The sequence below is a fragment of the Vigna unguiculata genome, chromosome 5 (genome assembly GCF_004118075.2).
Source record: "Vigna unguiculata cultivar IT97K-499-35 chromosome 5, ASM411807v1, whole genome shotgun sequence".
Classification (NCBI taxonomy): Eukaryota; Viridiplantae; Streptophyta; class Magnoliopsida; order Fabales; family Fabaceae; genus Vigna; species Vigna unguiculata.
In genome coordinates, this window is record NC_040283.1 from 40979733 (window position 1) to 41268090 (window position 288358).

At 30.2% G+C, this 288358-nt stretch overlaps 31 protein-coding genes and 5 non-coding genes across 51 annotated transcripts; 15 read left to right on the forward strand and 21 right to left on the reverse strand.

Annotated features, from left to right (window-relative positions):
* The first annotated feature begins 13747 nt into the window (after nt 1-13747).
* On the forward strand, nt 13748-18149 carry LOC114183710 (pentatricopeptide repeat-containing protein At4g02750-like). Of its 2 annotated transcripts, XM_028070826.1 has the most exons (3): nt 13748-15662; nt 16883-17685; nt 18069-18149. In XM_028070826.1, the coding sequence occupies exons 1-3, from the start codon at nt 14160-14162 to the stop codon at nt 18070-18072; spliced, it is 2310 nt and encodes a 769-aa protein (XP_027926627.1). In that variant the 5' UTR covers nt 13748-14159; the 3' UTR covers nt 18073-18149. The 2 variants fall into 2 exon arrangements, with proteins under 2 accessions (XP_027926627.1, XP_027926626.1); XM_028070825.1 differs by lacking the exon at nt 18069-18149 and having other exon boundaries at nt 16883-17784.
* A 4296-nt stretch (nt 18150-22445) lies between these two features.
* LOC114184959 (protein STRUBBELIG-RECEPTOR FAMILY 3-like) lies at nt 22446-31713 on the forward strand. 3 transcript variants are annotated; one of them, XM_028072385.1, is made up of 17 exons: nt 22446-22817; nt 22928-23118; nt 23452-23581; nt 23669-23740; nt 23956-24021; nt 24100-24171; nt 24271-24342; nt 24454-24525; nt 24612-24677; nt 27928-27993; nt 28438-28838; nt 28958-29373; nt 29712-29983; nt 30294-30432; nt 30783-30919; nt 31004-31160; nt 31262-31713. In XM_028072385.1, exons 2-17 carry the CDS (start codon nt 22959-22961, stop codon nt 31346-31348), a joined length of 2385 nt encoding a protein of 794 aa, XP_027928186.1. In that variant the 5' UTR covers nt 22446-22817; nt 22928-22958; the 3' UTR covers nt 31349-31713. The 3 variants fall into 3 exon arrangements, with proteins under 3 accessions (XP_027928186.1, XP_027928187.1, XP_027928188.1); XM_028072386.1 differs by having other exon boundaries at nt 22953-23118; XM_028072387.1 differs by having other exon boundaries at nt 22447-22817; nt 28961-29373.
* A 688-nt stretch (nt 31714-32401) lies between these two features.
* Nucleotides 32402-38034, forward strand: LOC114186050 (secretory carrier-associated membrane protein 1-like). The gene is made up of 13 exons (XM_028074050.1): nt 32402-32747; nt 34359-34424; nt 34515-34607; nt 34708-34770; nt 34864-34897; nt 34979-35101; nt 35596-35658; nt 35745-35838; nt 36504-36549; nt 36640-36707; nt 37397-37445; nt 37556-37621; nt 37706-38034. The coding sequence occupies exons 1-13, from the start codon at nt 32694-32696 to the stop codon at nt 37790-37792; spliced, it is 906 nt and encodes a 301-aa protein (XP_027929851.1). The 5' UTR covers nt 32402-32693; the 3' UTR covers nt 37793-38034.
* A 2245-nt stretch (nt 38035-40279) lies between these two features.
* TRNAR-CCU lies at nt 40280-40352 on the reverse strand. Its single transcript has one exon. It is a non-coding gene; the product is annotated as a tRNA-Arg (tRNA).
* A 3381-nt stretch (nt 40353-43733) lies between these two features.
* On the reverse strand, nt 43734-45104 carry LOC114183377 (40S ribosomal protein S28-like). Its single transcript, XM_028070386.1, has 2 exons — nt 44949-45104; nt 43734-44208 (listed from the first exon to the last, which is right to left on the reverse strand). The coding sequence occupies exon 2, from the start codon at nt 44205-44207 to the stop codon at nt 44010-44012; it is 198 nt and encodes a 65-aa protein (XP_027926187.1). The 5' UTR covers nt 44208; nt 44949-45104; the 3' UTR covers nt 43734-44009.
* Nucleotides 45105-55264: 10160 nt separating this feature from the next.
* On the forward strand, nt 55265-57532 carry LOC114183156 (40S ribosomal protein S5). Of its 2 annotated transcripts, none has more exons than XM_028070070.1 (5): nt 55265-55413; nt 55528-55619; nt 55738-56009; nt 56947-57150; nt 57261-57532. In XM_028070070.1, exons 2-5 carry the CDS (start codon nt 55530-55532, stop codon nt 57313-57315), a joined length of 621 nt encoding a protein of 206 aa, XP_027925871.1. In that variant the 5' UTR covers nt 55265-55413; nt 55528-55529; the 3' UTR covers nt 57316-57532. The 2 variants fall into 2 exon arrangements, with proteins under 2 accessions (XP_027925871.1, XP_027925872.1); XM_028070071.1 differs by having other exon boundaries at nt 55311-55437.
* Nucleotides 56229-56310, forward strand: LOC114186376. The gene has a single exon (XR_003605036.1). It is a non-coding gene; the product is annotated as a small nucleolar RNA Z102/R77 (small nucleolar RNA).
* Nucleotides 57533-63454: 5922 nt separating the features above from the next.
* On the forward strand, nt 63455-63805 carry LOC114186026. Its single transcript, XM_028074019.1, has one exon. The coding sequence runs from the start codon at nt 63547-63549 to the stop codon at nt 63754-63756; it is 210 nt and encodes a 69-aa protein (XP_027929820.1). The 5' UTR covers nt 63455-63546; the 3' UTR covers nt 63757-63805.
* A 9226-nt stretch (nt 63806-73031) lies between these two features.
* Nucleotides 73032-75358, reverse strand: LOC114184858 (formimidoyltransferase-cyclodeaminase). The gene is made up of 2 exons (XM_028072208.1): nt 74441-75358; nt 73032-73783 (listed from the first exon to the last, which is right to left on the reverse strand). The coding sequence occupies exons 1-2, from the start codon at nt 74820-74822 to the stop codon at nt 73269-73271; spliced, it is 897 nt and encodes a 298-aa protein (XP_027928009.1). The 5' UTR covers nt 74823-75358; the 3' UTR covers nt 73032-73268.
* Nucleotides 75359-76110: 752 nt separating this feature from the next.
* LOC114184857 (QWRF motif-containing protein 3-like) lies at nt 76111-79275 on the reverse strand. Its single transcript, XM_028072207.1, has 6 exons — nt 78021-79275; nt 77658-77777; nt 77448-77564; nt 77263-77352; nt 77066-77176; nt 76111-76307 (listed from the first exon to the last, which is right to left on the reverse strand). The coding sequence occupies exons 1-6, from the start codon at nt 79044-79046 to the stop codon at nt 76212-76214; spliced, it is 1560 nt and encodes a 519-aa protein (XP_027928008.1). The 5' UTR covers nt 79047-79275; the 3' UTR covers nt 76111-76211.
* A 1009-nt stretch (nt 79276-80284) lies between these two features.
* LOC114184856 (probable galacturonosyltransferase 10) lies at nt 80285-83836 on the reverse strand. The gene is made up of 2 exons (XM_028072204.1): nt 83380-83836; nt 80285-82243 (listed from the first exon to the last, which is right to left on the reverse strand). Exons 1-2 carry the CDS (start codon nt 83527-83529, stop codon nt 80792-80794), a joined length of 1602 nt encoding a protein of 533 aa, XP_027928005.1. The 5' UTR covers nt 83530-83836; the 3' UTR covers nt 80285-80791.
* A 4100-nt stretch (nt 83837-87936) lies between these two features.
* On the reverse strand, nt 87937-88029 carry LOC114186369. The gene has a single exon (XR_003605029.1). It is a non-coding gene; the product is annotated as a small nucleolar RNA Z223 (small nucleolar RNA).
* Nucleotides 88030-88097: 68 nt separating this feature from the next.
* On the reverse strand, nt 88098-88183 carry LOC114186382. The gene has a single exon (XR_003605042.1). It is a non-coding gene; the product is annotated as a small nucleolar RNA U36a (small nucleolar RNA).
* A 252-nt stretch (nt 88184-88435) lies between these two features.
* On the reverse strand, nt 88436-88571 carry LOC114186385. The gene has a single exon (XR_003605044.1). It is a non-coding gene; the product is annotated as a small nucleolar RNA snoR134 (small nucleolar RNA).
* An 8054-nt stretch (nt 88572-96625) lies between these two features.
* LOC114183768 (pentatricopeptide repeat-containing protein At1g11900) lies at nt 96626-99261 on the reverse strand. Its single transcript, XM_028070896.1, has 2 exons — nt 99119-99261; nt 96626-97967 (listed from the first exon to the last, which is right to left on the reverse strand). The coding sequence occupies exons 1-2, from the start codon at nt 99256-99258 to the stop codon at nt 97001-97003; spliced, it is 1107 nt and encodes a 368-aa protein (XP_027926697.1). The 5' UTR covers nt 99259-99261; the 3' UTR covers nt 96626-97000.
* Nucleotides 99262-100095: 834 nt separating this feature from the next.
* Nucleotides 100096-111779, forward strand: LOC114184894 (vacuolar sorting protein 18). 3 transcript variants are annotated; one of them, XM_028072282.1, is made up of 25 exons: nt 100136-100224; nt 100699-100796; nt 101400-101562; nt 101898-102110; nt 102225-102364; nt 102514-102609; nt 103035-103102; nt 103274-103375; nt 103574-103718; nt 103822-103965; nt 104053-104172; nt 104275-104331; nt 104773-104832; nt 105182-105289; nt 106032-106174; nt 107405-107483; nt 107627-107689; nt 107852-107982; nt 108155-108260; nt 108743-108931; nt 109620-109847; nt 110093-110248; nt 110355-110516; nt 110990-111109; nt 111300-111779. In XM_028072282.1, the coding sequence occupies exons 3-25, from the start codon at nt 101400-101402 to the stop codon at nt 111483-111485; spliced, it is 2979 nt and encodes a 992-aa protein (XP_027928083.1). In that variant the 5' UTR covers nt 100136-100224; nt 100699-100796; the 3' UTR covers nt 111486-111779. The 3 variants fall into 3 exon arrangements, with proteins under 3 accessions (XP_027928082.1, XP_027928083.1, XP_027928084.1); XM_028072283.1 differs by lacking the exon at nt 100699-100796 and adding an exon at nt 100362-100428 and having other exon boundaries at nt 100144-100224; XM_028072281.1 differs by lacking the exon at nt 100699-100796 and having other exon boundaries at nt 100096-100224.
* Nucleotides 111780-112435: 656 nt separating this feature from the next.
* On the reverse strand, nt 112436-113075 carry LOC114184895. The gene has a single exon (XM_028072284.1). The coding sequence runs from the start codon at nt 112984-112986 to the stop codon at nt 112705-112707; it is 282 nt and encodes a 93-aa protein (XP_027928085.1). The 5' UTR covers nt 112987-113075; the 3' UTR covers nt 112436-112704.
* Nucleotides 113076-116130: 3055 nt separating this feature from the next.
* Nucleotides 116131-120528, reverse strand: LOC114183136 (vesicle-associated protein 4-2-like). Of its 3 annotated transcripts, none has more exons than XM_028070038.1 (8): nt 120238-120528; nt 119679-119993; nt 119083-119153; nt 118639-118720; nt 118429-118547; nt 117121-117198; nt 116886-117005; nt 116131-116442 (listed from the first exon to the last, which is right to left on the reverse strand). In XM_028070038.1, exons 2-8 carry the CDS (start codon nt 119947-119949, stop codon nt 116380-116382), a joined length of 804 nt encoding a protein of 267 aa, XP_027925839.1. In that variant the 5' UTR covers nt 119950-119993; nt 120238-120528; the 3' UTR covers nt 116131-116379. The 3 variants fall into 3 exon arrangements, with proteins under 3 accessions (XP_027925839.1, XP_027925840.1, XP_027925838.1); XM_028070039.1 differs by having other exon boundaries at nt 120287-120476; XM_028070037.1 differs by having other exon boundaries at nt 120221-120476.
* A 2374-nt stretch (nt 120529-122902) lies between these two features.
* On the reverse strand, nt 122903-123519 carry LOC114183909. Its single transcript, XM_028071088.1, has one exon. It carries the CDS (start codon nt 123338-123340, stop codon nt 123077-123079), a length of 264 nt encoding a protein of 87 aa, XP_027926889.1. The 5' UTR covers nt 123341-123519; the 3' UTR covers nt 122903-123076.
* An 827-nt stretch (nt 123520-124346) lies between these two features.
* On the reverse strand, nt 124347-124937 carry LOC114185754. Its single transcript, XM_028073655.1, has one exon. It carries the CDS (start codon nt 124820-124822, stop codon nt 124556-124558), a length of 267 nt encoding a protein of 88 aa, XP_027929456.1. The 5' UTR covers nt 124823-124937; the 3' UTR covers nt 124347-124555.
* Nucleotides 124938-128459: 3522 nt separating this feature from the next.
* LOC114183479 lies at nt 128460-129371 on the reverse strand. Its single transcript, XM_028070508.1, has one exon. The coding sequence runs from the start codon at nt 129219-129221 to the stop codon at nt 128949-128951; it is 273 nt and encodes a 90-aa protein (XP_027926309.1). The 5' UTR covers nt 129222-129371; the 3' UTR covers nt 128460-128948.
* A 1731-nt stretch (nt 129372-131102) lies between these two features.
* Nucleotides 131103-131969, reverse strand: LOC114183569. The gene has a single exon (XM_028070638.1). The coding sequence runs from the start codon at nt 131706-131708 to the stop codon at nt 131436-131438; it is 273 nt and encodes a 90-aa protein (XP_027926439.1). The 5' UTR covers nt 131709-131969; the 3' UTR covers nt 131103-131435.
* Nucleotides 131970-133548: 1579 nt separating this feature from the next.
* LOC114185844 lies at nt 133549-134235 on the reverse strand. Its single transcript, XM_028073780.1, has one exon. The coding sequence runs from the start codon at nt 133962-133964 to the stop codon at nt 133686-133688; it is 279 nt and encodes a 92-aa protein (XP_027929581.1). The 5' UTR covers nt 133965-134235; the 3' UTR covers nt 133549-133685.
* A 12309-nt stretch (nt 134236-146544) lies between these two features.
* LOC114183792 (protein THYLAKOID FORMATION1, chloroplastic-like) lies at nt 146545-149001 on the forward strand. Its single transcript, XM_028070932.1, has 5 exons — nt 146545-146881; nt 147034-147301; nt 147446-147662; nt 148140-148255; nt 148501-149001. Exons 1-5 carry the CDS (start codon nt 146680-146682, stop codon nt 148589-148591), a joined length of 894 nt encoding a protein of 297 aa, XP_027926733.1. The 5' UTR covers nt 146545-146679; the 3' UTR covers nt 148592-149001.
* A 941-nt stretch (nt 149002-149942) lies between these two features.
* LOC114184965 (diacylglycerol kinase 5-like) lies at nt 149943-157976 on the reverse strand. Its single transcript, XM_028072403.1, has 12 exons — nt 157524-157976; nt 157315-157437; nt 157011-157139; nt 156635-156720; nt 155876-155999; nt 153414-153462; nt 152471-152553; nt 152199-152266; nt 151367-151441; nt 150924-151011; nt 150626-150742; nt 149943-150503 (listed from the first exon to the last, which is right to left on the reverse strand). Exons 1-12 carry the CDS (start codon nt 157728-157730, stop codon nt 150183-150185), a joined length of 1470 nt encoding a protein of 489 aa, XP_027928204.1. The 5' UTR covers nt 157731-157976; the 3' UTR covers nt 149943-150182.
* A 6026-nt stretch (nt 157977-164002) lies between these two features.
* Nucleotides 164003-165768, reverse strand: LOC114185861 (coumaroyl-CoA:anthocyanidin 3-O-glucoside-6''-O-coumaroyltransferase 1-like). Of its 2 annotated transcripts, XM_028073802.1 has the most exons (2): nt 164322-165768; nt 164003-164082 (listed from the first exon to the last, which is right to left on the reverse strand). In XM_028073802.1, exons 1-2 carry the CDS (start codon nt 165657-165659, stop codon nt 164062-164064), a joined length of 1359 nt encoding a protein of 452 aa, XP_027929603.1. In that variant the 5' UTR covers nt 165660-165768; the 3' UTR covers nt 164003-164061. The 2 variants fall into 2 exon arrangements, with proteins under 2 accessions (XP_027929603.1, XP_027929602.1); XM_028073801.1 differs by lacking the exon at nt 164003-164082 and having other exon boundaries at nt 164089-165768.
* Nucleotides 165769-175687: 9919 nt separating this feature from the next.
* On the forward strand, nt 175688-177076 carry LOC114184722 (coumaroyl-CoA:anthocyanidin 3-O-glucoside-6''-O-coumaroyltransferase 1-like). The gene has a single exon (XM_028072032.1). It carries the CDS (start codon nt 175688-175690, stop codon nt 177074-177076), a length of 1389 nt encoding a protein of 462 aa, XP_027927833.1.
* A 5587-nt stretch (nt 177077-182663) lies between these two features.
* LOC114184191 (coumaroyl-CoA:anthocyanidin 3-O-glucoside-6''-O-coumaroyltransferase 1-like) lies at nt 182664-184387 on the forward strand. The gene has a single exon (XM_028071464.1). The coding sequence runs from the start codon at nt 182692-182694 to the stop codon at nt 184075-184077; it is 1386 nt and encodes a 461-aa protein (XP_027927265.1). The 5' UTR covers nt 182664-182691; the 3' UTR covers nt 184078-184387.
* Nucleotides 184388-187315: 2928 nt separating this feature from the next.
* LOC114183848 (coumaroyl-CoA:anthocyanidin 3-O-glucoside-6''-O-coumaroyltransferase 1-like) lies at nt 187316-188950 on the forward strand. Its single transcript, XM_028071003.1, has one exon. The coding sequence runs from the start codon at nt 187413-187415 to the stop codon at nt 188808-188810; it is 1398 nt and encodes a 465-aa protein (XP_027926804.1). The 5' UTR covers nt 187316-187412; the 3' UTR covers nt 188811-188950.
* Nucleotides 188951-193275: 4325 nt separating this feature from the next.
* LOC114184723 (coumaroyl-CoA:anthocyanidin 3-O-glucoside-6''-O-coumaroyltransferase 1-like) lies at nt 193276-208769 on the forward strand. The gene is made up of 2 exons (XM_028072033.1): nt 193276-193552; nt 207859-208769. Exons 1-2 carry the CDS (start codon nt 193276-193278, stop codon nt 208629-208631), a joined length of 1050 nt encoding a protein of 349 aa, XP_027927834.1. The 3' UTR covers nt 208632-208769.
* An 8051-nt stretch (nt 208770-216820) lies between these two features.
* On the forward strand, nt 216821-218346 carry LOC114183975 (coumaroyl-CoA:anthocyanidin 3-O-glucoside-6''-O-coumaroyltransferase 1-like). Its single transcript, XM_028071194.1, has one exon. It carries the CDS (start codon nt 216864-216866, stop codon nt 218286-218288), a length of 1425 nt encoding a protein of 474 aa, XP_027926995.1. The 5' UTR covers nt 216821-216863; the 3' UTR covers nt 218289-218346.
* A 6619-nt stretch (nt 218347-224965) lies between these two features.
* On the reverse strand, nt 224966-226495 carry LOC114185857 (coumaroyl-CoA:anthocyanidin 3-O-glucoside-6''-O-coumaroyltransferase 1-like). Its single transcript, XM_028073798.1, has one exon. It carries the CDS (start codon nt 226456-226458, stop codon nt 225064-225066), a length of 1395 nt encoding a protein of 464 aa, XP_027929599.1. The 5' UTR covers nt 226459-226495; the 3' UTR covers nt 224966-225063.
* Nucleotides 226496-243967: 17472 nt separating this feature from the next.
* Nucleotides 243968-245415, forward strand: LOC114185944 (transcription factor MYB41-like). The gene is made up of 3 exons (XM_028073919.1): nt 243968-244257; nt 244357-244486; nt 244585-245415. The coding sequence occupies exons 1-3, from the start codon at nt 244125-244127 to the stop codon at nt 245285-245287; spliced, it is 966 nt and encodes a 321-aa protein (XP_027929720.1). The 5' UTR covers nt 243968-244124; the 3' UTR covers nt 245288-245415.
* A 14068-nt stretch (nt 245416-259483) lies between these two features.
* LOC114185183 (uncharacterized GPI-anchored protein At4g28100-like) lies at nt 259484-261137 on the forward strand. The gene is made up of 2 exons (XM_028072758.1): nt 259484-260184; nt 260638-261137. Exons 1-2 carry the CDS (start codon nt 259576-259578, stop codon nt 260935-260937), a joined length of 909 nt encoding a protein of 302 aa, XP_027928559.1. The 5' UTR covers nt 259484-259575; the 3' UTR covers nt 260938-261137.
* Nucleotides 261138-261239: 102 nt separating this feature from the next.
* LOC114185181 (equilibrative nucleotide transporter 3-like) lies at nt 261240-264404 on the reverse strand. 7 transcript variants are annotated; one of them, XM_028072751.1, is made up of 10 exons: nt 264090-264404; nt 263459-263505; nt 263260-263364; nt 263015-263170; nt 262787-262930; nt 262596-262701; nt 262309-262481; nt 262046-262206; nt 261661-261919; nt 261240-261580 (listed from the first exon to the last, which is right to left on the reverse strand). In XM_028072751.1, the coding sequence occupies exons 2-10, from the start codon at nt 263498-263500 to the stop codon at nt 261473-261475; spliced, it is 1254 nt and encodes a 417-aa protein (XP_027928552.1). In that variant the 5' UTR covers nt 263501-263505; nt 264090-264404; the 3' UTR covers nt 261240-261472. The 7 variants fall into 7 exon arrangements, with proteins under 7 accessions (XP_027928552.1, XP_027928551.1, XP_027928555.1 ...); XM_028072750.1 differs by having other exon boundaries at nt 263459-263510; XM_028072754.1 differs by having other exon boundaries at nt 263344-263364; nt 264090-264403.
* A 1554-nt stretch (nt 264405-265958) lies between these two features.
* On the reverse strand, nt 265959-268844 carry LOC114183273 (cytochrome b6-f complex iron-sulfur subunit, chloroplastic). The gene is made up of 5 exons (XM_028070227.1): nt 268626-268844; nt 268293-268534; nt 267116-267233; nt 266786-266968; nt 265959-266209 (listed from the first exon to the last, which is right to left on the reverse strand). Exons 1-5 carry the CDS (start codon nt 268662-268664, stop codon nt 266108-266110), a joined length of 684 nt encoding a protein of 227 aa, XP_027926028.1. The 5' UTR covers nt 268665-268844; the 3' UTR covers nt 265959-266107.
* Between the last annotated feature and the right edge of the window lie 19514 nt (nt 268845-288358).

A 288358-nucleotide genomic window follows, 5' to 3' on the forward strand; every position in this document is an offset into this window, starting at 1 on the left:
CTTTCATATGTACTTGTTGCATGAACAGAAGATGAACCTGCTTAGTGAGAGTTATTCGGGATATTGTTGGTGGATCTTCTGAAGATTAACTCATGGATAATTTCTATTAATATCTTTAGGAGATATTAAAAATATAGATAAATCTTCTATTTTGATGTAAGACTCTTAATATTATACAAATATATATTTTTGTAATATTTCATGAACAATTACAGAGATGTAAACCATATATATGAATATGATGTTATGTTATTATTAATGTTCTCTCAAGAATAATCTTATAAAAAAAATTAATTCCATATCTTTTTATCAGATAATAATTATTTAGTATAATAGTCGGGGTGTCACATTTAGTGGTATCAGAGCAGTTCCTTCCGTCAAGACCTTGGGTATGGTGTCTTCCATGTTTGTAGTCTCTACTAGTAAGTAGAGGTGTAAGTTGTTTGTTCTTACATTTTTCTTGTAAAGGAGAAATGCAAGATAAGTAGACTAATAAAAGTAAGTAATAACAACAATTAATACTTGTAGTAAGGATAAGTTTTAACAATAGTTAAAAAAAATCTAAAGAAAACTAAGGAAATTGTTCATTCTTTCAGGAAAAGATGGATAACGGACCAAACATTACCAATGAGTTGTTGGAAAGAATGACAATTGTCCTGGAAAATATGAGCCAAAAACAAAATGTTGAACCCATGGAAAATCAAGGATTAGAAACCATTCGCAGGAATAATCCACAAAAATTTAAAGGGGGATTTAATCCTGAAGGTGCTCAGTCATGGATAGCAGAAATTGAGAAAATTTTCATCGCAATGACGTGTGCAGATGCAAATAGAGTCACATTTGCTACATTTATGCTCATTGAAGAAGCTGAAAACTGGTGGAGATTTACAAAACAACAATTGGAGGATGAAGGGAGACAAATTACTTGGGAATCCTTCAAACAAAAGTTTCTGGAAAAATATTTTCCAGAGGATCTTCGGAGGAGGAAAGAAGTTGAATTCCTTAATCTTCGTCAAGGAATCATGTTTGTAGGAGAATATGCAGCAAAGTTTGACAAGTTGTCAAAGTTTTGTCCTTACTTTCATGATAGAGTTGATGAACGTTCTCGTTGTTCCAAGTTTGAAAGTGGACTGAGACCTGATATTAAACAAGCAGTTGGTTATTTAGAGATTTCTTCCTTTCCCACTCTTGTAAACCGTTGTAGGATTTATGAGGATGATACTAAGGCAAGACAAACTCAATGGAGGCAAGGAGGGCCTTTGAGGCACAAAAGAAATGATTTTAATAATAAGAAACCCTACCAACGTCCATCTCATACTTCGTGGAATTCTTCAGGACAAAGACATTCCTCTGCTGCCAATAATTCAGGCATAACCAACCTCATCAAATGTTTCCACTGTGGAGGACCTCATCTGTCAAGAAATTGCACCACAAGGACTATAACTTGCTTCAATTGTGGGAAGTTGGGTCATTACCGTAATGAATGCAAAGAGTTAATTAAGGAGCAAGGAAGTGGGGGAAGCAACAACAAAGGAAATAATCAACTTGGAAGACCAAAGACAACCGGGAGAGTCTTCACGATGAATGCTACTGAAGTTGTTCAATCTGAAGATCTAATCCAAGGTAAATGCATCATAAATGGTCACCTCGTTAATGTACTATATGATTCAGGTGCTACTCATTCTTTCATATCACATGAATGTGTCAAACATTTAAAGTTACCTGTCTCTTTATTACCATATGATTTAACTGTGTCTACTCCTACCAATGTTTCAGTCATGACTTCACTTGCATGTACAAATTGCAATATTTCTATAGGGAATAGAAAATTTTCTATAAATCTTATATGTCTACCCTTGTCTCATTTGGATATTGTTCTTGGAATGGACTGGTTATCTTCCAACCATGTTCTCCTAAACTGTCACGATAAGACTTTAATTTTTGAATCACACATAGGTGAAGTTTTTGACTCAAAAGAATTAAAAGAGAGTATTACCAACCACAATGAAATCCCAAAAGGATCTCAAGTATACATGATCTTAACTTCTTTAAAAGTCAAGGAAATTCCAGACATTATTAAGTTTCATGTTGTTTGTGAGTATCTTGATGTTTTCCCTAAGGATGTTCCTGGGTTACCTCCACAAAGAGAAATAGAATTCACTATAGACTTGGTACCAGGATCAAGACCTGTGTCTATAACCCCTTATAGGATGTCACCTCTAGAGTTAGCAGAGTTGAAAAAACAAATAGAAGAATTGTTGGATAAACAATTCATCAGACCTAGTGTTTCTCCCTGGGGTGCGCCAGTATTGTTAGTTAAGAAAAAGGATGGCACTAGGAGGTTGTGTGTGGATTATCGTCAGCTTAACAAAATCACCATTAAGAACAAATACCCTCTACCAAGGATTGATGATTTGATGGATCAGTTGAGAAGTGCTGTGGTATATTCCAAAATTGACTTAAAATCTGGTTATCATCAGATTCGAGTCAAGGCGGAAGATATTCAAAAGACAGCTTTTAGGACAAGATACGGTCATTATGAGTACTTGGTAATGCCTTTTGGTGTGACCAATGCTCCTGCCATTTTTATGGATTATATGAACCGTATTTTTCATGAATTTTTGGATAAATTTTTGGTTGTTTTCATTGACGACATTTTAATTTATTCCAAAAATCATGAAGAACATGAGAGGCATTTGAGGATTGTGTTACAAATTCTGAGAGATAGACAATTGTATGGAAAATGGTCAAAGTGTGAATTCTGGTTGAAAGAAGTTCAATTTTTGGGACATGTGATATCACAAAATGGCATTGCAATTGACCCCTCAAAGGTTCAAGCGGTATTGCTTTGGGAACAACCAAAGAATATAACAGAAATACGTAGTTTCTTAGGATTGGCAGGCTACTATAGAAAATTCATTGAAGGATTTTCTAAATTAGCATTGCCTTTGACTAAGTTAACACGTAAGGGACAACCTTTCGAATGGAATGAAGCATGTGATTTTAGTTTTCAAGAGTTGAAGAAAAAATTAACATCTGCATTTGTTTTAATCCTTCCTGACCCTACAAAAAATTTTGAGGTATATTGTGATGCATGCGGACAAGGATTAGGATGTGTGTTGATGCAAGAAAGAAAAGTTGCAGCGTATGCTTCACGACAACTCAAGCAACATGAGCTTAATTATCCTACACATGATTTGGAATTAGCTGCAACGGTGTTTGCATTGAAAATATGGAGACATTACTTGTATGGAGCAAGGTTTGAAGTTTTTAGTGACCATAAAAGTTTGAAGTACCTTTTTGATCAGAAAGAACTAAACATGAAACAACGTAGATGGATGAAATTTCTTAAAGATTACGACTTTGAGTTGCAATATTTCCCTGGGAAAGCAAATGTTGTTGTAGATGCTTTGAGTCGAAAGTCTATACATGCATCTATGATGATGGTGAAGGAATTGGATCTGATAGAATCATTCAGAGACTTGAACTTAGCTGTAAAGCTTAGACCCAATAGCATATGCTTAGGAATGTTAAAAATATCAAGTGAATTCTTAGAAGAAATAAAGAGAGCTCAAGAAAGAGATCAATTATTGCAAGAAAAGTTGATAGCAAAAGTTGAAGGAAAAGAATCTGAATTCCACAAGGATTCAAATGGAATCATCAAGTTTAGAGATAGAATTTGCATACCTGCAAACGAGGAGTTGAGAAAGTTGATAATGGAGGAAGCTCATAAGAGTAGCTTAAGTATTCATCCGGGTGCTACAAAGATGTATCAAGACTTGAAGAAAATGTTTTGGTGGTCTGGGATGAAGAAAGCAGTGGTGGAGTTCGTCGCACGTTGTCTAGTGTGTTAGAAAACAAAAGTTGAACATAGAAAGCCTTATGGGAAACTACAATCCTTAGATGTCCCAGAATGGAAATGGGAAAGCATATCCATGGATTTTGTGACAGGTTTACCAAAGACTGTGTCTGGTCATGATGCAATTTGGGTCATTGTGGATAGGTTAACAAAATCTGTTCACTTTCTACCTATTAATATTATATTTTCTTTAGAAAAGTTAACTCATTTGTACATAAAAGAAATTATCAAGCTACATGGAGTACCTTCTAGTATAATTTCTGATAAAGACCCTCGTTTCACATCTAGATTTTGGGATAGCTTACAAAAAGCCTTGGGAACAAAAGTTAGGCTTAGTTCAGCTTATCACCCTCAAACTGATGGACAACCAGAAAGGACTATCCAATCTTTAGAAGACTTGTTGAGAGCCTGTGTTTTAGAACAAACTGAAAGTTGGGAGAAATTTCTACCACTTATAGAGTTCACTTATAACAACAGTTTCCACTCAAGCATAGGAATGGCCCCATATGAGGCTTTATATGGGAGAAGATGTAGAATCCCGTTGTGTTGGTATGAGAATGGAAATTCCTTAGTTTTGGGTCCAGAGGTAATTCAACAAGTAACTGAGAAGATTAAAATGATCAGGGAAAAGATGAAAACTTCTCAAGATAGGCAGAAAAGTTACTATGACAAACGAAGAAAACCCCTTGAGTTTGAAGAAGGAGATCATGTTTTCTTGAAAGTTACACCTGTAACTGGGGTTGGTAGAGCTCTCAAATCTAGAAAACTTACACCCAAATTCATAGGTCCTTATCAAATTCTTAAAAGAATTGGTTCTGTCGCATACCAAATTGATTTACCTCCAAATCTTTCAAAACTTCACAATGTTTTTCATGTGTCTCAACTTCGTAAATATATTCATGACCCTTTTCATGTGATAAAACCTGATGTAGTACAAATACGAGAAAACCTTACTTATGATGTGCTTCCTGTAAGGATTAGAGATCGAAGGATTAAACAACTTCGGGGAAAGGACATACCTTTGGTAAAGGTATTGTGGAGTCAACAAGATGAAGGTGATGCAACTTGGGAATTAGAAAGTAATATGAGAGAGATGTATCCCCATCTTTTTGCAACCACGTGAATTTCGGGGACGAAATTCCTAAAAGGAGGGGAGAAATGTAACATTCCTTTTTTTTTAATAAACTGTATTATTTATTTTAAATAAAGCAATTAGAAAATCTTATATTTTTACTAATGTTTCATATTTTATCTAAATGTAGTTTAAACATTAAAAATATATTTTATCATGATGTAGTTTTTACTTATTGAAAATATAAAAAAAAAACAACAAAACTAATAATATATACATATATATATATATATATATATAAATACTAGGTAAAAATATTTAATTAAATAGTTGTGTGTAAAAATATATATATATATATATATATATATATATATATATATATATATATATATATGAATTTTCTAAAAGAGATAAAAATATATATAAAAAAAAAGTAAAAGGAGAAGAAGGGATAAAAAGATAAGAAGAAAAGAAGAAAAGATAAGAAAAAAAAAACAAAGGATAAGATGAAGAGATAAACGTTATCTCTTCATTAATGTTAGTAATGATGTGTATAGCACATGCTTAGCTTAGGTTATGTATATATATACATATGGAATAATGAAGGTTACTGGAGAAGTGAGAAAAAGTGAGAAAGAAAGAAAGGAGAGAGAAAGAGAAAGAAAGAAAGAAGAGAGAGAAAGAGAAAGAAGAGAGGGAAAGAGAAAATAGAGAAAAAAAAAGTTTAGAGCAAAGATTCAAAGAGATCCTAGTCTTCTTCAAATATTATTAATGTGCTCTTCAATCAATAAGGTAAGGGGGTGAGGTTAAGCTTTTATATATTAATTTTGATAAGCTCATGGGTTTTATATTAATCTTTTATTTATTTTGACTCATATATTATTCTATTTACTTTCATTTAACTTATTTTCATTTGTTATCCACTTATATTTATTTTATTTCATCTCCAATTATGCACTGATCCTGTTTATTTATTTATTTTATTTAATCTCTAAATATGTATTGATCCTGTTTATTTATTTTATTTAATCTTTAGTTACGCACTGATCCTATTTATTTATTTATTTTATTTTATTTATCTCTAGTTACGCACTGATCCTATTTATTTATTTTATTTTATTTATCTCCAGTTACGCATTGATCCTATTTATTTATTTATTTTATTTATCTCCAGTTACGCACTGGTCCTATTTATTTATTTGATTTGATTTATCTCCAGTTACGCACTGGTCCTATTTATTCATTTTATTTTATTTATCTCCAGTTACGCATTGGTCCTATTTATTTATTTTATTTTATTTACCTCCAGTTATGCACTAGTCCTATTTATTTATTTTATTTTATTTATCTCCAATTACACACTGATCCTATTTATTTATTTTATTTTATTTATCTCCAGTCACGCACTGATCCTGTTTATTTATTTTATTTTATCTCCAATTATGCACTGGTCCCATTTATTTATTTCAATTAATATATCTTCAGTTACGCACTGGTCCCGTTTAATTTATATTTTTGTTATTTTATTTATTTATAATGTTATAATCCTTATCTAATTATTTATTTAAAGTTCTTGCTTTGATTCTTATTTTATCATTATTCTATGATAAAAAAAAATGTGAAGTGAAAGTAAATATTATTTTATTCAGTGAGCTTGAATATAAGAAAATTACATGTACATTTTATTTTATGTTCTTTGTGTATAGTTTATACAATGACATGATTTGATAGTCATCACATTTTATGACCTTTGAAAATATTCAAGAGTATGTCAGTTGAGTGAGAGTTAAGTTAGTTTCAATAAGTTGAGATTAAACCAGTGTCAAAGTGTTTGTATTTGGGAAGTCACAGTTTGGTACACTACGGGATGAAAGGCAGAGACCATGGTGGGGTCTAAGGAAGTTTTACCAAGTAGGTGAATATCTGGATAGTTCAGAATAGCGCACTGGACTAGGATATTCATAGGCCAAACTTGGGACTATCCGATACCTGCTCGGCATCGCCAAGGTTAGGTAGTGAGTATATATCACTTTTGTGAGCCAATGAATAGCTAATATTCTCGAGAAAGAAATAATTATGATTGTACCAATATTTTATGAGAAATACTCAACTACCTAATCACTTCCCAAAGTAACTTTTGATGTTCATATTGGATCATCGGAAGTGGAATATGGATCCATATGTCTGGTAAAACAAGATCAAGTTTTGTGGTTGTAGGTCCAAATCTAGGCCCCCGGCGTCTGTATTGTTTGTTGAGTTTATTAGGATTGATATTTAAGGCTTATAAAGACCTCACTCCTTTCATATTTTTCTTTCATATGTACCTGTTGCATGAACAGAAGATGAACCTGCTTAGTGAGAGTTATTCGGGATATTGTTGGTGGATCTTCTGAAGATTAACTCATGGATAATTTCTATTAATATCTTTAGGAGATATTAAAAATATAGATAAATCTTCTATTTTGATGTAAGACTCTTAATATTATACAAATATATATTTTTGTAATATTTCATGAACAATTACAGAGATGTAAACCATATATATGAATATGATGTTATGTTATTATTAATGTTCTCTCAAGGATAATCTTATAAAAAAAATTAATTCCATATCTTTTTATCAGATAATAATTATTTAGTATAATAGTCGGGGTGTCACAGTGTGTACCTTGATACAAGAGATGTCTAGATAAAGGAAGGTATCTTGAACTCTAATAATCGTTCACACTCACATAGAGCTGAATGATTTATGTGGTGAGAGTGGCATGAGGTCCTAATCTTGGAATATATTGGGCTTAAGACATTAGAGGATTAACTTTGTGTGTGGTTGGGTGATAACCCCTTGCGTCTAGACTCTGCAGAGTTTAGAAACCAGCATAGGTGCATACTTTCTTTAAAATTTTATATCAAGAGTATAATCTAGATAATTGAGTCAAAGGACACTGCATTTGTTTGCTATCACATGAATTGGGTGCTTATTGCTTTGTATATTTATAACCTGATTTAACATTTACTTGCTTAATAACATGTTGAAAATTATTTTTACTCTAGCTTACCCTTTCTCTTTGTGTTTGTTCTCTTTTTTGGTTTTTCCTTTTGTGATGATAACCAAATACAAATGTGAATACTCTTGTGGTCGTGATGTTGGCAGGAAGGTTGCGGTGTAGTTAGGCTTCCTGGATACTTTATCGCTCATTGTTGAGCATTTTTTCTTGTGTACTATTATTTTGTAGTTTCTTGCTCTATTAGCAAATTTCCAGTTTAATCTAATATTTGTTTAGATTATATTCATTGCATTGTGTTGTGTTTTCAGGTTTCCATTCCAATATAGTTTGGGACAATTGAAAAAGGTTAATTCTAAATATATTTTATGTCGATGCTCTAGTTTGTACTATAATCATATGGTGTTCTATTTATTAGAATTATTCTACTAAATTGGGACGTTACACTAACTATTTTTTTTATTAAAATTAATTATTTTTCAAGAATTTTCTTATAATGATAATTATTTAAAAAATATATATATAATTCAATTTTAGTACAAATTTAATATACGTGTTATATTTTCTTCTCTTTGGTCTTACTAAATTTGTATATATACACTTTTATTCATATGAAGGCTACAAAACTTACAATCACATTGATTGTTCAAGTGTTTTCTTTCTGTTAAAATCATGAAGCAAAACATAAGATTTCATGGAATCAAGCTGATGATTACGATTTCAGAAAATACAAAACTATTTTAAAAAAAAAATAAAAGTTAATTTAGGGTAAATGCAAAACTTAGATTAATCCTTACAACTTACAATAATATTAATTGTTCAAGTAGTCTAGTCTTTGTTAAAACACACAATCACCTCGTTACCTCATTAGTAAATGTGAGAATTTTAACTCAATAAAAAAATCAAAAAGTTTCTCCTAAATATAATAAGATCTTTTAAGGTGCATGGGGTGCAATTAGTTTGAAACAAGAAAATCAAACTCTAATCCATATACACTTATAAATACGAAATAATTAATAAAATCTCATATTATTCGTCATTATATATATATATATAATAGTTTTACTTGAGATAATTATGATTTTAATAATAATAAACAATTCATTCTATAACAATGTTAATTAGTATGTAACAAATTCTTAAAATTTATAAGTTTGTATGGTCAAATATGTAAGTTTTAAAGTATTGGATGTACTTTAAGAAAATATTTTATCACGTACAATATTAAACGATAAATCAACAAAATAAAAAATAAAAAAATATTACATGAAAAACATACACAAGTTACATTAAAGTTTTAGACAGAATATGAAAAACAAGAAAAGACTTAAGAGTGTGTTTGGATAGAGTATTTTAATGAAGTAATTTATTTTGTTGAAGAATTTAGATTTCTTTGTAATGAAATGCTTTGTTTGGATACAAAAATTAAAAAGCATTTCAAATGCAAGCATTGTTTTGAGGAATTTCAATAAACTAAATTAGTATAAATTCAAATACCCTCAAAATAGGTGGAATTTGAAATTCTTCTCACTCAACCTCACATTCTAGACTCTTTGGTAGGCTCGATGACACAAACGGGACCGACAATTCAGACGGGTCCAACGACCCAAATGGGCTCGACGACCTAGATGGGTCCAACGACTCGAATGGGCTCGACGATCCAGACGGGTCCGAAAACCCAGACGGGCCCAACGACCTGAATGGGCTCGATGATCCAGACGGGTTCGTCTATCGACCCGAACTGGCCCGACGACTCAGACGGGGCAGACTATCCGGACAAGACCAATGATCTGACGGGTTCGATAATCTAGACGGGTCCGATGACCTGGACAGGCCCGACAACCCGGACGGGCTCGACAACCTGGACGGGTCCGACGACCTGAACGGGCCCGACAACCCGAACGAACCCTTCCAAACCGTCAAGCCCGATGATCCAAACGGGCCCGACAACCCGGACGGACCCTTCCAAACTGTCAAGCCCGATGATCCAGGCGGGCCTGACGACATGGATGGTTTCGACGACTCAGACGGGCCCGACGACTCGGACATGTCAAACTATCCGGACGAGCCTAATGACCCAAACGGGTCCAACAGTTTGGAAGGCCCGTCCGAGTCGTTGGACCCGTCCAAGTCGTCGGCCCTTCTAGGTCGTCGGGCCCGTCCGGGTCGTCGGGCCCTTCTTGATCGTCGGGTTTCCAAATTTATCATGAACTCAAAACATAATTAAGCCTAAAATAAATATTGTTAAAATTAAATTTTATCTCACAATAAATTCAATTTTTTTTTCCAAACAAGAAATTGAGATGTAAGGTATTTTAATTTCCTTATCCAAACAAATTATTTAAAAAATGAATGGAATTTAATTGCAAGCAATTCAAATGCAAAGCATTTCAATTTCTAAGCATTGTTAAAATGCTTCATCCAAACACAAGGTAAAGAAGACCAACACAAGTTCTACTAGACTACTTAAATCTAAAGAAAAGTTGTATGCATGATACATACTTAAAATACATTTGAAATTGGTAAACTACACCTTCTAACACTCATGACACATAAAATCACTTAATCTAAAAAAACATAGATTCACTCTCAAAATATTATTCCAACACATACACATCTAACTATTTGTGCAAAAGTAGCTGGAGAGATAACATTGTCATTTAATATGTAGGTTGAGTATAGGGATGGCAACGGGTCGGGTCAGACACGGATAGTATGATATCCGTACCCGACCCGCTAAAAAAAAAATTCACCCGTTACCCGTCCATTTACCCGTCGGGTATTCGTTTAAAAAATACTCGCAGATATTTTTAAAACCCGCGGGTACCCGTGGATACTCGATACCCGCAAATATTTAAAAAAATATGTATTTTATAAATTTTTTAATATCAAATTATAAAAATAAAATATAAATTAAATTAAATTATAATTATAATTAAATTTGACATAATAAAATATATTGTTACTTCTAATTTTAATTAAATTTAACTTAATAAAATATAAATTAAATTTTAATTTTTTTGCGGGTAACGGGTACTCGCGGGTACGGATAGTATGATACCTGTACCCGACCTGTTTATAAACGGGTATTAAAATACCCGATACCCGCGGGTAGTAACTATCCATCGCGGATTTTATCCGCGGATATCCGCGGACACAGGTATTTTTGTCATCCCTAGTTGAGTCTATTACCGAGAGTTATCAATGTAAAAGTTGTTCTAAAAAGGATTTTAACACAAATACATTAAAAAAAAGTAAGTTACAAGTCATTTTGAAAAATTGACAAAAAAAATACATAGGTAGAAATTCTAATAGTAAAATTCACATAAAATAATAGTTTAATTAACAAATTTATGAAAATTGAATGATAGAATATACCATCAAATATTATATATATATATATATATATATATATATATTAAAAATGGTCCATTTATTATATTTATAAGTATAATTTAACTGGAAAAAGGTCTTATACAAATTTTTGTTTAAATTATTTGATACTTTATATTTATCACTCTATCAAAGGCTACATACAATGTTTAGGATGTAATTCTTTTTACTTGATAACACAATAGTTTAAACACCCTAATTTTGATTGTGACTTAATCTATTTTAGTCTTTTAGTCTTAATAATTATTTTATTGAGAATTAAACTTATAATCTAACTCTGGCGGTGAAACACATTATTAGATATCAAGGTAATACAATAAAATCTCACAACTAAAATTAAAAGAAAAATAAACCAACAAAAAATAAAATAAATACACATTCCAATAGATATATGAAATAAATTCAAAATTAATATATGACTTATGTACATTTGTAAACATACTTTCTTTAGAAAATTGTATCAAATTTTGATTTATTTTTTGTCTTTAATAATAAAAATATTTGATCTACAAAGTCTATAATAAGAAAAAGGTTAATTCCATAGGTTTATATTTTTGTAGAAAAATTTCAAGTATGTCTCATTCTTTTTTGTTTCAATTAGGTCCCTAATTTAGAATATTTGTTGCAATTAAGTCTTATTTGTCAGTAGTACACTCACATAGTTAACTATTCATGTGTCATCACGTGATTTTTTTTAATTTTTTATAATTTAAAAAATAATAAAAATTGTCACGTTTTAAGGTGACGTTGTGTAACGTGACAAAGACAATGTGATATGGTAGTGGCAATGCCACGTGTTACTATTGAATATGAAAATTCTCAATGTGGTTCTTGTATTTGTTATTTTGTTTCAATTTGGTCCCAATTTTTTTTCAACTAAATTAATTTTTTCCTTATACCAAATTTATTTTTTATATAAATTTCACGGTGGTATTTTTACTATAATTGATATTTTTAACAAAATTAAGTTTATTTAAATGTATATTTTATATTGAACTTTATTTAAATTTTGTTTTAAATATTTATATAACTATAATTTATAGATAAATGTTAAAGTTTCTTTAAAATATCAACTTTATAAATTCAAATATAAAATTTTAAAATAAATATATTTATTTAAAATTTTACAATTCAATTTATAAAGTTCTTATTTTTAAACCAATTCTAACATTTGTCTATAAATTATTGATATATAAATATTTGAAACAATATTTAAATAAAATTCAATGTAAAATAAAAGTGTAATCTTGTTAAAAATATCATCATGACATTTATATAAATGTTAAATTTTGTCTCAATTTGAATAGGGATGAGATTGCTTCTGTTTAAAACAAAAATTGAGATCAAATTAAGATAAAATAACAAATACAGGGATTTAATTGAGAATCTTCAGATTCAACAATGATACGTGTCACTGCTAATGCCACATCGGGTGACACAACATTAGTTTGACACGTTGTATTTTTTTTTCAAAAATTATAAAAATAAAATATAAATAAAATAAAAAAATTACGTGCTGACATGTGACACATAATTAATACTGTTAATGTACTACTAACAAAAATGATCTAATTATAGCAATTTTTTTATACTGTTAATGTACTACTAATAAAAATGACCTAATTATAATAATTTTTTTTAAATAAAAACTTAATTGAGAAAAAAATTAATGGGACTTATACTTGAATTTCTTTACGAAAATGAAGATCAATTGAATGGTTTAACCTACTATGAATGAATGTTAGAGCTCGACAATTTTGTAGAACTATTGTTATCATATTCTAATCGATTTGGACCTTTTGTTCTTAATAAAAATAAAATTTCAGCCATCAATTTAACGATGTATTATTTGAGTTACAACACCCATTTTTTAGACCACTTCAAGAATCATAGTTTTTTGGATTCCACTATTATTATTGGTCGTTAGATTTGCTTTTCATAATTCATTATTTTAGCATAAACAATTAAATATTTAAATCACACTATTTAAGTTTCATTAATTTTTTTTTTATATTACTACAATCTATATTTACATATTATCTTCATAAATATTAATGATGATAACAATTACCTATAATAATAGAAATAAATTATTTATTTAAATATAAAAATAATTATATATTATTTCTCTTAAAATAACTTAAAAACGGAAAAACTAAAAAAAAAAAAAAACGACTCGTGATACTAGTTCTTTAGAAAATTGTATCAAATTTTGAATTTTTTTTTGTCTTTAATAATACAAATATTTGATCTACAAGGTCTGTAATAAGAAAAATGATAATTAATGGTAGTATATTTTTTTAATCAATTATATTTAAAATATTTTTGGATAAATTGTCTTGTTAAATTAGGTAGAACTTGTCCCTAATCCCTTTTAAGAATGAAATACCATGACATTAATGTTAATCCCTACTGCTCGTGAACTTCAAAAAGTTTATTGTTTTAGCTCCTTAATTTCGTTCTGGATGTGAGTGACGTATAGTTAGAACAGGCTTTGGATTATCGTGTTTTAAAGTCTTGGAATATACATTGAAAATTCCAATTCTGAAGAGTTGACACTAAGAGACATGAACGCAAAGTGTTCATAGAATTTATACGTTCTGGCATATCTCATTATTCCCTGGCACGATTTTTTTTTTCTATATAATTAGAAAGTGCATTATCAAGTAGGAACTGCTCTTCAACCTTTAGCAAAAGATGGGGAATGTAAGTTTTTTAAGATGAGAATGAGATTTGAACTTTCTTGATGGTTGAAAAAGTTGATGCATGGTGAAGAAGACAGTGCGCGTGGAAGCACAATAACTGGAGTGGGTAGTTAGTATTATGGTAGCTGATGAAGAGTTTCAATACAATGCACACCAACTATGCCTATGGTATGAGGCACTCACGTTATCTTTCTACGAATTGTTTTAGGAGTAAAAGACGAAGCAGAAGCAGCAAGTCTTCATCCATCACCACCAACTCCGTCAAAGTCAAAGACCCGGACATTCTCACATGGAACAAGGTCATTTCTTCCCACATGCGCAATGGTCGCTGCGACTCTGCTCTCCGAGTCTTCAACTCCATGCCTCGACGCAGTTCTGTCTCCTACAATGCCATGATATCCGGGTACTTGAGGAACGCAAAGTTCTCCCTCGCGAGGGACCTGTTTGATAAAATGCCTGAGAGGGACTTGGTTTCCTGGAATGTTATGCTCACTGGATATGTCAGGAATCGCAGGCTCGGAGAAGCCCATAGGTTGTTTGACCTTATGCCTGAAAAGGATGTTTGTTCCTGGAATGCCATGTTGTCTGGGTATGCCCAGAATGGGTTTGTTGATGAGGCAAGGGAGATTTTTAGTAGGATGCCTCATAGGAATTCCATCTCCTGGAATGGGCTGCTTGCGGCTTATGTTCAAAACGGGAGACTTGAGGAGGCGCGACAATTGTTTGAGTCACAATCGGACTGGGAATTGATTTCTTGGAATTGTTTGATGGGTGGGTATGTGAAGAGAAACATGTTGGGTGATGCTAGGCTGATTTTTGACCAAATGCCTATTAGGGATGCCATCTCCTGGAACACTATGATTTCTGGTTATGCCCAGGTTGGAGATTTGTCTCAGGCTAAGAGGTTGTTCCATGAATCTCCGGTCCGGGACGTGTTCACGTGGACGGCAATGGTTTCTGGATATGTGCAGAATGGAATGGTGGGCGAAGCAAGAAAATATTTTGATGAGATGCCTGTAAAAAATGAAATTTCATACAATGCAATGCTTGCGGGATATGTGCAAGACAAGAAAATGGACATTGCGAGGGAGTTGTTTGAGGCAATGCCTTGTCGGAATATAAGTTCATGGAATACCATGATTACTGGGTATTGTCACAATGGTGGTATAACTCAAGCTAGAAAATTGTTTGACGTGATGCCTCAGCGTGATTGTGTATCTTGGGCTGCTATCATTGCTGGCTATGCTCAGAATGAACATTTTGAGGAGGCTCTTAACATGTTTGTGGAGATGAAACGAGATGGGGAAAATTCCAATAGGTCTACCTTTAGTTGTGCTTTGAGCACATGTGCTGATATTGCTGCCTTGGAGTTAGGGAAACAAGTTCATGGGCAGGTGGTGAAGGCAGGATTTGAGACTGGGTGTTTTGTGGGAAATGCGCTTCTTGGGATGTATTTTAAATGTGGCAGCACAGATGAAGCGAATAATGTGTTTGAAGGAATAGAGGAGAAAGATGTCGTCTCTTGGAACACAATGATAGCTGGTTATGCTAGGCATGGATTTGGTGGACAGGCTTTAATTTTATTCGAATCAATGAAGAAAGCAGGTGTTAAACCTGATGAGATTACAATGGTATGCATTCTATACATTTCATAAGCATTTAGATTTTTCATTTACAGCTTGTTGTTTGCATCAGTTTTTACCGATTTATCTAGTTGGGTGGAAATTTAAATGGTACCATCAGTACTTCATATTTTATCTAGTTTGGTTTCTAGGAGGTATAAGCTTGGAAAGGTTTAGGCTGGAATTAGATTAGGCATTGGGAAGACTTCGATTCCCTTGAATTCCCCGTGACCTTTCGTTCTTCTATTTGCTTGTACTAAGTATCTCTCATACTCTAGAACCTGCTATCTCTCTCGATAGGGAATTAATCCTTGTTAATAATACTGTAATACATCATCATTTTCTTCATCTATTACCTACCACACTTTAATTATGTTGTTACTTTGTCATTTGTTCATGAAGAAATTGACACTGCTGTAGGATATGGTGTTAAGAATGTTCTTGACTAGTTGACCTTATTAATTGGAATAGTTTATTGTCAAAGATAACTTTTTTATAAAGTTTTGTTGTTTTTTGCCCCCGCTACACTTCTAGCATTGTGCTGGAAAAGTTTAATTTCTTTAGTTATGAGTGATGCATGGCGTTGTGTACTTCTAAATTTGTTGCAAGAGAAGTGTTTCGTCGAGTACACAAAATATTACCAAAAAAAAAAATAATAATTACAGACAAAAGTGGAGGAAGAGAAAGAGAGTGTATACTGTGGTCTTTCTTAGCTTTCACCTCCATCAGTTGGCTTAGTCTACAACTTTTTGCCTCACCCCTTGTTTCTCTGACTTTGTCTTTCTTTTGTCACCATCATCATAACTTGGATAAGCAAATCCTATAAGAAATGCTACTAGAGCATTTGCGTACAATGTCAATAGCCTTAGTTTTATCTAGCTTGAGTTAATGAACCTCTTAGCTTTATTTATCTCATAAGATGTAAGATAGGTTTCCCTGCACTAATAAAAGGTTCCCTTAGTTTTCCTCCTTTGTGTGGTATCTTCATTTTTGCTGTAATCTCCTTCTTTTAGTAAAGTTTTTTTTTTTTTTTTCTGTAAATACAATTCAACTAATACTTGTTCAAGTATTTTCCTTTTAGCCATGTAAATTTTAATCAATTACTGAAAAGTTAACTAAAAAGGAGTTACTTACTCTTGTTTGTCTCTACAAATCAGTAGTGTCATGCCTTCGCTAACCCTTTTCTATGTTTTGACTTTCTGTTTATTCTTCTTCTAATTATGTTTCAGGTGGGTGTTTTATCTGCATGTAGTCATTCTGGCTTGATAGACAGGGGAACTGAATACTTCTATTCAATGAATAGGGATTACAATGTAACACCAAGTTCAAAACATTATACTTGTATGATTGATCTTCTTGGAAGAGCTGGCCGCCTGGAAGAAGCAGAGAACTTAATGAGAAAGATGCCATTTGAGCCTGGTGCTGCATCATGGGGAGCTCTATTAGGTGCAAGTCGGATTCATGGTAATACTGAACTGGGTGAGAAGGCTGCTGAGATGGTTTTTAAGATGGAACCTCACAACTCAGGGATGTATGTCCTTCTTTCAAATCTATATGCGGCTTCTGGTAGGTGGGTTGATGTTGGCAAGATGAGATCAAGAATGAAGAAAGTTGGTGTGCAGAAGGTAACTGGATATAGTTGGGTTGAGGTACAAAACAAGATTCACACGTTCGCAGTTGGGGATTGTTTCCACCCAGAAAAGGATAGAATATATGCCTTCTTAGAGGAGCTAGATTTGAAAATGAGACGGGACGGGTATGTTTCTTCAACAAAATTAGTTTTGCATGATGTGGAAGAGGAAGAAAAGGAACACATGCTCAAGTATCACAGTGAGAAATTGGCTGTAGCATTTGGAATTCTGACTATTCCTTCTGGCAGACCTATACGAGTCATGAAAAACTTGCGTGTTTGTCAAGACTGTCACAATGCCATCAAACACATATCCAAGATTGTTGGAAGATTGATTATCCTAAGGGATTCTAATCGGTTTCACCACTTCAATGAAGGTGTTTGTTCCTGTGGGGATTATTGGTAAGAATGGACGGATATGGTGAAAATTAACTTAAAGAATAGTAGTACTCTTTCTTTGGACGTATTTAATATCAATAAAAACAAAATTGTTTATATCAATATTAATGTTATATTGTTTTAAAAAAATAATAATAACATTGCATATTCTATTAGAATTAGAGTCCGATAAGAATTATTCTACAAAAGTTATTGTATTTAAACTAAGCTCTTATTCATTATCTAGATTTAGGCTGCTTCATATATGCAATTATACATGTTCAGAGCTTGTTTGTACTTTCTCAATGAATTACATTAAGCAAATATATTTCTGGAGATATACCGAAGTCTGATACACTGTTTAATTCTGTGAGGTTATAAGCATGTTGTGGTTGAACCAATTGTAGGTAGTGCTGGTGATGTATTGGAAGATGATCCAGTGGGAAGGTTGAAGGTTTTTGTATATGAAATTCCAAGTATAATAAGAAGTTTCTCTTATCTAACCCTCTCCGAATGCTTAATCTTCTTTATATTTCTTGCTCAATTCTCCCAAAGTGTTCGGTAAATGAGATACCTTTTCTATATTTGTTATGTTTTGTACATTTTATTATTTTCATAGATAATTTATTTTGTTCACATTCTATTGGGCATGCACGCATTCCAAATAACACGATCTCATTTATAATCTTTGCACGAGGCTCCCTTCCGATAAATAGTTCTTCAGGGTTCTTCCCCTGTGACTCCATTAGTGGATACCTTTTGATAAATATTTAGTCATAATGTTGAGCTACACTACACGCCTTTTTAAAGGATTATTTTTCTCCCTTTACACTAATGTGGAAAATTTATTTTCAACTTTGTTGTTGTCACTAATGGATATGGATGACCATCATTCTGGAATGCTATCAGAATGTCCTCTTTTCGTATATTTCTTTGCAATCGGACAAACAACTATGTTGGAAAGTTGAAACATTTACACTTGGTTGCACCCATGTCAACAACGACTGTCGTGGGTTAAAAAAAAAACTTTGCATAGTTAGAAATACCACAACGCATGATTGTTGTTGCAATTATCCTTATTATTTCAAAATACTTACCCACGTACCTGACCCTGATGCTACTAATGGGATATGTCATATGAGTATGAGTTTCTGCAAGTATTAATTAGTAGTAAAAACGAAAAGATCATGTAACACTGGGATTGTATTATATGCACATTGATATTGATATTTGAAATGTGTGAAATTTTGTTTCATTTCCTTTTGTATAGACAGAGATTAATAAGAATTTGACACAATCTTAACTAAAATATTAATATGATTTCAAAACAATTAACATTACAATAAAAAAACATACAAAATCATAATTTTAAAACGGTAATATATTTCTAAAACATATAATCACCTCAAAATATTAATATATTATAATATTATTATCATAAAAATAAGCATAATAATTTATTCAAAAAATATTAAAATATAAAATCTAATTAAAATTTTATAAGACAGTTATAATATAACTATCCTCTTTGAATACTTTAAAAATAACATTCGAAACTTTTTAATCAAAATTTTAATTATTTTCTAAAATAGCAAAAAAGAAAATATGAATTTTTTAAATTTTATCAAAAGTATTTAATATTATATATCACTAATTGAAATATATTACTAATAAAATTATTATAATAATAATATATAAAATAAATTACAAAAATATTTTATAAATACCACAATAAATATAACTTAGTTACTTTTTTTAAATTAATAAACTGAATTATAAAAAACATATTTGTGCGAATGCACGAGTCTTGTAAAGTTAATGTTTGCATTGATAATATATTTATTTACATGTGAATACAGGAACTTTTAGATTGAGATTATATTTCAAGATATGTTTCTCATTTATTTATATGTATATATTTTTATTTAAAATATTTTAAGTTTAATTTTATTTTTTTAATAGAATTATATTTTACAGTATGTTTGTCTTTTACATGTATTTTTATTTGTAAATTTAAAATCAATTTAATGTTTGTATCTACTTTGAAAAGAATCTTATTAAACAATATTATTAATAAAAATTATAAATATATTTCATTTTAATATAATATATAATTTAAAAGTTTAATTATAAATTTTAATTATAACCATCACTAATTAATTATTATTACTAGTTTTAATATAATCAATATTAAAATAATATTTTTTTTTTATTTTAAATAAATTATATATTTAAATATAGTAATAATTATATTAATTTTCTTTATATAAATTGAAAAAAACACTCACAAATGCATACACATTAAATAATGATTATTTTTAACATCATCTTTGCGTATTGTATTTGTTTGATAAAAAATTACATTATCTAACTACATTTTACATTAAACTAATCCGATCATACATATTTTATTTTTTATTTTAATATAATATATATTTAATAAAATTAATCTTAAATTTTAATTATATAACAATATTACTTTAATATAAATTCCTAATCAATTATTCCGTCAATTTTATAATTTAAAATAAACAAATTCATTTCAATTATTATTTTATAATCTTATAATTATTATTTATTATTTTTATAATCTATCACTATTAGCCATAATATTCATATTTTTAACTATACTTAATATTAAAATAATATTATTTATTTTAATTAATTTATTATTGAAATATACTGATAATTAATTATTTAATTTCCTTTATATTATTTAAATATTGTATTTATATTTATATATAATTATAATACTTAAATATGTAAACAAATTATTTTTTAAAATATACCAATAATTAATTATGTTGCATTACTGACAAGAAGCTTATCATAATCACTGAATCAACACGTGAAGAGCATATAAAACTGGCGGCTCTGACATAGATAATTCTTTTCGAAATACTTCGCGCGTATGTCACATTTTTTAATGTATTATTCTTTAACACTTACTATACATATACTACTATGAGTCTAACTAATTTTTAAAGGCAAAATCCCTAAATAGAAAATTGTGATCTATATATAAAATCTCAACTCTCACAAAAAATTTACTTATTTAATAAAATAGAAAAAATTATTATTATTATTATTATTATTATTTTACATATAAAAGTATTAAAATATTTTGAAAGGGATAACATTATATTTTACTTAAATTTCATTCACAAATCTTTCTATTGTTATATTGAATGTAAATGATTATATATTATATTAATTAGAAATAAGATAATTTATTTACGATAATTTCGTCTTAAAATACAATTTTATAAGTTTAAATTAAGTTTAAATTTATTTTTAAAGATAATATTAGAATTATTAAAATTTAATATGTAAATTATATATATATATAAATAAAATAATACCAATTGTATTTAATAAATAAATTATTATTATTTAAAAATGAGCTGATTAAAAAAGCCTCATTTTGCTTATTTAAACGTAAACTAAAGTGGTGAAATAAGAAATAATTGAATTCAATTTATATGAAATTTTGGGTTTCTTTGGAGTGATATATTAGGCAACCTCATTTAGATTAACAAGGTAAATTATTATATTTTTTATGAGAAGATTAACATTGTGTTTGTTTGATGTTGAGTGGTAAAGTGAAGATGGATTAAGTAATATTTTATGTATTTGTTTGGCAAGTTTTAAGAGGAAAGTAGTGCGATGATTAGCAGAATATAGTAGGATTAAAATCCCGTCTAATAGGTAGTGATTTGAGTGGATTTACTTAGTTAATGTCAATTTTACCTTCTTTATTTTTTCACGTACATGTTGGTAAGGTAGCATGATATGTAATGGAAGATCTGTGGGGGCTTGTATGTGAGAGATCTTATCCCCATTATAATGGAACAGATATGTGGAGGCTTAGTTGGGAGAGATCCAATCTCCATGTCATAGAAGGGATATGGGTTAAAAAAAAATTCTTTGATAATTTTTTGTTTCAACTTTAGTGGTTAAAAAAATTATAAAAATAGATTTACTCGTACAAATATCAATTTATACTACTTATTAAATGAAGAAAAAAATGATAACTCACTTATACTTCTATTAAAACATATTTTTTAATCTATCACATAAATCAAATCTTTCAAAAATTACTTCTAAATTTACTTACAATCATTTTTAAATTTCTAAAAAAAAAACAATACATAATTTTTTTTTAAATTCACTAAAGTCCATCCACTAACTCTATCCCGTATACTTTCTCTCAAATAAACACACCCTAAGTTCTACTAATAACAATAATACCGAAAATAATTGTGTAAGCTCAATATTACCAATAGTATTCGGAAAAAAAAATTAAGAAACTTGGTGCAGTGGGCCAAATACATCAAACTCACGCGGAGTCATGGCACGTGATTGCACTCTCCATCACCTTGAAACGTTAAGCAGCCCCACATCATAAAATAGAAAAGTAATTAATGTTAATTAAGAATTATTAACTAAGAAACATCTAATATATTTTATTTAATTAAAGTGAATATTATAATTTATTTTTCAACTTAATGGCAAGTATTTTTGTCACATCCAATTTTCTTCTCACTAAACAGCACAAACACAATGGATGTAGTATTTATTGAACTTATGCTATTTGACAAATAATTGACTTGTTGTAACAAGGGGACAAGACAAGGCACAACTACACATAATAGGCACTCCATTATTAAACATCAAACATGGGCAGCATGTCGTGGTAGAGTAACCCTACGCGTTCACAGGGAGCGTGGCAAGGTAATCTCACCATTCAGATAATAAGACACTCCTCGAACAGCACAAGCACACTCACTCTCACTCATTCCACTCCTCTATAGTTTCTAGAGAGAGAATTGATTGTTTGTTTTTCAGAATAGAATTTCCCTCAGAGCAGCTTTTCCTCTTGTTTCCAGCTTTTTCAAAAGATTGGATTTTGCCACAATTTTTCAATCACTTTCATTATAATTTGTATACATTGATTATTATTATATTCTATCTGCCAAAAGCTTTTGAGCTTACGTTCACCACTCAAACTACTAAATAAGCTCTGAATCTTAGCTCTTAAGTTTATTTACAGACTCTACAAAACTAAACTACTTCATTGCAGCTGTTGGTTTATGGTTCTGATCTCCAGATTTTCAGCATTACCTCCCACCCTTGTTCAGTAGTTTCTCTCTTAAGTAAGTTCATTTTGCTTCTCAGATTAATCCCTGGTGTTCATGTTTTACAGTACTCTACTCAACTTTAACTTTCTATTATATTTTATGATTTAAATGACGGCTTGTTTTAGATTTTTTGGGGGATTGAATTTCCAGAAGAGAATGGTAAGACGATTGCTTTCAAGGATTGATCTTGGAAGAACGGGTGAGGAGAGATCTGGCTCACAGTACAAGAGAGTGAAGATCCATGGCGAAGTTCTTTTGGGATTTCTGTTCATCTGCATAGTCCAGTTTTCACATGCAGATACTGATCCCTCTGATGGTAAAGATTCTATCTTCTTTTTGTCGTCACCTATTTCCCTCTCTAGAGTCTCTAGAGTCATGCTTTGGGTTGATAATTATCCTTCTCTGCCTCTTTTGTTATGTGTTATGCTCGAGGTTTCTCATTTAAATCAAAATTATATTACCTTAAGATTGTGGTTCTTGCTCGTGACTAATTTTGGAAGTATCCTGCCTTTAGCTGGGCCAATGTGCAATGGGTACTGAATATGTGGCATTGGAATTGTGATGTTTTGTTCTGTTACTCTTTAACACATTATTTCTTGATTGTTTATTTCATCGTTCTAAGAGTGTTAAAGTTTTGTAATTGGAGCAGTTGCAGCAATAAATAACTTATATACTGCATTGGGCAACCCTGTTCTTCCCGGGTGGGTTCCTAGTGGAGGTGATCCGTGCGGACAAGGGTGGCAAGGTGTTCGATGTAATGGCTCAGTAATTCAAGAAATGTATGTAACCACTTTCTCTTGCTTCTATTTCACATCGATTGAAATGCACAGAATATATAACCAGGTTCTCTTTGTCATTCATGACAGAACTCTGAATGGTGCAAACTTGGGAGGAGAACTGGGTGACAGCTTAGGAAGTTTTGTTTCTATCAGAGCAATGTAAATACCTCTCTCTCTCTGCTCCACTCTTGGTAGTTTGCTTTTCATCCATCTTTCTAGGTGTCCTCAGGCATGTGCATGGCATGAACAAGTCCATTTGTTAATATATGTCTGCATCTGTAGTGCATTTCCTCGGTTCATGAATTTCAGTGGTCGTTCTTCCTCACTGTTTCTCTTGCATTACCTTTACCGATTCTTTCATGTTTCTGGGGCAGAGTTCTAAACAACAATCACATTGGGGGAAGTATTCCATCCAGTTTGCCAGTCACTTTGCAACACTTGTATGTGGTAACAAACTTTGTGATACTATTTCTTCCAACACATTGTGCAAAATAAATTGATGGTTTGTATTTTTTCAGCTTTCTTTCAGATAACCAGTTCATCGGAAGTATTCCAGCCTCTTTATCCTCGTTGGCTGGATTGACTGACATGTGAGTTTATTGCATTTTCTGTCTCTTTATCAAATGCTATTAGTAGTTGTTAACTGTTTGGCAAATTTGTCTAAATGATATTAAATTATCCCCTTTCAGGTCTCTTAACGACAATCTTTTAACAGGAGAAATACCAGATGCATTTCAGTCTCTTACTCAATTGATCAATCTGTAGGGACTTATTGAATTATTCTTCAACTACGCACATATAAATTTGAATGGAGATCATTTTAGCTTCATTAAATATAAAACTTATTTGGTGAACCATAAACTGTTGTGCAGAGATTTGTCTAATAATAATTTGAGTGGGGAATTGCCTCCATCTATGGAGAATTTGTCAGCTCTGACCAGCGTGTGAGTATTTTGCCTTAATAAAGATTACTTTTTTAACGTATTTCTCTGTTCTCTGTCAATCAACCTAACTTTCTCTTCATTTGCAGACATTTACAGAACAATAACATCTCTGGTACCCTGGATGTTTTACAAGACCTTCCGCTGCGAGATTTGTACTTCTCTTAACACGTTTCTTATAAAATTTGCATATATTAGTTTGGTCAAAATAAAAATCAGTTCCTGCAGTTTCATGCCATAAGATTTTGATCCCTGAGAAACCAGTGCTTTAATAATGGGAAAGTTTAAATATAATTTTTCACAAAATAGGGACAATACCTTAATAAGTAAAAATTACAATGATTAAAATCTAAGTAAATGAAAGCTATTGGACAAATACCTTATTGTTTAATGGCAAGAACCAAAATCCAAATTAAATAAATGATAGAAACCAATATTCAGAAAAAAATAATTATGGGAACTGAAAATACGACTTGAGACTGAGACTTTAAAATATATGAGTAGTGGACAACAGTACCACTCTCCTCCTCTTCTATTTATAATGAAGCAAGTACATATGAAAAGACTACTCTAAGATACTAGGCATGATTACATGCAACAGTAGATACGGCAGTAGGTAGTTTCCCACACTCAACACCCTACACATAGGGTTAATGATACAATAGGTAATAATTCTAACACTCCCCCTCAAGCTGGAGCATACAAATTGTATGAACCAAGCTTGGAACAAATGAACTCAATCCGAGGTCCCCTTAATGACTTGGTCAACACATCTGCAAGTTGGTCATTTGACCCAACGAACTCAGTACAAATTTCCTTGGTCATCAATTTTTCTCGAACAAAGTGGCAGTCAATTTCTATGTGTTTAGTTCTCTCATGAAACACTGGATTTGATGCAATGTGGATAGCAGCCTAGTTGTCACAGTACATCTTCATGGTCTGAATTTCACAGAAGTTAAGCTCTCGAAGAAATTGCTTTACCCATATGAGTTCACACGTGAGAGACGTCATTGCCCGATATTCAGCTTCAGCGGTGGATCGAGCCACTACATTTTGCTTCTTACTTTTCCAAGAGATAACATTTCCTCCAAGGAGGACACAATATCCCGTAGTAGAGCGTCTGTCAATAGGAGAGCCTGCCCAATCAGCATCACAGTACCCAGAGATTTGAACATTTCCTTTATCTTCATATAGCAAACCTTGTCCTGGAGCCTTCTTGAGGTACCTTAAAATACGGATGATGGCATTCCAATGTCCAAGACATGGAGTCTGCATAAACTGGCTAACAATTCCAACTGCGAAAGATAGATCAGGCCTCGTAATAGTGAGATAAATTAATTTTCCAACGAGCCTCCTATATCTCTCTGGATCGGAGAATAATTCGCCTTCTTCTGTTGTTAACTTCTGATTTGGGTCCATAGGACTCTCTACTGGTCTGCAGTCAATCATACCTGTTTCTTGTAATATATCAAGAGCATATTTCCTTTGAGATATTACAACTCCATCTTTTGACTGAGCTACTTCAATGCCCAAGAAGTATTTGAGGCTTCCGAGATCCTTGGTTTGAAAATGTTTACACAAGTGCTCCTTCAGTTGAGATATTCCAGTAGTATCATTTCCTGTAATAACAATATCATCAACATATACTATTAGGTAGACACATTTCCCAGGAGAGGTATGTTTGTAAAAGACTGAGTGATCTGCCTCATTGCGTCTTAACCCAAATTTCTGAACAATGGAGCTGAATTTTCCAAACCAAGCTCGTGGTGATTGTTTGAGGCCATATAAAGATCGATGCAATTTGCATACCATACCAGACTCCCCCTGAGCAACAAACCCAAGAGGTTGCTCCATGTAAACTTCCTCCTCAAGATCACCATGAAGGAAGGCATTTTTGATATCCAACTGATGAAGCGGCCAGTGACGAATTGCTGCCATTGCAAAGAAGAGGTGAATAGTAGTCATCTTGGCCACAGGAGAGAAGGTGTCACAATAGTCAAGGCCATAAACCTGAGTGTACCCTTTTGCAACCAATCGGGCTTTGAGTCGATCAACCTGACCATCGGGGCCAACTTTAATTGCATACACCCAGCGACAACCAACAGCCTTCTTACCCGAAGGGAGGGGCACGAGCTCCCAAGTATGATTGCTTTCAAGAGCCTACATCTTTGCAATCATGGCTTGTCGCCATCCAGGATGATCAAGTGCTTCATTCACATTTTTGGGAATAACAACAGAAGACACTGAGGATAAAAGTGAACAATAGGAAGGTGATAATCGGTGATAGCTAAGAAAATTATAAATGGGATGTGGATTTCGAGAGGAACGAGTACCTTTTCTGAGAGCAATGGGCCAACCTGAATCACCTTCACCAGGAGTCGTGGGATCAAGAGACGAGGGAGAAGAATCTGAAGTAGGGGATTCATCACCATGTTCTGGAACAACTGGACTATTCGTCGGCGTCCTGTGTTGGAGAGAATCAATAGGTGGAGATGATGGCTCAGGAGGACTTTGGTCGAGACTTGGAGGGACATGGACATTGGAAATATTGTACTCAACCACGGGAATAGGAAGGACCTGCTGTATGACATGGACATCTTGAACAGATGGAGAGAAGTAAGGGGTCTGTTCAAAAAAAGTAACATTGGCAGACATGTAATATTTCTTGGTTTCAGGAGAGTAACATCGATACCCTTTTTGAAGTCGTGAATAGCCCAAGAAAACACATTTGAGAGAGCGAGCAGAAAGCTTGTCTAACCCGGGAGACATGTCATGAACAAAACATACACAACCAAAAACTCTAGGAGAAGTGTGAAAGAGAGGATTGTCTGGAAACAGAATGGAGAAAGGGACCTTATGATTGAGAGAGGAAGATGGCATCCGATTAATAAGAAAACCTGCAGTTAAGATGGCATCTCCCTAGTGATGGACAGGAACGTTGGCACTAAGCAAAAGGGTACGAGCAGTTTCAACTAAGTGTCTATTTTTTCTTTCTGATGATAATTATGGGAACTGATGATACCAACTTGAGACTGAGACTTTAAAATATATGAGTAGTGGACAACAGTACCACTCTCCTCCTCTTCTATTTATAATGAAGCAAGTACATATGAAAGGACTACTCTAAGATACTAGGCATGATTACGTGCAACAGTAGATACGGCAGTAGGTAGTTTCCCACACTCAACACCCTACACATAGGGTTAATGATACAATATGTAATAATTCTAACAATACTTTTAGTGACAGTGTAGTAATTAATATTCTTTTACCAACTAATTTAAAGAACTGTTGTTGATGCAGTTTGTAGAAATTTTGGACCATTTGAATTTGTGTAGAATCTTTAACTTTTTAATCACATTTATTCTCTTTTAAATTTGTACCTACTCTTCTCTATTTGAACAGGAATGTTGAGAACAACCAGTTTGTTGGACCAATACCCCCGAAGCTGTTAAGCATACCTAACTTCAGGTGAAAACTTTAAAGTATTGTTTCTCTATGCTCAATTAAGATGATTCCTGTGTTAGAAAATGTGAAGATGGACACGGACTTGTGTGAATTGTAGTTCATTTTCATGAAAATATTTGTGGTCATGTTAACTACCGAGACGTGCAGTGTTGTAAGTATTCAGAAAAACAAACAATTGGGTGTGACGTTGCCTCCTCTTATACAGTCTGACAATTGAAACTACACATAATTTAATACAAAGAGAAAGTCTCAAGTCTAGGTTTTGAGAAATACAACTTCAAATGTGCAATTGTGGGTGTGTTTACAACAAAAGTATTAATCAAAGGTTCCTTCACTCTCTTTCCTTTACTGATTTCTGTCACATCAGTAATTTGAGTGAGTGTCGAAAAAGTATTATACATGTGTAATTTTGGTTCTTCAATAACTGATGATGATTTTGTTATCCAGAAATGATGGAAACCCGTTTAATCTTAATGTCAATGCTACTATATCCCCGGCACGTCAACCTCATTCTCCAGTGCCAGTATCGCCACCAGGAACTGTGGTTTCTGGGACTCCATCATCTGGACGTTTACCTACCAAACCTACTGATGGACCAACTGCAGCAAAGGAATCAAATTCTGTGAAATCGAAAAAGAACACCAAGAGGGTGGTTTGGATATCTATTTCTAGTATATTGATGTTTGTTATTGTAGTACTGGGACTTCTTCTCTTTGTTCCAAGATGTAGTAGAAGAGAACAGGTTAACAAAAGTTCCAAGCAACATCAAGTTGGCAAATATGGAGGTGAAAGACAGAATCCTAGAGAATATGAGGAATTTGTCCAACCACCTAGTCAAACTGAGAAAGGCAAATAAATATAACTTTTGGTCTCTCTAATTTTGTTTCTGATATTTAATTTTTTGTTGTGAGGGTTTCACTAATATAACCGTTGCACTTTCTAATGATCTTTTATTTATTTAAATTAGCAGTACCAAAGGGTGCTGTTGTGAGGCCGAAAGGGGATCATCAAGAGGAGGCAAGGACAGTGAGGGCAATTCCAAAGCTACAAGGCGAGCAAGAGAAGAATGAACAAAGAATGGGAACAATCCCAAAGCTGCTAGATCATGAGATAGATATGAGTTCGTTAGATGTATATTCCATGCCTTCACCAGCACCTCCTCCACCTCCACCACTCACTACTGAGAGTGCGATTGTTGAACCAACCTCATTCCACAAAGGGGCTAACTTCAATCCTCCCAAAAAAAGTCCAGTTCCTCCCACTTTTGCTAAAACTTTCACCATTGCATCCCTACAACAATATACAAATAGCTTTTCTCAAGACAATCTTATAGGTTTAGGAATGCTGGGGACTGTGTATAAGGCAGAACTTCCTGATGGAAAGGTATGATTTTTGCGTCTTGATTGCATTGATGTTTATGGAATGTACTGATGAAAAGTCGTTGACACTGGCTTTTTGTGTGTTTTCCCTGTCTTCTTCATGTTTATTGTTGTGGCTTATGATTTATCTTCCTAAACTTTAATCACCATAAGATAGCTACTATTGCCGTATCTGGATAGGTGATATCTGTTTTAGCGCATGTTTGAGTACTGTTATGTTTGAATGCATCTTGATTCAAGTTTCCCCATTTGTGTTTCCTTTGCCCGAACACTTCTAAATTGAATATGTATGGTGATTGGTACTCAAATTTTGACACTCACTCTCATTATATGAATTGCTAGATACTTGCTGTGAAGAAACTAGACAAGAGAGTTTCTAATGACCAAACAGATGATGAGTTTCTTGATTTGATAAACAACATTGACAGAATCCGGCATGCAAATATTGTTGAGCTTATTGGATACTGTACCGAGCATGGTCAAAGGCTTCTTATTTATGAGTACTGTAGTAATGGTTCGCTGCAGGATGCACTCCATTCCGATGATGAATTCAAAACAAGACTGTCATGGAATGCTCGTATCCGGATAGCACTTGGTGCAGCTAGAGCCTTAGAGTATGTCAATTAATAATCAAGTTTAGACATCAGGGAAAGATATTTGCCCCTAGCTGTCAATTTTCTGTAAATAGTCACTTGAATGTTTCCGTTTCTATATCTAATTCTCTTACCTGGATTGTCAAGTATTTCTCAGTGGGTTAATTAATTTAATGCTGGAGTTTCTTACTAGAAACTTGGGTTCTGTTCAATACATGGTAGAACTTTTTGAGGTTTAAGTTGCTAAAACATTATAGTACATGTCCATTGACGATAATGTGTCTTGATGTGCTACTTCTGAATCTAACACTGTAATGTTGTCCTCGACAAGGTACTTGCATGAGCAGTGTCAGCCACCTGTGGTACACAGAAATTTCAAGTCTGCTAACATTCTCCTTGATGATGATGTTTCTGTTCGTCTATCTGATTGTGGTTTGGCTCCATTAATAACTAAAGGTTTTGTAAGTCAGGTAAGAAATTATTGCACAATGTAAAACTTATGGCTCTGCATTATTATAGGAACTGGTAAACATATGCCTCTGCATTATTGTAATTTCATGCTACGTTTAAGGTCCCTCCCCTCCATAATTACGAGGCAATAACTGAATTTGAATTATTAGCATAGGCATATGAATATTGATAACTTACGGCCAAAAAGATTGAGTTATTTTTACTCAAAAAGAAAACTTCAAGGGAAACATGTAAAGTTGTATTTGCCTGTTTCCTGTGGAGTATCATTCAAGTGCATTATGTCAATGGTTCTTAGCATTGCGCAAAAAACATTGTAATTTGCATTATATAACATTCCAAGCATTTTCAGCTCTCAGGACAACTTCTAGCAGCTTATGGCTATGGAGCTCCAGAGTTTGAGTCAGGAATTTACACATACCAGAGTGATGTTTACAGCTTTGGAGTGGTTATGTTAGAACTTTTGACAGGCCGTCAGTCCTACGACAAGTGAGAGCCAATAACTGAAGTACTTATGCTTCTATTATTCATCTATTTATGAGTTACTTCATCTTCTCTGAAAATATTGGACAGAACACGAGCTCGAGGGGAGCAGTTTCTGGTGAGGTGGGCTATTCCACAACTGCATGACATTGATGCATTATCAAAGATGGTTGATCCTTCTCTGAAAGGAGATTATCCTGCGAAATCATTGTCAAATTTTGCAGACATTATTTCTAGATGTGTTCAGGTAAGCTTCTTTTTCTCTGAACTTAAAAGTGTCGCTTAGCTTATTATGAATCTTTTCGTCATGGAATTGGATTCTTGGCCTTATATGTGTATGTTATGCAGTCGGAGCCAGAATTTAGGCCAGCAATGTCAGAAGTTGTCTTGTACTTGATAAATATGATCAGGAAGGAATCTCAGCAAAGTGAATAAATAATTATGGAAAATTGTAGTGATATTTGAAGATGATTACATCTACAAAGAATTTCATGCATGATTGCATGTCACCAGAGAGGGTCTTCCTCCATATTCAAGCTGCTAACCCTTCCAATATTCACATTGCAAGGAAGTTTTGTCCAAGAGAATTGTAGACATTTCATGTCACTCCTCCACTGATCTTGTGTAGCTCACAATTTATTATTATTATTATTATTATTTAATGGTTCACTGAACATACTATGTTGGAGGTCCCTAGAAATTAAATTAATCTCATTTTTTTATGATAGCTTCCATATTGTTGATATAGAATATTATTCATTGTACACATTCAAACTTTGCAATATTATATGTTGTCCCTATTCGTCGATTAATAGGATAAAGTAATACTTACATTAATTCACCAAATCATAAAAATAAGTACATTGTAGGAACTAACCTATTATGTTTTCTTGAATTCATATTATTATAGTTGTAAACACCTATAATTTTCATCAATGTCTAATTACTATATGTCAATAATAATTACAAAACCTTTAACTTTCTGTCCTTAAAACTAAAAACTCTTTATTTTAATTTCTATAAATATTATTCTAATCTTTTTATATCATTATATATATAATTTAAAAAAATAGCCTTTATTATTTAAGTTTAGAGGGATTAAATGAAATTTAAAATGATATATATATATATATATATATATATATATATATATAAAAGAAATAAAAAAGATAATTTAAAAAAAATATTGTAGAACTAATATTTTGGACTGGAGTATTTAATTTATTTTATTTATAGATTGTAGAACTAAAATTGAAGGTATTTTAATTTTAATTTTAATGAATGTTTTTTATCTGTGTAATAATTATCTTTCATCACAAGAACTAATACCTTGTAAAAGAATAACATCTTATTTCAAAGGCGGCTCCAAAAATATTAATCACATTGATATGGTTAAAATCAAACAACAAAGGGGCAAAAAAGGAAAACAAAAATCGCATGAAGGGACGCAATAGCAAGACAAAAAGGATGCATGAATATTTTGCCCCCTCCATCGGTGATTTTTTGTATCACATTATTGTGTTGGTAACGCGCCCACTAGTTTCTCTCCGTCCCTCTTCACTTTTCTTTCGACTTTGGCGTCAACGAACAAACAACATCGCGAAGCAAAGAAAAACCGTTCATTTCTATTCCCTTGGCTACCAACAAATATCTTAATTCCCTCATTTTTCGACGTTATTCTCATTTTTCTTCTCACTGAATCTCTTATCCATTTTCTTCTACCTTTTCTCTCTTCAATTTTATTATATCTCTCTCTCTGTCTAGATATCCGTGTTTTGTCATGAGTAACTACGATACCAATCCCTTCGCCGAAGATGAGGTTAATCCTTTCTCCGTAAGTTTCTTCCCTAACTATTCTCTTTTTGTCCGTTCCTCTCTCATTCAATTTATTAATTGACATAAATTGACTTGCTGTTACATTTTCTCCGATTACGTACTGCATGCTTCTCCCTAACAATAGGACTTTCAATTATCTGATTCATGTTATGGTGTCATTGCTAAATTGAATGGCATTCATAATGTAGCTATACGGAATGATATTTGATGCGATTGTTCAAACATTTTTCAATGTTAATGTGGACTCTGTTCGTGTAGCGATCAAATCTTAGAATGGAAACTTGAAAACAAAACGTTTCTCACGAATGACGCCACATGTAATAATTCTGTGGCACATTCATTCTCTGTCTCTACCGAGCAGGTTTTAGATTGTGGATGTATGTGATGCCATGGCAACCTCTCCGTTGCGGTGGCCGCCACATTCGCGCCATTTTCTAATTGCCAACCTAACATTGATGTTCGATTAATTTTAGTTCTCCGTGTAATTAGTTATTTTTTAAAGTAACATATATATTTGTGGAAAAAATTATCAATTGCTACAATCATAAATGTAAAATATTCTTAATATATATATATATATATATATATATATATATATATATATATATATATAAAGTTAAGTATTGAATTTAGTTTATACGTATGGTTTCTTAAACACATTTAATAGAATATTATTTAAACTGAACTCGATAGGCGAATATTATTTTGAAAGACAATAAAAAAGATACACATAAAAGATAGAGAAAATATCTTTTATATTTTAAAAATTATTTTCATTTTTGGTAAAATAAAAAAATTTCCAATCTGTTTGGAAAGAATTTATGAATATGCTGGAAGCTTTGGAAATCCAAGGTTTTAATAAAGTTTTAAAAGAATGTTACTGGAATTTGAGAAAAAGTAATGGCTTTTGAATTATTTCCGTATTGCTTTGTTATGTTATTGTCATTGATATTCAGAAAAGAAAACTAAAGAAAATGAAATCCTGAATTGACATTAACACATATGCCAATATATTGACATATTCATAAAGTGTGTAAAGCTATTCTTTATACTCTCTTTATGAATACTCTCTCTTTTCGTATTTACGGAAAAGAAAATGTTGTAACTTTTTTTTTTATGAAATTCTTTGTTTTCAATGTTTGCATTAGTTGATTTTTTTCTTAAATTCATTAATTTTCACGATTTTACTAAAAGAGATTTATAAATGTCTGAACAAAATAATATAAAGTTTCTCTGTCTTAACTTAATGGGAAAATATGAATATTTTACATTAAAGTTTCACTCAACAATTTCAATTTTAAATTTGACGAAGGTCTTTTTTCATCATGCAAAAAATATATAGCAATGATAACAATAGAAGATTAGCAATACAAAATTTTAACTAATTTATTGTTTTATTAAAGGTGTGAATTAGTTGAAAGCTTTTTATAAATAATAACAGATAGGATATTAATCATAGTACGGGTTAATTAAGAAATACATAATGATAAAAACAAGTATAAATAAACTAATCATAATTACGATACTCGAGATATGATAAGTTAATTTTATATATTCTAATAATAATTTTACCATCTAAAAATTTCTGCACCTCCAATAATGTTATTAGGACGGACCTGCTAATAGAAAAGCATCAGGGCAATCAAATATTGGTGGTGGTTTATTCTTTAATACCGTAAGTTCTTCCTTCCATGTTATTACTACCATTATATTAACTTATAATCAAATCATGACCTTTGTTATATATTTTTTTAAAAAAAATCAGAATTCAAGAAGTGCATCTACAAAGCTTTCACCCCTGTCTCCTGAGCCTTATGATCGTTCAGCAACTGTTGACATTCCTCTCGATTCCTCAGAGGTATACACCATATTTTGAAAATGTTGAAAGAAATGTAAAAACTGTGCTATATCAATGTTGCTAACAAAATTTTTAATTGTGTAAATTTTTATCTTATAAGGAGCTCAAAGCTAAGGAGAAGGAACTCCAAGCCAGAGAGGCTGAGTTGAAAAGAAGGGAACAGGTGATATATCAGTGACTTACGCAATGAGTTAACTTGGCTACTTACAAGATGTTGAGTTAGTTGATTAACTCGTGATCTTATGATGTTTTGTAGGAGCTAAAACGAAAGGAAGATGCTATAGCACGAGGTATTTTGAGTTCATTTATATATTCCAGAACCCAACAGAAGTTAGGTGGCTTACACTTTGATTTTTTTTTTTTTTTTGCAGCTGGAATAGTTATAGAGGAGAATAATTGGCCGCCTATTTTCCCCGTCATTCATCACGACATTGCAAAAGAAATACCAATACATCTTCAATCAATCCAGTATGTTGCATTTACAACATGGTTGGGTATGTTGAAGTCTATACTACTTTTTTGTTGAAGGTTATGTTTTAGTCATAGCTTCTTGTTTCCTGATAATTAGTTAACACAATCTGAATTTCAAAGTCATATAATGGTTTCGAATGTATACTCTTTCTAAATTTCAAAGTCATCTAATTAGAATCAGGGCCCATTGGAGACAAAATCTGAATTAAATAACTATTTAATTATTTTAAAGACAATCTTTATAAATAGATTGAAATTATGTAAAGTTTATTTATATCTTTAATTGTATGGAGTAATTGGTGAACATTTAGTCTATACACATATATAGGCCTTCTCACGTACGAAAATGTGAAAATCAAATTCATGACAAGCCATGGTTTTGAAATAATCACTATAAAATTCCACGCGTAGTCTATTAGCTCTGAAATATAACCTCCCTGTTTATGCAGAAGTTTCTGGTATAACATCCTTCAATCAACACATATACCTTTATTTTGAACTTTTTAACTATCTGCAGGTTTGATTGTATGTCTTCTATGGAATATTGTAGCAGTTACTGTAGCTTGGATCAAAGGAGAAGGTTTGTTTTGCAGCTAGATATTGGACCATTAAACATAGTAGGAAATAATGTTGTTTACACGAACTTCGTCTTGTCTTGACTTGTAGGTGTTTCACTCTGGTTTCTAGCTATCATATACTTTATTTCCGGTGTGCCAGCATCGTATGTTATGTGGTATCGACCTCTTTATCGTGCTACAAGGTAGTTTTCTATTTTCAATTCTTCTAGCATTGCATGGTGTTCAAGATGAATTTAGCCTTTTCCTAAACTAAAAAAAGAATTTTTAATGTGGTTCAAATGAGCTTTATTGCCATTGTGAAGCATCAGACTTTTTCTGTAGCAGCAGCATATACATACATTTGGGGAATTTATGGGCAGACTGTAAATCCAATAAATCACAACTCTGTCATTGTGAAACTAATATGCTTGGGCATGCAAAGTTTACATTATGAAAATGAATACCTTAATCCATTAGCATTGGAGGAACTCAACGAAGGAGATTTAGAATTGCTGTTGATGGGTTTCAAAATTTGGGATTATGGTTCATAAATTTGTTTAATGTGTGAAATAGAGCACGTTAAAGTGAAAGCTAAAATAAAATAATACTTATTATCATTAATACATTATTATTATAATAATAATATGTATCATCACTGTAAAAATAATAGTATTTTTACTATGCAAATAAATAAAAATGTATTTATAGTATATAAAGTATAGAACTAAAAATACTGAATCTTCCTAGTATGTATATCACAGCCATTTAGTATAAGAAGTTCATGACTCTTTGTTTGTCCCCTCTCTCATTATTAACACTAAAAATTAGAATGTTGTGTTTAATAATTTTGGGCCATCTTCTGTTTCAGGACGGACAGTGCTTTAAAGTTTAGCTGGTTTTTCTTGACTTATTCGGTAAGATTTTACATAATTCCTCCTTGTTCTCATTCTGTTGCTCTGGTTTCTTGAAGTGTTCTTATCAATTTTCCCATTCCTTCTAAACAGGTGCATGTTCTCTTTTGCGTTTTTGCTGCAATTGCTCCTCCAATTATCTTCAAAGGGAAATCTCTCACGTCAGTTCCTTTCTTAAACTACATTCTTTTAATTTAGGACACATTCTTTTAATCTAGGACAAGGGTATTTGACTCAATAAATTTTTTACTCCCATTTAATATTATCCATCATTATTTAAAGAATATTTTTATTAAAGGTTATAAAAGAATGGTGAGAGTGTCAAATGGATGTAACAATTTTGGTATTAAAGTACCATTTTCTTTTAAATTTATTTATTTTTTGTTAATAACATTTTATCCTTATAAAGATTATTAAAGGGTAACGAGAGACAATGTTAAGTTGATGTAAAAAAAACTCTTGCGTGAAAGTACTATTTTCCTTTATTTTAATCTGCTACCGTTCTTCTTTAATCTTTCTCTTGCTAAAGTTGATATGTTAGAGGTTAGGAGAACATTAATAGGTTGCTCCCGTTATAACACAAATAACCTTGTCTTTACCCCTGCCTATCCGATTTATCATCAAGCTAATTGATTTGTCCCTAAACTATTATATGGAGGGGACAGTTGTCTCCTGCACTTGACTTGATTATGTGATCATATTTTTCTTTAACATCTTGTTGAGTTTGATTGAAAGCATATTTAAGATACCACCTTTATCAGTTATGTTATTGCTATATACTCCTTTTGCATCACGGTTGCATTTTTACTTGAATTAACGGTTGTGTTATATGATGTTATGTTGTGGCCAGAGGTATTCTACCTGCATTTGAGGTAATGAGCGAGAATACGGTGCTTGGGGTATGTACCAACTGTGTTATTACTTTTTTGCTTACATTCTATTATTCATTAACAAGGGAGGGGCAATTTATATTCCATGATTAAATGACGCTAAAAGTGCTCAATTACAGATATTTTACTTCATTGGGTTTGGATTTTTCGCCGTTGAATCACTGCTGAGCATTTGGGTTATTCAGGTTTTCGTAATCCTAGCTTTACTTTGTTGCATTCTCATGACTTTCTGCTTTCGTTATTTTTATATTTAATTTATATCTTTGCAGCAAGTATACATGTACTTCAGGGGCAGTGGCAAGGCTGCAGAAATGAGGCGAGAGGCTGCAAAAGGGGCCATGAGAGCAGCTCTATGACAAAGCGATGAAATGTGGAAAATTGCACTTGGAAAGGTCTATCTTAGCGATGGACATCCAAAATATTGATTTGGTGCTTCCCGTTTCTTGTACTTTTCGAGGCTTATGTAATAGTAGGAATGCTTACTCTGCAGATTCTGGCCTAGGAACTCAGTCAAATTAGATGGTTAACACAAACTCTACTTGTGCATACATAAGGCTACATTATTTGAGATTTGAGATAAGCCATTCATGTGTGTATGCCATGTTTCGTAGAATTTTATTTTATATTAACAAACATAGTTTTATGAAAAAAAAAATATATATGTTTCTCGTAAAACAGTAACGTTTATGATTATGCTTATTTTAGAAACTTGAGGTTTATTCACGGATGTGAATTATGAAATTCGTGATGCTGTAAAGCATTTATTGCACTACGATACACAATAAACCAAAAGTTCGTGGTTTGAAAGATAACAAAATATTTTCTAACACAAATTAGTATGGTGGCTGATTGTGTCGGTAAGTGGTATCCATGCAACAGTTAATGGATTTTTTTGTCGTCTGAAATTTTCGTTAGCCATTGCTTAAAAATTCAGACTTAATTTTATTCCGACTACGACATAATGGTAACTTGTTTAGAATAGATTAGTTTTATTTGTTTCTTAACGATAGCTGAAAGCTTGTATTCGAGCATAGTATTCAGGTCAAAGATGATTATTGCAATAGAGAGTTGAAAAATACTTTTCATAAAGATTATTATATGTAAATTACATAGATGATTGTACCATTAACAATAATAATTAAATTTTATGGTTGTTGAACTCATAAGCTTAGAGATTCAAGTGTAATGAGTTAAATTATGATTTAATCAACGATTAAATTATATTATTTTAATTTTTAATACAATATTTATAATTTCATAATATTAAATGGTATAATTTATTATATGTATTATGTCATGCGATACATTCCCTCCTCCACCACTCTTTTTATTCTCTCTAATTTGTTTTCTCTTTTCTTTTTAGTTTTCTTCCTTCATTTTATTCTTTTATAATATAATGACATCTTGAGGAGTTAAAAATCAATTAATCAATCACATTTTTATTAGAGTGTGTTTTTATTTATTCTATAAATTTTTTTCTTCCCTTATTTTTCTAATAAGATTTTGTTATTAATATTGATAGTGTCAGCTGAGAAAAGTGATTCTTTCAACTTATTTTTTCATATATTAGAATTTTGTCATATTTGAATAATTTGATCTAGGTCTCTAGATTTTGGAATAATTAATTACTCAATGAAATAAATATTTAAGATAAAAGGAAATTATTTATATTTTTTATAGAACCAGATGACTTATAGGTGAATGTGACTTGGTCACTAGATTTTTTTATACAGGTTGTTGAATTTGTCTGATAAATTATTGTTTAACATGTTTTGAATTAGATATTTTTATTGACATGTTGATCTGATGATTAAATCATGCATGTGAATTATAGAATTTTCATGAATTGAGTTTTGAATATGATATAGATAAGTAGAATAAATTTTTATATATTTCCTTATGATAATTTATGAAATTGAAATGACCTTAAATATGTATATTTTGAATTAAGGATCATGATTGATTTGAAATTAGTAAAGAAGGATGTTTAAGTAAATCATTGTTCAGAATAATCATTTGAATCGTGTAGAAATTGTATTATTAAAATATTTTTGGAATTGTTCTTGAAATCTTGATTGATTTTGTTGTTGAGTTAATTTTTTCGATATTTTTGTTGAAGTCAAAATATAATGGAGATTGAAACCTTATTCTCTGTTCTATTTTGGCTCAAATAAAAGATTTTTCACTCAAGCCAAAATAGAGTTGAAAATAACCTTGTTTTTAGTCTTATATTCATTCAATGGGAGAATTTTTCACTCAATACAACTAAACCAAAATTTTGTCCATTTTTCCCTTAAGCTAAAAAAGTCTTCCAGAATAAATATTGATGGTTTTTATCTTACCAGATCAAACAATTCAACAAAAGACCATTTTCAATTTCGTGACAAAATTTAGGAACTAAAACGTTAACTCAACAATATTTATTCTTTATGAAATTGAGTCAATTATGTAAACCAGTTCAATATTTAATGTTTGGTCTAGTAAGTGAGTATAATCCTTCTAATAAAATAGATACACATATATTCACTCTTTCATTGCTTTTAATTTGGAATGGTTTTATTTATTTTTACATGTTTGAAGGATAAATATATAAAAAATAATAATAATATCTCCTCTACCCTTAAAATGGCTCTCTACTTTATTAAACTCCATTCAATTATCCCATACCTTCTTAAGGTTTACTACAACTATTTAATAACTTTTCATAATAAAAAATATGGTAAAAGTTACATTATTTAGTAACCCTAAAATAGTAAATAATATTTAGTTAAACAAACCTTCGTTTGTTTTAAAATCTTTATCTCTAAAGTTTTCTTTTGTTTTCATAAAAAAATTGAAACACACGCGCCAGGTAGGGGTCGAACCTACGACTTTCTGCTTAGGAAACAGACGCTCTATCCACTGAGCTACAGGCGCTTTTGATTCCTACAATACACCTGTAATTTTATGAATACTATACTTGTAGCTGTGTTTGGAACATAATGTTTACACTCGTTTTCATCTCAATTTACTCTTGCTTTTTTACCTTTCCTGTACTTCTAAATTCTTAAAGTCACACTTGTGATAAAAATGGGTTTAATTTAGTTCATTAAATTATGTGAAATAGTTATTGATAATACATGGATTAGACATTCATTATGTGTGCGAAACTTTAATGTAAACTAATAGATCAATTGGAATTAAAGACAATAGATTAATAAAATTACTAATTAATAAATACTAAAATTAAATTGAAATTTTATTATTAAGTTATCCCAACATAGTTTTAAACCTTTCAACAAAAAAGAAATCTCATTCCTAACTACCAAACTATCAATGTATAAATTCTTAAACTTCCTTAACTCTTTTGTAAAAAACTTAATTAAGTGTAGTAATAAGCTATTCTTAAAGTTTACTAATCAATACTGTGTTTTAGGAATTAAATTAATAAGATTAATATTTAATATAAATATATTTAACTATGTATGATGCATTAGTTATATTATTATTACTAGTATGAACATAATTTGTGGAAGGTTGAGTACTATAATATTTATCATCAATACAGAGTGCTTATTTGATCTCTTGCAAAAACAAAAATTGAGGGTACTTAAGTAGAATTGTCATTACTGTTTATGATAATTTTTTTTTACAATATTAACAATTATTTTTATTGTTATTAATATTTTAAATTACAATAATCACTTCTGAAGTTTCATAATATTGTACAAACATTTCCTAATTTTTTGTCATTTAAAGTTCAACAGTGTAATATTTTTTCAAACAATAAAAAATTAGTATAATATAAGTGACACTAAAATATTCTTTTAACAAGTAAAGTAGGTAAACGTGGAGATAGAAAATACAGAAAATATTTACATAATTCACCAAATCTCGGGCATGGTTAATATAATTTGCTAAATTTAATTCTAATAATGAAAATTTTAAATTGTGATCTAACTCTAAATTTATAACAATATATAAAGAGGATTTCCTCTTTTATGTTCATATTTCATAATGTCAATTCTATCATTTACAATATAATTATATATTAAATTTTTTAAAATTAACGGGTATTTTTACCTATTTTCTATAAAACTATTTATTTTTTTCTTTTTTGTATTCATCAACAATTAATTTCTTTATTCATTTCACTTTATTTCTAATTTTTAATAAATATAAATTTATTTTATATATTAACTTAATAACATTACATTATTATCACCTGCTAACGTACTATCATTCATTCATATATAACAAAATGCGTATACACAGACATGATATACTAGTTAATATAAAAGAAACGTCATAAGATGAATAACACGTTCATCACACTTATATCTAAAACATTAATTTAGTGTCGTGTTTAAGCATTTCATGCTAAAATATAATTAATTTGATCTTATTTTATTACATTGATTAACAACACGTACTTCTTTTTTCTGAGGTTTTCTTTTCTTTTTTTTTTTTTTCATTTTGCCCTTATTCAAATGCATTGTTACCTCCATCTCTCCATCCTCCCACATCACTACTAACCCCATCACCATCAACTTTAATATTGTCCAACCTCCACTAAGAGTGACAAAAAATAAGTTGGATTCCATCGACCAACTAGTCAACCTATTCAAAATAAAATGGACTGGGTTGAAAATTTTAACATGTTAGTCTATATTAGTCCACTTCATTTGACAAAATACAATTTGATGTGTCAAAATACAAATTAATCCAATCCCACTCGTTGAGCTTTTTTTAAATTAAAAATTAAAATAAAAATAATTTAAAAGATTTTTTTTATATTATATTTTTAAAAGTATAAATATATAATAATATTATAATTTAAAGGATTAAATTTTTTTTTTAGTCCCTTAATTTTTAGCCAAAATAGAAATTAATCCCTCTTCTTCGAAACTTTAGACCAATTTAGTTCCTCATCTTTAAAAACTCGGTAATTTAGTCTTTTTAACAAGATTTTAATAAGTTTATTTGACGTTTTATACACGTTTCTCAGCCAACATTGAACAACTCAAATACTAGCATGAGATGCGTTTGAAACGTCAAATAAATTTAAAAAAAAAATTGGTTAAAAAGACTAAATACACACATTTTGAAAGTTGAGGAACTAGATTAGTCAAAAGCTTCGAAAAAAAATTATTTTCAATTATTACTGAAAAGTTAAGGAACAAAAAACATATTTAACCCTAATTTAAATTATTAACCCTTGCAAATTAAATTCCAATCATCAGTTATGATATAATAATTTAATATGTAAATATAATAATGATTTCAATATCTAATTAAAAACATAAATTAATTAATTAAAAATTTAAAAAATATTTCTTATAATTAATATAATTTTAATATTCATTTATATAATTAAATATATTTTTAATATCCATTCCCGCCCCCTAACACTCCCAGAAAATGAAATTCCAAATGTCAAAATCACAATGTTATATGCAAGTATGCAAGATTTAACAAATGTACGTAGAGCCTACTTCGATTCCACCACTTAGCACACCATACCAAACCTTGCAAGCACAATTAAATCGTTTAGAGTAAAAACGTCAATAATTTCATCTTTGTTTTTGCGCCCTATTATTTTCTCTTACTGGATATTGTAAAACATAATTGATTATTAAGGTGAAACCATTCAAGTTAAATTTAAAGTAAAAGATCCTAATGTTCACACCATTATCAAGTTTTTTAATTAGCTTAACCATTTTGGTCTGCGTACCACCATGGTGGCGGTGGCAGGCATTCTAGTTGGTATTCTCAAAGGACTTCAAGGAGCGAGCGAGAACGTAGAAGACACCAAAATCGAATGAAGGAGAAGACGGACGGATTCAACCCACTTTAAATAATTTTAAGTAAAATAGAAACTATATTGAAGATAAAAAACTAAAATAATCACATTGAATTATCTTTCGAATGTGGAAACTAAAATTTTCGTTTACTCGCACCAAATTAGTTTTATGCTCCTTTTTTATCAAAATGTCGTTAACATTATCATATATCTCAAGGGATCCAGTGCATTGCATGAGAAAGAAAATGGGAACCAAATGGATGACAATTAAAAAGATGTAAAATATATTTAAATATTTTCAATTGACATTTTTTGTTCGTTATCTAGAGGACATTGATTTCCACATTTTAAAGGGAAATTTACAAAAAAGTTGAGCTTTGGTCTTCTAGCTATCAAATGTTTTACGCTAAGTTACACGTTACAATGAAAGAATATCGACACAGGCTTCACAATCACACCAATCCAACCCAAATCCAATGAGAGAAAACTGAGCTGAAAGCATTTTTAAACAGAGGTTGAACGAAAAACAGAACATCCATTAATACCACTAAAGTAAAACAAAAAGTATACTGCATTCACAATTATATCAAAGCATCACCAACCACATCTCAACACGTAAAAAAGCTTCATTAATCTAAAACTCATCCACAAGCACAGTACCAGAACATTAAACAAACATTATAAGCGCACAATTTATGTCCAGATGATTAACACTCGACTACCACTAATTACCACAAAAAACAAACATAAATGTTCAGTTTAAGTCCTGAGGCAAACCATTGGGAGCTCCTCTAGCGCAACCTTCTTGCTTCTCTTTCGGACTCAAGTAGGGTGAGAATGTCTCCTTCTCTCACAGGTCCTTTCACATTCCTCATGATGTGCCTGTTTTGATCATCCAAAAACTTCACTCTAACCTGAGTCACCTGACCTCTAGACCCTGTACGGCCCATAACTTTAACAACAAGAGCGTGCTTCACCTGAGATTCCATCCTGTTCAAACACAAACAACATTTATAATGTTGAACAAAGTACAGATTGCGTACAATGTTGCTAATCATTCCATCTGTACAGAAAAGTGTGGAACAACACAGCAGCCACAGAGATAGAGTTCTAAAATTTCAGATCTTCAAATACAAAACTAAATTCAATTTATCCAAAAGTTTGAGTAACAAGAAACAGATAAATGAGTAACTAAAAGCCATTTAGACTGAAATGAAAAGCATCCCCAAGGTTACAATTGAAAACAAATTGACATCAACAACACCAGCCCATTCCAACAACTTTTAAAGATTCAACAGATGCTTCAGGAATCGGAATTACAAATGTTTCTACAAACACTTTTAGGGGCAGAGTATAATCAGAAAAATGAAATAAGTTTCTAGATGGTAAAAAATCTCATGTATCTTGTCTCTGCTACCAGATTTTTTTAAGTTTTGCACCGGTAAAAACTAGAAGTTTACTTATTTATTTTTTCTTTTCATAAGAAAAGAAAATTATCCTAACATAATTCAGAAGCCAAGAACAAATCCCAAATACAATTTAAAAAGTGTCTCCTTTGACAAAAATATGAGCAGAGAAAGACGTTCTTCTCTATCATAAAGTGGTTCGCAGAATACTGCAAGAAAAATCGGAATTTCAAAAACAGAGAATAACAAATATAAGGAGAAACTAACACGTAGCCTAAAAGACTGACAAGATTGAAGAAAATATTGAAACGGCGGTGAGCGTACCGGAAATTGGTAGTAGGAAAGAGAGGCAAGAGTGGCGGCGGCTTTCTCTTCTATGATTCTATCTGTGGCAGAGGACAATCGCAACTCAAAACCCTAGTTTATAAAGCTCTTTACAGCTTTTAAATTTTCTTTTCAATAGCAACGCTGTGTGACATAAGCCCGTGTTAAAAGTTGAAGATTTCAACCTCTTATGGCCCGTTTTCTTTTTGTTGATACGTTTTTAAAAAATAATATAATTAAAAATATTAATTTTTTATATAACATTTTTTAAATTATAAATATATAAATGTTGTTGTAATTTAAATCATTAACACTTAAATATTCAGTCTCAATTATTATTTATAATTAATTAATTTAATATGTAAATATAATAATTATTCTAATTTATTTAATTAAAAATATTAACTAATCAATTAAAAGTTAAAAAAATATTTCATTTGATTAAACATACTTTTAATACTAATTTATATGTATATAAGTAAATTTAAAAAAAATTAAAAAAATAAAAAAAAACAAACTCACAAACCAAACCGACTCATCCCGTTAGTTCATCCTGTACAAGACAGGTCATGATTATTGGTCTGTTTCTGTTTGATGGACCAGTTCGGCTCGGCCCACTTTTGATGGATTACAAACAGATCGAGCCAAAACAGGTTGGTTGACCCATTTTGCCACCCCTAATGTGACACTCCTTTTAACTGTTTTCTTTGATTAAGATTTAGGATAATATAAAAAAATTCATAATTTCTAACAAATTTAAATACCTTAGATTTCAATTAATTTTTTATGTTTTAAGAGATTTAAATATATTAAATTTCATTAATAGAAAGAAAAATGCATCTCACATTAGTTTAAAAATAGTATTTCTTATAATAAAAAAATATTTATTTATTGTAATAGAGAGTTGATGATGAACACACCTCAGCCAACGCATCAGCAAAAGGTAGAGACATCTTTAGTCAACATGTTATAACAAACGGTTGTGACATCATCGACCATCCACATAAGTAATTTAACCATAAACTTGTAATTAAGTAATAAAGGCTAAGAGATGATTAATCAAGATACAAAATCCTAAAACGACATAAACATATGGATCTTAGGCCCAACAAAGACAATACCCATTAAGTGTACTATAAATAGTTAATGTTCACGAGGTATGTCAATGGATTCATTTATCCCATTCAGAACAAGTTATTGATTTGAATGTCAAGTAATCTTTGTAGACTCCCCACCAAGGACATCCAAGTCACACTAGAAGAAGACGTATTAGCATAAAAATGTAGAGGACATAGAGTGAGAAGGCACACGCGTGATTGTGGGTACATCTTTATCTAGTAAGAACACACACAAAACACACATACACACATTTAAGACTTTTAATACACCTTATAATTAAGTAGACACTTGTGTTTGAACTATATTTCATTAGTTTATCAAGAAAAATATGTATTCCTTGGTGATTCTTTGCATAACTATTCAAACATTAGATACTTTGTAGTAAAAAATATGATGAGAACACAAACACGTAAATTCCTGAAGCATGTTGAAATACTTTCCTTAAGGATTTATCCGTAGTGTATGCGCAAATCCCCCAAGGTACAACAAGAACATCTTGGATATATTTCGAAAATAACAGAAACTAGCAAGATAAACTCTTTTAAAGAGTATAAATAACCCAAGATAATAGAAAAAATATATAAAAGAAGAAAAGAACAAAGAAACCAAGAGAGAATGGGATATGAGTTGAATTGCGTCTCTATTGGAGAGCACCATACCACCTTTTTATAGGTGTGAACGAGGGATGGTGATAGGTTAAAATCCCATGGCTCATGATGAATATCTTGTAACAACTCAACAACAATCATATTATTGTAAATACCAAATCGAAATTGCTCTAGCTATAATGGCCAAATTGCAACTGCATATTTTGCAAAAAAAAAAACAGATTTTACAACATATACTTATCATATAAAAAATATATTTTTAAATTTAATTCAATCTTGTAAACTAGTTTAGGAATGTGAACTTTGCACTCACTTATATGTGTATGTATATTACATTTCAGTTATATATTTAGATAATGTGGAATTTTCAACACCATATGAAAAACCTTAAGAGTGTGTTTGGATAGAGTATTTTAATGAAGTAATTCATTTTGTTGAAGAATTTAGATTTCTTTGTAATGAAATGCTTTGTTTGGATACAGAAATTAAAAAGCATTTCAAATGCAAGCATTGTTTTGAGGAATTTCAATAAACTAAATTAATATAAATTCAAATACCCTCAAAATAGGTGGAATTTGAAATTCTTCTCACTCAACCTCACATTTTAGACTCTTTGGTAGGCTCGATGACACAAACGGGACCGACAATTCAGACGGGTCCAACGACCCAAATGGGCTCGACGACCCAGATGGGTCCAACGACTCAAATGGGCTCGACGATCCAGACGGGTCCGAAAACCCAGACGGGCCCAACGACCTGAATGGGCTCGATGATCCAGACGGGTTCGTCTATCGACCCGAACTGGCCCAACGACTCAGACGGGGCAGACTATCCGGACAAGACCAATGATCTGACGGGTTCGACAATCTAGACGGGTCCGATGACCTGGACAGGCCCGACAACCCGAACGGGCTCGACAACCTAAACGGGCCCGACAACCCGAATGGACCCTTCCAAACCGTCAAGCCCGATGATCCAAACGGGCCCGACAACCCGGACGGACCCTTCCAAACTGTCAAGCCCGATGATCCAGGCGGGCCTGACGACATGGATGGTTCCGACGACTCAGACGGGCCCGACGACTCGGACATGTCAAACTATCCGGACGAGCCTAATGACCCAAACGGGTCCGACAGTTTGGAAGGCCCGTCCGAGTCGTTGGACCCGTCCAGGTCGTCGGCCCTTCTAGGTCGTCGGGCCCGTCCGGGTCGTCGGGCCCTTCTTGATCGTCGGGTTTCCAAATTTATCATGAACTCAAAACATAATTAAGCCTAAAATAAATATTGTTAAAATTAAATTTTATCTCACAATAAATTCAATTTTTTTTTCCAAACAAGAAATTGAGATGTAAGGTATTTTAATTTCCTTATCCAAACAAATTATTTAAAAAATGAATGGAATTTAATTACAAGCAATTCAAATGCAAAGCATTTCAATTTCTAAGTATTGTTAAAATGCTTCATCCAAACACAAGGTAAAGGTTCATGCAAAAGACATCAAGCATAGTGAATTAATAAAGATTGTTGTAGGACATTAATGCTCAAAGACTCTTCAATATATCAAATCATCATCAACAAAAAAAAAATAAAATAGGTCTTCTTTTCGACATGGCATTAGAGTGTGCATTTTCATTCATGCAATGGTGATTTACATGCAAATCAAGTTTTCCATAAAAATAACAAATAAGGATCCTTGCCTTAGACCACACAAGACAATGATACTATGACTCTCATTTTTTGACTCTCATTCTTTATTCTCTAACATGACTTAGTGTGGATCATTAATTGATGTACCACTATCTTTCTCTCTGAAAAAATCAATGACTCACATTATATTAGGAAGTAAAGAACGGAGTAAAAAATTGAAGTCAAAGTATAATTTTCGACCAACAAATAATGATTTGAAGTAAAATGGATAGATTTGCATATCTCAAACTCCCACGTGATTAAACTCATTATTTTGCAAGTAACTCATATTCGAAATAACTTTAAAAAAATTGATTTACTCAATTGCAAGTATTTTCAATGTTCATTTTCATGGCTATTCATCTTCCTTTTCTATAGTATTGCGTGTGTGGTGAATAATATCGTGTGCAATAATGGACTTGTATTTTACAAGTTTTGATGAAATAAATCTCCTTTGAAAGATTCAATAATATTATTTAAATATGATCTAAGTCAGAAAATTATAATTGTTTTATTACTTTTTTTTCATATTATATTGCATGAATAGTTATAAGATCATTAACATATTTGACAATATGTCTTGCTTAATGATTAAAGTAGTTGATGTTGATAAGAATGTTGGGATTAAACTTAGCTAATCTTCTTCTACTGTATGCAATGTTATGTACTGGCTTATAATATATGATGATTATTTTAGTATATTAAAATGAAAGATGTAAGCATGTTGTTAAAGTAAAACATATACATATTAATATGATCCAATAAAAAATAAATATAACTCAAAATTGATGCTGATGTTGACACTGTAATAGCTAAAATAATAAATTTTATAAGGTACAACTATAACGTTAATACTAATAATAATAACAATGGATTATAATAAATAATATAAATATTAATAATGTCATATTAAAATGTATATTTTTCGCAAATATGTATGATATTAATAATTTCTGATTGATGTATTAAATGATAACTGGTAATTCAACCATTAATATTAAATGGTGAATCAAATTTTATCAAATAATATATTTTATAAATTAATATGCCATATATTAGAAATATAATTAATGTTTGGCTTTTAAAAATTGTAATTAAATTTAATTAGTTAAATAGAATTAATCATACAATTTAATTTGTATAACGACTAACATAACTGATAACATTAATAATAATAATAATAATATATTTAATATTAATTAATTACTAAAAAATCTTCAGTAAATATAAATATAAACTTATAAATACAAAATTTTAATTCAATCAAAATGTCATCTTTGAAATAATCTTTGATTGCTGATATACATATACATAATACATTGTAAATAATATATATTAGATAATATACATATTCTATTGTTTGGGTAAATATGTATAATTTCCGTAAATATCTATAATATATATATATACAGAGAGAGATTAAAATTAAAAAAGTCAATAAAAAGTAATTAGTCTGTATTACTATCAATAACAATAAATTTATATACATAATATATATTAATATATATTGTATAATATCTTATACATAATATGTATATACATAATATATATATATATATATATATATATATATATATATATAAAATATTGTTTGTGTGAACATATAATGGATAGAATGTTCCTAATTGATCTCAAACTAAAAGTAACAACAAAATATTTCTAAGATAATAATATTTTAACTCACTTATTTTACACATTTTTAATTCACCACTTCAATTACCATTAGATAATTATATCACATCACTAAAAAGAATCAAAATAGATGATTGAAATAATGGGTTAAAAGTATATCAAAAAAGGTGGATTAAAATATCATTATTCATATTTCTAAGCATAACACATTTTGAATCAAATAACAAAATACATGTTGTAAGTACACATATCGATATAAATTGTTCTTATATTTACCTTGTATTTGGATGAAGATTTCAACAATTCCAAAAAATCGAAATACTTAGTAATTGAATTACTTATGATTAAATTTTCTTCATTTCTTAAATAATTAGTTTGGATAAATTAATTGAAATATTTTAAATTTCAATTTTCATGTTTGTATAAAGCAAATTAATTTATGACTAGGATAAAATGTTCATAATTGATCTCAAACTGAAAGTAACAACAAAATATTTATAGGATAATGATATTTTAACTCACTTTTTTTGACACATTTTTAACCCACCACTTCAATCACCATTAGATACACACATCACATCACTAAACAGAATCAAAATAGATGATCAAATGATGATTGAAGTAATGAGTTAAAAGTGGGACAAAAAAAGTGAATTAAATAATTTGTTTGATCATAACTAGGATAAAATGTTCATAATTGATCTCAAACTTAAATAATTTGTTTGATCATGACTAGTACAAAATGTTCATAATTGATCTCAAACCGAAAGTAACAACAAAATATTTATAGGATAATGATACTTTAACTCACTTTTTTGACACATTTTTAACCCAACACTTCAATCACCATTAGATACTCACATCACATCACTAAAAAGAATCAAAATAGATAATCTAATGATGATTGAAGTAATGGATTAAAAGTGAGTCAAAAAAGGTGAATTAAAATATCATTATTCATATTTTTAAGCATAACACATTTTGAATCAAATAACAAAATACATGTTGTAAGTACACATATCAATATAAATTGTTCTTATATTGACCTTGTGTTTGGATGAAGATTTCAACAATTCCAAAAAATTGAAATACTTAGTAATTGAATTACTTATAATTAAATTTTCTTCATTTCTTAAATAATTAGTTTGGATAAAGTAATTGAAATATTTTAAATTTCAATTTTCATGTTTGTACAAAGCAAATTAATTTATATTTTACAATGAACTCAACTTTACCTTTTAGTATAAATTAACTTAACTTGACCTTCAATTCGATACGACACATCTTGACTTTTGGTTCAAGGTGAGTTTCAACTCGACTCAACCTTTGGTCCGAGCCGAAGGCCGACCCTGTTCGACCTGCGGCTCGAACTGATCCAGTTCGAGTTTCGACCTAGGGTGGTATGACTGGACGTTCGGCTTGACCCAATCTTTTGGTTCTATAAACCTTTTTTGTCCAAATCAATGAGTCATTCCGCTACTTGGAGAATTTCAATTTCCTTATTTTTTGAGTGAACTTCAAATTCACTATTTTAGTTATTTGAAATACCTTTTTAAAATTCTTCAATTTCATTTCCTTTTAATTCCTCTATCTAAACATATTATTTAACTTCATGACCTTCCTAAAATAGCTATGAACCGAAATCACTCACTTCTCAATCTTAATAAACTTTCTCAATACTTTCTTTATAATATCTTGCTTTAGGGCGTTCAAAGTCCTTGTATCTTCTCCTGTAAAAAAATGTGAGAGCAACATCATAAGTAAATTCAACACTTTAAAAATGATCTTCATCATCATTTAACTAATTTAAGAACTTTGTGAGTAATTCCGGTACAAAATGAGGAAAATTTGGAAAACATATAAAGTGGTATTGGTTACGAAGAAAAATTTATAAACAGGCAAATTATTTATATTATCTCTACAATGTCATCACAATTGGTATGCTTCATTTTGCAATCATCATCCATCTCATATGCAACATCCTATGAAATTAAAACAAATGCAGTTAAGTATTAAAAATTTAGAACAATTGTATTTGCAAATAAATAATTACAAAGCATCACCAAGGTCTTCAGAGCAAATCTTTAAACTTTTGCACCATGTTTTCATTTAAACATTTTTTTTAACTCAAAATGATTCTTCAAATCTATAGGTAGCATTATGCTTGCACTCAACTTTGAACAACAAAGTCTTATCCATGAGTTGGTCAAACTCCTTTGGAGGATTGACATGATTTGTATTATTTTAGAATTTGAAATATAAATGAAGGATAGAAGTGTAAAAAATTCACCACATGATGTACCTTATCATTAGCTTAAAAAACCTCTAACACATGATTTATTGACTATTGTATAGACATTTCTATCAAATAACACAAAAATCGTTAAATTTGTTTCATCAGTGACACTAACATTGATTTGTAAGTAATAAAATAAAGATGTGAGAAAAAATGGGAATGAAATTACGTATGGCAATTCAGGGCGGGCTAGCCCGCACAAAAAAACATGGGGCGGGCTGGGATGTTGAACTCGCTGGCCCGTAATGGCGAGGCGGGGCGAGCTGACCTGCTTACAAATTATATGTTCTCATTTATTTTAGTTCTCACATCATTCATCACATTGTTTCTTTAAGTTCCTTTTATTTATTTATTTATTTTAGGTTTAATTAATCGTAAGGTACCCAGTTTGGTACTAGAGTGTCAAATTGGTACCCGCTTTTAAAAAAGTGTCAATTGCATCCCAACTTTTGAAAATTGCTTCAATTAGGTCCCTTTCAGACAGAGTTGACTAACGCCGTTAGTCAACGTGCCATGTGTCAATCTGTGGTTTTTTTGATTTTTTTTTAATTTTTTTTAAATTTTAAAAAAATAAAATAAAAATGCCACGTGTCAAGTCCTTGTGTGTGACACGTGGCATTGTCAGTGCCACGTGGCATTGTAATGCCACGTGTCAGTGTCACTATTAGATGTCATTGTGTTGATTTCGATTTGGTCCCCACATATGTCAGTATCACTATTAGTACCTAAGTATGTGTATCTGATTCAATTTTGTCCCAATTTTTTTTTTTAATAATTAAAATATTTTTGTAATCCATTTTTTATAAGATTAAAAATAATTAAGTATAAATATTTTTACAAAATTAAGTACTAATATTTATAATGTTTCTCTCAATTTCAGACCAAATTTATTATTTGTATGAATGTTATGCTATTTATAAGTACTAAAATGACTTTTACCACTAAATTTTAATATAAATATCAAATACTTAATTTTTTTTAAACTTTTATACTTAATTACTTTTAATTTTATTAAAAAATATTTTAATTATTAAAAATTATTAGGTCAAAATTGAATCAAATACACATAAGTAGGTACTAAATTGAAACGAAAAAACATAAATGGGGACTAAATCGAAATCATCACAATGGCATCTGATAGTGACACTGACACGTGGCATTACAATGCCACGTGTCACACACATGGACTTGACACGTGACATTTTTAATTGTTTTTAAAAAAATTTTTAAAAAAATTAAAAAATTAAAAAAAATTAATTTTTTTTTAAAAAATCAAAAAAACCACAGATTGACACGTGGCACGTTGACTAACGGCGTTAGTCAACTCTGTCTGAAAGGGACCTAATTGAAGCAATTTTCAAAAGTTGGGATGCAATTGACACTTTTTTAAAAGCGGGTACCAATTTGACACTCTAGTACCAAACTGGGTACCTTACGATTAATTAAACCTTTATTTTATTATTATTATTATTATTATGTTTATGTATAATCATTGTATATAAGATAATGATTTTAGTTATTGAATATGAAATATCTTTTTATTCATTTTTAGGTACATGTCTTGTAAGATGACATGTTGCTATTGTACTCTAGTTATAATCTTCATTATTATTTTTCTTGTCTTTGATTAGGTAAATTAATTGGAATTATTTTGATAGAAAATGAATATAAATTATTATGAAAAAAAAATTTGCTTAACAAAAAAAATAAAATTTACTAATCACAAACGCGGGCCAGCCAACGGGTCCGCGATGCGGGTGGGGCAAAAAAGTGAACCCAATATTAAATTGTGGGACGGGCCAACCCGAATCGCACTTTACGAACCAAAACACAGGACAAGTCAAAATGAGTCGAGCTGTCCCGCTTTGCCTTCCCTAAATAAAATGAAATTAACATGGAGTTAAAAGCGTGAAGACAAGGTAAACCATATAAAAAGAAATCCACCAAATCATTTGGACACTTCTCAACAAAATAAATTTTTAAGTATATTCTTTTCTAATATTATAGTAGAGAATAGATAAAGATGTCCGATGCCTAAAAATGAATTTTTTGAACACTACTTGTCAACAGAAAAACATTGACAACAAAATAAATTTTCAAGTATTTTATTGTTATAATACATAATAAATAGAGTAACACAAGCACGTCTAGACATATTTTGAATATTTAAAAAATATTTAAATTTAAAATAATTATAGATATAAATAAATAATTATTTTTTATTGAAATTAAAAAGTTATAAGTAATATTTGTAAATAGTATTACGATTAATTAAAAATTTGAAAAATAGTAACTAAAATAATAATAAAAATAAATAATTATTTCATAAATATTTTAAATTGTTAATAATGTGCACTATTTTTTAAATATTTAAATTTTAAAATAATAATTAAAAGTGAAAAATTAGAAAAATTAAAGGTATATATAATTTTAGATATATAATTATAGATATAGCTATAAATAAAGTGATTTTTACCTATTGAAATAAAAAATATTATAAGTAATATTTGTAATTAGTATTACAAGTAATTATTTAAATTTGAAAAAAAAACTTACTAAAGAGTAATTTTTTATAAATATTTTAAATTATTAATAAATTTTTATAAATATTTTAAATTATTATATAATTATTTGAATTAAAAAAAATAGTAAAAAATTGAATTGAAATATATTTCTTATTATGAATAATTATTTAAATTTAAAAAATAATATTTGAAAGAGTAAAATTGAAAAAAGAAATACACTAAAATGTATATCTTCTCTACATAATAAATAATAAATTTATAATATAACAAATATAAGTTTACTATATTTAAATTTAAATATGTAACATTTTTATTGTTAATATATATATTTATAAAAATAAACAAAAAATAGGTTGACATTTTAGCAGTTGGCATATAAATGCGCCTTTTGAGTTGTGCTAATAGGTATAATTTTTATTTACAAATTATATATGAATATTAATGTTAATATATACTTATGAAAAGATAAAAAACAAATAGGTTGAAATTTTAGCGGGTGGGCATATAAATGCCAAGCAAGTAGGGTTTTGAGTTGTGTTTCTGAGCAGCGGCTACCCTAACTTTCTCTTCTTCAATTCGATAACTCTCTCAATCGATTAGGTTTTCAACTCTCCGCTTCTCTTTGTATTTTCTTCTCTCTTGTGCTGTTCTGTTCCTCTTTTTCCTTTTTCTTTTCTTGCTATCTCTAATTCTAACGTTCTATCATTTATGTAGCCATGGCCGAAATCCACGAACCTGGTGTTGTCGCAGATCCCACCCAGATCGATGTCAAGCTTTTCAACCGCTGGAGCTTCGATGATGTTCAGGTACCATTTTCACTAAATATCTATTCTCTGTTTAGGGTTGGGTACTTGTTAATTATATTGTGTTTTAAAAGATCGTATTTTGGGGTTGTGAATGAAATTTTTGTTTTGGTTATTTTAGGTTAATGACATTTCTCTGGCCGATTACATCGGAGTGGTGGCATCCAAGCATGCCACCTATGTTCCTCACACTGCCGGTAGGTACTCTGTGAAGCGGTTCAGGAAGGCCCAGTGCCCCATTGTTGAGAGGCTCACCAACTCTCTCATGATGCACGGCAGAAACAATGGCAAGAAACTTATGGCTGTTCGGATCATCAAACATGCTATGGAAATTATTCATTTGTTGACTGACCTGAACCCCATTCAGGTTATTGTTGATGCTGTCATCAACAGGTATTGTTTTTGTATTCATCCATGGTTGTAGTTGTGGATTAGGATGGCTATTCCTTTTTATTGATTTTAGATTGATATAGATGAAATTTAAGTAGCTATATTGATAAAGAAAATTTTTGTCCTCATATTTGTATTTGTGTTCTTTCGTTTTATGGATTTGAATATTGATTTATTAGAGTATATATGGGAAGGTACTTTTTCTCTCGAACGTAATCTGGAGGATGGAATGATGATGATTGATTTCCCTATTGGTTTGATTGCCTGAATGATGGCATTTTGTATTAGCTCTATCTGACCATTCTCCATGTTTTATGCATATTCGTCTATATTTGGTCATTTTTAATAAGACTTTGTTGATCGAATACCATTGCTTTCTGGAATGAAATTCCTCCACGGAGGATCAGATCGTATCAGTTGGTGAATGCCACGATGATTGTTTATTTCTTAGTTGTTTCGATAGCTTGTATGAGGACACTTTTGCATTAGCTCTATCAAATAATTCTTGGTAATTACTTCAAATAGAATTATTGGTTGTTTTGTTCATGTGATCATTACCATGCTGTTTGCAAAAAATGGTTAATTACATGTGTGTGCATTGGGTAGTTGTATTTGCTTGATTATGTCGTATTGGATTATGGTTGCTCAAGCTATTATCATGTAGACAAAGATGTATGGATAAGAAATTTTATGTTTCTTGAACAATTTGTTTATTGTGGACATAATGCACAAAGTTGTATTGTGGATACTGTTTCTGGACAGTAAACTGTTAGCCTCAAATGAACTTATATATGTGAATGTGTGTATGTTACCATAGAGCTATGGAGACTTCATTGCAATATGTAATTCTTGATGTGCATTGTCTTGAATCCAATATAAATTAACTTTAAAATACTGAATAATATATCTGATTTTCTTTTATTGTGTTTAATTTATCTAGTGGTCCCCGTGAAGATGCAACAAGAATTGGTTCTGCTGGAGTTGTAAGGAGGCAGGCTGTGGATATCTCACCCCTTCGCCGAGTTAATCAGGCTATCTATCTTTTAACAACTGGTGCACGTGAAGCTGCATTCAGAAATATCAAAACTATTGCCGAATGCTTGGCTGATGAACTTATTAATGCAGCCAAAGGGTCATCCAACAGGTAATACTTCTCAAATTCCATTGTGGAGTATGGTTGTTTCTATCTTCTCCGTGCCAATTATTCTTTTTCTATTTTTCTTTCGTTTAACTGAATTTAATATTCCTTTTCAGTTATGCTATCAAGAAAAAAGATGAAATTGAGAGAGTTGCCAAGGCCAATCGTTGACCAGCTTGTGGAAACAATATTTGCAGATTTTTGTTTTGGTTTATGTTCTTCATTTAATATATGTGGATCTTTTGCTTGCATTAGTTACTTTTTACCCTTTTTTGACTGCCGGCGTAGCAAGTTATGAAAGATTTTGTTGCTGTTACTAGAGTTTGTGTTCTAAGATCGTGAGTTTTAATATTAGTCTGTTTCATAAATTATACTATGATAATTTCCATGGTTGTTTTCAAATTTTAATGTTTTTTGTTTTCGCGATAATAGTATGTAAATCATTGGCAGAAAGTAAAAAAATTAAATGTCCCCTCGGCGATAATTACCCAGAAACCCAAGTTGACACAGTAATATGGGACTTTAATTTCAAATTTTTGTGATTAATTATTAGAAGAAACTCTAATTGAATTTTATTTGTTATAATTTTGTATTTGGAGTTAATTATGATAATTCTACATGTTTTTTATTCTGTTTGTAATTTTTTCTAATTAAATAATTAAGATTGAATATAATTATATTGTCTTTTTCTAAAATATGATGTAGATTAACCTTTATCATGCATAATTGAGAAGAATCCAGTAATTTTGTGTCATGTTACAAACATCACTATCAATTAATGAATTAGAAAGATGTGTTTGAAAATTCTACCTTCAATCGTTTAACGTATTTCAATTCGGAAAGAGGTTTTGGTTATCATAGTTTTGGACAACAAAATTATTTTTTAATATGTGTAATGTTTTAGGAAATCTATTTAATTTATCTTGATCCCAGAACGAATTTAAGAGGTCTAAAGCTCTAAGTTCTGCCTTACCACAAATCTTATTATTTTACTATTTTGTGAATAATGATATTTTAATTCATTTTTTTATTTACTTTTAACCCAACATTTTAATTTGTTTTAGATTATCATATCACACTTTTAAATAAAAATCAAAATAAACAATTGAAGAGTGCAATATTTTTACGCAAATATTTTCCAAGACTATGATATACAATAATATTTAAATACAATAAAGAAAATTGAAAATATATGAATACATATTTATTAAGTTTCTCACCAAAACATCTCAGTGAACAAGTGAAAAAATAACTTTTCTAAATTATAATAAAAAATAAAAATACAGCATTACTCTAATTAAGACATTTAAAATGACAATAAATTGAATATTTTAATAAAAATAATTCATTACTATTCGAATAAAAAAAATAAGAGTCATAAACCAGAAAACAAATAAAAAAAGTGAATAATGTAATACAAAGTTAACACTATTTTAAGCTAGAAAAATGCAGGGGTTTTAGTCTTGGGTGTGCTTCACTTTCTCCTCTGTTTTCTCTGTCTTTTGCCATGTTCATTTTTTACTCTCATCAGCACTAGTTGAATATAGAGGTGTTAAAATGGGTTAATCCGGTCATTTTGACCTGACCCGTTTTTAACCCATTATAAACAGGTTGGACTGGACTGGATTGGCCTGTAAATGAAAAATGAGTTCGTTTATTCAACCCAGTCCGCAGGTTGACGGGCTGGCGAGTTTTAACTTCTTTTTTTCTTTAAATGAAAGGTCCAAAAATCTTTGTCTTATTTTTTATCAAATCATTTTTTTCATCAATTATTTGTGTTAATAATGTTGATTTTAATTAATGTAATGACAAAATCTGAGATAGTAATAAAGATAGACCTACATGCTTTTACATATGTAAATGGTTTATCGCAAAAAAAAAAAATTGAAAATAATTCTACCCAATATTTAGTGTAGGAAAAATATTACAATCATTTAATAAATATGTAAAACTTAAGAAGATCCATACTTGCAAAAACAAAAAACAAAACAAAACAAAACTTTTGTTATGATTGTTGGTTAGTATAGATAAAATACTAAAAAACTTATATTTGAACTGAATGTTGTAGTTGTGTACATATAACTCCAACTGAAACGTGTTTCTAAATTTAATTGGCGTAAATGAATATCTATAACATTTTTTGCACTTTAGCAGAGGGTGTTCTTTCTTAATTTGACCCACATGTTGCATGTGCACTTTTTTTTTTAACTTAGAAGGTTTGCGGGTTGGCCCGTCAAGTTGACGGACTAGACAGGTCGGGTTGACGGGTTCTGTTTTCTAACATAACTCACTTTTTTTTGACGGACCAACGAGCCAGCCCGTCGGACTTGAACTATTTTGTTGTTGCATGATGAGACGTGGCATTTAGGATTGATGTAAAATCTAAGTATCATTGTTTATATTTAAATTATAAAAACATTAATCTCAACACAATTAACTTCGTATAAAATGATATTAATAGTTTCACTCGTATTATATTCAAATCTTTGTTTTTTATATGATTATATTAGTATCACAATCATTTGCTCATTGCACTTTAATCGTTTTTAATATTGAATTATTTTAAACATCCAAACACATTCTTTAAATAGTACAATAAGGTTCAAAACTTTTTTTATATATATACACATAAAAATTCAAGTGATACAAAAAATCCATTGATTAATTACTACTGAATTTAATTAATAAAAATCGAAATTAGAACACAGCATTCAAAATTAAGATATATTATTAGTAAAAGCTGATATTAGAATACTACATTTGAAATTAGAATATATTAATAAAGGGACATATTAAGAATTAATTAAAATTTTACATTAAATTTTATTACTACTCGTATATCATTTTATTGTACTGTATTATGATGAACTGAAAATTCAATCTCATCATCTATAATGAGATTAGAGGATGGTACAACTGAATTACCAAATTACCCTTCATTATTTAATTTTTGTTACATGTGATTTAGCGGTTAAAATCAATACACGTGATAGTTTTAGTTCACTTTCTTAATTCTATGATAACGGTAATAATAATTTGTTATGATTATAATAAAAAATTATTACTTCTAAAATTACTATTAAAAAGAAAGAATTTTTTTTCATGTAAATTAATTATTTTCCATCTTATATATTAAATTTATTTTTATATAAATATATTGTATTATTCATTTTTTATAAATATTTTTTTATTTTTGATAATTCAATAAAATTTATAAAATAATTTTAAATTATTTATATATAATTTTATATTATCTATAACAATAGGGACATTTTGATAATCTAACTTTTTTTATTATTCTTTTTAATATATCACATCAGTCAATTCAATCATAAACTTTCACAGACTTTACTCTCTAACCCATTTTAAAATCACCTTTGAATCACTTAAAAGAAACAACACCAACTTCATCCTCTAATCCTTTTGATCTCTTCCTCTCTCTCTCTCAAAATAAGACAGCCTAAGGGTCTGTTCGTATCACACAATTTGCAGGCGCGAATGGATTTTATACGAAGATTTGTGGGATTCGTCTTTGTTCGTTTTGAAGGATTTAAAATGAAATGGAAATATGTATTGTGGAACGATCATCTCTCCTGAAAGAGAAGATTTGGAGGATGGTGGTTCAAATTTAATTTTTACATATAATAATAATTATTATATATTAAATAAATAATAATATATGAATAATTATATTATTTAAATAATAATATATAATAATTATATTATTTAATTAATAATAATAATAATAAATAATAATAATAAATAAATATAATAGTATATTAATTTTATCTATCATATCAATTTATTTATTTTTAATTTTTTATAAATTTCACTCTCAAATCCATTTTCCTTACCTCCAAATCTATTAAAAGAAACAACTAAAATTAATCCATTCAAATCCACACAAATTCACTCATATTCATTCACTCACTCTCTCTCAAATTCATTATTTCAAGTGAACACACTCTAAATGTTCATTTGTAAGGGGATGTAGCTCAATGCGAGAGGTACAGGGTTCGATCCCCTGCATCTCCATATTTTTTATTTCTTTCATTTTCGTTTTTGTATTATATGATATAAGTAGATCAAGTGAAGAAAAAGTTTGCAACGTATGACAGACTTAACACCATTAAATGGGAACTTAACCTAAACTAGCTTTTATTTCACAGTGGTTAATTATGAGGTCATAATTTTCCAAAAGTGCAAAGTATTGTAGATTTATCGCGAAAACAAACTGAATCTTATACAAAGTACGAGTTTCTCTTTTGTAAAATGTAAAGTTGAATAGAAACTACTGTATAACAGCCTAATTCATAGAAAAAGTTGACAGAAAATTTACAGAGATATGAAGAGAAAGGAGATAATAATCTGTAGATTCATTTCCACCTAATTTGACTGATGTTGTTTAAAGTGTGTGACTACTGAAACATACAACACGATTCTTTACAAATCGACCACGAGGAGCATCCCTTTCTTTGCTGGCACTTACAAATCGACCACCATTGACAGGTTCACAAGAGACACCATTAATCCTTTTTTACTGACCCTACATTTCTGCATCAAATTTTGTGGACCAACAAACATTATAAATAAAACTGTAGAAAACTCATCCTACAAGCTCTGTTTTCAAATAAATACTCTGAATAACCATCATACTTTCCATGACAGTTGTGTTTTTTCAGGAAAACCAGAACTAATAAATATGATGTTCTTTTTTCTTTTTGTTTTGGAGTGAGACAAGGACTATAGGACTGTGAAAAAAATTGTTTACGATGGAAACAAGTAAATTTAAACATAGGTTAGATTGAATAAATAAAATCGGGTAAAATTAATATACGGTGGATTTGGATAATAGGTTGAAATTTTAAATATTTGACTCAACTTAAATTTATATTTTAATTATTATAAAATTTTAAATATACTTTTAATATGATATTATTTTGTTAAAATTTTATAATACTTGTTATTCACACACAACTTATTAAAATGCCAACTTTAGAAAAGTAAAGTCAAAACTTAATACGAAAGGAAGTGTATCATAAATGAATAATAATATTTTAATCAATTTTTTTTACTCATCTTTAATTCACTTTTCATCATCCTTAAATCATTTATTTGATATTTTTTAGTAATATAATATAATAATTTGAAAATGATTAAGATAATGAAATAAATTAAATAAAAAAATAAATTAAAATATCGTTCTCCATAAGAATTAAAAATGAACTTCTTTGTACCATTAATGGGTCATGACCCACAAACCTTTTAATACTAATTACACGTATACCTGTAATGGTTTCTAAAAGAATGTTTTATAACTTCATATTTTTATACAATTATTTTTAAAAGAAATTTGTTTTCAAGATCTACCATTATCAGATTCCAGCTGGTCCTGAAAATTTATTCCTGTTACCATGGTTGCTACTTCTGCACGTACAGTGATACAGTGAGACTTCCAAGTTTTCCACTTTTTACGGCAATTTGGCCTCTGCAGAATTCTAGGCCGTTGAATAAGCTTCAAATATTGTTTTCAGTTAAATATATTTTTGGTATTTTAGTGAATTTTAAAAAAAATTTAAAATTTTAGATTAATTTAATTCCTTATTTTTTAAATTATGTATATTTAATTTTTTTAATCAAATTTTATTAAGTTTATTTGATATTTTAAAAACGTTTTATAATAATATTTGACTTAATATTAAAGTAAAAATGTATCAAATATTATAAATAACTTAAATATAGTCCTGAAATGCGTATAAAATATCAAATAAATCTAACAAAATTTGATAAAAAAGATTAAATCCACGTATTTCAAAAGATGAATAACTAAATTAGTCCAAAAATTTAAAATAAACTAATTCCAAAATTCACTATAAATTAAAATAAAAAAATATATTTAACCCATATTTTTTTAGTTAAAGCATTTATATTTAATATTTTTTTTAGTATAATTATTTCTAGAACAACATCAAATGGTTCTAAATCATTACATGTTCATAATTTGAACTAACAAAATATATTCCAATTATAGAAACAAATATTAATCAAGACTCTATTAATCTTGATTTGTCCGATAGGATTAAGTTTGAAAAGATCGAAGCAAAACATAAAGAAAGGACCTACCAACTGCCACCTATATATCCAACACGGGTCCCACCCATCAACCAATGCACCTTTTCATTTATTAGCATTACCTAATTCTTTACCATGTTGCTTCACTAAACATCCGCCACCGATCAACGGTCAAGATTCAACGCTTTTCATCCCTCCAAGAATCACACACAGCTACCTTTCCTATAATACCCACAACCATCACCCTTTCAACTAACCAACAAATTGCCTTCAACACTCTCTCACATCGATTTCTCATTTCTCATTTCTCCGCCAAAACAAGGACCAGAGATGGTGTGCTTCTGCTTTCTGGTGGACCAGCGGCGGGAGATGCAGCGGAGCAAGCCGGCGGCCGGAATCTGCTCCCGCTGCGGAGGCGGAGCCAGTGTTGCAGACATGAAGACGGCCACAAGGTTCTGCTGTGTTCCCTTCTATTGGAAATCGTGGAGAGCCATTGTTTGCACTTTCTGTGGAGCCGTTCTTCGCTCTTACCAACACTGAATCCGTTCACATCCGCTAATAACAAATTATTATCATTATTATTTTCTAACACATGCGAGTCTATATATTCATTCTAACTTCCAATCCTTCCTAATTATTATTGTGAATTTATTCTTTGTCTTGTTTTATTTAAGTTTGTTAGATAGGTTTCCTTTCCATTGTTGTCTTAATTAGAACTCTCTCATTGTACTTGAATTCGCATAACTTAATCAGATATTATGAGAAATTTCTTCCAACACTCTGTCTAATTTGTTTATAATTTGTTTATTCCAGCAATTATGATGTTTCTTTGGGTAGTTCATAGGCTGGGGTAACAGAACGGTGAAGAGAAAAGAGGAGGTAGAGAGTGAAAATTGGTTAGGTAAAGGGAAGGGATACCGTGATTGAATTGATATGAAGTGGAGTGACAGAGAGGACATGCTGTGATGCAGTAAACTCTGTTCTGTTCTTCTGAAACTGTACTCACTGCAATTTACAACTGTTATAGAGATACTAGCTTTTCAGGGTTTTTTATTTCACCTTTGCCTTATTTGGAAAGAAAGAAAATGACAATTATTTTTTTACTTTATAATTTATATTTTTGTTCGTTTGACTTGTTGAAGAATTTTTTAACTTATTTCCCTCCATTTAAGAAAGAGGTTTAATTAAGTTGATACTCCAAAATTTACATCCTTTCAATTATTTTTTATCGAATAATTCTTTGTTAGTCATTTGCATTCTAATTTTTATTTTCTCGAATATCTATGGAGTAAAACCAAAGGCAATATAATACGATGAAAAGAAAAGAGGAAAGACAATGGTGGTGTGAAAAGAAATAAATGAAGCAAATTAAGAAAATAGCAGATGGTACACCACCCTAGTTATGAGAGTAGAGTAAAAATGTCTTGAAAGCAAATTAGTAGCTACGCCACAGAGGAGTGAAACGGTTGAGTATTAATGCATATTTTTTTGTATACATCTTCCTTCTTCCTTCTATCATCATGTAACTGACTGTAACTACCAAATTTAATGGGAGAACAGCTATGCATTATTCAACTATTAGTCCTGTTAGTATTTGGATTCTTTGATTTTGGATGCTGTTCCATGAATTTAAAATTTGATACTCAAATTTTAAAAATAAATAAATAAAATATTTTAATAAAATTTCAAGTTCAAATTAATATTTTAACAAAATATGTCAATTTAAAACACGAATTAATGTGTAAAAATATTTAATATAGTTAAAAAAAATATATTCATTCCATTCTAAAGTTTGTGAAAAAAAAAATATATATAAACAAATTTCAATGTTATATCTAAAATTTTAAAAACTACAATCATATTTAATAACTATTTATTTATCTTGAAACTTTAAAACTCTATTAAAATGACATTTTCATAAAAAAGAGTGAGTTAGAGTCAAACAGCTGCTCACAAATGTAGATTTAATGACCATGCTCATGATCTATGTCAAGATTCCAATTGCATTGCTTGGATGACTCAATTTTGAAAAACAAAAATAAACTGCTTTTAGGTTTTCAAGAGTTGACAAACTGTTTTAAAGTAAGTTAAATTGTATAATATCTGGTATCAGTTCTTGTCCATTAAATGCATGAAAAAAGAAATGCAAGTAGAGTTAACAATTCATATATTGAGGTGATGAATAGTTATTTATTATTATTTTTAGTAAAAGAAATAATTCTTTACAATTTGCATAAATTTATGTAGAAAGTTGAATTTAATAAAATTGTGCTGTATTGCACATTTATTGACCTTAGTAGGCTTTTGCTAAACTTAGATTTACGTATAGAAGCAATAATTTTTTTTAATAATGTAGAGAGATCATTTTAAATGTCATGGTGCTGCTATGAAAAAAAATTCATTCCTTAAATATTGTCATTGGATAATTATTAATGAAATCAATTCACACATATTATACAAATTAAACACCTTTTTAGTTTCTAGTTGGGTTTCGTTATTGTCATTTAAACATTATTTGTAATTTTTCTGTATATGATATGGACAAAGAGATTTCAAATTATGATACTGTGTTCAACTATTAAAATATTTATTTAATAACAATAATTACGCATATCTGCATATATTATATTAAATAGAACATGTTAACATGATGTAAACTGTCTAGATGAATGTTGTCCTTCAATGAGTGGTGATTAGAGTGATTTTTTTTTATAAAATTAAAAATAAAAAAACTAAGGATTAAAATCAAATTTATATACACGAGAAATCATTATGCCAACATATTTTCACGCTCTAATATTATTATTTAGGGTAAAATATGTTTTGCCCCTGATAAAATTAAAATTAGTTCATTTTCTAAATTTTGGACCAATTTAGTCCTTCATATTTAAAAATATATGATTAGTCTTTTTAGTCAAATTTTGTCAAGTTTATTTGACATTTTAAGTATATTTTATGATAATATTTAAATTGTTTTCATCGCTTAATACATTTTCAGTTCAATATTAACTCAAATACTATCATATAAATATCCTTGAAATGTTAAATAAATTTAACAAAATTTGATTAAAATAACTAAATTCATGCGTTTCTAAAGTTGGAGGACTAAATTGGTCCAAAGTTTCAAAGATGGACTAATTCCAATTTTCACTAAAAATTAAAGGATAAAAACATATTTAACCATATTATTTATATAGTGTACTTACCGGATCCAGTGGAGGATATAGCCCACACTATAACTCAATGCACTTTTATTGGTCAGGTTATTCTCACACCTGTTAATCTCAGTAGCACAATCATAACCGTTTCGCACACCCAATCATATCACACCATTCAAATATTACTGCAAGGTAATTGTCAAGCACATATAATATGAATAACCACGTCCCAAGTTAAAATGACACTATATATATAATGTATTCCAATTAACTTATAAGATTCATTCATATTATCTCCCGCTCTTTGAGCAAACACCCATATTTTCTTATTTACTTAAATATCAAAAGGTCTTTTACAACTGTAACACCCCATCATTTAGATAATGAGAACGAGATTCAGGTCACAACGATGCTCGGATGATTGCTTAGATCTTATCACTTGCACTCGACCCTTTCCGATAAGAACATATAGAAATATTAATATTTATATTTATTGATATACATATGAAAACTTAATTTTGCATTGTGTAGCTATTTAAGTACACTAATATAATATAGTGATACGATAAATTTTCAAGAGAATCTGGAAGATGATGTTTCTTAGAATTGTTTCGAACAGTTATCATTCAACCGTGTTATACGGTAATGAAAATTACTTAAAAGAAATAGAAAATGTTATTTTAGTTACACTTACAAATACTAGAAAATTCATATTTTATATTTATCAGTGGATAAAGTAACTGAAATGATGTTGAGTTGCTATTATTTTAAGGTACTAAACATATCAACGAATTACAGATAACTTAGTACCATGCTCACACTTGCCCTTTTCCAATTCAAAATGTTGACTTGATTCAAATGAATTAATCAAATGATTCTTAATATATATGACAATCATGTATGTTTGTCTGGGAAGAGAACATATATAGTTATAGTATACATATTTTGGGTGTAATATTTGATACATTCAACTATTTTTCTAATTTTATTCCCTTGGAAGTTGGACATGTGGGTGATAATTTAAACTTTAAATGCACATGACAACCATGCATGAGATGTGATATAGAGAAAGGACCACAAATAGTTGTAGAAAACAGTGGGTGTTGAACATGGAAATGCAACAGAATAGTTAATGCAGTCATAGTTTTTCTTGTTTCAAATCAAATAGCTGTGACAGTACCATACCCATGTACACCAAATTGAAAGTGTGTCGGGTTTATGTAAATCATCATCTTCTAAAATGGTGAGAAACAAGGATATTGTAATTCCAACACGAAGACCACACCCACGAGTATTTAGAAATAAAAAATAATAAGTAAATAGTGTTATACCAACATAAATTTTTATGTTTAATAGTGAAGTATTAAATAATAACTTTCTATTAATGTAAAATTTTGAATAAGTATTAACAATTAACGATGATCGATGAATAACATAGTTGAAAGTATAGGATGCTAAACATAAACTTGAATATATAAAAATAATGAGTTTTAAACTGTTCTGGGTATAGGGACCTAACACCTATCTAAACACTCAATTTGTTTTTACTCTTTCTTCATTATAGTTTTTACCGTTCGATCTTCTTTTTTTCTCTCCTGTTTGATCTCCTTTCTTTCTCTCTCGTTCGGTTGTATAGACGATCGGGGTATCTGTCAATAAGACTCCGATGCTTAAGTCAGTACAAGTCCGTTCGGGTGAATGCAATTAATGCTGTAATAAATGCGAAGTAAAAGTCCTTACCAACTTACCTTGAATTCCTATTTATAGTGTTTGACAGGGCCTGTGATTAAGGTTTTCTTAATCACGACCCAATTGCTTTTTAAACTTGATCATTGACTTGTATTACTTTAATTTGTATATTTAGTTTTGATGCAATGGTCCGACCGAAGGGTCGTGCGTGCTGTCGAAACCCCCATAATTATGTTATGACGACAAAGTTCCACTGTCACGGGCGACTATGGCCGCTCAGGTCGTGAGCTCTCTAAATTCACTCTGGAGAAATTGCCACATCAACAACTCATGGGATTATTCGCATGTAGCGGGTGACCTTCGACCACTTTTCCTTGAGTCGCCTAACCAAGGGTCTTCGGCCACTTCTCCTTGAACCGCCTAACCAAGGGTCTTGTTAGAAATGTCAATAAGTCATAGACTAATATTATTATTCTTACTTTTAATTTATCAACAATTGTTCTGACAAGATGGAAGTTTCATCCTGACATGGGAAGAGTTGAACCATCCAATACATAAGTATAATGTCAGATGGAACGATGAGGTTAATGAACAAGATTGGAGACATATAGGAGGAAGAAAGTACATCATGCCAAGAACTATTGATGTTTATGTATATTTTATGGACGGTAGTAGTTTGACAACTGTTACTCACTCTTGACACTCAAATAAATTAATATTTTATTTAGATAATAATATTTTATTAAGGAAAACTGGTGTTAAGTGGGAGTTATTTGTAAATAGTGGTGTCAAATTAACTTTTTCCATATTTTTTTTTATGGAACGGTTAATCACTTTTGACTCACATAATCCATATTTCCGACTTTGTATTGTATCTTGAAAAACTTATCTTTAATGCGAGTGTAACATTATCAAAAAAAAATTAAAATAATAATTACCATATAAAAATAATTACTCAAAATTATAAAATTTTCTTATCACAATATATATATATATATATATATATATGTATATATATATTTTGATATAAACACTTTGGAATTCAATTTTCATTTTTTTGTCCATAAATTCTTATTTTAAGTCTCATTTTCTTTATATTTTTGTATGTGTTTCATGATGATGATTAGTTGATGAGATTTAGAGTGTGTTTGATTAGTATTGGATGATATAATCTGGGTTAGATAATTTATTTATGTTTAATTGCATCAAATTCATGAAAATAAGGATTTGAGATTGTTACCGTTTTCTATGTTTAAATGCTAGAAAAGTTTATAATAGGATGGAAAATAATTGATATGAATTCATATTTGTAGTGAATTATGGTATATTTAACTGTTATGTGTTTGCACATTTGGATTGAATTTTACATTTTTTTATTCATTATATGTTTTTAATTTTGTTTTTAGATCTATTTTTTCAAAAGTTTCCTACTCCGATTACGTAAATAATATTTGATATTAAGACGTGGAATCTTCATAAAATATGATCTCGATTCTTATTTTATATAATCGAGAAGAATTCAGTAATTTGTTGTGTAATTTTACAATATCATTATTAGTTTTTAATGCTTTTTTTATAATCTTTTGTAGTGATGTTAGATAATTGTAAAGGGTATTGATTTCTTTTTTATTTCAATATTATATTTAATCTTAGATAAACTTACTTAGAGAATGTTATATGATTAAATCCAATTGGTTAGATATAATTGTAGATCAATCAATCATCTTTATCAATTTATTTTGTAGCCCTAATCTTTGAATATAGAGATTTATATATAATGAGGACCGTTATAATTAATCATGAGACGGTTATATCTAAAAGTAATAAATCTTAGACTATATATATGGTACAGAGTAAATTAATAATTATTAATACAGAAAAATAATTAATTAACCGCAAGTATTAATAAAAAGGTAGATTCTTTTTTGTTAAACATAGTAATCTTAGAGTAATCTTGAAGGTGTGAGCAATATGATCTCTATTCATTCTTTTTCTCTTTCTTTGCTGTTATAATTGTTATTTCAGAATAAATAAGCGTTATCAAATATATATTAAAATATCCACTCAATTTTTTTATATATATATAGAATATTTTTCATTTTAAAATTACAATTATCAATTCAAATTATTAGATAACATAAAATCGAGCCTGCTAAAGATGAGTAAATCTTTAAGTTCAAATAAAAAACATAAGCCTAAAACAAAATTTTTTATACTATACACTAAAATTAAAATAAAAAATTATACATTATTTTTCACCTATAACTAGGTATATCCATTAACGTCATGATAAATCATTTATAAATAAATATTTAGGAACCCCTGAAGATATGATAAATCATCTCTATATAATGTATTCTTGATATTCAAGAACATTAAAAGAATGACAAATAAACATAAATTAACTATTCATCCAAAAAAACATAAATACTATTCAAATAAGATTTTCATTAACTATGCTTGCACCAATCCAAATATTTCTCTGTTAAATTTTCAATAACACAAATTAAACATAGCACAAACCAAAATTTAAAATTTAGAATACTTTTTATTCACTCATTGTAAAATACAACATTGTTTGATATATACAATGATCTGTTTAGCAAACAAATTCAACAAAATGTATCACAAGTTAAAGTTAAAAAAGTTGAATGTGCATAACACTACTTGAAATTTCCACACGATTAAAGATAAGACAATTTTATAATATACACGTGAAATACAAACTGCACTTTACAAACCAATTTTGTGAGATTGAGTTAGACTTATACTTTATATCAATAAGGTAAATAATATACCTTTTGTGTGCCGACACAAGTTTCTTCCATTCGACCGTGAATGTAAATATCGACATTGATCACCAAACATACAGTAACCATTTATCCAATATTTACATGTAGTCGATGATTTCAAACCAGTCTTAGCAATGTTTGGTAAAAATGGCGAATGACGATATTCGTTGCATCCTTCGTTTAGCCAAAAGAGAGAACTTGATATTGTTTGATTTCCACCGATATGAATCATTGTTACAACCTTGGCCTTTGACACCAGACACAATCACACTACTAAGTAATACCTTCTTGTTTTGTAAGAAAAAAGATTTGCTTCCTGTGGCTTCTCATTAATGGCACATTTCATTTATAGAAGAATAAAGACAGTCAACAGAAATAAAATTACATGAAAAGAAAAATCAAATTATATTATTGATCAAATTCAATTTTGTATTATTGTAGATCAATCATTATTTTTAATCAATTGTCTTTATCAATTTACTGTATACCAAATCTTTAACTAAAATGAGTATAATGAGGTTGGTTATGTCTAAAAGTAGTAAATCCAATTGAATATAGTTTATATCCGGTGTACATTAATTAATAATTATAATTACAACAAATAATTTATTATCTACGAATTATTAATAAAAGTATAGATTGTTTTGCTAATCTTTGACTAATCTTGAAGATGTGAATAATAGGATATTTATACATTCTTTTTTCTCTTGCTTGCCTGATATAATTATTATTTAAAAAAAAATAATACGTTATTAAAATATATTAAAAGATCCACTTAAAGTATGTCTAAATATAGAGTACTTTTTGTTTTTAATAAAACGTAATTATCAGTTCAAATGATTATATTAAATTAAATCAAGTTTACTCAAATTCAGCTAAATGTGACTAAAATTTGAAATTCATGTAAAAAATTTGTAAGAAAATCATGTAGGTAAAATAAAGTTGTAAAATTATGATTCTAAAGCATAAAAGGTTATTTAAATTTACGTGTGTTCATATTTTTGTTATATAATTAAAATAATAATTACCATATAAAAATAATTACTCAATCTTTATCAATTTATTTTGTACCTAATCTTTGACTATAGAGATTTATATACAATGAGGACTGCTATAATTAATAATGAGACGGTTATATCTAAAAGTAATAAATCTTGGACTAAATATATTTATATCCGGTAGAGAATAAATTAATAATTATAATTACAGAAAAACTAATTAATTAACCACAAAGTATTAATAGAAAGGTAGATTCTTTTGTTAAACATATTAATCTTAGAGTAATCTTGAAGATGTGAGCAATGGGATTTCTATTCATTCTTTTTATCTTCCTTTGCTGTTATAATTATCATTTAAAAAAAAGTGTTATCAAACATATATTAATATAACCACTTAAAAAGTTTTTATATGTATAGAGTATTTTTCATTTTTAAATTAGAATTATCTATTCAAATTATTAGATAACATTAAATCAAGCTAACTCAAATTCTGCTAAAGGTGAGTAAAACTTGAAATTCATGTAAAAAAGGGTAAGGTTAAATTATATTTGAAATTTGTAAGAAATTAACTAAGTAAAATAAAGTAGTAAAATTATGACTGTAAAGGATACAAGATTATTTAACCTTACATGTGTTGATATTTTTGTTATATAACTAAAATAATAATTACCGTATAAGAGTAATTGAACAAAAGTATGAAATTTCTTTACCACGGAAATTAAAATATATATAACAGGGTTGAATAAACCAAAGAAAATATATTAACATTTCCAATTACTAGGATCTGAGTAAAACTTTCTTATTACAAATAGTTTATAATTTTCATTTTGTGTTTGCTACTATCCAAATCAAACAAAGTCTTTCGAAACAAATTATCTTCCATGTTATTTAACGAGTTAAACATATCTGATATTTGGCTTAATAAACTGCATTTTAGTAACATTTGTTTCCGCATCTTTTATGCAGTGTTCCTTCAAATTCAATATGTTGCTAATAGTTTCACATTACTTATGACTTAAGGTTTAAGTACTTTTTCTCCTCCTTTCAAAAACAAAACTCTTTTCAAAAACAAAACATTCTAAAGCGAACAATCATGGTGATTGATCCTAAGAATGTAACCTGGTATCGGAACATCGTACAGTTTCCCAGCAAAGAAAACTTCAGATACCAAGCTAATATTATGAAGAGTATTTCCAGTACTCAACTGCATAAAAGGCATCAGTGATTACGATTACGTTTTTTATACAGAACATTTTTCATTGGAAAGTTAGAAGCTAGAATGACATCTTAAAGTCAGGTTTTTCTTCTTCTTTTATGGAGATAAACCACACAGTATCTCAAAACTGACAATCAAAAACTAAGTGTCTCTGTTGTGAGAACAATTTTATATGCCAAAAGACCAGGATTGAATGACCTCATATTCTGTTTTGAAACAACTTGAAGTAACTTGAAATTATTTGATCCTGTGAGAAGTCTGTGTAGTATCCCCTTCCCACTGAAACACCATCTTCCCTTGCTATGCTTTCAACTTCTTCTTGTACTCTTTCACCACCAACTTTATTTGGATCCAACAAATTACAAGCCACCTCAATGACACCTTCACCATGTGCAAGTGCCATGGCCTGTACAGAGGGAAGTCCACCACCTCTTCCACTCACCCGTTTGGCAATTCTCCGAACTGCATTAATATCAGAAGACAATAGAGGGATATTGTAGTTATCAACCCAATTGGTGGCTCCAATCACAGCAACACCTTTTGCTGGTGTTACTTGAGAAGGACCACTATCAGGATTCAGTGGTAAAGACTCTGATTTTAGCCCCCCAATCCACTGATTTTCGTTACAATTTGGCTTAAAATAACCAAATACTCTTCTGATTGAATCAAGTGTCCTCCCCTCTTCATGAGCTGCTCCATATAGATAAGTGGGAACTGCACATAATTTTAACGGCCATTGACATTCAAACATATACATTTAAAAACATGATTTGCAGTTCTATAGTCCCCTTATCAGCATGTAAATTAGTACTTATCAAACTAATGATATATACAAGTAGGGAAACATCTGAACAAAATGAAACTTGGGAGCTAAGAAGAATTAACCATGAATGCATGATTTTTAAGTAGCACAAAAACAGAATGGGGTTCAGGAAGTTTATTTCTGCATAAAACTAAAGAGCTTATTTGATTCTCCCATGTATAGAAATCTTGAAGATTAACTCTATGCTAGAGTTGGTTATCTCAATATTTCGCACAGCCTGAAAAGGTTCTACAACCTGCCATGTAGTGCGTGAATCAATTGATTCATAGTTATTCTAGTTTAATCAGTCTACAGAAAACTAGAAAGTTAGATACTATAAACCCACAACCGTTCTTATAATATTTTTCTCGCAACAACTGGTATGGATTTTCTATGTGTTCATTCTTGTTCCTTCTTTATATCTGTTGCACATTATTTATTGTACTCAAAATTAAGTAAATACTGTCCAACATCTAACATAATCCTCTTAAGCATCTGACTTCTGATTCAGCATAACTCAAGCTAATAAAAATTGAAGACTCTCAACCCATACATGATATGCTACTAACCTTGAAGAGTAGAACCCATGTCCGTGGCTAAACACCTAGCAGTGGTAGCTGCTTGATCCAAGGAAGCATCAAGCAAGGGGTGAAAACAAATGTGATCCACAACACCAAGTCGAGGATGAGTACCAGAGTGAACCTCAAAATCAATGGTGTCAAAAGCAGCCTTCACCATTGCTAACACAGCATTTGCCAGGTGAGATGGCCCTGAAACACCCATTTCAGAGACAAGGGTGTAGCCAACTCTGTTGTAGGTCACATCCTCGAACTTGTTGATTATGGGAGCCAAAGGGAAAAGCTTGGAAGCTTGTTCTATTGATTCCAACGCAATTCTGTTCCTGCTCTCTGATATGTACACCTTGCAGCAACCCACAACGGATTTCAACATGTTTCTTCACAATCAACATTCATCAATCACCACTTACGTGGTGTGAGTGGGTGAAACAACAAAAATCACTTACCTTTAGACATGTTCTCACAATCCATTTTCGACCACAACCGCAACAACAAAAACAAAACCTTATCTCAGATATTTTTTTTAAAACACTAGTTATGATGCGATCGAAGAGTAACGACACGCATAGAAGGTAATTCTGGTGGATATGTTAATCTCCAACACAGAAAATGCCAAAATCCGAGAGAATTACAAGATGGTACACCCCAAATGGGATTTGAATGAGATTTAGTGTTCTACTAACCAAATGAGATAGATATAATAAAAGGGGAGAAAAAACAACGACAACTGCACCAACAAAACCTTCAAATACCCGTTTTCAGTTCAAGTGTGGGAACCGAACAAAGCAACGTCGATTTTCAGTTCTCTGCATTATGAATCAAAGCTAAGAATTTTCATTTTTCTTTCGGCCATAAAACCAAGTAGATGTTTGTTTTTGCAGAATATAAGAACTAGTGGTGGTGCGCTAATGATAATGTTGAACTACGCAGAAACTAATATTGTTTGTTTTCCATTAACACGAACTTTTTAATTTAAAATCAAACATACATAATTTTTATGTTTTAAAATTAATTATACTGACACAAAATCAAACACATTGGTAATAATCGCACCACAATGGACTCTAAATCTGACATCCAACGAATTCCAAATAGAAGGATGAAAAGTTTAAATTAAATATTGATATCTACTTCATAGTCAATATTTCATAAGGAATGAAATTTTAAGATTATTTTTATTTATTTCAGTAGAACTACAGAAGAAAAAAATGTTGATAACAACTATTGTTATATTGTTGTGAAATTAATGTCATACTCCATCTTTCCATTTGTTTTTGCGTTAATCCTTGTTGAATTATAATTTTTGACCTCATAATTCAAACCATTAAAACTAAGTTCCTTATGCACTAACTACGGATTTGACCTGAGTATATGTAAAGGAAAATATTTTTAACACCTTTTCCGGGCGTGAAATTGAAGGAAAGGGAAAAAAATGAAGATAAAAAATTGGAAAAGAGATATAAGAAAATGAAGTTTTAACAAATCATATTTCCACCCAGAGACGTAGAGATAGAATGAAGAGAGAGTAAAATAGTGTCGTTTTCACATAATATTCTCACAACACATCTTCTTCAAAAGAAAAAAGAGATAGAAAGTATAAGAGAAAAATAATGGAGAAAATATCATTTTTCAGAAATGTATTATTAATTTGGTGTTTGGTGATGTGAAGGAACACTGTTACATGTAAAGAGTGTGCACTATTAGCAAAATTTGTCAATCAAAACTTGTATATTTCTCTGAAAGTCCATTTCAAAATAGAGATCTACAAAGTGATCTCAGTTAGTGGTTGTTGCAGTTCATATTTTTGCTGCCAGACTTCTAGTTGAACGAGATTGCACTTTACACTTCTTTCTTGAACCTGCCAGCACACATTAGATAAATTCAACGATTAAGAAACCAAAAGAATGAATTGCTGGTGGCATAAAATTTAAATAATTTGCTAAGTTTTAACATTATGTCGCTATTGTACATAAAAATGTTATGAGTACTAGTGTGTGTTTGAATTATCCTTGAAAAATTTAAGTTTAGTTGAATGAAATTAAAATTTCATTCAAACGTATCAAAGGTATTGTTTTGAATGCAAATACAATTTAAACCTCTTTAATATTCAATGAAAAAAAAATGTCAAAACAAGTGGTTGTGACTTTCAAAACTATTGCTCTTTAACTAACTTTTGGGTACTTGAGGTTGATCCAAACATACGTAGTAGTGTTCAAGGAAAAAATGTGAATTTGTATTACAAGCATATGTTTCGTAATTCTTAAATTTAAACATTAAATTGAAATTTATTTATATTTTAAATTTTAATATATTTTAATTTCAAAACTTTAAAAAATAAATTGATATAGTACTTGTAAATTGATACAGTCCTTATAAATAGTCCTTATAAATAACTCAATCGTCTGTCTAAAATATTATTTCACACCTTAAACAAATTTAACGGAAATGAGTTAGAAAGATTATATTTATTCATTCTTAAAGTTTAAAGACCCAATTATATTAAAGTTTAAATCACACAAATTTTAATTTTGCATCAAGTTTACCCATGACCTATTTAAAACTTGTTTAGTTCTAGACTTTAATAAAAGTTGAACTCTTCTCCTCAAAATTAGTTACCTCAAAGACGTATATGGCCTGGAAAAGATCATAGAACTCTTGTAAGAGTTGTTTCTCTTGTGCTACAACTTTTGCTAATTCTGATAGCGTTGCAGCAATCTTATCAACCTCCTGATGAAGCAATATTTGATTTGAATATAATTGCTGAGAGATAATAACAGGACTAGATAGCAGAGTTTTAACAATTGTAAACATACGGAAGATGATAAAGTTGTTAAAATTGGCTTGATGCGAGCCGTGAGATCAGTTGCATGCCGTAGAGCAATAGATGTTGATTGCATGTTAACCTGTCACCATAATTGAATTCAGTCAATACACTTTTCCTATCACTCCTGATATGGTAATATTTTCCACTTTCCACTGTACCTACTTACGTACGTACCTTAGCACCTTCCAAAAGAGGAACTCTGCAAACAACAGAATGCAGACACTCTTTGATGGCGGTTATTGCTTTTAAGTGTTGCCTTTCCATACCTACCCAACATTCTAATAGCTTCATCTGCATAAACATCAAAATATCAGCTGAAAAAAAAAAACCTTCGAAATAAGACATGTGTTTAACAAATCTTGATGAAGAGAGATTTACTATGACCTGAGAATACAGAACAAAAGCGACCTTCATTTCAAGCTTTTCTCTGACAAATTGTATCTTCTTTTTCAGAACAGAACGCTGTAACTTTGTGAGAGCATCCCAAACACATATCAAATTGCTCTAAACATATCAAAGTATAGTGTGAGGCATACACGTAGAGACTCATAGAAGAATCATAACCAGATGTGAGAAATTAGAAGAGTTCATCTTTGATAAACAGAAACAAGTAACTTAATAATATCGTATCATATGAACATACTCTTTTAAAAACAATATGTATAATAAAAAGAATGTATCTTTTTGTCTAAAACATCTTCTATAAGTCTGCAATTCTCTCTATTCTATGTAGGTATATATACATACCTCAGCCTTGTGAGAAATGGTTCCATTCACAACCTGGGCTCTAGCATTTGCAAACCGCCATTGCATCAACCGATTATCAAACAAACGAAGCTTATGAACAACCTCGGAGCTGACACCAAAACCAATGGGCGAAAGAGACCCAAACCCAGCGCTTTTCTTACTCTTGAAAAGATCAAAGCCCATGTTGAGCAACTTCTCCACCCCTTTGACCTTGGTAGTAGGACTAGTGGGATGGTGCTTGAAGCCCGAAAACGACATCGGTTTATCCATGCTCTCAACCGACATAGCCGGCGACTCCGCTCTCCCAGGAGACAAAGCCCACGAAGACTTCGAACTCTTGTACGATCCCGCAAGCGAATTAGCCCTTCTAATAGCCGTTTTCAACGTGAACCGTTTCACAGCCGACGAGTCACCGTTCATGTTCGCAATATTGGACTCTGAAGTTCCCCTACGAGGTCTTCTCAACGTTGTTGTTGCAACACTCGAATGTTCAACCGCCACGTCAGTTTTTCTCGGCGTTGTTTTTCCCGCGTCAGGTTCCGAATCGATAGAGTTTCTAGAAGAACACGAGTGTCTCCTCGAAGAGAAGGACTTGGCGTTCTCGTCCAGCAACAATCTTCCAGGAGCCAAGTTGCTGTAAACGGGTCTCTTAGAAGATGGTGAAGGTGATTCTGAGGGTGTTGCTAATTTCGCCACGTGTCTCGCAGAGCCACCAATGATGATGGGTGTATCAGTTGTGCCCTCTATGATTCTGTCTTCGGTGATGTGGTCGGCGAGAGTACCGGAGTTTCTCTTCGCCACCGCAGACGAAGGCCATAGTTGGTGGCGCGTGGGACCCGGGTCCTCCGTGATGGCATGGCGCCGGTTTGGGCTGGAGGATTTGCGGCGGACAGGGGAGTGGCATTCTGCGGAGTGTGTGGTTGAGTTGGGAGGTGAAGGGAGAAACCGTGAACTTGATTCGCGGATTCGGAGTTGGCGAGGTTTCGGAGATGGACTAGAAACGGGTGAACCGTTCGGCGTTTTCATGGGTCAGAGGATGTTGGAAGTAAAAACCTCGGTGCGTGTTTATTTATGTTTGGTATGCATGTAAGTAAGTAAGAGTTGACACTTGAGAATGGCGCCGTAAAATATTGATCACCTTGCGCCGGCATGGATGAATTACTTGAATGCCCTTGTGGTTGGCACTGTTGGTTTACGTTTGGCAGGTGGAGACAGGAATGGAAGTTGAAAATCATTGGCGAGAATTCGGTTTTTCCTGTTTGAGTGAGGGGTGAAGAATCTATGTATTAGTGCCACATGTTTGAAATTTCTTCAAAGTTGAAATGGCCTTAAGTTTCTCAAACTTTTTCTGTTTGGTTGGAGTGCACTATTTTTTAATTTAATTTATCGTTTTTTGTTGTTGTTGTGATGTGAGCACGTTTATGGAATAATAAAATCATATTTAAAAGGAGCGTGCAGGAATTGTTAATGTGCATGCTTATAACTTAGCTGTCCCTTAAACTAAATATGAAATGGACTAAAAAGATTAATGAATACGAGAAAAAAATGAAATCATTTTAGTTCATAAAAAATTTGGTAATGCTATGTATCGTTATTCCTTCCGTCAACTATTCATTTCTACCAAAGTTTTCTTCATAATCCAACGCATGAAATATATAACTTTTTATTAAAATATTTTTCATGAGTATATAAATCAATATCTTGTCAACCAAAAATTTAAAAAGTAAAAACAGAAACCATTATTAAAATGGTTTAGTTACATAATGCAGTGCCAAAGAGTATCCAGATGGGTGAGAAGCAAGCATTTTGTTAGAACTTACAGTACAAGTGAAAGTCCCGTTGGCGAAATTTCAACTCACGACCTCCAGTTGTTATTTATATTTGATGGACCATTTAAAAATCAATCCTTTTTTTTTCTTTTCTTTTTAAATCTTTATTTATAAAAAAGTGAAAGAAAAAAATATTTTATTTTCTTTAAAGATGTCTTAAGCAATTAAATTTCCTACCTTCGTTAGAGAGTGTTTTTATTTCTTTGTGCTCAGAAAGAAATATAGCTATTTTCTTTAATTTTTAAAATGCTCTTTTTTGTCTACTGCAAATTTTGCAGTGCTTTCTAAATTTTCATTTTAGACGTGACTTAAAAAAATTGTTATTGTGTTGATGCATCCTTGGTTGGACTAATAACTTTAGATATTCTTTAGACTACTGAGAAATAACTTATAAGGTACAAACTATACAACACAATTGGTAATTGTACACAGGCATATGATCACGAAACAAAATCTGCTTCTGAAATAAATAAAGTAGATAGTTTTGTTACACATGAGAAGTTGATAACTCTGAATCATAGTAATTTCTTTTGAAAAAGTGGCATCGAGAATAACAGAATAAAGTTTAAGCAAATGAATGCCACAGGAAAGAACATCTGGTCTTGCAAATAACAGTTGTGAACATAAAAAGTTTGCAGCTGATCTCATCCTTGACTGCAATTAGAAACTGAACTGATTTAGCCTAATATGTGACAGATGAACGTGTATATGCTACAACAGAAGATCCAGATTCAATGAAGACACCAAAGATAAAGCCACCAGACATGTTTGACCTTCCAAAATTGTACAAACATTTCTGACAACGAATTAAGAGCCTACCAGTTCCACAAACAGCCACTGATATAATTCGATATAATTTTCTACCCTTCCAACTGAGGCAAGTAATTCTGAATCTGAATCTTCCACCAAGGTCTGAAGTATCAATTTAAACGCAATTCAAAATCAGTGGAAGTTACACTGCTGCAATAAAGGATGAGAGTATTCAACATATTTTTCCCACAGGGGCTTGTACTTCTCTATCCCAATCTTCAACCATGGCTTGGAATTTCCATTGAAATGTAGCACAGCACCCCTCTCTATCAACTGAGGATCAACATTGGTGTAGCCAAAACCCAAAACGTGCCACGATGGATCTAAGGGCTGAGTTAATCCATAAAATGTCAACAGTCCAGGCGGCAAGGTACCAAGTTTCCACAATGTCCGGTCCACGTTCTTCTCCTGCCAGTAATGGTAAATGCCAGTTACGTTCTTTTTCCTCCATTGAACCAAATCAAATACATTCATCCCAAATGCCCATCCACAAGCATCAGGGTCAAAATGTGCATGTATAAGAGGATGAGAGTAGTTCAAATATTTGTGGTATCTGTGAAATGTCTCCATGCATGTTTCAACAGCTCCATTTACATTACCATTCAGATCAATGGAAAAAAGATCAGAAAGATCCTTCTGAACCACAACATCATCATCCAAGAACACCACCTTCTTTAGTGAGGGAAAGACTTCAGGTATGTAGAATCTCAGGTGATTAAGCATTGATAGATATTTAGGGTTACGAAACTTGATAGGTGTTCTTCCCTCATCACTGTTGCCAGAAAAGTAGTAGCTCTGTATTTCAGAGTCTTGAAGTTGCTTGAGCACAGGAACATACGATGCATTTAACCAAGTAAAGTCTTCAAACTTCTGCACTTCCACAGACACTCCATGGAAATCGTTCACGGCAAACCATGCCTTCATCGCAGCATAGTTTATTTCATCAGTGACAAGGTGAAAAACAATCATGTTGGGATTTTTAGAATTCATTGCAGTTGAATTGACCACAACTGAAGTTGCAAGAATGTTATCAGAGAAAACACAGAAGTGGTAAAGGTTGTTATCCTTGAGCTTCATCTCCATTTGTCTTTTGTCCTTCGATTTCTTTTGCAGATTAAAGTTTCTGAACCATTCCGTTGTCAACCGAACACCAAGGCAGTACAGACTTTTTGGAACTTCTTCAGCAGCAATTTGTCCGTATTTCGAACTCTTTTCAGTAACTAAATTCATCTGTTCCTCAAGAGCTTGAATTTTTGCTTTGAATCTCATGATCATGGTTGCACTATCATAATGGAGCTGCTGGGCTTGGTATAACAATAATGCCATATCACGGATAGCCTTTTCTGTTTCCCTTGTTGTCAAAGGAACACGCCTAGTTGCAGCATTTGAGAGGAGCCTCTGTGAATTGTGGATCTGAGCACTTAATTCCCAAGCAAATTGGAGATTGTTGCTTTCTTTTGCAATTACGACAAAAGCTTTTGCCAGAGATATCTGATCATTGAGTTGTCTTGTGACCGAGTTAGAGTTTAACATCTCTTCAGTAATATTAAGGCCTTCCATAATCTTATCATGCTTGTAAGTTCTCTGTACAACAGGATTCAAAGCTATTAGCTAAAGAAAGATAACAAGAACCTAATCAACATCTATCCACCCAATTGTAATAATATTATATTATAATAATATCATAATATTAAGCATGCCATGTAAGCATGTCAAGAATTGTTTTTATGATCCATGCATGATCATTTGAGGAAAGAATTGTCATTCTGTTATAGTCCCAAAATTACAAAAAAAAAACATAATCCTCCATCCATCTAACAAGTATCATTTTGGTTTTTCAATGTAATATTTTTTTTCTTCATTTATGCCCTAATAATATTAATGAAGGTAGTAGATACTGTAAATACTGCAAAGATACTGTAAAGGTGGTTGATATACACTATTTAACTAGTTTTACTTGAATTGTGTATAAAAATGTATAACACACTTGTCATTTGTCATGGAGGCAGTGAATAGGAATAATGGTTTCTCTCCATAACAAGAATATGAATTTGTTATAAAACTTACAGGAAGAGCAACATCTGGAGAACTCAACATAATCCCAGTCGAAAAACAAGACCCAAGTTCTCCAAAGAATTGTAGTCATTTTAAACAGTATAAAAATGTGAGCACATAGTAACATCATGGTATCGATTAGAATCAAATGAACTCGCAAAATCAACCAGGGAGTCATCTTAGACTAAATAAAGATGAGTGGTGCAAGCGTTGAATTGGTTCATGTTAATCACATCAGTATTCATGAAACTGCTAAAGTACTATTCCAAATTATTAAGCATTCGAGTTCCGAGCGATGTCAAGAGAAGAAGAATAAAAAAAATACAAACAACCATACCATGAAACAACCCCCTTTTTCACACCCGTAAGCAAAAAATCCAAAGCGAAACAGTGGAAAAAGCCAATTCACACAATCTCCTGAATACATACATGTACGGCACAAAATCAGTCCCCAGCATCACATAACCAAAAACAAATCACTCGTTCATAGACCAACCAACCCTCCCGACAAAAATCAAATCAACTCAACAGAAGTTGAATCCTCAGAATAGCAAAAAATTCAAAATTTAATAATAAAAAACATATTCAATATTTTCACACACACTCTCCGGCACCCGAAAAGGACAAAATCTATGAAATGAACCAATTGAGAAAAAAAAAATTACCTTGGACAAAGCGGGTCTGGACTCAATTTTGTTCCCTTTGCTCAGAATATAGACAAAGAGAAGAATCACTGCACAGCACAATGCCCACCACAGAGCATCTGGAACCTTCTTACGCACTGGCCTGCGAAAATCCGTCGCTCGTCGCCGCATCTTCCAACTTTCTCCAAACCCCAATTGCAGCCTTCTTTCACTTTTTTCCCTGGAAACCGTTTTCCGGGAAAGTAATGTTCAGGGGGAAAAACAAAATTTCAAGATCGGCAGCTATACCCAAGATCTGGAATCTCCGGATTTGGAAAAATAGAAGTGAAAAGATTCAGATTTGGGAGAAATATCTGGTCGTACGACGGTGGACATGCGCTGGTGAAGTGCTTCTGGGCACTACAGTGAGCACAAAGAGGAAAATAATAGTAAGAGAAAAAAAAAAAGAAAACAAAAGGAGGTGGAAGTGGTTTCATGGCACGATGATGTTTTGGCATTTCATTTTCAGGGACAGTGACAAACGGTCCTGATCGTGCCATGTCAACTTTCAATTATAACATTTGATTTTGATTACCCATTTAAGTCCAATCAATTATGGTCGGTTCTCAATTTTGCCTTGTCTTCTCAAACTGCAATAAAATCAGAATCTACCCATTCAGTTGCCAAAGATAGAATTCTGGAATATAATATATTTTTCTAGTTTTATAATTTTACTTTTAGAAACTTAATATAATTGATTAATTTTTTTTTTAAAGAAAGTATTGACTATTTTAGAATTTATTATTTATTTTAAAGCCAAAGATACTATGTTTAAAAGGGGTATTTAAAAGATGTATTGAGTTTTACTTTGAGTTGGATCTCCATCTTTGTTTTTGTAAATTTAATTGATTTGGTTCTTCCATAATTATTGTGGCAATATAGGAGAATTTGGCAATTTATTGTTCACACTTAACTTGCATTTGATGTGTCAGTTGCACAAAATATTTGAGTTTATTACGCAAAATTTATCAGCAGAGGGAGTGAATCTATGTTGAAAAATGTTTTGTTTTCGTGTCGTTGTTGAAAGGTGAAAACATTGTTGTCTCTATGCTAATTTATGGTAATGGTATATTATCTCATAACTAAAAATTAATAGAAAAAATAACACTAGCCAAGAATGTAAAAAAATAGTAATAACATTAACAATTTCATTCTAATTGTTATTTTTTTATAAAGATTAAATATTTTTTAGTCTCTAAAATCGAAATTCTTTTTATTGCAAATTTAGATATATTTTTTAAATTTTAAAAATAAATAAATATAATAATCTTAACCTAACATTGTTAAAAAAAATTACATGTTAATTCACAAATTAAAAATTTAAATATGCAAAACAATGTAAATAATTTAAATATCATCGTAAAATTAACATGTTAATTCACAAATTAAAAATTTAACTAATGTGAACTATAACAATTATATTTATTATTTTTTAAGTTTGAAAAATTAAATTATATAAAAGTCAAATTATATCAAAATTTAAAATAAAAATAAATACAAATTTTGTCAATAGGACTAAAAAATATTAAAATCCTTATTTTCTTTTTATAGTAGTTTATACTCTCAGTATATAAAAAAGTAGTAATATAAATAGGAATTTATTAACTACTTAAAGCAAATATAGGGTAAATTCTCATAAGATAATTTCTTTTAAGAAAATTGTGTTATATAATTTTTAAACAATTTTTATAGTTTTTTTATTGATAAAGTGTTGTGAGACTTACTTTGTCCCATAATTTATTTTTTAAAATATAATAGTTTATAAAATACTTTCAATATAATAATATATAAAGTGTTTTTTATTGTTTTGAATTTGTGAAAAAGTTGAACAGATTTTGATACATTTATCTTGAGGGTATGATAAAACAAGGCATGGAAAATTATTTGTACAAGTTATTTTGCTGAACCAATAGCTTTTGGTCATAGATAATTACAAAAATCTACCATGACTTATAAGGTAAAATAACTTGTGTTTTTCTCATCCTTATCAATATCATCAAGGATTTTGGTGCAGGTGTTTTAGCATGACATGAATGATTCCTTGCACCAAATTTCATCAATTTGTCACCTAAATTCCTTCAATTTCTCACCTAAATTCGATACACGATTCTCATCTTAAACAAAAATTTAATAGAATCATATCAATATTTAATAGAATCTTACAAACATTTCTGTTGAGAAAGGTCAAAATATATAATCATAATTATTTTAAGGATTAAATATGTTTTTGTCAGTCAATTTTCAGTCAATTTTGGAATTAGTTTTTTTTCAAAATTTTATTTTTTTTACCAAATTTTGTTATGTTTATTTGACATTTTAAATATCAAATAAATTTAATAAAATTTGGTTAAAATTACTAAATTCACGCATTTTTAAAGATAAAGACTAAATTGGTCAAAATTATGAAAAAGAGATTAATTCCAAATTTCGCAACTTAAGAGACCAAAAGTATATTTAACTTTTTTAATTAAAAATTTAATAGTTTAAGCATCACGATTCAATTGTGAGTCAATCTAGCTAATCATACACAACAATAATATATTAGTATTTCGGTGGTTCAAAATATCTTTGTCTGTTATCAAAAGTTGCTTAAAATGAGTTTAGGACAAAACAATTACAACACCAAATCAAATAATTTTACACTACAATAAAAGAGAGTTTATTTATTCCACATGTGAATTAGTTATTAACTACATAATTAGGAACAAGGTGACGAAATTACCTTATACCTTCATGGCACTAAGCTTTTTGTATTACTTCAGTTTGAACAGAGGATTAAAATAGATAAAAAGGACAAACTTTAATTTTTTATGGTCCAAAATTGCATGTACACCTCTGATTTGGAATACACTTAAAAAGAACACAAAACTTGGAAAGGAATGAAAGAATTGTTTAAAAATAATTTTGACTAAATTACACAACTACCTTTTAGTCTAGTTAAGTAGACTGAAGAAAAAACTTATATTAATTTAATCAAATTCATTAATTTTGCAGTTAAATTATTTAAGCCTACACTCGATCAACTCTATTTTCATTAACAGTAAAAAAAAAATAGTAGTATATGAATTTATTGAAGTGAAACACTAAATCCTACCATCTATATAAATTCTTTAGAAAATTATCAATAGTTAGTTTCTGTTAACAAAGTGATCATAATACTGGTGATGCCTGTTTTTTAAAATTGACGGCAATTTCATGTAATTTTAAGAGATGTGGGTAATTATGATAAATTATTCACAAATATCACCGATCATCCATCCATATATATATATATATATATATATATATATATATATAATATACAAATGAAAGAAACATAACGCATTTTTTTATATTTGTTATTATTTTTTATTTACTAACTATGTTTTATTTTATCACAAATGATAATAATTACTATTATTTCATTTTACAAATTTTCTATTAGTTTATGTATTTTGGTGGTTTTTTTTATTCATTATTTTATTGACAATTCTGCTAGCTCATCAATGTTTGTTGATATTATTTGAGGTAGTCAAAACAAATTTGAGCCCAACTACATTTATAAAAACAAATTTGTCTCTTGTGTTTTATTACAAATTGATAACAGAGCTCCAGTTTTTTACATGAAATGGATTGGATTTATTAAGCCCATATGCGCGTCTAATTTGATTTATTCTGTTAATTAAAGTGTTGGGTTTCATTGCAAACTTCTTATTTTTTTCTTTCACAGTATTTACTTAACAATGTTATATATAATAATAATAATTCTTATGTATGTCATAATTTTCGCACCATACTTCTCTACTCTCAATTTCTTTTAAAAGTTCACAATGCTTATTGTTAATGTTTCGGTATTTCAACATAATTAATTGTTTAATAAGTGCATATGGTTTTTCAATGATTATTTTAATAATTTTGACTCGACTAATTTTTGGGATTCAATAATTTTGTATTAAGGATCGTTAATCATATGGATGGTAATTGTTAAATATTTTTCGTATTTTTACATACATAGTTCATATGGAGAAAAATAATTTCAGTTATTTTGACATAAGCACTTCAATAACAAAATTCCTTTTCTTTATGAAGTATACATTTGTTTGTAAATTGCCTTTATTGATTTGTTGTCTGACCTCAAAGGTAACACATTACTTCACATTACTTCTGTAATTTTTAGTTCACATAAGTGGAAAAGAGAGAAAAGCAAAATATGAAGTAAGCATATTAAAATGGAAAAATTAAAATACGTATCCTCAAATGAAAGCTACACTGGACGAAACAATGTATTACTGAACATCAGATTATGTTAGGTTCTCCCTTGAAAACAGAGACTTAGCTAGACACCATCAATGCTGGAGAACCAAACAAGAATCGAAATATACAAATTGAATTCAAATTAAATCATGCACAGAACATTTTTGGAAAATAATACACAACAAAATAATTCACATAGCAATCGAAATTTAATTTTCAAAATCACATTGCAGCATGAAAAACAATATTAATGATGCATTCATCAACACAACAAAGAGATAAATTTGAGACGGAGATCCATGAATAGAACGGCTCAGAACATATTACAGCTCTATCAATCATGATTTATCAGAAGCAGAACTGGCATTTAAAGCTGAATTGTAATCATCATAGCCAATATCACAGGAAATAAATAAAACTCAATTAGCAAAATTCTCTATTTTGTAAAAAAATTGTCAATAAAATATCGGCTCATATCAAGAAATTCAACCATTTAATCCATTATGCTTCATCGATCAATCTCAGAAGCGCGGATAATATGTAATCATCGCCGACAACTAAGATCACAAAACACTAAAACACACTGAAAAAATCTTAAACTTGAAAACCTAATGTGGAGGATATCTTTAGAGGCACAAACATTGAAACGTAAAAGCCCCCACGTGAAATACCACCAATTCAATTTGCGCCTCTATGACTAGCTTTATTTTCACGGAACAATTTGAAAACAAGCTAAAGGTGTAGTGAGGCGCCAAATAAACACAAGAAATCGAAAGCATGGAGAATTGCAAGATTAAAATAAACGAAATTTTGCCATTGTTTAGACACAGATTAGCCAAGAAATTGGGACAAAACTGCAACACGAATGGCACCGATTTGGCACGTGTATTGGGGCTTTCACGTCATGCATTAATCAGAGAAGCCCGGGAGACATCGTGCGGAGAGTTAAGTAGAAGGAAACTTTTTACCTAAAAATCTCTGTTCGTAAACCTAAAATTCGAAACACTAGCGGCCATTGCCGAACCCTGCACTACAATTGAATTGGGCTTGCATATGGTGTTGTATTTATAGGCGCCCCAAACCCTAATTCTCTCTCTTTCTCTCTCTATCAGACTCCAACGTTTGCGAATAATACGGTGTGTTTCGTTTGGCTGTTTGGGAAAATATGTATTTTTTCTTCTTTTTATACAAATAACTTATATTTGAATGTTGCCATAATTTAATAATTTTCTAAAAGGAAAAATATAAATGTATTTTTTTTGGTGTCATATTTCTTACTTTACAAAAAAATATTATAAAATATTGTTCTTAATATTTTAATTACGTAAAATTATTTGTTTGGTGCTTTGTTGATTCAATTATATTATCTCTTATTTAAAAAAAAATATTTATTTCTTAAAATAAGTTTGAATTAGTCGTTTTCGTTTACTCCTTAACTAACAGTGACGACATACGTTGATATGACGTTATTTTTAGTGTACTTATGTCAATCAACCTTTTGGGTAATTTATGTGCTAAAATGTGTATAAAAACAATAAAATTGAGGATTTAAATTATGAAAACTCAATTTGTCTTCCTTGAGAGAAAAAAGTTTAACATAGATAAATATCATTTTGGAAGGTAAAGAAGGTTTTGTGTGGTTGTAAGTGACTGAGTTTTTCAAATTCGACCATTTCCTACATTAGGTTAATAGAAATATTCTACATTTTCTACATCATTTTAATGAAAAGCCCCTACTATTTCCTATACCAACTTAATGAATTTTACAAATTTATTATGAGTTATTTGACTTAAAAAATAAATGTAATAAATTTACGATTACGATTGGAGAGATCATTCCTTGCACATTATTAAGTGTTTATTTTATTTGTATTAATTAAAATCTCTCAATGCATCGCAATTCTTTATATTGTGCTAGTAAATATTCTATTATAACTTATTTATTTTTAAATGTTTTCTTTAACATTTAAATATTTTCAAATATCATAACACATTTACTATATAATCTATTTGTTGCGCAAATAATGTGGAATTACATATTTTGATGTGACTAATAGCTGTTTAAAAAATCAAACATAAAATTGTTTTTTTATTATTATATACAAAGATAAGTTTTTGAATATATAAAGATATATTTTCTTATAATGTGGGGCTTATTTTTTAAATATTGGATTTGTTAAATGTATTTATGTGCATCCATTGTTTGTTAAGGTAGGGAACAAAGTAAACATGTTTATAATATGTAATATGCTTGATGATATTATATTTATTAGAAATTGTATTGCTAATGTTTAGCAAATTCAAAAAAATCATGACAGATATTGAAATGTCTAGTGTTTTGATGTATTATTTTTGGCCATATAAATTATTCAATTAGAATATGATAATTTTCAATCTTAAAAAAACATGTATGAGAAATTTTGATCAGATCTTAATCCTCAATGTACTTCATTTGAGTTACATTTGTTGACACTCACGAGAATTTTTCATTATTTACGAAGAATATGTAACTTTGTGGCATTAAAAAAGGACAAACTTTGTGATATGATTGAATTTATAGATAATGATTATGAAACTCATTTACACGATAGAAAAAACACATATGACTTGGTTTTATTCTTTTAAGTCTATTGAAATAATATTATTATACTCAATTATCACATATATGATATGTTGTTCCCTTTGTAATTTGGAACTTCATTTCGAATTTGTCCTTAAAAAATACCTTTCATGGCTAAAAAAGAAGTTATATTTAAATTATACTTAATCTAAATTTCTAAACAACATCAGACAATTAAACTCACCTGAACATCTATATTAGTTTTCTTTTAATTTTGTACAAAACACGTAACCGATTCCTTTTTATAATGGAAGATGAATGATATTGTAATACAACCCTTTATTCAAATCAACTTGTCCAATGGTCTTGAATGTTGTAAAACCCTCTTTTTCTGCCCAAAAATTTAAAGGGGTCTAGCCCTATCTGTTGGGCCTAAGGACTGGCCCATAGGGTGTCCAAAGCCCCTAAGGCAGCCTAACCCCTCTCATTTTTGCCATTCTTTCGAAAAAAAGGACCTTACTCTCTCCCTTTCCCTATCAACAAAAGCTCTGCTAGGGTTTGGTTCCCTCTTGTTCGTGCTAGCTCAAAAGCCCACCTCGTCTCACGTAAGTTGGTCCTTGAACCGTACTCCCTCCTTTCTAAGTTTGTTTTTGTGGTTTCTGTTAGGATTCACAGTAGTAACCCTGTTATTCTCTCTATGCTGCTGTTCGAGTTCGTAACCCTACTCTTGGAGCTGCTGGGTTCTTTGGCTTAAGGTCACAGTCTGTTATTAGCCCCTTTCCAGGTAAGGGAAGCTAGGGCTTTACTATTTTTATGTTTTAGATGCATGTTCGGTTGATTCTATGTACTGGATGGTTGGTATGTATTATTAGTTGTATGAAAATGCGTGGTTTGTACTGCTATAATGATGTGGACATGTTTCTGCGCGAGAGAGAGTAGTGAGCTTTGCTGAACTTGCCTAGGCGAGCGGGTTGGTCGCTCAAAACGAAAACTTTTGCTTAAGCGAGGAGCTCTCGCCTGAGCGAGAACAACAGTAGCTCACTCCCCTCTCTGTTTCGAGGGCTCGCCTAAGCGAAGGCCACTCGCCTGAGCGAGAGCAGTCTCGCTCGAGCGAGTTGGGCTAGCTTGAGCAAGACCTCGACGTGCTCCCTGTTGCAGTCTCACCCAAGCGAGAGCAAGTAGCTTGAGCGAGGGGTTCCTCTCGCCTGAGCGAGGACTCTTTAGCTTGAGCGAGATTTGACATTTCTAAGGGTGTATATATATATATATATATATATATATATATATATATGTATGTATATATATATATATGTGTGTGTGTGTGTGTCTCACATGATTGATTGATTTACGCCTAAGACGATTCAAGCCATGATGTTATATGTATTGTATATGATATATTGGGATTGTAAGTTGATGTGTTTAGCATGGGCTTGGTGTGATATATGCTTGATTGGTTTGGTAAATATATATACATATTGGCATGAGATTGATGTGCATGAGAACTCTAAGAGTGGTTGGTGAAACATGGGTAAAGTGCGGGTAAGACGTAATCCCATGACCTTCATAGGGAGTATTCATGGTGGTGTCTCATCTAATGGACATAATTTCGTGGACCCTCCTAGGGGGAGTTCATGGCGGTACCTCATCTAATGGACTTAATCCCGTGGACCCTCCTAGGGGGAGTTCATGGTGGTGCCTCATCGACAGGGCGTAATTCCATGAGGGTAACGTGGTGGTGCCTCATCGACCGTGCGTAATTCCACGAGGGTAACGTGGTGGTGCCTCATCGACCGGGCGTAATTCCACGAGGGTAACGTGGTGGTGCCTCATCGACCGGGCGTAATTCCACAAGGGTAACGTCGTGGTGTCTCATCGACAGGGCGTAATTCCACGAGGGTAACGTGGTGGTGCCTCAAGGTCAGAACGTAATTCCACAAAGGCCTCGTGGTGGTACCTCATGTAAGGATGTAATTCCGCAAAGGCCTCGTGGTGATGCCTCACTGCTAGGACGTAATTCCATAATTTGGTGGTGGTGCCTCATCGTATGTATCCGGATAGTCAAGTCTCGGTGTCTTATATAGTTTGGTACTTCTTATGTGGATGTATGCTAATTATGCTTGACTATGAACTCATATGTTGAATGTTATGATATAAGAACCTTTCTGCACTAGCTTACCCTTTGCTTGTTTATATGATTGTGTGTGGTCTACTCCTTTGCGATGATCATCGATTTTATTGATGTGAGCAGATGTGAGAACCCCTGACAGTGGTAATGATAATAGGAATGCTGTAGCTTGATGTCTATGGACGGGTGTTGGGCTCACTATGGGGCCGCAGCTAAGAGAATCTTATTAGTTAGATTTCTATTGTTCTGGATAAGAACTTGTGCTACTTTTGAACTATCGTACTCGTGTTAGGCAAGGTGGCGTCCTTTTTTTTTTTGTTATGAATATGTTTGGGGAACTGTGTACTTTATATCCCAATTTCATACTCTCTAGATAATTATGTATGTGGCGTTTCATTAAATTGGATTTATCTATTTTATTGGGACGTTACAAATGTAACATTATCTTAAATTTGACAAAACTTGTATGAAAAAATCAGTTGACAATGTAAACTCAGGTATATATATTAGTGGTGGCAAAACGGGTCAGTCCCGCCCGTATGTGGCCCGTCAAAAATGGGCCGGGTCAGGCTGGTCCATCAAACAGAAATGGGTCAATAATCACAACCCATCTCGTATAGGACGAGCTAACAGGCAGGGTGGACTGGCCCGTCCAGTTTTTTTTTTCCTTTTTTTTTCCTTTTTTTAATTTGTTTACAAAATTTTTAATTTGTTTTATTTTTTAAATTTATTTATATGTACAGATAAATTATTATTAAAGTCATATTTAATCAAATAAAATATTTTTTAACTTTTTATTGATTAGTTAATATTTTTAATTAGATAAGTTAAAATAATTATTAAATTTTACATATTAAATTATTTAATTATAACTAATAATACAAACTTAATTTGTAGGTGTTAATGATTTAAATTACAATACTATTATATATATATATATATATATACATTTAAAATATATAATATAAAAAAATAATATTTTTAATTACTTTTATTTTATTTTATTTTTTTAAAACGGGCCAACGAGCCAGGACGAGCTGACCCTTATTTTGGCCCGTTAAGTTGACGGGCTGGACGAGATGACCCAGAACGGGCTGATAGGTTGAAATCTTCAACCCAACCCGTTCCTTTTAACACGGGCTGGCCCGTTGGGTCCAACCCATTTTAGCACCCCTAATATATATATATATATATATATATATATATATATATATATATATATATATATATGGATTAACTTTTAAGTTTCCAATAAATTGAATAGTACCTAGATAATTAGCTACAACATAATTGTCGGATCAAAATCAAATTAAAAACTAAAGTCAGGTATATATAGATTAATTAAGTTTTTAAAAGATTGAATAGTACCTGGATAATTAGCTACAACATAAGAATCATTTGGTAATTTAACATGAACATGTTTAATCTTAAGGAAAATAACAAAATGTGTTTTAATGTGAGTGACATGATCACTTGCACCACCATCTAAAATCCATTAAATTTTACCTATTTGTGATTCTTGTCTAGAAGACTCACCATTATGACTGTGTATCTGGTTAACGTTGTGATTGGATGAGTTTTGCAGAAAATTCATGAGCTTTTGCACTTGTTCAACCGTAAAAGGATTACTTTTCATATTTGTTTTAGATCTTGATACTCCATGACACATGGAGTCCTATTTGCTTGGTTTGGTTAATTAGGTGCCTCCCATGACTAGTGCCACAATAAGTCGTTTAGGCCAATTTTGTATCTTGCACAAAGGAATTTCTTGTGTTGAGATTGCACGTACGTGGGTCATTATGTTCAGGAATTCTGATACTGCTAGCAATGAGTTTTAGCTTGTTCAGGAGAGTACGTCTCATGCTTCTATTCCAAGAATGATAGTTGGTTCCATTGAGTTGAGGAGAAACAAGAACCATTCCCAAAGGATGCAAATATAGGGGCTAGAAGGATTTAAAAGATAATTCATGGTTGCTTATGTTTTTGTGGTTGAGGATTCCATGATGAAGAAAGGAAGAACAACAAGATAAGAAGTGGAATCTAAAAATGCGTACAAGAGAGTTCCTATATATAGGAATCTAAAACAGAAAAGAGAAAACACTGATATATAACATCAGATAAGCAAACAGAAACAGAAAACAATAGAAAATATAAAAAGATACTGATAAAATAGTATCTGAACAATGTGTATACCCTATGTCAGTTCAAATGTTTATCCAATGGTTTTCTCTTGATCAAGCTTCTTCTCCCTTGCCTTGGGATAACTATAAACTACTACATATTATAAGCTAGGATTGCTTTATGTGCAGGGAAAAAGGAGTGTCCCAGTAACTGATGAATGATTGCGAGTGAAGGGATGATAATCTGTGTACACCATCAGTAGAGCTGTCAAAATGGGTTGAAACCCGTGAGCCAATCCGGCTCACCACGAGTTCGGATTAGGTTGGGTTGGGTTGAAATTTTTTTACAAATTTCAATAGGGTTGATTTTTGACCCGGTTCACCTAAAATCCGACTCACCCGGGTTGAGTTGGCTCACCAACCCACAAATAAATGGTCACACAATATTTGTTATTAAGTTAGACTTTGCATTTGGGTCATGTTAAATTATTTTTTTAGCCAACACATAGATAATTTGTATTTTTGTGAATTTAGTTTGTATTTGGATTGTATTAAAATTTATTTAGATATTAACTAGAATTACAATTTAGTTTTGACCGAAAAAGTAAAAAAAATTGTATTTTTTTAATTAAGTGAACCCGTGAGCCAACCCGTTTAACCTACCAACCCGTGATGGACCGGACCGGGTTCAAATTTTTTTGCTCGTTAATAAGTGAGCCAGGTTGTGGGTTGACTCACTAAGTGATCAACCCATGGTGGGTCGAGTCGAGTTGGACCGAATGTGGTGGGTCGAATCGAGTTGGACCGAATTACTCATTTTGACAGCTCTAACCATCAGTGATCATTCTTCGATAAATCAACGTAAAATTATGGTATCTCTTGTCTAAATTATTTGGCCATCATGTTTCGAGTTTGATTGACGAAATGATATACGTACATAATTTTCATCATATAAATTCTAAGTAATAAACTAGTATAAAATTATAAAATAATCAAGTTAAATAAAATTTTATATTTTGTATATAAAAAGGAGTATGATATGCATGTATTGTCAGTCGAAAAGTCTTCACACTATAGTCAATCTAACATCATCATTGATGTGAATTTAAAACATATTCTAAACATTTACAAGCATACTAAACATATCATTGTGATCAGGGCATGCATTATTTATCATATACAAAACTCAATATCAAGCGATTGCATAGCAAGAATTTTTAGTAGTGCTTCTCATATAGGTTCTTTTCTTACTAAAATTAAGCTGTCTCACATTTAGCTCATCCACATGAGTTTATAGGACTATTTATTGGCAAATTTGAAGCTGCAGACAAGGACAATTCTGGCACTCAACTGTTGGAGAATTCAAGAATTTGTTAACATTATCTTTAACAAATCCGGAAGTGGAACTTTATAGGAAGAGCCGACAACTGTTTGATTTCTCTGCTCTGGGGAAAGATTCTGAAGGAAATGATAGGGAAGAAATAGTCATAGAAGATTTTAAGATGGCCATTTGTCATATAAAAATGTTAAACATGAAAAGAATTTCCAGAATAAATGCGGATGAAGGATAAGAGACAAAGAAGTTTATTGAAGAAGAAAGAGAAAGATGAATTGTCTCTAATGTGTATACTAACGAGTCATATACACAAGACTTTGAACAAGAAATGAAGGAAAACGAAACAGACAAAACAACATAACAACAAAACAACGACCAAACAACAAGAGCATACGACCCCAAGGAAGAAAGGGTAGATGAGTCCATCAGATGAGTCTAGGCAAACGACTTCAGCAGACGACTCTAGATGTTTAGGTAGCAACACCAACAGACAACTCTAGGTAACAACACCAACTCTAGCAAGAGGATAGACGACTTCACTCAGAACAGTCGATTACTTCACTCAGAGTAGACAACTATCATTTTTCATTTTCTTTAGAATTTTGACATGATCAAGGAGAATTTTTTGTTAATGCTTAAATAAAGCAAGTATCAGTTTCATCAAAAAAGTGTTTGATTGAAGCAGGGCGAGTAGGTGAAGTTTGAAAATTTAGAATAAAAACTGATTACAATTTTCATAAAAAAAGTTAACATAAAAGAAAATGACTTGGTAATCACTCATGATCGAAAACCACTTTCCAAATGTCAGTTACACAACCAATTATATCAGTAGTGTTCAAGTTCCTATCACGGAATGATAACCAAATGAGCCTTTATAACAAACCAAGTGAAGTTTTACAAAGTAGTTGATTCAGTAATCATTTGATATGAATCCAGTGAGCCACAATATATGCATTGTCCCCCACAAGACGCTCATAATGTCAAAAATTACATGATTGAACAGTATCTATTTGATGATAAAATTCAAAAAATGCCTCAACAAATTAGTTAATTATTCCTATATAGCCAGGAATAAGTAATGAAGAAATTGAACTAACCAATATTATATTCTTCCCTTGCATGTCTCTAACATTAACATGTCATACACACGTGAAGATCGGTATCACGTTTCATCCTAAGACATTGCAGAGAATGACATTCCCGAACTTGCATACCTCAGACAAGTGAAACTAAAAAAATTTAACTTTAAAAGTGTTTCTTTGTCTAGTTTTCTGCTTGAAATCTTCAGGACCAGCTAGACAAGTTGATGATGAATTCAACTCCTCTAAAAGTTCTGTTGCCAACTCAACCTTTCCTGTTTTATTTAAATTCTGGATTAGTGATCTATAGATATATACTGAAGGAAGAATCCCCTTCTGTTTCATCTCCCTGAAGTATTTCAAAGACTCCTCAACATTTCCTGACCGGCCAAAAATATCAATTAGTGCAGTATATGTAAGCAGATCTGGTTCAATCCCATTCTCGGTCATTTCCTTATAATACACAAAACACATATCAAATCTTCCAACCTTCCGCAAGCCATTCATTAGAGTATTGTAAGAAACAGTATCCGGGATGAAACCAGTATCCTTTATGGATGAAAACACATCAAGCATTTCATCCACACGGCCCATGTGACCCAAGATATCTAAAACAATATTATATGTGAACAAATCCAGACCATACCTCTGTGTTCTAAAATGATCAAATATCACCAAGGATTTATCTTTCTGTCCGCATTTGGCAAAGGCAAAAATGATCTTGTTGATGAAGGATGATGATGTGCTAGAAGACATTATATCTGATATTTCCTCAAGAAATTTGAGTAGCTCCACACAATCATTTTCTTTTGTGAAAGCCTTGGCAAACTTAAGGCATGAGGTTGCACTTGGGGATTTACAGGACAACAACAATTTCTTGAAAACTTGACAAGTAAGGTCAATGTCATGGCTTGCCTCCTCTAATAGGAGATTATAGGCATCAAGGGAAACAACAACGTTCTTATCGTTAAAAATTTGTAGTACTTTATCGGTGTATGTGCAATAGACATTCGCACTGGATGCTGGTGTATTTTCAACTTCGGCAAGAAATTCTTTCAGAAGTTCCTTTGTCACTATCTTTATGCCAGGAGATGCCTCTGTTGAATAATCTGGAAAACTGCAAAGTGCCAGTGAATTAGCTATTACTGGTTTAAAAACATTCAGATAACAGAATAGTTTGGTTGTTATGGGAATGACACAATTAACGAGAATCATCATTAGGTTCATGTAATAGAAAACTGCTTATTCAATCAATATTCACTTTATTTTGCTGCGAAATGCCCAACAAACAAAATATGCAGTAGGATCATAAAAAGGTAAGTTGAATATGGACAACTATTTGGGTGCTAAAGCTAAACTAAAATAAGTTGCTTTGGAGTAGAACTAGGCATGAACAAGAAATATGCTACATATTAAAATTCATTCACATATGGCAGGCATGTACATATCTATCATCTCAAAGAACAGGTAACTAAGAATGAGCTACGCACACTAGCACTTCATAGGTCTGGCTCAATCAAAAACGTGCAATTCTTTACAAAACTAATAAAAAAACTCAAGTAATGAGAACCTTGATGATGCACTAATCTTAGTGGGTCACGTAATTCCCGCAAGGAATAAGTTATAGCTTATTGACGATAATGACACACGACTAGTTCAACTAAAGTTCATCTGTTTAAGGGTTAAAGTTTGATCCAACTCCAAACCACTTCCACCATGAAGGGGCAAGATGTTGCCTCGAGTAAATACGAGTGAACACATCTCATCCTTTCATAAACTTCATGAGGAATAAACTCCTCTGAAATGTTTTGTCTCTAAAAGTGCACAAGTAAAGGGCATCAACCCTAGATTTCATCTAAAGCAACATGTGCATATGGCCCGCTAAAATTCGAAGTGACACACCATTACTTGTGCACTTCAGTGACAATCTCACCTTTAGAGGAGACAATCTTGCACTCCTTAACACATGATACAACATTTTCAATGCTTTTCAGCTCTCACCACTCCATGATAAAAAGTTTGAACTTAAACAACAACAATAATAATAACCAATCAACTTACAGTAAAACCCAAAATTATTATGGTATTACAAAGGCAGTAGTATATTGATAACCATAACTTATAAGTGGAGGTTCTGAGAGCCACCCACCACAGTAACTTTACTTTCCACAAAGAAGAGAACTACACTTTCATTCAAAACAGCAAGAGAAATTAAAAAAAATAAAAAATAAAAATTTGAGTGAAAAAAAATTGGCTTTGGAAGAGTACCGAATGATTGTTGAAAGAGGAAGGGAGAGATTGAAGCGAAAGCGGAACAGAGGAAGTTTAATCAATGAAAAGCCTCTCGTTGTTGCTTCTCGTAACATCCTTCGCAGCTGAATTGAGATTACCACGTTTGTGTTGTTCATGTTCTTTTCTTTACTTTTTAGGGTGCACAAGCATGCTACAATTACAAATACTGCTGTCTAGTCCTTGTGATCAGTTTCACAATTAAGACCTCAAAAGTTATTTTTGCAAAGAAGCCCCTGTATAAAAGCTGGATAGGTCCCCTTCGTTAGCAAGTTTTAGTTACCTTACACCCACATAATTCATTGATGAGAAATATATTAGTTTAAGTAAAAAAAAAATTATTAAAATTTTTAGAGAAAGATTTGTTAATAGATCACAGATAAAACTTATATATAGTATTAAAATACGTTCTATTGTAAGTTTTATTTCAATAAATATATGATACAATACTGTAAACTTTTGTTACTTACTGAAATAAAATTTCAAATCAAATTAAAAGTAATAAAACCAGCACTTAAAATAAACAACGTCATTTTTGCCCTACAATTATTATAAATAAATTGAAAACACTCAAATTATTGTAAACTGTAAATTTTCAAAATCATTCAAATATTAACTTAATCTAAGATGAAACAAAAAATTATATGGCACTTTTCTTTCCATTATTTTGCAAATACATTTACATTTGAAACAAAATAAGACCCTCAATAAATAAATGAAGTCATAAAGATTAAACTTGAAAATATATTTGTATTCAAAATTTTATAATATTCAGTTAAAAAAGATAATTTTGTCCTAATAATAATGTAATGTCAATTCAATTTTTGATAAATTATAGATCTTAGGAATTAAATTTAAATTCTCGTACTTTCACTGAAAAAAATGCGTTCATCATGCCAATATGTGATGGGATTCACAATAGAGACCTCAAAAGTTATGTTTTTGCAAAAGGGCCCCTGTATAAAAACTTGAAAGGTGCCATTTCTGCATAATTTGGGTGTGGAGAAGAAGAGCACGTTCAGGGCCAACGGGAATTCATCATCGTTTGTTCGGCGAAAAAGCCCGACGTTCTGGTTTGTTCAACGGTAAACCTTTTTCTTTTTTTCTTTTTGTTTCTGATTTGCATTAACAATTGATGTATTAAGAATGGAGATTTTGTTTGTCCAACGGTAACCCTATGATGTCTCACTGATACATTCCACAAATCTATCTAACAATTCAGTGTGCCCATCAAAACAAATTTTTGTCCGATTTCTAGTATCAGCAGATTCAAACAAGAGTGCTGAAAGGTACTTCACTCTCACGTTTTCCACAGCTTTACCGTAGAGAACAAGACTGTTTGCGAACTGAAGTGATGGAATATCACCTTTCAAACCGTTAAAGTCAATCAATTTCGCATTTTTTTCTTGGTTTTTTTTTTTTTTTTTTGCAAAAGGGATACAAATCATGAGTTTAGTTTTTTGATAAATACATTTCAAACTCAGGCCAACCTAGTATCTTATTTGACTAATGAAACTTGAGTAAACCTGAATCTGACCTTGTGTCATGTTCATTTACAGATTTCGGTTCTAGTGCACTAATTGAAGTTAATTCAGATGGTTGGAATTCCAAAACTTTGGTTTTTGACTGATCCATGTAGTTGATCTCACCTTGTGGGGTAGGACTTTGGATGATTTCCTTTGATGTAGTACCGTAGGTTATCCATTCCCAATTTGCCAAGTTTTTTTAATAATAATTTTTGTCCTTACTTTTCTAGCTGAGTTGAACCTACAGGATGTTATAATTTTTTGACTGACCATTGAGCCATTATCCCGACTTAGTTGATCACCTGACCAAGTTCTATAACAAAGCATGTTGCGACAAATACATTTTCTGTATAAAATCTTTTTCTTCATTTTCATTTTTATAAAATTAAAACTTTACGTGAAATTTTGGCAATTCTGTGCAAAACGGAATCAAATCAGAAAAATCAGTAGACCATTAATCATTAATGTAGTAACATGGAAACAACAACAATTTTCTGAGTGTAAAAACAATGGTTGCTTGTGCAACTCATTTGTTAGAGTGCTCCCCGTATTCAATCCTATTGAGTGTACGGGGCTGATGGAAGGAACCTCTGTGAACAGTGTCTTAAACCACTGAGCCCTTGTGAAGAAAGCTTTCAACTTTCAAGAATCAAGTGTGCTCCTTTTTTTAGGACTGTTTTATTTATCTTATTTTCTATCTAGTGATATTATTTTCTTCACATAAAAAATGATAGATGGATCAAGGGAGGCAAGTATTCACAGTGGACCTTCTTGAGCGATATGCTGCAAAAGGTCGTGGAGTTATCACTTGCATGGCTGCTGGAAATGATGTCATTGTGATTGGAACCAGCAGAGGATGGGTCATCAGGCATGATTTTGGGCTTGGCAATTCATCTGGTGAAGTTTCAATTTTGAGTTTTCTGTTCCCTGGATACCCATTCTTATTAATTTTTAGATAGTGGAAATGAATTGGTATTTGACATCCCATTGAAATACGTATTTCGAATTCGGTAACCTTCACATTTTGACTGTCAAATTTGAGGGTTTAATTTTAATTTGCGAATCAACGTAGATATAAAATAGGGACCACTCTTTGAATGATTTGTTTTAGGGTTCTTGATAGTAGTGTGTACTTTATACTGGAATTTGAAGTTGTTTCTTTTTCTTTAATATCCTGCTTCTTCAGTAGGATTGATGAGTTTCTTATATCTTGCTGTCTGTTTGGAGTGTAGAGATTGATCTCACTGTGGGTCGTCCTGGGGACCAATCAATCCACAGGGTTTTTGTTGATCCTGGAGGGAGTCACTGTATTGCCACTGTTGTTGGTGCTGGAGGAGCTGAAACTTTCTATACTCATGCCAAATGGAACAAGCCACGAATTTTGACCAAGCTGAAAGGTCTTGTTGTAAATGCTGTTGCATGGAACAAGCAACAGATAACTGAAGGTAGTTATTTTATCACTTATTTGACTTGTGCCCATTACTTGTAGATTTATTTACTAAAAGGAGGTTTGGATATTCATTTGTGCTTAAGGTTTTGATTAAACTTTTTAAATGCAGTTTCCACAAAGGAAGTTATTCTTGGTACTGAAAATGGTCAACTTCATGAGCTGTATGTGGATGAGAAGGATAAGAAAGAGAAGTATATCAAGTTTCTCTATGAGTTAAGAGAACTTTCTGAAGATTTTATGGGCTTGCAGGCATGTCTTTTTCCTGTTTACTGTTATAGCTTCTTTTTCCAAGATAATCTATGGTTTCATCTCCTTTTTATGAATTTTAGAGTCTTTTTTTTTTTTAAATGTGGTTAAGGCATTCAATTTATGTTCTGGTTCTTGTCCTTTTTGATCAGATGGAAACAGCTAGCATAATTAATGGGACTAGGTATTATGTGATGGCAGTTACTCCTACTCGTCTTTACTCTTTCACTGGCTTTGGGTCACTGGAAGTAAGTCAAATAATATAAACTTCCATTTTTTTGTTTATTTCCCTTGAGTAATCTATCCTATGAAGTATTGATACTTCAATTTGCTTCATGCATCCATGTTTAGCACATATCTGATATTGATGTTTTTTTGTATACTTTACCTATATATGTGGGTGAAGTGTCCAAGCTTTTAAGCATTTATATTCAATACAACCACAACAAACATTAGGAAGCATGTGTAATGGTTTCTTCATAAACCAAAGAGGGAAATTGTTCTCTTTATGAATTGTTTTAAAAAAGTAGTGAGATTGATTGTGTTATTTCTATATGTAAATAATAGAAAGTAATTTATGACGACAATGATTTTTAATCTTGGGCTATCTTTTTTTATTATACCCTTCATTATCTTTCAAAGTTCAATTTTACTGATTGTTATACAAATGTAGACTGTTTTTTCAGGTTATTTAGATCGTACTGTGCATTTTATGGAACTTCCTGGTGACATACCAAACAGGCAAGTGGTTTCTCTCTCCCTCTTTCTCTAAAAACATAATACTATTGTTATATCATGGAAGCATTCAACAGTCTAAATGCAGAAAATGACTTTATTTTTACAGTCCTTCATATGTGTTGTTTGTATATGATCTATCTTTTCTAAGACTTCATTCTATTGATTATCTTCCAGTGAGTTGCATTTTTTCATTAAGCAACGGAGAGCTGTACATTTTGCATGGCTTTCTGGAGCTGGTATTTACCATGGTGGCTTAAATTTTGGAGGACAACAGAGGTAGTATAGAATGACTTGACTTTGTTGTCTGTTTAATCTTTAATCAATATTGATTTGGAACATGTTCACTATGTGGGTCACGATCCTACAAACCTCATTTCTGAACATGCTATTGGTGCTTCATGAATGGTTGCTATTGCGAATCCTTACATCTTGTTTTTTTAGGAACTTATTCACCCTTCTCTCACTTTTTGACAGTTCTTCGGGTGCAAATGAAAATTTTATTGAGAACAAAGCTCTTTTGGACTACTCCAAATTGTCTGAAGGAGCTGAAGTAGTCAAACCAAGTTCAATGGCATTGTCTGAATTCCATTTCTTGTTGCTTCTGGGTAATAAGGTTAAGGTGTGTATGCACTTTTGTATAATAGTTTTGTTTTCACCCATACGTCACAATCCCAATTTAAAGAGTTTTATACATGCTTGCTGAATTTTTTGAACATTTGTAGGTTGTAAACAGAATTAGTGAGCACATAATTGAGGAACTTCAGTTTGATCAAACTTCCGATTCAGCATCAAAGGGTATTATAGGATTGTGTAGTGATGCCACAGCTGGTCTGTTTTATGCATATGACCAAAACTCCATCTTTCAGGTTTGTGTTCTCTGAATTCTGTAACCTTCTGAATTTTGGATCTAACTGGCCTGGTTATAATTGCTGCTGCATTTGATAATTTAGTAGGTGTCTATCAATGATGAGGGCCGAGATATGTGGAAAGTATATCTTGACATGAATGAATATGCTGCTGCTTTAGCAAATTGCCGTGACCCTTTTCAAAGAGACCAAGTATATTTAGTGCAGGTACTGTTCACTCTGCTGCCCAAGAAATAGTTTGTCTGAATTCATGATAATCTTTTTGCCACAAGATAGTTTGGAGTTTGATTGTAATAATTTATGGTGCAGGCTGAAGCTGCGTTTTCATCTAGAGATTATTTTAGAGCTGCATCTTTCTATGCCAAAGTAAATCCCCTCTGAGTTCATTATTTTGCTAGATTTAGTTTGTTACATTATTGCAAGAGCTTCCTTTGCTTTCATGATACTTGATTACTTAAAAATAATTGTGCTGCCCTTTGCTATATTTCATGGTGGACTGGACTCTTATAGCTATATATTTTCAAGGCTCCCAAATTGGGACCAAAAGTTTCCAAATCATTGCGTATTAATATCGTTCCCTAAAGACAGGCCTCTGAATGTTTAATGAGCTCAGTTAATAAATTTAAAGTTTTGAAGGTGTAGAAGATTTTGGCAGCATCATCTTTACATAAAGTGCTCTGTTCTGATAATTTGGTTATAATTGTGATTCTTTTTTGTACTTAAGTAATGCTTTCTAGTATTAACACTTGGGACTTTGTGTTGATAATCCGAAAGAAAAAAAAAATCTGACAGGAATGTTATTTGCAGATCAATTATATTTTATCATTTGAAGAGGTCACTTTGAAGTTCATTAGTGCTGGTGAACAGGTACTATTCATGCTGCTGGCCATTAAATATGAATTATACTGTGGCTGCATTCTTCATCAATGTGTGCATTTTTAGAAAAAATTACATTGTAATTTTGTCTATCTATAAGAAATCTTTTTGATTATACTAGTATTTCATTCAGCCTGCTTTAATACATGAGTGTATTAAGTTTAATAAATGATAAATAAATGTTGCATCTTTGTATTTTCTTATGTGCATTTAATCTCTACAGTGATTGCTTTCCTATGTGGGCATATGCAAACTGGTTTGATTTGGTTTATCCTGAATTTAATTTTTAAATTTTTGGATTTGAAATTGACTCATTCTTAGGTTTCTTTCTTTTATGTAGGATGCTTTGAGAACTTTCTTATTGCGGAAGCTTGATAATTTGGAAAAGAGCGACAAATGCCAAATAACAATGATATCCACTTGGGCAACTGAATTGTATTTGGACAAGGTTCTACATTCTTGACATTTGGAAGGATAATTCCTTTATCTCATTTTCTGTTAACAATGGCATAACAAAACCTTATATGATATCCAAATTAAAACTAGAATGGTGCTTAATTCTGTATAATGTGTCTTGAAATTCCATCTGTTTTCCACAAACTCCTTATTGTTTCACTTATTTGTACATGGGGCACATGAAGAATGAGTGATAGGAAAAAGAAACAATTCTTATTGTTATGGATGCAAATTTAATGTTCAAGCTAAATTACGGTAGTAAAGAGCTTAAATTACTCCTAGCCAGGGAAAGTTACCCTGGAGCTTAAGCTAAATGCTGAAACAAACACAAAAACCATGGTCCCATCAGTAAGTGTGATCAGAAAAATATTCTTCACTGCTTTAAGAAATTTAAGTTATATAAACTTGTGTGTAAGGAAAGCCACAGACGCCAACCTTTGTGAAATAATTAGCTTGACCTGAAAATACAAATATGCTGTGTTCACAATGTTAATATGAAGACATGGTAGTAAAACATTAACGCTTAGAGATTTATGGTAAAGTTTTTTTTTTTTTTTTTTTTTTTTTTTTTGTTGAGAAAATGGCTAGATCTTTGAAGCAATTTCTGATACTCTAGTATGGCCTTAGGCAATTAAGTTACTCCTTCAGTTGTATTCTTTAATATTTATCTTGTGAGTTCATAGATATTTTTGGCATGCAAATTAATTTGGTTTTCATGTCTTTTGATCTTTTAGATAAACCGACTGCTCTTGGAAGATGACTCTGAATCAAAGAATAGCAATTTAGAGTACCAATCAATTATTAAAGAGTTTCGTGCTTTTCTCAGTGACAGCAAGGATGTATTGGATGAAGCAACTACAATGAAACTTTTAGAAAGGTATTATTTGATACTTGATATGCCTGCCACATGTTTTTGACTGGACATTAATTCTTGCTACTTACCTGTTTCCTTCAATTTTATTTATACTGTTCTGGGAGTTTATATTTTTAAAATTCTTTCAACCACGGGGTATTTCATTTAGGGTTTAATTCAACAAAAATACGTAGGAAAGAAAGAGGATATTCTTTAAGGGCAGAGTGGGAGTATCCAGTTCCATGTTTGTTTGGATTTAATTAGTTTTATAGTTTTTAGAGTTTTATAAAATTTAGTTATGATAATAAATTATTCAAGAGAAACTATTAAATTTGTAAAATGTGGACACCCTTTGTCTCTACGAGTGATTCAACATAACAAGGTCTTTTTATAATGTATAACAAGATTGAGCAGTAACATATGCAGACATTTTGGGATTAAAAAACAGTGTAGTATATGGTGGGATACTACTTCGGATTTTATTAGATATGAATTCTGTAGGGATATGTTTAATCTACCTCTTTATAGGGTCGTTCCTTGAGTGAGTTCTGGTAGAGTCCCCCCACCACTTTGTATCTTTTATTTTATTTTTAATGCTATTTTGGGTATGTTGTAGATGCTTGATATAACTTGGGTTACCAGCTTAATTTGGATTGCTAGTTACATCTGATGCCTTTGCATACCTTAGTTTGAAAATAAAGGGTATTAATATATGCATTATTAGCTATTTTGATTCATTGATGATGACGAATGACTCCATCCTTCTGCGTTCGGCCTTGGATCTGATATGGCAACTTTCACAATTGTAAATTCATCGCATAATACCCCAATACTACTCAATATGATACTTAGGCACTCCATAATGTCCAAGTTCCCATTGTAGTTCCGCTCCTAAGAGTTGATGTCCTAGCGGGACTGCACTCTACAACATTTCACTCGCATGAAAACGTTGTAACCAATTAATCTAAACACTTGAGGAACTCTCCCTTAATATTTAGCTTTTCAGGGGGAATAGCAAATCACTTAGGTACACCACTGAGAATCCTATTATTAGTGATGTGGAGCTTAAACACCCCATGATACCCAACTCCCTGTCGCAATAACATAATCTTTTATTGTTTATCATATCAATCCGATTAGAAGTTCCAATTTATTTAGTGGTTTATTTCCTTGTCATTTATAACTTTGTCTGAAGTTAGTTATATATTATATGACCGTTAATCTAATATAATTTTGCTTTTTCAATTTCTACAGTTATGGAAGAGTTGAAGAATTGGTATATTTTGCGAGCTTAGAAGGGCACTATGAGATTGTAGTTCACCATTACATTCAGGTGCCCTGATTGCAATTTATTTCATCATCTTTACTAAAGTTTTCCATTCCCAGAATCCAGATCTCTATTGCTTTATAGAAGTATACAATCTCATTGATTATATTTCCTTTTCTCTTACTTTCTGTTTTTGTTTCTTTTTCCAGCAAGGTGAATCAAAGAAAGCATTAGAAGTGCTTCAGAAACCTGCTGTGCCTATAGATCTGCAGGTATGATTCACCTTTTAGGATTTGGGGTGTGAAAATCTATTTCTCTATTGTGTCCCATTCGTCTCTAGCTATTTCAGCCATTACTTTTAAGTGGAACAGTAGCCTCTCAATTTATTTTGAGAAATGTAACAAATTATGGACAATACTGACTGTCCTATGCAGTATAAGTTTGCTCCGGACCTTATTGCCCTTGATGCATATGAAACTGTGGAGTCATGGATGGCTACAAAGAATCTGAACCCAAGGAAACTGATTCCTGCAATGATGCGCTATTCAAGCGAACCACATGCAAAGTACTACATATTTGTGTTTGCATTTTTATTCAGTTAAATGTTTCAGTCACACTTGTGTTCATCAATTTATTTATTCTTTGTGTTCTGTGTCTTTCTTCTGACAGATTTCTTCACTTTATTGATACTGTTTTGGAATTTTAAGTTCATTTATGTAAACTATTTTTGCATGCAGGAATGAGACACATGAAGTCATTAAATATCTTGAATATTGCGTTCATCGATTACATAATGAAGACCCTGGAGTTCATAACCTGCTACTTTCTTTGTATGCAAAACAGGTTGGGTGTCTTGCTTCTACATCCATGATCCTTGTACTTCTGATGTGATTATGAAGGGTGTTTCATATTCCTATTGTATTTTGATATTATCTATATCTATATATGGATGAATGAACATGTGTTCTTGCAAATGAACAAATGGATGCTATAATTATCCATGCCTGTGCAATTTTCATAAGGAGTTGGTAATCTGTGCATATTTTATGATTGGGATTGCAATTGTAAATATAAGTTGAACAAGATCCTCCATGGAAATATTAATGGAAATTCTAATATGTGCCTTTTTCTTTATAAAATATAACTTTGATTAATCAATTGAGGTTTGACCGAGTCTTAAACTTGTCTCATCTCTTGCAGCTGATACATGGAAATAGTGGTTTATCTTGATAAGATTTAAAGAAATTTACAACTTCTCGGATCTGTCTAGTGTTGACAATTGTGCCTATTTATGTATTTGTTTCTTTTTCTTTTTGTCTACTCAGGAAGATGATAGTTCACTTCTACGTTTCCTACAATGCAAATTTGGGAAAGGACCGGAAAATGGTCCCGAGTTCTTCTATGATCCTAAGTATGCCTTGCGTCTTTGCCTAAAGGAAAAACGAATGCGTGCATGTGTTCATATATACAGTATGATGTCTATGCATGAAGAAGCGGTTGCTCTTGCCCTACAGGTGATATTAATATGACGACAAGGAGTTTTGTCAAATTCCTTCTAATATACTCTTGATTATTGGTTATAATTTATTAAACATTATAAAATCATGACAAGAATCATTAAGTGGGAAGTGGAACCCACAAAAAAATGTGTTATTAATAAATTTATGTCAGTAGTAGAGAATGTGTTTAGAAAAGTGTGTTGAAGAGTTTGTTGTTAGAATTTGTCATATAATGATTGTTAAGTTCCAACTTCCACCACTGCTTTAATACAAAAATGGTGTTGCTTAATTAGAAATATCTGCTGGACTGCTTTACAAATGTTCCTCATTGGTGATATTTCACTCGTACTTATATCTTTTAGGGATTCTGCAAGGGCAACCAATTCTAGCAGATGTTTTATTCTTTATGCACTAGAAATCTTGATGTTGGGAATAATTCACTTATGAGGACCAAAAGTACCTTCCATTGGGGGATTTTTCTACCTTTATGGCTGGGATATGTTAGTGGTCTTGCAGAATATATAGTTCTCTCAGCCAGGTTTTGAAAAGTAGTTCAACATATCCAGTTAGAAGTTTCTTAAATTTTCAATATTTTTACATCCCAACAAAGAAATAAAAAATAAGCCTTTAAATATTTTGAAGATGCTTTACTTTTTCATTTTTAATTGTCATAATTTTGTGCTCACTGACTTTCCTATACCAGGTTGATTCAGAGCTTGCTATGGCCGAAGCTGACAAGGTTGAAGATGATGAAGATTTGAGAAAGAAACTCTGGCTTATGATTGCTAAGCATGTTGTTGAACAAGAAAAAGGAACTAAGAGAGAAAACATTAGGAAGGCAATTGCATTTCTTAAAGAAACTGATGGCCTGCTAAAGATTGAAGACATATTACCATTCTTTCCAGATTTTGCACTGATTGATGACTTCAAGGTACAGTTATTTTTGTTCTGATTTTGTCATCTTGATTGACAATTTTCAAATCTGATCAATTTATCTCGTAGTGACACTTACTAGCTAAGTTTTATTTTACTTTTGTTCTCTGTTGACATTTGCATATTACAATAGCTTCTTCTGTCAAAATTAACTAAAGAATGTGATATGTGAACTATATGTCTTAGATAATTGCTATTGGTTTTCTTGAACTCCGGTTGGTAAGCTTAACTAAATTTGTGCAGGAGGCTATATGCTCATCATTGGAGGATTACAATAAGCAAATTGAACAGCTTAAAGATGAGATGAATGATGCAACCCGCGGTGCTGACAACATCAGAAATGATATCAGTGCACTTGCTCAAAGATGCACTATTATTGATCGAGACGAGGAATGCGGGGTATTGCGCTTACTGATACATTAAGATCACTCTGCTTTTGTTTTTCTGATTTAGTTTGCTGAACCGATGCCCTAAGCTGAAATCATTTTATTCCGACTCCCGATAGGTCTGTCGACGGAAAATTCTAGCGGTAGGGAGGGACGTCGGCATGGGTAGAGGTTTTACATTAGTAGGACAAATGGCTCCCTTTTATATCTTTCCGTGTGGACATGCCTTCCACGCACAGTGCCTGATTGCCCATGTGACTCGTTGCACAGTTGATTCCCAGGTAAATACAATGCCTTTATCTCGTTACTGTCATCTCATTGCGACTACTTCACATTATGGTACCTGAAAGTTTGTTTTTTCAGATTAGTCCAACACTGATGTGAGTGTGAAAAGCGATGTAACAAAGTTGAAAGGACACAGTGATCTTATCTTTAGTTGTAACATTAAAAAGAATGGATAGTTTTGAGAGGGGATATCCAAAACTCTGTTATTTTTCACAAAGTTAATTAAAATGACGCAAATACACTGCAAATGCTGTTTGATTTGGACCCTTCAACATGGGTTAATACAGTGGTCATAAATTGACAATATCGTTAGTTTTATATCCTAAAGAAATTTTATTCTCAAGTTTTGTTATAATTGTCATAACCTTGTTTTTCATGGCGTCAAAATGTTGCCCCCACCACAAACCAGTATATACTAATTCTTGCCAGTACCATCATTCAGATTGAATAATTTGGGAAAATGTTGCAGGCTGAGTATATACTGGATCTGCAGAAACAACTAACTTTGATGGGCAGTGAAACAAAAAGAGAATCCAATGGCACCCTTTCTCCAGAGGAGTCCATTCCTAGCCTGAGCACTGTAGACAAGGTTTGTCCAGAGCTTTCTTTCATGCACACCGCGTAGCATGTATTTGTAGTTAACGGCAGAAATTTATTGCTCAACATTGCATTTTTCTTGCAGTGAAATTTAAGTTTCAAATTTATTTTCTTGTTCTACCATTAAATGCTTGTACTTTGATGGAGTTACGCTGAATGTTCTGGTGTCAAATTATGTGCAGCTCCGGTCACAACTGGATGATGCTATAGCTAGTGAATGCCCATTTTGTGGTGATCTGATGATCCGTGAGATTTCTTTGCCTTTTATCCATCCCGAGGAAGAGCAACATCTGCTACGATCATGGGAGATAAAACCAAGCGCTGGAAACCAAAACCAGAGAAATATGTCGTTACCTATATCGACATGAGTTGTAATGTAATATGCTTGCTCTGCCGTGAATAACATTACTATTCACTAGAGTATGATTGATTGTCCCAGTTTCTTGCAGTGTCTGGTTGTGAATGTTTGAACCCTTGTTCTTTTTTAGTTTACATTCCGTTGCCTTTTTGTTATGCTGTTGAATCACTTATTTTCTCATTGCCAAAAGAAGTTTACCCCACTCCTCTCTGTAAAGTGTAAACCCTGTACTTGATTGTAACTCACGGTTGCATCCACTTTTGTGACCAGAAGGCATTCTCGAAAGTTCATTCAATTTCTTTAATAGTTTTTTTTTCCCCATGGTTACACAATTCAAGCTAAACTTATTCTTTATATACTTTTGGTACTATTATTCAACCAAAGTAAGACTTAAAAATATTATACTCTCACGAAAGCTCCAATTTTAATAAAAGAACAAATCGAAAGCACCCTTTTATCTGTTGTCACTTTTTCTTTACCAAAATTGAGCTAATAAAAAAAGTCAGTCAGATTCTAACAGCACTTTAGCATCCAAACACCAAGAGATCAATAATCATTGACTAGTTACCTAGTTTCAATTGATGCAAGAATTAGAACACCGTCTTCGCCAAATCCTAAGTTTTTGTCTACAATTTGGAATCATGATTCATGTCTTAACTTTCTGTGCCTGGTAACTTGTTTCTGACATTAACTGAAAGAACTAAAGGTTTCTAAACTTGAGATTCTAGGAGCAGATGCGTTCTCAGATTCTTCTAAACCAAATTTTCTTTAACTAAACCACTTTCCTGTGAAATACAAACATACTTCCAGAACAAAAAGTAGAAAACCCGAAAATTTCAATCCTTAACTCTTCATGTTTTGGTTGTTTAAGCGTTAAATCAATTATTGCTCAAACATCATAATTAGAAGATATTTTGTTAAATTAAACTCAAAGTTGATGATGATAAAAGGGAAGCAGAGTTTGAATAATTTTAGGTATTCTTATTAATAAGTTCAGATCTCATCATCACCATCCACTCTGAGAGTGGGAAAAACCAGTTATCTTCTGTACACATACATAGCTACGTCATTTACAAGATCGCATCATTCCAAGTTCTTCTCTCCAACCGGAGTCATCCCCTCTGACCCGGTCAGGTCAACTCAGAACCGAACCCGACCCAAAAACAAGGGCCGGGCCACCATTTCCAGGCACCACTTTAATCTCCACCGTTGTCAACGCCACGCACGGTTCAGCCCTGGCCCCAGCAACTCAAGTACATCACTTTTCGCAGAGACTCGTCCGCTTGAGTCACCCTTTTCTCCACGTCAGGGCTCCCCGTCACAGCGCCGGCGCCGTCAGATCCCACGACGCCGGACAAGGGGCGAAGATCCGACAGAGCTCCGCCGGAGAAGAGGCGGCTACGGTTGTGGTGGATGGAGTTGAGCGCCGTCTTGCACTTGTAGCCAGGATCGGTGTGACCCTGCGCCACAGCCACGGTGGCCGCCATCCAAACACGGTTCAAGTAACTCATTTTTCTCTTCGTTTTTTTCTTTTCCTTCTGTTCTTAATTCGCAACACAGGTGAGAGAAACGTTAGTAGTGAAATGAATCGGTTGAGGAAGAGGGAATTTATAGAAGAAACGGGAAGCACTTGGGATATAATTTTGTATAAAATACTCATCACAGGTGGGCCCCATTCTCCACCTAAACATATAGATTAATACATATTAGAGATTTGGTGTATCATTATTAACTCTTCTTTAATACTAGTATTTTATACACACGTATTTAGATTGCGTGATACTATACACCATTCCAATTAAAATTATTAATTTTGTTTGGTATTCTAATACTAATCAGTGATAGTAGCATTTAACAAAGCTTAATTAAGTTTAAGTCATGTGTTTAATTTAATATAATTAATGGTGAGAGACAGTATTAGTATTGTTGAGTGTGAGAGATAAGAGTGGTGGTTCGAGGAAACAGGTGGTGGACTTATCCGAAAGAGACATAATTGTCACCTATGACTCACCTTTACCTTCACAACTTTAATGTCCCTTTCTTGTTTTATCTTTATTTTCTCTCTCTTCAATTCTTCATTACTCATGGGTCCCACTCTCAGTTTGTTTTTTCCTAAACTCTGACCCAGGAAGAGTGTTGTTTTATGAAGGGGTAGTTTCGTCCTTTCATATGTGGCCCATTCTTTTTCGCCCTTTTCTTATTCATTTGATGGTATACGTGTTATGTGCGGAACTATGGCGATGACACGTTGGTGTTGGTGGCATTCTCGGAGGATGGGCCTGCAGTACGATGATCCACTAGTTATGGGCCGTGGGCAGTGATCACGTGCCTGCGCATGGCTCCATTCTCTCTCTCTTGCTCTCTCACCGCCACGCATTGCACTTGTCATTTTTCTATTCGTTCTTTAAGATAAAAAAAAAAAACAGCTTTTACCCTTTTTCCACTTTTACACTTTACACCACCTTGGATGATAGCTTGCCTGAGTCACTATTGTTACTCACTAGTTTCTATATAAACTATTCATTTAAAAAAAAATGGTTATTATTTTAAATCATGTATTTCTTTTATTGGATGACACTGAAAGATGTTTCACAAATTTTTTTTACCTTTCAATATGATTTCGTTTGTACTTGGATGAATACGTTGAAAAAGGGATAAGTTGGTGGTCACTCTAACCAGTAACAGCTAATGCAATCATATGCAGAGAAGACGTTACTTTTTTACACTTTTTTTGGTAAAAAATCTGTGTGTATGAAGACACTAGAATTGTTGGAAAGCACGTCGTTTTGTTTTGTAGGGGATGAACTTGGCCTATTTCTATTTCTTGTGCAATGAATTACAACGTTCACCATTTATGATTTGAGAAGGAATCTATTCTATGTCCTTCATTCCATCAATCCAAAACCTGCTGCATTTGCTTGGTCACAGTTTATACTATCATATTGTTGTCTTTACCATCAAAATTTTCAATGAAATTATTACCACATTATTCACTAGAACCATTATTTACTGGAATGTTTTTTTTCTTTTATCAGTACAGAGTATCACTTGACTTCCACTTAACTTTTATCCGCAAGAACTTTTCATCTCAATATTATCTTTTATCCAAAAATATTATAATTTAAGGTCTAATAATTGATACAGCTCATATAATTAGTATGATTTAGTATGATTGATACTCAAATAATTCATTATTTTTATCTAATATTTTGTGTTAACTATTTGATTTATATTCTTTTTGAACTATCGTATTTCTATTCTCTCATAATTTATTCTTTCTTCTATTTTCTTTTTTCTCTCTTTTATTATTTTTATTATTAGTTTTATTTTATAACCGTTAGAATAAATTCAGAATTTTTACTGTGTTTCTTTTTACCAGTCTTCTGTTGTTTTTTTATAAATTACACTGATAAACACTTATTTCAATATTTTAAAATATATTAAATATTTTCTAAAATATTAACATTAACATAGAAGACACAATAGAAAATAATAAAAAGTAAAAAATCTGAACTCATGTTAGAATATATGCGACGGACTAAAGCAATTAAAATTAATAAGTGTCACTAAATTGTTTAACAACACATAAATAATTTTTAATCTTTATAACAGATCTAATACTCTGCTTCACATGGCATATGAGTGATGGCAACCCCAGGATTAACATCATGATAAGCTCTAATAATTGGTACTTATATATTGCACTTTACAAAAAGGAGATATGCTTATTTAATTTTCAAAGTGGACCTACCCACTTTGTTTTGTTTGTTAAATCAGCATCTGTATACTATATTACAAAGACATGCCCTAAAAACATATACAAAATGACAGTGACTGATAGTTAATTATCTATTCTTACCAACTTTCCTGACTCATTCAAGACATAACCTCTATTCACAAAAAAAAAAAAAAAATAAGAGTATTTAGAATCTCTGACTTGACTTAATCTCCAAGTGGTGAAGGTTTATATACATTGATTAAAAATATAATAACAGTAATAATAATAATAATGTGTGTTTGAAAAATAATTAATAGCTGTGAATCAAATAACTCTATCATCATGTGTAACATCTACATTATGCAGAAGCTGCTTGAGTGAATCCCTTTGGATTCAAAGGAAAAAGCAAACATTCTGGTAAAAGGCAAAGCATTTCTATTTCTGGAATGTCGTAATATTAGTATAACCAGATCATGTACCAAAAAAGCATAACCAAATGAAAGATGAAATAGGAGATCATTTCAAATGCGTATTCCACTGTCACCAACTAATATAGTGACAAGCCCTTAAAAAACATATCCAAAGATCATGATTGTTAACTAATTATCTATTATTTAATTTTCTTGACTACTTCAAACCACTAACCTCTTAATTATCTATTATATATAAGATCTCTGATTTCATTTGATCTCCAACTGATGAAAAAATCTTAAAGAAGCCTTACTATTTTTTGGACCAACTAGAAAAAAAAAATGAGATTATAATCTTTTAAGTTATAGCCGCCATGAATGCTACCAACTTTGCTTTTTCTCACCTGATAAACAACTATAAAGAACTAATGGCTTATGAATGCCAATACTATTTTATTATAATCAATTGTACTGATCCATCGTTCAAAGGAAAATAATTATGTTGAAGACAAGAATAACCCATATACTTCTCAAACCGACGAGCTAAAATTATAGATGATGATGTAAAAGTAAAATTAAGTATTCACTCGTACATAATAACATCACAGACATTGTTGAAAAAGAAAAAGACAGGATTTCATTATTGTATTATAGCAATTTTCTAGGCGCTTCAACCATGTATGACATATCAGATCAGTGAGTCTGGAATTCAATTTCAGAGTATACAATCAAATAACATTAAGGGCTTGACCCAAGGAAAGAAGGAGAGAAACACTTTACACTGAATCAACACCTTGGACCTGCTGTTGGGCCAACAAGTATCTTTCTCTTCTTTCTTTCTACATAAGGAGAAAAGATGCAGAATATGAGAAAATAGAAGGAGAATATTGAATATAAGTAAAGAGTTAACATTTATGCATTATTAGTATAAACAATTTCACATACTCAACTAATAAGAAACAGAAAAAACCGAAGAGTTTCAAAGAGTTTGAAAGATCTAAAACAAACTTAAGAATGAAATATTTTTATTTACTATAAAACAATTTTTAGGAGACCTTTTCTTTTCTAGGAAGCCTTTTTATTTACAACTAAAACAGTTTATTGGAGGCCAAAAAAATTTTAGAGACTTTTTTTTGAGAGGCCTAAAGCAAGAACTTTACCTGCTTGGACCTTAAATCGACCTGATAAAAAGTCATGACAGATATGACTTTTGAAATAGTCATTGTAAGTGACTATATATTATGTACTCAAACAAAAGAATGTGGCAAGAAGAGTGTCTAACCCATTCATCTATAACAAGGCCTTCTCCGGCTACTTGAGGACCTTTCTCCTCCGGCGGTTTCTTTCTCACTTCAAGTGCAGCATCAGCTTCAGCCAACATTCGTTTGAGCTTATCCAGTACCTTACAGAAACAACAGCTTTCAATTATAACTACAATTTTTCAATTATAACTACAATTAATAAAATGGTAGTGGTCTTGTGTTATGTCATGCCATGTGTGAGATATGTAGTCTTACAGGACTAGGCCGTTCAAGGTCCACAAAAATAACCCGAAGAATTTGCTCTATTGCCACTTGATCTCTTTGCTCATCAAACTGCAGGATAAAATATGTGACCTCTACATGTTAAATTCTAATTTGCTTTGTGTACTGAATGCATGCCTATTTATTTATTCAAGAAACCAAAACACTTCGATGAAAATGTTCAAAGTAACATAATATAGACTTGGCTTATTTATCAATGCAGGAATAAGTCCAAGATGTTAGGTTTATAAGGAGGGGTATCATTTTGGGAGATACAACACCAGTGAGATCTAAACCAAACCACATAAGACACTGACACCACTCTCAATCTAAAACCTTAAGACAATGGGTTTATGAGTCTTTATTCTTATATAGTGCTCTATTTTCTCATTTCTGGTCAATGTGGGACTTAGACTCACACTTATATTCCTAACACAAGACTTGCAAGTCACACCTGCAAAAGATGAATTGCGAAAAATGATTTTGTGAATGCTTGCAATCAGCTTAAGGGATTTCGAATGGCATTCTTCGTTGTTATTTATCTTTACGTAGGTTGTGTACAATATAATCAAAGTTGCAATGCTAGCAACAAAAAAGTGTTCCATAATATTTTTACTTTCAAAACCTTATGTACTCACCTTAAATAAAATGCATTAAGAGTGATATACCCGAGAAGGCAATTCATATAAAATTCAGTTCTGACATTAGTTGTGTGAAGAAAATCAGGAAACGTTCAGGCATATGTATATTCAAGTATGATACATGTCACAAGTAAATGTGGAGACAGCAAATAAATAAGCTACACCAACTCAAGTCCCCAGAAAGAAAGTAAAATCAGGTCATGAATATGCACAAAGGTTCCAGAACCTCCATTCCAATAACAGATGCCAAATTCCCATTGGTAAAAAATAGAATCTCTTAGAACTATTTATAAGCAAAAGTTATCTTAATAAATTCAACAATACTCACATCGATACAGCACAAAGGTTCCAGAACCACCTTCATTTCCAATAACTAACACATGCCAAACTCCCATTCGTACTATTTATTATCTTAAAATATTCAACAGTACTCACATGGAATACAAATTTCTTGATCTTTGTTTAAGTTAACATCTTCAGCTTTTCCGCACACACAAAAAAACAAGGATTTTAAGACATACACACCATCAAGAAAATGTTAACTGTGCCACGAACTTGAAGAAGGTTTGAACTTTATCTTACATGAACAAGCTAAGATATAAATGAAAACTACAGATGATGTTGATGCCAGATATCATCAAAAGGAGCAATAATAAATTACCAGTTCAGGTACATAATCGATTTCACCTTGCACTTTCAGGCTCATGATTTTAAACTTAACCTTGCTTTTCTGTTCAATTGGTTTCTCATTGCTCTCTGGTGGCTCCACAAACTTGAATACTGCCAAAGATGTGAGACAGTTATGAGAGGAATCACCAATTTCTAAGCATTTGACCATGTTATTTAGCACGAGTTTAAAAGCACAAATTACCGGTGGCAATTATACTTTCACCAGGAGCAAGAACACCACCTGGAGGACGCATATAACAACTCTTGGGTGCTGTTGTTTGAAACTAAGAAAAAAGAAAACATCATCATTTGGAGTAACCTAAATAGTGGATAAACATAAGAAAAAGGCAGTATATAAAAATATCAGTGTTCATATCATCTTATAGATATATGCCATGATGAAACCCTATATGAAGAGGGTCATGATCAACATATTACATTTCCTACAGTAATTTACCAAAACTTAACTTTCATGCATGTGTAGAGACTAAAACTTACAGTTTTCTACATCATACGATGAATACCATGAATGACAGAGTTATTAGCCAATTTATGATATGGAGTAACATGTTGATAATGTTCTCACACATAATTTCTGAATACAAGAAAATGATGGCAAAGAAGAAAACAGAAATAGAAACCACACCTTGAAAGCTACATGAGACTTGCAAGTGTTTTCGATTGCGATTGCACTCCTAACTTGCTTACCAGGTTCATCTTCAAATCAAAACAAAGTCACATTGAATCAAGCAAGGACAAACCTAACATCCACTACAAACAAATCGATGAATCCGTTTTCTCATCATCATATACTTGATTTCACCTATTAAAAGACAGGTCATCTTAAAATGTAGCAAAACAATAAAGCAAGGTAAAAAAAATGGAATGGACAAATGTGAACGTTAGCCATGATAACTATGATTAGAGCAACCCATTCACAAGGCTGTAAAATGAAAATGAAATATCTAGACCAAGCAAATTGAAACAAAACATTAATTTCACACGAAATTCAGCACACTCGTACACACGCAAGAGAATAATTCTAAATCTTCTTATAATATCTTGATATAAATCCTCTGCTTCCTTTATATCGTAAGTATTAAATAGTTTTTTATGTGTCCAAGATATTAAATATATTTCCTTTTTCATTTGATACTTAACATATAAAATATTGAAAAGATGCATCAGAAGGTATAACATTGCTTATTATAACATAATAAACAAGTTTCAAGAGACACCTACATGGAAAGTAAAGCTTATTGGCAGGATCAAGACGGAGTCTCCTCTTTGTAGGGAGCAGAGACTTTGCCACAGATGAGACAGTGGTTGAAGAATGCTGACCGGATCTATCAACAGATTGAAGATTATTCTGATTTTGCTGGTGAACATTGTGCACGTTGTAAGATGTGGAAGATGAAGAAGAAGATGGAGTGTGAGTTGTTTGCCAAAATGGCTTTCTACAAAAACTCCAAACCTTCCCAACAGACCCTAATTTTTCACTCTCCACCTCCATTTCACCGGGAACCGCCACTTCCGGCAACTGGGTCGGAGAAAAGCCTGCAAAGTTTCAAGCTTTGGGCTCAGTGAGAGAGGGACACGAAGGTAGATTTGGCAGGTATGGCAGAAATGCTATGAAAGTTGTGTCTGTTGGTAAAAACGCTCGAACTTAGCAAGCCTGTCCAAGAAAAAGCCAAGGTTTTGAATGTGACCCTTGGGTGTGTTGTGCTGTGTCGTGTTTGATTTACAACCTTTTTTCTTGTTTTGTCGAAAACGGTGGTAGTTACCTTGTACTGGTAAGTACCTTTATGAGTGAGACAATTTGGTAGCAGAGATGGTGGCGTCAATTTTACCGTGATGGAATGGAATGAAAAATTGGATTCGGACTCATTGCAGCCAATTCTGTGATTTTGATTTGTGTGTTTGAGGTCCGTTTCGTTTATGCCATGGATTCCCGGGCTTTACAGTTGTTGTGATTCTTCCTTCTCTGCAATCATTTGCTCCTTCTTATCAACATTTGACAAATGTGTAACACAGCCATATCAAACCTTTTATTTATCCAATAGTAATTGCTTGTAGTTGTAAAGTTATTTTTAAATAAAAACACCGATTTTTATGAGAAATTGGTTAAAATAACTTATATACATCAAGATTTTTTTGGAACATTATTACAAAAGAAAGTCTTTAATCCAAAACGAAATACAGTGACAACATAGAAGGTATGGGATGAGCTGTGATTTTTGCTCTTTCAAGCAAAAAGCAATTTTGATAAGAACAAAAACAAACTCAGCAATCCAAATAAAGTTGGCTTCATATCTAACCACATCAGTGTCGAAATAAATCTAGTCAGGATTGGTATTTTTCTTTATTCTCTTCCTTTAATTTATTATTATTAGGTATAATTAGTCGTATAGTACCCAGTTTGGTGCTGGAGTTTTTAATTGGTACCCTTTAAAAAAAGTGTCAATTGCGTACCCAAATTAGTTTAAGTGCACCAATTGAGTCCATACCGTTAAATATTCCGAAACGGCGTTTAAGAAGTGGTGAGGTGGCAGTGCAGAAGGGATACATGTCAAATAATAACAAATGACTGGTTGAAATTATAATTGTACAGTTCCACATGGTATTTATATTTAAAGAAGATTGGCCCTCATTTTTCATTATCTTCTTCCTCTCCTATGTTCTGCCCTAATCCAGTTTCTTCTTCATCAATATCCTGACAGTTTGTTGTGCCCTAATTCAGTTTGTTCTTCCTCTCGTTTTGTGTGTTTTTGTTTTTATTTTATAAGCAGCGGAGTGGTGACAATGATGTATTTAAAGGGTGCAATTACTTTTGTATTCACCTTATCAACCAAGGCCTCCTCACCATCCCCAACACAAACTTCTTCATTACCCACACCATTTTCCTTATCAGCCAACTCCTCTTCACCATCCCCAACACAAACATCTTCATTAGCCACTCCATCCTCTCACTCAACAACAACCTGTTCTCCAATATCCCCAACTTCACAAAAATCAACCCTAACATCAAAACCCTAATCACTAAATCAGAGAAAAACACAATATCAACCTTTCGTTATCAATGGCCCACAAGTCGCTCTCAAGTCTCCACTTCAGTGTTCGAAAGTCGCCTTCAATTTCTCCACCACTTCGCGAAAAATCCTCCACCAGTTCGTCTCCCCTGCGTCACCTTTCCCCAATTTCACATTTTTATCACATGCTTCTGCGACTTCTATTTTAGCTTTGTCGCCCTTTTTTTTTTTAATTTTCGTTCTTTTATTTTTAAAATTTTTCATTACAAGACATTTAATTTTCTTCCCCAGCTTTCCACATCATTAAAAATTAATCTCCACGTGTTCCAAATTTAATTCACAGACCAACCAGTATCAATCAACGTTAACCTTTCTAACGGAGTCAACTTAAATGGACTCAATTGGTGCACTTAAACTAATTTGGGTACGTAATTGACACTTTTTTAAACCGGGTACCAATTAGAAATTCCAGCACCAAACTGGGTAGTATACTACTAATTATACCTTATTATTATTACTATTATTATTATTTATCCTTGTGCTCTAAACGAACACAGAAAATAAAGTTATTTCTAGCTTCTTCATTAGCCACCAGTACATAATATGGTTGTAGAACATTATTAGCAAGTGATTTTATTAAGAATGAACCCATTTTAATTTTTTTTTATATTTTAAAATTTTAAAATTAGTGTCATTAGAGCGGCACATAAACAGTCAGCAGCCAATATAAATTCTCAGTAATTCTTGCCTAACTGGATCCCCTCTTGTTCTAATTATACAATAATATATCATATGATCATGGATTCGTTATTATTTTAATTAGTATTGTGCTTGGAATAAGCCAACAACCTTGCCCAAAAGCTACTTTCTAAAAATCAATAAAAGTTGCTAAAAGGTCTCATAATAGTTTACTAATTAATTTTCATATTACTTAAAACAAAAAGCTATCATCTTCTCTTTTTCTTTTGGACTAATACCAATTGAAGATTAACATTACGATAATCAACAACCAGGTCATGGATTGTTTCTTCCAGGGATGGTGTGGCACTGTCACTACTCAGAGAATTATAATTGTCAAGGAGATAAGGATCATAACAATCTCTTTTTCAGATCCTTATCTAAATTTTTCTAAATTGTTTATTACTTAATTCTTAAGCATAATAGTAGTTTATTTGTATTATTATTATGTTAAGGGGAAAAATGTCATATCCAAATTTAGTTGCATTTTTCAAACGCCTCAAATTTCTAACCCCAATTAGAGTCCTGTTTTAGATCTGGTTTAATCAAGTTTCTAAACACTAATTGGTGTTTCCTTCCTCCCAATTTTTTTCTGCTGAAATCTAGCAAATTTCAACAGTGAAATGAAAGTGTAAACTTATGTTTCACCCCTGGAGGTACCAAGCATTAATAAAAGTGAAAACATCAAAGCAGATAAAATTTTTGAAATGGTTTAACACATTCAGATATTTTTCATTCATCAAAATTTACATCCAAATCTGTCGCAATAGAACAGCAATTTTTGGACATGACCATGAAATCTCTGCCCCACCTTCCCTTAGGGCAAAGGTTCAATCAAATTAGACACAAAGTTTTGTAATTGCCCTTGTGACTCTAGTTGGGACCCCAACAACTTAGGTACATGACTGTCCTCAATGATTCCTCTGACTGCTTTGCTTCTTCCTTCGATCTTCCAGAAACCATAGCAGAAGAAGAGGAACAAAGATTCTTTGCCTGAGACAAGGATCTCACGTTGTTTTTCACTTGATGTTGAGCTGATCTTAAGGCATTATTCCACCTGCAGAGACCCTGATCCTTCAAGGCCTCCACAACACCAACACTGGCTGCCACAGCCCAAGTTCTGCCTGCTGAACACATCTTTTATAAGGCTTCTTCAAAGAAACTCTTGCTTTGATATTTAAAGGATCAAAAGTAACCCAATTGAGACTTGATATTGTAGTGTGATTTAAGCGAATGGATGAAATATATTGCAGGATTTTAGATTGAGAGAGCAATTGAAGTGAAGGTGGTTTTATATTGTGAAGAAGCACTTGAGAAAACTGCTAAACTGAGGAAAAGGCCAAAGATTTAGAAAAACCATAGGCATAAAGTAATGGTTAGCTAGCAACTGGTTTTGGGGTAGCCAGTGGTTTCGCTGAGCGTAAAGATTTGGAATCAAGTTCAATGAATCCGTAGTTTTAGGACCACCTGTCCCTGTCACACTCACTTAAACTATAAAATATTTAAGTACGAATTTTTTCTGTCATTATGATGTCTGCTTGGCAAATCAAGCACACTCTTATCTGTTTGGAATCTAATAATTGAGGTTCCAAAGTAAGTTTTTTTTTTTAATAATTTAAATATACTTTTATTTAATAAACCCGCATAAAAAATTATCTGATGACCAAAATATGTTATACAGGGTAAAGGACTGAAAAGTTAAATCATTTTATTGTACTGTTTTTAAATTTTTCAAGTTTCTCACCAAAAAGTTTTGATGTCTGCATTACTTCCTGGAGAATCATGTAAAATAACAATGAGATCTATACATACAGCACTGGCAATGTTCTTAAACATCAAATCGATCTTTGCAGAATCATATTATTGACCTGGGATATTTTAGTCGTGCAACAGTTTTTTGTAACATAATAATTTATGTAAAAATGTGATAAGTTAATAAACGTAGTATTAAGCTATAGACGAGATGATATAATTCTTGCATATGCACTCCACAATAGCTATAATATTTTAGCTACTTTGACAAAGAATATATAATGTTATATTACATTTAATAAAGTCTATGTTGTTGCAGAATCATTCATGAGTCATGACTTGCATTTCTCTTCAATTTAAAGAGTTTCAAAATTTAAATAAGCAATATCTGTAGAAGGGAAACTGGGAAGATCGTAGAAATTTCATTGAATTGATATTCTTCATGATTACTGTTACAATGAACAGATAGCAGTAATAATAATATAAATGAATGGAGACCAAACATGGCAAGAGACATCTCCTCCTCGATGTGGCACAAATTCTTCATGGTCCACATTCAAAGAACAGAACTGTTTTCTCCATGTTGTCTTTCTCTTTCCTTCAGCTGGGACCCCAGCAACTCAAGTACATGACTTTCCTCAAGGATTCTTCAGACAGTGTCACCTTCTCTTCATGCATTGAGCTAGAAACCAGAGCAGAAGAGGAAGAAGAAAGCTTCTTTGCCTGTGACAACGATCTAACATGGCTTTTCACACTTTGCTGAGCTGACTTGAAACCTGAATTCCATCTGCAGAGACCCTGGTCCTTCAAAGCCTCCACAACTCCAACACCAACAACCACAGTCCAAGCTCTCTTAGGTGAACTCATATCTAATGTAGTAGCAGTTACAGTGATTCTCTCAGTGCTGAAGCTGATAGTAGTGTATCTCAGTTTTGTATCAGAAGAATACAAGCACAAGTTTTTGAATGATGAAATATTGGAGTGAAGGGTACTCCTATATAGGGATGCAAAAGTCGGTGACTGATAGAAGTTGCCATTTTTAAAAAAAATAAATAAATGATTTTTAATTGCTCAGTATCCTGTTTCAGTATTGAGCACCACGTGTCGGTGCCACACACGTGCGACGATGCCATGCAGTTGCATTGCAGAGTAAGGATTAGGTTACACGTGTAGATTCTGGCTTGAGAAATAGACAACGTAAAAGAGCAACTGGTTTACAAATCCCATAAAACCAATCAACGTTGGATAGACCCTGGTTTCTGGGAAGGGACTGAATCCGCTTGTTGTCTTAGTACTCACTTCAAGGCATTAATTAATTAAATAATCCAAACATGGCCTACATGCATGTGGCTACTAAGATATATGCAATAAAGGTAGGAAAAATTATAATGTGGCCAACGACTCTTGGAATGTTATTATAGGGTAAGTTTGAGTTTTTATTTTAGTACTAGACATTTCAACTGGGCTAACGATGTAACTAGGAAGTTTTTAAAAAATTATGGATATAGGCAAATCATTCTATTCTCACTTATTTTTTAAAGGGAAAATGTATATTCCTTACACGATTTTCTTTGCAATTGGACTGTGGTGGCCATGACAATTTCAAAAGAGAAAACGTACAAACTCAAAACGATTTCTAAATAGAAATCGTGTATCCTTAACACGATATCATCATAATCGATTGGGTTCGAACAATTTGTATTTTCAGTACTGTATAATCGATTATACGTGTATTGTAATTGATTACAAATAGCAAACTGTAGTTTCTGGGAATATATAATTGGTTACTTGATATATAATTGGTTACTTGAGTGTTGTAATCGATTACATATGCATGAATTGAGTTTGTGGGATTTTGGAATCCATTAGAGGATAAAGTTTATGAAATTTTAATGGATCAAGGTTGTAATCAAGGTTGTAAATAGGATGGATAAAATTTGTAAGTGACATATGAGCAAAAGAACAAATAACTATGATGTGATGTACGGAAGGCGACTAGTTTGGAAGTGACCACAATCATACCACCAATCATTTAATCTGAAAATGAATGAGATTGGTTTTGACCGATATTGATGGGGGTCGATATCTCTTGCACCTCGAATTCGAAATTATCTCAATCGTAGCGTTGAACATGACAATATGCAAAAATTTTGGTGATTTTGTTGGAGCAGGACAGTGACATCTTCTAGATGATAACCTACTCTTAACATAGAGTTTGTCTTCAAGCCATGTTCAATAAACCATGTATTTGTGTTTTCAAAAGTTTTTCTCAAGAGTGCATAGATAAATGGAAAACAATCAAAGCAATTTGAGTCAAATCCAGATTGCAATGATCCTAGAAAATTAATGTAGAGAAACATGTATGTTAGTCGTCAATGGACTTGATTTCCTAGTGATGTTTGATTTTGCTGTAAGCAGCCCTCAGACGTCATTGACATCCATTATTGTAATGGATGCATCGTGCCACGTAAAGATGGTATTTCGATTCCACAACATTGAAGTTGTATCGTGTGCATTTTTGTGGGTACCCGTTTCGACGACATAGGTGCACGGGTTGATCACCTCGAGGAAGACATGACTCACGTGCGCCGTCACTTCCCACCGTCTTAGACATAGATTATGTTCATCCTTATTTTCATATTTTAATTTCTTGTTTTCATCGTGGAACTTGTAATTTGTTACATTGCACTATACTTACAAGTTCATCCTTAATTTATTATCTTTATTTTATTTAATTTCATTGATATTTAGTAATTTCTTCTATGTTTATAGCTTCAAAAACAATTATAAATTTAACAACCACATCTTAATGTAATAATGAACTTCAACTTTCGTCACATTTAACAGTATCACCATGTCACATTTAACATTATCACCATTGCTTTGCATCCAATTAAAATCCAATGCAATTGAAAATCTCCAAATTATGTTTGTAATCGATTATAGTTACTGTGTATTTGATTACAAAAGAACATAATAAAAAAAAAAAAACCTTTCGTAATCGATTACGAGTTGTGGTAATCAATTATGACAAACAAAAACGTGTATCTCCCACACGATTTCATAAGAAAACATGCATGACCCATACGACTTTACTTAAGAAAACGTCCAGGGATCCACGATTTCTAATTTTGATCGGTTGAATTCGTATTCAAAAGAAAAACGTTCAAAGAAACACGATTTCTTTGTTGGAAAATTGTGTGGGGACTACACGATTTGTCCATTTCTGTGATTTTTTAAAAGCCAGCCTAGGTAATTTTGGTTTGCAATTTGCCATTACGAAAAAAAAAACTAAGTTTGATCTTTTGCTTTATAATTGAATTTTATACATTTGTTTGCTTTTCTTTTTGGTTGGAAGTATATATATCTCTTTTTATTAACTTTGTTTTACCTTTTAATGTTTTGTTTTCAGTTTTTTGTCTGTTAATAAATACGTATCAATAAGCCCATAGTCCGACTATTACTCGAAGCACAATAAGCGATATAAACATTGTAATGCAATTTTTCATTCAGACAATCGTGCAAGGCTTAACAAAGGAAAGTTGTGGATGCATAAATATAATTATTTGGTCATTTACCTAATAAATAGGGATTTTTAAAATCTTTATACATTTTCATTGATTATCATCTGGAATCAATATTATATATATATATATATATATATATATATATATATATATATATAACGTTGAAAAGGACATTACGAATATTGTGGTTTTTCATCGACAATATTAGTGACATTTATTTTTTTAATCTATCAAACTAATCTTTTAATATTTAAATATTAACAAAAATAGTTATATTTCTCGTAATCTTTCTATTAACTAACTTTTAGTACCAAATAAAACTTATATGTTCACGTTAAAAATATTCAGTACATGAGAGTCCTGAAAGACTCATCAGCTTCTTGGCCCTTATCAACCTTTAACTTGGTTGCAACGATAACAGATGAAGAAGAAACATTCTTTGGTTGAGGGAAGGAGCTGACATGGTTTTTCATATGCTGCTCAACACATCTCATTCTTTGTGGTTGGTGAGTGAAAGTGGGAAACAATATGTGTTTGGTGAGGAAACTGGTTTTGAGAAACCAAAGGCTTTCTCTACGCGGCTTTGGAGAATATAAGAATAAAACTTGTGTAGCATTATGGGACAGATAAGGACATCCACTAAATCTTGGACTACTTCATAGCCACAGGCCCACAGATAATAAAAAAAACTAGATTATTCGTCAATGTTATTTTCATCTTTTTTTATAATTTATAATTATATAATTTTAACTTGTTTCTCAATGATAATTTTTTGAATTATTCATTTTCAGTCTTTTTTTTATGAAAATATAAAATAATTTCGTTTTAAGATTACAATTTGGTATGTAAAATTTCAAATCTCTTAACTTTTTTTTCATTTTTATTTTTACTTTTAGCAAATATGTTTTTAGGTATCGTCATTTTTTGTGGCTGGATTTTGAGCACTCCACATCCAGAATAAGGAAAGAGCAGATAAGTTGAGTAACAATAACACCTTAAAAAATATCACAATACACTCTTGCAGCACCTCAAACCAGGGAAATCCTAAAGTTTGATGTTTAATGAATGGCCCAAGTCTTGTATGAAATTCTTTGACTACGAAGAATATATAACAGTGGAAAAATTCACAGGAAAAAGCAATTTCTCCATAATTGTTCAGCCTTATAAATTACATCTTACAAATGATTCAACATATATGGTACATAACCCTGGTCCTCATTTTAAATTCCCATAGATGAATATCAATTTCTGTCTCAGATTTCATCAGTCCAATGATGTTTCAATCCACGCCTCTCCAAGGCAGCCAAATGCATGCTTCAGAATATTTCTCACGTTAGTTGAGAGTTGAGACATATTCTCTGATGGGTGCGCCTTCTGGCTCTTCAATTTCTCATCTTTCTTCAATTGTAGCATTCTTGAAAAATGAGAAATTGAGAACTGCATAAAATGTGTGCATGGATCTCTGTCTAGTTGGGACCCCAGCAACTCAAGTACATAACAGTTCTCAAAGACTCCTCTGACTGCTTAGCTTTCTCATCTTTGAATTTTGCAGAAGCCATGTTAGAGGACTGAGAAGAAAGCTTCCTGGCATGAGACAAAGACCTCATATTATGTTTAGCATGTTGCTGTGCTGATTTCAACACACTGTTCCACCTGCAGATGCCCTGGTCCTTCAGGGCCTCCACCACTCCAACACTTGCAGCCACGGTCCAAGTCCAAGCACGGCTCGAAGAACTCATCTTCACTCTTGAACAATTACAAAGTAGATGATGCTAAAACTTTCTTTTTGTGTAAGAACAAGGTAGTATGAAGTGTCTGGTTTTATGTGTTTGTGGAGAATATGAACGAGCTGAAGATGAATGAATGAGTTGCAGGTTGTTGTTAATATATAGTGAGATATTATTGAGGCAGTGGAAAATACCGGCGGTGGTTTTAGTTTGTGTGCAAAACCAGAGGTAGTGGAATAGGCACATGGTTTTTGGTTTGTGGGGTTTGATGATGCGTGTGTTTTGTTTGTTAGAAGATGAGGATCTAATCCAATTAAGAAGAATCTATCAACAGTTTGTATCAAGGACTTCACTCTATAGTTCTTGTAGGACCACATAACTTGAACTGTGCACATTGTTTAATGAGGTCAATCTTATGTGTAACCACGTAGCCAAACCACTTTTGACATCGAAAATAACGGGTAGATATAAATTAAATTCAGCATTTATATATATATATATATATATATATATATATATATATATATACACACGAATTAACTTTACCCATACATGTGGATAAGAAGAATGAAAATTCAATGTGATAAGAAATCATTTTGAATGGTTTAGACAGGAAAATAGAGACTTGTAAATGACAGTCTCATTTGATATGTACAGTTGGAAGAGTTTTTGGAAGTTTATAATAGCTATTTTACTGAAATAAAAACAGGAAAAAACATTTAATTGCCCTAAAGTCTTAAAAGGACTAAAGTTTAGAGGGTTAAATGTTTCTGTTTTCAATGAAACATTCTTAAATTTATCTTTTCTTTATGTTCTGATCCACGGTAAAGGGGGAGATATACATAGAGAAAATAATAGGTATTAATAAAAGAATGCATAATATACACGAAGGTGTTCATATATCTTTACATTCAACTTTTTTAGAATTTTAAATTAACATTAAATAATTAGGGTTGTCCCATGAGAAATGACGGGGGTAATTTTCTATGTACTTAAAAGTGATTAGGATAACATATCAATCTCTTATCCCTATTTTTACTTGGGACAAATAGACAACTATTACCAGATAAGAAAGATTTATATGCACAGTAACTTGTTTTAAACAATTCATCATTAAATCTTTTATTTTCCTATAATCTCTTGTTATTACCTACATTTTTCTCTATTTTATCTTTCTTTCACTGTGTGTAAAGTGGACTTGATTAAGGTGTCTGGAAATGATTTTGTTCAGAAAGTTCACAATGTGCGCTGAATTTAGCAGAGATATTTTGAGATTTTATGGACCTATATGCGTTTGGATAAGGGTTTTGTATAAACTTATATTAGTGCTGTAGCAATCAGTTGGTATCTCTATTGTACCAAATTTTGAAAGTGAAATGTTTCTTCTATGTGCTTATCTTTTTACTATCAAGGGTTTTCCATATTAAATTTGAATTCATTCTTCTTTCTTTATCATAGCTGTGTACTATTTCTAACAAACCTAGTTTTAGAGTTTGTTCTTCTAGTTTATTGATTATAACGGCACAGATGAATTTGGATAACCTTAGAAGAATTCCACTATATACACTGAGGAGAAACAAATAGAATACTAAAACAACAACTGTTGACCAAATTTTCAAATCAAATGAGAAAGCAGGTGATAGTTTCAACTTAATTTGACAAAAACATACGCATCTCAGTAAATAGTTGCAGAACAACTTCATTTTTCTTATAATTGGTTTGTAAAATTGACACACTTTAATCGATCATTCCTTGGAACCAGGAAATTAGTAAAACGTTGTTCCAGATTCAAATTTTATGTTTATTAAGCTGCGTACAAGTTTTGATTTCCTTTAATTAACTCCCTTAGTTTTTTCATAACAAGGTGGGGATGCCTTAAAAAATAACAGAAAATTCTCAGAGAACAAGTCATTTCTTAATATCATGTAAAAGAATCCCATACATTCATAGTTCTGTCACAAGTGGCATCATTTGAAGATGATTCAATCCACCAAATTAAGGCTATTGCCACTAATTAGAAGCCATTCTCACTCTTCAAAATCCAATCCACATCTTTCCAAGGCAGCAAGTTAAATGGCATGCTTCATACTATACACATGCTCAGTTCAAGCAAGCATTATAACATGTTGGATGAGACTCTGGATCCATTTCTTTATCTTCCTTCGATTCATGATCCAAGAAAAGGGAAAGGAAATCCAGAATTGCATAAAACCCATGATTCTTTGTTCAGTTGGGACCCCAGCAACTCAAGTACATGACGGTTCTCAAAGACTCCTCTGACTGCTTGGCTTTCTCGTCTTTGAATTTTGCAGAAGCCATGGCAGAAGATTGAGAAGAAAGCTTCTTGGTCTGAGACAAAGATCTCATATTATGTTTAGCATGTTGCTGTGCTGATCTCAAAACACTGTTCCACCTGCAGATTCCCTGGTCCTTCAAGGCCTCCACCACTCCAACACTTGCAGCCACGGTCCAAGTCCAAGCACGGCTTGTAGAACTCATTCTTGAATTGACTCTTGAACAACTAAGAGTAGATGATGCTAAAAGTCTGAACTTTGTGTAAGAACAAGGTAGTGTGAAAGTTTGATGTGTTTGTGGAGAATATTGATGATTTGGAAGATGAATGAATGGGGTGAAGGCTGTTGTTAATATATAGTATGGGATATAGGAAGTGGAAAACACAGACACTGGTTTAGTTTGTTTGAAAAACCAGAGGCAGTTCAAAAAGAACACGGTTTTGTGTGTGTTTTTGTTTGTTAGATGATAAGGATCTAAATTTTGTTATCCAACTAAGAATTTATCAATAGTGTGAAGGACTTCACCGTAGTTGTTGTAGGACCACACAACTTCAACTTGCACCTGCAAATGCTGGATTATTGCTCATGGGAAACGACAAAAGACCATGGTTGTTTTTTAATGAAGGACAGAAGATAACAATGCTTACGTGTTTTTGAGTGTATCACCCAACTGAGTACATTGTTTATAAGGAAAATCATATAGTACAGAACTTATGTTTGGTACGTGGAGCCAAAACCATTAGAGAGATTGAAAGTAGCTGGTAGAAATTTCAATCGGTGTGGCCAAATACTTGGATAAGAGATATCAGAATTCTATTGTAAGATAAGAAATTAAAATTGTGTGAATTATACAGTACTTACACTAATGTGAAAAGTAACTTTCTGAAGTAATTTTCATTTCCTTTTCGCGTGAATTCCTAATTGTGCTATTAAATAAAGAAAACTTGGACACTTGGTCAGTAATGTTAGGAAAATTCATGCACCAGTGATGATAAAAAAAAATAGTGCGTGGTAAAGTATGTAGGATGTGGCGCATATTTCTCAAAGACTGGAATTTAAATTGTTCTTATATAAACAATTCATCCCCTCTTGCTATTCTTTAATTTAACATGAGATCTACAAAAGATTGATCGCGTGATGATTTCTGTATTCCACTTCTGTGAACTATTAAGTGCGATGATTATAAAAATTCAACTAACAGGTTCATTTTTTTTTCTGTTTTTTTGTTACACTATATCACATATTATGTTTCAATTCAAGTGCGAAGAATTTTCTTTCTTCCTTATGCTTCAATTCAAGTGCTCAGACTCAAGAGCTATGTGCTAATCGATTTCTATACTGGACAAACGAACTTCAAATAAACTTTTTTCTAATATTGGATAAAGAAAAAAAAAAGACAAATTGTGGGCAACATACATAGGATACTCTTTATTTTCAATTTTTGTGTTCATATACATTTTTTTTATTCTTTCTTCTTTTTCAGTACCTCATTATTACATCTATCAATTTTTGGGTTTATTTTGTGGATAAAAACAAATATCTGTCTTCTATCCCAAAACGTCCTGGTGTAAAAAAACCTTTTTTTTTTTTCATTTTATTTAGAAAAAACTCATGTCACATTTATCACTAGGGATGATTAGTGCCATAAAGAACACTTAACTGATTAATGCTATAACACACCAATATGAAACTTAGATTCACACTTGAATTTTTAACCATTAGCTTTATAATTTATAGTAAGATAGAATAGTAAGATAGGATTATATTCTGTAAAAAAATATTAACCCATAATAGGCTTTTTGCTGGGAATTACATTGGCATATAGCATAGGATGGTGTTATTAATAAAAATTAAATTGTGCTGACATCTTATTTTGAAATAAGACGTAAGAAAGCTGTGAAATAAAAACTGTAAGAAGTAATTCCATACGTACCAAAACCTTATAAACCTAAAAAAAATGAAACTACACAAATTTGGAAGTTTTTTTATCTTTTTTGACAATTTAAGTCATATATATCGTAACACACACACACCAACAATAAAAATTTTGCAAAATCTGTTCACCAACAGTGCTATGTTACGATAGCACTCAGGACACCATTAATTTATAGAATTACGTGACTGATCAGTGGCATATATCATATCTTTATGCCAATATTAAGCTAATATTAATGTTCTAAGTCTAAGAATTGGGACCCCAAGTACTCAAATACATAACTGTTCTAAGAGACTCCTCTGCGTTCCTTCTCTTCTCATCTCTCAGCTTATTTGAAATTGCTGAAGAAGAAGAAGGAGAAGAAGAAGAAAAATCCAGTTTCTTGGCCTGAGTTGTTGACCCTATTTGGTTCTTGGCATGTTGAGCCACAGTTTTCATTGTGCTGTTCATTCTGCAATACCCTTGATCCTTCAACGTCTCCACTACTCCAACAGTGGTTGCAACCACCAAAGCTCCACGACACATATTAACTTATCCTTTACTGTGTACTCTGAAGTTTCCAACTTTGAATGTGATTTGGTGCTTATATAGATTAAAGATGGAAGCTTGGAAGGGAAAAACCGGATGCTATTTTGTTTGTAATAGGTAGCCATAGGTTTTTCTCTTCACTCCCCATTTCTTAGGTTGCCACATTGACATTGCAGTTCTGTGTCTTTTAATGATTCTCTTTTGTCTTGTTCCAGCTGAGAGACTTTAGTTGAGTTTGCATAGTTTAATCATTTATGGCTGCTGCCACTTGCATTATTGCAAGGCTTTTGCACATGGTTTTGCCACAAGCCCATAATATAACAATTTTGGACCCGTAGTTTGGGAGTGTTTTTTGCGTACCATTGTTTATTCAATTCAATGATGGTGATTTGGTGGGGGCATATCAAGAGAAACACCAATCCAACACTTTTATAATATATATTTATTATCTAACGTTGTCCACTCACTCTACCAAATAAATTTGTCTTTAATACACACTAGATCTTATCTTATTTTAAATACTCATTCTAACTTTTAATTTCAATATTCTTAGATCTTATCTTTCTACAAATAAATAAACTTAGCTCATTCTACAAAACTAAAATAAATTTTAATTGTTTATTAACAAAACCACTAATATCATATTAAGGTACAGCATAACTTATAACTGTAATTTTTAAGATATTCTCTATTAATGTTTAATTAGTTTTTTTTTTATAAAAATTTGATACGAAATAATTATTTTAGTTTTATCTAAAAATTGATAAACAAATTATTTATTTTAGTTTTATTTTATTTTTTAAAGTGTACATAAATCTAGTTTTTAAGAGTTAACTTTATTGATTACATCCTGTATTTATTTATTTCTCACTATTATTATTGATAATGTTAATTTAAATAGACGTTATGAAATTTTGCGAGTAAAAATGTGCTAAATAATGTTGAAAAGTATATTAGTTATTAATGATTAAGGTTAAATGAGTTTTTCATCGCTGTGTATGAGTAATTTTAATTTTGATATTTATGAAAGTGCTTATCATGTAATTCAATTCTCTGTAACATGAAGCCATTAATGTTTTGTCTTCTGGTTAATTACTTATTTATCGAAAAAAAGACCAACAAAATTTTAATGACTAAAATTAAGTTTATGAAACTAAAAGTATTTTAATCCCTAGTAATTAAAAGGGTCCATAATTTCGTAATCGTAAATACCAAGATAACTGTTAACAGACATTGAATTCAACATCCCAATGACTGTACGAGATAACGGGTCCATGAATAGTGTTTCGTCAGAGGGGCTTAGGGATCCAAACCAGGCCCAAATAAGATCCGAATGAGTGAGTAGTGGAGCCCATGAACAACGTAAATGGGAGCACAAAATGGATGAAAATGAAAGATGAGAAATTGAAAATTCTGTTCATTTCATTGGATGGTTCCTTGAAAAGAGGACATTTTTCATTATCCTATTGTTTTACCTTTCATGTTCTTTGTTTTCTCCGTCAAGTTCAGCCATTACTCCATTTTGTTATTCATCATTCACTGTTTTGGATAAACATGGTGAACAAGGATAACACACACACCACTTGTTACTGTGGAATCCACCACTAACATATTCTTTCCTCACCAATCACTATCACAAATTACCAACTTTCTTGGTAAATGTTAAAGCACTGTACACCGAATCCAGTTTTTCAAGCTTATGCATAATAGTTCTACCGATTTTCACATACAAATATAAAAAGTTACATAAGCACTCCAACATTCTCGTAATAACAGAACGAAAGTAGATAACAGAGATTCGATTCGACACTTGAAAAGCTCTTTGTACACTACAGATGCTGCATATTTTTCTTTTTGCAGAAAACAGCAGTGAATTGAGAAAAAGACTGCATTTGAGTAACATTTTGACCAGGTATTTACAGAAGAAAAAAGATAATATTAAGTCATGAAAGAAGTTTATTTTTTCTTAATATTTATGCAGAGAGAGTCTAAATATCATACCTAGCAGTGACTACTAGAGAGTGTTGTTGAGGATTTGATGAAGCTGAGGCATTAGTTAGGACCCCAACAACTCAAGTACATGACAGTTCGAAGAGATTCTTCGGCTTTTTTAAATCTATGAGCAGCATCGACATTAGTGTTCTTGGGTGCCTGATGAAGCACATTCTCGAAAGCATTGTTAACAGCAAGAGGGGTCTCTGAGTTTGTTGAGGAGGCACCTCTGTTGTGTTTTGTGGTTGTTCTATGTTTGATTTCTTCCTCCATGCTTGGAACAACACAGGAGAATATCTCAGCTGATGCACGCAATGAACTCCAACAACTTCAAAAACATGACATTTCCCTCACTCATGGATTTGTCGGGAAGAAGGTTAGAAGTGGCTAGATTCGATCCTATAAGAACAAGGAAGATTAAAGAAAACAACTTGCTATAAAGAACAAACGATGTCACACCTACTCACTCATTTAAAAATTACAACTTCTCAGAACTCAAGTATAAGTATATATATATATATATATATAGAAATAGGGGTGGCAATGTCTAGGTCCGGACCGACACCAGACCCGCGAAAAAAATTCGGGACAGACTAAGGTATTGAGTTCCTGCATAAGTTCGTAGTCCGCGGGCCGACCCGCAAGCCAACATAAAAATTAAAAGAAAATAAAAATTTGCACTTGTGTATATTAATTATTTTTTTGTGAACTCTTGTATTAACGTTTCAAATTCTTGTATAATTAGAAAAAATAAATATTATGTATTTTTTAATTTGCTAAAGTTTAAAATATATATTGTGTATGTCATAGTATGAATATGAATATGATAAAAATGTTGAATTATCAATTTATTATTCAACTCTCCAAATTCTTTACTTAATTGTGTAAACTTCTTAAAGTTTTCCAAATTTTAAATATTAAAAATTTTATCATAAAAATTAAAAAAATATGCAGACCAATCCGTAGACACGCAGACTAATAACGGAACGGAACAAACCAATATTTACAACCTACATAAAATATACGGGACAGGACGTTTGTGCGGGCCCGGCTGCCCGCATTGCCATTCCTGTAAAGAAACGGAAATTATATAACCCATTTTTTAACTATTGTAGCCCTGCAAAATATTATGGTAAGCTTCATCATTAATAATCTCTTTTTAAAATAAGGAGTAATAATATTTTGACACTTAAAAAACAAAATACATTTACTTAAGAATTCAATATAATAATACTTTTATTATATTTAATTTTTTAACTTAAATTTTTCACGCACATTATTATATTGTGATAGCAAGTGTATTTTTATGTGAGAATGTCAAAATATATATTTCTAAATAATGTAGTTATCTTAGTTTAAAATCTTTTTGTTATTTTAATTACTATATTTTTATTGTTAAACTGGTATAATTAATAATAACTATAAGAAGTACAAAATAGTGTTACTTAAGAAAGTATATTAATAATAACTGTAAGGATAATAACTATAATAAGAACTACAAAATTGTACTTCTTTTTTTTATTTTAAAATGAAAATTTTAATTTTATTTCATAAATTTGACAGCTTTTATTTTATTTATTTTTACCAATATGTGAAAATAAATTCTAACACAGTTAAAACGGTAAAGATGAAATTTTAAATAATTTCATATGTTTTCAAGAATTCTAATTTTTCCATTTAAAATAATATATATATATATATATATATATATAATGTAAATATCTTAATATTGTGAGTTTTAATTTATTTTGAACAAACACTTTAAACAAAGTATTTAACCTATAAAAAAAATTCATATTTTCTGGTTAATCAAAGTTAGAAAATTGTTTTTGAAAACGTAACTCAGCCAATTCGCCTTCTTATATTTTATTTTTCCTTTTAACATGTTATTTTAAAAATATTTATCTTAATTATATACTTTTCAAATCATTATTAATTATTTTAAAAATCATGTCACAATCAATTTGATGAATTTTGTTATTAATTAATACTGATAGAAACTGATAACATATAAAAGTTTCATGAAAAGTTAAAACACACTTTCTCTTATTTTATAAATCTTCTTACACTTCTTCCGATGACCATTCTCTTGTTAAAAATAAGTTTTCGTAATTTATTTAAAAATTATATATATATATATATATATATATATATATTTCTTAAATTTAGTCGTAAAATTGATTTATTATTTTAAAATTTTGATATTTTCTTAAACTTAAAAAATAAATAAATATAATTTTTTAATTTAATGATTTTAAATTTTTCTTTACATATTAAATAGTATCTTAGATTAATATTTGAGTTAAAATGTATTAACTAATATGAATAATTCAAACACAAATTGTTTGACAAATAAAAAATAATAATAAGTTGAATTATAATAGTTATATTCATAATTTTTAAAGTTTAAATAAAGTATATGAAAATTTACAAGAACAAGTTTAATTTTTTCACATATATTTCAGCCTTTATTTAATGTTCAATGTCCCTCCACTTTAAGTAACCATCAATTGAGATCATGTTCTCACTGACCTTTGCACACGCCACCCCACACGTGCTCCAACATGCTGATATGTCCCCTACCGTGTGAAATGCCAGAGAATCACTTTCTGCAAAGTTGTTCAATTTTTTTTATCATAATCATAATAAATACAAAATATGTATTATCTTGGCAAATAACTAGTTTAGAAAAAAACTTAATCATATTTCCCCATAGCATTTCTGTGTATCCACATATTTAAAGTTTAAATATACTTCTTATAATAAATATGTGATTGTTATTGTCTGAAATAAAAATTTATGTACTAAAGTTGTCAATATAAAAAAATTTGAATTATTGTAATCATAAAAGTATCACTGTAAGAAAACTCATATATAATTATCAATTCAAGTGACTAGAAATGTTAGAGACCAATTTCTTAATTATAAACCAATTTAGAGATCAATTATTTTGGTAGTCAAAATCTTGGTAGCTAATGTTATTGACCAATTTATAAACCAATTATTTTGATAGTCAAAACCTTGATAATTAATGATAGTGATCAATTTATAAACCAATTCATAATAAAAAATATTTTAATTATCAATTTAGAGACCAATTATAATTTTTTAGAACTATTTTAGTTGACAATAATTTGTAGTTTATAAGTTGGTACCTAAATTGATCACTAGATAGTGACTAATTATTTTTGTCATTAAAATTGGTCATTACTCAAATATTTCCTTATAAATTATATATTGATAAGTATTGATAAAATATCCTAAAGTATCAGGATATATGTCGGACAATGATACGTGACCCAAATTGAAGTATCATTGCATAATACCTTATCATAGAAACATTTTAAATATAATTTTTCATAAATGTAAGTAGGTTTTATTTTAATTTCTGTAAAATGTTTTTCCATGTCTTTTATTTTCTCAAAAGTAATGATAGTTTTATATTAATTTTGAAAAACTATGCCATAAATAGTAATGAACGTCTGTTATAGTCATTCCAAATTTGGTTAAATATATAAATAACTAACAATTTTTTATACAATTTTGTAATAAAAACAATAATATAGAATTAAAAACAATTTTGTAATAAAAACAATTTTATACAAGTTTTTATATTTTATTTATAAAAATAAAATTAAAGATTTTATTTATATACACTATATAAAATAATATAGAATTTATATTTTACTACTTATAAAAAACAATTACTATCAACACGTAGAATTTATATTTTATAAATTTGAGTTAAAGGACTATAGAGAGATGATACTGTATTAAAGTTGGATTTAGTTCAGAACCTAACAAATTTAAAAATATTTTAGTTGAAGTCACACCGGTGCACTTATGAGAAGGAGATGAGACCAACTTGAAAACAACTGAAACAACTAAGTTGAGGAAGTGTTGCCAAATATACAAAAAATTAAATTTATAAAAGAAGTTATTATCCACATTATTTTTAATACAATTTATTACGAACATTATTTAAAGTTAAGTAACATTATTTAACCAACTTTATAAATAATATAAAAGTTGGTTAAATGAAGTACTATATTTTAAATTAGACAAAATTAGTAGAATGAACCGTTTAAACTTATTATGCAGGTAAATTTTTTTTTTTTTAAATCAATTATAAAAGTTTATACTACAAAATCAATAAAATCCAAAACAAACTCATTAATTGTCTCATAGAATAGTAGTATGTAATGTTGCATCTATCTTTCAGGCCAATAACTAAGTTAATAAATAAGATGTTTCATTTGTCATGTTTTGGTTGTTGTTTGCAGAAATTGATGATTGTCATTAAGATTCTCTAATTGTATAGAGGATAATAAAGTATATATATATATATATATATATATATATATATATATATATATATATATATATATATATATATAGTCATGTCTTTATCTTTTGAGATTTTTTAATTCTTATATAACTTTTTTTACTATTTCCATGTTAAAATTTGATGTTTTTTTATCATATATAGAGATTCTATAAATACAAAGATAAAGATCAGCTAAACATTTTGATGCCCTTCAATTCTATATATGAATGTCAAAATTTGATGATTAAGCTTATTCTGTTTCCAAATTCTTTATGTTTTACTATTTTCTAGTTTTATCAAAAAAAAAATTTAAATCTATACTTAAACTGTTATCACATTCTCTTATGTTTGTAATTAGAATTCATAATTAAAACTTCAGATATTACATAGTGTTTTAGATCAAATATGCGATTTTGTATAGTAATATTAAATATTTCTTAAACATCCTGCAATATAACCTTCAAAATACATATATAAAAAGAAGTTTAGGAATAAAGTGAGTAACTCCCATGCTTTAATTATTGTCTTCCAAATAAACAATAAAAAATGTTGTCTTTTCTTAAAAGGATAACTTCTATCCATTTATTTAATATTTTAAGTGTGATTTAAACATTTTTATTAATTAGTTAATTTGATCTTAGGCTTATAGAGTGGTAAAGTTTTTTTAAAAGATAAAATCCCTCACTGATTTGAAAGATTAAAAAAAACATCATGGAATGTACTAAGAATGAAATAAAATAAGGATTTTGTGTTTGTTAAATAGGTAAAGCACGTTGTCTCCTGAAGCATTGGAGCAGAAGGCATATCTACGTGAGTCCACGTGAAGACAACAACACGCCACCTCTTTGATCGATCCTCTGTGGATAAGACCGAGGCTAGAGCTCCACCTTTCACTCCTACATATAATATTTAACTCCAAATCTTTTGTTTCAATCTACCTTCTGTTTTTTTTTTTCATGCCACCCACCCCTAACATATAGGGGTACTTTAATTTTGGAAATAAATATAACTTTAGAAGAAAGAAACAAATATTTAATTCAATTATAAGGGATTAATAATGTAGTCAAATATATTTTTTAGGCATGTCATATAAAGTATAGAGAAAATCTTCAAAATATTTTCTTAGAAATAATTAATTTTAGGTTTCATATATGTCAAATTTAAATAACTCAATCAATTTTGGCTTTCATTAAAATTTTCTAACAACAAGATGTTTAACTCATAATTCATATATTTTATCTCCATAATTTAACACAACAACTCTAAAAAAAATACAGGTTTAATTAGTCTGATGATACTCATTCTTGTTTGTATGTGTCAATTTAGTACCCACTTTTAAAAATATGTCAGTTGAGTTCTAATTTTTAAAAAGATTCCTCAATCAGGTCCTTTTCAGCAAAAAGTTATTAACGACATCAATGGTATTGATATTTAAAATAACTTACAAAATTAAATATTTATATTTATATTAATATTTAGAGGTAAAAGTTATGAATAAAACTAACAGCGTTAATAAATTTTGTCTGAAAAGAACCTAATTGAGACATTTTTTTAAGAGTTGGAACTCGATTAATACCTTTTTAAAATCGGATACCAAATTAAAATATCTGAACGAAAGTGAATACCATATGACTAATTAAAAAAATGTATGAAGTGTTAACAAGCAAAAGGAGCAAGACATTATTCATGGGCACATATGTATGGAGGTGTATGGGCTCATGGTTGTCAATTGGGCAGCTTCTTCATGGATTAAAGATTACAAGCCCAATTATTCTATGTTCGATTATTCACTTTCAGATTTTGTTTCCTGCACCCCATTATTACTAACTGCATCCTATACTAAAAAAGAAAAAACTACAATACTGTTTCTCATTTGCACTGCACCACCGTGACTGACATCGCTATCATCATCACCAATGCTGCACCATCCAAAGAAGAAAAAGAGAGAAAAAACGCTAAAGAGAAAAAGAAGAGAGAGAACACGTTTATGCTGGTTCAGAAAACCTTTTTCAAAATATTCAGTTTCGGTGCTTGTTTTAGAATACATTTCATGTTTTGGAAAATTTATTTTGAAATACATTTAACACATTTTGAAAATCTCATTTCGAAAATTTTATGCTAAAAACCTCATTCCGAAAATCCTGTTTTAGAAATCATGTTAAAATGATTCTAAACTAAGTAATCCAGAGGCCACTTTATGAAAGGTAAAATGGTGATTTTAAGAATTATGAGGGTGCACTAAGAAATTATGGGAGTGTATAAACGAATAGCCTTTACTTTTTATTTAGGCTTGGTTCAAGGCTTTTGTTTTCTGCACCTCCCAAATTTTAGAATAACCACTATGTTCCTTTCTCTCCTAAAACAAAAATGAGTTTCCGTTTTGGTGGTGATGACACTTTTTTGCTTCCCATGTCTAATAAAGAATGTTAATGGAATAGTAGGTGTTCACCATTGTTGTGAATATAACTATTTTATCTTCTAGATGGGGTTATCACTATTTTAAGGTGTTCACTATAGTGATATGGTTTATTAGTGATATCACTATTTTAAGAGAAGAAGAGGTAAAAATAATGTGGTTTGGAATACGGAAAAGATGGTGTGATTGAATTATGAAAGTTTTGAAAGGTCGTGTAGGAGGAGATGTATATAATAAGCTTAAAATACTTTATTGGTCTTCGTTTTTATATCAAAATCTCAATTTGGTCATCATATTTTTATCGATTTCAATTAGGTTCACATCTTTGTAAATAAGTAACAATTATGTTTTTTCCATTAGTCTGAAACTAACACGGTTAAGTAGGTGCCACATGTCTCCTCCTCGTTTTTTTTTTTTGATTTTTTAATTTTTTTAAAAAAGTATTTATACCATGTGTCACATCTTAGTGTAACACGTGTTAATGGTGACATATGTCAATATAATATTGTGACATGTATCAAGTTATTGTATGAATATTAATTTAGTCTCCATATTTGTTAATTTGATTTGATTTATTCCAAAATATTTTTAAAAATTTTCAATTTCGTGCGCTCCAAATGTAGACAAAATTTAACTTTTATATAGATGTTATGATTATTTTTATTAAAAGTGATATTTTTATTAAATATTTTAATAATATTAAGTTTATTTAATATTAAAATTTTAAATATATTTATTTTAACTTGTTATAAAGTTGTTTTAAAATTTTACATTTGAATTTATAAAACTGTTATTTTTAAGTCAACTCTAACATTTGTATAGAAATTGTTGATATATAATGTTATACAAATATTTCGAATGTAAATTTATTGATCTATATATTTATAATTTTAAAATAAAATTTAAATAGAGTTTAATGTAAAATATAGATTTAAATAAACTTAATATTGTTAAAAATATGTAATTGAAATATCACTTTTAATAAAAATATCACCATAACATCTATATAAAAATTAAATTTGGTCTAAAGTTGGAACGCATGAAATTGAAAATTTAAAAAAAAAAATGGGACTGAAATCAAATCAAATTAATAAATATGGGACCAAATTGAGATTCATACAATAACTTCACACGTGTCACCATAGTAGATTGACACGTGGCACACTACAAACGGGTCACTACAAACGGGTCACTACATAGATGATCATGTAAAAGAAAGATAAACAACACAAGATAGAAACACAAAAGAAGGATAAACTAATATGCAAAAGAATTATTCATATGATAAAAATAAAATTTACATCATATACTTAATCAATCATACAATTCATTAATTCATTGGTACATACAAGCATACCATACATAATGACTCAAACAAGACTCAAGACTCAATTATCTAGATACATGCATTGATATTGAACCTACACAAGTTATGCACTTGTGGTGACATCTATTGTTCTGCCAAGCCATAGCCAAAGGGTTTCATCCTACCACACACAAGGTTAGTCTGTTAACATCTTTGGCCAAGGTAAAACCCCTAGACTAGGACCTCCTGCTCCTCTCACCACATATCCTATTCTTCTATACTTGAGAATTGAATGGTTAGAGCGTTTAAGATAACTTCCAATTGAATTCCTACATCAATGCATACACTACTACAAATCACCACTAATCCTCCTTGAATTAGTATCAACTATTCTCAATTTAAACCCATACACCAACCATTTCATAAGTAAACATTCACAGTAGTTGCAAAATCTCAACAGTTGATCATATAATAACTACTTAGACTCTGATTCCCTCGCTCATTGAAATCATCCACTCACTAAGCAAAAAGTGCACAAATGTCTACTTGTTTAATGAGCATATGGCTCGCCCAACGAGTGAATCACTAAAACTTAAAGAGAAAAATCCTTTTAAAATTTGCTCAACGAGGGTGTCTCGATCAGCGACTACAAAGTCAGTAAACTCTCTGACTTTGGATTTGTTGAGTGAGTACATACTCGACAAACGACTCCCAAGTGTGTGAGCCCTTGACTTTAGATTTGCTTAGCGAGTTCATCCTCAACCAATGAGTTTGCATAATTCTGTAGAACTTGATTCTGCATAATTATATTTTCCCAGTCAAGTCTAAGTAGCTAAAAAACCTTTACAAATACTAAACACATACCAAGCTCAATTTAACCACAAACATTAGTGCGAAATGATCTTACGTTTAAAACACCAATTGCACATAATCATGTATCATTCTATAGATTAAACACATAGAGAATTCACAGTATCTTCATACAATTTATCAATTCAACATTCCTGTATTTTAAAAGCATTGTAATTAGCTTTCCTTACCTATTATCCAGCTTAAACAGGTCTAAAAACGTCAAACGCCTCTAATTCCATAGATACTCTATCTACACATTGAAAAACTAACGATAAGGACATATTGTTATGATAATTGATCAACAAAAACTCATACTGATGATTAAAAATATGCATGCAAGTGGAAGAGGACTCACATACAACCTAAAACAGAAATAGACCAAGAAAAAAGTTGAAACTCAACTTATGCGAATGGAGAAACTGATCGGTCTAAATTGAAGAGTTTGCCGCGAGAATCACTTATAGTGTCTCGGTTCTTTAATTAGATGACTAGAGAGGAAGAACTCTTAAAAAGGAGTCAGAAAACTTTAAAAAAATAATTTCTAAAAAACTAATGTGTTTTAAAATAATGAAACTTATTGATCACACTATTATAAATACTAAGACTTTTAATATTAAATTAATCAAATCTCATTATTTTTAAATCACTGTCACTCTTACCTGTCATTTTCTAAGTCTTTATAACAGTAAGTAAAATTGATTAATAATTAACTAATTTATCAAAGACTTTAAAACAATTAAAATTACATAAATTCATTTTTGAGTATGTATTGGATAGCGATTTGTATCATTTATGAAAATAAAAGGGACTTGTCATCGGAGTTTATATATATATATATATATATATATATATATATATATATATATATATATATATATATAAATAAAGAAATTTCATTTTAAAACTTAATATTCCCTCTGTTATACTCATAAGATTTTTTGAACTAATTCATCCCTTTAAAAAAATTTGTTAAAAAGACTGATTTTATCGATAATTTCAAGTTTTACAAATTTTAAATATTTCATTAAGGCCATTTTAAAAAAATCATTTAATTAAAAAATATAAGAAAAGGACAAATAATTTCTTAAGAAAGATCTTGTTGAGAATATTCTGTTAGGTTATATATTTCTTTATCATATGTTGAGGTTTTTAGGGTTTTTGAAAATATGAGAAATATGAGAGATATATGTGATATGTTATATGGTGGAATATGTTTTTGTATTTTATTGATATACTCTATATATAGAGCAAAATATAACAAATATTAAATATAAAATATTTATAATATCTCACTCCTAATCTAAAATAATAACTAATCTCCTAAAACTGAAACATATATTTAATACTGATAGAAGAAAAGCAAGATTAGCTTTCTCTTACAAGCCCACTATAACAACCAATAATCATATAAAAATACATTCTTTACATTTAAACAGTTTAGAAAATCTCAAATACATTAATAGTAAATGCATTTTAGTTTTTTGTTCCGACGCTGGTGTTGGTGTAACTTCCACACAACAGTTGCAGAAAATTGTAACTCTGTTATTGTTCTAGCCAAGAAAAAGAAAACGAGAGTGCGAAAGATGAACGTGTCATCACGTGAGTGGCTGGTTGGGATGTGGACAAAAGAAGGTTTCAGTTTCAGTTTGAGACTTCACAGTGTGGATAAGCTTTTCGATCTGTTAGGTCTTGTTTTCATTCCAACACAAACGTGCGTTTGAAAGCAATGCAATGCAGATCTCCTTTGGATTTGTCCTTCATCTCGTTCGCTCTCTTTCTTGCGTTGTTGTGTTCGTTCTTTTCCAGTTAGTTTCCATCCATGGCGGCTCTCACTTCTCTCTCTTTCTCTGCGGTCACTCACTGCCCGGAAAGAAAAAAACTAACCTTTTCCCCCACTCGTTTTCTCGCCACCTCTTCAGATTTCTTTGGCCTCCGCACCCATTTCTCTTACCACCATGTTGGCGTTCGAGCTTCCAACTCCACTTCTAACATGGTTGTTCAATGCATGTCTTCTGTCGCAGGTTCTTGTCTTTCTTTTGAACTTGCTTTGTGCGCCTATGTATGTTACATGAAAAATTCAAGTTATTTCTTTCATCCCACAAATTAAAGAAGAAAAGGTATATGAGTGTCTCTCCCTCTTCACACATTCATTTATGTGTTGCATGATGTGCAGATGCTCCCACTGTTTCGGAGACAAAGTTGAATTTCCTGAAGGCATATAAGCGACCAATTCCTAGTATCTACAACACAGTGCTGCAGGAGCTAATTGTGCAGCAACATTTAATGAGATACAAGAGATCATACCGCTATGACCCTGTATTTGCTCTTGGTTTTGTCACTGTATATGATAAACTCATGGAAGGTTATCCCAGTGATGAGGACCGAGATGCCATCTTCCAAGCCTACATTAACGCATTGAAGGAAGATCCACAACAATACAGGTTACAACATTGTGTAGTTCTTGTTTTGTTCTTCTTTTGTGCCTCCTTTTCAAAAATCATAGCTGAAATGAAACTTATCGTACATGTTCATTTCAAAGACTATTTTCTGTAATTTTTATGTTATATTGATGATGTTTTATACAGAATAGATGCAAGGAAGTTGGAAGAGTGGGCTCGGGTTCAAAACCCAAGTTCCCTTCTTGAGTTTTCATCCAAAGAAGGAGAAGTTGAAGGGATTTTAAAGGACATAGCAGAAAGAGCAGCGGGGAAAGGTGAATTCAGTTATAATCGTTTCTTTGCAGTTGGACTTTTTCGTCTGCTTGAGTTGGCAAATGCTACGGAACCAACAATTTTGGACAAGGTTAAACGATTCATTTCAGACTTGTGATTTGAATTTTGGACTATTGTGGTTTACTTTTTTTAAAGAACTTGTTATAGGAAAGGAAGATAGAAAGGTAAAATGGATTGAATTTTTGTCATAAGCTAAATCAACCTATGCACTGTGTAAAGTTGAATGAGAAAACTTTCTGCATAAATTAAGTGCGGAAGCTGATTTTAGCTCATGAAACAGAAACTGAATTTATTTACCTATAAATATATTGGTAGGGAAGTCTGTTTAAACATTTATTTTGCATTTAGAATTTGAAGTTGAAGCAACAAGCCTAGTTCTCATTTACATGAGTTCTAGCAAATTGCAAACCAAGAAACTCTATCATATGTGAAAAGATTAACCTTATGTGTCTTCCTACCAGGTTACTCTCAGTATACGATTGCAGAAATTTCATCCTAGTTAATGTTTGTAGCTCTTATAAATTCATCTTTGGTGTGAACATAACAGCTTTGTGCGGCTTTGAACATCAACAAAAGAAGTGTTGATCGGGACTTGGACGTGTATCGTAACCTGCTCTCAAAGTTGGTTCAAGCAAAAGAACTGCTGAAGGAGTATGTTGACAGGTAAAGATGAAACCTTGTCATTTCCATTGTTCTTCTCTGATCTCTTTTTTTTTTTTTTTTTTTTTTTAAGTTCATCAATAATTGTGATACATATCAATAGTCTCTAGCTCACATTTTATTTTACTTCAAAGTCTATGTTCTCCTGAACTGAATTCTAGAACTAATAAATGTCACAGATTTACAATTATAACTTGCTTGTTTTGCTTAGCAAATTTTTGATTAGTTGAGATGGAATTTTGCTTCAGGGAAAAGAAGAAAAGGGATGAAAGGGCTGAAACACAAAAGGCTAATGAGGCCATCACAAAATGTTTGGGTGAACAACTTCCAGGCCTGTAGTTATGTTCATCTGAATCAATCTCCTACTCAAGACTTATTATCTTTGACATGTTTTTTCAGTTGATTCTTGAGTTGGATAAGCAAAGGGGAAAGTTCTATCATCTTGGTTTTACAGGGTACACTTCAAAGGATAAAATATAGTAATAAAAATTGATAATCAATGATTGAGATTTTAATAAAATACATACGTGTGTGAAAATCAATTTATTATAATCTCAATAGTTGATTAATCAACAATTTTTATTCCCTGCTTTATTCTATACAGTGTACAATTTAGAGAAAACAAATCCTTGATTTTTGCATGTTGTTCTTATTGTAATTTATAAGATTCAGTCATGGTGATCAACCCAAATCCTTGTAACGATTCTCTCTACTAAACTACCACACCAACAGCAAATTACAAAGGTCAAGATTGCTTCCAACTAGATATGCATGTGTGTGACAAAATGGTAGAATTCATAACTTTTAGATAGGTGATAAACGCTTACTAATGTTCCATGAAGTTTAAAGCAATAAACAAACAAATGTAGAATATATAGAACTGTAGAAGAAAAAAAAAGGAACCGCAGGTACCACCAAAGGAATATTTAAACTTTGCTACTACTTTTTTATCACCAATAAATTTACTACTTAATCTGAAACTAATTTACTGCCCATTAATTACTACACTGCTAATAATAAGTCAATTATAGGAGTTCTTAGATAATAATAAGGTTTATTAGAAGACAAAGAGAGCATAAAAATTCTATCATCTTTATCTAGATAGAAGCAGTTCTTTATACGTCTTGGGGATTGGTTTCAAGCTTGAATTCTGTCTTCTTGTTAATTATCCTTCAAAATTCCTCCTATTAGAAATAAACATCCTAGAGTAGGATACATGGATGGTGATATTTGGATACCAACAAACAATACAACTCAAAATAATAATATTTTAGTTATATTTATTTTATTTTTTAATTTAAAATTCTAATAAATATTATTACATTATTCAAGTGGATTCAAGTATTTTTTTTAGAGTGATGTAAAACTATTATTTTCTAGATGGATGAATTTCAGTTTTATTTCTTTTGCAACAACATTAATGATAGTTTTTTTTTTTTTAGAATAAAACAACGCTCTAGTTCTTTTAAAGTTTTTCATTTTTTTTTAAATTAAAAAAGAATAGTAACAAAAAGATGGTGATGGGATTTGGTCCCAACAGATAAAAAAGTGAATGGCAGGAGAAAGAAATTATTTGATTGAAGCGAGACAGTAAGCGAAAAAAAGAAGTGACGATAATAATGTCAAATAATGCATCATCAAACCCTCTCTTTCAGCAACAGATATATGATGAAGAGGAGAAGTAACATTCTTTTTAATAGGTTTGTATTATTTCAACTGCACATACGTTTATGTTAAAGTAAAACAATTATTGCATAACACTTCCAAATTACATTCACACGTTTACAGACATAACGCTGCTAGAATAGAGCAAAGAGGTGAATGTTTTTGACAATGGAAACGGCAAATGTTTATAAAAATGCTATGAATAGCTAGGCAGGCACTGTTGTCAGCTGCATAACTTAAAAGAATGGCTTTCACAATGAAATACCTAACTAAGATGAGCAAGGTCTACCTCATCTGGGATCTTGAATGTTTCTGCGGCACCAAACTTCCGGAATTCATCTGCTTTAGATTCTTCGTCATCACTATCATCTTCTTCCACATCATGGTGGTGTGGAGATGACGGATCATTTACACTTTTAGACTTGGATTCATGAGTTGCGAGCATGTTAACCTGGCCATGGTGAGAAATTTCCACCAAAACAGTATCATCGTCAACTGGGAGGGGTTGCTTCCAAGGTTCCCCATCAATCCTCATATATGTTTCTTCTGCTGCACCTTTGTGAAACTCGAAGCGGATTCTGTGTGCCTAATGTCAAGATAATTTGAAGCCATTAATAATAGATGCAATCGACTTTTAGAAAATATTTTAAAAAGTTTGATTTAGAAAGAAGAATATGGCATGAGTATCAAAATGTACTAATGCAATACCTGGGCAAGGCGAGTTCCATGTCCATTTGGAGAAAGCAAAACAAGCCCATGCCAAGCATCTCTAAAGCCAACCACCTCTATAAGGCCATCATCTACATATGGAGGTGTCAAATCTCTCTGCAATGTGTTGAATTGAATCAAGAAAACATACTCAGTTTTGGTTGTTCAAAGAGCATGTGCACAAAAATATTATATATTAATTATTATTTACCACCACTAGCATTTGGCATTAAAAATAACAGCGGAAAAAACATTTTTCGAAATAAAGTGTTTCAGGATTTGCGTATGAAAGTTTTACATCACGCCTCTTGTGCTTGTTCGGTGTACCCCATGGATTCAATCCACCAGAAAAGCTAGGCAAGTTGAGGCATACAATGGACCTGATGCTGTATGTAAAATGGAAAGAGAGTTAATAAAACATATCTTTATTCCAGAAGTAAACTGGAAAAGAAAGAACAGATAATGGACAAAATGGAAGTGGATTAAATGGCCATTTAACCGCAAAATATCCATACTTGATAAGTCGCCAAGTGAACAGACAGTAATCACCAAATAATGAAACTAGACAGCGATAAAAGCAATAAACTTCGGAGAGACATAAATAAACATGGTTTGCATAGCAATAAAATTGGATAGCTGTCAACCATAGTTATGACTGTCTTCGGATCTTTCGAAAGTCCAGGAGTTTTCCCCTTACAGAAGTAAAGAAAAGATCATACATGAGAATAGAAAAGGATATACCTGGACGGAATCGACAGGTCTTCCCAATGACCATGCCTCTTCATGATTTTTACTTTTGCAAGATGTGCTATGTTTCTGTATTCAAAGATCAAAATGCATTTATCTAACTGGTAAAGTAGCAAATATATATGAAAACAATGCTTAGATGGATCTCTGAAGAATTGATGTTTTGTGTGTGGCTTGGGCATGTGCATGTACAACTTGCCAGAACTACAGATAGCAAGCAACAAAAAGGCCAAAACAAACCATCTGACTTAACGGGAAAACTGGTGAACAAGCCAGTTTGTCACTCCAAAAACTCAACTGGTGGAGCAAATAATTGCTCACATAAGGTCCATCCTTGTATATTATTTAGTCTATCATTAACAAATAACAAAGGTAGGTTTAGAATCATGATGCCGAACAAAGTAGTGCCAAGTTAACTAATGATAACGAATTCATGGTTGGATGGAGAAATCTGCATTGAGAAGACTCATTAGACAAAATAAAAAAATTAAATACAAGATACACTCATTCAATTAGAAAACCAGTGCAAGGAGCCCTTTCAACTAATGTTCATAAGCAGGTTTTCAATATGAATCCTGTAGCATATATTACGAGCATGAACATTAGTTAGCCAATTTGGTCAGTTGGATAAAAATAAGGAACGTTTGCTATAGATATGAAGAGTCTTGGATCTCTCAATAGTCACGGAATTTATGCATTCTTTCTGTCGATCAGCGATAGTTTCTCGGTGCATAAGGAATTTATGCATTCTACACAAACTGACCTTGGAAGAAAAACAACACAAAAAACATACAATCCAACCAATGACAGATCTACAGAAACTTACCTGGAAGGAGGGTGGAACAGAGGAGCAAAAAACCATCCTTGTGTGCATCCCAGCTTAGCATAAGTACTCTGACACGATTAAAATCAGAATAAAATCAATAAAAGAAATAGTAGATGCAATCACATATTAGTGGTCTAAAAGACCTATACTATATAGACTTTTCAATCCAGAGCGAAAATGTCAAAATAGTATTGTTGTCATTTATGCCTATGCAATACTTTCTACGTACATATACTATGACTACAACCTACCAAGTACCAAAATAGACATACCTGATTGACCAACTGATTTTTGAACTTTTCAGGATGCATTTTTCGTTCAGAATGAAATGCATACGAGATTTGAGCATCCATTCCTACAATTTGGAGTCATAAGAGTTGAGTAGGATGAATTGATGGAATGAAGAAAAATGAAGTACTCAAAATATACTATTTCGATGATCTAAAAATATTTCAAGAGATGATAAGAATAGTCAACACCAATGAAGGTAATCAATCAATCTAACGCAATCCGCATATTTTATTAACATTATACAAATCAGTCTCCATCGTTACAGATTTATGCTTTTTTTTGTTTCCCAGGACTTTACCTTATCAAGGATTGTTTCCATTAGCATTGCCCTTTATACAAATTCATACTTTTAAGCTTACGTAATGTAAGTTTTATTTCTAAAATTAATATAAAATGGATTTTATATTGTCAAAAGATACTAAATTAAATCATACACACATTATAATGAAAAATTAAATCAAGGCTTAATAACATTTTCGGTTCCTATATTTGTAGTAACGATTCAATTTTTTCCCTCTATTTATTCTTTGCTCAATGGTCCCTATATTTTTCAAAAAGACTCATATGGCCTCTTCCCTTAGATTTAGATTTAGTATTTACGTTGTTTAGAGATGATGAGCCGAAATCTCCTTATACAATTATCCACTCTTTTTATACGTTTATTGTCCAATCCTAGGGACAAAATGGAATGTGTGACGTTAATAATGATCTAATAGAAGAATCACATTGAGTCATTTTAAAAATTATAGACATCACATTGAATAAAAATAAATAAAGTGAAAACGTTATATCATTGCTACAAATATAGGGACCAAAAATGCTATTAAGCCTTAAATCAACAAATCGTATGTTAGACGAAAATAGAATTATGAAGTCATCTCAGGTAGTTCATCCATAAAGGAACCCAAGAAAAGTTATTCTTACCCATGCTGAAGTAATTCCAAAACCCCCCACGAAAAGTGTGGCAGCCTTCCTGAGAAGCAATAAGAAACAACCAGTCATGAAGTAGAGTGAGTACAAACGAAGCTAAAACTTGTGTTAGCAAAATAGTTTTGAAAACTTTCAATAGGCCCCTTAAAAAAGATTAAAAGCAAGGATAAAGTATTAGATACTCAGAATTGAAACACCTTGATGGGGATCGATTGGCGTCCTTACTTGTTGGGCAGAAAAATTTTGGTCACTACAGATCATAAAAGTTTAAAACAATTATTGCAGCAAAAGGTCATCACAGACAGTCAACAAAATTGGATGGCTAAGTTGTTAGGATACAACTTTGACATTGTTTATAAACCGGGAAGTGAAAACAAAGGGGCGGATGCTTTATCTCGGAAGATAGACGAGGGAGAATTGCGAGTATTAACACATTTTCCAATGTGGTTGGATTGCCATATTGTCCTTTCGGAAGTCCATAATGATATTAAGCTTAAGGAAGTTATTGACCAGATCAATAGGGGAGAAAGAGAGGCGGCGGGATTTGAGTATAGACAAGGGGCTCTTTTCTACAAGGGCAGATTGGTGCTTTCCGAAAATTCTGCTTGGATCCCAAAGTTGTTGGAAGAATACCATTCAACCCCTCAAGGCGGACATTCAGGGTATTATAGAACATACCGAAGGATGGCAGCTAATTTGTACTGGAGAGGCATGAAAAGAAGAGTTCAAGAGTATGTGCGCTCTTGTGATACGTGCCAGAGGCAGAAGTATCTTGTGACGTCCCCGGGAGGGCTCTTGCAGCCACTACCCATTCCAGCGCGAGTATGGGATGATATTTCGATGGATTTCATCACGGGGCTGCCAAAATTTAAAGGGTATGAAGCTATATTTGTCATAGTGGACAGACTATCTAAATATGCTCATTTTCTTTCGTTAAAACACCCTTATACTGCAAAAACTTTGGCTGAGGTGTTTGTGAAAGAAATAGTGAGGTTACACGGTGTTCCTATCTCAATTGTGAGCGACCGAGATCCCATTTTTATGAGTCAATTCTGGAAAGAGTTTTTCAGGTTGCAGGGCACGACTCTAAACATGGGAACAGCTTATCACCCACAATCGGATGGTCAAACGGAAGTCATCAATCGCTGCCTCGAGACATACCTGCGTTGTTTTGTGACTGATCAACCTAAAGAATGGTGTCATTGGCTACCTTGGGCGGAGTATTGGTACAATACTACATTCCATGAGTCCACACAAACCACTCCTTTTGAAGTGGTGTATGGCAGGAAGCCCCCATCGTTAATACGGGGATCTCAAGGGGAAATACGAGTGGAAGTTGTTCAACGGGAGATTTTAGACAGAGATGAGGCTTTGAAACAGCTCAAACACCATTTACAGAGGGCCCAAGAGCGTATGAAAAATCAGGCTGACCTTAAAAGGAAAGAACGCAATTTCGACATAGGAGATTGGGTGTTTTTGAAATTGAGACCTCACAGACAAGGTATTATGGGCCTTTTGAAATCATTGGTCGTGTGGGAACTGTAGCTTACCGCTTGAAGTTACCGGAGACAGCTAGAATTCACCCTGTGTTTCATGTGTCTTTGCTAAAAAAGGCGATAGGAAACTACCAAGTGCAGTCTGAATTACCTACAGGCTTGGGAGGGGATTGTGTTGACACATGGGTTCCAATCACAGTGTTGGCTTCGCGAGTAGTGGTTAAAAAGGGTGAACAAGTAAAACAGTGGTTGATACAGTGGGCTGCAAAACCAATTGAAGAAGCCACTTGGGAAGATGTTGTGGTCATACGTAGCCAATTTCCTCATTTGAATCTTGAGACAAGATTACTATTAATGGAGGGGGCAATGATGGGGATCGAGTAGTAAGCATTGGGCCGGAAGAAAGGATTGTCCAAGAAGCAGCCACAAAGCCCAAAGAATGGATTGTTTACAAAAGAAAAGGAAAAAAATGAGCTGGCAAAAGGAATTAGTTATAGAGAGAGAATAGAATCCCTTTTATTAAGGAGGTACGAGAGTAGAGGGGGAGAGGAACGTGTTATGGATGGACCGAGTAGTTGTTACACTACTCTGTAAGGAGCAGTGCTCTGGGGTATTAGAAAGACTTATCCTTTCTAGTACATCTTTTTTGCCGATTTCAGCGATAAATAATACTATTACCGTATCCATTCCACCTTTACCTAGTTTTTTTCTATCTTTATATTATTTGTTTGTGGCGGTCTGCATCACAACTCGTCTCTAAGTCAGTGCAACTTAGTTTTACCTTATAAAACCTATATCATCCAGTCATATTTACGGAAGTTTCCAATCAAATCATAAAATAGAGCATATGAAACTCAAGGTATCTTTCCATGAAATTCGTTAAGTTCCAAAATATATCTTCTAGTTACCATGAACAAGATGTAGTATTAGATTGCAAAATAGTAAATAGTATAATCTTACCATATTAAGCTCATCTGCCTCAGATACACGATGGAAGGCATGCAAAGAGTGTGGTAGCTCAAGGGGTGGAATTGGATCACAGGCACCTTTTTCTGGAATCCTCATTCTCATAAGAATGTGCCAGCTGAGGGTTTGGGAAAACAGAGCACAAAATCAGCAATCAACATTTGCCAAACAAAAGAATAACAAATTAATAAATATATAGAACAATAGTCATATATTCACTTAGAATTAAAGGGGCATAAGGACGTGTGGGAAGTCAGCAAGGACACAACTAAAGCTCCAAAGCAGAAAAATGGACTCTCACAAAACTAGAAAACCCACTAATATACTCCCTCAGAAAACAAAGTAATGAACAAAAAAGAGTAAACGAATATAATAATACTGATAACATGATAATTTACGATTAACAAGGTTAGTGAGCACGTGACAGAAGAATCTCATATTGAATTGATTCCCACTAAATGAAAATTAAATTAGTAAGTAAAAAAGGAAATCATAAGTTTTCAGTTTGAATATCGGAACTATCAATTAATTTTTACATCAGCGAGCCCAACTAAAATGCTTTTAATTCACAAAAATTCAATTAGGATCTCAATCATAACCTAGCAACATACCAATTTATTACACTCAATAATAAGGGTGCCTGAAGTTTTATCAATAGAAGGCAGGAAATGGAACTATAGATCAATAAGCGAGCCATTGAAGTAGCACAAACAATTAATTGTAAGATGAAAGAGCAGAACCAAAATTCAATACTTGTCTATTTTCATTTCCTTAGCTTTCATTACTTGATTCAGAAATGACTTGACCGACTGTTCATCTGTTCCTGGGTTTTTCTTTCCCTGCAATAAAGCAACAGAAAAAAATGAGTTCCATCGGCTTTTTACTTTTTATAAATATGAAAAATTCTGATGATGTTTCTTATCAATGTCACAACATATACCAAAGCGAAGAAAAATTCCTTTACTTCCTCAAAAGGGAAGTACTTAGTATCCACAAATCTTAATATATAAAGGGAATAAGTAGATGATTCTTTTTTTAAAATTAAATGGTAAGCATCTGCAGCTCTACAACTACCAAATCATGGCAGAGTCCCATTAAAAGCACACAACATAGAACTGCAATATCCTACCCAACCAAATGCAAACGGCAGATTATTCCCTGTGCCTAATGGAACCGTGGCAATGGGTGGCGGATGAGACAGTTGGAGATCACAAACAACTCCAAGTAGCCAACCAGCTGTTCCATCACCCCCTGCAACCTAAAGCCAAGCAACATATCACCATAAAGGAAAAAAAAAAGAAAAAACTATATTTATAACGGCGTATAAAACAAGTATATATAAAAAAGAAAAAAGAAAACATTGAAATTTTTTATATCCACGACGTTGCAGTTGTGATTGAAACATTAATTCATGAAAAAGAAATTCAACTCACAATTAATCTCAATTTCTCCATGACCTTTATGGCAATTCGATCGCCCTGAAGCTTGAGATTTTCCAAATTCGCATAGATCCTGCTCAGAACCTTATCAGGAGCCTCTTCCCCCAAGTCGAAAACCTTAAAACCACAACCTATATTCAGTCCTGCATAACGAGGTTTCGTACAAGATTTTTAAAAGATCTCACACTAACAAGTAACAATACCTGATTTTCTTTAAGAAGCGCGCGATACGTTTTCAAGAGGTCTCCTCCCAGCTGACCACCACTCCTGGAGTTAACAAAAACGAGAACCGGACACTCAGGTCCGTCGACATCGACGTCGCTACTTTCAACCGCGGATTCCGGCACCAGCACGTGGCCCGGGATCCAGAAGTTCCTCATGAAATTTCCGTCGGAGGATTGAGAAGCCATTTCCACATTCAGCTGCGACACCGAAGCAAGTTTGCGACAGAGAGATTATAAAGTGATTTCAAAAGACATGCAATGCGAGGTGATGAAGAGAGTCGCACTGGAAAGTGTTCTCAGATTGAGCAATGAGATTGTTTGATTTGTGAAATTGTGTTGGTCAAATGTGATTAATTTAGCTGGATCTGAGTGACATGCTGACGCAGAAGCGAAACTGAGATTCTGATAGAAGCGAGTTGTGTAAGAGCGAAGCGGAAATTGAAAGAAAAGTGCGTTTTTATTGGTGGGTCCCTTGCCTAAGGATCGGAGAAAGGAAAGTGAATACTGAGCCGAGTGATACGAATCGTCTGCAGTCGGAATTTAACGAGTTAATGTAGTGCGCTAATTGTGATCGTCCGATGAAGATATTGTCATTATATTTTATTTTGATAATCAGATTCAGAATATGCATTCCAAAGTCAGCCATTGATCTTTATTGAGCGTGTTGGTTTGCAACTGCGTGAATGCACCCAATCCGAATCCCGAGGGCTCGGATATTCTGAAATAAATTATTGTACTTTTGTATTATTTTTTTATGTAAATGTCTTTGCTCCATTGGATTAATAGTTTGAAAAGAAAAAGAACCACACTTATATGATTTCTTAGTGGACTTCCTCTCTTCAAGTGTCTCTTACCAATTGGGTTGGCTTTCGGTCTTTATTAAAATAATTTGTTGAACTATATGATACTGTAACTTCTCGATTTTACAACCAGCAATTATGCGATGTTTAAACCCGTATTTGTCTACTAGTGTTATACATGAGAGATTGTTTCTAGAGGTTGTCCATTTCTTGATATACTCACACATGTTTTGTTTATTTAATTTAAACTCAATTTTTTTTCAAAATGGAATAATATAATTCCTCTTAAATTAGATCAACCGAAAATAACATTTGTTAGCATTAATTGAAACATAATTATGTTTAGCACTAGAAAACAAAATTATTATTAATGTTTATAAAAAATAATTTTAATTAACTTTAGTTGAAAAATAGCATTGACCTATATCGATAAAAAATTGATAATGACAATATTAAATATTAATTATCAACTTTAATTTGAAATAACTTTGTTGACATTCGTAGAAAAGATGATAATGGTTGTTCGTGTCCTGAATTCAACTAAAACACATTTAATATTCTATGATCATGATTAGTACTAGATTATGCTTTATCGAAAAGATGGTGACTGAATACAAAGAAAATGAAAAAAGCCGTTTTTTTTACAGATGATACAATAGTATACCGTCTTAGTTTACATTTAATAAAACACAAATACTTTGACACTTTGAGACGATAATCACATGTATAAGTGAACTAACATCGTATTAAATGAAGCCACATTTGAAGGATCTTTTGAACAAAAGCTAAAATTGTTTTTCTTTACAAAATCCTTGAGTTAAGCATTGTTACCTAGAAAAATTGTCTACGACATTTCAATTCAAGACAAATAAGGGAAATACATACTATCCAATAGGAGGATAAGTACATTCAACATTCAATTATTAGATATTAAGCGGAGGAAGAAATATTTATTTTTGTATGTAGGGATGAAAAAATTGTCCATGCTCGCAAGTATTCGTGGTGGATAGTTAGTACTCGTGAGTATGAATGACAACAGGTCGGGTCGGATGCGGATAGTATTATCCGCAACTCGACCCATAACAAAAAAATTCACCTATTATCTGGATAGATACTCGTTTAAAAAATACTCACGGGTTTTTTGAAATGCAGTGTACTTGTAGATATTCACAAATATTTTAAAAAGAAATTTTTAAAATAAAATTTAATTAAAATTACAAAAAAATGAAATAAAATATAAATTAAATCTAACTTAATAAAATATAAATTAATTTTAATTTTAATTTTTTGTAGGTATGGATATCTGCGAGTACGGATAATATGATAGTTGTTGTACCCGACCTGTTTATAAATTGAGTATTAAAATACCCTATATCCACATGTGAATACTCGCGGATACTTATTATCTATCACAAATTTTATCCGCAAATATTCACGGACACGAATATTTTTGTCATTTCTAACTGTAGGTATTTATTACCTGTAGATAGTAGATAACAAGTATTTTAATATTCATTTATAAATGTGTCAGATGCGAGTATTATACTACTCGTACCTATGGGTATATGTTGCCTACAAGAAATTAAAATTAAATTTTAATTTATATTTTATTAAGTTAAATTTAATTAAAATTTAATTTATATTTTATAGTTTTTATAATTTTATTTAAAAAGCTTTATATATATATATATATATATATATTATTTTTTTTTAAGTACTTGCGAGTATGCGGGTATCCGCAGGTTTTAAAAAAATCTACGAACATTTTTTAAACGGATACCTAACGGGTAAATGGTAGAATTTTGTTTTTTGTGGGTCGGGTAACGGGTAGGTACTATCCGTACCTGACCCGATCTATTGTCATCCTTAGTTGCATGGGTACATTTAATGCATCTATCATTTTCAAACTCTTCATAGGAATGGAAGATATTTAAAAGAGTAAAAATCATTTGACGGGCAGAAACAAGTTTACAGTGACTCTGAAAGAGTTATTGTAAAGTTATTCAAGTATAAGAAAAAGAAAATGAAATGTCTATAAAGTACAAAAACACTACTAAATTTTGTTGGATAAAAAGAATACTTCAAAAGAAATACTACTAGTGTTGATTTTAGCATGTTAAAACATCAACGTACTTATGTCTTTAGACGATTAACCTCCATGATAAGCAAAAAGTAAAAGTATGATCAATGATCACTAATCATACACATTACTTATTGAAGTAAGGAAAGATTACTCAATTAAGGTAAGAGTATGACTTGAGTAAGGAAAGATTCATCATCCCAACAAAGTATTATGGCCACATCGTTTCTATTTTTTCTATTGTACTTTTAGATAACTTTTCAAGTACTTTTAGTTTTGATAACTACTAAAAATATCATTTTCCTAAAAATATATAACCTAATTACTGATCAATACATTATCGGTCAACTTACTTACCAAAATAAAAATAGAGAAACATAATAATTACATCAAACAATTCTTATAAAAAATGAAACCCATAGAAAACAGCCATTAATGACAATGACTAACATTTTTTTATTATAACCTTTTATTTTTAAAATTAAATTATTAATGTATTTTGTTATATTATGTGAAATATTATTTTCGTTTTGAAAAGTCTCTTCATTGACTTTCATTGTACGACATTGAAAGGTTAAACAAGTATAAGGATAAATATGTTTTTGGTCCCTCAAGTTTCAGTGAATTTTGGAATTAGTCCCTCTTCGAAATTTTATACCAATTTAGTCATTCATCTTTAGAAATGTGTGGATTTAGTCCTTCTTACCAATTTTTGTTAAGTATATTTGACATTTTAAACACATTTTATGATAATATTTGAGTTATATTGAAGCGAAAAATGTGTCAAATGGTATACACAATTCAAATACCATCATGAAATGCGCTTGAAACGTCAGATAAACTTAACAAAGTTTGGTTAAAAGGACTAAATTCATACATTTTTAAGTTTGGTTAAAAGGACTAAATTCATACATTTTTAAAGATGAAGGACTAAATTGGTATAAAGTTTCGAAGAGGGACTAATTCCAAATTTCACTAAAACTTGAGGGACCAAAAACATATTTAACCCACAAGTATATAATGGTAATTCTTCCTTCTTTGGATGTGGTAACCCAAACATAAATCATATTTTTGGTATATCTAATAACAAGTACTTGGAGGTCATGGCTTCCTTCTAAATTTAAATATTGGATTTTTTTTTATTCCGCAAGTTGGCAATAGGTATTTTATTTTGTTAGTGGTTTAATCGGTTATTTATACGAATGTTAAGTTTAATTTCACACAAGATTCCCTCGAGATTAGGGATGGTAACGGGGCGGGTCGAGCACGAGTTTCACTATCCCATACCCATTTCCGTAAAAAAAATTCATCCCCATCCCCATACCCAAAACCAACGGGTATCAAATTTTTGTCTCATCCCCATCCCCACCGGGTAACGGGTATAATCTCGTACCCATACCCATACCCATTTTCTTACTACTTCAATATTAATTTCAATTAATTTTTATAAAATAATAAAAAAAATACGATAAAGGAAACATAATATTATCAAATATTCAATATTAGAAGGATGATTGTTTCTTCGATATCAAATACTTTAAAATAAATTACAATTGTTTACATTTTAGATTATAATACCAAATCAAATTTCATGAGAAACAAAACAATTATTAAATTTGCAAATATTAATGAAACATAGTTGATAAAATTTAAAAATATTTTTTTTAAATATAAAAGAAAAACAAATATTCAAATTAAAATATATTTTAAATGTTTGTTTACTTCAATCTTTTAAATTTTAATAAATCTCTTTTTATACACTAATAAAAGTTATAATACATCATTTGATCAAAATGATACAAAGAACAAATAATAATCATAATAAAAGTTTAAAATAAATTATAATTGTTTACATTTTAGATTATAATACCAAATAAAATTTCATGAGAACCAGCATATTTATTAAATTTACATACATTAATGAAACCTAGTTGATAAGATTTAAAAATATTTTTTAAAAAATATAAAAGGAAAACAAATATTCAAATTAAAATATATTTTAAATGTTTGTTTACTTCAATCTTTTAAATTCTAATGAATCTCTTTTTCATACACTAATAAAAGTTATAATACATCATTTGATCAAAATGATACAAAGAACAAATAATAATCATAATAAAAGTTTAAAATAAATTATAATTGTTTACATTTTAGATTATAATACCAAATAAAATTTCATGAGAATGAACACATTTATTAAATTTACAAACATTAATGAAACCTAGTTGATAAAATTTAAAAATATTTTTTAAAAAATATAAAAGGACAACAAATATTCAAATTAAATTATATTTTAAATGTTTGTTTACTTCAATCTTTTAAATTCTAATGAATCTCTTTTTTATACACTAATAAAAGTTATAATACATTACTTGATCAAAATGATACAAAGAACAAATAATAATCATAATAATAAAATTTTAACATAGATCTTGTATATTTTGAACTTCAATTATGTTGGATGGTGATAAAAAATAATTCATGACAATTACATTAAATTTTTATATTGTAGTAAATAAAAGTTATTTATACAATTATAGTGAAAAAATTACAGTATGATTGATAATGAGTTAGAAAATAAAAAATAATTAGATAAAATATATCAAAATAGTATTCTACATAATGAAAACAAACAAGAAATAAAAATATTAAAAAATTAACAAATGTTTACAAACAATTTGAGAGACTATTGAAAGAAATCGCACAAAGGAAAACAAATGTATAATTAAGGATATGATAAGTTGAAAAATATCTTAGAGAGATCTTCAACATATATACTCAATGGTTGAGAAATAACAAAAAATATTTTAGTGAAACAAAAGAGTTCTTCAAATGAAACAAAAACTAATAATAATAATAATAAGTAAATGTTTTTTTTTTCTATTACCTAGTAAACAAAAGGTTTGTACTATTAAATACTTAAATTGAGAGTATTAAACATTCTCATGTGAAAGAAAAATATACAGTAAATAAAAATATTAAAAAATAATAGAAATATTAAAATGTGACATAAAAAATTTTAATTGACATACATCTTTTAAATATAATTACATAAAGGATAAATATAAAAAATATAATTGAAATGCGAATGAGTTTCATGACAAACCAAATAATTAGAAGAAATAAAAAATAATATATATATGGTTATTTAATTAATTGAGAATATTTTAATAATTTAAACGGGGACGGGTATTATGGTGGGGATATGTATATCCTCATACCCATCCCCATATCCAACTAAAAAAGTCGGGAATTCCCCATACCCATACCTATACCCAGTCAATGCGGGATTCCCCGACAAAACGGAGACGGGTTCAGATAATACCTACGGGGACGAGTTTATTTGCCATCTCTATTCGAGATCGATATATTTGAAATTCGAGAAAAATAAAAGTAGCCCATTTAAATCTATATATATGAAGAGCTCCTTCATTCAACCTAAAGGGAGTTTAGATACTCAAAAGAAAATTATAATCTTTGACAAATCTCAAATCATGAGTTAATGTTAAAAATATTCTCAATCCAAAATTTTAGAATATTAGATGTTTAGATTATATATATATATATATATATAAAATTCACCTTGTACATCTTAATATCTTCACTATCTTCTCCGGTTATAATCTCGCAAACTCTTCTATTTTCTGAAGTGTTCTACCTACGAGAAAAAGAAAACACTGTTTCATTAACAATGTAATTGTGTCTAGGCAATAAAATTACGACACACATCACCCTGAAAGGGAAGGTTTAAACACAACAAACCACAAACGAAAATACTAAATTGAATAAAACAAGAATATATTTTGGGTTCCCTCAAGATTTATTAATATTATAGAGTTCTTTTTCCAAGATGTTGCAGAACTTATTCATGTGAGTTCTTTCAAGTGCTAATCCAACCTCAATTCCTCCTTTTTCGTCTCTGCAATCAGAAAGAGAAATGGATCCTGACGATTCAATATGCGCTGCTTCACATTTCTTAGGCTTTCCCCAACCAAAATCAGTCTGGTATACACCCAATTTTGGTGAACCTGCAATAACCAACACAGATTTACCTGGTTTTCCTAACTCTCTATAATCTGACATCAACGTTTCAGCATTTCTCAAAGGATCACTCTTCAAATATCTAATTTCCTTTCCAATAGCATTTGCCGCAGCAACGATCCCATCTTCTCCCACCAGCTCATTCCTCTTTATTGCCACAATGTAAGCGGTTAAACAATTTCCAAAGTACGTGGAAGGTAATGAAAATTCAGGACGATCGCGACAATCTGCTAGAAACACCAAGTGACAAAGTTCATCACACTCTTCTGAAAAACAAATGGCTCTTTTTTCTTCCGACCTAATCATGCAAACCCAAATTATAGAGCATGCTACAACAAAGGTTGATATGTGTAATAACCCCGAATCGTTGCTTGCACATTTAAGAGAGACCCATTTCTTTAGTTTCTCAACTTGTTCAAGACTGAGTACAAGAGTGAAGCGCAGCTTGTTAGTGGAAACATCTCGCACGAGCCCAGCGAACTCCATGCTTTTGGACTCAAAATGTTCAAGTTCTTGAAAGTAAATGAACTTAAGCCCTTTTGGGTCTTTAACTTTGTCTCTCTCGTGTGAAGGAAGAGACAAAGAGGCCTCAATGGAAGTGAACTCCCCTCTCGCATTGCAAAGAGAAGCCCAAAACTTGATGAAATGATGAAGTGATTTGCCATCCCCAGCAAGGTGGTTGAAGGTGAGACATATGCTGAAGCCAGAGTTTGGGAAAAGCGTGACCTGAATGGCCATGAGAGGCATCACACGTATGCCATCCTGCTCAACACGTGCGGAAGGCAAGGTAGGAACAAGAGGGTGCCAGTTTTGAACGTCTTGAGGAGAATCTGACGTGAGGAGATTGAAGTCTGCTGTGGACTCTGCAACGGTGAAGGAGAGAGAGTCGCCGTGAAGGTAACGAATGTGAGAGAGGTGGAGTTGTGGTGGAACGATGAGATTGGAGGCAAAAGGGAAGAAATGTTGGAGAGAGAGCGAAAGAGAGTGTTTGAGAATGGGAAGTGCTTCTTGGAGGAAGTGGTGAGTGGGGTGGGGAAACTCGTAGAAGAAGATGCGTTGGATGGAGTTGCAGAAGAACCATGGAATGTCAAAGAAAGTGAGGGGAAGAGTGGTTGAAGGAACAGAATTTGGTGGCGGAGAAACTTGACACTGCTCTATGATCTTCACTGAATCAAGTTCTCTCCGGTGAGCCATTTTCTCACAGAAGCTTCTTGTGAGAGAAAGCGAGAGAAAATTGATAATGGTTTGATAATTTCAGATCACGTGACACTGTGCGGTTGCACATGCTTTCGTGGAAGTTGATAACCCTTTTGTATTACGTGACGTGTGTGAGTAGTCTGTTAGACTATTATATTGTAAAATAATAACTAGCGTGGAACTTCAATGCAATTATAAATTATAATTGCAAATAGTGAAGATTGATATCGTCCCAGTATGTATATGGCCTTTCTTGCTTCCTATTTTAGAATTTCATTTTTAAATATAAAATATCGTTTGGTATATTATTTGATTTCACTGCAATGCTATATTGATCTTGTAGAATTCAATTTGGATTGATTTTATAGTTTGATAAACTTTTTGGAGAATATTTTTCGTAAGATATTGTTAAATGAGATTTACGCACTTTTTAGTTTTAGATAAAGATGCATTTTTTTTTTAATTTTAATATAAAGTATCACTTGTCTTTTCGAAATTTTAAGGACATATTTTTGTTGTTGTGATTTTAATAGATGATATTAATCATATTTATATCATTAATGAACACACATTCGCCTTTAACATTGTATTTTAAAATATTATATTAAAATTTAAGTAAAAAAGTTAAATGTATTTTTACATTTCGAAAATATTATTTTACAAACAAAATTAAAATATTATTTTTCTCAAAAACTAAATGTTTTTATATTTTCAATAAGGAAATTTATAATTTAGTAATAGTATATTTTTATGATTTTCTTAATGTGTAATACTTTATATTTCAATTTTTTATTGTACAAAATTATTCCATTTCTATATTTTAAACACTTTTTATTATATTTAAATCTTAGTCAATATGTTGTTTCTAAAAACAGTAAAATAGGTGAATCTAACGTAATTAGAATACGAGTGTTATTTATTAAAATATAATGTTTATTTAGAATCTAAATAAATGTTAATATCACTTAATTAAAGATATGAAAAAGTTAAGGTACTACTTGGTTGATGAGTGGAAAAAGTTAAAAAACGAATACATTTTTTTCAAGAAAAATGAAGTAAATGTATTTTTTTTTTCTCATAACTGCGACGATTCGATATATATATATATATATATATATATATATATATATATATATATATATATATTATTTTATTTTATTTTATACAATTTGTTATCTTTTCAGAAAATATCATTTTTCTTTGTTTGTATATTTTTTTTAAGATTTTGATTGATCTACTCATTTATTGGAGTGCATCATAGTAGTTTTGATAGAGAATACTACCATCCTAGTTGGTCAAAATCTTCATTATATTAAGTTCATCTTTTTCTCTTCTTTTTTAGTCATTTTTAAAAAATATGCATACATGTGATGTTATCTAATTGAATGAGACTCAAAAGGATTTAAGATGAACCTTTGTTTTTCTATGATCAAGAAATCAAATCATTTATTACGCTATCATCTTGTTAAATAAGTTGCACATGTAAATAATTAAATCTCACATGGTTTTTATGCATACTCTATGGCATCACAAATTTAGAAATGGAGTAAAAAAAAGTCAAAAATTAGAGATGGAGTTATGTATATTGTCTAATTAACTGATAAAAGTGTAGATTTTAAGACCGGACTATCACTTATTAGTATAAATTAAATTTATTTTTTTATTGTCTAACGTTTGTTGATGTAGCTGAAGTTAAATTTGGTTCATTCAAGACATGAAATTAAATTGTTATGAGTTATAAAATACTGCCAAAATTAGTAAATTCTAGAAAGAAGTATACTAGGAGCTGAATGCACCACTAGTTTTTACTTATACACCACCATTATGCATCTCCTTGACACTAAATTAAGAAAAAATAATAAATATAAAGACTAAACAGAGATTTTTCACATGACATTAGTCCCAACAATGTCATGTGACATTGTCACTACCATGTCACACTGTCTCTGTCACATGGCAGAACCTCTCATGACACATGACAAAATTTATTTTTTTAAAAAGAATTCCAAAAATAAAAGAAAATTGAGAAAAAAAAACACATAAATTAATGTTATTAGTACTATGCTAACACACTACAAGAAATATGGTTATTATCTATGTCAATATTTCGTAGGTAATGACCATTTTTCGTATATAATTTGAATTTAACTACGAATTATCTACGAAATAAATTTCGTAAGTAATACGTTGATAGGTAATTTTATCTACAAAAATCTCTTTCGTAAGTAATTTACCTACTAAATTAAGAAAAAATAAAAAATACAAGGACTAAATGGAGATTTTTCACATGACATTAATCCCAACAATGTCATGTGACATTGTCACTACCATGTCACATTGTCTCTGTCACATGGCAGAACCTCTCATGACACATGACAAAATTTATTTTTTTAAAAAGAATTAAAAAAATAAAAGAAAATTGAGAAAAAAAAACTATAAGTTAACACGTAACACATAAATTAATGTTATTAGTACTATGCTAACACGCTACAAGAAATATGGTTATTATCTATGTCAATATTTCGTAGGTAATGACCATTTTTCGTATATAATTTGAATTACCTACGAAATAAATTTCGTAAGTAATACGTTGATAGGTAATTTTATCTACAAAAATATCTTTCGTAAGTAATTTACCTACTGAATTAAGAAAAAATAATAAATACAAAGACTAAATGGAGATTTTTCACATGACATTAGTCCACCCAATGTCATGTGACATTGTCACTACCATGTCACAATGTCTCTGTCACATGGCAGAACCTCTCATGACACATGACAAAATTTATTTTTTTAAAAAGAATTAAAAAAAATATAAAAAAATTGAGAAAAAAACTATAAGTTAACACGTAACACATAAATTAATGTTATTAGTATTATGCTAACACACTACAAGAAATATGGTTATTATCTATGTCAATATTTCGTAGGTAATGACCATTTTTCGTATATAATTTGAATTTAGCTACAAATTACCTACGAAATAAATTTCGTAAGTAATACGTTGATAGGTAATTTTACCTACACAAATCTCTTTCATAAGTAATTTACCTACAATAATTATCTACGAAATTAGGGTGTCTCTAACTTACCTACGAAAAATTTTGTCGAAAAGTTTGTCATTCAATATTCGAGTTACCTACGAAATATTTCGTAGATAACTTATCTACGATACTTTTTGTAAGTAATTTACATACGAAATGTTTTATAGGGAAATTACCTACGAAATGTTTCATAGGTAAATTACCTACGAAATATTTCGTAGATAAGTTACCTATAAAATGTTTTGTAGATAAGTTACCTACAAATATTTGATAAGTAATTTACCTACGACGTATTCCGTAGATAACAGTAAATATAAAAAAATTAGAAAACCATACAGGTTACTTGAATCTTTGCAATATTATTAAATATTTTTAAAATAACCATTTGTATGTCATCATGACAAAATAATAATTATATATAAATATTTATATTCATTTTGTTATTTTTCAAACATTGATTGATGTCAGTTATATCACAGAGTAAACAATAACATTCACAATAATCACTCAAATAGGACATGCAATAACAACTAAATAACGCCTCCAAATATAACAACAAAATTTTACAAAGGTTCCAGCAACATTCATATCATTACATCAACTACACATTACCCTCTTGAGCATCATCCTAGTTTTGGTCCTCATTTTGTGGTTGTTCATTGACGTCTTGCGAAATAGTTTATACGACGAGATGGAGAAGAGGGAGAACAAGAGATACTAGGGATCCTAATTTTCTTTACAGACATTGATTCTCCTCCCTAGATTGATGAATCTCTTCTTCCCACCTTAGGATCTATTGTGATTCCACAAGTGTAGAAGTATATGTTGCTTGTGTGAAGGATTCCCCGCAAAGATTTATGTCTTTCACTTTTCCAACCTGTCGCAATCGAAACCGCGACAGGATAGTGAACCAAAATAAAAATTGAAAAAATAGAGTTTGGAGTCGTCACCATAGTTTATTCTGGAAAACTACGAAAAAACAAAATAAGACAAGGTCTACAATAACTAGATTTTTGGTCCGGGAATCAGTTACGCGTAGGGAAGGTGTTAGCAGTCTACCACGCTTGTCCTAAGACGACCTTTAATTAAATGTGAAAAACTTATGTGGTTTTTCAAAATATTTATTTACCCCAATAAAAATAACAAAATAATATAATAAAGAAACAAAAATATTTTTTTGGTTTTTTTAGTTCGACAAAGATTAATCATCGATCCTACGTATCTCCATTCACAATAGAGAATCAGGGTTACGTAATTCTTTATGAAAACCTATTTGAGAAAAGATTTTATTTTTATTTTTCATAATTTTGAAATTTTTTTTATGTTTTTTTGGTATTTTTAACAAATTGGAAATAGATGTCATGTGACGTGAACGGCCGGACAGACACATAAAGTAAACAAAGAAAATTATTTTTTATTTTTTGTTCTTTATATATATATATATATATATATATATATATATTAGAAAAAAGAAATTTGAAAATAGATGTCACGCGACGCGAGCGGCCAGACAAACACTAAAGAAATAGGAAAAAAATTTATGATTAAAAAAATATAATGAAAATTGGAAAAAAATTAATCAAAAGAAAAAAAAAACTAGCAGTGACATACCTTCAAAAGTTTTCAATATCTCTTCTTCTATATCAATCTCACCCTTTCATACTCTCATTCTCTCACTTTGTACATTACAACTACCTTTCGTCTTCTTTTTTTCTTGCCTACTTTTTAAAAATTTTTGTTTTTCTCCAAGAGAGGTAAAGATGAGCTGTGTCTATGTGGGTGGTAATGAGAAGGAAAGATGAAGTGTAGATAATATTCTTTTATCCTTTTTAATATGACAGACTATGTCTATATATCTACACATTGCAATATCAATATAATCTTAATCTTAATTGTAATGAACAATATAAGAAAGAGATTGGTCATGATAACAATACATTACGAGAATCAAATCACAACAAATCAAAGCACAATATTAATCATTATCAGTAATAAGTAATATTGATTCTAAAATCATTAGAAGAGATATTTCTTCTAATTATTAGAATCATATCACTATTTTCTTTATCAGGAACAAATTGGTAGAAAAGTAAAGGGTGAGGACGGAAATATGTTGAATTGGTGGGCTCACGAGGAAGAGTTTGATAAGTAGCAACAAATTGGCCTCTTCCTTTTTTTTTCATCTCTATTTTTTTTTGCTAAAATTAAAGTTTGAGAATTTTTGAAGAAAATTTTATTTCACCTTTTTTATTTACCACTAACTAAATTTTTATTTTTTATTTTGTTTTCGAAAATAAAATTATTCACCCAAACGAAATTGTTTGTTGACACAACCCCATGTACTCGTTCCTTAACATTTTTGCCACCAGTAACAACCAATCAACTTTTTTTCCTTAAGTTCTCCTCCTCAACAGGGTCTAATGGGGATATTTCTCCCCCTCCCCCCCCCCCATTACCAAAAACAACCTCAAATCTTGCTTAAGAAAATATAGTATGAAATTCTTCCTGTAATTCAAAAATATACATGTTATATAATGCCAATTGTTATATTTAAAAAGGAGGAAAAATATACAAAGTTAGAAAAATTACACGTCTCCTTAGATTTGTGATCTACAAAATCACCGGTAAAAGACCAAATTATATAGTATTTTAGAAAATATTAACTCAATTGAGACTAGTCAAAATATGATGACCCAATTAAAATTTTGGCTTAATACCTAATTTAATTCTCTAATTTTATTCAAATTTTCAAAAAGACCCATAATTTTTTATTTGTTCAATTTAGTCTTGTATTTTTATTTTAAATGTTCAATTTAATCATTTCTGTTAGATTGATGTTAACGTCATGTTCGTACAGTGTCACATGACAATGTTTGTTTTTTATTTAATTCTTTTATTTGTAATTTTGATTCAATGGGTCATTTTTTTAAATGAGATCAAATTAATAATTAAACATAATTAAAACTTATATAAACATGTTAAAATTTTTTTTTTAAATTTATATATCAAATTACTCCTCCTAGATATTCAAATTAAATTATTAAAAAACCCCATATTTAAACTTATAATTTTTTTAAAATATTAAAAATGTAAATTTTAAGTGACACTTGTAATTTTTAAATGTTGAATGTGACAAATATTTTTAATGTGACATGTGTCACTTTATATTTACATTTTTAATATTTTTAAAATATTATAAATTTAAATAAGAATTTTTTTAATATAAAAATATAAAAAAATAACTTGATTATTTAGTGGAGTAATTTGATATATATATTTTTTAAAATTAACATGTAAATATAGAAAAAGAGTTAAACCAGGTAAATCTGTGTGCGTTATTGCAAGTTCACCAAAATTTGGTTCGTACCAGACGGAGTTTGGTTGGGGAAAGCCTAAGAAATGCGAACTAGCACATATTGAATCATCAACATCCATTTCTCTTTTTGATTGCAAAGACGAAAAAGAAGGAATTGAGGGTGGATTGGCACTTGAAAGGATTCAGATGAATAACTTCACCAACATCTTACGACAACAACTCCATAATATTGATAAATTCTGAGTGAATAATTTCATGGGAAAAAAATTATAAAAGATTATATTTTCCTTTTCTTGTTTCTATACGTCAGTAGTTTCTTCTCTTTTGTTAGAGTAACTAGTATTTTGATCTGTGCAACGCACGGGTTAATTTTTAGATAAATAAATTTAGTTTTATATAGTAATTAGTAAAAGATAAATATTAATTTTTAAATAGAAATGATAAATATGATTTAAAATAAAAAATATCAATTTATCATATTTATAAATGAATGTAACAATTTTGAACATGATCGTGATAACACTAATTATAGTAATCTTTGTTTTGTTCAATATGAAGTTCAACTTTTTGAATATTTATGTATATGTTATGAATATCTATATAGAATTTCATTGTTCAAAAGGTTATTATAATCTTCAATATAAAACAGATGCAATATTATTAAATTTAAAATTGGATTCAAAAATAAAAGAATGTAATACAATAATTGAGAAATAATCAGAATGGTGAAAGATTAATTTGTATACCTATTATTAAATATTTTCAAATATATTTTTGTAAACCACATTTGTAGTTGTAGTGGTTACATCTCCATCTTCATCCTTAATTATTATTTTTAATCTTTTTTTTTTGTTTTCACTTTAGAAACTATTACATATAGTTGTTCATAAGTGAATATGGGATGAAAAAGATAAAATCTAACTTTAGAGAGAGCTTGTCCTTAACTTTTGTTTGTTGTCATGACAAAACATAGACATATAGAAAATGCTTCATTTGAAACTTGAAAGACACACTGGAATAAGAAGGAGGTCAAGTTCATTCTTGGCATGAATATTTTACATAAACATTTTTGTATGTTATTATTATTGTGGAGATAACATTATTTCCCAAAACTTACAATCTTGTACCATTACAAAGATCATTTGCTTGATTAATGTTTCTTAAAAGCATCATAAAACTTATATAATACAAAAGTTTTGTAATATGCTCGTACGACTTCTATTTTCGATTGGATTATTCCATGTTGAACTAATGTCAGTCTTGGATTCAAGATATTGTTTTTGGTGGTTTGGTTGATATAAGAATTCGACTTTTCACCGATTCTTTGTAGAAAATTCTGCGAGAAGAACATATGCATATTGCATTTTTTGAATAAACATTGAATTCACTGGCATTTGACATAGTACAGAAGTTTAAAATGTACTCACATGATTTATAGTCAATCACTTCACGGTAAGACTATGAAAAATTGTAACAATCACGAAAAATACCTCCATAGTGGTCCATTAATTATTTAATTTAAAATATTTAATTAACACAAACACAGAAACATGTAAACGAGTTTTAGTTAAATTGAAAAGTAACTCCAACAGAAATATGCTTCAAACATTACTAAATAAAACTTTAAATTTAAATTGTTTATATTTAAATCAAACAACGTTTATGTATTAACTTTAATTATTTTCATTATATTTTTTAAAAAAATTCTATAATTTACAATATCTATAGAAGATCATATAATGTTTAAATACCTTTTAAGATTAATCTTCTTTTTATTAACAAATGTTATAGCCTTAGATTTTCTACATCTTATAATCTTAAAAATAAGTTCTATCCCAAATCATACTCATGAAATCAATATTTTAATGTCCAATACATTACAATTTACTACTAATTACATATTTATCATAAATCAATTTATATTAAATAATAGGTTTAAATTCTCTGTTGATCTTATTTTTGTTTGAAAATCTCAATTAGGTCATCAGATTTTGATCTATCTCGATTGGGTTCTCATTTTTTAAAATATGATACAATTTGGTTATTTATGATAATACAGTCAATTCATAAACCACGTGTCAGCTCGAATTTTTTTATATTTTTTATTTTAAAAAAAATAAATAAATTTTTCCACATGTCAAATGAGAGTACCGTCACTTGGCAGATACAATATGACGTGGCAGTAGTAGTGCCACGTGGCGCTATTGGGACAAAATGTTATGTGAAAAATCTCAATTTAATTTCTATATTTGTTATTTTGTCTTAATTCGGTCTCAATTTTATTTTTAAACTGAAATAATTTCATCCCTCTCTAAATTGAGACAAAATTTAACTTTTATATAAATGTTGTAATGATATTTTTATTAAAGTTGATATTTTTATCAAATATTTTTAATAATACTAAATTTATTTAAATTTATATTTTACATTATTTTTTGTTTAAGTCTTGTTTTAAAATTTTACATATGAATTTAAAAAAATTATTATTTTTAACTAACTCTAACATTTTTATAGAAATTATTGATATAGATATGTTTGAAACAAAATTTAATTAAAGTTTAATATAAAATATAAATTTAAATTAACTTAATCTTGTTAAAAATATTTTAAAAAATATAAATTTTAATAAAAATATTACTATAATATTTATATTAAAGTTAAATTTTTGATCTCAAGTTGAAAAGAAATGAAATTGCTACCGTTTAAAAAAAACACTAAATTAAGAAAAAATAATAAAAATAGGATTAAATTGAAATCTTTTACATTACATTTATTTTAATAATGTTACGTGGTAAAATTACACACTATTTTTACACGTGACAAAATTAATTTAAAAAAAAAATTAATGAAAATAAAAAAACATTAAGTTGACACGTAAGATACGAACTGAATTCATTAAATAATTATATCACATTTTGAAAATAAGAATTCAATCGGTCAAAATCTCTGATTATCCAATTAAAATATTCGATAAAAACAAATAACAACGTAGAATAATCCTAAAAAATATTTTTTTTTTGTTAAATTATTTCTTAAATATAAAGGCCTATGCGTAGCCCATGTTGGAGACAAGTTTTGTACAAAATAAACCCAGTACAGGTGTACAGCAGCAGTACTTTACCACTTTACCAAACTTGTGGTCACTATTATCTATATCATAAATGCATGTCGAATCTCCTTATGTTATGTCGTGTCCGCACTTCAACGTCAAAATTTTTGTCAATTAAATTAGATGTAAATATGAGATAGTCGTAATTAATATACAAGGTATATATTTAATCACGTTTGATATAGAATAGCATATTTAACATATTAGGTAATTTAAGATTGAATATATATATATATATATATATATATTTATAAACGTAAGCATGTTATTGATTCAAATTTTTAAATAGAAAAGAAATATTAGAGCTCTTTAAAAAAAATGAAGTTAAGAAATTATTAAAATGTAAAAGGATGTAAAATTAAAAAGGAAGTCAAAAGTATTATTCTTCATCGTACATGTAGTCTATTAAATTTCATTTTTCTTCTTATCCCTTGTTTCTTGTATAAGCATGAATGTTTCAATGCAGGAGAACCACTTTACTATCAAACTTTCAACTATAAAAGCAAGCATGTTAGATTCCTGGTCTCTTACTAGCACCCAACACTATATGCTATACATGGATAACCAGATTAACCATCATAAATCAGTGAAGGTGATAGAAGAATGCCAAGTTGCTCCACCACCCTCCCTTCCCTCAACCACCCTTCCCCTCACTTTCTTCGACCTTCCATGGTTTTGTTGTCGTGTCCCTATTCAACGCATCTTCTTCTATGAGTTTCCCCATCCTACACACCACTTCCTCCAAACAACACTTCCCATTCTCAAACACTCTCTTTCCCTCTCTCTCCAACACTTCTTCCCCTTTGCCTCCAATCTCATTGTTCCACCACAACCCCATCTTTCTCACATTCGTTACCTTCATGGAGATTATCTCTCCTTCATCGTTGCAGAGTCCACTGCAGACTTCACTCTCCTTGCATCTCATTCTCCCCAAGATGTTCGAAACTGGCACCCTCTTATCCCCACATTGCCTCCTCCACATGTTAACAAAGATGGCACACGTGTGTTCCCTCTCATGACCATTCAAGTCACGGTTTTCCCAAACTCTGGCTTCACCATCTGTCTCACCTTCAACCATGTTGTCGGCGACGGCAAATCACTTCATCATTTCATCAAGTTTTGGGCCTCTCTTTGCAAAGCAAGAGGGGACTTGGATCCCTTTGAAACCACACTGTCTCTTCCTTCGCATGAGAGGACAAGACTTAAAGACCCTAAAGGGCTTAAGCTCCTTTACTCTCAAGCAATTGAAATCACGGAACCCAAAATAACCGAGTTTGTTGGGCTCCGGTTTCGTTTCAGTGTAGTATTGAGTCGTGAACTTATTGACAAATTGAAGAATTGGGTCTCTTTTAAATGCGGCACTCACGATTCCGGGGCACTACATATATCAACCTTTGTCATAACATGCTCCTTGATTTGGGTTTGCATGGTTGGATCCGAGGAGAGCGAACAATATTCTGATCAACTATGCTACTTGGTGTTTCCAGCAGATTCTCGTGATCGTCCTGAATTTTCGTTAACTTCAACGTACTTTGGGAATTGTCTGACTATTTGCATGGCGGCAATGAAGAGGAGTGAGATAGTGGGAGAAAATGGGATCGTTGCTGCTGCGAATGCTATTGAAAGGGAAATTAGAGATTTCAAGAGTGATGCTTTGAAAAAGGTTGAAAATTGGGTATCAGATTATCGAGAAAGAGTTAAACCAGGTAAATCTAGGTTGTTTATTGCAGGTTCACCAAAATTAGGTGTGTACCAGACTGATTTTGGTTGGGGAAAGCCTAAGAAGTGTGAAGCAGCGCATATTGAATCTTCAGCATCTATTTCTCTTTGTGATTGCAGAGACGAAAAAGAAGGAATTCAAGTTGGATTGGCACTTGAAAGGGTTCAGATGAATAAGTTCGTCAACATCTTAGAACAGAAACTCCATAATATTGATAAATTCTGAGTGAATCATTTCATGGGGAAAAAGCTTATATTTTCCATGTTCTGTTTCTGCATGAGTAGTTTCTTTTCTTTTATTAGAGTAATGTGCTTATAATTCTTGATAAGTTGAATGATGAATGAGTTAGTACTGTTCTTAAAAGAAGTTAAAACATATCTAGTTGCATTTGAGAGCTTAAATGGATGCTCCAAATTAAAAGTAAACGCATATATTTCATTTAAAAAATTAGGTGAAATGTGCATTTTCAGACGAAGTAGACACGGTTATTTCACCTATTTTTAATACAGCAATTTTTTAAATAAACAGCTTTTGAAACTCGTTTTATACTTCTACATTAGGCAAAAATACTGGTTTTAATTATTTTCTGTTTTTCTTCTACTTTTAACATTTTATGAAAGGAATTCACCCATAAAAACATAAGTTTTTTGTACACATAGTTTCATCGTGTTTAATGTGCTTTTGTATGTCAGTGAAGGGATCCGAGAAATAAAAAACGGTAAATATGGTGTGGTTTTCCATTTCTCCTTTATTTCCTATTATCTTTTTCAGTAAAAAGAAGGTAAATAATTATGATACTTCCAAGTCTGACAATAAAGTAAATTAGTACAACATTGAAAAAATCAATCAAAAATAGAAGTGGTACAAGACTTCTATATTATCAATAAAACACCAAAGTCGCTAGTATACTACGCCTTTTATGTTATAAAAGCAACCATTAAAGTTGTTGTATGCATTAAAGTTATATGCACAGTTTTGCTTTGCAGAATGTTTAACTAATAAAAATAATGTGAAATTGAAATTTTGACGATTTCTGTTTATATATCAAAATCAAAACTCCATTTCAATTAAATTGAAATTATATTTAAATAACACCACTTTTTTTATCATGAAATCTCTCCAACTTTGTACGACTTGTTTAGATGAAATCTTCTTTTAAAAACCGCATCATATTTGTAATTTCCAATTAGAGTTGCACAGGTAAAAAAAATCTAAAAAACATAGTTAATGCTTTTTTTTCCTAAATAACATGTTATAATGTTTTTTTCAACTAATTAAAAGAGTCAATGTTATTAATAAATCTTTATATATATATATATATATATATATATATATATTCAAATTCAGGTTTACAAATTAATTTTTTATTAAAATTAAAAAATAAATTTAATAAATTTCCGGGTTTAATCAATAAATTTTATATTAAAATTCAAAATCATAAATTTGCTTTTTTAATAGAAATATCAAAACATTTTTTTTACCGGCAATAAAAAATATATTAATAGAACACATTGTAATTAATATAGAAAAAAAATGAATGGACAAGAATAGTCGCTATTACAAATACGTCTTTTAAGTTATGGAATATATGTTTGATACAGATGAACTCTGTTTAAATAATTAAATTTAATATTATTTGAATCAATAATATATATATATATATATATATATATATATATATATATATATATATATATATATATATATATATATATTTGTCAAAACAGATCATCCGGTCCAGTTCGATTCGAACCATCATAGGTTGGTCACTCAGTGAGCTAACCCAATCCGATTCATTTATTAGGCGAGCTAAAAAAATTTGAACCCGGCTCGGCCTACCACGGGTTGGTGGGTTAAACGGGTTCGCTCACCGACTCACTTAATTAAAAAAATACAATTTTTTTCTTCAATCTAAAAAAAAAAACTAAATTATAATTCTGATTAAAATCTAAGTAAACTTCAATAATATCCAAATATAATCCAAAAGGATGTTAAACTCCAACTACAAACCAAAAAAAAAAATACCAATGTGTTATAAAAAGTAACTTAACCCGACTCAAATACAAAACCCAACATAATAAAAAACACTTGTGTGACCCTTTATTTGTGGGTTGGTGAGTCAATCCGGCTCACCACGGGTTCAACTCCGGTGAGCCGGATTCTATGTGGGCCGGGTCAAAAATTAACCTGTATTAAAATTTGTAAAAAAATTTCAACCCAACCTGAACTTATGGTAGATCGGGTTGACTTGCGGTTTTCAACCTATTTTGACAACTTTATATACATATATTAAAACCGTCTGGAAAATATGAGGAAAATTAAGTGCACATAAATAAGTGACAGTGCTAGACAAAGTGCATGAAAAGGAATTTCTCATTAATGTGAAAACCACTGTCTTTACAAACAGAGTACAAACCAAAAGGTTTATATACAAGATGTAACAGAATACAGTTGTTATATAACAAACTAATAGAATGAAAAACAGAAAAATAATAGAAGAAGATATCTATGATATCTTTATTACTCTCTCACAAGGTAAGCATGAATGTTGTGCATGCTTAACCTGGATAGAATAGTCTTGAAAATAGATGGATGAAGAGATTTTGTAAAGAAGCCGACAATTTGGAAGTTGGAAGGACAATTTGGAAGTTGGAAGGAACATGAAAAAGTTTGATAAGACATTTAATAATCTTCTATCCTGCAATATGGCAATCAATCTCTGTATACTTGGTTTTTTCATAAAAGGAAGGATTCTTGATAATGTGAATAATAAAATTATTATCACAAAAAACAGAGTAGGGTGTGTACATAAAGATCTTGAAACAAGTAATGAGACCATAAACATACTTTTGAAGTTTATAGACCAGATCAGATAGTGGAGGCTTCATGTAAATATCTTCTGTCAAGTCACCATGAAGAAAAGTGTTATCCACATCTAATTGGTCAAGAAACCAATTATTTGCACTAGCTAAAGCAAGAACAAGGCGTACAGTAGTAAGTTTGACCACTGGTGAGAAAGTTTCATAGTAATCAACTCTTTAGGTTTGAGTGAAACCCTTTGCCACTGAACGGGCTTTGTATTTATCGATTGATCCATCTGTTTTGTGCTTGATCCTGTAAACCCAACGGCAACCAATAGACTTTTTATTACGAGGAAGAGAAACCAAGGTCCAATTGATCCATCTGTTTCGGTGTAGAACGTGGTTTATAACTTGTTGTCAGTATTCAAACTTGTTAGCTTCTTTGAAAGATGTAGAAATATTGTGACAAAAAGAAGTGTAGTTAGGAGAGCATTTATTGTATGAAAGAAACAAGTGAATAGGATAAGGAGTAGAGAAAGAATCAGGGACGACAGTAGCAGTACCACAATAATAGTGGTTTAAATATGTAGGTCAATTTTTAGATCTAAGGGAAACCTTTTGACCAGCAGTAGAAGCATGATATTATCAGAAACAAGAATGGGGGTATTATCTATTGTGTAATCTTTGTTATAGTAGAAACTGGTACATAAGAAGGAAAATAAAAAAGGGTAACATAAGAAAATTCATCATTTGTAGGGTTGTCAGGCAATAGCAAAGATGAAGTGTAGGGAAAAACATTTTCATGAAAAATCACGTGTCTTGAGACTAAAATGGACTTGGAATGCATGTCATACAAAACATAACCTTTAATGCCAGTTTTATATTCAAGAAATATGCATTTAGAGCTACGGGAATCAAGCTTACTAGTAACAGTAGAACTAACTTAAGCTAAACACCAGAATACTTTGAGATTAGAAAATTCTGGTTTAACAGAGTGAATCAGTTGAAAAGGAGATTTTTTATTGAAAAAGGGTGTTGGAAGTCTATTAATAATATGGGCACCAAGATTTAAGGAGTAAGACCAAAAAAATTGGGAATTTTGGCTTGAAAAAGAAGAGATTTTCTGACGTTTAGAAGGTGATAATGTTTCCTCTCAACAATGCCATTTTGTTTAGGAGTAGCAACACATGATGCTTTATGAAGAATGCAAGAGTGCAAGCAAATTGGTTTTATGTTAAAAGAATGAATTGTTAAAGCATGTTTTTAACATCATTTTTGTGTTTTAAAAGCAAAATCCAAGTAAAACAATTGTAATCATCTACAATGGTTAGAAAGTATTGGTAGCCATCTATAGATGTAGTAGAAATTAAACCCAAAATATCAACATGAATAAGTTGAAAAAAGAAATGGTTTTAGTATGATTAATGAAAAAAGTCAGACGTTTTTGTTTAGCAAATGCACATGCATCACAAACATCAACAGGAGTAAAGGAAATATCAGAATATTGAGAAGCTAGATGGTGAAAAATTTTATTGGATGGAGACCAAGTGCCACAGATTACAAAAATAACATTATTTATGAAACTAGAATGTAAAGGAGGGGAATCTATGTTACTCATGTTTTTCACTGCTAAAGAGATGAAAAAGACCTTTATATTTCTTAACTACTCCAATAATCAGGGAGGTAGTTTTCTGCACAATGAAACAATTGTCTTGGTAAAAAAAAAAAATAATAGAACAATCGTGAGAGGTTCTTAATTGAGAAATGGATGAAAGTAAACATACTTATATATAATATCAAAACTCTATACCCTAGCAATAAGTCTTATAATAGCACAGACAAATTTCATTCTAGTTCTTTTTGAAAGTTATATCCAGTTTGCCAAGCAATACTAACAAAGTTTCGACTAATAACAATTTTAAAAACACGCTGAACTAAAGAAATATTAAGAACAACTTTTTTGCACCCTACAAGAATTGTTTTCTGGATCAGTAACACTCGATTATTGAACTACTTCTGCAAACTCTATTCAGAAATAACTAATCACACCCACAAAACAAAACAAAAAAAAAAGAAAGAAAGAAAAACTAGAACAATGTCACTTCATTACAAAGAGAGCACACTCTAGAACTAATTCAGGTGAGTACACGTTGAATTTACACCACAAACTCTATTTTGATCTTCAAAACTTTCCAAATTTTCTTCAAGAACCTGTTCTTTCTAGAAAATAATTCTCAGAAAGTTGCTTAAATTTTGTGATTTTATTTTACAAAAGGTTTATCTTAGGGGTAAACACTTCGAGAGTTATGTACAATTAAATTCTCCATTTTAGTGAATTAAAACTATATGTTAATTCGTTAATGTCACTTATCCATAAATCAATGGATTAAAAGTATGTTTTAATTTATTGAAATAGAGTAGTCTTAAATTTATGGAAACTTATAAAAGTTTAATCTATTAAATACAAGTTTTAATAAATTAAAACTTTTTTGTGTAACTATTCATAATTATAAGTATTTTAATTAAGAAAAATAAAGTTAATTTAATGATAACATAAAGTATTTTAATTAAAGTTAATTTAGTGATAAAACTTTCTAATCAACTAAGTTTTCAACGGAATTAACCATATTTTACAGCTATATTAACCCAACTTTTTTCCCACCTAATATATACAAGGATTATTAAAATAATGTCACCCAAACCATTAAATGCTGAAATATTTATTAAATTCTTACGGCGTTAACGATGATTCTCAAAGTTAAATAATTTAACCAACTGTCCAATAGAATTAATCATAATTGAAAACCCTTTTAAACCATTATTTCCCCACACAACTGCAATGCATCAAATTTTAAATAATTTCATTTTCCTTCAAATTATTTGTTGTTAACCACTTACGAATTTTAGTCCGACAGTTGTCTGCCACGTAAGAGCGTACGTGTATCATGTCCCAATTATTTATATTTAAGGTTTCAAATATAAAACCAACATATTTATTGTCTCCACTAACACCCAGTGGCTATTACTTTCTTCCTCCATATGGATAACCAGATCAACCATCATGAACCAGTGAAAGTGTTAGAAGAATGCCAAGTTGCTCCACCACCCTCCCTTTCCTCAATCACCCTTCCCCTCACTTTCTTCGACATTCCATGGTTAGGTTCTCGCTCTGTTCATCGCATCTTCTTCTTTGAGTTTCCCCATCCCACAAATCATTTTATCCAAACAACACTTCCCATTCTCAAACACTCTCTTTCCCTCTCTCTCCAACACTTCTTCCCCTTTGCTTCCAATCTCATCGTTCCACCACAACTCCACCTCTCTCACATCCGTTACCTTCACGGCGACTCTCTCTCCTTCACCGTTGCAGAGTCCACCGCAGACTTCACTCTCCTTGCATCTCATTCTCCCCAAGACGTTCGAAACTGGCACCCTCTTATCCCCACCTTGCCTCCTCCACACGTTGATCAAGATGGCACACGTGTGTTCCCTCTCATGTCCATTCAAGTCACGATTTTTCCAAACTCTGGTTTCGCCATATGTCTCACCTTCAACCACATTGTTAGTGATGGAAAATCACTTCATCATTTCATCAAGTTTTGGGCTTCTCTTTGCAAAGCAAGAGGGGACTTGGATCCCTTTGAAACTTCGTTGTCTCTTCCTTCGTATGAGAGAGATAGACTTGAAGACCCTAACAGGCTTAATCTCCTTTACTCTCAAGTATTTCCAATTAGTGAACAGAAAAGAACCGCGTTCAATGGGTTCCCGTATCGTTTCACTGTCGTATTGAGTCGTGAACAAACAGAGAAACTGAAGAATTGGGTCACTCTTAAATTCGGCATCTACGCTTCTGAGGCATTTCACATATCAACCTTTGTTGTAACATGTTCCTTGATTTGGGTTTGCTTGGTTGGATCAGAGGAGAGCAAACAAGACTGTGATGAACTGCGCTACTTGTTCTTTGTAGCTGATTCACGTGATCGTCCTGAATTTTCGTTAACTTCAACGTACTTTGGGAATTGTCTGACTTCTTGCATGGTGGCATTGAAGAGGAGTGAGATAGTGGGAGAAAACGGAATCGTTGCTGCGGCAAAGGCTATTGAAAGGGAAATTAGAGATTTCAAGAGTGATGCTCTGAGAAAGGCTGAAAAGTTGATGTCAGACTTAAGAGAGTTAGTGAAAATACGTAAATCTGTGTTGGTTATTGCAGGTTCACCAAAATTGGATGTGTACCAGACTGATTTTGGTTGGGGAAAGCCTAAGAAATGTGAAGCAGCACATGTTGAATCGCCGGGATTGATTTCTCTTTCTGACTGTAGAGATGATAAAGGAGGAATTGAGGTTGGATTAGCACTTGACATGACTCAGATGAAGAAGTTCGGCAACATCTTAGAAATGAAACTCCTTAATATTGATAAATTCTGAGTCAACCATTCATGGGAAAGAAGCCTATATTTTTTTCATTTCCTGTTTCTGTCTGAGTAGTTTTTTCTCTCTCTTGTTCCAGTTTAGAGTGATGCGGTAATAGGTCTTGATAAGTTTAGCAATTAATTAGTTAGTAGTGTTGTTAAAAGAGGTTAAAACATATGTAGTTGCATTTGGGGGCCTTAATTAAATGTATGCTCTGAACTAAAAGTAAACGCATATATTTAATTAAGAGGTTATTTTGCAGAATGTTTAAAAAATCAGGCGAAATATAAAGTAAACAAGAATTTCCATTCATTGCTAATTTTCTGGATTTTTCTTGATATATTTTTAAAACATATTGATTTAGTATTCTTCATCAATATATTTATGATGAAAGATCTGATAAGACTAGATTAAGGGTATGTTCTTATGTACAGAAGGATTTGTGGGAGAGTGTGAAAATGAATTTGTGTGGATTTGAATGAATGAATATGTATGTGGATTTAAGTGAATTTAGATGGTAAAGTGAGTGAATTTGAAAATAAATTTTATGAAAGTTAGTTAAAGAGTTAATTGATGTGATAGATAAAATAAATTATAAAAATAGATAAAAATTATAAAGTTACCAAAATACCCTTGATGAAAAAAGAAAATAATTTTGTAATTTGATGTTATAAAAATAATTACAAATAATTAATACATATTAAAATTATATGAATTTTTAAAATAAAAAAGTTTACATTTTTATGAATGTGAAAAAAGTTATACAATTAAATTCTAAAAAAAGTTATACAAAAATTAATAATAGTAATTATTATATATATTATTATTTTTTAATAATATTTTAACTAATGTTAATTATTCTACATATTTATTTATAAATTTTATTATTATTAATTATTATATACTTAAAAATATTAATTATTTTATATATTAATTATGATATATTAATATATTAATTATTATAATTTTGACAATATTTTAATTATTATATATATAGGAATATATTTATAAAATGGTGATACATCCACTCAAATTTCTAAAGATAAAATTAAAAGATTATTTTCTGAATCACTTTTTCGTTCTCTTTTAAATTGGTACATATGAACATAATTTCACCGACAAATCCATCCTAACAAATCTGTTATAACAGTGCCATCAGCAAAAGCATACACATCGTAAATTTAAAAGCTTTTATATTTCTTTAACATTATTGTAAATACTACTTTGCCAAACATGTGGTTCCTATTCTATTTATGTATTAATAATTGCACGTCACATGTCGTTTTTTGTATGTCATTTCAACTTCAAAGCTTTCAAGATGATTGGAGGACAGAATGCGTTCTCTTCTCAATGTTTTATGTGCTTTTGGTGAACAGGATAAGAGAGATAACAAAGTTGATTTTTTTTCCTACAAAACATATCATCAATATCCGATCTTTTAATAATATTTTTTTTAAATCAAAACAACATACTTTAAATTTATATATTTAACTATTATTAGACTAAAAATAATATATTATTTAGTATAATGATAATTATAAAAAAAATTAAACATATTTAAAAGATTGTATTTCCTTCCTTAAAATTTTTAAATTCTTCGATAATCAGAATTATAATTTTATATTATTTCTTTTTTTGTAAATAACCATATTGTTAGCAAAAACGTTAAAATGACTCCTTTAATTGAACAATTGAATTATTAGTATCATGATTTCATTTTCACAACTAACTTATCTTTTATCATTTTTAAGAAAAATGATTCTATTTTTTATTCTTCATCAGTATACTTTAAAAAAAAAGTTTAAGACTACAAAATAATTTATCATAATCTAATTAAAAATTGAGAGACGTAAATACTTAAAGAAAAAAAGCTACGATAATCAATTCACAATTAAAAATCGATTATGAAAAAACACACGGTACAATACATTTACTTCTATATTCATAAAACATGATTATACAAATACTCATGAGAGATAAAAAAAAATAATATTAATTATTAAAGTAATATTTCACTATTAAGTGAAGACTATAGATTTTTTTTCTTCAAAATTGAGAGAAAACAAATGAGAAATGAGAGTAGAAATAATGAGTATTTTTCTCTTCTGAAACAAATGAAAACAATTGAAAGTGACATATAAGAACAATATGTAAAAAACTAAAAAAACAATGAGAGACAAAATAAAAAATATATTAATAATTTTTTTTATTCTTTATTATATTTGATTTTGTATTTTTTATTTATTAACGTGTGTTTTATAAAAAAATAAAAAGATATTTAATTTAATTCTCATCAATTTTAAATTTGTTACATATAATTTTAAAAAAATTGAAATTTTTTGACTACACATAATTTAAAAAAAAATTAAAATTTTTGACGACAATATATAATTTTTAAAAAATTCAAAATTTCTGGCTACATAAAATTTAAAAAGAATTCAAAATTCTTTGGGAGGTCACCCCTTCTTCCCCCCTCCTAACATCCGTCCCTGCATAACATGGTATAATTTCTTTCAATTAAATAAAAGAGTCTGTATGTAATAAATCTTTATATAATTGAATTCATGCTTAAAATTTAATTTTTTATTAAAATTTGGAAATAAATTTAATAATTTTTTTTTTAATTTTACTTAAGTTTTTTTAATTCAAGTGATAAAATAAAATAATTAGTAAAAAAATATTAATCATGGGATAATATTTTAAAATTTGACTCCCTATATTTTAATTTTTTATTTAGATATATGAGATTGAAGTTATTTTGTAAAATATTAATTTTTTAAAATTTATATTTTGACATAACTCATTTAAAATTACTTTTTAGAGAGACGAAATTTATTTACATTAATATTTTATTTAATAATTTGATTTGAGTTGTACTTAAAATTTCTTTTCATCTAACTTTATATTTTAAAGATTTGTTTTTAAATAATTTAATTTAAAATAAAATAAAAATAGTGAAGCAATCTATAAATATAAAATAATAAAAAGATAAATGTTTAAATCATATTTTTCTATCAATTCAATTTAATTTTTATTGGTAAATGTTTAACCAATTGTATACAACTTTTGGGGGGTTTTCAACGTGAATTTTTTCATGATGTATAACCTCAAAGTTGTCTACAAGTTTGGTGTAATTGTTTTCTAAAAAATGTAATGAAGGATAAATTTGAAAATAAATAACGTAAACTGTGATTAAAATATTGTTAAGAAAAGTAAAATATCAATCTCCTATTTATTTTTATCTTTATTCTATAATCACATCATATGTCCATCAATTTATAAAACCATGAATGATAGATTCATTGTCTCCCATTAGCACCCAACAACTAGTACTTTGTTTCTCCGTCTAGATGCTACATATGGATAACCAAATTAACCATCACAAGCCAGTGAAGGTATTAGAAGAATGTCAAATTGCTCCACCACCCTCCCTTCCCTCAACCACCCTTCCCCTCACTTTCTTCGACCTTCCATGGTTTTGTTGTCGTGTCCCTATTCAACGCATCTTCTTCTATGAGTTTCCCCATCCTACACACCACTTCCTCCAAACAACACTTCCCATTCTCAAACACTCTCTTTCCCTCTCTCTCCAACACTTCTTCCCCTTTGCCTCCAATCTCATTGTTCCACCACAACCCCATCTTTCTCACATTCGTTACCTTCATGGAGATTCTCTCTCCTTCATCGTTGCAGAGTCCACCGCAGACTTCACTCTCCTTGCATCTCATTCTCCCCAAGACGTTCGAAACTGGCACCCTCTTATCCCCACCTTGCCTCCTCCACATGTTCACAAAGATGGCACACGTGTGTTCCCTCTCATGACCATTCAAGTCACGGTTTTCCCAAACTCTGGCTTCACCATCTGTCTCACCTTCAACCATGTTGTCGGCGACGGCAAATCACTTCATCATTTCATCAAGTTTTGGGCTTCTCTTTGCAAAGCAAGAGGGGACTTGGATCCCTCTGAAACCTCCATGTCTCTTCCTTCGCATGAGAGGACAAGAGTTAAAGACCCTAAAGGGCTTAAGCTCTTTTACTCTCAAGCATTTGCGATCATGGAACCCAAAATAACTGAGTTTACTGGGCTCCGGTATCGTTTCACGGTTGTATTGAGCCGTAAACATACTGAAAAACTGAAGAATTGGGTTTCCCTTAAACTCAGTGTCTACGATTCTGGGGCATTACACATATCAACCTTTGTTGTAACATGCTCTTTGATTTGGGTAAGCTTGGTTGGATCAGAGGAGAGCACACAAGACTCTGATAAACTGTGCTTCTTGATATTTGCAGCTGATTCACGTGATTGTCCTGAATTTTCGTTAACTTCAACGTACTTTGGGAATTGTGTGGCTACTTGCATGGTGGCAATGAAGAGGAGTGAGATAGTGGGAGAAAATGGGATCGTTGCTGCGGCAAAGGCTATTGAAAGGGAAATTAGAGATTTCAAGAGTGATGCTTTGAGAAAGTTTGAAAATTTGATTTCAGACTCTAGAGAGTTAGAGAAACTAGGTAAATCTGCGCTGATTATTGCAAGTTCGCCAAAATTTGGTGTGTACCAGTCTGATTTTGGTTGGGGAAAGCCAAAGAAATGTGAAGTAGCGCATGTTGAATCGTCAGCTTTTATGTCTCTTTCTGAATGTAGAGACGAAAAAGAAGGAATTGAGGTTGGATTGGCTCTTGAAAGGACGCAGATGAATAAGTTCAACAACAACTTAGAAAAAGAACTCCATAACATTAATAAATGCTGAGCGAACCATTCATGGGAACAGGAGCTTATATTTTTTTCACTTTCTGTTTCAGTCTGAGTATTCTCTTCTTTGTTGTTCCATTTTAGAGTCATGTGCTTGTAGTTCTTGTTAAGTTAGACCAATAATGACTTTGTACTGTTGTTAAAAGAAGTTAAAACACATGAATTTGAATAGGCAGCATTAGAAAAAAAAAATAGTTTTTAATTGTTAGTATAATTGAACTTGAGTCACTTGATTCATGAGAGGATCACCCATTTATCAACAAAATTCCTTTATTATAGATTTACAATTTAATTTTCTTAAACACTAGAATCTTGTTATGTAATATTTAAATAATTTAAATGCTTAATTTATTTTTTTATTAATTTATATAGATTGATATCTTAATTTTTAACTAATATCTTTAAAACCGATAAAACTGATTATTTTTAACACTAAACTTTATTTCTAATACGACCCGACTAAATTTTGAAGCTTAAGAAAAATTATTTTTTAACAAAATTTTATTAATAAATTTTTATAATATATACGTGGCAACACCTTAATCACTTAATATAAGATGAAAGAAATATTTAATGTATCTTAAAAAAATAAACTTTGTCAACTTTTATAAAAAAACTTTTAGTTAAAGTATCATAATACATTTCTTTAATACTATCGTAAGCACTACTTTGCCAAACATGTGGTTCCTATTCTATTTATGTATTAATTATTGCAAGTCATATGTCGTTTTTTGTATGTCATTTCATCGTCAAAGCTTGCAAGATAATTGGAGGACAGAATGCGTTCTCTTATCATCGTTTTATCTGTTTGTTTTATGTGTTTTTTGGCGAACATGGTGAGAGAGAGAGAGAGAAAACATAGTTGATTTTTTTTCCCACGCATAACACGATATAATTTTTTTCAACTAATTAAAAGAGTCTGTATGTAATAAATCATTATATAATTGAATTCATGCTTAAAAAATAATTTTTGATTAAAATTAAGATATAGCTTTAATAATATTTGTGTTTAATCAACAAAGATGAGTGCATGGTTTAACAAATACTTAAAAAGTTATTACAAAAAATCTTTTATTAATTATCAATTTTAAGGATAAAAGATAATTAGTTATTATAGTGACTAATTTATATAGTGACTATTGACTAATTTAGATATTAATTTATAAACTATAAATTATTGGTAACTAAAATAATTTTTAAATTGGTTTCTAAATTAGTCATTATAATGAATTGGTTTCTAAATTGATCACTGACATTAACTACAAAAAAAATTGGTCTCTAAATTTGCTTTATTATTGATCAATTTAGAGACCAATACTTTTAGTAGTTAAAACCTTAGTAGATAATATTAGTATTCTATTAATAAACTATAGTGACTAATTTAGGGATCAATATTTAGAAACTGTTTCAGTTACGAATAATTTTTAATTTATAAATTGGTAACTAAATTTGTCACTGTGGTGGCTTATTAGTTTTTATCACTAAAATTGGTTAGTAATAATAGATTTCCTTGCAATGAATAGAAGTATGCTTTAGAAATCAAACTCAATTATTTTATTGTTAAAAGCTTGAGTTATAAATAAGAAAAAACAGCTAATTGATTTTATTTTATACAATTTGTTACCTCTCCAGAAAATATCATTTTTCTTTCTTTGTATTCTTTTTAAGATTTTGACCGATTTACTCACCTATTGAAGTGCACCATAGTAGTCACTACAAGAAAATCTTTGATTAATTACTAATTTCAATGACAAAAAATAATTAGTCACTATAGTGACCAATTTATAAACTAAAAATTATTGGTAACTAAAATAGTTTCAAAAAGTTATGATTGGTCTCTAAATTGGTCACTAACATTAGCTACCTAGGTTTTGTCTACCAAAAAAATTGGTCTCTAAATTAGTCTCTAATTAGAAAATTGGTTTCTAAATTGGTCTTTAAGCATATTTTTTGGTCATAAAATTTGTCACTATTTGATAGTTTTCATGTAGTGAGTCTTGGTATAAAATACTCTACAAACCTAGTTGGTTAAAATATTCATTAGATTAAGTTCACCTTTTTATCTCTTTTTGAGTCGTTTAAAAAAATCGTGCATGTATGTGATGTTATCTAATCAAATGAGACTCAAAAGGGTTCAAGATGAACCTCTTTATTTTTTTTTTGTAATCAAGTAATCAAATTATTTATCTAACTTGAGATATGAGCTTAATTCTAGATAATGAAAGGTAGCTTAATATTTGGTATTTTTATGAACTATCTTATATGAGTATTGAAATTTTTTTTGTTGAATGTTTAAAGTGTGATTGGTGTTGAATATTGATTAGATGAGTTAGACAAGTTTGTCAATTGACTCATTAGAAGACTCAATAAATGATGCTAAGTAATGCATATTAATAAGGCTCAATTAGTCCCATCTCCAAAAAGACTACAAAATATTCTAAGATACATTTATTGAGGCAAAAATTCATATATTAATGGTAATTATGATAAATCTCAGTAGTTTGATTACGTCTTGATATTTCTTTATACCAAATATTTATAGAATGTTTGGTATCCCCATTATTATTTATTCAAGGTAAATTGTTATTTTATTGAAATTCGTTAATATTACATTACATGTTATGTCACATGGATCCAAAGCGTAAAAGATCATATAAATACATCTAGGATTTTCAAGGAATACACACACTCTCATATACTCATACTCACTATGATCAAATGTCTTAATTCTCTTACTAACTTGAGCATCAGAGAGTCTTAGTCTTTTGCAGGTGGATCTTTCCCTTTTGAGTAACAAGGTATTTGATTCTAGTCATCGGGAGCATTCAAGTCACCACTTGGATCTTGCCACTTGTACAAAGGTCAACGCTCCAAATTTGGTAAGAACTTTTGTCACCCACCGTGGTGCTCAAGTAAAACATTTTCCTTCCTCCCTAATTTATATTATCTCTACGCGATACCATCACATTTTGAAATCGTCTCATTCATACTACCACGAGCTTTTATGGTGAAAATTTTGCAATTTCCTTAAATAAAATGTTATCTTGACATTCCTTTTCTCTACATTTGATTATGATATAATGGTTTATTGAACATTGACGAAGAAAAATCTTCCTTGTACTTTGACAACATCTATCATAAATGCTACAAATAACAGTGGGTCTAGGTAAAACTTTATCGTGCTTCCACATTTTATATGTTCCTCATAGATAGTCATGATCATGTTGGTGTTCCCAATTCATATGACAATAAATTACTATTTAAATTATAGTTTGGGACACGTTGTGATGAGGTTGCTTTTAAGATTATTTGGTTTCTTACTAGAACTGAGCCAAAGGCTTTTTATATACATAGAAATGTCACTCATTTCATTAATATCTTTCACAAGCCCTTAGAAATTAATGAGTGCAAGAAACATCTTATTACGAAAAAAAAGAGAATGCAATGTGATAGAATTTTATGCAATTCACGTGTCACAGTAAAACGTGGGGCAACCACTTTCCACATTTTATTATTTTGCTTTCACTTGTCATCATTGATATGGTAGAATTTTAAGGTTAAATCAGTTACCTTTTTAAAATAAATTACTTTTTGTTATTTAAAAGCTCAAATACTATTTTATATGGGTTTTTTGTTGTTGGATTTGGCCCCTCGAGGACGGATCTCGACTTGCCTCTTTTCCAAACAATGGAAGGGTCATCAAGCTTAATAATACCACACATGAAAGTCATTTGAAAATCATCTCAAAGGCACAAGCTTGGATGGAAAGTCATTTGAGAACCATCTGAAAGGCATAAACTCATATGGAAAGTCATTCGAGAACTATCTCAAAGGTACAAGCTCAGATGAAAGGTCATTTGAGAATTATCTAAAGGCAAGCATAAGCTTGGATGAAAGTTTGACTCTTGAGAGCCTAATACTCCAACTCGGAGACGAGGCTTTGATAAAACTTACAATGATGATAACTTACATATCGGTCTCAACCATGACGACGACCAAATTTTCGATACATGAGGATGTTATGCACAAGGTACGAGAAGAAACTCAAAAGTACGAGTGGTATTTTTTGTCGGAGTATCAGTGTCATGACTAAGGATATTTCATCAAATCAAAGAAAAAAACATGAATTTCTATGAAGAAAATTTTGTAAAGGGTCAAAGGAAAATTCTGGCTAGAAAAGACAAGGTTCTTAAGTTTATCCATCGTGACTTACCTCTCTTTCTTAGGAGTCTACTTTGTAAACTTTCAACATTATTTCTCTTTAGAAAAATTTCTATACACCACACAAATGGAGTAGAAAGAGATCACACTTCACCTCATCATGGTGAAAGGGTGACTATGTCCCATCATCCTACAAGAGCAGAGCTTGAAATGAACAACTGTAGGGATACACCCTCCAGATGAGGCAGTTGGCATGACCATAATCGCAACAACGGAGGAGGAGTTGTCTGTCTTCAAGCCTGATGGCAATGAATAGGAGTGAGATAATGGGAGAAAATGGGATTGTTGTTGTGACAAATGCTATTGAAACGGAAATTAGAGATTTCAAGAGTGATGCTTTGAGAAAGGCTGAAATTTTGATGACAAACTTTAGAGAGTTAGTGAAAATACATAAATTTGTGTTGCCTATTGTAGGTTCACAAAAATTGGGTGTGTACCAAACTGATTTTGGTTGGGGAAAGCCTAAAAATTGTGAAGCAGCACACATTGAATCATCAAGGTTGATTTCTCTTTCCGACCGTAGAGACAAAAAGGAGGAATTAAGATTGGAATGGCTCTTGAAAGGACTCATATGAATAAGTTTACCAACATATGTAGTTTCATTTGGAGGCCTTAAATGTATGTTCCAAATTAAAAGTAAACAGATATATTCATTTAAAAAATTATTTAAAAGTATAGTTCTCTTTCTCTATGCTACTTTGTTAAAGTATATTTTCCTTCATCAAAACATTCATCACTAAAAGCATAATTTTATAAGTAAATAATATAGAAAAGAAACATCTTTGTCACCTTCTGAAGGGTCTTTCCTCTCTATAAGTAAGTAAAGAGAAGAGAGATATGATTCAAAAAGACCTAAAAAAATGTCACCTACGAGAATTAGGGGAAAGTCACATAAAGAAATAATCTTAGTCTTAATCCTAATTTATTAGGATCAGGGGAAATCTCTTAACATGAGTGTGACTCGTACATGAAAAAAAAGATTAAAATTAAAATACGAGATCAAAGTCTTACGTTTGATAAAATTCAAAAACACCAAAGAAGATTGAAGCAGGCTTATTAAGATAACTAAAATCATCTTTTATAACTTTAATTCAATGCCTCTTGATTGATTTGGGGAAAAGGAGAAGGTGAATTTGAGTGAATTAGAAGGTAAAGTTTATGTTATTTACTTTAAAGGATTGGGAGGTGAAAGTAAGTGGATTTAGAAATAAAGTTTTTTTTAAAGTTTGTGAGTGATTTGATTTATGTGATGAGTTAAAAATTAAGTTTACTGGAAAGAAAAACAAGATTATCAAATTTTCCTTGATGTTGAAAGTAATCTAATATTCTATTTGGATGAGTTATATTTATTTTTTAAAAATATTTAATGAATAAATTAGAAAAAAATAATTATTTTAATAAAAGTATAATAAAATACTGTATATTTACATATTGATGTTTTTTTTTTGTAAACAATTTAACATTTGGGTATTAATTATTGTTGTAAACATTATTTTGAAACTCATACTTTTACACTGCTATCATAATTATACAATATTATTAGTGATGATTTACGTCATTAATTTATATAAATTCAGAGAACATGCACGTGAATAGACTTGAATTAAGAAAATAAAAAATATAATGAAGGACATTACGGTAATCTTACATAAATCACAAATCTTTACATATAAGAAAGGATAGAAAAAATATAGAATCTCTCAATTCATTTTTTTTTCTCTCAATCCTTACAAATGAACACTTCGATCACCCTAAACATTCCTGTGAATAATAAATAGCCTCAAATAAACATAGTCTTAACGAAACTAGATTCAATAATAGTTTTTTTGGTTAAATTAATCTTTTGGTCATTGTATTTGTCAAGTAGTGTCAAATTGGTCCTCTAATTTTTCTTTGTCTCAATTTAGTCCTTTTTTAAAAAAAAGATTCAATTTGGTCATTGTCGTCAATTTTGACCAAATGGTGTTAAAGTCAACGTCACGTGTCAATTTGTGGTTTTTTGGATTTTTTTAATTCTTTTACACATGTCACTTCAAAATTGTGTCACATGTCAACATGATTCAATTTGGTTCCTATATTTGTTTTTAGTTTCAATTTAGTCCAAATTTTTGTAAAATGAAGCAATATTGCTCCTCCTTAAATTGAGACTCAACTTACTTTTTGTATAAATCTTATGATGATATTCTTACTAAAATTGACATTTTTATTAAATATCTGTATAAATATTTTTAAACAAACTTTTTGTTTTTAGTTTTATTATTAAACAAAGTTAAACATCAAACCTAATTTCAATAATTAACCATTTTGTCGTCATATATAAAGGAATCAAGTGTACCGTATTATACAAATTTAACGAAGATAAAAATTAAATAACCTGTCACGCATAAATTTAAGAACTAAATTTCAAATTTAAAACAAAACTAAAGCTTAAAGTTTCGTATAGCATTTAAAGTTAATTTAAAAATATTTCTAGAAATATTTAATAAAAATGTTAATTTTAGTAAAAATATCACCATAAGATTTGTACAAAAAGTATATTGAGTCTCAATTTAAGGAGAGACAATATTGCTCCATTTTTACAAAAATTGAGATTAAATTGAAACTAAAAACAAATATAGAAACCAAATTGAATCATTTTGACACATGATACAACTATGAAATGACATGTATAAAAAATAAAATAAAAATTCAAAAAAAATAAAAATTCAAAAAAATTACAAATTAACACGTAACATTTACATCAACATCGTTTAGCTAAACTAAAAAATCAATTTAACATTACTTAACAAATACAAATTAACAAATACAAAGATCGTAGGAATAATTTAACCTACTTTTTATTCTTCTTTTAAGACTATTGTATAACACTACTTTGGCAAACATGTGGTTCCTATTGTGTTTATGCATTAATAGGTCACATGTGGTTTGGTGTATGTCATTTCAACGTAAAAGCCTATAAGATGATTGGAGGACAAAATTATTTCAGTCATCAATGTTTTGTGTGTTTTTGGTGCATGTGATGATGAATAGGTTAAGAGAAAGACAGAGAGAGAAAATATACATGATTGTTTTTAAAATATGATTTTAATTATAAATTAAATTTTGAAATTAAAATTAATCCGAATTTCAAATTTTAATATATTTTGATTTTAAATTTAAAAAATTAATTGATATAATATTTTTTAACCTAAATTCAATAAATTTTTTTAATCAATTAAATGTATTTTAAGATGACGTTTAAATTTTTAATAACATTTTGACATTTTCAGTTCAAATATCAACATAAAATATCATTTAATGAATTCAAGAAATTTAACTTAAGTTAAAAAACTATATTTATTTACTCTAAAAATTTGAAACGGAGATATGTTAAAATTTGACACAAAGACTAATTTGAAACTTCTCATCCAAATTTAAAAGTTAAAAACATATTTAATTTATTTTTATACAATATAATATAATTTTCTTTAATTGATTAAAGAGTTAGTATGTAATTAATAAATATTCATATAATTGAATACATGCTTAAAAAATAATTTTTGATTAAAATTATGACACAACTTTAATAATTTCGTGTGTTTAATCAACAAATTTTATAATAAAGATCAGTACCATAAATTTGTGTTTTTTAATAGAAACATCATAAGATATATTCGGCTATTTTACGGTTATAGGTTAATTTAACTCATTTTTGTAAAAAATAGGTTACTTAACTAAAATTTTATAAAAATGATGTTGAGTCATGACGACTTCTAAGATAAATTTATCACGCATTCGCACAATTTTATAAATTTAAAAAGAGTTAAAGTCAACATGATACTTAACCATTTTTTCGTATTTAAAATAAAACACAAAATTGAAGTTGCCATGATGGAAAATGACTAACGTATAAAAAGATATAAAGAAGTCGTTAGATATCATGATAACGAATTCAACTTTTTAAAAATTTCTAAAAAATCGACCCATGCATGAAGATTTTACCTTAGGAGTCGTCAAAACTCAATACGACTTATTTGATCTTTGTAAATTTTTAGTTAACTAACCATTTTTTGTAAAAAATGGGTTAAGTTAACCCAAAATTGTAAAGTGATCGATATAGTTTGTATTTAAAAGATTGTGTGTATTTTCTTTTACTTTTATTTATCAATTTTAGTATGGATTCTGTAAGGGATGGCAACAGAACGGAGTGTGGACGAGTTTCGTTATCTCATACATATTCTTGTAGAAAAATTTCATCTCCATCCCTATACCCAAATCTAACGAGTATCGAACTTTTGTCTCATCCCCATCGGATAACGGGTATAATCTTGTACTCATACCTGTACTCATTTTTTTACTACTTCAATATTAAGTTTGATTAGTTTTTATAAAATAATAAAAAATTATAGTTAGAGAAACATAATATTATCAAATATTCAATATTAGGAGGATGATTGTTGCTTCGATATTAAATATTTTGAAATAAATTATAATTATTTACATTTTAGATTAGAATACCATATAAAATCTAATGAGAACCAAAACATTTATTAAATTTGCAAACATTAATGAAACATAGTTGATAAAATTAAAAAATATTTAAAAAATATATATAAAAAAGGAAAACAAATATTCAAATTAAAATATATTTTATATGTTTGTTTATTTCAATTTTTTAACCTTTAATGAATAGTTTTTATACGCTAATAAAAGTTATAATACATCACTTGATCAAAATGACGCAAAAAACAAATAATAAACATAATAACAAAATTTTGACATAGATCTTGTATCTTTTGAACTCCAATATATATTGGATGGTGATAAAAAAATATTCATGACAATTACATTAAATTTTTATATTGTAGAAAATAAAAGTTATTTATATAATTATAATGAAAAAATTACAGTATGATTGATAAGAGTTAGAAAATAAAAAATAATTAGATAAATATATCGAAATGTTACATGATGAAAATAAACAACAAATAAAAATATTAAAAAATTAACAAATGTGTGTCTTAGAAACAATTTGAGAGACTTTTGAAATAAATCGTACAAAGAAAAATAAATGTATAATTAAGGGTATGATAAGATGAAAAATATTTTAGAAATCTAAATTTTTTTTTCAAATATCAACAAATATACTCAATGGATGAGAAATAACGAAAATTATTTTAGCGAAACAAAAGAATTCTTCAAATAAAATAAGAATGAATAATAATAAGTAAATAATTTTTTTTATATTACCTAGTAAATGAAAGGTTTTTGTTATTAAACACTTAAATTGAAAGTACTAAACATTCTCATCTGAAAGGAAAATATATAAATAAAAATATTAAAAAATAATAGAAATATTCAAATGTGAGACATAAAAAATATATCATTTAACACAATTACATAAAGGTTATGATAAGATAAAAAATATATTGGAGATGCGAATGAGTTTTATGACAAACCAAATAATTAAAAGAAATAAAAATTTGAAATTATATATATATATATATATATATATATATATATAAACACACACACATATATATATATATATATATGAGTTATTTAATTAATTGTGAATACTTTTATAATTTAAATGAGGATGAAGATATGGCGGAGACGGGTATTATGGTGGGAATATGTAATGTACATCCCCATACCTATCTTCATACCCAATTGAAAAAGTCGAGAATTCTTCATACCCATACTCATCCCCAGTCAAGAATTCTCTGTCAAAACGGGGACGAGTTTATTTGTCATATCTTCTGCTTGAGTTAATTTATTTGGTGACTGTACTATTTAGATGAAACGAAACAAAGTATTTATTTTTAACTAAAAGTTAAACATATTAAAGAATTTACCGTTCAATTTATTTCTAAAATATATTTATCTATAAAATTAAAACGGTTAAATATTTTTTTTAATTTTAAAATTCAAAAGTTTTTCATATATAAATTTTGGTATCCTTTTACAATTTCACGTTGCCAATTTTCATAACGAGCATATATATTGGTGTGAAATATTTATTTATTATAATTATAACTATTTTTTATTTGAAAAATCTAATTATCATATTTGATAAAGTATGAATATCTATGACAAATTAATTTTATGATGTTAACTGTGATAGAATTTCTGGAAACGAAAATTCTGACTCATAAAATATTAAAAAATTACTTTTATTGAATGTCTATAGAAATTTACTAACATATCACAAAATTTGCCATAAATTGTGGAAGATTTACTTTGGCTTAAATACCTTTTTGTCCTCATTTTCGTAGTGTTTGTTGCGGATAGTCCTCATTTTGACAGAATGTTTAAAATGATTCTCATTTTTACCGAATGTTTAAAATGATTCTCATTCTCGCAATTCGTGTTTTATTTGGTCCTTTTCTGTAACGTCGTTTGAATCATTAACGGAACATTGTACAGGTGGCACAATTTGTATTATGTATTAGGGTGTGTTACGTGTACTGTACATGTGTGGTAATTAGATATTTGGGGATAAAAAAGTGAGCTAGGATTTTGGTAAGGAATGTTTGGGCAGATGGTGAGTTTTGGCAATCTTGTTCCTCCATTCCCAATTGGTTGGTGTTGCTACAATCTTCTTCTACCTGCAATCCCATTATATAGGTATGTTACGGTTTCAATCTTCTTCCTTTACCTCTGGTTGTAATCGTTGGAGACAACCGTGTTGTATCACTTCGTGCACTGTTGGTGGTTTAACGAGAAATGGATTAACCCCGATTTGTAGTTGCGGAGAGATAGCAGCTTTGAGGATGACAAGAACTCCAAAGAATATTGGTAGAAAATTTTGGGTACAATCTGTTTTTATTTTTGTGTTAATAATAAATTTGTTTTAATTTTTGGTTTATTGATTTACAGAGTGGTGGTTCCAATAATGTGGACTGCAACTTTTTCAAATGGTGGTGTTGATGAAAAGGATGTCATCATCATGACACAAATGAGGCAAATTAATGATTTAGAGAAGTCATTGAAGGTTGTTGAGAAGAGGCTGCAATTAGTGATATGGTTCACTTGTGTTATTGTATTATTTGTACTGTTATTGTGTGTAATCTTTTAAAGTCCAATTTGTTTTGTACTATTGTTAAATGAAGAAATGAATTAGTTTGATTATGTTGATATTAGTCCCAACATGTTCAAAATGACATCTTAATCTGAACATTGAAGTAAGTGATAAAGCTTGGTAAAAATTAAATTGATCTAAGTCTGGAAGAAGTTAAATTCATAACATTAATTCATCCTCATCAAAATGCACTACATCAATGTTTGGCAAAAGTGGAATTGAACGAAGTTTAAGGAAAGTCAAAATGCAGTACATCAATAATGAATTCTACATCAGAAATTACAACAAATAACTAAGACGTTTGTAGCTGCTATCATGGCCTCCTCGTACTCTGTAATTTCATCCTAAACTGCTGAGATGGTTCTTCTGGTGTTGGTAGTGGTGCTGCTTGACTCTCCACTTCATTCCTTGGTGGTTGAGTTGTAGTCTGTCAAGGACCTTAGGGCAGATGTTTCCTTCAAAAGTTGTAATCTTTTTTTCTCTTGGTGGCCCCACCTTTCCGTTAAATAAACTCTGATTTTCTCAAACATGGTGATTATGGGTTTGCATCAGGTATTTGTACAGTAGAGATACCTTGGAGGTATAGCAAATAAAGGTATCTGTAAGCAGCAATATTTAACTCTTTAATTGTTAACATCACTCTTTCCCAAACTGCTGGGTGTGTGCTCCTAGTAACTAGGGATGGCAACGGGGCGGGGCGGGGACGGGTTTCGCTATCCCATACCCATCCCCGCATAAAAAATTCATCCCCATCCCCATACCCAAACCCAACGGGTATCAAACTTTTTTCCCAGCCCCATCCCCACCGGGTAACGGGTATAATCTCGTACCCATACCCGTACCCGTGTTCTAACTACTTCAATATTAATTTTTATAAAAGAAAAAAAATTACGGTAAAGAAAACATAATATTATGAAATATTCAATATTAGGAGGATTTTCTTCGATGCCAAATACCTTAAAATAAATTATAATTGTTTACATTTTATATTAGAATACCAAATAAAATTTCATGTGAACCAAAACATTTGTTAAATTTGCAAACTACAACATTGATGAACTTAGTTGATAAAATTAAAAAATATTTCAAAAAAATATAAAAGGAAAACAAATATTTAAATTAAAATATATTTTAAATGTTTGTTTACTTCAATTTTTTAAATTCTAATGAATATCTTTTTTATGCACTAATAAAAGTTATAATATATCACTTGATCAAAATGACACAAAGAATAAATAATAAACATAATAATAAAAGGAAAACAAATATTCAAATTAAAATATATTTTAAATGTTTGTTTACTTCAATTTTTTAAATTATAATGAATCTCTTTTTTATACACTAATAAAAGTTATAATACATCACTTGATCAAAATGACACAAAGAACAAATAATAAACATAATAATAAAATTTTGACATAGATTTTGTATCTTTTGAACTTCAATATATGTTGGATAGTGACAAAAAAATATTCATAGCAATTACATTAAATTTTTATATTGTAGTAAATAAAAGTTATTTATACAATTAAAGTGGAAAAAATTACAGTATGATTAATAGTGAGTTATAAAATAACAAATAATTAGATAGAATATATCGAAATATTATTCTACATGATGAAAATAAACAATAAATAAAAATATTAAAAGACTAACAAATGTGTGTTTTAGAAATAATTTGAGAGACTATCGAAAGAAATCGCACAAAGGAAATCAAATGTATAATTAAGGTATGATAAAATGAAAAATACCTTACAGAACTAATTATTAAATTATGTTTGAAGTGGTTAAAATTAAATAGAAATATCATTAGTGACCAAAAAATTTGTCATTAAATTACATATAAATTAGTAATTAAATTGGTCACTAAATCAAGTACAGATTCGATCATTGAATCGGTCACTAATTTAGTCATTGATTCAGACAATAAATCAACTACTACCACCAATGACGAAAAATAGTGACTGATATGGGTTACTGACTAAATCAGTCACCATTTCATGTTTTTCTTGTAGTGAATTATCATATACTATTCCTAAATATCATTTTATATATATATATATATATATATATATATATATATATATATATATATATATATATATATAATTTTAACCACTTCAAACAGAATTTAAAGTGAAAAAATTACATTATGATTAATAATGAGTTATAAAATAAAAAATAATTAGATAGAATATATCGAAATATTATTCTACATGATGAAAATAAAAAAAATAAATAAAAATATTAAAAAACTAACAAATGTGTGTTTTAGAAATAATTTGAGAGACTATCGAAAAAAATCACACAAAGGAAATCAAATGTATAACTAAGGTATGATAAGACGAAAAATGTCTTAGAGAATTAAGAAAACTTTTCAAATATTAACATATAATTAATGGTTGAAAAATAACGAAAATTATTTTAATGAAACAAAAGAGTTCTTCAAATTAAACAAAAATTAATAATAATAATAAGTAAAGAATTTTTTTTATATTATCTTAAATTGAGAGTATAAACATTCTCATGTGAAAGAAAAATTTATAATAAATAAAAATATTAAAAAATAATATAAATATTCAAATGTGAGGCATAATTTTTTTTTAATTAACATACATCATTTTAACATAATTACATAAAGGTTATGATAAGATAAAAAATATATTGGAGATGAGAATGAGTTTCATGACAAATGAAATAATTAAAAGAAATAAAAAATAGAAAAAAAAAAAAAAATATATATATATATAGGGGTTACTTGATTAATTGTGAATATTTTAATAATTTAAACGAGAATGGAGATATGGCGGGGACGGGTATTATGGCGGGTATATGTACATCCCCATACCCATCCCCATACCCAACTGAAAAAGTCGGGGATTCCTCATACCCATACCCATACCCAGTCAATGCGGGGATTCCCCGTCAAAACGGGGACGGGTTCGGTCAATACCCACGGGGACGGGTTTATTTGCCATCTCTACTAGTAACCTTCCACATGAGTATCTTTCATTTTTGGTCAGAGAATCTTTTTCTGAAATTTGCATACAAATGCCTCATGCAAAACCTGTGCTCAACAATGGACAATAGGTCCTGAATGACAGGCACTAATTCATGTGCAATGATAAGATTATTAGTACTTCCAACATTAAACAAAAATTAATAAATTGAACATATATTAAACATACTTTTTGTTGGTCAGACATAAAGGTCATTGTCCCACACACGTCAATACCTCCAAGATCACCAATAAGCAATTCCAAGAACCATGTCCAAGATTTTTTGTTTTCAACTTCCACAACAACATACACTAAGGGTAGTAACTAATCATTAGCATCTCTACCCACAGCACTCAACAACTCACCTCCATATTTTCCTTTTAAAAAACAATCAATTACAAATAAAATAATGGGGACCATTACACCAACACCGACAACCGACAAACAAACCAACTAAAATGATAACCCACTGAACCCCACCTACAGACACAAACTACACAACATCATGAAAGTAATTTAGAAACCATGCAGCAAAACATTACAACAATCGAAAGACAAACAAACCCCAAAATAGAATTACGAAAACCCTAACCCACGAACAAATACAACCCAGAACACCTTAAACCCACTTACCTCGTTGATGATGATTAACTGGAAAATTGAAATGAAGAGCGCAACTGCAATCCAATGATGAAATAACAAGTATTAGCTGTTTCCTCTGCAAATTCGAGCTCAAGAAAGACGAAGATGAAGAAATTTCCCTAATTGCAAAATTTCCCCTAAATTGAAAAAATTAACGTTAATTAACCATATGTACAGTACACGTAACACACCCTAATACAAATCATGCCACCTGTACAATGTTCCGTTAATGATTTAAACGACGTTACAGAAAATGGCCAAATAAAACACGAATTGCGAGAATGAGGATCATTTTAAACATTCTGTGAAAATGATGACCATTTTAAACATTATGTCAAATGAGGACCATCCGCACTAAACACTACGAAAATGAGGACCAAAAAAGTATTTAAGCCATTTACTTTTTATTTTTTCCTAACTACTTTTTAACTTTATTGGGATGAGAAAATCATTAGATTTTTTTTCCTAGACTCTATTACTACTTTTAGCGAAAACTAAATTATTGTCATGTTTTTTTTTCTATTTTTGCATGTCATTTGTTGCTGGAATTCTATTTTTTATTCTTAGTAATATTTTTATTTCTATTTTTATTTTTATTTTTATATTTATTTATAATATTTATAATAAATTATTTCATTAAAAATTTCTAATTCTTTATACATTTCTGTGAATATAAATTTACAAAATATATTTAATTTAATATTTAAAAATTAATTTTTATTTTATTTTATTTTATTTTCCTAACTTATTAGACATAAAAAAATATTATATAAATTATTTTAACCATAAAAATATATATTTATCAAAATTAATTTTACAAAAAAGAAATCATAATTATAATATTTTATTATGATAATTTTTTTATTACTATAATTACAATATATTTAAATTATCTTATTTATTATAATTAATTTTTAAAATTTTCACTCTCAATGAATTTATATATATTAAATTAAACATATGTTTTAAATTAATATTGACATAAATTTATAAAAAATTATATTTTTTTAATAAAATAATTTATTATAAATAAATATACAAATCTATAAAAAAAATGTCGCTAAGAATTTATTTATGAAAAAAATAGAATTTTAACCGCAAATAACTTATACAAATTAAAGAAAAAATATGATGAAAATTTAGTCTTTCGTAAAAAGATATTGTACTTGAATGGTAAACAATAATTGGTTTGGAAAATAATTTTCTTAATGGTATGCTTATATCAATAAAATTTAAAAGTAGTCTTTACAAGGAAAAAGTCTTTATTTTTTTCAAAAAAATAAATGTATCATTAACTTTAGCTTTTTGATAATTACATTCTCTCCTAAATAATAGAGTTCAATATTATTTAAACCAATAATACATGACGGAAAGCGAGTAAAATTAGGTGCACATAAATAACCGAAAGCACAATGGTATTATGAAAGGACAATGATACTTTTAAATCAAATTATAAAAATAAAGTAGGACAAACCACCAACATCTAACCACCGTCTCTATCTCATCACCGTTATTGTTCCAACTCTGAAACATTTCGAAGTGGCGAATCTTGACCAAAAATTTTAGAAGGCCAAAATAATATAATTTTTTTATCAATAAATTAGATTATTAGTATAATGTTTCAAAAAATAATTCTTTAAACTAAACAATTGAATTATTAGATTAGATTATTAGTATAGTGTTTCAAAATATATGAAAAAGTGGAATGTATCTGTTTTCATCTTCACAAATAGCTTCCCTTTAATCATTTAAAAATAAATAAATCTATTTTTTTTATTTTCCATCTATATAAATTTTTTTTTTCAAAATAATATTAGAATATAATTTTTTCTTATATATTCATAAAAAATAAATTTGCAAAAGACTTGTAAGATAAAAAAATCATGTTAATAACTCTTAAACTAATGTTTTATTATTAGGTAAGACGATAGAAAATTATACTTATTTTTAAAGAAAGAAAGAAAATAAATAAGAAATCAGAAAAAAGAAATGAGTTTGTGTTTAATTTATTTTTCTTCAAAAACAAAAAAAAAACATATGAAAATGAGAGATGAATACAATTTATGAAAAATTAGAAAGACAAAAAGGAAGAAATAAAAAATATATTAATAAATATTTGGTTTAATTATTTTTTTTGTTTCTTTATTTGTCCAGAAATGTCATGTTGGTTGTCTAATTTTTTTTAGTCTCAATTTGAGAATTGAAACGCTTAATAAGGATGTTTTGTTTTGTTTTGTTTGTGCAATTAATATAATCAAAATGTTAATTTTGATGAAAAATCTTTTGATTCGTTTCAAAAAAATTTAATAAAAATAACCAAATTGCATCAACTTTTTCAAAAATCTAAACCAAAATTGAAACTAAAAAAAAAACTAGATGACCAACTTTGTTAAGATTAAAGGTTGTGTTTTATAAAAAATAAAAATAAAAATTCACACAATTTAATTTTCATTAATTTCTAAAATATACTACATATAATTTTAAAAAAATAAAAATTTAAAAGATATATATAATTTAAAATAATTTCAAAAATATAAATATAATTTAAAAAAAAATCAAAAATATACATATAATTTTAAAAAAAATTCAAAAATATTGGGGGCTATGACCCTCCCTCCGGACAACACTTTCATCCATTCTGCCATTCTCCTCCATCGCCGGTGGCAGATTCTTGACCATCACTGCCCAACCATAAATACCAACTGAAAAATGTTATGATCTTAAGAGTTTTTCGATTTTCTTTCTTATTTTTACTTTTTAATTGGATATAAAAAATAAAGATTCATATAATAAAAAATAAATATTTTGCATTAGTAGATATTAAATATTAATTATTAAAAATTAATTTAAAATGTATGAGTTTGTGTCTAATTCATCCTATTACATTTGATAATACAATTGATATATATGAATTTATCGGAAAAAATGAACGGTATTTATTTTTTGTTCTTTTTGTGTTTTACCGAATCTCAATTTTAATCTTATCAAATAATTTGTGATTATCATTCTGGTCACTAATCACTTACCTTCTCCTCGTACATACTAAGGGTCGTGTCAATATTTATTTCGAAATTAAATTTTGTAACGGTTCATCTTGGTTTGTCATCATCAACCACAACCGTAAAGTCTATTATCAACACCCAGCATTCGGAGCTCGCTTCAAGACACTTGAGCTCGTTGTAGATTCTCTGGCATGAAGTGGGAAGAGAATCATTGTTTCTGATATACGTTTGATTGGACCGGGCTTGCGTTGTGAGTCAAAATGGTGCACAATCGTTTTTAACAATAGTACTACATGAAATGGGGATGGCAAGATTGAGCATTTTTGGGAATATCAATTCAATGTCATTCGGATAGGAAACTATTTTCTTACACTGGATACACCATTTCACAATTATTTTTAAAAATAATTTAGTAATTAAAAAGATTAATTTTTTATATTTGTGGAAGGAGAGATCGAAGAGTAAAATAATAAATTGTTGGTTCTGAAAATAATACAACTCCACGTAATAGTGATATAGATATATCCATTAGGGATGTAACATCCTAGTCTTCTTTCACATATCTTTTAACAATCTTAATAATATTGTTTGAATATTTTTACATTATTCAATTACACGTTTATTCTTTATTTTATTTTATTTTTTAACCAATTGTAAACAATTTTTGGGGTTTTCAACGTGAATTTTTTTTCATGCTGTATAATCTCAAAGTTGTCTACAAGTTTTGGTGTAATTGTTTTCTAAAAAATGTAATAAAGTGTAAATTTCTAATTAAGTAAGAAAAGTAAAATATCAATCTCCCGTATATTTTTCTTTTTATTCTATAATCACATGACATGTTCATAAATTTATAATTATCATTCGAGTTTCAACTATAAAAACCATGAATGATAGGTTCATTGTTTCCCATCAACACCCAACAGCTATTACTTTGTTTCTCTATCCATCTACATGTTATATATGGATAACCTTATTAACCATCATGAGGCATTGAAGGTGTTAGAAGAATGCCAAGTTGCTCCACCACCCTCCCTTCCCTCAACCACCCTTCCCCTCACTTTCTTCGACCTTCCATGGTTGTGTTGTAAGAACCCTGTTCAACGCATCTTCTTCTATGAGTTCCCACACCCCACACACCACTTCCTCCAAACAACACTTCCCATTCTCAAACACTCTCTTTCACTCTCCCTCCAACACTTCTTCCCCTTTGTCTCCAATCTCATCGTTCCAACACAACCTCATCTTTCTCACATTCGTTACCTTCGTGGCGACTCTCTCCCCTTCATCGTTGCAGAGTCCACCGCAGACTTCACTCTCCTCACATCTCATTACACGTATCAACCTTTGTTGTAACATGCTCCTTGATTTGGGTTTGCTTAGTTGGATCAGAGGAGAACAAACAAGACTCTGATAAACTGTGCTACTTGATGATTCTGGTTGATTCACGTGATAGTCCTGAATTTTCGTTAACTTCAACGTACTTTGGGAATTGTCTGACTTCTTGCATGGTGGCGATGAAGAGAAGTGAGATAGTGGGAGAAAATGGGATCGTTACTGCAGCAAAGACTATTGAAAGGGAAATTAGAGATTTCAAGAGTGCATTGAGAAAGGCTGAAAATTTGATGTCAGACTTTAAAGAGTTGGAGAAACTAGGTAAATCTGTGTTGGTTATTACAAGTTCGCCAAAATTGGGTGTGTACCAAACTGATTTTGGTTGGGGAAAGCCTAAGAAATGTGAAGCGGCGCATGTTGAATCTTCAAAATTTATGTCTCTTTCTGACTGTAGAGACGAAAAAGAAGGAATTGAGGTTGGATTAGCTCTTGAAAGAACTCAGATGAATAAGTTCAGCAACATCTTAAAAAAGGAACTTCATAATATTAATAAATTCTGAGTGAACTATTCATGGGGACAGAAGCCTATATTTTTTCATTTCTTTTCTGTGAGTAGTTACATTTATTGTTCTTTATATTAGGAGAACGCCTTTATTGTTTTTATTTTCTTTTTTTTTCTGCTACTCTAACATGACTGAGACTCGAACATGGAGAAAAACATAATATTAAATGATAAAATATGAGAAAAGTCTTACATTTAATAAAAATCAAAAACACGAAAGTTAAGATTACGAATTGGTATAATCTTTCTATGATATCTTGGTAACGAAGTTCCAAGTAGGTGTATTTAGATACCTAAACTCGTCTTTTATAACTTTAATTCAACGCCTGACCTATGATGGAAACATTTAACAAGACTATATTATATAGTTTCTATATTTCTTACTTTGGCAAACATATGGTTTCTATTGTATTTATATATTAATAACATGTGGTTTGGTGCATGTGGTGTAAGTCATTTCAACGTCAAATACCTGGAAGATAATTGGAGGACGAAATGCTTTATGTCCTCAATGTTTTATGTGTTTTTGGTGCATGTGATGGTGAAGACAATACGAGAGAAAAAAAAAAATCATGGTTTATGATTTTATTTTTCCTATAGTATAACACGATATATTTTTTTTCATTTTATTCACATATTCGGTGTGTAATTAATAAATCTTTTATATACTTGAATTCATGCTTAAAAATTAGTTTTTGATTAAAATTAAGAAATAACTTGTGTTTAATCCACACACTACTGTAACAACTCCTATTAACGACGACTATTGGAAGTTTATGAAGATTACTCAAAAATCGTAGTTGCTAACACCGTTATTAAAATTAGCTCGTAATAACGACGGTCTAAAAACATCATCGTCATTGTGACATTATTCCACGGTGCTTCAAAAACTGTCGTGGAAATGACTTTTTCTTCGAAGCATGATGAGATCTCCCTTCAATAACGACAATGGTCTTAGTATTAATTGTCGTGAAAGTTTCAAAATTAACGACAGTCTTGATAAGAACCATCGTTAATTTTGTTTTTTTTAAAAAGGCAGGATTGTTTTATTTCTTAACACCAACCTGGAAGTCAAAAAAAATTCAACACAATTGCAATACAAACAAACAATGCCAACATAGTTCCAATCTAGATAGTTTTAACAAAGTTACAAATAACTTATCATATAACAAAATAAGTCTAAACTTCTAAGTTTCACTAAACCTAACTTTCACTAACTCTAGATAGAAAGTATTTCGCCTAAGTTTGTTGAACATAAGTTATTACTCTTGAATCCATCGGACTTGGGTCATTGAATTTCTGCAAAAGGGTAGAAAAATTATTAGCAATACATATATAAATTAATTCAAGTTAAATTTGGTACATGAAATAGGTTAGTATATTACCTCAGCCCAACCACTTTCATAATTGCCTTGAATAATGGCTGACATCCATTGCATCACATAATAACCACACTCAAAGCTCCTAGTTTGTTTATTACATTGCACTTATAGTAATTGTATTTAATTATAAATCCATCATGTTCCTTTCTACTAAGTCTGCGTGGCAACCGTCGTGGAACAATGTTTTTGCCCATTTGTACAAATTCTACATTAAAGATCACAATCATAAATATGTATTTTTAATCACAACATTGTTTCTCAAAAATTTTGGTTCAATACGTGTTGAATATGTTTTTTTGAACCAAATTAACTCAACAAAGATTCTTTGTAAATATAAGACATAATTAGTTATAGTCCTCTAATTTATTAGTTTGATTCATTTTGATTCATTTATTATTTTTATATTCCATTTAGTCCTCTATTTTTTTAAAAATGTTCAATTTAGTCATTTTATTAAGTTAACGTTAATGTCATATCCATGTTACATGCCAATTGGTGGGATTTTCAATTTTATTTTATTTTATAATTTTATTTTTCAAAAATATAAGCAGTCATGTGTTAGATCAAGGTCGTGGCAGTGGCAAAACCACATGTTACATTATTCCCACGTGCCCGTACTTATTTTTAATTTAGTCACATATTTATAATTTTGATTCAATTTAGTGTTCATTTAATTTTAAATTGGAGGAATTTGGTTCATCGTCAATTTGAGACCAAATTAATAATTAAACTTAATTACAACTTATATATACACTTTCAAATATTTTTTTTAATAACTTATACATAAAATCACTTCACCTAAATATTCAAAATAATTTTTTTACATTTTTATTAAAAAAAATCTCTATTTAAACTTATAATTTCTTAAAAATAATAAAATTATAAAAATAAAGTGACACTTGTCATATTAAAAATATTTGTCACATTATTTGTAAATTTTAAAAGTGACATTTTTTAATATTTATAAGAAAATATAAGTTTAAATTAAATAGGTTTTTTTATCATAAAAAATGTAAAAAAAAAAATTAATTGGAATATTTAGTTGGATTGATATACTTGTACCCATGCCTATACTCGTTCTCTTATTTTTTTATTATCAATTAATTAATTTTGATCAAATAATAAAAAATTATGGTAGAGGAAGCATAATATTATTAAATATTTAATATTAAAAGGGGTGTTATTTCTCCAATATCAAATATTTAGAAATAAATTATATTATAGTTATATACATTTCAAATTAGAATATCAAATAAAACTTCATGAGAACTAAAATATTTATTAAATCTGCAAACATTAATTAAACCTAGTTAATAAAATTTAAAAATATTTTTAAAAAAATATAGAAGGAAAATAAATATTAAAATTAGAAATTATTTTAAATATCTATTTACTTCAATTTTAAAATTGTAATAAAATTTCTTTTTTTATCTATAACTATATATAAAGGGGATTCCCTCTTTTGTGTCCACATTTCATAATTTCAACTTTATCCTTTACAATTTAATTATTTATTAAATTTTTAAAAATTAACGGTTACCTTTACGAGTTTTTATAAAACTATTTACTTATCTCTTTCTTCTTTTTTCTCCTACTATTCATCAACAGTTATTTTTTCATATTTTCTCCATACATTTCACTTTATACTTTTATTTTGTTTATTAACTTAATAACATTACAATATCATCAATTATGAAATGCATACACACAGGCGCAATAACGTCTATGTTTACGCTAGTATATATTAATAAAAGTTATATTACATCACTTGATTAGAATCACACAAAGAACAAACATTAAACTAATAATAATAAAATTTTAACACATAACTTTCATCTATTGAACTTCAATATATGTTGGATGGTGATAAAAAAGATTCATCGCGATTACATTAAATTATTATATTATAGTAAATAAAATTTATTTATACAACTATAATGATAAAATTACACGTATGATAATGAATTATTTAAACATAGATCTTTCATCTTTTGAACTTCAAAATATGTTGGATGGTGATAAAAAAGATTCATGTCTATTACATTAAATGATTATATTATAGTAAATAAAATTTATTTATACAATTATAGTGATAAAATTACATATATGATAATGAGTTAGAAAATATAAATAATTATATAAAAAATATCAAAATATTATTCTATATTATAAAAATAAACAACAAATAAAAATATTAAAAAATTTATCAAATGTGTGTCTTTGAAATAATTTGAGAGACCATTGAATGAAATCGCAAAAAAAAAAGAAAACAATTATATAAGTATGGGTTTGATAAGATAAAAAATACGTTAGAGATATAAGAAAAATTTTCAAATATCAACTTAATTGATGATTGATAGATAATGAAATTTTTTTTAGCGAAATAAAAGAATTTTTCAAATGAAACATAATAATAATAATAATAATAATAATAATAATAGAATAATAAAATAATATTTTTATATTATCTAATAAATGAAATGTTTATGTTATTGAACACTTAAATTGATAATGTTAAACATTCTAATTAATGTGAAAAGAAAACGTAAAATAAATAAAAATATTAAAAAAGAGTAAAAATATTTAAATATGAGACATAAAAAATATTCAATTGATATCATTTGAACATTATTACATACAAGTTGGGATAAGACGAGAAATACATTGGAGATGCCAATGAATTTCATGACAAACCATACAATAAAAAAAATAAAAAATATAAAGTGTGTGTATACATATATATATATATATATATATATATATATATATATATATATACATATATATGGATATAATTAAGGTTACTTAATAAACAATGAGTATTTTAATAATTTAAACTGGGACGACTATTATGGCATGTATGGAGACAGGGACGGGGGAGATATGTACATTCTCATTCCCATACCCAATTGAAAAAGTTTGATATTTTCCATACCTATACCCAGACATAGTCAATGCGGGGATTCCTTGTTAAAACGAGGACGAGTTCAGGACAATACTAACAGAGTGAGTTTATTTGTCATTTCTAATTACCACATAACTTTCTATTTTTTATTTCTTCTAATTGTTTGGTTTGTTAAGAAATTTATTTGCATCTCCAATATATTTTTTATCTTGTTATAACCTTTATACATTTATGTTGATATTTGTTAATTAAATATCTTTTATGTATCATATTTGAATATTTCTATTCTTTTTTAATAATTGTATTTATTGTATATTTTTCTTTCACATGAAAATATTTAACATTGTCAATTTAATTGTTTAATAGCATAAACTTTTCATTTATCAGGTAATATAAAAAATGTATTTTTTCCTCTATTATTATTATTTTTTCTTTCATTTGAAGAACTCTTTCGTTTTGCTAAAACAATTTTCGTTATTTCTCAACCATTAACTATGTTGATATTTGAAAAGTTTTCTTAAATCTTTTTGGCATTTTTTCTCTTATCATACCTTTAAATTATACATTTGTTTTTCTTTGTTCGATTTCATTTAATAGTCTCTCATATTGTTTCTAAGACACACATTTGATAATTTTTTAATATTTTTATTTGTTGTTTATTTTTATAATGTAGAATACCACTTTGATATATTGTATATAATTATTTTTTATTTTCTAACTCATTATCAATCATACTGTAATTTTGTCACTATAATTGTATAAATAAATTTTATTTACTATAATATAAAAATTTAACGTAATTGCTATGAATTTTTTTTATCACCATCCAACCTATATTGAAATTCCAAATATACAATGTCTATGTTAAAATTTTATTATTATTAGTTTAATGTTTGTTCTTTGCGTGATTTTGATCAAGTGATGTATTATAATTTTTATTTATGTCTAAAAAAGAAATTAATTAGAATTTAAAAAGTTGAAGTAAACAAATATTTAAAGTATATTTTAATTTAAATATTTTTTCCTTATATATATATATATATATATATATATTTATACATATATATATACATAAAATTTAATGAGAACCAAAACATTTATTAAATTTGCAAACATTAATGGAATCTAGTTGATAAAATTTTAAAATAGTTTAAATATATATATATATATATATTTAAACTATTTTAAAATTTTATCAACTAGATTCCATTAATGTTTGCAAATTTAATAAATGTTTTGGTTCTCATTAAATTTTATGTTGGTATTCTAATTTAAAATTTATACAATTATAATTTCTTTCTAAAGAGTTGATATCAAAGAAACAATCTTCCTCTTAATATTGAATATTTGATAATATTATATTTCCTTTATCATAATTTTTTATTATTTTATAAATTAATTAATTAATATTGAAATAGTAAAAAAACGGATACGGATATGGGTACGAGAATATACTTGTTATCCGGTGGAGATGAGGATGACAATGAGACAAAAGTTTGATACCAATTGAGTTTTTGTATGAGAATGTGAATGGATTTTTTTTATAAGAATGAGTATGGGACAATGAAACCCGTTCTCGTTCCGCTCTGTTGTCATCCCTTAGCTAGTAGGTTGGCTTGCATGGCCAAGATCACAAAACACTATATTGGGATGCTAAAAATTTATTTGTAAGTGTACAAAAATTTTAAAGATACCTAATATAGATAATATATTAAAATTAAAAAAATATTAATTTATACATACATTTAAAAATTTTGGGGTGTCAAAGAGCCCTTCATTTAGCACAAAGATCTGCTAGTGCAAATGGTTTACCCTATATTACCATCTCTAATAATTTAGATTTGTCAAACTTTTATATATATATATATATATATATATATATATATATATATATATATATATATATATATATATATATAAATAAAGCTATGTCATATTAATAAAATATGATGAATTTTTTATATGACTACTCTAGCAATTTAAAAATTGAGTGATATGAAGATTTGTTATAGTTCCAATTATATTTATTTTTCTGAAACTAAGTAAGTTGAGTTATTCCATTATATAAACAACTCGTAATAGCTCGAGTTAAATAACTTATTTTAACGGCTCTAATTTTATTACATAAACTCTTGAATAATCATAAAAAATTAATATAAAAATAGGTAAATAATTATGATTGGGCCACTTCTTGTTAAACTGGTAACAAATATTATTAAATGATAACTTAACTGTTGATCCTAACCGAGTTGTTAATACAATTACAAAACTATCTGTAATAAATATTGTTCTACATATTTTGGTGTGGAAATTTCATCATATATTTTATTTTATAGATGATAATTATTTTAATGCAGATCAAAATAGATAGTGTGAGACGAAGAAAATTCATAATAGACTCCACACTACCATACAAATAAGATGACTTGGACCAAGTCATTGCATCATCCGGAAATTCCATAGTATCTTCCCATGTGTCCCACACCCCCAATGCGCAAAACATTTATTCAAGAATTTTACATGTCAAAATCGAAGCTAATTATATTTATTTTATAACAAAGACAAGTGTGTTTTCGTCATTAAAAGATTATAGTGTAACCTAACGTGTACAAATATAATGTTTTTAAGCAATTAAAAAAAGTTAGAGTCCGTAAAAGAAAATATCAAGAAAAAAAAAAAAACTACAAAACTTCAAAAGGTTTCAGCGTGATTTCCACTACGAAGACAAAAAAAACGCTTTTCATAATAAAAACTAGGGAAAATGCCAAATAAAATTTCCTTTCCTACTTGGAATCCAAATAGGAGGTTCACGAGCTTACATTTTCCTCGGAAAAACGTTGTGACAATGGACAACACGCATTTCTCAATCTTGCACTAAATTAGCTTTTGGAAAAACAATCTTGATGAGAAAGATAAATTCGTATCAATCACAATAGACATACGAAACATGGAGGAAGCAACAGGAATCTGAAATGTTTAGTGAAGTTATTAAATTTCATGATCATTGGAGATTGCTAAGGAACCATGGAAATAAATTATTAAACTTGCATATAATAAATTAAGATTTTAGTTTAAACTATGCAACATTTGCATCTTCCTGTCTCGAATTATAAATTAAAAATCATTGTTCTATTTTACGAGTCCTTCGAAAACAAGATTGAAAACTGGAGCTGTAGTGCGAATTATTTAATTTATTTTAACCTTTGACTAATTATTATATTCTTTTAGTGGTAGTTAGTAATCATTCAAACACTTATATCTGCTCTTGCTGTTACATTGTTTTCAAATCATTTTTCCAATACTAAAACACAAATTACGCTCTTCTACACATATTTTCTCCAACTCTATCTTATCCCTTTATGTCTCAAACCAAGTCAAAATATAAAAATGCAACTAAGGTTGTTTTCCTCATAATTATTTGTCATTGGCGTGACATATAAGTCCCAAACACTTAATCAACTTTGAATCCTTCAAACTACGTAACTGATGGATGCGCTCAATTTTAGTATATTATTATTAATATAAAGAATTTTATCATCTCAATTTTTAATATGCATAATTACTAAGAAATATTAATTTTAATTGTAAACAATCGATGTTTGGACAGCAAAAAAAACATTTTAATTAAACTCATATAATACACACACGCTACATGTCATGTTCAATTATATATAATATATGCTCACAACACGGCTACACGATGTACTAAAAAATCTCCATTAACTATATATATGGAACCTATTTAGAAATAACCATATATATGCTCTGATTATTTTATTTAACTTTTATGATATATTATGTTATTTTTATTATTAAAAAAATATAGAGAGTAGAATGAGCAGCACTCTATATAAGTATCCTATTAGCGACATGTATGTCATCATCAATCCATCTCCGAAATAGATTTTCTTCCTTTACAATTCTCAATTTTTGTGACAAACAAATGGCGGAAGTTAGAACACATAAACTTGTTGAGAAATCTGATGTTGCTCCAGCATCACTTCCTAGTTCTACAACAAGAACAACCTCGTCTCTTCCCCTCTCATTCCTTGACTTACCCTTAGCTGGTCCTGTTTATGTCAAACGCCAATTCTTCTATCAGTTTCCTCACTCCACACACCATTTTTGTGAAACTACACTCCCCACTCTCAAACACTCTCTCTCTCTTATCCTTCAACACTTCTTTCCTCTAGCTGGAAATCTCCTTTGTCCTCCACCACCCCACAAGCCCTTCATTCGCTGCACTGATGATGACACTGTCCCTTTAACCATCGTTGAATCCAACGCTGATTTCAACCATCTCTCATCCCACCACCCTAAGAGTCTCCGAGAATTGGATCACCTGAATCCCGGGTTGACATTCGCAACCATGCATGACGGCACGTTCATTTTCCCACTAGTGGCATTACAAGCCACGGTGTTGCAAAACCATGGCCTTTGCATCGCCATCACGTACTGTCATGTGATGGATGGTAAGTGTTGCAATCATTTCATGAAGTCTTGGTCTTCCCTTTGTCAAAGTGGTGGAGTTGACTTGACGCTTTTGGAGAATTCACCACCGTGCTTCGATAGAAAAGTGTTGAGGGACCCCAGAGGAGGACTCGAGGACATTTTCTTGAGAGACTATTTCGAAGAGAGATCAACTTGGAAGGACAAGCTCATTGATCAAAGTCCTAAACATGGGGAGTACTGTAAGGCGACGATTGTTTTGGGGAGAGATGATATTGAGGGCTTAAAAAGATGGGTTCTGGCACAGTGGAAGAAAAATGAGGAGTTGAACTCCCCGCAATACTTGTCAAAATTTGTGGTTGTTTGTGCTCTTGTGTGGACTAGCTTGGTTAAAACAAGATGCAAAGATGATGATGACGATGAAGATGTAAAAGAAGAGTACTTTCGTTTCGCTGCAGATTGCAGAGGTCTCCTTGGTTATGGTATACCAGAAACATACTTTGGAAACTGCTTAACGCTGTGTTATGCGATGCTAAAGAGAAATGAGCTTAAGGGAGAGGATGGTTTTGTGAATGCGGTGAAGGTGATTGAAAAGACAGTGAGTGATGTAAAAAGTGAGCCTTTTAAAGATGCAGAAGATTGGAGGGCTTTGTCTGTGAAAACGTTTGTGTTGGGAACTCCGTTGCTGGTTACTGGTTCACCTAAGTTCGATGTTTACGAGACTGATTTTGGATTTGGAAGGCCAACCAAAGTTGAAATGGTACATTCCTTGAAGTGCATGTCTCTAGCCGAAAGTAGAGATGAGGAAGGAGGAGTTGAGGTTGGTTTGGTGTGTAAGAGTGCAGAGTTTGAATATTTATTTTATGTCATTGAACAAGGACTACAAACTACAAAAAATCCTCAGTGTGTTAATTACTGAGATATTTCAATAAATAAAAAAACAAAGCAAGTCTATCCAAAAGTTAATTTTGTGTTAAGTGACCATGGTTGACTTTAACTTCCTCCTGTCTAATTGTTTGAATTTCTGTTTTTGCAACTTGCTTGTTTAGTTCCAATGGGTGATTTCTAGCGTTTTCTTAGGCGTTCAATACCATATGCTAAAATAATTAGGTTCCATCGACGTAATCTTATCATATACTTGTAATTACTTAATTAGTCTTTCTATTTATTCGCCCATACGAAGGGAAGGGTAGAGAAAGATGGATTCGATACTTCTTATTAATAATTTGAAGAAATAAGATTGGTTTGTTGAATAAATATTTATTTACCTATATGAAAAAGAAAAGGAAGAAGAGAATGTCTCAATAACAAAAACTAATAATTAATAATTATCAATAAAAAAAAGTTATTCACCCATACTTAAATTATGTTTTAATTTTAATATGAAATATTTTTATCTTTTAATTGACATGGTTGCAATAAGTCAATTAGAAAAAGAAAAAAAATGAAAATATTTTTATATTACCATGAAAAAAAATAAAATGAAAAATGTCCCACTAATATTTATTAGAATCAAAATAATTAGTTAGAGAAGATTATTCACGAAGCTAGGTTTTTGAATTCGGGAAAATATTACCACCCCTTAAGATATCCATCACAGGTATCATTATCCATTATTAAGTAAGGATAATATGGTAATAATTTTTAAATATTTTTGTTACTCTAAAAATAATTACAACAATAATTTATAAACAAGATTAATTCATGTTTTATTATGTATAAATTTTTAATTTATATTTTATTATAATTAATATTTTGTAAAATATGATATAAGAAAATTTGTATTATTTCATTTTTATATTTAGTTCAATTACGTATCTATAACTAATAGAGAATCAGAAATATGTAATTATCAATAAAAAATGTTATGTATTAATTATATTTTTTTATAAATTTGTTAAATATCAATATTTTTAACAGCCACAATTCAAATATTTTGAATTAAATTGACAAGATTTACACCCAAGTTAAACTACTTTAATATTTCTTATTTTGATTTGTTTCATTACTAAATTTTTTTATATTTTATATATATATATATTTTTTTGAAAATTTGGTATAAAGATTACTAATAAAAAAATTTCTTTTTTTTATGGTTTTAAGAGTTTAATTGAAAAATAATTTTTTCGTGAATAATTATTTCTTACCAAAAGTAATTTAGACAGTAAAAAATATTTTGTACAAAATATCTTACAAAACAATTGATTACTATTTTTTTTAAATTATTTTTTATGACAAAATTTGTAAATAACTTTTTATAGTACTTGTTTTCAAACTATTATAATATCTTCAATTATATTGATAAGTATAGGTGGCTCAAGAGTTTGAGAGAACTAAAAAAGAATTAAAAAAAGTGAGGCATTTTATTTAAAATTTATTTTTTGAATTTTTTATGCAAAATATGAAGTCTTTGAATATAATTTGATGAAGAGAAGTGTCTAAAATGTATGTTTTTAGGAAAATTTATATCATTGATTTTAATAGAACCTTTCTCTACCAATAAATCTCTCAACTTTGTATCTATTTTTCTATTGGCTTGGATCATGTATATTTTTATCAAGGGTAGAATCATCGTCTAATTTCTCAATATCCTCCTTATTATCATGGATTTGAGAATCACAATAATTTTCATCACTAACTATTTTTCTTTCTCTATTGTTGGTTATTTTTACTTATATTTATATTGTTATTATTTCATTGAAAGAGCACTCACTTGCATTTTTTAATTCATTTTTTTATCTATTTTTATAAATTTATTCATACTTCTTTTTGTGATGTAAGTAAAACCTCAATTTTTTTTTCTTCTGCTGAATTTCTGAATAGCATAATTCAAATTTTCTATTGACATATCTATATATTTTTATATAAAATAAAAAATTATAATATATAAAACACTATTAAACATAAGTATATAAAACGAACGAGTTAAAACAATAAAATATAATTCTAGTTGTCAAGAAGGAAACTTGATAATAGATTTGTAATACCTTAAAGTCTCAAATCTCTTCCTATATCTTAAGTTTCAATCTTTTCACCTACATAGTTTATTTTATTTTAAGATTGATGATTGATAAAAATAATTAAAAGAAAATTGTTATATCTTACCAATATAAAAATATAAAATTATGACATTACTTTAAATACAAAATCAGAATATTTGTGAGTTTTTATTTTCTTATATATCATTAAATTTTGTCATTTTTACTTAATTTATGACTTTCAGCTCATACTTAAGTAATAATAATTATTTTTATTTTATTTTTAATAATTTACTACAATAATAATTAAAATATAAATATTAATAAAACATTTATATTATATAATCATTTATATTTTGATTTTGAATTAATCTGTAATTTTTTGTCCAGACGAGAGAAGAGACCGTTTCCTACACTTATCACCATCTCTTCTTCTATCTGTACGACGACACACGCCGTGATAATGATTTTCGAAAAATGATATACTTGACAAAGTTGATGGTTTTAATAAACTTCAATTAATAAGAAAAAAACATTACTTTCAGAGAAATACTTTAGAAATAAATAGAAAGTAATACTTTTTCAAAAACTAAAAATATGTAATAAATATGTAGTTGTTTTATATTTAATTTAAGGGTTAAATATGTTTTTGGTCCCTCAAGTTTAAGTAAATCTTAAAATTAATCTCTTTTCGAAATTTTATACCAATTTAGTCCTTCGTTTTTAGAAATGCATGAATTTAGTTCTTCTTATCAAATTTTCTTAAGTTGATTTGACATTTTAAATGTATTTTATGATAATATTTGAGTTAACATCAAAGCGAAAATGTGTCAAACGGTGTAAATAATTCAAATACTATCATGAAATGCGCTGAAAACGTCGTATAAACTTAACAAAATTTAGTTAAAATGACTAAATTCACGTATTTTTAAAGATGAAGGACTAAATTGGTCAAATTTTTTAAAGAGAGACTAAATTCAAATTTCACTAAAATTTGATAAAATAAAAACATATTTAATCCTTAATTTAAAAATGAATAAAATTATATAACAAAATTTGATTAAAATGACTAAATTTATGTATTTTTAAAAATAAAAGACTAAATTGATAAAATTTTTAAAAAGAAACTAAATTCAAATTTTACTAAAATTTGAGAAATCAAAAACATATTTAATTTTTAATTTAAAAATGAATAAAATTATAGAAGGAAGTAAGTATTCGCAAGAGTTTCCAAGAATGTCGTTGTTGGTGAGCATGGAAAATGGAAAGAAACACGACATCCCCAAATCCTTAACAGACAAACATGATGACTTGGACTCAGTCTTTTAAACTAAAATTTCTTAGTTTCTTCTCAACACTTGAGCATAACTACCATTAAAGAAAATGTAACATCATTCTATCAATTAATTTCACATGTAAAAACCTGTGCAAATGTACAAATAATAAATTAATAAATAAGACAAACATGCTTCGCACAAATTGATTGCATGAAAACAACTGATTAGAAATAAAGTTGTTGCCTAGCTCGTTCTATGAAAAAGTCCACGAGCTTAATTATTAATTAATTATTGCAAAAGCTACGATTATTCACTTTTGGAAAATGAAGTTATGTAACTTCTCCTACTCACCACAAACATACAAAACGCCCACCAATAAAACGGTTTGAATATGCAGTTTTTCGCATGGTTCACGGTTTTGGAAATTTCTCTTCATTTCTGGTATTGTTGTAAAACATTTTTTATTACTTCTTTCAGATGAAGTGAAGTTACTGATCACATCCCTATGTAATGCCCCATTTAATTTATATACGTAAAATTAAAGGAAACGTCACACATAAGATAGTAAAAAAACGCGCAGTCTGGGATTCCCAACAACACCCCTACAAAACCAGGCACACCACGATGCCAACAAAGCAGGATAAAAGTTTGACTAAGAGTTACAATCTAAAAACCACGAATACAGGGGTCATAGCCCTAAAGGAAACACGAAAGAAAGAAGTGTGAGATCCAGCCCAGATGGCTAAGTAGCGGAGTCGCCATTCCCTTGTTGCCCATGAGAGCCTCGCCCATCTGCTCCCATCAACCAAGTTGATGATCATCGCAAGAGAGAACAGCCACATACATCACAACCATGCAACAAAACGGGTAAGCTAGAGCCAACAACATATTCATCATGCAGTCAAATATATTTTCCTCATCTCATATCCACATAGCAACCAAACATGTTATGACTCTTCATTCAATACACTACGACTCGACTCGACTCATCTGGATACGTATAACTTGGTCGGATTCAACGGATGCTTGCACTTGTGGTGAATACCCCTGCTCAACTCTGAGCTGCTCATCTCCGAGCTGTGTGTTACAAGTGTTACGATGAAATCAAATCTCCCTCACCACAAGGTTAGCCCTTAATGAATTTCAGGCCTCCTGCTACTCTCACCACAGGAGTCAGTCTGCTCTAAGTGAGACTAACTGGCCCCTTAGAGCGTCAGGATGCAGTCCTTACCTTGAATCCTTACCTAGTTATACAGATGGGGCACCACCATGGGCACCCACTAACAGGGGCCATGGAATTACGTCCCGACCACTGAAGCGCGACCCCAGAGGTCTCACCTAGAGACCCCAAGGAATTTACACGCTGACGCGGACTAACAGTCATAATTCAGCAATAAGAGAATATTAAATTATATTTTTTTTTCAATTCCGTATCAACCCTTGAAGTTTAATCCTCATATTGATCCCATCTCAAATCCATATCTCTGATCATCACCACCCCATGAATCTAGGGTCTCATCTCATATTAATACCATGTTCCTTTAGTTTCAAACCGCATACTCATTTCACATGCTAAGTTCCCACCACACTCATCATTCATCATTCATGAATCATGTCGCACACATATAGCAACCCATTAGGCATATATTCATACATCAGTACATGCAACTTATCATAGCAGTCATACCCAACCAAGTCCAAGCACAAGAGAACAAATATGCAACCCAACGCCACGCTGTCTCGCCCAAACCCCTCGCTCAGGCTGAAGGGTCTCGCTCAGGCGAGACAGGCTCGCTCAAGCGAGCCCCCCTTCGCCTAGGCGAGGGCTCAAGGAAAACCAGGGCCTGGGCAACACGGGATCTCGCTTAAGCGAGATCCCTCTCGCTTGGGCGAGTTGCCTGCTCGCTTAAAAGTTGAGCGAGCCGCCTGGGCGACTTTTCGCGCAATAAACCTAGGCGAGCTCCCTGTTTCATCTCGCCTAGGCGAGATGGACTCGCTTGGGCGAGATTAACAGGTCTTGCCACTGTTCTTCACTGCCACAGCCATGTTTATCAAATCCATCAAGCACAACAAGCATTTAATCACACCAAAACGAAGGATTCATTCATGAAATCATTAACTCACTCAAGAACAGCCAAGACAACACCTAAAAGACTGAAACCCTAACTTCCCGTACCTGGACAAGCTAGCCGAAAACCTCGACACCCCAAACTGTGGGGGACGAACAGCTTCTAGGAATGGACTCGAAGCTGGAGAGCAGCATGAGAATGGGTCAGTTCGGAACCCTAACAACAACTTACGAAAAACAGACCAAGGAAAGGAAACTACGAGTCCGAGAGCACTTACGTGAGCTAAGAACGGCCAAACGGAAGGTGGACTGTCAACACGGTGGAACCCTAACGGAGAGAGTGTGGCTGCGGCTCTAAGCACCAAGGTAGGAGAAATCTGAAAAGTGGGGAACTAGGTCAGACTCAGGTGGCTTTAACTTTTGGGCCAGCCCTAAGGCCCAATAGCTCAAGGGCAGCCCTTAAAGCTTTAGCGCAGAAAAGTAAGGTGGATTTTCATGGGCCTTACACCTTATATTAAAAAAGAAAGTTTGTGATGAAAATGTTCATTCAGCGTACTTTTAATTATTAATTAAGAATCGGAATGTAAAATCAACAATGTATATATTCTCAATGGAATAAGTTCTTAAAAAACCATACTTAGGACAAGATAAATCATTAAATTGGTATCTAATTATAATGATTAAATACTTTTTATTTTAAAATTAGTTATTATTTAATAATTTTTTTGTAATGATTTGTAATTGTTGTACGTAGATAATTATATTATCTCAGTTTTTTAATTAGTTTTTTAAATTATTGTTATCAATTCATGCTTATCTTTTAAGAAATTATTTTCTTTTATTTTTTTAGCTATAATTTCTTGTTAAAAAATTATATTTTAAAATATATAATCAGGACAATTTTACCTTTACAAAAGTTCATTAATTCAAGAAAATAATTATATAATTCAAACCTAGTATAAGCGGAGAATAGAAAAGTGGATAAAAGAATAGAAAATTTAAATTCACAAACATAATCATTCAAATAAACGTAAATTTTGAGAAAGAAAATCTCAAATACACTACAAAAAATAATATAATTATTGACAAAATTTTACCAATGAATATATTTTAGTCGGTAAATTTAATTACCGATGAATTTTATTAACGAATTTTCATATTTTAACTATTGATAAAAAAATCTGTCGGTAACATAGATTTCATTTATCAACAAAAGAATTTGTCAGTAAAATTTTGATTTAAATTTTTTTTACCGACAAATTTACCAAGAAGATGTATTCATTAATAAATAAAAGGAACGAAAAATTTGTTGCATAAATATTTTCAACGGACTTAAAAGCTTGAAATTTTGCTTATATCACACTAATAAAATTAGGATTTTGAACCTTGAAGTTCTTGCTCAACGACAGAAACTAAATATTCAAATTCTGTGACTGTACACACCAAGCCAACTTCAACTCCTCCTTCCTTTTCTCCACTCTCTGCTAATGACACACCCTTCATGGAATGTACCATTTCCACTTTCTTAGGCTTTCCAAATCCAAAATCAGTCTCATAAACAGTGAACTTGGGTGACCCAGTAACTATCAAAGTACTTCCCAACGCAAACATCCTCGTAAATGTTTCCCTCCACTTTTCTGCATCCTTAAACAAATCACTTTTCACATCACTCACTGCCCTTCTCATAACATTCACTGCATTCACAAAACCACCTTCTCCCATAAGCTCCTTTCTCTTCAGCATTGCAAAACATAACGTTAAGCAGTTTCCAAAGTATGTTTCTGGCACAGGAGGCTCAAGCCGATCTCTGCAATCTGCAGCGAAACGAAAGTACTCTTCTTTATCTTCCTCTTCATAATCACTTCTGTGTCTTGTTTTAACCAAACAAACCCACACAAAGGCACAAGCCACCACAAATTTCGATACATGCTGTGACGTGTTGAATTCTTCTTCACTTCTCTTCCAATGATTCAACACCAATCTTCTCAGCCTCTCGATATCATCCCTTCCCAAAACAATCGTTGCTTTGACGTAATCTTCAGCATTGCAAACCGCAGAGGTTTTCCCAGCGAGCTTTTCCTTCCAAGTTGACCTCTCTTCAAAATAATCTCTTAAGAAGATAGCTTCTAACCCTTTGGGGTCCTTCAACACTCCCCTGTCCAAGCACGGTGTTGACTTCTCTGCAAGAGTCAAGTCAACGCCACCACTTCGACAAAAGGAAGCCCAAGACTTCATGAAACTGCTGCAACAACCATCATCCATCACGTGGCAATAGGTGATCGCGACGCAGAGGCCCTGGTTGGGAAAAACCGTGGCTTGCAATGCCAGCAAAGGGAACACAAACGTGTCATCGTGTGTGTTTGTGCATGCTAACTTGGGAATCAAGTGTTCCAAGTGTTTGAGACTTTTGGGGTGGTTTGACGAGAGGTGGTTGAAATCAGCTTTGGACTCGATGATAGTGAAGGGGACAGAGTCATCATGGGTGCAGCGAATGAAGGGTTTGTGCGGCGGTGGAGGACAAAGGAGGTTTCCGGCGAGAGGGAAGAAGAGTTGAAGGGTTTGAGAGAGAGAGGTTTTGAGAGAAGGAAGTGTAGTTTGAGAGAAATGGAGTGTGGAATGGGGGAAGTGGAAGAAGAATTGGCGTCTGACATAAATAGGACCTGCTAAAGGCAAATCAAGGAACGAGAGAGGAACAGAAGAAGTTGATCCCATTGTTGGACCAATCTTACATTTTTGAACAAGTTTTTGCTCTTTAAGAATTGCCATTTTCTTGATGATATTTCATAAAATGAACCGAAAGAGAAGCAAGTGTGTATGTTGAAGAGGTGTAAATGCATGTATATATATTTATAAATTTTCCATGATCATTGTCTTCCTAGAATTCAGACTACAAAGTAAAGTCATACTTGATACACGTGCATGACTTAATTCTCAAGGAAAAACATAAGAATTATTTATTAAATTATGACGTATTATTTAGCAAGTAATATTTACAAGTTCTATTAAACCTAATTTCAATTTTCCCAACAAAGTTCTCGAAAAAAATTAAAATACACGATTTCTTTTAATAATTTTAATTTAAAACTGTCAATTAGAACATGGTTTTAAAAAAATAAATTAATACGTTTTAAAATACGTCTTTATTATGCACGGTATGCTTTTTTTATTATCAAAAATAATAGTTTGACAAAAAAAAAACTTCACAAAATTGTTTTTCATACTAAGATACTGCAATTTTAATTTAATTTAATTTTTTAAAATTTTCACTTTGACTGAGAAAAGTACAAAAATTGTCAAAGTTTGTTAAAAATTTTTTTGTTAAAATATCATTCTCTAATCATTTTTTATCTTTAACTTAAAAAAATAACGATATCATCTTAATTAATAATAAAATGAATTATTAAATAGTAAAAAACTAAATATGTTCATTACGAAATGTAAGATTCAATTAATAAAGATCTAGACATTTAAATCCATTATAAATTTAGTGGACTTTAATTCTAACTCTTAATTTATATAATTCGAAATGTTAATGACCATTTTCATCACAAAGTAACAACCATTATATACGCAGGGATTTTATAGATAACTCAACTGATCATCTAGAAAAATGTTTCAAAATAATATCACAGATGCATAGAAACTTTCAAATTCCATGAGACCATGTGAAACTGAATACAACTGTTAATTTGTCGGTGTGCTTTTGTATTTTTCTTTTGAGAAGTTACGTAAATTAATTTTATTTTCTGAAGTGTGTGAGGGGTAGGAACAAAAGTGTGTGGTGCAGCTTTTACAAAGTTAATTAATTAATTAAGCATTAGACTCCGGAACATTTTCTTAGAAAGAACGTACCAAGAAGTTTTATTCTTAATATTAAATTTAAGAGTGAGATGTTATAAAAAAATTCATCAAAATATGTTGTATCTTATTTAAGATCCGAAATTTGTTAATAAAAAATTAGTTATGTCATTAAATGAATTTTTAAAATTCTAAAAAAGTTAAAATATAAATAAAACGTTCTTATAATGTAATTCTTATAATATTGAATATTATTTATAAGAAAATATTAAAAAAGAGTTGATAGGACAAAATCTTATATTAGATTTCATAATCAGTTTTTTTCATACAACCAAAATTATTTTGACGTGTAAAAGTAATACATAGAATATTGTAGATTTTGCATAATACAAGAATTACGCAACTGTGTGGGAAGAAACCAGGAAATAGCTACAAAATATAAAATAACTTACTTCAAGTCGTCATGTTTGTCTGCTAATAATTCGGGGTTACAATTTTTTTATTCATGTTCCAATATGGCAATGTTAAGAATGAAGAAAAGTCATAAAATTAAATATTAAGTTATAATTTTTTTATAAATCAAAATTTAATGAATTTTTTTGTTAAAAATATTGAAATTAAACTCATTGTTAATAGCCAATGAATAATCGTAAATAATACTATGCAAACATATTAATCAAATTGGTTTAATTAATATTTTTTTAAGATTTAAGATTTCGGTCTTTATATTTATTTTTTTAGTAAATTGACTTTTAATATATTTTAAATAAAGATAATACTGTTTCAAATGTACAAGTCTCAAAATTTAAGTTAATTTTTGATTTGAAACATGACATTTTTCAAATTTTGACAAATCAAAGAAAATCGTTCACCTAAATAAAGGACCAAATATACTAATTAATTCTAATCAAATAATACAAAATTATATAACTTTAACATGTATTATAAAATTGGAATCTTGATATGTTAAATTTGAAGAAAGAGTCTTGATGTCTCCTAATTCCAACATGTTTAGAAGACATATATCTTTATAGGAAAAAAAGTTTAAATGAGTTTTGAGTGGTTTGTAGTGGTATTTTTTTTGTTTTTTTAGTATTTGATAAATTGATTTGTTTTAAGTTTCTAGTCTTTTTTTTTCTGTCCTTAAATATTGATATACTTTACATTATATTTATTTCGATAAACATACTATTTACGCACATAAAATTAAAAGAAAGCGCAACAGACAAAAAATTCAAAAAATAAACTAAAAAAACATGACATTATACAAAACATTTTGAATAATGATTAATTTTAATGACAAAATAATTAGTTATTATAGTGACCAATTTACACACTAATTTATAAATTAAAATTATTAATAACTAAAATAGTTTTAAAAATTATAATTTGTCTCTCAATTTGTAATTAAAATAGTTTATAGTGTGAATTGATCTTTAAATTGGTTAATAATATTAGTTACAAATCTTTTTTTACTACAAAAAAATAGTTTCTAAATTAGTTTCTAATCAGAAAATTAGTCTCTAAATATATTTATTTTATTATTAAAATTGATAATTTGAGGATAGTGAAAGATATGAAGAGACTTTAATGAAGTCCCTACCACAATTTATTACAAATAATAACAATAAGATATTAATAATATAATTGATTATATTAAAAATATTTATTATTATATAGATTTAAATTATCATGTTATAATTGTTATTATTTTAATTAGTGAAAATAGGTATCTATTTTTCTATAATAATAAAAAATAAAATTATTAGTATATTTATAAAAAATATAAATAGTTCTTATATTTTGACTATAAATAAATATATTTATTTTGTACATACTTTTTTATTATATATAATTATTTTAATTTAAAAAAGTGATTAAATTTTTAAAAAATAATAAAATTTAAAAAAACATCACTAAAATAATAAAATTGATAAGAATTTGTATATACTAAAAGATAATTCTTTTATTTATTAAAATTTATTATTATATGTTATCACGTTATACGTTATAATAATATGAATAAATTAAAAAAATATTAATAAATTGTCGATAGTAAGCCAAGAAAACAAGTAATAAACCGTAAGTGGGATATTGGGCTCATTATCGTACTGACATATGTTATATGAAGAAGGAACACGGGCCAAGGAAAATTGTTTTGACAGTGTTCGCTGAATCTATCTGGCCCATTTAAGTGGCCACTATTTAAAAGAACCTCCACATACGCATTCCATATAAAAGAAAAATTCTGTTTTACATTTTGAATGGTATAATTTAGAAGTTATTTTTAAATAGGAAAAATAATTTTTAGAATGTATAATTCAAAAAAAAAAAAATCTTAAAATAATAATTTCAAATTGTATAATGTTGAAAATGACTTTTAGATTGTATAATCTGAAAGTCATTTGGTTTCGGATTACAAATTATTATTTTTAACTTTCAGTACAATCTGAAAATTTTTTGAGGACAAAAAATTGATTTTTGAGTTTTATAATTCAAAATTCATTTTTTTATTTTCGGACACTAAAATAATTTTCGACTTCTATATTACACAATTGGAAAGGGCGAAAACATTCTCTTTGTATTGGGATGCAGACAGAAATTTATGGAGGTGCAGGAAGAAGCTGCCCACAGTGGACGGAAATGCAGACACTGTCATAACCCACGGGTTTACTCTTTAATTATTGGCCCAAGATATTTTTGTTTGCTTTTAGAATTACTATGACCTGTAATTTAGGAAATAAGTTATTTGATAACGAATATACAAATTTCTTTGTAAAATTTATAAACTACAAAAATACTTAATTTCATTTTCATTTCTTCAATTTGAATTACGTATGATTTTATTCTCCATTTTTTTCTAATCGATTAAGTCTCAATTTTTAATGGTAAACAACAAACTGTATCTCCCCTTCAACTTTCTTTTACCTAAACTCCCAAATCTCCCCTTCGTATGAATTGGTTTAAAAATATTTTTATTTAATCATCGTATAAAGTCTTCAAATCTTATCAAATTTAAAGTTCTTCCTTTTTTTACTTATAATCTATCCAAAAAAAAATTATCTTAAATTCATCATAAGCTTAAAATATATAAAAAAATTAACAGATTTGTTGGAAGACAACTAATGAAGAACCGAAAGTTACTTATTTTGTATGTAGAATAACTTAATTAATTTAAAGAGTCCTTGAAAAATAAAAACTAAAGTTATACATGTAGTAATAAAAACTGTAAAGGTATAAATAACTAATCTATAAAGCGAATTATGTAGTATTAAATGTTATTCATCATGTTGTTATTAATCTTAAATTTTAATATATAGAGTCTCTTCATTAAATATCAGGATATATTACATCATCTATGGTAAATTTTGCTGAGAGTTAACTATGTCATAAGACAAAAATTAAGAACCAATGATATATACCATTTCTAACGTCTTATTTAATTATTAAGCGAAATTAAAAGAAACGTCACGCAAAATAGTAATGTAGAGTAGTCCTGGGGTTCTTAACACAATCCCAACTAACTGGGAACACCACGATGCCAACGGAAATCAAATAAAAAGGTATAACCAAAGAGAGTAGAATAGTAAGGCACATAAAAATATATGGGCCGTGGCCCTAAAGAAAACCCACGAAACACAGAAGCATAAAGTCCAGCCCAGATGGCTAAGCAGCGGAATCTCCATTTCCTTGCTGACCTCGCCCATCTGCTCCCATCAATTAAATTGATGATCATCGCCAGAAAGAAGAATCACATACAAGACAACCATACAATAAACAGGGTAAGCTAGAGCCAACAACATTCTTATCATACAGTCAAATATATTTCTCACCATTCAATATTCACATATCAACCAAGCATGTTATGACTTTCAATCAATATACTACGACTCGACTCGACTCATCCGGATACGTATAACTTGGTCGGATTCAGCGGATGCTTGTGCTTGTGGTGGATACCTCTGCACACCCCCGAGCTATGTGTTACAAGTGTTACGATGGATCAATTTTCCCTCACCACAAGGTTAGCCCTTAATGAATTTCAGGCCTCCTGCTACTCTCACCACAAGAGTTAGTCCGCTCTAGGTGAGACTAACTGACTCCTCAGAGTGTCAGGATGCAACCTTACCTTGAATCCTTACCTAGTTATACAGATGGAGCACCACCATGAACACCCACTAATATGGGCCATGGAATTACGTCCCGACCACTGGAGCGCAACCATGAAAGTCTCACCTAGAGACCCCAAGGAATTATGCACTGACACAGAAAAAAATATGATTATACAGTCAAATAATATTCACCATGCAAAGATACATTTGTCATGTCAACCTTTAAAGTCGTTACCTTTCACATTTCCGGGTCCAACTCATCATAATCCATCCATGCACATAGAATCCAGCTTATCTCATTTTCATGCCACTTTAACAATACCCATCTCATTCAACTCACATGCCAATTTTCATACCAAACCCATCATCTACAATTCATGAATCATACCAACTTACTTAATGCTCCAGTACATACATATTTCACATCATAACATTCATACTCAACCAATATCAATCATCCAAGAACCAACAAGCATCCAAAACAGCACCTTGTCTCGCCCAGCCCCTCGCTCAGGCTGAAGGGTCTCGCTCAAGCGAGACGAGCTCGCTCAGGTGAGCCCCCTTCGCCTAGGCAAGGGCTCGAGAAATGGAGTAGAAACACACGCGGGATCTCGCTTAGGCGAGACCCCTCTCGCCTAGGCGAGACCCCTCTCGCCTGGGCGAGATGCTCGCTCGCTCAAAAATCACTATGGGTCGCCTGGGCGACCCTTCGTGGTAAAACATCTAGGCGAGCCCCTGTTAACCTCGCCTAGGCGAGGCATGTCCGTTTAGGCGAGTTTAACAGTCCTCGCCACTATTTTCTCCTGCAATGGACAACATAGCATACCAAACAATGATCCAATCATTCATACATCCATAACAATGCTCAAAATACAATCAAACGCAGGACCATCACCAATAACCACAAACATCTCAAATATTTTGGAGGGTTCTAGCTTCCCTTACCTGGAAGGGATTAAGGAAACTTTGGCAGCCAAGCGTGAGAACACAACAGCTTAAGGAACGAATGGAGCAGCTGAAAGGATAGAGAAAGAGAAGCACGAGATAAGTTACTTGGAAACCCTAACTGAAAGGAAAACGAAAAGGAACCATGGAGACGAGTATGGCTAGCAACAGTACTTACATGGAGTAGGAAACAGCTTCGAACTAGCTTGAAGATGGTAGGAACCTAACCCTAGCAGAGCTTTCTGTGAGAGGGGGAAAAGAGATGACGGCTGAATCTGTGAGAATGAGAGAGTAGAAGCGTTAGGGCAGATTAGGGTTCAGTTTTATCACTTGGGCCAGCCCTAGGCCCAATTACAAGGGCAATCCTTTACTTTAGGGCAGAATTACATAAACAGGATTTTCATATGCCTTACACTATTTATACATCTCACTAATATAATTTTAACATTTATTTATTAGTCATTGGACATATAAATCATAAATTAAACGTTCTTATTTATGAAAAATTTGATTTTAATATAAACCAGTAAACTATAAATATCACATCAAAATTAAATCATTAAATATGCAAATATGAGTCAACTTTTATCCCTGAACTTTAGAAAAGTAATGGTACTATATAGTTTGAAGTTTCACATTATTTATCATATTTAAGCGTCTTTCAATGGCTACATAAATTGTCTTAAAAATGCATTCAGAAAACAAATTGTCTTAAGAACTTCCATAAACCTATTTCATTAAAAAAAAAAAAAAACACATAAATTCAACTAGACAATTTTTTCACATTTAACTTTAGATTAAATGATCTCTAATTGACTAATAAATATTTTTAAAACTTTTTATCATGTTTATATATTTTTAAAACTTTTTAAAAATGCATTCAGAAAACAAATTGTCTTAAGAACTTCCATAAACCTATTTCATTAAAAAAAAAGAAAACACATAAATTCAACTAGACAATTTTTTCACATTTAACTTTAGATTAAATGATCTCTAATTGACTAATAAATATTTTTAAAACTTTTTATCATGTTTATATATTTTTTACACATTAAAAATAATCAATGCTCATTTTCTTTCATAAGCCGTATTCATTAAGATATTAATTTGATCCAGAGTCTATGAGTTAACTTCGATCCACTTTTAAATATAAGCTCCTCTTTATTGATCTGTCAATAAGTGGACCGGAAAAACTTCAATTCCTAAATCTCTCACATAAAGTGAGTAGGAATGTCAAAATGAGTCAGACCTGCCAGTCCGTCAAAAAAAGGGCGAACCGGGTTGAAATTTTTAGCCCACCAACCTATTGTAACCCGGCTAGTCTAGTCCGCCAGTTTAGCAGTCCAAAATGGGCCAGCCCGTCAACCCCTTTTTTTTTTATTTTCTTTATGTTTAAAATAAAAAATAATTAAAAAATAATAATTTTTTATATTATATAAATAATTTTTTATATATAAAATAGATTTCTAAACAAAAATTTATAAAAAGTTAAAAAAATTAAAAAATTTTAAAAAAATTAGAAAAATTATAAAAAAAACAGACCAACATGGGCTTGCTAAAATGGGACGGGTTACAATGTCCATCCCGTTTATTGGTGGCGGGCCTAAAGTGGGCCCACTTGACTTGATTTGGGGCAGGCCTAAGTTAACATGACCCAAGGTAAGCTTGACTTAACTTGACCTAAAATGGATTTGACTTGACTCAACCAACATGGGCTTGACTCTACAATACCCAACGTAGGCATGTCAAAGCGGGCTAGGCTCGCCAACTAGTCAAGCAAAGGGCAGGTCAGGTTGGAATTTCCAATCCACCAACCTACCATGGTCTGACCCACCTAACCCCCCAAACTGGCGGGCCAAAGACATGTTAGTCCGTCAACTCGTTTTTTTTTAATTTTTTTATATTTAAAAATTAAAAATAATTAAAGTAAATAATTTTTTTATATTATATATATATTATAAAAAAATTAAAAAAAAGTAAAAGAAAATTAAAAATAAAAATAAAATTTTAAAAAATAAATAAAATTAAAAAAAAAGTGGCGGGCCAAAATGCTTGCCCGTTTTTGGTAGACTAGAGGCAGGACGGGTAAAAACAGGTTGGACTGGCCCGTTTTGACACCCCTAATGTGAGCCTAAGACAACTTGATTGAATGTGGGTTTGACTAAACTCAACTTGGCTTGAAACAAACCCAATTTACCTTAATCTAAGGTGGGCCTGACTCGACTTCGCTTGATGTATGTTCGACTCAATTTAGACATGGATGAGTCAATGAGGTGGACCCAAATTGACTTGGCTAAAGGTAAGTCTAACTCAACTAAGCTTGAGGTTGACTTGACCTGACTCGATCCTACGTGGGTCTAACTCTACTTGGCCTAATGTGGACCCAACATTAGTCTAAGTAGATTGGCCTGACATGGGTCCAACTTGACTTAACTTAACTTGAATGGGCTCAGGTGCCAACTACTCAACTTGATTTGACGTGCATTCAACTCATCTCTACCCAAGGTTTGCCCAACTTAACTTGACCATATGTGGGTTCGACTCGACTCGACCTTTTATGAACCCGACTCAACTTCGCTTCACATGGGTCTGATTCGACTTTGTCGAATGTGGGCTCACTTCAACTTAATACAATGTGGACCTTATCAACCTTGGCTTCCTTTGAAGATAGTCTGATCTAAGTCAAACTTGAATAAAAGGTCTAACCCAAATCTTTCTATATTGAGTTAGGACTGACTCACAAACTAGCTCATGTGTACAGTGGTGAAGGATGCAAGGGGCAGGCGAGGGCCACGGCCCCCCTCCCCCAATTTTTTTTTATTTTTTTCATTATTTTTTATTTAATTTTTTCTAAAATTTTTAAATTATTTGTATTTTTTAAAATTAAATTATATTATATTTAAAATTAATAAAAATTAAATTAAGTATGTTTTATTTATTTTACAAAGTACAATAATAAATAATAAAATATAAAATTAAATATATAAAGAAACAAAATTACTAAGATATTTTTTTATTTTTTCTCCCTTTATCTTTTGAATTTTTCATATGTTGTATTCTTTAATGCTTATTTATTTTCTTTTACTACTAAAAAGAAGTTAGACATGAAGTCAGTATTTCTATCCTCATTTTTTCATATTTTCTCTTCCATTATTAAATAAATAAATAAAAGAATTTTCTCTTGTCTCACTTGATAGTGAACTATTTGTTTAACATTTAGCATTATTTTTTATCTCATGACCTTTTTGTATATTCATTTTTCATTAATATAGAAGAAGAAACAATGTACTATGTGATTTTTCATAGTCGATTTTTAATTGTAACTTGATTATCATAGTTTTTTTTAGTAATTATGTCTCTCAACTTTTGATTAGATTATGATAAATTATTTTTTAGTCTTAAACTTATTTTTTAAATAGGTATATTAATGAAAAACAAAAGAATAAATTTATTTTTTTAAATTGATAGAGAAACTACTGATGAAGATGAAAACATGATAGTATGGTTATTTATTGCATAACAATGAAATGAAAGCTTGTAAATATTTTTTAAATCAAATGCATGTTAATAAAATGCAAGATGAATATTTTGCAGATAATATGGTTATTTACATTGAAAAAAATTAATTGAAAAATTTAATTATAATTCAATTACCATGAGTTCAAAAATATGAAAAAACAATAGACATTCCTTTAGATATTTGTAATTTTTTTGATAATTATAAATATACTATGTATTCAATTTTATTAAATTAGTCACAATAATATTAAATATATAAGTTTTAAGTATATTATTTTGTCTCTCTCAAAAATTTTGGTGAAAATCCGTCATTGCATAGATATTACAGATGATGTTTTTTATGATATTTTGGTCCTATAATTTTTTTTTTATTTGAGTTTTTGATCTTGTGGATTTTTTTTCCAACTTGTGTCGGTGAGCCTAATGCATTGATATAGATAACCATATTAATTTTTTATTTATTCATATATTTTAACAAAAATAATTTAAGAAGTATTTTAAAATAAATCTCATTATTTATAATAATATAATAAGTATCTATAATTGTGTATGAACACAGGTTAGGTACTGGTTAAACTACAAGACCACAGCCACATGTATCACGGAACCTCATTCGAAAATCAAGTCAAAATTTTACGTACGGAAAATTAGGCACGTGCTACTGGAAGTAACTTTGATTGGTGAACCATGCACTGTTACATATGAAAACAATAATATTCTGTTTGTAACTTAAAAAATTAATGATGGTTACTTAGCGATGATAATACGTGTTGATTATTGGAAGCGCCAACACTTGAATCATTTAGTAATAGAGTTCCGTAAGGATTCCCAATTGATGAACATAAGCGTGTCGCCATGTAATGTTGCAGCTTCCACCCAAAAGCAATGTAATCTTCAAGCTCTATCCTGCGTAATCCTCTTCTACGTGTAGCCTTGCCATGCACCACCAACCCCACCAAAAAATATTAACGAAAGACCATGCAGGATTCAAAGTTTGTTGGAGTTTTGAAAACCACACAACTAACATATCATTCACATTCTACTGTTTAAGGTAAGGTGGCAATGTCGCCAGCTTTTCATTTCTGCAAGTAATTACCAAAAGCAGGTGCTGTGTGATCATCTATATGTGGCTATGTCTATGATATGTATGTAATATACTTTCTTCAGCGTTTTGACTAAGATTAGGTATATGTTAATTAAAATAAATATATTGAAAATGTATATGAAGATACGGTGACGCATGATTGTTATCTAGCTCTCCAACAACAGTGAGATTCGATTATGTAGTAAAGATCTACGTTTGAAGGATGAATTTTAATATTCAATTTATTGCTGAGAGAATGCAATGCAAGTGCTGCAAAATTAAATATTTATGTCTTCTCGACATCAAACAAGGGGACACCAATTTCTTTTATCAATTTTATGGTAGAAAATGGGGAAGTAAAATGAACTTTTTTAGAGATTGAGTGCTATCAATACTCTATAGCATAAACCAATTGTCATGAAGTCCACTAATGCAATTTTTTTATTTATTGTGTTAACTGATGGCATCACAATTTAGCTATGATTTTTCATCTTGGTGTTTTAAACCATATTTTTTTAGTAATTTGAATAACTTTTTTTTTTTGGTTTATTTTACTTCTACTTGGCTTATTTGTACCCTAGAAAAAAAAAATGAAAGTTCATTAAATTGAATAGAGAAGGGAAATAAAAAGTCTAATATCACCACATCTTGCTATAGACTGCATGCACAACCCAATACTATAAAGAATTTATTTCATGATCTAGGACTTCATTTAAAACTTAATCTTTGTGTTTTATCGTTTTACTTACGTTATTTATAAATGTTTTTATTATATTTTAGGTCATCTTTTACAAATATTATATGAAAAGCTAGAATTTTCTAAGACATTCTTTTTGTTTATACAATATTTTCGAGAGGAAAATCCAGAAATAAGTGATGAATAAGTTTATATAAAATATCACTTTTAACCTAAAAGTTTAAGATAATAAATTTATAGATTTTTTTTATCCATTTTTACTCTATATATAAAACTTTGAACTCACTTGAATTTGTAATATTTTAACTTTTCTAATAAATATATAAGTTGACAGACAAATAATATATATATATATAAATGAGCCGACACAAATCTGGTGTTTGTTGGTTTGATTGCACCTCTATAAGGCATAATAGGTTAAGAGCTTATAGTAGGGGTTTATTTTGATGGGAAAATTAATAAGCCAACTCCTTTTGGTTATAAAAAAGAGTTTGACTATCATAAATTGTTAATAGTCAAAAACCATTTGTTAAAAGAATGTTGTATATTTGAAAGAAAGATCAATATTCTTAATCGCAACTATAAGATTATACCAAGTTAGAGCTTTTTTATAATTGAATTTTAATTCTACTATTGTCTTGCTTCCTGATGGTTACAGCTTGTTTTCTTATTTTTATGTTTTATTCAAAACAATTATTTTTTTTTTTATAAAAGAAGTGAGTTTTATTCGCTTTCTACATATTCAACCTCACTAGTTTAGGGATGATAATTAATGAGATAAAATAGTTAAGTAGTTGTTAAGCCGACACATAAATGCGAATATTCTTTAACATTCTCAAAAATTTACCATATACTAAACAAGACATCAATTGATCTTCATAAACAATTATAATAGAAAAAGTTGTATAATATTATATATGTATAAAACAAGTGTACATTTTAGTAATTTTATATCGGCGTATCTGCAAGTATAACTACCATGGTCTGGTTCTGTTAATATATATTTTATTATTATTTTCATTTTTTCAAAGAGAGTGAAAACAAAATTTATTATATTCACACTCATGTTATCATTGTTCTTTTAAAACTGGCAAAGAAAAGTTGAAATTATATATATTATCTTCTAGAATCATTTTCTGCAACGATGACAAATAATGGGCCACCATGTCTACAGTGAAGTGCGAGGACTTCAGAAGGAGCAAGCAACATTAAGGTGACATCATGTGTAGCAAGGTTTTCTCCTTCCGCAGGCTGTAACATAACGAAACAGGAACCACAATGGTGTGTGATTTGTGAGGGATATATAATAATATTATGTTGGTAGAGAAAGTAAAAAAAGCAAGAGGAAATAGTGAACTAAAATTGGTTTTGACTTAAAATCCCACGTTGTTAGATGGAAGGTTGATGAATTATGGCACCTGATTTTCAATGGGTTTTGAATGAATGGACACGGATACTATAACAGATGAAGCAACATGATGCAAATCACAAATGTCAACAACCTATGAAGTCATTGACTTAATTCTTGGAACAAAATTCGACAACTGTCGTGTACAATCGTTAGAAACCTCCCTACCACACAAAACTGGCCACAGATAAGAAGACATGTGTCCAAGAATTTGGGGTTGACTTCTTCTTAAAAGGTAGAGTTTTGGTTGACACATCATCCAAGACAATTGGTTTGTACGAAGAGTTTTATCTTCTTTTCATAGAAAGAACCAATAGAGAGCGGAAGGAACAAAAAAAAACAGTAAAAAAATGAGATTTTTTTAATTAAAAATTTAATAATAACAAAATAATTTATTTGGTATTAATAATTTTATTTCTTATTGTATTTTTATATTAATATTATTATTTTTTTAATTCTCCATCAATCCTTAATTTCTTCGTATATTTTACCTTTTTTCCTCTGTCCATTATTTAAACCAAGTGAAATCTTAATTTGTGGAAAATTATTTTAATTAGTAGACACTAATTTGTTCGGCTTAGTCACAACCAAATACAAAATAATCAATTGATGTGTACTCTAAAAATTATGAATCTCACATTAAGATCACACATTTTAATGAATGTATAAAAAAAATCCTTCAATGAGTGGTTCATTTCATGGAAGGTGTTGAAGTTTGAACCTTGGCGGCAGTGATAACCAAAATGTCAAACATTGATCCTAAACTCCAATGAAAAAAAAAATAACTATTAGGTGTATACAATAGGTAGTATGTAACTATGCTTATTTTAGAAAAAACCCAAAACGAAAAGAAAAGAAAAAGGAAAAAGGAAAAAGATAGTAAAAAGTGACATAAATGTTTAAGTTATTTGTCCAAAAATAAAGAAAATAAAAATAACATTTTGTTTTATTTTATTCAATTTTCTAGAGAAGTGATAACCTTTTTTTCATAATAATCCGCGTTTCTCTTCCTTTTCTTTCTTGTAGTTAATGGTATGTTTGACCTGATTTGGTTTTAACATAATACTTTTACATTAAAGATAAAGATTAGATAATATTAATGTAGTTGTTTGAGGTGATTTTTAGATAGTGAGAAAATAATGATGTTCCACTACCATGTTTGCGTTGAGGTGAATATTAATATTTGCATGGAAATGACTAACCAACATTTTTATAAATGTTGTAGTCAAGTGAATTAATCAATAAAATAGTAAAAAAAATTAAGAAATTTAATTAGTTTGTATATAATGATAAAGAATATTATGGATGTCAAAATATTGGACCCTTCTTTAAAACGCTTCTCCAAAGTTTTTCGAAGACTTCTTTGGGCAGAATCATCTCATGGTAGTGTGTTCAAATCTCTTCCTCTTAACTTGTGACATTAACTATTGTTTACTTCTTAACGTGTAAATAACGATAACAACGAATTGGGATATACTGATAGAAGTTATCTACTATCTGTCTGGTCTAAAAAAAAAAAAAACCTGCTTATTACCCATTCTGTGTCCATTATCCATTTTGTTACTTATTCGGTACTTTCTTAAAAAATTACATGTGAATATTTATGGATATTTATGAATATTTTATTTTAAAATTTTAAAAAATTATTTGAAAATTATTTTCTAACATGTAAAATCAAGTAAAATTTTAATCTTTAAGTGTAATCTAAATAACTTACATCATTCTATATTAATGTAAACGAAAATATATTTTTTAAATAAAAAATAACCTTTTTAAAATATTCAATTTCACAAGTTTAAATAAAAATATAATTATATGAAATTAAAATTTAAACAATTATTTAACTAATAAAGTTTTTTCTCTGTAATAATAATTATATTTTGATCACTTTTGATTATAAAAAAAAAAAGTTTAGATAGAATTTCAGTAAAATATCTAATAAATATTTATGGGATGAATACCGTGATATCATTCTGTCCTTCCTATTTATGATTAAGGTCTTACAACCAAGGATTTATTCTTGAAAGAAAGCTACATAATTTATTATGAAGCACGCACAATTAATTAGTTATACATATCCAACATAAACATTATGTTTTGAATAATCTACATAATTTATTATCCATAATTAATTATGTTGAAAAAAATGTACCAAGGTTTCATCAAATCAAATCAACTCACATAATTGATTATATTTGACTTATAGTTTACGTGGGTAATGAATATTTTCATATTACTTATAGGGAATGAAATATAATTCATTGTATATATGAATTTACCATAACTATCATGCATTATATATCCAACTAAAAAATCAAATAAATTTCACATCCTAAAGAACATTTTTATTTTATTTTACACCCTTCACCTTTTTTTTTTTCATTTTCTTTGACATTGTACAAAGTGTTAGTGTTCCAATAAAGAAATGTATACTTTTTGGTTTTGAGCTGTAATAAATTAGTATTATAATGCATTTAGCATCATGATAACAACCTAGATAAAAATTGGAATCTTTAATGATCTTTGTTAGTTAAATCCCGATAGGAGAAGAAACAATACGTAAAATTAGAAAGAAAAAAGAAAAAAGAGGTTTTGAGTTATGTGGAATGTTCCATGGTTTTAGTTAGATTATTAATATCTTTAAAATATAGTTAACATTTATCTTTAATTATTTGAGTCAAAAGTAGCCACAAAGAGAGGGCCCCCTAAAAATGATAGTTCTAAATTGAATGAGAAAAACACATTTATTACTTACTTTAAACGCAAAGTTATTTAAAGTATTGTTATCCAAAACTCAGAGTCAGAGGAGAGAGAAGGCAAAGTATAATATGACGAAAAGGTAGAACAAAATTTCTCAAAATGTTGATAAGGAAACTGAACAACCTTACCGTCCGATCATTCCCCGTAATACACCTAAAGCTAAATTAAAGTCAAACTCACTTCAATCTTCATTTTCTTACCCTCATACATATCACTTACCCATCCCATGCCTTAGTTATTCAACACAAACTAATAACAATTTTTAACCTAGGTCAAAATCACACACACAAAAATGGCGTGTAAACTAATAATTTTCTTTCAACCTAACGTTACGTGTTACGATTCATGTATGAGTGTGAGTGCCCTTGTAGGTACAATACGTTTACAATGGAAAATACGGACATTCTATTTCTCTTCATTCTTCATTGAAAATTTTGAGATCCCTGTCTTCGAGAAAAACTCGCGTTTAGACAAGTTTTTCATCTAAGGACATACAAGAATGTAAAAATAAAAAAAATATATAATTTTTGATGATGTTTCCGGCACATAGTAAAATAGTAATGTGAAACCTTTCTCCATTTGTATCAGTATTTTTTATTTATAAGAATAAAATTGAAAACTCAGAAAAATTTACAGTTCATTTTGTTTGATTACGTGAAAGCACAACTAACTGTGAAGGTGATCCTACCAGCAATTCCAGCTGGTTCCGTTGTCTTGTTTCACCATGACATAGGTGCGTGTGTTATTCCTCTCCATTCTCCATGTGAAACTTACGTTTGAAAGCTACAAATCATTGAAAACTTTACCTTCTATCATAATATGAGAGCTCCAAACATTTCTCTTCAGTGGAAAATAATGTATATGATATCATGAATTTATCTCATGTCAAATGAAATTGATGAGATAAAGCTTTTATTGGTTCTTATTTTATAAATAATCGCAAAATTTTCTTATTTTATTTCGTTTCCTTAGATAATGGTTAAATTTTGTAATTATTTATAAAAAAATTATTAGTGGTATAATAAATATGAATTAAGAATTTAAATAGTTAATAACGAAATGGTTGAAATTAATTATCTAATAAACAAAATTTTCACAAAAAAAAAATATATAAGAGAATGAAAATAATAAATAGAAATTCAAAAACATTATATATGTTCCATAACATAAACTAAATTTTACAACTTGAATGATTCAATCTTTGTTTTAGTTATGTTATTTTACATTTGACATAGGACAAAAAAGTTTTTATTAGAAGTTTTTTTTTTTTTTTTTAGATTTAGGGTTTTGGACTTAGAAATTCTCTTTTATTTGTTAGTAAATATATTAAACGGATTTTTGATTTATTTTTAAGGCTCATATTTTGACCTTTTATGTTAAAGTAGTTGTTTTAAAGGGGATAGGCTAAACAACTTTTAACGCAGTCTCTATAAATATACCTTATATATTCATTTTAATCACCTCAAATTAATCCATTTACTTTAGTTTACATACTTCCAACTGAAAAATGGAATAAATTTACGTAATAATAGTAATAATTATTGCACAAACAGATTAAAAGAAATTATCACGAGCCAAAAATTCAATTTATCATGTAAGGATTGATAAGTGAAAAAAGACATAATAAATCCAAAAAACTGTTTATGAAAATAATAAAATTTTGTCAGATAAATGTGTGTTGCATGGCATATATTTTTTTTAAAAGAAAGTACCACGTGTGAAATGTACTAAAAATTCACATATTGCAATGTGTTGTATGCAGGTATTGCACATGCGTATTAATTACCGAGTACAATTATACGTAGAGAACATGATGCGTATATACATGTGTTGATAAATACAGGAAGAAGGCCGGCACCAAATCCTTTTGACTTGAAACAAACAGCTCCGCTTTCTCTCGCTATAAAGGCAAGGGTCGTCCTCGCTTTGCATTAGACCCAACAAACGTTTACTTTCCTTCACTTTCATTACAACACAACACAACACAACCCTTTCTCTTTCTTTCTCTCTCTCTCTCTCTCTCTCTCTATCGTTCCTGTTTCAGTGCACTTTGCGGCTGCACTTTTACAAATAATCATTCACCCAATTTTCACTATTCATCTGTTCGCTATGGGAAGAGCACCTTGTTGCAACAAAAATGGTCTCAAAAAGGGTCCTTGGACACCTGAAGAGGATCTCATGCTCACCAACTACATTCACACTCATGGACCTGGAAATTGGCGAACCCTCCCCAAGAATGCTGGTACCTATACACTTCTCTGCTTCTTTTCCCACCTTATTCATATTTTTTTTTTCGTTAATTATCGAATATTAAGTATTTGTTGGTTAATCTCATTCTCAGGTTTACAACGATGTGGCAAGAGTTGCCGTCTTCGATGGACCAATTACCTGAGACCCGATATCAAGAGAGGAAGGTTCTCGTTTGAAGAAGAAGAGACAATCATTCAGCTCCACAGTGTCTTGGGAAACAAGTACGTGTTTGATTTTCCCAAGTTTTTATCTCAAAAGGTTCAGACTCTTTTTTAAGAATGTTAGGCTTATGTGTCGTTTATTCTGTGTTCATATTTAGGTGGTCGGCGATAGCAGCTAGGTTGCCAGGGAGAACCGACAATGAAATAAAGAACTATTGGAACACCCACATCAGGAAGAGGTTGCTGCGAATGGGAATCGATCCTGTTACACACGCTCCACGCCTCGATCTTCTTGACATGTCCTCGATTCTGAGGTCAGCAATCGGCAACGTTAATCCATCGTTTCTGAATCTGCAAGGCTTGTTGAGCGCCCAGGCGTTGATGAACCCAGAGTTTCTGAAGCTCGCCGCCACTGCAACTTTGTTATCATTGAAGAATGATCACAATCAAAACCCGTCAAATTTAGTCTCACAAGCTCAACAACAATTGAATAACGTAGGGAATTGTCCAGTGCAAAGCCAGATTTTCCCTAATCAGTTTCAGACTCCAACTCAAAGCAACAACGTGAACAATGGGCTTTCAATGTCCCCAGACAATTATCTCGGTGTGCATAGTTACCTGAACGCTCAACAAAACCAAGTTGATTTGTTACAGGACCCGGATTTGGTACATTTGTTAAACAGTGCAAACCAAAACATGGGCTATGAATCGGTTCTCTCTACGCCTTTGTCTACCCCAACTCCATTGAATTCATCATCCACTTATGTGAATAGCAGCACCGAGGAAGAGAGGGACACGTATTGCAGCGATGTATTCAAGTTAGAAATTCCGGAGAGTTTGGACATTAGCGATTTCTTGTAAATATGTGTCAGTTTGTGATTGCGTTTGTAAACTACTGTTTACTTTGCATTTATATATTATTCTTGTCGTTTAAATCTGTGGGTCATACAGAATTTTGTGGTCGATCGAGTTTATGTTCATTATTTTGTTGTCAATACTTATGATGACACCAAAACATTTGCAATTTTTACCAGTATCTTTCTTTTTGCTCTTATATTTTTTTGTCTCTTGGATTATAGTTTGGTTATATATCAGCTGAGTTGAAAATTTTATATCCAATAAAAATGAATAAATGACTAATATTTGAGTATACATATCGGAAAATTTATTGCCTTAAAATTTTAGATTAAAAATTTAATTTTGTTTTCTAATATAGGAATTTAATTAACCAGAACAACTTAACCAGGAAGTTCAATTGTAATTTAATGTGTTTACTTAACATGTTGGTTAATTTGATTTGCTTAATTATAAAATGAGTGAACTCAGTAATGAACTTAAAAGTTTGGTAGAAGCGGGCTATAATTAATTACTGAAAAAGAGTTTTGATAATTTACGAAAATCATTAATTTCAACTAAGCGCCGCCATAGAATAGTGTCAAAGAATACGAAATTTGAGTCTTTTTTTAGAATATAATAAGGATGTGTGTTTTTTTTTATCATATCAACATTGAACTTAATTTGAATTGATAATTTGGTGAAGGATTAACTTGATTTTACAATTTTTTATGGCATGCCTCCATATTTAAAAGCAGAGAAAGAGACAGGAAATTGACGCCTAGAATTTGTAGGTAAGGAAAATTTTGTTCTATTCCAACAATAAAAATGTGCTAAAAGTACTTAATTTTGTACTGTGTAATCATAAATGAATCCAAAAATAAACCCTTTAAGGTTATATTTATTTTTAATGCAATAAAAATGTGCTAAAAGTACTTAATTTTGTACTGTGTGATCATAAATGAATCCAAAAAAATAAACCCTTTAAGAATTATAATTTAAAGTCTCATTTGTTGACTAATAATGGATTGTAATCATACTGTACTCTCAAAGTTCATTTTAATTAAAGAGTTATATTGCAAGTTCATTATTTAGAATTTTTCCTTTTTTCAGAAAATGTAGAAGCAACGCACTTGATAGAAAAATAAAGGAGGAAGCAATCTTTGACCGAATTTAATAATCGAAGATCAATCAATCAACCACAAGCTTTACAAAAACACAAGGCACCTAACACTATAGTGTCTTACCTAAAAAGAACTCTCAAAATTATTTTAATTTATTTATTTTAAAATTTTCAATGGATTCGAACAATGATAAATATATCATCTCTTATCTACTCGTGAGACAATGATTTTGAAATATTTTACTAAAATAAATATTTATGTGACCCATCAAAAGTGTGCAAATTATCAATTACTTTTTAAAATGAAAAGTTGCTAATAAATGTCATAGAGACACTTGCTGAAAAATAAAAATTAGAAGTTATTAAATAAAAAGCATAGTATTCAGCATATTAAAATTTCAAACAAATATTTAATTTTATCTTTCCATTAAAATAAGAAAAATTAAAATTAAATGTTACTCCATTAAATAACAAATCAACAAATTTTATTACATTCATTGGAAATATACAACACTTAACAAGTCTGTCCAACCATATAAGAAATTGACATTATTCTTAATGTTAATTATAAATTTTAAAACAATAAATATATAGGCATTTATTTTTTATAATGCTTTATTTTATTATTAATATTCGATGTGAGACTTAAACCCATATTTAAATTTTCGGTATCTATTTTCTCATTATTTTGTGATTAACTTTATTTATTTTATAATGATCGTGATTTCATTCCATTATTGGGGTCAGCATTATTGATCATATCATTCAACTTATCACATTCTCTCTTGTCTTTGCATTACAGTCCGCACACAAACTGTTTGAAGTTTGAACAACGGAAGCACTGAGCCACGTTTATGGCCACGCCAAAAACACAGTGTAGATGCCATATGAATGTTTATCTTTTTGACTTTCTGGATATAAAAAAGTGCGTCCTTGTCCTTACGTGCCCACTTCCTTGAAAGAAAGAGAACCACGTAAGTGGGAAACCAAAATCTACCTTTTACATGTATACACGGTCATCGTTACCACACATCATCTGTGTTGTGTTGTGTTCTAACATACCTTCATATTTTGATGAGACATAAGGTCGATTAATGTGTTCCTTACGCGCAACAGAAACACCACTTTTACAGCGTTCAAATTGAAACTTTTTTGCAGGTAATTGGGAGAGATTTCAAACACGGAAAGCATCTTCCACAAAAGCGGATGCAAAAATCATGCCATGCAAAAACTAATTATTACCTTTCATGCCATGCAAAAATCATACTGTAACAGGATTAATCTTTATATTTACTCTTTTTTTTTTGTGTTTTTCTTCTCCCCATCGCATAAAGAAACTTTTTTTTTTTACAACAAAAAAAGGAAGCAATAATGGAACCAGATATCCATTACCTGCAACATTGGGATAGTGACAGCGAATTTCCACGCCCTCGTTTGCGGAAATGGTTTTTAAAATTATATACTGACCTTATTTATATATACTATAAATATTTTTATTTAAAATTAACTTTCACGTAATATTATTATATTTATGACAAAATTGTTTCCACTAAGATAGTTTTATATTTACTATTTTAGTCCAAAATTGTTAAATGTGAGAAAATTATTTCTGAATATTTATCTTACGATTTGAATACGAAATTATTGATTAATAAGAATAATGGATATGGTATGGATGAACATTATTGGACTCTAGAAGAAGCTGTGGCAGAGTGACTTTGAATACAGGGCATAGTCTGCACCGTTATTTGACAGGTTAGGTGTAAACAGCAAACGAAGTGTGTTTTGGACTTGAAAGAAAAAATGGGCCACATTTCCAAAACCTTTTTGAATCACGCGAGTCATGACGCACGGAATACGATACAATTACATCATCGTATTTTGGTTTGGCGCCTTCTCCCTGCACCTCCAAGACTTCTTCTGTACCCCCAAAAAAGACCGTTATACCCTCATTTATAAGAGTGGGTGAAATTCGTTGGGACGCAGTAAATCTCATTTACTGCGTCACCAACCTCATGCACCCCCAAAACTTGACTCTCTTAGTATTTTTCTCTTCTCGCGTTTCGTCGTTCTTCATTCCAATTGCTCTCGTTCTCTTCTCCCTGGTCCTTTTCTGTCCTTCATTCATTTTGTGGTCCATTCATAAAAGTTTGTAAATTTTTTTAGGAAACGGATTCTGTAATCCGTTTCCTAAAAAAATTTGCAAATAACCATGGATTTCAGAATCCGTTTCTAAAAAAAAAATTAAAAAGAATAGGAAACGGATTACACAATCCGTTTCCAAAAAAAAAAAACAAACGGATTTCACAATCCGTTTTAAAAAAAAAAAAAGGAAACGGATTACACAATCCGTTTCCAAAAAAAAACACCAAACATAGTCTTCATCTCAGCTACAATCAGATGCCTTTCTCATCCCAGTGCGCATGTTCGTGCTCTGAGTATATCAGTTCTTCGTGACATTTTGCAAATAACCATGGATTTCAGAATCCGTTTCTAAAAAGAAAAAAAAAAGGAAACGGATTACACAATCCGTTTCCAAAAAAAAAAAAAAAACCAAACGGATTTCACAATCCGTTTTAAAAAAAAAAAGAAACGGATTACACAATCCGTTTCCAAAAAAAATACCAAACGGATTTTACAATCCGTTTTTAAAAAATACCAAACGAATTAAGATAAATTTTGGGGATACAGGAGAAATCATTGGAAGTACAGGGAGAAGCCCCCTTTTGGTTTTGCAAATTTCAATTTGAATAAGCCCAATCCAATTTATTTACACCATAGTTATTTCGAACCACCAAAACATGATAAACAAATAAATGCAAAAAAAAAAAAATAGTGAAAAGTAAAATCTTAAAACACGAAAAATAATGCATAAAAAAAATCAAATATAATGAAACACATGATTAATGACATAGTAAATAGTAATAATAAAACAGTTATTATATAATTATATTCTTTCCATGATATTAGGAGCCCAAAAGTGAAGCTTTGTCCTTATTTCATCCTTGGTTTATTAACAGCATACTGAATGAAGACATGATTTTCTTGTAAGAGGTGTGAAAGAAAGCTCCGCCACATTACCACCAACATCTTTCAAAAGCAGACGAAGTTGTTGACCCTTGTTCACACTCCTTTCTGCAATTTTTGTTTTCTAATTCAAATTTTCGACTTCAATTTGATTTACTCTCTTTCTTTTACTTACAAAAACTATTACTACTCTTCTTTTTCTTTTTATTAAAACCTAATATATAATGATATAATCCACTGCAATTATGTGAGTTGTTCCATTGACTCCATCATTTGTGGAGATGTGTAACAATTTAATTTTCATTATTTTCAGCAAAAACATTGACTTCACTATGTTCTCTGCAGGAGACACAAGCGCTCAGGAATTTCAAACAATAAAAAGTTGTCATTCACAATAGAAAACAAATATGACGACAATAATTGTATTAATTCACCGTGAAATTATTTAAAGAAAAAACAATTATAGAACTTGTAGATAGAAACATAATTTATTACAATGAATGAAATGAGACTTTTGTACATTATATTATTGAGATGATCCACATTAATAAGAGGATTTTTATTTCTTTATTGCTTATCAATATATCTCGAGAACAAACTAAATCAATCATGTTAACAGGTAATTAATTGATTACAACCTTAACTTAAAGTGAAGATAATATTGGATATTTGAAAAGTGTCATACTTGTTAAAATTATTAAACAGGTAAAGATTTCAAAGTATTATAGATATAATTATTTAAAATAATTTCAATTTAGATGTAAATTATGGATTCACAATTAACATCATCACACACATAATTGAACATATCCTAATACAAATACTACTAATAATAATAATTTTAGCACAATTTCTTATTTGTTTTATACAATTTTTTTTTCTAACATGGTAATATCATTTTTAATGGTTAACTGTATTAGCTTTATTAATTAATGTTATCAATGTTTAGTAATACAATTTACAAATAAAAATCATTCATCAAAAGTTGTATTTATTTTAAAGTGAGTCATGTTCATAATGACAGATTTGCGAGCAGAGACAAATCTTACTACAAATTGTTATCTCTTTGACAAGTGTACCAATTCGTTATAAGTAGTAAAAATGGAAGTCCAAGTATCGTTTTTCCAAGGGATTTGTGTTCGTTTGTCTAAGTGTGATTATTTACTAATTTTAGCAATAATGTCAACGTAAAAGATTGGTTTAATTTAAGAACAACATGCAAAATTAATAAAAACTAAAGTTATAAAAGGATTTAAGAAACACTTCATCAAGGTTGGATTTCATGAACCAAAACCTTTCTGGTTCTGTCGCGTTCCCACACTCCAGCACACAGTTTTGTGTAACTTTTCGAAACTATAACCACTTCAAAAAACCGTTTTCTCGCTAGGCGACCGGTGATTACTCGTTGGGCGAAAGAGCACACTTGCTGGGCGACTGGATCCTGACAGAATAACCTCACTTCTTCTCCAATCCTTCACTTTCCTATACAATAATCTCAAAGATAACACAAAATATATCTAACCTAAAAGAACCTAAAAAGAACCTAAAACTTCTCACAAAACACATGATTAAGTACAATTAAGAGGTCCAATAAAATAAGAATAATAAGTATTTTTCATACTTATCACAAATATTAAGAGAGTCAAAATAATATATTCAAAAAAATTTATATTTTATTATTATTAGTTTACAAAAATGAATATGTATTTATTTTTATCACATTATTCATTAATTTTTATAAACTTTTGTCTCAATTCTCTTCATTTCATACAATCTTTTCTTTAATTCAAATAACACCACATTCACCTCATTTTTTTCTCAAATCCATTTCAAATTCAAACACAACCAAAACATCTTCAAAATAGGAAAAATTTATAAATTAGTGCAATTTTAATTTCATACTGCCGAAGACAGACTTTTAGAAAAATTATATTTATAGGTAAGTCGTACTTGGATAACACAACCTTATTATGATTAAGTCATGTTTTATGAACATAGCCCATCCAATTATCTATTGGATATTCGTAAAAAAAATGATAGATATCCATAAATGCGAATAGAAATTTGTTTATTTTACTTTTTTTACTTTAAAAAAATATTTAAAAACAAGTCTTTAGAATATAAAATTACACACTAAAATATTAATGCAAATAAAATTTATCTTTCTAAAATATAAATTTAAATGAATTATATGAAATATAAATTTTAAAATTTTAATTTTTTTAAAATTGGTTCAATTTCATATTTTAAATAAAAAAATACAAATACATAATATCAAGTTCTAAACCATTCTTAAATGAATAATATTTCTTTTTCTAATTAATTTATTTTATCACATAATTTTTAAAAAAATACTCAAATAAAATTCACAAATAATGATGAGCAACAGATATCTCAAGTTGGATACCATAATACTCGTAATTTTATATATATATATATATATATATATATATATATATATATATATATATATATATATATATCACGAGTAAATATTTATTAAGTATGTATTTAATATCCATTACAGATTTTAGTCAAAAATATCTGTAGTGGAAATTTTTTGTCGTTCCTAGTTTTGATTACGAACAACGATCTTGTGTTAATGACAAAATCATGTGGATCAATTAATACTTTGATTAAGAGTTATTTTCTTTTTTCATTTGAACTGAAATTGTTAGGGTATAACACACCTTCACTCGAAGTAGCATTCGTGCAGAAAAGGAACGACTTCATTGTTGGTAAAGTTAATCAGAACTCGTGAAAGGATAACAAAACTTCATTAAGTGCTCTCTCATAATTATTTTCTTATTTCTTTCTAATCTAAATGAGAAAGTCTAGAAATGGATGCATGTAAATAAACACCCTAAAGTGTTGCTCCTTTGTCCATACACAGACCTCACTGAAACTATGTTCAAACAATAATCAAACACCAAACATAGTAAACGTTGACTTTTTTCCAACACAGTTCCTCATGAAACATTTCCAGCAACCAATGTCAGAAAAAAGGTAATTTACTTTATACTTTAATTTATTGATAGATTAAGAACTAAAAACATATTTATATTAGTTTAAATAGGCAAAGGATATAGTTAGTACTTTAAATATAAGTCATTTTTGTTTAATATTTTTTCATTATAATTATTTAATGTGTGTCGTTAGATTCTTCTAATAATAATAAAAACGTTTTAGTGCAATATTTTAAGAAAATTAGTTTGTTAGTTTTTACTTTTTATTTTAACCTTATTAAAGTCATATACTTTCACAATTTGAAATTAGAAATAGTAAAAATGAATTTAGTAAATATAAAACAAAATTTTTAATGTTAAGAAATATAATTTTTTATTATAAATATATGAAATGAACTATCAAGTATAATATTTTAATTTATTTTATCACAAATATTACTATTTAAAACCCTATATGAAGTTTGATGTAAAAATAATTCATGCTCATTTTTTATTAAATAAAATAGATTTAATTTTTTATAAGGGTCACAAAACGGGTTTTTAATTTGTTTTCAAAATTTTTAAATTTTTTATTTTTAAATTTATTTTATACATAATTATAAATTAATATTAAAAGTATATTTAATCAAATGATTTTTTTTTAACTTTTAATTGATTAGTTAATGTTTTTATATTAGATAAATTAAAATAGGTATTACATTTACATATTAAATTACTCAATTATAACTAATAAGTCAGATTTAATTTTTGGTGTAATAAATTACAACACTATTATATATTTACACATTTAAAAAATATAATATATGAAATTAATCTCTTTTAGTAAGTTTTATTTTGTTTTGTTTTTTAAAAAAAGGCCAACGGGTCGGGACGGGCTGACTCATATTTTGGCCCGTCAAATTGACAAACTGGATGGGACGAGGCAGAACGAACTGATATGTTAAAATTTTCAACCACACCTGTCCCTTTTAACTAGGGATGGCAACGGGGCGGGGCGGGTACGGGTATCATGATCCCATCCCCATCCCCATAATAAAAATTCATCCCCATCCCCATCCCCAAACCCAACGGGTATACAACTTTTGACCCATCCCCATCCCCACCGGGTAACGGGTATTTTCTTATACCCATACCCATACCCATTTTTTTATTGTTCCATATATCAATTAAATATTTTTTATAAAAAAATTTAAAAATCACATCAACAGAATCATGATACTATCAAAATATTCAATATTAAAATAACATACTCTTTTTGATTTTCATGATGTCAAATATTAAGAAAAATATTATAATAGTATAAATCTCAAATTAAAGTATCAAATAACAACTAAATAAAATTCAAATAATTATATAAAAGCTAAAAAATTACACATTACTAAAATTTTATAATAACCAAAATATTTATTAATTTTACAAATGATCAGTGGTTTCATTTGCATTCGATCCACCTACACATAGAAAAAAAATGAAAAATTAGATATGATATAATAATTGAAATTGAAAATTTTAATTACTAGAATATTACTAGAAATTTTAATTAAAATTTTATATTTTAATTAGATATTATAATTGACTGTCATTATTGGAACTTTGAAAGGGAGTTGGTTGTTGTGAACACTGTGGTGGACTTGGTACCTGCAAATCTTGATCTTCTGTGCTCATTTTCTCTAGAAACTAACATACGTAACAAAAAAAAATCAAACAAAGTAAAAAGGTTAATTTCTTTTTTAACAAAATATAAAAGGAAAACCAATAATCAAGTTTAAAAATATTTCAAATATTTTTTATACTATTAAAAATTTATATTATACCACTTAAACGAAATAGCACAAATAACAAAATTAAATTAATAATAATTCAAATTTAAACATAGATTCTTCATCTTTTGATCTTGAATTAAATTAAGGATTTATGCAATTGAGCACTTAAAATTGAGAATTAAACATTATCATGAAACAAAAAATAAATAATAAATAAAATTATCATAAAGGAGTAAAGATAATTCAATGTGTGACCCAAATTTGAGAATATCCATTTGAACATAACATAATGGAAAAAAAATGTATAATTAAGATTATGATAAAAGGAAAAGTACCTTGAAGATCTACTTAAACCTTAAAGAACAAGCCAAACAATTAAAAGAGAGTAAAAAAGTGTATAACCAAAGTAACAAAAAGAAGAGCTACAAAATAAGAGTCAAACATTTTCATGAAAATAAATAAATAAATAAAGATAATCAAATGTGTAACCTAAAAATTATTTCATAGAATGAAATTGAGGAACACCTATTTGAACATAACCATGTACAGAGAGTAAAAATTATGTAATAAGAAGAAGAAAAATTACCTTCAAAATTAAATCTTGAAAAACAAACCAGACAATTGAGAGAGTAAACAAAGTGTATAACAAAAAACAAAGAGAATGAGAAATATGTTATATATATATATATATATATATATATATTATATTATATTATATTATATATTATATTACTATGTATATATATATTATATGTGTGGATATGTTTATATATATATATAATTATTTATATATATTATATTATATATTATATTATATTATTATTACTATGTATATATATTATATGTGTGGATATCTTATGTTTATATATATATATATATATATATATATTTTTTTTTTATAGATATATATTTATTTTAAATATATATTATATTATATTATATAATAATATAAATATAATAATATATATTATATTATTATGTATATATATTATATGTATATGCGTAGATATTTTATGCTTTTATATATATATATATATATATATATATATATATATATATATATATATATATATTTCTTTTAAATTTTTATAAATTTGTAATGTTATAAATTTGTTTATAAAAGATCTCACTAGTTAAATGATTAATTTGTTTTATACGTATATATTATATATATTATATTATATTATTATGTATATATATTATATGTATATTATATTATATTATATTACATGTATATGTGTAAATATATATATATATATATAAGTATATTTTATTTATATGTATATATACTATATTATATTATATTATATTATATTTTATGTGTAAATATATTATTTATTTATTTATATTTTTTAGATTATTTAATAAATTATAAATAGTTTAGTAATTTAAGCGGGGACGGGTATATATATATCCCCATCCCCATCCCCATCCCCAGTTGAAAATTTCGGGTATTACCCATACCCATACCCATACCCAGTCAAAGCGGGGATTCCCCGTCAAAACGGGGACGGGTTCGGGTGATACCCACGGGCACGGATTTATTTGCCATCTCTACTTTTAACACGGACCGATGGACTCTCCCGTTGAGCTTAACCTGTTTTGTCACCCTTAATTTTTAAATAATAAAAATATGAAGAATATTCAATAATAAAAATATTTATATAATAACTTAATATTAAACTAATAAATAACTTTTCAATACATGTTTTCCAAGTTACATGACAATATTTTCATACGTGGCTGTAAATAACATATATGGTTAATAAATGTATATTATTTATTTAAATAATATTATTTCAAAAAATAAAAGAAAAAATATTTTTTCTAAATTTAATTTTATTAAATGAAAAAGTAATTAAAAATCTTGCAAAGATAAAATTAAAATGAAAGATAGTATAAAAAAATGTTAACTCTTTAGATATAAGTTATTCTTTAATAATTTATTAAATGATAAAATAATTATAAATTATAAAAGAATAAAATTAAGAATGAAAAAATTAAAATAAATAACTTTTTAATATTATTAATATAATTTTTTTTTGCAATAATAAATATATTGAAAGATATTAAATGATAGAGTTGAAATATATTTCTATTTTTTCAATAAATAAATTTCAAAACAATCAAATGGACAAAAGGATAAAAGAGTAAAATAACTCTATAGAAACATATGATAAGAAAATAAATATGAGTAAAAAAGTAAATTAGTTGAAATATATTTTAATATTTTTGGAGCAAATTAGTTTAAAAATAAAATAAATTGATAAAAGAATAAAATAACTTATTGCACATGTGGCAACAAAATAAGTATAAATAAAAATGAAAATTAACGTTGTTAATTGACTAAAAATTTAATTTTCATGACATGATATTTGTTAACAAAATAAACATGTTAAAAATAAGTAAAATTCAAAAAAAAAATTAACAATATCAAATAATTAAAATAAAATAAGACTAAATTGTAGTACTTATTAACTTAAATAATAAATAATAATAAATCTTATTAAACTAAAATAATATTAAAAATTATTTATCTATAAATAACCGTTACTTACAAAAGTAATAGTCTAATAGTGGCAGAACAATTTAATTATTCTTTAAATTATATTAAATATTTCCTTATTATAATATTTCCAATTATTTCCTTATCAGTGTTTTTTTAGGTTGATCATTGTTTTTATTCAAAAATTTTAATTTGTTCCTCAGATTTTGATTCGTTTTAAATGTGTTTTTATTTTTCAAAATGTGTAAAAATTAAGTCATTTTTGGTAGTACCGTACAACTGAGTTAAATAGGTATCATATGTCAATTCGTGATTTTTTATGAATTTTTTAATTTTTAACTTTTTAGTTTCTAAAAAAAATGGTCACGTGTCAAGTTAATATTGTGCGATGTGGTAGTGCAGATCAACATGTAGTGGCAGTTTGGGATTGTCAAAATTTTGATTGAATTACTCTTTGGTCAATTTTTTCATCTAAAAATATATGTTATTCCTATAGTGTTTTTTAGTCTTAATTTAGTCTCGATTTTATAAAAAATAATGGAATTTGATATTTTTTATTAAATTTCTTGAAACGGAACAAGAATTTTTCATCAAAATTGACACTAAGATTATGTCAATTACACCAACAGAATAAATCATCTTTATTCAGAACTTCAATTTTGATGAAAAATTATTGGTTCGATTCAAAAAATTTAACAAAAAAAGGACAAAATTGTATCATTTATCAAAAGTCGACCAATTTGGGACTAAAATAAAACTGGAAGACCAACTAAATATTTTTGAACGAAAAATAGAAATCAAAAGAGTAATTCTAAAATGTTTTATATAAATTAATCAAAATATTGTATTTACTTTTTTTATGATAATAAAAAATAATAAAATTACAATTATTGTTATTATTATAATTATAAAATTAAATATAAATAATTTTCATATTTTTAGTATAATTAATTTTCTTTTATAATGATTAATTTTTTTTTAAATAACCTAATAAAAATGGTTAAATTAAACAAATAACTATTTAAAAGATAATATTAATAAAATAATTATTTTTATTTAAAAAATATTTAAAAGATAAAATTGAAAAATAAATGTGAAAAAAAAAGAATTTTCCTTATATAAAAATATAGATGTATAAAATTTTATTAGAATATCAAATATATAAAATATATTAAACATATTAAATTTTAAAAAATTATTTAAAATCATATATTTAATTATATAAATGTAAAAAAAAAAAATTATGGGGGTCATGGCTCCCCTTAGTCCAAACGTAGGTCCGCCACTGGTGACATGACAGTGGTAGTACCACTTGTCATTGTTAGCTCCATGTCATTGACTTAATTTCAATTTAATCTATGTATTTATTCTTTTAGTATAAATTTAGTCCATATATTTAGGGATGACAAAAATACATGCGCTTACAGATATCCGTGGATAAAATCCATGATAGATAGTTAGGAGCCGCGGGTAGTGATTATATTTATACCCACTTATAAACAGGTCGGATGTGGGTACTACATGTATCCACGAGTACCCGTTACTTGCAAAAAATTAAAATTAAAATTAAAATTATTTTTATTAGGTTAAATTGAGAATTAAAAATTTAATTTATATTTTATATTTTATAATTTTATTTAAAAAAAAATATTTTTTAAATATTCATGGGTATGCAGGTATTCACAGATACTCACAAATTTTTAAAAAATCCACAGATATTTTTTAAATAGATACCATGCAAGTAAACATGTAGATATTTTTTTTGTGTGGATAAACACTATCCGTACTCGATTTGACCCATTATCATCCCTTATCATATGACACAAGACTGACTTGATAAGTAACAAATTTATTTTAATTTTTTAAAAAAAGTTTAGAAAGAAAAAACTACGACACATAATATATGCGGTTAGTACAATATTAATAAAAAGAACTTAATTGTTACAGAGAAATTTTCAATCAAAAAGGTTTAAACATTTTGTTAATTATATTTGCAGTTGTAGACATATGTCTTCGATGTAGGAGTCAGGATTTCCTTGTGCTGGTGATGGAGAGAATAGTAAAAGCAAGTAGGAGAAGACTAAAGAGAAAAAGAAAGTCAATTTATTTCTGACATTATTTAATCAAGGACAATTATAGAACTATTCCAATACTCACTAACAACGTGATTAAAGACAACTTACTCACCCTTCAACACCTATTCAATAATTCTAGGACTACCAAACAACCCCTGCATTCTATTCTTTTGCCTCCACTGCATTATCACTTCAATAAGATAACAAACTTTTGTTTCATAACCAATTATGTTATGGTAGCTCTATATTTAATTCAAGATAATTATGATTCATAGAATGTTAACACTTTCAATTCATTTTCAAACCCATCTTTTACTTCAAAACTAAGTTATAATGGATTTTTTAATATATTTTGATCGTCCGATCACAATTTCAATTTTGAATTTTTGAAATGCTTAAATCGTGTTAAAAATACTAGCGGAAACACGTACCATCAAACATGTGTCTCCATTTTTTCTCATAACAATACAATAAAATAAAAAATATTATAATAATTATTAAAATAAAAACTATTAGTGAAATTTTTGTTAAAATTAAAAAGATCAATAAAGTTACGAAATGTATATAAGAAAAAAAATGATTATTTTTTATTGTCAACGGTTAGATAATTTTTCATAAATAATAAAATAAATAAGATTAATTGTATTTATTATAATAATAAGATAAAATTTAATTTTCATAAATGTATTTGTCTTTTCATCATATCCCTAATCTCTCATCTCATTTCAGTCTATCTTCTCCTTTTATGCATAAAAATCATAGCCCAAACATCGTTAATCCTTTGTTTTTCCTGGTACATCATTTCCACTTCCTACAAGAACCAGAAGAACTTCCAATCCTCCAAAGCCAAAGAAAATGCAATTATTCATCACCTCCTCTGTGGGAGGCCTTGTTTTCTTGGCTTCAATGTGGTTCACAGCTGCACAACCTCTCAACCCTGGGAACTCGCCGTCCTTCAACACCGTCCCCGCATACCCGACCCAAACCCGCTCCCAAATCTGCCGCCTCGACCTCTCCAACGAGCTCTTCGGCGGCGTCAACCACGCCTGCGGCACCACCCTTGACCGCAGCCGCTGCTGTCCAGTCCTTGCCGCCTGGCTCTTCGCCGCCTTCGCCCGAACAGCCCTCGAAGTATCCGCCGCCGCGCCGCCTCCCTCCGGCGACCTCCCCATGATGCCCGACGACTCCCAGAGTTGCGTCAACTCGCTCCAAGACTCACTGAGAAATCGGAGCATCCGAATCCCCCAACCCAACGGCACCTGCGACGCCATTCTCTGCTTCTGCGGCATCAGACTCCACCAGATAACCTCCCTGAGCTGCCCCAACGCGTTCCACATCACTGCGGTTCGAAACGTCTCCGGCACCCACAACGCCACCCCCACCGCCGTTGTACGGAACCTGGAAAAGAATTGCCGCAACGCTTCTTACGCTGGCTGCACGCAATGCCTAAGCGCTCTACAAAAGGTCACACGCTTTTTCATCTCCTCCCTATATAAAGATTAAAATCAACTCTTAATGCAACGTTGAATTTTTTTCATCTGAATTCTAATTAATTTTGGGTTGACCTGCGAAAATGACACTGCCATGTGCGTGTGAGGTAGAGTTTATGTTCATGTCTTGCCACCTCCGATACCATATTGGAATATATCTAATGTCGTAATAACTCAATTTAAAAAAAAAAAACAATGGAAGTTAAATATCCTACATTATAATATATGAGTGTGGTTAATCACTTATAGATAGATACAAGGAGAATGCAAGGACTTTTAAAGATTAACCTCACAAAATTGATATTATAATTACAATTTGATATAAAAAACATAAAGGGTTAACTTTTAGTTTGTGTAAAATAAGGTTGAGGTAGCGAATGTGTGGTTGTTGGTAAGTTTTTTGAAGTTTGGTTTTATTTTGAAACAGATAAAAGGGAGTAATAAGGAGAGTGAGAGTGAGAGAGCTAAGAAGATGTTCAACCGTGACTGCCAATTGATGGCGCTGACGTGGCTGCTAGGAAGAAACAAAACGGCGTACATTCCAACCGTTTCGGCGGTGTTGCGAGCTGTGATGTACAGCGCACATCCACACGAATCGAAGTGTAGTCCGGACCAGGACAACATGCCCTTGGCCGTTGATTCCCTGCAATTTGAGACGAACCAGGGTTCATCTAGGCCGTTGAGGATAGTTTGGATTATGCTCCTGATGCTTCTGGTTTTTCCGTGATTGAAGGGTCCACTTCTTGATTGCGAGATGAGAGGGTCCTATTAGACCTTTCTTTGCCCGCTTTTGTTTGTAATCTGTATCTGGGTGTCACGTGAAGCTATTAGACAAAATTATGCAACCAACGTTTTGTTCTCTCTCACTGTAAATTTTGGACTCTGACTCTATTATTTTTTTTGTACATATTTGTTCTTTTATTATTAGTCCTTTTCCACTCTTTATTTTGCATTCCTTTTAGGAATAAAATAGTATGAAGTAATAAAAAAAGTGAAGATTAAAATAGTACAGGATAAAAGCTTGGAATATTAGCTGAAGAGATCATCACTATTAGTTCAAAGAATTGCGTACAAGTACCGTCACTGTAACCTGTATTTGTCTCTACATGGTGCGAGTGTGACCACCACGAGGAATGCAAATCAATTTTACATTCGTCCAATTCATTAGTTTAAAGCATTAAAAAGGCAAGCTACAATGTTTTACAAGGAATGAAGTCTTGAGAAGCATTCCTGTAATCTGGCATGAATTGGGTCTCATCGTCTCACCATCCTTTACCTATCAACCATAGCCAGTCGAGTACTACTCCTGCAAAGATTCCTCCAACAAGAAACAACACCAATATGTTTCCCAAGGCATTTTGTTCTGGACCCTACAAAAAGTAAACACACCAAATTTTAATGTCTAGACACCAAAGTTTTCTGGCTCTATATGAACACTTAGGTGACTCACCTTGTAACCTTTTGGTGCAGATGTTAGGACACACACAGTGAGATAACCATTGGATAGCCCCAAGAAGGATGTTAACAATATCATCCAACCTTGGTCACCAAACTTTGCGGTGAAATAAAATGCTGGAATTAGTATGAAACGGCTAACGGTAGCTATTGTGATCATCTTTCGGGACTCCAATTTCAAGCATTTGATGAGTGGAATGTATCTTCCAATCAGATCGCACACATTATACATAGCAATTAAGACGAGAGCATACCTGAAACACTCAGACATGTCAATTTACATTATATCCGGTTATATAAAATCACAGAGTAAATAAATATATCTTGGCCTTTTGTTTAGTTTCTAGTCACAAAATCAAGCTATTTCGTGATGAACATACCATGTGCCCAAACTATGTGATCCAGTATCTTCTGAGAGGAATCCAGGGAAAATAGACAGTGTCAGCACATAAATTAGGAACATATCAAATGCATAATCAATGTTTTCCGATAACAATTGCTTGTTTCCCTTCCGCTCTGGATCTTTTGTATTTTCCTCGTCCTGAAAAAACATGAACCTTAATGCATAAGTTGTGTTTTTTCTTTAACAAAGAAAAATTTCTGGGATGCATTGATGAGTAAAAAGGACGTGAGAACACAGTACTGTTCCAGGTAATGTCCGGATGCCACCTGCTGCAAGGTCAGCTGATACAGTTTTGGATCCTTCTGATGCTGCCTTTGAACGGTAGTACTTCACAATTGGTAGTTTAGGAAAAATAAATGCATAGAGAATAACGCATAGGAGCTCAAAGAATGTTGATATGGCAAAGAAAAGAACTGCATAATTAATTGTATAACATGACAAGTGATCAGAAACTAAAAGGGGGTGAGGACAACAATGATCATAATAATTATATAAGTTCAGTGACGACAAACATGAATTGAACCTACTTGCTCCTTTGCGGAGACCGTCACTAGAATGATCAAATGCTGCTTTTGTAATTAACCTCAAAGCAGAGGTTAATACACCAGATGCTGCCAAACCAGCAAGGAATGACTGTAACAAAAAAACCATAGCAAACAAATTCATTAGCTTAATGAATCTTTAATAACTTCATCATAATTATATCACAGAGGATAACCTGAATGAACTCTGGTTGCATGTAGGACAGGTCTCCCACCATTCCACCTTGAACATGAGCATCTGCTACTCCAAAGGCACCACTAAGTGCACATATAGCAAGGAATATTCCAAGCCCTCCTTCACCAGATGCTGCAGAATTCACCTATGACAGATTGGTTGGACATAAATAAACACCATCCCAGAGGAATCAATTATCCAAGTTCTCAGATTAACGAATAGGACTTACAATTAACACCAGCAACGTGCTTATGAAAAAAAGTATATATCCAAACATATTCCGAATTCGTGTATTGATTTTTGCCTCATTATACGCTAGTATTGCAAGTGTTCCAACAGCAAATGGCTGATATACAAGTGTAAGAACCCTAGAGGGGTGATATTTCTGCACAAACAGAACACCAAATTACAATTACAACATTTGAATATGAGGTCAGATAATGAAGAACAAGAGTATGTATGTATGAATCACACTGGAAACAAGTTAACGTAGTAATCTTCTATTGTCAGCATACTATTCCATGAAAAAAGACATCCATTTCCGAGAAGCCAACAAACCACTATTGCAGCAGATTTTCCCTATTCAATAGACCAAACAAGTAAAAATTATAAATGAATTTCTCTGTGTTTCTATGTTGAAATAACAGAACAGTAGATAGATCAAGGTACGAACCTCTAGCCGTGTTGAAATCTCATTGTTGCCCATGCCTGCCATGGATGCTTCTCTTCAATGAAGAAATTAGATTCATCACCTCAAGGTTTCAATGTGTATATATAATCTATTTGACTTATTGAAGATAAACTATACGAAGCCACCTCACATACCACCTTCTTTTTGATTAAAAATAGAATAATTTAAAATATTCTGGGAATTAAAAAGTCTAACACATGTTTTCAAAGCAATAATAAAATCTTATATTGCAGGTATTATCAATCATGCTATAATTAAGTCAAAGCATGTGTTTCACCCGCAGATATTGCAACTGATAGTGACGCATTAAAATTTGACAATTGGCTGCCACTGTTTTAGCTTCAACTTTCAAATGACGATTGATGAAGAGAGACCAACGATTTAGACCATGTTTGGATAAAATCTGGGAACATGTTTTCAGGAATTTGAATACACATAACAAAAGAAGAATTTACTGTTTTAGAAGTGAAAGTGCTTTGTAATAATTCATGACATCTAAAAATGAAGTCGTTGTGCAGAAAAAAAAATTACCAGTTACGACATACAGAAGATTGTGGAGAATATACGAGGAAAAATAGATTAAGGGACTAGCATAACATGGCTTCTACCTTACCTGTAGTGAAAAGATGAAGAAGGTATTGAAGCGAGAAAGAGCTTCCTATAGAACACTGCACGTTGCCCAGAAATGATGAGAAATGTAGAAAGAGAAGTGGCTAAAAGGAAGCAGCATCTGGTGGGTCACTCCTATTGCTTCAAATGGATTTGTCAAATACTTGTGTGCTTGTGTTCTCTTTTATGTCAAAGACAACAACAAGTTGTGCTTCCTTATCTGAATTCAACTTTTTATGTTCTGTGTTCACACGGTTGTGCTTCGCAGTGTGACTTTTCAGTCTTCACATTGATATTGGCCATAGCCAGTGCATCTAATTCTTCAAACCACACGAACATATAATTTATTTTATTTCTATTTTAGCAAAGTTTAATTAATTGACCAAGGAAGAGGATCTTAAAAAGATCGATGAGAATGAGTATGTGGACTGTTCCTTGATTAAACGGCTTAATTTATTGCTATTTTGTATTCAAATGGACTTGCGTGTGATAGACGTATTTTTTCATTATAGTATGAATGAAAGGTGGGCGTTTTCAAAACTAGGGAAAGAGGATCAACTTGCACCGTTGTTCACACTAGCACACTTTTGTTATTTAAAGTAATATCTTATTATTAGTTTAAAATAATTCGAAATTCAATTTTTTTTTTGTTAAAGACAGGTAATTATTGAAAACATGTGCAAATAAAGGAGTTGATTGTGTACTTTTTAGTTTTTGGTACAAATCATGAATGATGTGAACCGGTGACAGATTGCAAACCATATACATCTACTTACAATATTCGCGCTAAATTAAATACAAGCAAAAAAAAATTGTAATGTATAATAGGCTTTTAAGTAGTTTTACTTTATTTAATGATATATCTCTAAAAGATTATTTATTTAATAGTGATTGTACTTTTAATTATTTCTTTTCGTTAATGAAATCAGAGACACAACATCGCATTAGATACGATAAGTGGTGACAATGGAATGAAATCGCAAAGAATTTTAAAATTGTGTAGAAATGGATAAAACTAATCAAGTGCCAAAAGTTATATGAGATTTAATCAGTCTTAATAAAATATTTAGATACGAAAGAAATATTTACTTTTGTTGTTCTTGACAGAAATGATTCAATATAAACCAAGAACTTTTCTTGCGAACTCCCCTAACTTTTCTTGTGGATAATTAGCTATGGCCTCACCTAATGTTGAAAGTAGTTTTTAACGTTAGTTATTATATGTTGAAAATTCCTACTTTTTCACTACGCCCTTTTTACATTATAGTCAAACTGACGTTGAACCATCTTTTAGGTCGAACCATTACTCTCATGCCATATCTTTCTTTTTTGTTCTATTTTCTTTTTTCCGAATTTGTATTATTTTTCAATTTCTTTCTTTTTTCTCTTCCTCTATCGGTGACTCATTTCTTCTTCTTTCTTCTCCCTTCTGAACTCTTTTGAATCTTTCTTCGTGTTTCTACAAATTCAGGATTTCAAGACTTTTTCTTTTCTTTTCCAGTTTTTCAATACTTAAGTAAAATTAACCCGCTACTAATCAGGACCTAAACTAAATACTATAGAACTGATTTGTAAACTAAAATTTGATATTATATTTTCTTTTACATAGTCGTATCTATGATGTTGGATCTCCAACACCACGTTTACATTCAAATAAAGTGCTTTGTTTTGAAAATTAATTTAAACATCATAATAACTAAACACTGGTTTTATATCACACTAACTACATTAGCAGCTACCCAAAACCCATAAAGGTTATAAAAAGGTATAGCAAGGATTCTAAAGGAGCAAAGGTTCAATTTTTGGCAGCACAAAGCAATATTTTCCACTAAATTAAAAGAAAAGAAAAAGAAAAAGCATATGGTAGAAGGGATTACTCGGAAAAAAAAGGTTCCTTTCCATAGCTTGAGTTCACAGAATATCAATTTGATTACAAAATATATTTATGCAGTGACACAAAACAGATTGTTTGAATTTCATACTTAAATACATATGACAACAGAGAAACGGCTTTAAGGAGTCTTAAGCCCACCATGGAGCATCACCTGTTCTGAAATCTGTTTCAACCCAAGGTACAAACACCACCTTCCCATCATCTATATCACAATGTGCTAATGCCAGAGACTGTCCAACAACAATAACAAAATCATTCATCACTGTTCTAACCATAGGTAAGTAGAGAAAAGAAAAGATTAAAATTTGAACAGTACTACGTACTAAGTTGTTAAGAAAAAATGTTTAATATGTTTAGTCCCTAAACTTTGACACGGAAAATTTAAATTCATCTATGTCCAAAACTTTAATACAATTTGATTCTCAAACTTTAAAAATAAATGAATATAATCCTTCCAACCTAATTACATTCAACATGTCAAACGTGTTTCCCAGCTGACATTGAAGTCGAAACATGTAAAACGGTGTAAACAACTTAAATGTTCAAATGTTAGCATGAAACGCATTGACACATAAAAAATATTGAACGTAATTGGATTAAAAGAACTATATCCATTCATTTTTTAAGTTTAGAGACCAAGATGTATCAAAATTTCAGATAAAAACAAATTTCAATTTTACGTCAAAGTTCAGATATTAAAACATATTTTATCCTAAAGAAAATGACCATAATTTTGTCTTGAAACTATTCTTCTATAAGTAAAAAGGCCACAAATTTGTCAAAAGAAGGTTTTCCAATTTACTTACCAAGGGAGCAGGTCCTCTCACAACTCTTCCTTGGTCATTGTACTGAGATCCATGACATGGGCAGATGAACTTTTTCTCAGCTGTATTCCATGGCACCACACATCCCAGATGAGTGCACACGGCGTTAATTGCATATGTTGCAAGGGTTCTGTCTTTCTCCACCACAAGATAGGTAGGATCTCCCTGTGAAGTGGGATTCAAATTATGGAAATGTGAAAATGCTTATTTTGGTTGAAACATTTTCACTTCTACAAGGGCAAACCTTTGTAAAACATCTGCTAGTTGTTGAAGATCCATGAAAAAGCTAACTCTAGACAGATGTAAACTTACCTTCAATCCTTGTGTAAGAGTTCTGTCACCAGGTCCATGTGTCTTGAGCCAATTATCTGCGATTACATCATTTCCAACGGCATCCTTGGCAACAGTACCTCCAGCTGAAGAACCTGAACTGTAATTTTTTGCAAGTTAGGGTTAATGGTATGTGTAGATGAAGAAACTGGATTGAATAATGGAAGCAGCGCGTTGGAAGGTTAAGAGTTAATTATCAAACTTTTGGATGCTGGATGCAATAAGTAATGAACATTATCATAGATTTCTTCCCCTTATGAATCAACTGGGAACTTAGGTGCAGAAATTTTGAACTAATGTGAAAAGAATGCAAAACTAAATAACTTAGGCAAAATTCCAAACAATATGAAATTCTGAATTCAATAACTTCCTTCAGACTCTCCCATTACAGAAATCATTACAATTATAATCACACCAATATTATGATGTAGGAATTAGGTTGAAGTAATAGTATAATTATTGTAGAAGAGGGTGCACAACTAGAAAAGCAGAAGCTGATTATTCAAGGTTTGACAGAAAAGCTTCTCATGGACGATGTATCATCACACAAAAGGATCCCCAAAGCTGATCCAATTAGTACAAGAGAAATGATCGACGCTGGTTTTTGAGAATTCATATTATTACTAGAGTAAACTCTCAACTTATTTCTGCAAAAGTTACACACGACCAAATTAGTCCTTGAATTTTGGTTACAATATCAGTTCCTTAATGGTTTAAAATAGTTTTTGAAAATTCTGTCACAAAATTTGTCACTTACCAAATCTCAAACGCTACCATATATTAAGGTAATACCAGTCTTGAGGGTAAAATTTCTGCCCTTTTTACAAGGACAAAAGCCAGGAATCTGAAATTTCAGAAGGACAAAAACCAGGAATCTGAAATTTTGTAAGACCCAAAAAAATATGTAACTCCCAAATATAATTGTGGATGATTAATCAAAGGCACACCATAGAACTTCAACAGTAAAGTTAAGAAACAAGAACAAAGATCCTAAACCTACATGATTAAATTCACACACAATTGAACAAGTCAATAGTCATATAGGATCAACAATGCTAATTGCCACCTCCCCCCAATTAAAAAGTGAATTGATTTTAACACTTACACAGCAGAAAGAGGGTTGAATTGCAAATTGAAGAAGAAGAAAAAGAAAAGTTACCCGGGAGGAACGAAGAAATAGGTGTAGGGAATAAGCATTCCAGCACTAGGGAGTGAAATAGCACCAAGAAGAAGGAGATTCATGAGCTGCCTTTTGCCCATGTCAGGGACTCTATCAGCAGGAATGCTGGTGGCCTGGCAAGAAATTTTCATTCCCTTGTTCTTCCCCATCATCTGCCTCTTCATTGGTTTCACAAGAAGTGCTTGTGAGGGACAGAAAATCCCACTCTTTCCGGAGCATAGCTGAAATCACAGAACATGTAGTAGTCCCTTCATAATGCTGCACATTATAGAGAATATGTTAAATAATGAACACTTTTGTTGTTTTTGATACCTGAGAAGGGGTTGTAGGAGATAGAGTGGTGGATGCCATGGTTACTCAAACCCTTGTTGGTGATGAAGATTGAGAGATAGAGTGATGTAAAGTGAAGATTTCAGGTTACAAATTCTTAAACGACCACCACAACTGTCAACACTATAGTTGCTGGATAAGGCGCTAAGGCACGTAGGTGCCACACGACCACATGTTCTTCAACCAATCAATAACAAACGATATTGTTTTTTTTTTTCTCAGCTACTTGTTTGTTGGTCATTTTGGTCCAGCATAGCCAACTTGATTTTTGTTTTTTGTGTAGACTTCCTGGGCTTAGCACAAGCACATGATGGGGTCTTTCTTCCTGCACCGCCACAAAACATGGTCTATAATATGTGCATAGAAAATGTTTCAAATTAAAATCCTAAGCAAATTATAAAGCTCTCTTTCTATTTTCATATTTAATATTATGTAATTTTTTCATTATAAAACCGGACAATCACTCATCTCCCGCACAATTACACGTTGATATATTTTTGTGTCACTGAATGTTTGATATTTGAGGAGAAATAAAAAATTAGAAAATAGTTTAATAAAATTGGTATCAGTTAATTATTATTTTTTTATCTTATAGGGATAATACTTATTTTTTATGGGCAATTTTTTTTTTAAAGTATACTCAAATTAAAAAAAAATTATAAGGATATTTGTTCCCACACCTGCCTACGTGCATCCGTCATTATCTATATTTTCTTTGTCAAACTAGTTATCTATACCATGAAAATAAGTTTTAAACGAGTATATAGTGAAAAAAAGTTTTATTTACGTATATGACCAAGATGCACATCAGAAACAAGGTTCTACAGTCTATCATACCATATTTGCGAACACACAAAATTGGTGTCTTATTAGAGTACCAAATATCTGAATCATTTTTGTCAAAAAAAATGAAAAGTATAACTCTTAGTAATCATTTGGAGGTGTGAAAAGTAGTATGGCCATGATTCGAACATAAGAAACTTGGCAGAACCAAAACATTTTTGAGCAAGTTCTGTTCGCCCAGTCACATAATACCCACCACAAATTGGGCTCATTTGATGTCCACGTTAAGGCTTTTTCTTCCTGTAGCCCCATAATTTCTAGCTGCCTTCCTATTTTTTAAAATGACATTTTACCCTTGGTAAAGGTACTTCCAAATGACTTGTTTATAAAATTTTCCCGAACATGAATTTTAAAACTAAATTTGTACAAACATGAAATGGGTTCTAAAATAAGTTTTTCAAAACAGAATTTCTGGAACAAATTTTCCAGAACATATATTCAAAATGAGTTTTTAAGAATTACATTTCCAGCCCTCACTAGAACATAAGAGATGCAATTTAAAAGGAGCTTTTGTGGATTAGGATTTATATAGAACAAATTTTGTAGAACATAAGATACCTTCTAGAACTAATTTTCCATAACAAAGTTTTTTTCTTCTTCTTCTCAAACAATGCAGCAACGATGAAAAATGCAAGTGTAAGTAGAGGTGACAACGGTGACAGTAACAGCAACAGAGGTGAAATAGTTTAATCCTTTTGATGTTAGTATCATAATGCATTTAATATTGATGGAAAAAAAGAAATTGTAGTGAGTGTTAATTGACATTATTGGTGAATGCAGAGGAAAAGTAGGAGTTAATTTTAAGGTGATGGTGATGTTGAAGTGAGGAAAGGATGAAAAAGTGGTGGAAGTAGCATGCATAAGTTTTAGGTATAGAGTGTTGAGTGAAAAATGGGAAAAGGAGAAAGAAAATGATGAAAGCTAGGGCTACATATTGTTTGTGTGGTAGGTACATAAGAATCGAAAGAACATAAATAATTGACGTATGTTTTTTAGTTTGTCCGAAGTAGCTAGGGAATGGTCCATTTGGTTGTCTACACCCTCTATGGCAAAAATAAAGCATAGAATGATGGTGTTATCTGCATGGGAGGTATGGCGTGCCACATGCACTCACCAAATTAATCATCATCTCTTCTCTCTTTATATTATTTTCTTCCATTCCAAGCGTGCAATCTCTTTTTTTCCTTCTTTTCTATATGTACAACACCATGTACTACATACTACGCATTTATGGTAACTTCTATTTGGCCCACCATTCCTCCATCATTATAACTAATTACTATTTCATTTCTTATCAAATTAATCAAAAACATGTAAGAGGCTACATATTCTTCTCAAAAAGGAAAAGATGAATGGTTTTTCAGATTTGATGGAAGTGAAGTGACAAATGATTATATGTGTTTTCGAGGAAAGATGTTATTTATAACATCAAAATTCATTTCTATTTATTCAGCACTTAGGATCCCTTATTTTTACTCAATTTTACAAACTAACATTTTAATTAAAATGAAATAATACTAGAAAATATTTTTCGTTTTAAATACAAATATAGGTAGAGAGTTGTATTATAAAAAACAGAATTAAGAAAATAATAAAATATTATTAATTTCCCTATTCTCTTGAATTTAATTTGGATAATTAAAATTCACAAAGGTCCTCACACCATGTATGGGATTTAGGACTGTGGTGATGCAACAAATAATTCTAAGATGTGGTTCTAGTCATTCCAGATAGGGATGTCAACGGGGCGGGTAGGGTACGGGTAGTAAGTCCCTCGTACCCTATCAACTGGATAAATATATATTTTGTATCCATACTTATATCTGTCGAGTATTCGTTATGCGGGTATCCGTCTATTTTTTTCATATCCGCAGGTATCCACGGGTACCCGCGGGTATTTACAAAATTATTTAAAATATAAATATTTAATCATAAATTCAAATAAAATAAAATAAAATACATCATTGTCATAAATTTTAAATAAAGTTCAAACAAATTCAAATCCATACAAGTCCAAATAATCATAAAAATAAATATAAGATGACATTCAATAAATTTTAAATAAAATTCAAACAAACTCAAGTCCATACAAGTCCAAATAATCATACAAATAAATATAAAATGACATTCAACAGAATGAAAATTATTTAATTAGTGTTTTGATCAACAAGCTCACTTTCTCCGATTGATTCTTGAGAAAAAATTAGGTCAAAATATTTTTTACTAATATATACATACATATATATATAAATATCTATGTAAATATATAAATATAAATATATATATATATATATATATATATATATATATATATATATATATATATACGTAAATATAAATATATATATATATATATATATATATAAATATATTTTTGTGAATTAAAGTTTAGCGGGTATGAGTATCCATGGATACTATGATACCTATATCTGCTCCGTTAACATGCGGGTATCAAAAATACCCGTACCCACGGGTAGCGGGTATCCATTTTTAATATTCATTTCCTACCCATTGCGGATTTTATCCGCGAATACCCGCAGATATGGATATTTTTTACATCCCTAATTGCATGTCTTTAATTTTTTTTTTGTTATTATGAATTCCTATGGTGATTGAATATTTACTAAATTAAATTTTATTTTTACTTTATCTATGTTATAAACTACTTTGATTTCTTAATTTAAAATAACTTATTTAAATTAATCACCTTGACAGGATGTGCAATTATGTTTAATAGAGGCAGAGGGTTGTGCAAAGTGAACTTTCATAACCCGTAATCTTTCTCTCATGATTATGAATTAGACATTTGAACCTTAATCATACCATCAATATTTACTTATTAGAATCATTAAGTTTTAACAAAAATTAACGGCAAGAATGGAGATTAGCACTCCATAAAAAGCGTTTTATATAATTTACATGACAATTATAATTTTTCTTAGTAACACAATCTTATTTATGAAGATTTTGCAATGTTTGAAATATTATTAAATCTAGATATTAGACTTTTGTGATTTTAGTATATCAATTGTCATATATTACATTTGTTAATTTTAAATCTAAAACATAAGAGATGGATAAATAAACCAAGGATGATTAGATATTGGATATTCATATAGTTCAAATCACTTATTGCAAATTACCTATATACTAAGATTATCAACTTCAATGGTAAATATTTTAATCAATTAGTTATATAATTTTTTTAACATTAGAAGGATAAGGGAAAAGTGAAAAGCAAAGGATAATAGGGTTCGAAGGAGAGAAAACAAATGATGGGTTTCTCTTTACACTTTCTCTTCCATCAAGGTAGTGAAAGAGAATCTATGATTTTCGTCAAAGAAGATAACAGCGAAGAAAGAAAGTAGGAAGACTAATGAACAAAATAATGTATATTTTGTAGCAGAGAGAAGACTTGAAGCGACCCCAACCAAATCGAACGTTCTTCAATAAGTCATGAAAGAAAAGAAACACTTGAAAAGCTATGTTGCATTTTGCAATGTCCCATCTTCTCACAACTTCACACCTCAACTAGCACGTTAATTAATTCAACAATTTTATTATATTTCCTTTGCTAGACACCAATGAAAGGTAGGACAACAAAGAGACTAAAGAAAAAAATAAAATAAAGAATGAATGAAAAATAAGGGTTTCGTTAAAAAGAAATAAAAAAAAGTAAGATAATAACTACTTGATATCTACAATAAAAAGTAGTTATTCAATATAAATAATAATTACTTAAAAGAAAAATTACTTTAATTATTAAAAAATTCTATTTCTAATTTTTTTATTTAAAATTATTGTCAAATTTACCAATAAAAAAATACAAGCCTAAGGACAAATATTCATCAATTATAACATTCCAAAAAATCTCATTTTTACACTAAATTTCTAACATCAGTTGAAAAAAAAAGTTTACTTTAGTGACAAATATTCATCAATGTGATTTTAAACTTGTTCTTATTATTTATTAGCAATATATCAACATGGGAGGGACTCCTTCTTTAGAAAGACTAATGAAAATCCAACTGTAATTATTGTAATTATAAGTTTCACATTAAGTAAACATGAGAAGTTGAGTAACATATGAGTTATAAGACCCATAAATGTATTGTCTTACCTTGTATTTGTATGAGGAATTTAAACAATTAAAAGAAATTGAAATACCTATAGTAATTAAATTACTTGCAATTGAATCTCTTTGTTTCTTAAATAATTAGTTTGGATCAAGTAATTGAAATATCCTAAATTTCATTTTTCTTATTTGGCAAGCAAATTTAATTTATATTTTACAATGAACTCAACTCTAGTTTAACTTAACTTATACTAGACCTTCAGCCTGGGATGACCTAAGTTGACTTTCGACCTGACCGGGCTATCTAGACCTTTGGCCCAAGCCGACTTCGCTCAAACTTTCTCCAGAGACGCTTGACCTATGGCCCATGCCAACCCGACTCAACTTTCAACCCAGGCTAACTAGTTCAACCTTCGACCAACCTAAGTCGTCTCAACCCTCGACCTAAGCCAACCTTGGTCGACCTTCGGCCTGGGCTGATCGACTCGAACTTCGGCCTGACTCGACCATCAGTCCAACCAACACAACTCGATCTTCAACCTTGACCGACTCGCCTCAAGGACATCTCGTCTCGACCTTCGACTAGGGCTGACTCGACTCAGCTTGAGGCTTGGTCCAACTCGGCTCGACCGTCGATCTAGGTCAAATCGGTTGGACCTTCAACTCGGGTTGAATCGTCTCGACCATTGTCTTTGGCTGGCTTAGCTCAACCTTCAGCCTAGGCCAACCTGACTCGACCTTCAACCCTGGCGGGTCTTGCTTGACCTTCGACTCAAGCCGGTTCGACTCGACCTTCAGTGTTGACATACTCGGCTCAACCTCCAGCCTCGGATTCTTGATAATGTCATGTTTATCTTTTTGCGGTTTTTATTTTGGTGAAAAGATATTTAATTAATAGTTGAAATAGTGAGAGACGAATGCAAGCGTTGTACAAATATACTCGTTACTTGATAAAGATGAAAATGAGACAAAAATTTTGATATTAGTTGAATATGGAGATGGATATTTGCTTCAAGTATTGGACGAAGATAATAAAACTCACACTCATCCCTAAGTGTTGTCATCTCTAGCCGCATTCAAAAGTTCTATGACCTTGACAATTTTTAAAGACTTTCTTACCCTTTAGCCTTCACTCAAAGATGCATCCTATTATTTAAAAGTGTTGCATAACTTAAATTTTAGATGAGTAGTAATTCTTACATATTCCTCTCCTTTAACCTAGGAAGATATCTTTTAACCATATAACAAAAATCAATTCCAAACGAACAATACTTGAAATATGATAATTAATCTTAGCAATACTATTTTAGTAAACTCAGGATTGGAACCTTAAATATTTTATTATAATTGCTATTGTTTATAACGAATCATTTTCCTACTAGAAGGAAAGAAGAAAAATAGTAGAATGAATAATGTCATGCAATTTTTTCACTGTAAAAAATTATTAAATAAATATTAATTTAGAAAAAAAATTTATTATATTGACTAAGTTAATCACCATTTTATATATATAAAAGATATTACTATTTAAAATAATCTATATTATTGTTAATAAAAACTTATAATTGGTTTGTGAATTATAATCTAAATTGATCTTTATACCATAAAAAAATCTCGTATTACTAACAAACAAAATTCATGAAATCTATCAATATTTTAATTTTCAACGAATCAATGACACCAAGTTTGTTGGTAATTTTCTCGTTTATAAAATTTACTGATAAATTTATCAATTTCCTCACTAAATTTGTATCAGTGATGTTCATTGCTAATAGGTATGGCACAACATGGACTTACCAATAATTCTACCTAAATAGAGATATGTAATACTTGCCAATACTCAAACACTCTTTCATATATTTCATAATTTTCTATAATACTATACCACAATACCAAATAGGGTAGAAAATCAATTATTAAACTAATAATATGTAACAATTGTAACTACATAATAAAGAAATCCTATTAAAGTGAATAGAAATATTGTTTAAGTACGTAAGAAAATAATCTACGTAATAATAAAAAAATTTGATGGTCTTTTTTAGGGTTTTTTGTTACTAATGGGACTCATGGATCTTGGGTTAGGTTGGGATGAATTTGGCTGGTTATTAGTGGATTTCGACATCATGAAACAAGTATTGTATGACTAGATTTTGAAAACATCGATTAAATTTCGAATGATTATATTTGATTTATAAATTAGAGTTTAAATTAGTTTTTAAAATTATTTATGAAGGTTTTAGTTTCTTATTATTGTTAAATTTTAAATTAGTTTATATATTTATAATCTAATGATAACAAGTATCTAAAACATGAGTAGCTAATATGAGAGATCAATTTAAAATAAATTTAATTCTCAGACCAAATAGAATTTTTTCATTAATGTCAGTTGTTTTAATTATATAATATCTAACCGGTTATTGTTGAAGATGTCAGACTCTAAATCAGAGACTATTACAAATAAATTGCAGACGAGGGCGAAGAAATGAAGACTGAGATTATAATGCTTTGTAGTGTAACTTACTCCTATATTTTCTTCTTTTCACACATATACTCAATCAATTATTGAGTCCCATCTCAATTATTTCGTTTACTTATTATACCAAACATGTATCGGTGGCTCAGTACTCTTATGCCACACTAAATATTACTATTTCAGGTGTTCGTCAGAGTAATAGTTAGAAACTAAGTTATCAAGAGATACAGCAATTAATTAAAATACTAATTGTTTCTGACAAATATATTTCCCCACACGCACTGAAAAATTAAACTCCTGAAATTTAAGAAACATATCATGTGCTAACTTCTTCACACCGTCTTAAATGCTATATACTAAACTTTTAAAACAGAGCAATGGATATGAAAATTAAAACCACCTGAATACTTTGACGTCGTTAATTATTCCTCTATGTTCAGATCAATTGTAAGATTGGACGATAAACTTTTGAAGTAGTAAGTATCAATATTCGCCGGAAGAAAAATATCTTAAAGTACGATGGTAAATTCCGACAAACTAAAATTCAAATCATAATTCATCATTGTACGCACTACATGTACCCAATATCCACCTTCCTTAGTACTTTTTTTTTCACCATAATTGAAATTGATGGAGTAAAAAAAGAACAAGAAAATAGTTGTATGAAAACTTTTTAAGAATGAGAAAGAAAAAAAGGAAAGACTGAGTCAATATATCCCAAAGTCTGAAACACACTAATTTTTTTTCCTGCATCTTAATGAGACATGTCCCACAGACATACTAACCAAAAATTAACCTCAATGATATGTTCCTTTGACCAATGTATTGGTTCATAACTGATGAGGCACACACAGAGACAAACGCCTTTGTTTACGGAGCAACTTGTTTTGCTTAGATATCAATATCTCGATGACAAAAGGTCCAATACCACACCTTCGTTTTTAATTCCCAACCATCAGATGTTGTCCTTGTGTTTCTTTATGATGATGGCAGGTATGTTTCAATATTGTCTCTTGTAACTGATCAAGATCTAGCTAGGAATTAATAATGTTTTAGTTTCATTTTTCTTTTTTTTATATAGTTTTGTATTATTGCTGTTCCTCATCACACAAGAGTAGTGAGTAAAAAGAACTGCGTGCCTCCATGTGCTTTCAGGTCTTGCCCAAAAGCGATGGGAGCAAAATGTTTTAAATGAATCGGTTCTGTTGGTGCAATTGATTCGAAAACCGTAGTAGGTTGTCACATTTTTTCCCTTAACAATGACTACACTATATGATAGTTTTTGCGCTCCAGAGCTCAGAGTGGGACTGCATGTTTTGCTTTCCCAACCCCTTTTATCACACCATCTTCAGTAGCTATAAAACCAACACAGACCCCACACAATTAAATTACTGCTAAAACTAACTTTGAACAAAACAACACTCGTTTCAAACCAAGGATTCTTTTCTTCCGATTAAGGCTGTCTGCCTAAAACATTCAAGTTCCTTACATAGAGTTTCTTCTTGCTCCTCTTTGTATGTTAGAGATCGCATCAACCAGAGAGAAGACATATGAACAGTATATAAGTGGGTATAAATCTCATCTTATATAAATAATTTTGTAAGATTGAGTTAAATTTAAAGTCCATGATATCAAAATCATGAGTTAGAATTAATCCTAATGAGATTTAATGTTTATTGAACCACCCATTATCAAAAAATTTGTTATCGTTGAATCTATTGTGTTATCGGTTATCGGATCACCCATTAATATTTAATTTTATACTTGACTATTGAGATGAGACATGCTTTTAAGATATGAACACGGTGAAGTTATCAAACGTGAAAGTGATAAAACATAGTTTTAAATGACTTAAAAAATTGAGAGTGAATAAAATGTAGAAGCAGCATAGAAGGCCCCAAGCTGATAAATTCTTGGATAACACGAAGCTGTCCCAGAAGGATCACGAGGTGAAATTATTTGAAGCTTGATTTTTATTAATGGTAGATGTTTGAGCGGAAGCAGCGCGTATAACGGGTACCAATGCAAGTAAGTATATTATAGTGCACAAATTTGGAAGTAGATAAAATATGATATAATTCGTATGTGGATGCATGAATTAGAGTAATTAATTTGGCATGAATTTATTTTGATATATATATATATATATATATATATATATATATATATATATATATATATATATATATATATATATATATATAAAGAGACATATACGTGGTATCCGTTGGAGAAGTAGGTTAATGGTGGATGGTCCCACGTTTCGTGGTTGGGTTATAATGGGGTTTGTAATTTAAAGTATGTACAGCTGTAAGGGAAGAATCACGCCACTGTAGCAGTTGCACTTATTTATAGTAATCAACCCGTCTATTTAATGCATATTTAATTTTGTGGGTACGTATATATGCCTCTTACGAACCTAGGATAAGAAACATGATCTCTTTCAATTCTTACCCATTCTTTCTCACTTTCACACACCTATGCTTCTAACACATGCAACCCAACACTCTTCATGGCGTATGTATGTCCCTTTTTCACATATCGCTAACAGATCAATAATTATGTTAAGATAGTTAAAGGTAAGAAAGTATTATAATCTTTAGAATTTTACTTTAAGAAAATTTATTTTATTCTAGTGAGATTTATTATATTCTATCAAAATTTATTATTTATTAAATTTTTTGAGTTATTTGCTATTGAATCACCTATTAATGTATAATTTTGTATTTAAAATATGTATTGAGGTGAAAAAAATATATTGAAAATCTTACTAAGATTTTTTCAAGAAATTATAATAAAATTGAAGGGAGGGAAGTTATTTGTAATGTGAATGCTATCTTTACTCTTTACTCTCTACGTTTCTTGTTAATAGTATTAGAACAAGTTTGTGTTTGTGTTTGACCTTAATTTTCCACTAAATTTCTCCAACTAATTTTATTTGTTTAAAGTCATGCAATTAGTTAAGAATCACTGATTAAATAATAAGTACCATCAATCCTTTCAATTAATTAAAGAACCGAGTTTTTATGAGGAAAGAAAAAAGACTTCGTTAGTCTTTTTTATTTCTTTACATTGATTAATCATGTGCTCTGAAGCTAAGTGACAAGAAAAATATAATAAAATGACCCATTTGTGGAATTCATAGATACACACTTACTTTAATTCAAATTACAAGTTACAAATAGTTTTTTTATTGTCTTTTGAATCAAATATTATACAGCTGCTTTCCAATTAATTAAAGTTGAAGCACTTAATTACTTTGCTTAAACTTTTTGTTCTTGTTGCTTATAATTTGCTCAAAAGTTAATAGTGCATGGTGTTCATGAAAAGTACTTCTAATTCAACAGTAGTCAAACTGTGTCGTCCTGCTGCAACTACTAAGAAAACTTTGCAATTAGTATTTCACAGAAATTCTGTGAAAATTTACTGACAGATAAATCTCTAGAATTATCCGTACATATCCAGTGCAGAATGTAGCTGAGAAATTATCTGTAGTGAAAAAATTTTCGTAATATTTTTTTATTAAACCTTTTGCGAGATCATTGGTTAATAATTACTGACAAATATTAAATGTCATTCGGTACTTTTTCATGAAATTACTGGTAAATGTTTTCTTTGTGAATAGTTCATGGATAAAATTGACTTATACCAACCATCCACAATATATAAATAAATTTCTTGTAATGTAAATTATATTAATATCTGTAGCTACTTTTACATTCCCATTTTTGAAAGCTAACATTTGAAGCAGCATAACTTGATATTTGAAGATGAATGTAAAATTTCAATACTTGTAACTATGTTGAATGGGAATCCCGTTCTCGATCAATCAGTCATATGTTTGTAGAGTTAAATATATTTTTAGTTTTTTAAATTTCAGTAAATTTTGAAATTAGTCTATCTTTCAAATTTTATACTAATTTAGCCTTTCATCTTTAGAAATGTATAGATTTAGTCATTCTTACCAAATTTTGTTAAGTTTAATTGATATTTTAAACGTATTTTATGATAATATTTGAGTTAACATTGAAGCGAAATACATAAATTTAGTCCTTCTTACCAAATTTTGTTAAGTTTATTTGATATTTTAAACGTATTTTATGATAATATTTGAGTTAACATTGAAGCAAAAATGTGTTAAACGGTGTAAACTATTCAAATACTATCATGAAATGCGCTTGCAACGTCATATAAATTTAACAAAATATGGTTACAAAAATTAAATTCACGCATTTTTAAAGATGAATGACTAAACTAGTCAAAACTTTTAAAAATAAACTGATTTCAAATTTCACTGAAACTAAAGGAACAAAAATATATTTAACCCTGTATGTAACCCTATAATACACTCTTTGCTTGTGAAACTTTCTTTATCATTGATTTACATTTATTGAAATCACACTCTAAAAATTATTTCAATCAATGAGAAAGTTTTGAAAAGAAAGTATAATGGAATGTGTAGTTAACAATTTTGAATAAAAAAAATCATATATTTTTATTTTCGTCATTACACTTAATAAATTTTCATGATATTTTAAGAAATTTTCAAATCTGTTTTATAATTAAAAATGGTTTTAATATGTTTTAAATTTAAAATATTATGTCTTTTCAATTGGTACTTATTTAAATTTATTTAGCGAACAAACGATGGAAAATTAGTGTGCTTTTAATTCCTATTGGTAGAGCCAGTGGTCATACATGCAATTAGATTAGTTTTGAAAAGTAAGTTCATTTAATTAACGGAGTTAGGTTTTACTTTCAAAATAACTAAATTAAACGTGACTTGACTTAAACAAACGTTTAAAAAAGACTGTAAAATACTATGCTATTTCATGTCTTATACCCTCCTTTATATAATTAGCTTTTATTATTTCGTACGTAACACTAATTATATAATTAAATATAAAAGAGATGAAAATGAAAATTAAATTCATTCATAATTAATAAATTTATAAATCCTGAAATATTTACTCGTGAACAATAAAAGAAAGAAAAAAAAACAAGTAATTTATTAATGCCATTTAAAATTTACAAGATATATAAACTTTGCAAAAAAAAGACGTATACGTAAATATAAATGAAGTTTGGATTAACCTTTTTAAATTTCAATTTGTTGCACTTTTCACCTTTTGATTTAATCTTTGGAATGAACGTGAGACTAGGTAATTTAACAAATAATTGGTTTACAATGAAGTAATCAAAAGAAGAAATGCTATTTTTTTTTTTTCAAAAATAAGCAATAAATAGAATTTAAATAAAAGACTAAAAAAAAGGACACTATTTTTAGGTAAACAAACACTTGGTCATTTTAATTTTATTTTTTAAAATAAAGTCTTGGCAGTGTAAAACTACACACTATTCTCTTTCTTTCACTATTTAAATCAACTGTGCATGCCTAAAATCTGAACTTAGTGCCATTGATTACACTGAAATGGTTAGAATAATCTATATCAATTAATCAACGCACTCGAATGATAATTATGTTCATATAGATTGGCACCATTACTTTTATTAGTAATATTAACCCTAAATTTTGACCATCAAAAAGTGAAAAAAAAAATTGTCACAAATTAACTTCTCTAATATATGAAGTATCGTAGCAATAGTTGTCGTCAAATTAATTCTTCAAATGATATAAACATAAGGTGTCAAGACAGGAAAAAAAAAGTGTGATGTTAAAATGGCTAGAAAAAATTGTTAAAATTTTTATTGACTCACCGTTAATCAAATTTTCTTACTCTAATCTCAATCATTAAACATTTTATCATAAATTTATTTAGAGGTAGCAACTGGTGATTATTGACTCATCATTACAATCCATTTCACTTAATACTTTTTTACAAAATTGTACCTCCTAATTTGACATTTCACCGTAGACGCGTGGTTAACTTCAATAGAAAAAAAATAAAAAACACAGGGAAGCAAGCATAGAACAAACATAGTAATGATGACATGGTCCATGTATAGACTAGGTTAAAACAAAATATATGTATCTTATAATGAGTATTTGACTTATTGACTGTTCAATACCAGACTTACTTTTTCAAAGAAGCCGCTCATAAAGATCGTATCTACGTCCAACAAATTCAATTATTAATTAGTTGCATTGCAATAATTGAAATGCAAATTAATTTCATTATATGTAAGTTCAATGGCATTCTTCTTGTCAATATACTGGATTTTCTTTAATTTCATTCTTTATCTCTCGGGCTTCATTTTATTTTTGTAGAAATCTTTTAAGTCTTTGTATAATTTAGATTTTGTTAGATTTTTTTAAGTTTTTTTTTTTATTGTTGGACTAAGAAATAAATTTTAAATTTAACTCAATCTTATAAAATTATTGTAAGATGAGGTTTGTATCCACTTATATAACGTAAATTGGTCTTATCTATAATTTATATAGAACTTTCAACATCACGTTAAGACATTTACATCTCAAGCAAGAGATTATACATTAATGGATGATCTGACAGCGGTCCGAGAGCGAATTCAACAATAGAATCTAACAAACAACAAACTTCACTAGAATAGGATCTAACTCATGATTCTGATACATGTTATGAAGTGAATGTAAACCTAATGTAGAACAAGGATTAAGAGCTAACCTTCAGTCATTGTCACTGTCATGAAAATCTTTTATTGTGTTTCTCGTTTCAAACATTTACTTTCTAAACTTTGATGATATAATAGAATGTAGAAGAGAGCAATGACCCAAAGCATAGAGTACGGTGAAATTTATAGAGTTCTCTATCAATCACAAAGTGTTGCTATTATAAATTGTTATCAATTATATGGGATTACAGTATCAAAAATTATGCAACAATTATAAATTAATTGACAAATGAACCACATCTATAAAAATAATTGACCATATGAATATCCCATATTATCTCATATATCACATATTTGAAAAATTTCCAACCATGAATTTTAAACTTAACTTTACAAAATTGATTTGTAAGTAAGATTTGATATACTTATATGCTATAAATTAATTTTATCTCTAATTAATGTAGAACTTTGTATGACTTTTGACTTTATCTCCTTTATCTTTTTGCATTATTATAGAATTTTCATGTCGGATGAAATTTTAATATGTAATTGTTACGTTAAAATTTTATAATGATTATTAACTAATATGGTCTATTGAAAAAAAAGTCGTTGCATGATATTATAATTTTATTCATTAAGATTTAGAATATTTATCGACATAAAAGTTATTGAGAACAAATAAGGGTGATATTATTTTTAATATACTATTTTTCTGAAAATTTATTCAGGTTCATTTTTTAAATATAGTTTAAGATAATGATAGCACAATAAAACTTATGAATAGAGGATTAATCAAGTAAAACGAATATGTATAACAAAATTTCAATTTCGTTTTGATTCACAAATATAATGTTCAACTTTAGGTGTTTCAATCCTAACACAACTGTATAGATAACTATCTTTTAATTTATTATAAGAAAAAATGAAAATGATATTACTAATGACAAAAATTCGTCGGTAATATTTAAAATTCGTCGATAAATCAAAATTATTGACGAATTATCGACGGTCAAAAATTCGTCAATAAAACTCTTGTCTGTAAATTTTATTGACAAAACAGATATTTTGTTAGTAATTACTGACAAAAAATTTGTCGATAAAATTCATCAGTAATTACTGATCAAAAAATTCGTCAGTAAATTTGTTGATAAATAGCGTGAACTGGTTTATCTTCTCCTCCGCCTTCATTCTTTTTCTTCCTTTTAGGATTTATCTTTTCATTTTTATTCTTCTAAAACCTCCTCCACTCCACCTCGGTAAATCCGTCGTCGCCAATACCACCGTCGTCATCGTCACCGTCGTCGATTCCTCCTCTTCCTTCTCCTTCCCAACCTCCTTCTATCACTCTTTCTATTTTCTTCCTCTTTTTCTCTTTCTTAACGACCTTCGTCGTGCCACCATCATGTCTCTGCTACACCATTATTGCACAACCATCGTGTTGTCGCCTCGACATCGTTGCGCGTCCAGTGTCTCCTCCTCTTCCTCTTCCTTTTTTTCTTCTTCTTTTTCTTCTTCTGTTTTTTTTCTTCTTCTTCTTCTCGTTTTCTTTTTCTTCTTTCTAATTTTGACGCACCCTCTTAAGGTGAGTTTTGGGTAGAAAATTTCTCGCTCTTTTTACCGACGGATTGTTTTGTATGTAAACCATCAATAACAAAAATGTTAAATTGTCGACAAATATCGATAGATTTTAAGTTAATTAATTACCGATATGTTTTACCGATAAATGTTTTCGTTGGTAACTGAAATTTGTATTTAAATATTATTACTTCATCAAGTTCAACAAATATATTTTATTTCTTGATTAAAATAGTTAAAAGATAGATTGGAAGAAAATGGAGTAACATGTCTTCAAGCCTACCTTTATTTCTAGTAAATATAAACATTATAGTGCAATTGATTTGGAAAAATAATTAATATTTCATTGAAAATTAACAAAATTAGTCCATATAGTTCTTCTAAAATACTATTACAAGGAAACAGGTAATATTATAATTTTTTATTTCTAATTTTCTCTAAATAAATTACAACATGTAGTTTTAATAATGCTTAGAATTTAAAATTTGGTTGTTACAAGGAATTATTATTATTATTATTATTATTATAAATTAATAGTTGTGCATTGATCGATTGATTTGTTAGAACTACTCATATGATTAATTGTTCCTTATTAGATTTAAATATTTGTATTAATGATTTGATTTGTTTGATTTGTATCCGAATTATATCTTATATCTATAAATAGATTCATCATATTAGTAATAATAAATACACAGAAAAAGTTGATCTTCATTCTCTCTTCTTCATTTCCTTCTCCTCTTTATCATTAGTATTATTAGCTTTATTTTATATAATACGTTATCAGTACAATGCTTCAACCAATTGATGGCTAGTGGTTAATGAGAGTTTTTTCTCTTTAAAAACAAAGTTCTGCATGTCTCGATCTAAACTCTTTCTAACATTTCTTCATTTATAATGTTATCTTATATTTTTTATCTTGTGATAAGAATCGTTTGATTTCATCAATTTTCATCTTTGTCCTATTGTTATTATTATTATGATGATTATTATGATTATTATTATTATTATTATTTTAATGATTATTAAAATTAATATTTTATGTGCTAGTTCTAAACATGTCAAACCTTGCAAATTTGAATTTGTGACCTTGATATTATATAGAAGAATTATTTATATTAGATATTGAATGTTGAAATACATTTAGATGCAATGGATATTGGTGATGTCATTAAAAAAAAATAAAGCATTTGAGCAACTAATTTGTCCCACAACAACAATATTGTGAAAAAGGATTTCACAAATATTCTGAATTTATTTCATGCCTTTTGTGACTGAAAAAAAAAATGAAGTTTTTGATGAAAAATTATGAAACCCAACCAACTTGTGCTATTCCATTCGCAAAAATGAATGCAATAATATCTCTTATTCATATTTTCATGGTCAGAGTTGTGACCTTGGTTTTGATTGTGGTTGTGGTTGTGGTCGTATTAGTGATTATGGTTGTGGACATGGTCATAAAACAAATTTCAAAGAGATATTTTATCACTATAACTAGAACAATAATGTGAACAAGGAAAAATAAAAAGGTGAGAATAATGACAAATAAGATGAAAATATAAGTTATCATTGTGGTGGTAAAGACTATGTATTTGTCACACTCTAAAGCATCTTAAAGAATAAAGAGAAGAACATATATAAAGAGGTGATTTTGATTATGACCATATGAATATCACTCATCTTAATATTGTTATTTTCTTTGCTAGACCAGATGGAAGCATTGATCACCTCACTGGTGATACGAGTATTAAGAAATGGAATTTCACTTATTTTATTCTTAGTTTTAAGATAATCTAATTTAGCAAGTGATACATTACATATGGATATTAATATTATACATTATACATATATTACAAATGGATATTTTTTAAGTTAATGATATATTATAATATACATATTACGTGTAAGAATGTGAAATTGTGGTTTTGATATGGATTTGTGGTTTTGATTTTGTTATACTATACATATATTTTATAAAGGTTCAATTTCTTTTTTGGAGATGATGCTTTATACTTAATTTTATTTGATATTATATGATAATATATGATTTGCAAGGGGCAGGTGGGGCCACAACCCCCCTCCCCCAAATTTTTTTATTTTTTTTCATTATTTTGTATTTATTTTTTTTAATTATATAAATTTTAAAAATTTTAAATTTTTTTTTATTTTTTTAAAATTAAATATAATTATATTCAAAATTAATAAAAATTAAATTAAGTATTTTTTATTTATTTTATAAAATACAATAATAAATAATATAATATAAAATTAAATATATAAAGAAACAAAATTATTAAGATATTTTTTATTTTCTCTCTCATTGTCTTTTGAATTTTTCATATGTTGTATTCTTCTTTCATGTTTATTTATTTTCTTTTGTTACTAAAAAAAAGACATAAACTTAGTATTTATATCCTCATTTTTTCATATTTGTTTCCATTATTAAATAAATAAATAAGGTAAATTTCTCTTATCTCACTTGATAGTGAACTATTTATTTAACATTTAGCATTATTTTTGATCTTATGACCTTTTTGTATATTCATTTATTATTAATGTAGAAGAAGAAACAGTGTACTATGATTTTTCATAGTCGATTTTTAATTGTAGCTTGATTATTATAGTTTTTTTTAGTAATTATTCTCTCAATTTTTGATTAGATTATGATAAATTATTTTTTAGTCTTAAACTTATTTTTTAAATACGTATATTAATGAAAAACAAAAGAATAAATTTATTTTTTAAAATTGATAGAGAAACTATTGGTGAAGATGAAAACATGATAATATGGTTATTTATCGCATAGCAATGAAATGAAAGCTTGCGAATATTTTTTAAATCAAATGCATGTTAATAAAATGGAAGATGAATATTTTGCAGATATGGTTATTTACATCGAAAAAAGTTAACTGAAAAATTTAATTATAATTCAATTACCATGAGTTCAAAAATATGAAAAAATGATAGACATTCCTTTAGATATGTGTAATTTCTTTGATAATTATAAATGTACTAGATTATGTATTCATTTTTATTGAATTAGTCACAATAATATTAAATATATAAATTTTGAGTATATTATTTTGACTCCCCCAAATATTTTGGTGAAGATCCGCCACTGATACCTGCAATGAGTTGAGCTTATTAAGTTCATCAAGATGTAATTATATGTATGATCATTTGGTATGCAGTAATGTTGTATTGACTAATAAATATATGTGTCTTGTTGATAGTGCAACAACTCATACAATTCTCAAGAGTAATATTTTTTTTCTCTTGTTTAGTTATGTGAGAAGTCAATATTAGCATTATTTCTAGTACTACAAATATATTTGAAGGCTCCAAAAGAGCTATTGTACTTCTACCAAGAAGTTTAATAGAAATTTATGAAGTTTCAATGATATTTGTCTAAATGAATATCATATTGAGACAAACAATGAAGGAGATATGAAATATCTTTATATCACTGGAATTGAGTTGAATAAAAAAATGTGTATAAGAGAATTGGGTTAAATTGGAGAAATTATCAGTTTTCTCTTATGATTTGTACTACACAAATATTAGCGTAATTGAAACGCATGTCATTGTAAGCCAGAAGCTTACAAATAAAAATGAATTCTTTGTTTGGCATGATCAGATGGGTCATCATGAATCTATTTTGATGCGAAAATAGTTGAAAAACTCATGTGGACACTCACTAAAGAGTCAAAAACTTCTTCATTCCAATGACTTCTCATGTAATGCACATTCACAAAGGAAAATTGATAATAAGTCTATCACCAAAAAAATTAGAAATGAGTCAAACTCATGTTTAGAACAAATAGAAGGTGATATTTGTGGTCCAGTACACCCATCATGTGAATCATTTAGATATTTCATGATTTTAATTTATGCATCAACTAGATGATCACATATTTGTTTATTATCAACTTGTAATCAGACATTTGCAAAGTTATTAGCACAATTAAGAACTCACTTCTCAGATTATCCAATTAAAAAAAATTGTTTTGATGATGCTGATGAATTTACATCTCATATTTTTTATGAGTATAATATATCAATTGGAATTGAAGTTGAACATCTATTAACACATTTCATACTCAAAATGAACTTGTAGAATTATTAGTAAAATGTCTAAAACTGATTGTAAGATCATTATTTATGAGAGCTAATCTTTCACTGACTACTTAATTA

Coding starts and splice junctions, on each gene's coding strand:
- LOC114183710 (XM_028070826.1), top strand. CDS start 14,160: ATGAAGAGTTTCAATACAATGCACACCAACTATGCCTATGGTATGAGG. Junction 15,663..16,882: donor AACCTGATGAGATTACAATG/GTATGCATTCTA, acceptor ATTATGTTTCAG/GTGGGTGTTTTATCTGCATG.
- LOC114184959 (XM_028072385.1), top strand. CDS start 22,959: ATGGTAAGACGATTGCTTTCAAGGATTGATCTTGGAAGAACGGGTGAG. Junction 23,741..23,955: donor TTTGTTTCTATCAGAGCAAT/GTAAATACCTCT, acceptor TTTCTGGGGCAG/AGTTCTAAACAACAATCACA. Junction 29,374..29,711: donor CAGAACTTCCTGATGGAAAG/GTATGATTTTTG, acceptor ATGAATTGCTAG/ATACTTGCTGTGAAGAAACT.
- LOC114186050 (XM_028074050.1), top strand. CDS start 32,694: ATGAGTAACTACGATACCAATCCCTTCGCCGAAGATGAGGTTAATCCT. Junction 34,425..34,514: donor GTGGTTTATTCTTTAATACC/GTAAGTTCTTCC, acceptor AAAAAAAATCAG/AATTCAAGAAGTGCATCTAC. Junction 36,708..37,396: donor TTCAAAGGGAAATCTCTCAC/GTCAGTTCCTTT, acceptor TGTTGTGGCCAG/AGGTATTCTACCTGCATTTG.
- LOC114183377 (XM_028070386.1), bottom strand. CDS start 44,207: ATGGAATCTCAGGTGAAGCACGCTCTTGTTGTTAAAGTTATGGGCCGT.
- LOC114183156 (XM_028070070.1), top strand. CDS start 55,530: ATGGCCGAAATCCACGAACCTGGTGTTGTCGCAGATCCCACCCAGATC. Junction 55,620..55,737: donor GGAGCTTCGATGATGTTCAG/GTACCATTTTCA, acceptor TGGTTATTTTAG/GTTAATGACATTTCTCTGGC. Junction 56,010..56,946: donor GTTGATGCTGTCATCAACAG/GTATTGTTTTTG, acceptor TAATTTATCTAG/TGGTCCCCGTGAAGATGCAA.
- LOC114186026 (XM_028074019.1), top strand. CDS start 63,547: ATGGTGTGCTTCTGCTTTCTGGTGGACCAGCGGCGGGAGATGCAGCGG.
- LOC114184858 (XM_028072208.1), bottom strand. CDS start 74,822: ATGTTGAAATCCGTTGTGGGTTGCTGCAAGGTGTACATATCAGAGAGC. Junction 73,784..74,440: donor CATGGGTTCTACTCTTCAAG/GTTAGTAGCATA, acceptor AATTATGTGCAG/TTCCCACTTATCTATATGGA.
- LOC114184857 (XM_028072207.1), bottom strand. CDS start 79,046: ATGAAAACGCCGAACGGTTCACCCGTTTCTAGTCCATCTCCGAAACCT. Junction 77,353..77,447: donor CTCTTTTGGAAGGTGCTAAG/GTACGTACGTAA, acceptor TTATGGTGACAG/GTTAACATGCAATCAACATC. Junction 76,308..77,065: donor AGGCCATATACGTCTTTGAG/GTAACTAATTTT, acceptor GTGTGCTGGCAG/GTTCAAGAAAGAAGTGTAAA.
- LOC114184856 (XM_028072204.1), bottom strand. CDS start 83,529: ATGCGGCGACGAGCGACGGATTTTCGCAGGCCAGTGCGTAAGAAGGTT. Junction 82,244..83,379: donor CCAGACCCGCTTTGTCCAAG/GTAATTTTTTTT, acceptor CCTGTTGTACAG/AGAACTTACAAGCATGATAA.
- LOC114183768 (XM_028070896.1), bottom strand. CDS start 99,258: ATGAACAACACAAACGTGGTAATCTCAATTCAGCTGCGAAGGATGTTA. Junction 97,968..99,118: donor CCTCTTTCAACAATCATTCG/GTACTCTTCCAA, acceptor GGCACTTTGCAG/TTTTCCAGATTATTCAACAG.
- LOC114184894 (XM_028072281.1), top strand. CDS start 101,400: ATGGATCAAGGGAGGCAAGTATTCACAGTGGACCTTCTTGAGCGATAT. Junction 105,290..106,031: donor CTGAATTGTATTTGGACAAG/GTTCTACATTCT, acceptor TTGATCTTTTAG/ATAAACCGACTGCTCTTGGA. Junction 107,983..108,154: donor TCAAGCGAACCACATGCAAA/GTACTACATATT, acceptor TTTTGCATGCAG/GAATGAGACACATGAAGTCA.
- LOC114184895 (XM_028072284.1), bottom strand. CDS start 112,986: ATGAGTTACTTGAACCGTGTTTGGATGGCGGCCACCGTGGCTGTGGCG.
- LOC114183136 (XM_028070038.1), bottom strand. CDS start 119,949: ATGGAGGTGGAGAGTGAAAAATTAGGGTCTGTTGGGAAGGTTTGGAGT. Junction 118,721..119,082: donor AGTCTCATGTAGCTTTCAAG/GTGTGGTTTCTA, acceptor CTTTTTTCTTAG/TTTCAAACAACAGCACCCAA. Junction 118,548..118,638: donor TGAAAGTATAATTGCCACCG/GTAATTTGTGCT, acceptor CATCTTTGGCAG/TATTCAAGTTTGTGGAGCCA.
- LOC114183909 (XM_028071088.1), bottom strand. CDS start 123,340: ATGTGTTCAGCAGGCAGAACTTGGGCTGTGGCAGCCAGTGTTGGTGTT.
- LOC114185754 (XM_028073655.1), bottom strand. CDS start 124,822: ATGAGTTCACCTAAGAGAGCTTGGACTGTGGTTGTTGGTGTTGGAGTT.
- LOC114183479 (XM_028070508.1), bottom strand. CDS start 129,221: ATGAGTTCTTCGAGCCGTGCTTGGACTTGGACCGTGGCTGCAAGTGTT.
- LOC114183569 (XM_028070638.1), bottom strand. CDS start 131,708: ATGAGTTCTACAAGCCGTGCTTGGACTTGGACCGTGGCTGCAAGTGTT.
- LOC114185844 (XM_028073780.1), bottom strand. CDS start 133,964: ATGTGTCGTGGAGCTTTGGTGGTTGCAACCACTGTTGGAGTAGTGGAG.
- LOC114183792 (XM_028070932.1), top strand. CDS start 146,680: ATGGCGGCTCTCACTTCTCTCTCTTTCTCTGCGGTCACTCACTGCCCG. Junction 147,302..147,445: donor GAAGATCCACAACAATACAG/GTTACAACATTG, acceptor TGTTTTATACAG/AATAGATGCAAGGAAGTTGG. Junction 147,663..148,139: donor AACCAACAATTTTGGACAAG/GTTAAACGATTC, acceptor TGAACATAACAG/CTTTGTGCGGCTTTGAACAT.
- LOC114184965 (XM_028072403.1), bottom strand. CDS start 157,730: ATGGCTTCTCAATCCTCCGACGGAAATTTCATGAGGAACTTCTGGATC. Junction 156,721..157,010: donor TGCCGTTTGCATTTGGTTGG/GTAGGATATTGC, acceptor GCTTTATTGCAG/GGAAAGAAAAACCCAGGAAC. Junction 150,743..150,923: donor ACAAGCACAAGAGGCGTGAT/GTAAAACTTTCA, acceptor AACACATTGCAG/AGAGATTTGACACCTCCATA.
- LOC114185861 (XM_028073801.1), bottom strand. CDS start 165,659: ATGGCTCACCGGAGAGAACTTGATTCAGTGAAGATCATAGAGCAGTGT.
- LOC114184722 (XM_028072032.1), top strand. CDS start 175,688: ATGGATAACCAGATTAACCATCATAAATCAGTGAAGGTGATAGAAGAA.
- LOC114184191 (XM_028071464.1), top strand. CDS start 182,692: ATGGATAACCAGATCAACCATCATGAACCAGTGAAAGTGTTAGAAGAA.
- LOC114183848 (XM_028071003.1), top strand. CDS start 187,413: ATGCTACATATGGATAACCAAATTAACCATCACAAGCCAGTGAAGGTA.
- LOC114184723 (XM_028072033.1), top strand. CDS start 193,276: ATGGCAATGAATAGGAGTGAGATAATGGGAGAAAATGGGATTGTTGTT. Junction 193,553..207,858: donor GTTGATTTCTCTTTCCGACC/GTAGAGACAAAA, acceptor TTCTTCTATGAG/TTCCCACACCCCACACACCA.
- LOC114183975 (XM_028071194.1), top strand. CDS start 216,864: ATGGCGGAAGTTAGAACACATAAACTTGTTGAGAAATCTGATGTTGCT.
- LOC114185857 (XM_028073798.1), bottom strand. CDS start 226,458: ATGGCAATTCTTAAAGAGCAAAAACTTGTTCAAAAATGTAAGATTGGT.
- LOC114185944 (XM_028073919.1), top strand. CDS start 244,125: ATGGGAAGAGCACCTTGTTGCAACAAAAATGGTCTCAAAAAGGGTCCT. Junction 244,258..244,356: donor AACCCTCCCCAAGAATGCTG/GTACCTATACAC, acceptor TCTCATTCTCAG/GTTTACAACGATGTGGCAAG. Junction 244,487..244,584: donor CACAGTGTCTTGGGAAACAA/GTACGTGTTTGA, acceptor GTTCATATTTAG/GTGGTCGGCGATAGCAGCTA.
- LOC114185183 (XM_028072758.1), top strand. CDS start 259,576: ATGCAATTATTCATCACCTCCTCTGTGGGAGGCCTTGTTTTCTTGGCT. Junction 260,185..260,637: donor GCCTAAGCGCTCTACAAAAG/GTCACACGCTTT, acceptor ATTTTGAAACAG/ATAAAAGGGAGTAATAAGGA.
- LOC114185181 (XM_028072751.1), bottom strand. CDS start 263,500: ATGGCAGGCATGGGCAACAATGAGATTTCAACACGGCTAGAG. Junction 262,482..262,595: donor CGGTCTCCGCAAAGGAGCAA/GTAGGTTCAATT, acceptor TTAATTATGCAG/TTCTTTTCTTTGCCATATCA. Junction 261,920..262,045: donor TCACATAGTTTGGGCACATG/GTATGTTCATCA, acceptor TGAGTGTTTCAG/GTATGCTCTCGTCTTAATTG.
- LOC114183273 (XM_028070227.1), bottom strand. CDS start 268,664: ATGGCATCCACCACTCTATCTCCTACAACCCCTTCTCAG. Junction 268,535..268,625: donor CTCCTACAACCCCTTCTCAG/GTATCAAAAACA, acceptor CTGTGATTTCAG/CTATGCTCCGGAAAGAGTGG. Junction 266,969..267,115: donor CTCTTACACAAGGATTGAAG/GTAAGTTTACAT, acceptor CCCACTTCACAG/GGAGATCCTACCTATCTTGT.